At 44.2% G+C, this 288,358-nt stretch overlaps 4 protein-coding genes across 7 annotated transcripts; 2 read left to right on the top strand and 2 right to left on the bottom strand.

Annotated features, from left to right (window-relative positions):
* Nucleotides 1-115,491: 115,491 nt before the first annotated feature.
* Nucleotides 115,492-174,291, bottom strand: SPATA18 (spermatogenesis associated 18). Of its 3 annotated transcripts, none has more exons than XM_019481232.2 (13): nt 173,463-174,291; nt 138,568-138,673; nt 138,322-138,437; nt 135,798-135,916; nt 128,807-128,902; nt 126,444-126,578; nt 125,280-125,517; nt 123,843-124,001; nt 123,377-123,552; nt 122,218-122,341; nt 121,862-121,939; nt 120,870-120,915; nt 115,492-120,030 (listed from the first exon to the last, which is right to left on the bottom strand). In XM_019481232.2, exons 1-13 carry the CDS (start codon nt 173,475-173,477, stop codon nt 120,023-120,025), a joined length of 1,416 nt encoding a protein of 471 aa, XP_019336777.1. In that variant the 5' UTR covers nt 173,478-174,291; the 3' UTR covers nt 115,492-120,022. The 3 variants fall into 3 exon arrangements, with proteins under 3 accessions (XP_019336777.1, XP_014450391.1, XP_019336778.1); XM_014594905.3 differs by lacking the exon at nt 173,463-174,291 and adding an exon at nt 156,749-157,083; XM_019481233.2 differs by lacking the exons at nt 128,807-128,902; nt 173,463-174,291 and adding an exon at nt 156,749-157,082.
* A 335-nt stretch (nt 174,292-174,626) lies between these two features.
* On the top strand, nt 174,627-188,300 carry SGCB (sarcoglycan beta). Its single transcript, XM_006261251.4, has 6 exons — nt 174,627-174,711; nt 177,263-177,472; nt 179,018-179,203; nt 179,319-179,510; nt 183,720-183,851; nt 184,524-188,300. The coding sequence occupies exons 1-6, from the start codon at nt 174,688-174,690 to the stop codon at nt 184,725-184,727; spliced, it is 948 nt and encodes a 315-aa protein (XP_006261313.3). The 5' UTR covers nt 174,627-174,687; the 3' UTR covers nt 184,728-188,300.
* An 88-nt stretch (nt 188,301-188,388) lies between these two features.
* LRRC66 (leucine rich repeat containing 66) lies at nt 188,389-200,402 on the top strand. The gene is made up of 4 exons (XM_019481229.2): nt 188,389-189,253; nt 191,240-191,409; nt 194,431-194,773; nt 196,013-200,402. The coding sequence occupies exons 1-4, from the start codon at nt 188,752-188,754 to the stop codon at nt 198,655-198,657; spliced, it is 3,660 nt and encodes a 1,219-aa protein (XP_019336774.1). The 5' UTR covers nt 188,389-188,751; the 3' UTR covers nt 198,658-200,402.
* A 6,840-nt stretch (nt 200,403-207,242) lies between these two features.
* DCUN1D4 (defective in cullin neddylation 1 domain containing 4) lies at nt 207,243-277,755 on the bottom strand. 2 transcript variants are annotated; one of them, XM_006261250.4, is made up of 11 exons: nt 277,648-277,755; nt 262,218-262,288; nt 258,840-258,879; nt 246,824-246,938; nt 237,618-237,709; nt 230,643-230,713; nt 226,953-227,044; nt 224,433-224,541; nt 215,036-215,140; nt 212,020-212,122; nt 207,243-211,891 (listed from the first exon to the last, which is right to left on the bottom strand). In XM_006261250.4, exons 1-11 carry the CDS (start codon nt 277,670-277,672, stop codon nt 211,836-211,838), a joined length of 879 nt encoding a protein of 292 aa, XP_006261312.1. In that variant the 5' UTR covers nt 277,673-277,755; the 3' UTR covers nt 207,243-211,835. The 2 variants fall into 2 exon arrangements, with proteins under 2 accessions (XP_006261312.1, XP_019336773.1); XM_019481228.2 differs by having other exon boundaries at nt 277,652-277,747.
* Between the last annotated feature and the right edge of the window lie 10,603 nt (nt 277,756-288,358).

Below are 288,358 nucleotides of genomic sequence, written 5' to 3'. Positions count from 1 at the left end.
CTCGGTGGTGCCAAACTGACTAGCACCATGACTGAAAGGGACCTAGGGGTAATAATAGACCATAGTATGAACATAGCCATCAGTGCGATACTGTAGCCAGCAGGGCAAATAATATTCTGGCATGCATCGATCGATACATCTCACGCAAAACCAAAGAAGTGATTCTTCCACTTTACTCAGCATTGGTGAGACCACAGCTGGAGTACTACATCCAGTTCTGGGCGCCACACTTCAACAAGGATGTGGAAAAGCTTGAGAGAGTCCAGAGAAGAGCCACCTGTATGATCAGAGATTTGCAATGCAAGCCATACAAGGAAAGGCTGGGGGACTTGGGCTTCTTCAGCCTAAAAAAGAGAAGACTGAGAGGGGACTTGGTAACAGCTTACCGCTATATCAGGGGAATACATCAAGGGCTCAGTGAACAACTGTTCACCAGGGCACCCTTGGGGAAAACCAGAAATAATGGCCACAAACTCCTGGAGGACCATTTCAGGCTTAACACTAGAAAAAACTTCTTCACAGTCAGGGTGTCCAGACTGTGGAATAAACTCCCTCCAGAGGTGGTTCAATCATCTACCCTGGAAATCTTCAAGAGGAGATTGGACAGCCATCTTGCTGGGGTCACCTGATCCCAGTTGTCTTTCCTGCCTAGTGCAGGGGGCTGGACTCAATGATCTTGAGAGGTCCCTTCCAGCCCCTAACAATCTATGAATCTATGAAGGGAAGGGAAGGGAAGGGAAGGGAAGGGAAGGGAAGGGAAGGGCAAACAGTGGCACCATTCCCTTGCTAGGCTCTGGAGACCCCATACCAATCAGCTGATGAGCTCAGAGCCCACTATTCATATGTAGCTGTAATAAGAGCCCATACTGATCAGGCAGTGAGCTCAGAGCTCACTGCACATGCACAACAGAGATAAAGGGGATTGCACCCCTCTTGCCCCATTCCTGGATCCAGTACTGTTAGGGATGGAAGATATTTTGGTTAGGATGGGGAAAATAAGACTGCACAAAAAGTATGGCTTTGGGCCTCTTCTCTTTTCCACACAAAGTGGATAAGCCACTACAATTCCTCCAAATTTTGCAATGCTTATTAATCAGTGCACATGCTAGCACAGCTCAAATGTGTAAGCATCAGTCGCAATAAATATTTGACACGTCTGATATTAATAATCTTGCTGCCTAAATGTGTAGTGGCTCTGAATATTTGATGGTTCTTCTCTTCAGAAGCCCAGATTTATTAGAAAAATATGTCAGCTGTCTTGTCATTTAAGATAATTTTTACATGGAGAAGAATTCTGAAAAGGTTAACTTGAAAAAAGAAAAGCTCTGCTAACCAGAGCAAATACAATCTGTTCTTCATGCTATACTAATATTGACTCAGAAGATACATGTCCAGTCTTTTTCTACTTAAACTGCCCATCTACAAATGTAAGCTCCTTTCCTTCTTCAGAAGTCCAGGCAGGGCTGGACACAGGCCTGGATGAATTGTGTGAATGCCCGGTGCCTGAACAGAAAGGGGGCCTGAATATGGTGAAAATAATCATTATTATTATCATTATCTCTGGCAAAGTGGGGCCCAATAATAAAAGTTCACCCAGGGCTGCCAGGAATCTAGGTATGGTGCTGAGTCTAGGTAAGAAATAGGCCATAGCCATACTAATGAACAGTACTGAAATGTGGTTAAGTGGTGTGTCTTGGAATTTGGAAGTATTTGAAAGCTGCACAAATGCACCCACAGTGTTATTCCAGTCACATTCTGAACCTAAAAAGTCACATGAAAGAGATACAATGTAAATAAATTGAAGAGAGCCACAAAACTCTTGTTATCTTTAAAAGGCTTCCAATACATTAATATATTGTGCCTCATACAATGTCATCAGTATTACTTGAAATGAAAACACTACACTATCCTTATTCTTTTCTGTGGTCTCTCTTATACACATGCACACATACACACACTTAAACATGCATAAAACTAAAAGTGGAATTCATGATTGACACTCCCAGTGTTTTCATGACAAAAGTGGTGTAGCTGTACCTTCAGAGGAATTTAATCAGAACCATCTACAGAACTGTAGTCACCACACTCAATATTGCATCTCTACAAAAATCCATAGTCAAAAGAGCTTATGACCCTCACACTTCCAAATTGCACTTTGCCTCAGTCCTTTCCCCTTCAAGTCTGAGTCACATCAAGCTGTGGCTGAAATTAAAATCACAGGACTCACTGTCATATCAATTCTTTCTTAGTGGACCAGTGTGAAAGCATTTGCTTGAGCTCTCTCACACATTTACTTCACGTAGCAAAGCTTGGAATAAGCTTTTCCAACAAGACTGATAATTCTGACCGTTTGTGAAAGTTCAGGCATATTATTGCCTTTCGCTCACAACTTTATTAATTAGCAATATGCAAGTTTGCATATTTCAAACCTTATCCAAAGCATCAATTTCAAGGGTATGAAGTCTTTATCATTACATTTTAATTCTAAAGGAGAACTCACTGTACAATTTTCATGCGCTATGTTTCCATTCTTGGACATTCATAAAGCTTCTTTTCTAAATATATTCTAGTAAACCTGTTTCTCATAAAATATTCCATAATTGCAGGGGAGAAGTGTTCCAGGTGAACAGTGATAACAGAAGGGCCACATTAGTTATTAAAATCATTTTAATCAATAATGAACAAGGCAAAATTTGGCAACAAGGCACTGAAGAGATTAAAGGTAGCTAATAACTGCCAAGTGGAGTTTTGTTTGTTTTTTTGCCTTTGTACTTCATGGCAACCCCAGACAGAAAGTATCAAGGCTGGCAAAGGTAATCCACTCACTAAATTCCTCAGAATTACATAGCAAAGTATGGCTAACCAGGGCTAGGGACAGACATTACACATAAACCGGTTTAAGTGATCAGAAACTGGTTTAAACCTGTAACAGAACAGATGTACAGTGCACATAAACCAGTTTGAAAATGGCTAAAACCAGTTTGAAATAAACCTGGTTGAATGTAGAATCAGACTTAACTGATTTGGCTCAAATTAGTTCATGCAAGTCTGTCCCAGACCCCTTTCTGGCTTAAGATAAATCAGTCCCCCAGCATCCCGGCATGCTGTCTGGCTAGGCAGGGCTCTCTACTCCACAGCAGGGCTGGCCCCTCCCCTCTGCTGCCTTGCTGGAGTTTGGCAGTCTCTACAGGTATCTGCCTGGCTTGTGCTCCCCCCCTCCCCTTCCCACTCTGTGCTAAGCAGGTATTCCTCTGTTCTTCAGCACACCTCAGCATTAGCTAGCAGACCACATGCTGACTACAATCTGTGTTGTGGGAGACAACACAGGCAGACAGACTTTTTGGAGCTATTCAACAGGTAGCTTAATGTCCTGCCTTGAAAAACCTGTTTGTTACAGAGCACTTAGGTGCCCTGCTCCTTAGAATGGAACTGCTAGGGAAACAGCCCTAGCAGTGAGGAAGGAGCCCAGCTGTTGGTTACCAGGGCAAAATGAAGTTAGCAAGTGACCCACACCAGCCAGCGGTCAGCTGACTGAAGGGGGCAGGGCCTGGCTCCCTTATAAGCCCTAGGGGCTGAGGCCAAAGGGGCAGTTCTCTGTCAGCAGACAGAGAGGAAGGAGCTCTCCCTGAGCAAGCTGAGAGAAGAGGCCTGACTGCAGGTACAGCCCCAAGCTGGGTAAAGGATAGAGCATCCCTGGGGTGTTTTGAGTAATGCTGTTATAGCTGGGCAGCTTCAGTTTATGTTATAGCTGAGGGGCTTGTGTTTTATTTACTGTTTAAAACCAGTGGTTTGGGTGAGGCTATTTGGGGTTGGAGGAGGCCTCATAGGGGACCCACAGCAGTGTGGGGACCCAGCACCAGTGAGGGTGCAGCATTTGAGGTGCACTGACCCAAGCCCTAGAGAAGAGGGCAGCATTTTGGAGAAGCCCTAGAGAAGGGGGCGGCAATAGAAACCCCAGAGAGATTCATAGATGTTAGGGTTGGAAGGGACCTCAATAAATCATCGAGTCCGACCCCCTGCATAAGCAGGAAAGAGTGCTGGGTCTAGATGACCCCAGCTAGATACTCATCTAACCTCCTCTTGAAGACCCCCAGGGTAGGGGAGAGCACCACCTCCCTTGGGAACCCGTTCCAGACCTTGGCCACTCGAACTGTGAAGAAGTTCTTCCTAATGTCCAATCTAAATCTGCTCTCTGCTAGCTTGTGGCCATTATTTCTTGTAACCCCCAGGGGCGCCTTGGTGAATAAATACTCACCAATTCCCTTCTGTGCCCCCATGATGAACTTATAGGCAGCCACAAGGTCGCCTCTCAACCTTCTCTTGCGGAGGCTGAAAAGGTCCAGGTTCTCTAGTCTCTCCTCGTAGGGCTTGGTCTGTAGGCCCTTAACCATACGAGTGGCCCTTCTCTGGACCCTCTCCAGGTTATCCGCATCCCTCTTGAATTGCAGCGCCCAGAATTGCACGCAGTACTCCAACTGCGGTCTGACCAGCACCCGATAGAGGGGAAGTATCACCTCCTTGGACCTACCGTCGTGCATCTGCTGATGCACGATAAAGTGCCATTGGCTTTTTTGATGGCTTTTTCACACTGTCGACTCATGTTCATCTTGGAGTCCACTAGGACTCCAAGATCCCTTTCCACTTCCGTGCCACCCAGCAGGTCATCCCTAGGCTGTAGGTGTGCTGGACATTTTTTCCTCCCTAGGTGCAGCACTTTGCATTTCTCCTTGTTGAACTGCATTCTGTTGTTTTCTGCCCACTTGTCCAACCTGTCCAGATCTGCCTGCAGCTGTTCCCTGCCCTCCAGCGTGTCCACATCTCCCCATAGCTTTGTGTCATCTGCAAACTTGGACAGAGTACAGTTCACTCCCTCGTCCAAGTCACTGATGAAGACATTAAAGAGTATTGGTCCAAGGACCGAGCCCTGCGGGACCCCACTGCCCGCGCCCTTCCAGGTCGAAACCGACCCATCCACCACGACTCTCTGGGTGCAACCCTCCAGCCAATTCGCCACCCACCGGACTGTGTAGTCATCCAAGTCACAGCCTCTTAACTTGTTCACCAGTATGGGGTGGGATACCGTATCGAAGGCCTTCCTGAAATCTAAGTATATGACATCCACCCCTCCTCCTGTGTCCAGGTGTTTCGTAACCTGGTCATAAAAAGAAACTAGATTGGTCAGGCACAATCTGCCTGCCACGAACCCGTGCTGATTTCCCCTCAGCATAATTTGTCCTGCCAGGCTCTCACAAATGTGAGCCTTGATAATTTTTTCAAAGACTTTGCCAAGGATGGAGGTGAGACTGACTGGCCTATAGTTGCCCGGGTCCTCCTTCCTCCTCTTTTTGAAAATGGGGACCACGTTGGCCCTTTTCCAGTCCTCTGGGACTTGGCCCGTGCGCCACGAGCTTTCAAATATTCCTGCCAGTGGCTCTCCAATGATGTTGGCCAGTGCCTTCAGCACCCTTGAATGGAGCTCATCCAGGCCTGCCGACTTAAAGGCATCCAGTTCTTCCAAATGACTCTGCACCATTTCAGGGTCTACGCATGGAAGTCTGGTGCCTTGCTGCTGCCTCTCTACAACCCCAGTGAGAGACTTGTCGTGCCCCTCTCTTAGGAACACCGAGGCAAAGAACTCATTGAGGAGTTCAGCCTTGTCCCCCCTGTCTGTCACCAATTGTTTCTGCCCATTTAGCAGGGGTCCTATTCCTCCCTGGGCCTTCCTTTTACTCCCTATATATCTAAAAAACAATTTCTTGTTGTCTTTTACTTGGGTTGCCATCCTCAGCTCCATGGTAGCTTTGGCCCGCCTAACTGCCTCCCTACAAGCACGAACAGAGGAGGTATATTCATCTTTGGTGATCTCTCCCTGTTTCCACTTTTTATGTGCTCCCCTTTTGTCCCTTAGGCTGCTCTGGATTTCTCTGGTCAGCCAGGGAAGCCTCCTGGCCCCTTTCCCTCTTTTGCCTCACTCGGGGATCGTCTTGCTTTGTGCCTGAAGGATCGTTTCCTTAAGGCACAGCCACCCTTCTTGGGCTTCCATCTCTTCAAATCTCCTACTCTGAGGAGACGGGGCAGTGAAGAGCCCCAGAGAGGGGGCAGCACTGGTGAGTGCCAGAGAGGGCGCAGGGTGAGACCAGGGCCCAGAAAGAACAAGGGGGCCACATTATAACAAGGCCCTGACCAAACAATGTCAATTCCATCTGCAAGGCTTGGGGCATGGTAAAGGGGTGGTTGGAGCCACACATGGCCCATAAGGCTAGGGTGCCCTGAAACAACTGTGGTACTATCTATCTTGGAGCAGGACCTACCAGCAGTCCGGGAAGGCACGGGATCAGAGTGTACAGCTAACCATGACCAAGAGGGCATGGAAGGCAGCCTCCCAATTATATATTGTCATCAAAGATGTGGTGGGTGAGGATCAAGGGTGCCCATTGGGCCAACTTGGCATGGTAAGGGGGCCTTGGGGAGATCACGGCCATCCTCCAGGACCCCGTGCCATGACACTATTTAAGAGCTGTTTGTTCCCCTCATCCCCCTCACCACTCTCTGCTAAGCAGGAATTTCCCCCCCCCCCCCCCATACCTCCTCTGCAAGGCAGAGGGATCTGTGTATTAGCTAGCAGACCACATGCTGGGTCCATGCTGAATCAACGGGCAGAATCAACAAGTAGCTGGCAATGTTCTTCTGTTTTCTTAAGGCAAACACTGAGATGGGGCTGATAACAGTGTCACCCCTACCACCTCTGGCTTGCTTGCCTGTCAGTTTGCTGCAGACAGTACACAGCAGTGACAACACGTAGGGGGTGCACATGCACCCCCTGAGTGCTGGTGCACCCCCGCTTTGGCTGCACTCCCTGTTTTGCCGGTGGGCAGGAGCACAGGCAGGAGCACCAGTTCCTGTCCTGCAAGTGAGATTGTGCTGACCAGGGGGTTCCCTGACCCTATCAGCTGCCGGGGGACCCCCCCCCTCCCCCAGTCAGCAGGATTGGCTGTTGGGCCCCCTGCCCTCCCCCCCACCCCCCCAAGTCACTGACTGGTGTACAGCATATGCCCCCTTCCCCCCCCCATGCCAACTCAAGAGATACCAGTCACCCATGCCATACAGAAGCAGGGAGAGAGACTGAAAATCTCTGTATCATCAACAGATATATGCACAGCACACACCCCCTTTGCCAGCCACCCAGCTAGCACTGAAGCAACACTCCTGCCCCTTGAGCAGTGAGCCAGGAAAAGCCTGGGACTGCAGGCAGGCTGAGGTTTTATATCCCTCCCTAATCAGAGCCTCCTGCTGGGACCTAGCTAGACCTCCCTTAGCTCAGCTCTGGAAGGGAGAGCTGCTCTGGTGCCCCCAGGCTTCCAGCCTGATCCACTGCACGTATGTGCCTGAATTTCCTCAGTCCAGAGGGATTGTCTGTATGGTTGGAAACTGGTTCAGCCTAGCCAGGTTAGACTAACCTGCAAAGGTTGAATCAATTTAGGCTCAGGTTTTCTGAATGTCTATCCCTAGCCCATGGAACAGAATATGCAATCTTAGGAGATTTAGGACTTCGCAGCCTAAAACAAAAAGGAGTCCTTGAACAGAAGCTGTTACAAACGGACTGAAACCGAATGGGGTAGATTTTCTGAGTACTGTGGGGGCAAAAAAATACAGGAAATGGCTTCAGCAAATATTCACTATGTCTGACTAGGTTGTTTTGGTGTCTCTGATTGTATAGAAACAATTGTAAATAGTGGTCTTATAATGATAAGCAGTAGCAGATGTTCACAGCTTGGCAAGTCACCTCAACAGAAAAAAAAATCAGTGATATGGATTCATTGCAAGTGTAACTTGTTTATATAAATGTGTACCAATTTTATGACAGAGATGGTCAAAAACAGCATGAGCAACTGCTTTTTTTTTTTTTTTTTTTTTTTTTTTTTAGGCATCTCAGCTTGAGATGTCCTGTTCCCAAATCCTGGAGTGATGGCTGTCAATTATCTCATATACCTATATTAAAGCCTAAAATGAAGACAAAGTAAAAGCAACCACTTGCAGAGTGTCCACTGAGGAATAATTTAATTCTCTTCCAGAAGCCTACAGTACAGAAAGATGGAACTAAACACTCACTTACCTTGGGTGAATATTTTTCAGGTGGCTAGTTTCCTCTGGAAAATATGCCAGCTGATATCTCCTGCCCACTGCTGAGAGGCACCATTTTGGATACCATCACTGGAGAAGAAGAATGCAGCTGATTTATAGCCTTTCACAGCACTGCCTGTTGACACAAATGTAGTACTGCAATCTCCCATCAAAATGAATGGGAAATTGCAAATCCTAGCTTTTCTTCCTCCTTTTGCACTGTCATCTTGTGTCCTTTAGGGTCAGTGGTGTTGCTGTCACTTTGCCTTCAGCTGTCCAGAAAGAAATGAGGAGGAAATTTTTTTTTTTAACAAGAGCTACAATATATGTGACTCTTTCTCAGCTGAGCTATAGGGAAAGGGACTTGTAAACTCTTGGACTGCTCTTTCAAGAGTAAGCACATCCAGGGGAACAGTAAAGATCTTCTGAGGGGAGGCGATTGTTCTCTGATAGCTAAAGAGGAGAATAAAGATCATTCAGGAGAAGCTGCTGGATTGTCATGTGAAGAAAAGGTCTCCACTAACAGAGACTTGGAGAAATAAGGTTTTTGCAGTGGTTTTGCCACTTCATACTCTGCTGTTCTGTTCTTATTCCTTTTCTTAGGGTGAAGTGAACATTAACATTTGAAATTCTGTTAGTATGGTGTAACATGTTAAAGCTCATTAACTAGTGCTCATTGTGGTATTTTAACCCTGCCCCCACTCTCATCCCCATCTCTCCTAACGAGCAGGAATAGAGCCAAGGGCTAAGTACAGACAGCCAAAAAGCCCAAGGCTGAATTGATCCAATCTTTACAGGTCTGTCTAAACTGCCCAGACTAAACTAATAAGCAAGTGAACTGACATTCACTTTTCAAACTGGAAAGGCAACCAGACCCCTGCAGTGGCCCATACCAGTACCCAGGGGCACTAGAACATGCTTCCCAGCTTTCTGGCCACTGCAGAGAGCTTGGTGATTTTTCCCCTGTGTCATGCCCTCTCCTCAGCCTCTGGCTGCTGAAAAGTGGACATTGGGGGACCCCCCCCCACAGGGAAGGGGAAGGGGGAAGCCTCTGTGGGGCGTTTCTCCCTCTTGCCGAGTTGGGCAAGTCCCCTAGCCATGCACTCTCCTCAGTGCAGGCAGGCTATGAAGCCAGTTTGGAGGGAAACCCATGCCTACCAGACAACCACTCAAGGTATCCCTGGTGCAGAGGGATGGGGGGAAGCCCCCAGTGGGGCATTTTTCCCCTCTTCCCCCATTCCTTTCCAACTCAGAGCTGGTGCCCCTCCATGGCCAGCAGGCCAGTGGAGGAGGGGGAAACACCCACACACACACACACACACACACACACACACACACACACACACACACACACACACACACACACACACACACACACACACACACACGGCTCCAGATCCCCTGTGCCAGGTACAGCCCAGCTGGGTGAGGGGGAGAAGTTTGCAGTGGGGACTTTACTTTCCACTTCAGAGCTGGACTGATCACCCAGCCACACCCCTTTCTCACCTGGTGGGCTGGCTGAGGAAGTGTGTGTGTGTGTGGGGGGAACCAGCTCCCCACCACCTGGCTCTGGACTCCCAGCTGGGCTGTGCCCAGCACAGGTGGGTTGGGGGGAGCCCACTGTGGGGGCTATCTGAGCTGGAAGCTGGGAGCCAGGCTGATCACCTGGCCATGTTGCTTCCTGGGTTGGCAGACAAATTAAGGAGGGAGTAGGGCAGGGAACAGCCCCCCACCTGGTTCTGAACCCTCAGCTGGGCTGTGTCTGGGGTAGGTGGGGGTGAGAAGTTCCTCCCCACACTGCCTCCTCAGCCTAGCTTCCAGCTTGGGCGGGGGCAAGTAAAGCCCCCACTAAGGGTTTCCCCTTTGTCGGTGCTGAGCATAGCCTGTCTGGGGGTCTGGAGCTGGGTGGGGGGAAGCCCACAGTGCAGGGCTTTATTCCCCCTACCTGAGCTGGGATCTGGGCCAATCTCCTGGCCATTCCCTATCCTAGGCTGGCTGAGGAGAGAAGTGGGAGGTGACACCCCACCACCACCTGGCTCTGGACCCCCAGCTAGGCTGTGCCAGGTGTGGCTGGGATAAAAGCCAGTGGTGTGGCCTTTACTCCCCCTGCCCAAGCTGGAAGCCAGGAGTTGAGCTGATCACCTGGCCATGCCCCTCCTGGCCTGGCAAACTGGTTGAGGAGGGAGTGGGGGAAATGCCCTGTCCCTCTGCCTAGCTCTGGATCCCTGCTGAGTGGTGTGGGAGGAGGAGTAAGCCCATAGTGGGGGCTTTACTTCTCCCACCTGTTCTGGGAACCAGACTAATCCCTCTGGATGAGGAGGGGGCAGGACTGGGGAAAATTGACTTGACTCCCAGGTGTGGGGGCTGGAAAAGCCTCCTCTAACAGCTGGGGCCAGGGCCAGGCCTGCTCCACTGGAACAGAGCACAGCCCAGGGCTGCACAACATCCTGGGATACTGGAGGACTGGAAGTTAACTTGAACGGGGAGGGGCTCTGGGACCAAAGTTGAATAAACTGGTTTGACCTAAATTAGGTAAGTCTGATAGTACATCCATCCAGGTTTATCTTAAACCAGTTTTGGCCATATTGAAAGTGGTTTAAGTGCACTGAACAGTTTAAGTGCACTGGTGGACCTTGAAAGATTAGTTAGATGGGTGGACCAGAACCAGATGCTGTTCAACACTGAGAAATACAAAGTGCTTCAAGTGGGGAGGAAAAATCTGCAACAAACTTACAGGCTCAGTGATGCTACGCTAGCTAGCACCATGTCCGAAAGGGACCTGGGGGTCATAATTGACCATAAAATGAATAAGCCACCAGTGTGATGCTACAGTTAGCTGAGCAAACAATACACTGGCATGCATCAACTGATGCATCTCAAGCAAAACTAAGGAAGTTATTCTCCCTCTCTACTTGGCATTGGTGAGGTTGGAGCTGGAGTACTGTGTCCAGTTCTGGGTACCACACTTCAAGAAAGATGTGGAGAAGCTTGAGAGAGTCCAGAGAAGAACCGTTCATATGATTAGAGGCCTGAAGAGCAAGCCATACAAGGAAATGCTGTCAGATATGCAACTGCTCAGCCTAGAAAAGAGAAGACTTTGGGGAGATTTGGTGGCAGCTTACAAATATATCAGGAGATAGCATCAGGTGCAATGTTCCATCTAAGGTGTAGCGGTTCATGAGCACACTGCTTCAGTCCATGAGCATGCCACTTCGGTCCGTGAGCACTGTGAGTGAGCCACTTTAGTCCATTCCCAAATTGTTCCTACCTCCCCCCTTCAGCATGCACTGCTTCAGTCCACCCCACAAGTGGTTCCCCACCACCACCCTGCAGCCGGCAGGTAGGTAGGTGCATGCAGGTCCCCCATTGTTGCGCGGCATGATTTTTTTTTTTTATTGTGCATGGCCGTGCCTGCATGCAGCTTAGAGGGAACACTGATCAGGAGCTAGGTGCACAACTATTCACCAAAGTGCCCCAAGGGAAAACCAGGAGCAATGGTCATAAACTCCTAGAAAGTGGTTTCAGACTGGATATAAAGGAAAACTTCTTTATAGTTTGTGTGACCAGGCTCTGGAATAGACTCCCAGCAGGGGTAGGGCAGGCACCTAACCTGGAGATCTTCAAAAGGAGACTGGATGCACTCCTTGCTGGGGTTATTTGACCCCAGCAGTCTTTCCTGCCTAGAGCAAGGTTGCTGGACCCAATGATCTTACAAGGTCCCTTCCAGCCCTAAACTTCTGTGAATCTGTGAGATTTAAACCAGTTCCTGATCACTTAAACTGGTTTGTGTGTAACTTATGTCCCTAGCCATACCCAGCTCACCAGCCCTCTAGTGGCAAGTCAGAGCTCTACAAGGCAAGAAACAGTATTAACCCTTAGGCTAGGGACAGAAGTTACACATATACCAGTTTAAGTGATCAGAAATTGGTTTAAACCTGTAACAGAACAAAAATTCAGTGCGCATAAACCAATTTCAAAATGGCTGAAACTGGTTTAAAATAAACCTGGTTGAATGTAATATCAGACTTAAGTCAAACCGGTTTATGAAACCTCTGTCTCAGACCCCTTCCTAGTTCAAATTAAATCAGAGTCCCCCAGCATCCTAGGATGCTTTGCAGCCATGAGCTGGGCTTTGCCGTCTGCTCCAGAAAGCAGGATTGGCCCCACCTCTCTGCTCCCTAGCCAGAGCAGTGAGGGCAGGCTGACAAGGGGGCAGGGGTGGGAAACCTGGCTGGGGACCACATCTGGGTCTGCTGGTGGAGCGGGGAGAGCCCCTACCAGACTTTTCCCTGCTGGAACGGAAGGGACGGAGGCATGGAGCAGGGTGTGTGGTGGGGACTGTTCCCCCAGGCAAACCCTGGTCAGGGTCTGGGAGGGGCTTTAATCTTCCCTTCCCCAGCTCAGTCTGTTGGCCATGCCCCCTGCCCTCCACTTGAGCAGGACACGGGGCACAGATGGGCAGCAGCCTGAGAGACTGCCTCCCCAGGCAACCCCAAGCTTGGGTCTGGGAGGGGCTTTAATCCCCCTTTCCCCAGCTCAGTGTGCTAGGGAACTGGAGCTGGAGGGACTGGTCCCCTGCCACTGTAAGCACAGGGCCAAGCCCTGCAGGACCAGACTGAGAGGTGGGAGGTGTTGGCAAAGACCTAACACAATCATCACATGTATGTGCTGGAGACAGAGCTAAGGGAACAGAGAAGGGTCCCAGACTGCTTGGGCTGGTGTGACCAAAGAAAGCAGAGGACTGCATTTACATTACAAAATGGCAGGAAACCAGCAGACTCCACCCTCTCCTATCTCTGGCAGAGATTGAGGCAGGCAAGCAGTTGATAAGGGGAGGGGGTACAATTCTTTCCTTCAGCTTCTCCAGGCCATGGGGGAGGGGGAAAGAGGCTGGGGAACTGGGTCTGGAGGGACTGGTCCCCTGCCACCTGTGAGCGCAAGGCCAAGCCCTGCAGGACCAGAATGAGAGGTGTTGGCAAAGACCTAGCATGAAGCTAAGGGAACAGGAGAGGGACCGCTTAGGCTGGTGTAACCAAAGAAAGCAGAGAACTACGTTTACATTATAAAGCAGAGCCTGTAAAAGGTGGTAGACCTATGAAGAGATAAAAGACCCTGAATGTATAAGAGTCATTGCAAAGGTGCTATTGCGGGGGGGGAGCATACTAATGTCAAGGCATTCAAGGGGGAAAAAGGGGTGCAAGTGTGCCTGTAAAAACCCAAGTAGAGATGAGGCCTGTGGGATCTCCACTCTAACACCTAAGACCACCTGCTGATTCCCCAAGAAGGACTTTCTGAATACCTGGTTGTAAGGAGACACTCTGCCTTCAGGATTACGTAAGACTTATGCAAGGTTTTCTCCTTTCTTTTTGGTTTATTACATTCCATTTTAACTTAGATTAAGTTGTGTGTGCTCTCACTGTGTTTTACTGGGCTGTATCTTAGCTTAGATGAAGATTTTTGGTTGTTCTTTGTTGTGCCCTTGAGGATGCAAATTGCTGTGTTCAATACATGCTAACTTCAGAGAGAGAACTATTCTTGCTCAAGCTTTTATGAATTCAGTGCCACTACCTTTTTCCCTACCCACCCCTTCCTCAGCCTGGCAGGAGCTGCCCCCCCCCACTTGAGTGGGGAGCAAGGGTGGGGTGGAGAAGTCTGGCAGGCACTGCCCCCACCTCCCTACCCAGGCTGGAGTCTCATGCAGGCCATGATGGGTTTAAAGCACCCCTCCCCTTGGCCTCAGCCCCTGGGTTGGGGCCTAGCCACATCCCCTCCACTTGAACAGGGATGTGGGGGAAAGCCTTGGAGCTTCAGTCCCTTCCCTTTGGCAGTGTTTGGGAGGCTAGAAGTCATGCTCTAGTGCCCCCACTGCAGGCATGTGGCTGCATTTCCAGAATCAAAAGTGTATGTCTGTTCATTTGCTTCAGTTTAGACTAATCTGCAAAGACTGCATCGATTCAGCCTCAGGCTTTTTGACAGTCTGTACTTAGCCTTAATGTGTGACTGTTCTCAGCATGCTCTAACTTTAGCATGGCTTAATATTCCACAGAGTTCATAGAGTCTAAATGTAACATGTAACTTCACCCTTAAGGTGGTAATTGGGAAGGCTTAATAGCACCCTTTTCCTCCAGACAGCCACAGGCACAGAAGAGTAGATTTAGATTTGTTTTCCGGATGGCGTATTTCTGTTTTTGCTTGTCTGTAATGGGCTCTCATGATAAAAAAAATGTTAACTATGTTCTTTTCATTAAGAAAATCTATGAGAGTTCATTTTGAACTCCATCTCTTTTATAAAGCTTATTTTTTGTCCTTTTGGTTCACAGTTTGTATTAATCACAGAACTTTCAGAAGGATTTGAGGTGAGACAGTAACCAAGCCAGTTAGGTAGTTGCTTCAGTTTACCTTTTTATTATATTGGAAAACTGGAAAGAGCTGAATAGCTGAAGTAGAGGAGGGACACAGAATAAGAGATCCATAAAATAGATGAGGGGAAGGGTGGGTTTGGAAATCTTACTTGATTGAGAGACTTAAAAATTAAATGCCTTACTGCCACTCCCATCGTGTTGTTAACTGAAAGGGGGTGCCACTGAGAGAATATGATTATGGCTTAAAGATCCCTCATCCTGATTCCATCTCTCCACCAGTTTTTTTCATCTACCACATCAAATGTCACTACTTTTATTCATTTTCAAGGCCTTTCACAGCCTGTCTCCACGGTATCTGTCATCACCCATTCAGTAGCAAGAAGTCAACTCCTGCCCTTCAGCTGGCTTATGTGGCCATTTAGCTTTGCTCACTTTTAATATTTTCAAACAAATGCCTTTGTCCTTTGTCCTATGCTATGTCTTACTCTTGGAATGAGCTCTCCATTAAACATCTGCAAAGCTACTTCAGTGTTGTCCTTCAAAACCTATCCTTACAACTTGCCTTTGTTCTGATGTAGCTAGTAGGTGGAGACCATCACCTATCATGGTGAGCAAATTTTTTTTCCTTCTTTTTATGCCCCATCTGTGTTTGTCCAATGATTGTCACTTTTTTCTTTTACTTGGATTGTAAAGTCTTGGAGTGGGGATTATTTTTTTTATTCTGTGTTTGTACAATAAATTCCTGGTCCTTTTCTGAGCTCCTAGACACTATCATAAAGATAGGTGAATCAAGGTCATTATGTTCAACATCCAGTCCCATTATTACACATTCAGAGTGACAGTGAAGGACAACTGAAAGCTCTTGAGTCTAACATGAAATGTCATGGGCAAAAGATATCTAAGAAGATGTATTTGCCAGCTTCATGAATTATGCAGCATTCTTAGTCAAGGTTTGAAAAGTTCTTCATGGGCATGAATTCACACCATAGAATTCTGGTCAGGTCTAATATAGAACAGAGTAGGATCAATTAGATGGAAGATTATTTGGGGCATGGAATATTTCTTATTCTAGTTGCAAATACCATGTTTGTTTAAACGAGCACTGTCCAATTAGCAGCTCTTGGGCTGCATCCAGCCTGTAAGGGGTTAACACAGACTCCATGGCCTGCCATCACTCTCACAATTGCTCCTGCTGCCAGAGTGGCTAAACTCTGGGCAGGGCAGTCCAGTAGGAAGGGCCCAGGGAGTCCCACTATCTGCTTGGTGGTGGAGTTTGTCTTGGGCAGCCCTCTTAGTATGTAGCTGGCATAGCATGTGACCTGGCAGCCCATGAGCCACACAACATGCAGCCCCAGGTCACTCAGAAGCTGGAAAACCTTAGTTTAAGCAATTATATATTTTGTGCCTTATACAAGGAAGTGTACCTTCCATGCATTACTGGTGAAGAAGCATAATTTTCAGTGTTGCCAACACATAACATCACACATCTTAGAGCTGGTGATTCTTTAAGGCAAGGGCTTTGAGAATCATGTGGTTAGGTCAGAATCCAAGTCGGTAGAATAACTAGGGGTGGGCAAGAGGGGCACCAACCCCAGGTGCTAAGTTAGGAGGGGTGCTAGAATTGTCCTCCACTCCTATAGAGTCCGCATCCTGCCAGCAAGAACAGCCCCAAATCTTACTCATGCTGGGAACTCCAAACCAGTCCCCGGCTGCTGCTTCTGCTTCAAGAGCAACAGCCAGGACAGACTGTCACAGGGCACTAAGGTGCCTGCTCTTTTAAGGGCAGAGTCTGCCTAGAGAGCGGACCCTAGGAGCCAGGCAGAAACCCCACAGGTGCAGGTTACTATGGCAGCAGGCTAACAAGGGAATTAGCCTGCACCTGGTCAGCTGACCAGAAGGCGGCAAGGCCCTGGGCGCGCACAAACCCCAGGGCTGAGGTCACCAGGAGCTAGTTCTCTGGCAGCAGCCAGGGGAAAGAGCCTGAAGAAAAGACCTGCCCAGAGATGCTGTGGCCACCTGATAGGCTGCTTATAGGACTAATGGGACTCCCAGAGCTCACCAGGTACCCTGGGCTATAAGCTACTTAATGCTTGGGGAGAAGTTTACTTCTTTTAAAGGAACACATTGCACCCTGCACTGTTTGTATTATGTTATAGCCCAGGGGCTTGTGTTTTTGGTTGTTATCTAAACCAATGGACTGGACTGAGGTTATTAGGGAGGAGGAGGCTTCTTTGTGGCACACTACGGTGTAGAGAGCCCAGTGCCACAGTGTGCAGAGACAGGGCTGTGGAGAGCCTGGTGATGACAGGAGGCCAAGATAGACTAAGGCCTCAATTTGAATAATGTTTGAATACCACCTGTGAGGCATGGGGCATGGTAAAGGGGCAGTTTTGCAGCCACACATCTAGCCCATAAGGCTGAGGGTGTCCTGTGAGGCATCCATTGAGAGCAGGACCCAAAAAAGGGGGCTAGGCACCCACAGGGTCCAGTGAGGTCCATCAGGACTGTGTCCAAACATAAACTCGAGGGCAGCCTCCCTATTTATTACAATTACCAGCAAGACATGGCAGGAAAGGAAAAAGGGTGCCCGCAGGGCAGGATTGGCACAGTCATGGGGCCCTGGAGGCATCACGGCCATGCCATGGGGGCCCATGCTGTGACACAGTTACAACATACCGCAATGGCATCAGTGCTCAGCTGTATGGAGTTCCCAGCATGGGTAAGACTGCTAAACCCCGCCTTGGGTCTCAGAACCTCACCACCCCCTGCTTTCAGAACTACATACCACCCCTCACCCCCAACTCCACCTCAGGCTTTGCCTTGGGTGACTAGTTATGGCTCTGAGTCTATTTTTGCTCTTTAAAAATCTCAGGGGTCCAGTCTGCATGGTTGCAAAGAAAATCTTGAATATATGAAATTCCGAGAACTCTAGACTTTAATTAGTAGGTAGGTTAAAAGACATTAAAATGTTTTTTAAGCTAATCTCATGATTTTTGGGGCTTACTCAAAATTTTTTAAGATTTGTGGTTGGCAAAGCAAAATATAATATTAATTTCCCATCATTGTATTATTGTAAGAATTAGTGTGGCTGATCTGCATGAGTGAGTGCTATTTTTATTGGCTATTACCACCAGCGCATTGTGCAAATAAATTCTTTCTTTCTTTTTTTTTAAAAAACATAACTTGTATTTAACCCCACTTTTGTTCTGCTTTATTTTAATACTACTGCTGAGAGGCATACAGAGGAATTCACTCTAATTCACAGATAACACAATAATTCATAGATAACAATGAAACACAAGAATGAACTTAGAAATTCTAGACATTGAGTAAATTGGATACTGTTTTATTTTTACCTCTACCATCCCACTATATTGTTTTTTCTTGCATTCCCTTAATTTTCCTGGCAATGTTTAACACTAAAGGTCATAATCTGAATCCAAAATACTAAGTGTTGCAGTCCTCCTTAATAAGTATCAAATGTTTAATAATACGGAACCATTTTTGAAATCCTCATGTTTGACAATCCATAATCTTTATTTCTCTGAAATGTGCCTATTCCCAGAGGGAGATGAAAGCATGTGCCTATAATATCTTTTGTTCTGTTCCAGTAGTGGTTCTGGCTCCAAAGGGGATTTCTGCCCTAACAAGCCCAGCAGTTCAAAAGCAAATGTTCAGGTAAGTACGCACTTATGCACAAGGCAATGACTTGGCCTACTCCATGTTATTTACAGCATGCAAATAATTTTGATAACTTCTTAACTGAGTCACAGCCAGGAATGGAGGGTCTGGGGAGGAAATAACCACAAATGGTGCAGCTGCCACACTGACACAAACAAGACAGTAGTTAAAAAGAACATATTGTACCGTGTATATTAAACGTGTAGAGAAAATTGAGACACACTTATTTGGGGTACATCTGGCATAATTCCATTGAAATGTTTGATCCAGTTTCAGCATTGCTGTTACAGTCACATAACACACACTCTGGAGGCCTTTTCTGCATGCCAGTTCTATATGGGCATAATTGCATAAAAATATAGGTGCCATATTGGGTCAGACCAGTGGTGTTCAACCTTTTTCTCTGGCAGGCTGGATGGGCAGTGCATGGTTCAAACATGGGCTGGATCCTGCTGGTGGTTCTTATCCACCACCCAGTGTCCACACAGTGGGGCCCCATCTGGCCTTGCAGAGCTGGGCTTTAGCCCAGGCCTTCAAGGTGAGAAGGGGGCTTTACCTGGCCCTGTTGGGGAAGGGACCTGATGCAGTCATGGGGTGGGGGTAAAGGGGGCATGGCTTGGTCCCAGGAGACATCATAAGCCACATTTGACCCATGGGCCAGAGTTTGAGCATCTCTGATCTACCCCAGTGTCTTCTCTCTGAGGCTGCTGGAAGACATTCAAATAATCACATGATGGGATCTGATCCCCGATCCCAACAATCGTACCTCCTGCCATGCCACATGTGGAAAGCCCAATGGTTCCCGGTGCCAAAAATTTGAAACTCCAATGCTTGATATCCCTATTGGGGCTGTTGGGCACAGGAGTTTAAACTCTCCAGTGGGGGGATCCTTTGATTCCCTGCACCCAGCAGCCCTGGCAGAATTGTTGGGTGTGATGATTTAAAATCCCTAATACAGGGAACCTCTCAGATCTGTTTATTGTGCCATAAATGTAATGTATGCTAGGGGTCTAATAATGGCAAGTGGTAAATGCCTTAGAATGTGAGCCTGTGTACAGGGCATGTCGAATGTAACCCATCCTGTCATATCCTCCATGGCATCAACCATTATTGGCTTAGAGATGTCAGATGATACTTTCCTGACTGTTCTATTTAATCATTCCCAACAGACCATGAACTTGTCTAATCCCCCTTTGAACCTTGCTATGCTATCTGCCTCTACAACCTCCTTCAGCAAGAGTTCTACAAGTTAACCATGCAGTTTAGAAACATAGAAAAATACTTCCTATTGTTTATTTTAAACCCGTCTCCTGTTTTCAGTAGGTTTTCCATGTGCCCAGTTCAGGGTATTTACTTATGATCAGAACAGAATGTGGTTTACAGTTTACTCTAACTATAAACCTATTACACAAAGCTCTGTTTTTATGTGCACTGAACTGCACTACAGTCAGTTACTTTTCACAAACATTTCACTAGATTTGGAACTTAGTTCACTATGTTCTGGAAAAAACAGCTCTGGAATATGCATAACTATGGAAATCTGAAAGAAAAATGGTGCTAAAGAAACCAAAAGAAAAGGTTGCAAGTCTGGTAACTTCAAGAATACAGCCATGGAGCCAGCTTCACTCCTCACAACACTGATGTAAATCCAGATCAGAAGTAAGTCAGACCACCAAGAGTAAATATGCTACTCTGTGCAAAGAATGAAACCTTTAATTGTATTTTTTGGAACCTGTCCAAGGGGTTATGCAAGCACAAAAAAAAAAAAAAAAAAAGAAAATTTAAAAAAAACAACCCCACACAAAGTTTTTTCTTAATCTTCAGCTGAAATGTGTACTTTTCCTGACATCTAGTGGCATATAATAAATGTTTCTTTTAACAGTCAGCTATACCTTTGTAACTGAACCATGCTCTCCTGGGACTTTTCACCCAGAATGGGGCCTTCAAAGGCAGAAAATTCCCAGAACCAGTCTTTGTCAATGCTTCAGTTTCTTTCATGAGGCATTTGCTCCCTCCCTTTCCAGAAGAATCCAGCCCCAAAACCAGTGGAGTCAAGGGCCCTACAGTATGTAAAGGCCATCTATGACAGTGCTTTGGGGTGTCACAGTAACTCAGGTCTCCTGCAATTTTTCTTCACTTCTTTACAGTACAGTTCAACTGAAACCTTGCCATCGGGGACCCTGTTGCAGGCAACTGCCCATGGAAGCTATTCTCATTAGGTGCCCCACTGCACAGGCAGGGGAGAAGAGGACAACAGTCTCTGAGGCAAGGGACAGACATTACACAGACTGATTTAAGTGATCAGAAACTGGCTTAAATCTGTAGCAGAACATAAGTTCAGTGCATATAAACCAGTTTCAAAATGGCTGAAACGAGTTTAAGATAAACCTGGTTGAATGTAGTATCACACTTAACTGATTTGGGTTAAACTAGTTTATGCAATGTCTGTCCCAGACCTCTCCCTGGTTTAAATGAAACCAGAGTCACCCAGCATCCTGGATGCTTTCCAGCCCAGGGCTCGGCTGGGCTGTCTGCTCTAAAGAACAGGGCTGGCCTTGTCCCTCTGTTCCCTAGCCAGAGCTCCGGCAGAAACTGAAGGCATAGCAGGGTCCTCCAGAGCCTGCAAAGTGAATAAAAGGAGCTGCATGCCTAGCATGAGGGAGATGTCAAGTAAAGTATATGTATATCATGTTTGGGTTTGTGTGTGTGTGTGTGTATTATTATACATATGTGTATTTACAAGATGTATGTATATCAATAAACCTGCAAATAGTTAAGATATACTTTGTCCTGGCCTGTCTCTATAGGGGACAGAGGAAACTGGCTGATAATTACAGTTCCCTCTCACAGCACTCTGGCCTAGCCACTTATCCCTTCTATTTGGAGAGGGAGTACATACCCATGTACACCTGGGCTACACTAGCTAATGCTGAGAGGTGTGTGTCTCCAATTTCACTGGGACAGACAGGACAGTATCCGCTTAGAGATTTTTTTTTGAGCTAATCAACAGGCCAGCTGGTAATGTCCCTCCATTCCTTCCTTGCTTCCTTGGAAAAAAACTGTTTAAGAAGAGCTTGAACTAATGAGAGAGGCTTTTGTTTTCTTTGATGGGCTGCTAAACGTTGTCTTATGAACTCCCTGATGGCTCCCTCCCCTGTCAGGTTTGCAGCAGACCGTATTGAAAAGGTCAGTATCAACAGATACATTTCACTGCACATAATAGTAAGAGGGTAAGTGAGGCAAAGAGGGGAGATGGAGGGAGGACCAAGCAGTCCTCCCTCCATCTCCCCCCACTTTGCCTCACTTACCCTCTTACTACTATGTCAACCTGACTATTAAGGAAAAGAAATGAATACTAGAAATACTCCAAGACTGAACAGTAGTAGCTGATGCTTGCAGAAAGACAGTGTGACCTAGTGCATACAGCACTGGCCTGGGACACATGATGTCTGACTTTCTTCTGATCTCTGCTACTAGCCTGCCGGGTGACATTGTACTCCACACTGTGCCTCAGTTTCTTCATCTATAAAAATGATACGAAATAATAATACTAAACACTATGAAAACTAAGGATGACAAGTGCTATATAAGATTGGTGTATTATCTTACCCAAGTGTACAGGGCTAAATTGGCCATCTCCAGTGTAGAAGATGAAAATCCCAGGCAAAAGCTAGTATAGGTTGAACTTCCCAATTCACTATAAATTTCATTTGGAGTAGGGTTACCAGTCAAAAGGGTAGAATGGGTGTGTGTTTGACATAAGTATGAAACTTTCCCTGTGGATCTTGGGGCATCACACAGAGTTCCTTGTACTCCTGACTTTTCAGCAGCATGATCAGGCATCAGTGTCTGTCCCCTTGTCTCTACTTGCTTCTTCCAATTTTTTACCGTGTTTTACTCTGTTAAGCCTTAAGTTTATTCCCTTCATAGAACAAAAGGGAGAAGAGAATTTGTTATATGGTGATTTCCTTCTTTAAAGTTTTACAAGTTAAATCTTTTCAGATTTAATATGTTTTAGGAGCCACTTAAAATGCACTTGCAAGATTTGTCTTGAGACCCATCTATTACCGTCACAGTTAATTTTTTCTACATCAATATAGGGCCAACTCCTGCCTGCCTGATTCACAAGTAAGTCCATTCAAGGCAATGAAACTGTTCATATAAGAAGCAGACAGGCAGGCCAATAGGCAGACACAGAAACAGGCTCAACTCTTTGTACAGCCACCTTAACTGTTTCTGTTATATAGTGCAAGTCTTTTAAATAAGTCAATTTTATAAACAGGAAGTAATGATATTGGTTATGTTTGTACTAATCATTTTATTTGGACAAATGAAGGCAAAACAGCTGCATGCTCACCATTTGTATTTATTTTATTTAAAAAGTTTGTGTTTTGTGCACCTACATTTTTATCCTTCAAAAACTTTTCTGCCTATGAAATGATAGAGTAGCTTGACTAAATCCCAACAGTATTTAAAGCATCTTTTAAGAACAGTATTACAGATCTGAGGTATGCAGCAGGACAGAGCACTAAAAATACCATTTATACAGATGTGATGATTTAAGGCCCTTGTAAAACAAAGGAGAAGTCTGATTTGAATCCCAAACTCTAACAAAATGTACAGATTGCACAGAGGGAATTACAATGTTTAAGAATTCAGACAGCTTTGTGAACATTAAATAGTAAACATCCAGTACTTTACTATGTATGAAAAGAACTCTTTATTCATACTCCAAGACGACCTAACACATTGGCAAAGATATAAATTTTCCAGATAGTTGTTTATTATATTGGTTGAATACCATACATATAAAAGTAAAGCAGTTATAACTGAAAGAATATGTGGGGAGGGGGTTCCCGCAATGCTATAAAGCCCAGTTCTACTCTACCTTTAATCAGTGCCTGTCAGGAGAAATTTCAGTCAAGTCATAGGTGAAACGAACATATTCAGAATCAGACCTAAAATCCTCATCTCTGAAGGAAGGAAAATAATGGTCATCACATAGCATGAATCCTGTGGTGCATCTAGTTCAATATCCTGTCTCTGAATGTATCCATTACGAGGTGCTTCAGGGAATGGAGCTACAACCCCATAATAAAAAAAACTATGAGCAGGCCTGACTAGGGAACTTTTTTTCCTACTCCTTATCAGTTAGTGGCTAGTTTGTGCCCTGGGCTGTGATTTAAGTACATCATCAAATGTAACACATTTCTCAAAGGGAAAATGATATTTTTTCTCCCTGCTGTAACAACAGGTATTACTAATGTGATCATCTGGAAATAGGTATAGGTATTACATGTGAGCGAGTCATTTAGATCAACTGATGTGCACCAAATTCTGATAATGATAGAGGGGTGGAGAAAGGAAACAAAAAAGAATGAAGGAAAAGGGGGATAACTTGAAAATAAACTACTTGACTCGCTTTCAAGGTACAAAGGTCTGATCATATTAAGTGCTAAGCACCCTCAGCTCTTGTTTACTAGGATGGAATCTGGGTATACACAGCATTTTACAGAATCAGACTCTAAATTATTAGCATCGTCATCTATTAATTGCAGTTCAATTAAAGCAAAAAAAACACACACCTGATTGGTGAGACCCCCAGTGCCAAGAAATAAATAGCCCTTCCATTAACTTTGGAACTTTGAAATGGCAAATATTTTAAATGAACAAGAAAATTTAAATACATTTTCCAGCACATAATTGTTTTTCTTTAGTATTCTACTGAGAGCAATTTAATCTCAACTGCTGGAAAATCCATGCTTTATTACAACCTGGGAATTTTCTTTGCGCAATGATTTTCTTTTGCTCATGCCAGCTAATATTTCATGATTCCCAATGCAAAAATTAGGCAAAACAAGCACCTGCACTGCAAGATCTCAAGTCCTTACCAAAACAAATTAGTTTCTTTTGTTTCTTAGCTAAATATTAACAAACAATTGAATGCATAATCACTGGATCTAGGAAATTCTGTTTGGTCCTGATTTGTTTTTTAAAAGGATGTAATAACTGCTGAAGAATTATGTCATGGTTCTTAAGTTAATTTTTCTATGTAACTAATAGGCAAAAGTCTTATCACATGATCAACTATGATGCCAGTCAAGTTTATTCTTTAATGAGTACCTTTGAATTTTGGCCAAATGAGAAATTATTCCCAACCCTATTGTGACGATTAAGTGGTGTTGCTTTGCTTATTGCTTTGGATACTACAGTGTAACATGATCACGTTCAAATTGAATTTACCTTGGTGTACAGGAATCCAACTGTAGTGTGCTAGCATGTTCAACTCTGACTGCACTGGAATTGCACTCATTGCCACCTGCACTGTTTTTGCTTTATTGGCTCCTGCTTATTATAGCCAGCATAGTATGGCATGAAGTAACAAAAGCATGTCACGTTTGCAGTTAGACTGCAAATAAATCATTTAACTAGACATAGGAAATCACATTTCTGAAGTGCTGGCAGTACTGTTCAAGAGATACTGATACCTGCCTCATGGGATACTGTGAGGAGAGATGAGCTAATTTTCCCCGCAGTGAAATCCATGACACAATGCCCAGCTGGTGGGAGCAGGCCTTGCTTACACCTGTGTAGGCCTAATGGCATGAATTAGAGGAGCACTTGGCCCATAAAATGCTATGCTGATGAAAAATGTTTTTATTTTGTTTTGGAGTCTATAGCAACCTATATGACCCTTTGCCATTCTCCCCACATTATAGTGAATAGACTCTACACTCCAGCAAATAAAATGTGGAAACACTTGTCACGTTAGAGTTTTATTGCAAAGAATAAGTGACCCCACACTTATGGGCACGCTTGTCATGTTCTTTTCTTGCTCATCGGTACCAAAACTGGAAGTTGCTACTCCTTGAGTGAGCAAAGTAATTTTGTTAGCTTCAAGTAACAGGCTTTTATTTTTTGCTCCAAGAAAGCCATATTCATGCACACTTGAACAGGTTATTGCATGATGGTTACAGGGGAGGTTAATATTAACCATCCAGTGTTGTTGTATAAGGCTAAATAAGGTTTTCCTCAGTGATATTGTAGTTTGGTGGTTAAGGCAGTTACCTGAAAGAGGAAGTCCCTAGGTCTGGACCCTATTCCCAAAAATATTTTTGGGTCTTTTTATCTAATTACTGTTTAATGTGAAAGCATCAGTAATCCTAGGAACATGGACCAGAGCACAAGACTCCCCCATCCAAAGTGACTGACCTAACTACAAGGCTACTGAATCATCCTCCCTCATGTACTCTCTGCTTCTTGAATCTTCCACTCCTTTCCACACAGCAGCACAACTTTGACAGGAAAGATGCAGGGTGTCCTACCCCAGGTTAGCCAACAGCCTGGTGATTAAGACACTCTCCTAGGAGGTGTAAACTGCAGGTTTGAGCTTCCTTTGGCTAGGGGGAGCATGTAACCCAGGTCTCCTAGTTCCTGAGTCGGGCACCTAAGTCTGGAGAGAGATGAAAGTTTGGACACAGTTCTGCAATCAGCATTTCCTATTGGATAGCTCTGGGCAATTCCCGAAGCAGTGAGTGAGTTTTTGAATCTTCTTTGTGAGGCCCCCCAACTCTCTCCAGGGACTGTACAAAGAGGCCAGACACCTGACTCTGGATTCCACTCTGGGGGCCAGGTGCCTAAAAACCCACCATTGCAGCACCTAGCTTGTAGGCTCCTAAATCTTTGGTTGGATATATTCCCACAGTCATAGTCCTGAACTCTGCTTAGTCTCAAGATATCTCCAATAAGCACATACAGATTGTTTATCAGGCACAGCCTTATTTTTATTCTGTCATATGCCTCTGTAATTTATCCCTGCTTTAACTTCCAAAAAGCAAAGGTGAACTTCAAAATGAGCTCTGGATAATATATTATTTAATGTTGTTCAAGCCTCATTAAATTACCTGCTGGAAATTATCTGGAAGGGTCCTAATGAATTCCACAAGGTTTCTGCTAAACACTTTCTTAGATAGTCTTGAGAGAGTCTACCTAGGACTAGGATTAATTGCTTACATTTCAGATGTCAGGGACAAAATATAACTAGTCCTCTTGATGTTACAGGAAACCTGCCAAAAATACTGATTGGAAATAGTCCAAAGGACTGACTTCATGCACAGCAGCAGGATAGCAGCCACCAGCTGTCTTATAAAGATTATTATTTCTATTATGGCTTTAAAATGGTGAAAGGCCCATGGATAAACAATCAAAGTGAAAAGCTAATGCGTTTTGGACCTGGAGTGATGCTGTACCTACTAGAATTAAGGCATGTTGAAAAATAGCTAAGAAGTGTCAGCAAAGGCATCATACAAATAATGACCATGATGAAAAAACAGAAATGGAAATTGGGAAGATGTTTTGATTATTCCCAGGAACACATGAATTAATGTCCTTGTCTGTCTTTTGTCCTCATGGAAGTTAGGTTTGGGAACCTCAGCCCAAATTAATGCAACCCTCTAACTGTAACACCGATCACAACCCATTGTATGGATCTAGTTTCTTCCCAACACACACACTTTATTTTCTATCAAAAATGAACCCTAACACCTTATTTCTTATTGAAAACTATAAACAAAGATTCAGATTTTGGCTAGGGGAGGTGCTGCAATGCATGGCACTTCACACGAAGCTCCATGAGTTGGAGCCCCCCTAGCCCAACAAATGTTCACCTGTTGGGTTGGGGCTCAAGCCTGCCTGCACAGGTCCTGCCCAGCAGGCAAGGACACTCCAACAGCCTCCCAGGAGGCTGCCAAATCTCCTGCCTCCCCAGCCACTCGCCACCCCCTCCCTCAGCAAAGCTGAGCCAGCAGTTGTGTGCTGCCCTTGTCAAGAGGGTTGGGCAGGCAGTAGATGAAGGTAGACCCCACCCTATGGCAGCCCCTGTGTCAGCTACCCAGGCTGGGGTATTGGAGGGAGCCAGGCTGGGCCCACAAGGCAGGGTGGGGCTTCCTTCCCCCACCCCAAGCCTCTTGACAGTGGCAGCACACAGCTGCCAGGTTGTAGCTGCTGGCTCAGCTTTGCCTCAGTCAGAACTGATGTGGGGGGAGTGGAATGGAGTCCCTCAGCTCGTGTGCCTGGCCCAGCTCAGCTCCCCCCAGATACCCCAGCCAGGGTAGGTGGGGGGAAGGGAGTTTCCACAAAGTGAAAGAGCTCTCTTCCAATCTGCACCCCCCCCCCCCCGCAACTCCAGCCATGTCAATCCCAGACAGTAGCTGCATGCTGTCCCCTTCCCCCCTTGCCCCTCAGCTGCACAAGGAGGAGGCTCTTTCCTGTAAGAGCCCTGGGGGTGGGGCTGGGCTGGTGCTCCCCATTGCAAGTGCCAGCCCTGTCCTTCAAAGGCACATGTGAATAATTAACCCTTGAGGGACCTAAACAGGAGTTCCTTAAAGCACTCTGCTCTGGAGCACATTCAGCTAATAGCTGATTTATCAAATGTTAATTTTTCACATGATCAGCCATTTTAAAAGCACTCTGCAGCCATGAACATATGTAATGGCATGGCTATAGAGCACTTTCAGGGGCTAGATCTCAAGAAAAATGTAACTTGTGTAAGTGCCCATACCAATGGTGATTGCAATCCTCTCTGCCATTCTCCTCTGCTCAGATTAGAAGAGAGGGCATTATCCTGACTTACACATTCCCAAAGGTCCCCACTGGACTGAAAGTGTGGCCTGATTTTCTTCAAGACAGGGGAAGGGAGGCTACTCCATCAGTACCTTCCAAAGATCCTGGAAAATGGGTAGGAGTGAGGGAGAAAATGACAACTGATGGTTCAAGGGGGACTGAGGGTGAAAGCTAGAACAGGCAGGATTTCACAGTAAGTGCTGGATGTGAGGGGAGGAGGTAAGAGTGACTGCTATATCGTGAGAGCAGAAGTTTGCACAGTGTTTCACTTGAAAAACAGATTTGCCATTTTCTGCCCATATACTGCAGCTAGACACATGCTGGGGCTTGGATAAAAATCCACACCCCATATTCTGTTGCTGACAGCATCTGAACCCTGATCTTGAAAATACCAAATGAGTCCTTGTCTGTCCTGAGATAAAAGTGTTTATAACTGAAGCTCACATAATGTGTCCTGCAGCCTCTTGAAGGCCATGCGAGTTGCTTGCAACAGAACGCAGCACAGTGTAACAGACTGGGTTTTTTTATACAATGCTTCTCAACCAGGATGCCCTGGCACCCTGGGGTGCCTCCAGACCTTTTCGGCAAAATCAAAAAGCCCAACGCTGAATTGATTCAGTCTTTGCAGGTTAGTCTAAACTGAGCAGATTGAACCAATAAGCAAGTGAATAGACATTCACTTTTCAGTCCGGAAATGCAGCCACATGCCTGCAGTGGCTCAGGCCAGAAGCTGGGGAGCACTTGAGCAATGGGCATGCCTCCCAGCCTGCTGGCCACTGCTGAAGGAAGGGAGGGAAGCCAGGAGGGAAGCCCTGCAAGGCTTTTCCCTCCCTCCCTCCCTGCTTGAGTGGAGGGGGGGAGGGGTGTGGGCAGACCCCATCCCAGCCTAGCCACCTGAGTATGATGTGGGGGGAGGTTTAAACCCCCACCCTGGCTAGTACCAACTTCAGTAGGGGGCTGTGTGGCTGAGGTGGGGGAGAAGCCCTTGAAGGCTTCTCCTCCCCACTCCCTGCCTAAGCAGGCTTCCCCTCCCTGCCAGCTCCCCACCCAAGTGGGGAGTGAAGGGGCATGGCCAGGCCCCAGCCTTGCTGGCTGAGTGTGGTAGGGGGGGTTAAGCCAGCCCCCACCCTGGCCCACACTGAAGCCACTGTTAGCTTGGCTGGGGTGAGGGGGGGTCTTGTTGGGGTCAGTATGGTTCATGTTGGGGATTTGAACCCCTCTTGCCTCAGGCAGGACTCAGCCTACCCACACCAGGCAGAGCCCAGCTGGGGTCTGGTGCAGGGAGGGGGTTTAAACCCACTTCTCCCCTCTGCCTCAGCCTGGCGAGCTGGGCTGGGGCCTGGCCATGCCCCCTGTTCTCCATTCAGGTGGGGAGCAGAGGTAAAAGCCTCCAAGGGCTTCTCCTTCCCCACAGCCAGGCAAAACCCTGGCATCAGCACAGGCCAAGGTGGGGGTTTAAACCCCGTGCCCCCACCTCAGCTTGCTGGGCCGAGGACTTGCCACATCCCCCACTCTCCACTTGAGCAGGGAACAGGGGGAAAAGCCAAAGAGGGGTTGCTGATTCAAATTCAGTCCCTGATTCAATTTGGCAGAGATTCGGCAAAATTCAGTGGCCAAATCTCCGAATCTGAATCGAATCAGAGGACCCTTTAATCTCTCCGAATCAAATCGGAGCCCTCCAAATCGATTCAGAGAGATTCAGAAAGATGCAGAAATTTGGACATAGACACAGCTTTGAATGTTTTTTCTACATACCTCTAGCTAGCAGGTGGTTCATGAATGCTGTGGTGCTGAGGCTCATGGAGCATCCCACACAAGTGCAGAGGACTCCCTAGTGCGCTCCACAGCACACGTAAAAGTGGACCAGAAACATGAGACCTGCATCAGAGAGATCAACTGGAGGCTTTGGGAATGGTGTCTTGAGGAGGGCTTCGGCTTCCTAGACAATGACCCGCACATCAGGACAAGAGACATGCTCAAGTGGGATGGGCTTCACCTTTCCCCAAAAGGTAAGCCAACCTAGAAGCGTGTGTTCTCTTCTAGGTTGGCAAATCTCCTCTGGCAGGCTTTAAACTAGGCTTGTCAAGGGAAGGGCGGAGGAAGTCTTGGACCATTAAACCAAGCATCACCCACAAGAACAGCCTAGCTTAGACCGACAACAAGCAGAACAAATACCCAGGTAAACAACAGGGGCCCGGGCAGTACTGAGATTAGGGGGCCAGTGTACACATCTTCAGGAGGCCTCAAATGCCTCTACACAAACGCTTGTAGTATGGGGAACAAGCAGGAAGAACTTACCCTCCTGCCAGCTGACACCAACCCAGACATAGCGGGGCTCACAGAAATGTGGTGGGACCCAACGCATGACTGGGCGGTGAATATCGAGGGCTACAGGCTGTACAGGAGGAATAGGACAGGGAGGAAAGGTGGGGGTGTGGCGCTCTACGTCAAGGAGGAATACACATCCTCAACAAGTAACACAAGGTCAGAGGAGGGGCACACTGAAGTACTCTGGGTTAGAATACAAGGAAGTCAAGGGGAAAGGGACTTAATGGTGGGGGTCTACTACAGACCACCCAACCAAGGGGAAGAGCTAGACTGGGAATTCTGAAGTCAGCTCACTGAGGTAGTTAGGTCAAAGGACATGGTCATCATGGGTGACCTGAATTTTCCAGACATCTGCTGGGAAAAGCAGTCAGCCAGGTCTGACTGCTCACGTAGGTTCCTAGCTGAGATACAGGACCTCCATCTAACCCAGGAGGTGCACAGCCCCACCAGGGGAGATGCCTTGTTGGACCTGGTCCTGGCCATGGGCGATGACCTGGTGAGGGGTCTGCAGGTGCTCAACCACCTGGGCGACAGCGATCATCGCCTGCTGGAATTCACCATCCAGCACAAGGTGGCAAAGACCTGCAGCAAGGCAGCAGTCCTGGACTTCAGGAGGGCAGATTTCAATGAAGTAAGGAGAATAGTCGGGAAGGCACTGAGGTCCCGGAGGGGAGAGGAGTCAGGTGTCCAAGAAGAGTGGTCATTCCTCAAGGAGACAATCCTCCAAGCCCAAAGGGAGGTAATCCCAACATGGATCAAAGGGGGCAAGAGGACGCAAAAGCCCCCTTGGCTTACCAAAAGCATACAGGAACATCTCCTAGCTAAAAAGGAGGCATACACCCAATGGAAGGGAGGGGCCACCACCAGGGAGGACTATACCTCAGTTGTTTGGGACAGTATGGGGGTGGTCAGGAAGGCCAAGGTGGAGATGGAACTGGGACTAGCTACTTGGATCAAGGACAACAAGAAATCCTTTTTTAAATACATAGAGGGTAAAAAGAAGGTACCAGGTAATGTGGGACCGCTGCAAGACACGCTAGGAAATCTGGTCATCGCACTAGATGACAAAGCTAACCTATTTAACAATTTCTTTGCCTCCATTTTCCAGAGCAGGAATCGGGTCACCCCCCACCACCAGGACCCCTGTAGGCCCCAGGGGAGGTGCACCCAGACCTAGGGTCAGTGAGGATCTAGTAAGGGAACTTCTGGAGGGACTGGACGCATTTAAATCAGCTGGTCCTGACGATCTCCACCCCAAAGTGCTGAAGGAATTAGCAAAGGTCATTGTGGGACCCCTGGCACAGCTTTACGAGCACTTGTGGTGCTCTCGTGTGGTGCCAGAGGACTGGAAAAGGGCCAATGTGGTTCCCATTTTCAAAAAAGGGAGGAAGGAGGACCCAGGAAACTATAGGCCAGTTAGTCATACCTCAATCCTAGGTAAGTTTTTTGAGAGAATTATCCTGGCGCATGTCCACGAGGGGCCAGCAGGAGAGATTATGCTAAGGGGCAACCAACATGGGTTCATTAGAGGCAGGTCCTGTCAGACCAACCTGGTGGCCTTCTATGACCAGGTCACAAAATCCTTGGACGAAGGGGTAGCAGTGGACGTAGTCTTTCTGGACTTTAGGAAGGCCTTTGACACTGTCTCTCACCCCATTCTCATTAAAATACTAGGGGACTGTGGCATCGGCTCCTACACAGTCAAGTGGGTCAATAACTGGCTGGAGGGGCACACCCAGAGAGTGGTGGTGATTTTCGACCTGGAGGGATGTGGGCAGTGGGGTCCCCCAGGGCTCAGTCCTTGGGCCTGCACCGTTCAACATTTTCATCAGTGACTTGGACGAGGGGGTAAAAAGCACCCTGTTCAAATTTGCAGATGACACTAAGTTGTGGGGGGGAAGTGGGCACGCTAGAAGGGAGGGATAGGCTGCAATTGGACCTAGACAGGTTACAGGGGTGGGTGGATGAGAACAGGATGGGTTTCAACACTGACAATTGCAAGGTACTGCACCTGGGGGTGAAGAACCAGCAGCATACCCACAGGCTAGGGAACTCCCTTCTAGTCAGTGCAGAAGCAGAAAAGGATCTTGGTGTCATTGTTGATGCCAAAATGAACATGGGCCGACAGTGTGGGGACGCGGTCAGGAAAGCCAACCATACCTTGTCATGCATCCACAGATGCATCTCAAGCAGGTTCAAGGAGGTGATCCTCCCCCTCTATGCAACACTGGTCAGGCTGCAGTTGGAGTACTGTGTCCAGTTCTGGGTGCCGCACTTCAGGAGGGATGTGGACAGCATTGAGAGGGTCCAGAGGAGGGCCACTCACATGATCAGGGGGCAGCAGGGCAGGCCCTACAAGGAGAGGCTAAGGGACCTGAACCTGTTCAGCCTCCACAAGAGAAGGCTGAGAGGAGATCTAGTGGCCATTTACAAACTAGTCAGAGGGGACCAGCAGGCATTGGGGGAGTCCCTGTTCCCCCAAGCACTACCAGGAGTGACTAGAAATAATGGCCACAAACTGGCAGAGGGTGGGTTCAGGCTAGATATTAGGAGGCACTACTTCACTGTCAGGGCAGCTAGGATCTGGAACCAACTTCCAAGAGAAGTGGTGCTGGCTCCTACCCTGGGGGTCTTTAAGAGGAGGCTAGATGAACACCTTGCTGCGGTCGTTTGACCCCAGTACTCTTTACTGCCATGGCAGGGAGTCGGACTTGATGATCTGCTCAGGTCCCTTCCGACCCTACAACCTATGAAACTTCCGGTCCACTTCCAGGTCCGCTGGGGAGCTCGCAGGGCCTCCCAGGGGCCCCCCAGCTTGGTAACTGTTGCCTCCTGGGTCTGTGGGGGGGCACCTGGGGTCTCCCTGTATCCAATCACTGAGCCAGGGGACGGGCATGGGCTCCCCAGCGGACCCAGAAGTGGACCGGAAGTACTTCCAGTCCACTTTTGGGTTCGCTGCCAAGCACATAGAGGGCCCCCCCGCACTGCTTTGGGACACTCCATCCATCCCAGCATCACAGCATTCACAAGCCATGCTGGTACCTCGAGGTATGTAGAAAAAATATTTAAAGGTCTGTTTATGACCAGGTTACGAAATGCCTGGACGCAGGAGGAGGGGTGGATGTCGTATACTTAGACTTCAGGAAGGCCTTCGATACGGCATCCCACCCCATACTGGTGAACAAGTTAAGAGGCTGTGACTTGGATGACTACACAGTCCGGTGGGTGGTGAATTGGCTAGAGGGTTGCACCCAGAGAGTCGTGGTGGATGGGTCGGTTTCGACCTGGAAGGGTGTGGGCAGTGGGGTCCCACAGGGCTCGGTCCTTGGACCGATACTCATTAATGTCTTCATCAGCGACTTGGACGAGGGAGTGAAATGTACTCTGTCCAAGTCTGCAGATGACACAAAGCTATGGGGAGAAGTGGACACACCGGAGGGCAGGGAACAGCTGCAAGCAGACCTGGACAGCTTAGACAAGTGGGCAGAAAACAACAGGATGCAGTTCAACAAGGAGAAATGCAAAGTGCTACACCTAGGGAGGAAAAATGTCCAGCACACCTACAGCCTAGGGAATGACCTGCTGGGTGGCACGGAAGTGGAAAGGGATCTTGGAGTCGTAGTGGACTCCAAGATGAACATGAGTCGGCAGTGTGACGAAGCCATCAGAAAAGCCAATGGCACTTTATCATGCATCAGCAAATGCATGACGAATAGGTCCAAGGAGGTGATACTTTCCCTCTATCGGGGGCTGGTCAGACCGCAGTTGAAATACTGTGTGCAATTCTGGGCGCCGCAATTCAAGAGGGATGCAGATAACCTGGAGAGGGTCCAGAGAAGGGCCACTCGTATGGTTAAGGGCCTGCAGACCTAGCCCTACGAGGAGAGACTAGAGAACCTGGACCTTTTCAGCCTCCGCAAGAGAAGGTTGAGAGACAACCTTGTGGCTGCCTTTAAGTTCATCACAGGGGCACAGAAGGGAATTGGTGAGTATTTGTTCACCAAGGCGCCCCCGGGGGTTACAAGAAATAATGGCCACAAGCTAGCAGGGAGCAGATTTAGATTGGACATTAGGAAGAACTTCTTCACAGTTAGAGTGGCCAGGGTCTGGAACGGGCTCCCAAGGGAGGTGGTGCTCTCCCCTACCCTGGGGGTCTTCAAGAGGAGGTTAGATAAGCATCTAGATGGGTTCATCTAGACCCAGCACTCTTTCCTGCCTATGCAGGGGGTCGGACTCGATGATCTATTGAGGTCCCTTCCGACCCTAACATCTATGAATCTATGTCCGCATTGCTGAATCTCTGAATCAGCATCAAATCTTCAGACTTGGATTCGGCCAAGTCGAATCAGGGACAGTGATCTGAATCAACAAATCGAAACACTGTCCCTGATTCAGGACAATCCGAATCAAATAGGGCCCACTTTGTACACCTCTACTGGCTATATCCACTAATATGGCACACCCTGCAGTAGGAAGATACAGGTATCTTGGCCAGCTGACAGTGGCTATTCTACCCATCAGCCCCTGACATTGTTGTGTCCAAGCACTCCCCAGGAGTTTGCCTTTAGTCTTCTAAGTTCAAATTTCTCTGCCAAATAAAAGTTTCTTTTGTCCTTGGAGAATATTTTAAGGGACATATAAGCCAAATAAGAGGACTGGAGAAAAGCAGAAATGCATTCAATGGAAAGTTTCCCTTTACTATGGAAAAATCATCCATTTCTTCTAATGTTGACTCATTTACTAGACAGGATTACTTTAGGTTTAGAGATTTTTTTTATAGACTAGATTAAGAGGCGCCTGTATTGCTGAATGCCATTCTGACCAGTCTCCCTTGATGCTGTGAATTGATTTTGCAGACAGCATTAGAAAGCATAATCTCTGAAAGGTGAACTCATCTCTGTTAGCACAGTATTTATGTGCATTATACCTTTTCCTTACTGAAAACATTTTTGGTTCATAAACAACTCTGAATTCTCTGATTTTTTTGAAAAATATGTGAGATGAATTGCCTTTTAGATCAGAACTCAAATGTGTAATGAAAGTTGGGCCTAGAAAAAGAAAATAATTTTTTCAACAATTTAAGTATTTCGTTATCAGCTGTCCAGCTGTATCAGCAAGTCTGGCTTTATGTAAATTTCAATATAATAGAAACTGGACGATAAAACAGTAGCAGGCAGAGATATTTCTGCCAGCTGGAAGCCACTATCAGCTCTTCAAAAACCAAAATTTTTTCTTAATAATATTAAAGGACTGTCATAACTGATGACTTTTAAAAAAGGCTTACTAATCCCATGAATATTACAATGTGATCTCTGTTATTTAAATTCCAGCAAAATAAAATGGGTACATGAGAAAGAGAGAGAGAGAGAAAATAATGGCAATAACTATTCATCTGTTCAATCCAGGTTAGTAACAAATTCATGCTTCCAGACCTAGTTCAATGCTGACAAATTTCTGAACAAATATTGTGATGCTCTGCTGTAATTCTCATTGGTTTCAGTATTAATAGGAAAATACATGGAAGACTTCTTTTCTTCATGACTGGTCAGGTAGAGGTGTGAAACTGTAGCATGTTTGCCTTTATAATAACTGGTCCTTTTCTTTCTTGGAACAGTATAACAGTTCGGTCACTGTGCCAACTCACTTGAATTTGTCTGCTGCACAGATCTGTATCAAGTCATGACCTCCAGTGAAGTTCACTACCCCAGTGAAATGAGTATGAGTTTTGCTATAGTACAACAATTTGGACAGTCACCACATGAAATTCCACACTAAAAGAGTAGCATAAAACCATGCACATACGACTAAATAAAACTTACTTTATTTAATTTTTTTTCTATAAACAGGATCAATCCTAAAGCTTAATGATCACGTTCTGGTGTGCATGCTCAAAAATGAGTCTTTTAATAATTTATAACAATTTTTCTAACCATCTTGGAGTCCTCAGGGGAAACTAACATTCTTTAAAACTTCATTTTGCAAATTTCAGTTCTTTCTGTCCTACAAAAAAGTCCTTATTTTTCACATTGGTATGGCTCCAAAATAAATTACTTTTGCTTAAGCTTGCTACTAAAATCCCCTTTGGGTTTATGAAAATGTGCTATTGAAAACAATTTTCATAAATGTACTGTCACATAAAGATTATAGAGGAAGTCTGAATGAAGTCTTAACTCCAATGCTGGATACCACGTGACATGAGGAGGAACTAAAAAATAGCAGTGCAGTCTGCTGAAATGCTAATTTACATAGCAACAGCTTTAATACCTGATGAAATGCTGCCATCTGGTGGCAATTTAAAGAGGGAGCAAACAAAGCGATCTGTTTCTGGGTTCGTGGATATCGTTCATTTTTTAAAGTTTATTTTCATAATCAGATCAGTTATTTCAATGTATTTATCATGCAGTCCAAATTCTGGGGAGGTCACATCACTTAAACCCAAGGATGGGATAGAATATTCTTTCAGTCAAGCCAGAGACAAGTTACCACAAATTATAATGTCTAGTAAGACATTACCTGTGATATCATTTGCAATCCTGCAATCTGCCACAAGCCTTTTAGCAATCCAAGCACAATTTCATAATGAGTATGAAACAAACCTGTGCAATGATTTCACATGGAGATGTGACAATGATTAGAGATCTAGTAAAACAAATACTACACGATATATCCAGATCATATCTTACAAGGAAACCTCTTAAATCTGGAATTACTGCTGATACTTAATTCATTAAGTAAAGGTATCAAGAAGGAGATCTCACACAAAAGCTTAAGGCACTGGATGAAAAAACCATGGTCTCAGTTTTACTGATGATAAAGAGACAGTGTAATTTGACAATATCGTTTCAGAGGATCAGATGACCTCCGACTTTAGAAATGAAGTATTCTTACATTTACCATATAATCCCAAAACTGTAACCACTCAAATCAGATTCAGACCCTGCTATGACCTACTACAATACCAACCCTGTGACAAAGACGAGATTCCCTCTGGTTGTCGCCTACAGTCCCTGCCTGAGGGTGGCTGTTCTCAGGCAGCAGACCTTTAAGAACTGATTTGAACAGGAAATTGCAAAACAAAAATTCATTCACAGACTGGGTTATATATGGTTTAAATAGGGGCTGTGGATTTTTATCTCATTACCCAGATTAACTTTTGTCACACCTTTGTTCCTATGCATTTATTGCTTGCATGTTTATCTCTCCCAGGACTGCCCCCTCACCTCTCATCCTTCTTCCTCTATGCCCTTCCCTTCTGCTTTTCTGTGCATGTTTTTCTCTCCTTTCTATAGACAGCATCGTACGCATCTTTTCACAGCATCTGATAAAGTGAGCTTTAGCCCATGAAAGCTTGTGATTATGTGTCTGAGAAATGTTTAATTAGAATACAGAGTACATTTGCACCTTATATACTAACCAAAGTGTGTGTGTGCATGTGTGTGTGTAATTTATTTCTCAGATAATAAAAAAAGGATCCCAGGTGATCACTGGAATTTTCAAAGAAACTGCATGTATATGAATGCATCCAGTTGTACATCTTATACTAACTTTCACTAGTGAAACCATAAAATGCTGCTCTGATACTCTAAAACAAAATATGTTTGCAACAGTAATTCTTATTTTAGAATATCAGAACAGAATTTTACAGTCAGAAGTGTCAAATGGAGACCTGCGGCTGAAAAAAACCAGGCGTGTACAGTGACCTAAGTCAAAGCCCAAGAGAGCAATATTATGAGCCTCAGAGATCCATCATTTGGCCTGAGACAAATGAGTTTTCCCTTTATTTTCAGAAAGTGAGTAAGAGAAGTGTTATCTCTGTACACTGAAATTACAGTATCCTATCAAGTGTCACAAAGACAGGGTCAAGAGTAGGAACACATAATGCTTGTTGGTGAGAAGACGCCTGCTTTTCCAAGCTACTGCTTTGCTTTCTTTAAAAAAAAAGGACATTCTATATTATCCTGATGTTTTTGATTTTCCATGGAAACCTGCTTATGCAAATAAAAAGCCCCCAACACCCCGAAGGAGGAAAGAAAGAGCTCCAGGACACGCTCAAACCATCAAAAAAGTGCACTTAGGAAAGCAGCCACTATGACCAATAAAATGGCCAAGTTAGAGCCAAAGAAGGGATCACAATCTATGGACTTTACATAGATGATCCCCTACTTCCATAGTATTACAAAATACTGTAGCATGCTATTAAATGCTTGGACCTTACATGCACATTATCTGATGTTTAAATTACCTGAGTCTCTCTGACTCCAAAGTTTCATTTTCCCCTTTCACTGCAATATGTGCAAGAACTAACAATCATGGTTCTGTGTGCCAAATATTTACCCATATAGCTCATGTTTCAACAGTTTCTTGAAACAAATATTCATCTACAGCTGATACCACTTTTGGGTAACTCTGTAGAGGAACGTTGCACTTTTAGCAAGCAAGCACAGCTGAAAAATCAAATCTGCTGGTGAGATGGCATATATCTGAATAATGGGTGGTTCTGATAAGTGAAAATGTGTAGACCAAGAAGACAGGCTGGCAGGGTCTTCTAGGAAAGATGTAGACTGTGGGTATTTGAATTAGCAGGGGATGGCCCTTTTACCTTTTGAATTAATGTTACTATTATTCTTTTACATAACTAAGTATATCTATTTCAACTGTCCTTTACTTGGTCTGTAACTATTCTGGATAATTTCTTTTTGCTCTACAGATTTCTTGCCCACTTCTTTTCCCAAGTGACCACTTTCATATACTTAATGGAGTTAAACAAAAACGAGTGTTCCCATATAGTTTGGGCTGCCTCTGCTTTATTCGCAGACTAAGGAAGGCATTTTGTGCCCAAAGCTTGTCTGGTTGCCAGGTGCCTCCAGCTATCCCCACCCTCCATTGAAGTGTGTAGTTATGGCTGGTGCATATAAACAGCAGCTCCTGCGGTGTTCTGTAGGTTCTCAACAAGATAGATCTCTTTGTCCTAGCCCCAGTGCTCCGGATTCTGTGCTTCTAGACTTGGTTCCCCAATTCCTTGCTCCTGGCTTCCCTAGTCCTGGTCATTTGTCTAGCTCCTAGCCCTTGCCTGAACCTTTGCTTAATTCCTTGTCTTCAGCTTCTAATTGTATCCCTGTCTAGCCTCTTGGCTCTTGAACTCCTGTCTTGTGACCACTGGCTTTTGGACTCCCTGCCTTGTCACCAGGGATCCTGATTTTCATAGATTCATAGATGCTAGGGTCAGAAGGGACCTCAATGGATCATCGAGTCTGACCCCCTGCTCGTGGCAGGAAAAGGTGCTGGGGTCGTGTGTCCCCAGCCAAGTGCTTGTCCAGTCTCTTCTTGAAGACCCCCAAGGTAGGGGAGAGCATCACCTCCCTTGGAAGCCCATTCCAGATTCTGGCAACCCTAACCATGAAGAAGTTCTTTCTGATGTCCAACTTAAATCTACTGTCTATCAGCTTGTGGGCATCGTTTCTGGTTACCCTGGTAAATAGAGCATCTCCTATTCCCTGCTACCCCGCCCCTCCCTCCATGAGTTTGTGTACTGGGTTTGTTTTCTCTAATTTTTAAAAATCCCCAATTTGGGGGTTAAAAAAGTAACCCAAAATCCACATTTTTCCATGATTAAAATGAAATACCACTAATTTTATATATATATATATATATATATATATATATATATATATATATAAATAAATGGTGTTTCATTTCAATCAGAGAAAAACATGGGTTTTGGGTTACTTTTTTAACCCCAAAATGGGGGATTTTTTTTTTTATTTTTTTTTTACCAGAGAAAACTAGGATCCCTGCTTGTCACTAGTGTTTGACTTGTGACCTCTGGCTCTGAACTCTCAGGCTTCTGGCCTTATCAGTGAATCCTGACCCCTCATGCCCAGGTCATGCCTGTGACATTAACATTTCTTCTAAAAACAGAGTCGGTTCAACAAAAGATATTATTAAACAAATCCTGCTTTTTAGGATCATCATGTTTGTTATAGCACTATTAGAACAAGGAGCTTTCTTGAAGTTGATTGCAAAGGTAAGCCCGATAGTGAGAGATTGGATATTTGGTATTCTACTGTACATGCACGCACACACACACGTGCATAACAAAAACAGAATGCAGTTGTTGATGTTCTGATCTTGCAATCAGTCCACATAAGAACTCCACCAAGCTACAGGATTGGACTAGGTTTAGAGGAGAGGCAAAGAAATTACTATAAAATAATTCAGGGCAAAATGTAGACGGTCCTGCAGTGTGAGGAAGTCACCAGATTATGAGGACTCTGAAAACCTTAGAGGACCAGCCTCAGGGCAAGCTTACAGCTCTCCATTAAAATATGGGCATGTGGATACATGAAAGTTCAGGTCTGTGTAGGAAACAGGTGGATTAAAGCCTGAGTCCAGGGGCCCCTGCATGCCTGGGTTCTGTCACAACCCAATTAAGTAGTGCCCATGCCACAAGCAAGAAATATTAATCAAAACAGTTTTAGTCTGCACTAGGTTAACTAAGGGTTAACTAACAAGATGATAATAACAGCTTTTTTTTTTGCTGCGCATGTCAAAAAGAAATTTATTGCTGCGCCACTACAGAGATAAAACTTAGCCTTCTGTGCTGTACATAAATCATTATAATTGGTCAAAGAAAACAAGGAATAACCCTATGATAACACCCTAGCGAAGACCGCTAGATAATTGGCGATTCTAATTAAATTTATGACGTGGCAAAAAACAATTGGCTATTACACAAATAAAACCCCAATACACTTCCGCAAAGAAGAAGAAGAAGGGGGACCTCCGTACGAACCTTGGAGACCTCTGATCACATGTATCAGAGTAACTGACAACTTGATCACTTGCCAGTGGCCCCCTAGCGTCTTGACCCAATCTCAGACGTAAATCAACGACCTGCCGGCCCAACCATTTTTCTGCCCAACCATTTCTATCCGACCACTTATGCAGACTGACCTACGAACCTTAAGCTATAACTAACCAAGTATATCTGAGCTCCGTCTTTCACCACTTTGACAGCGTGAGTAAATAATCTTGCTCTGCAACCGATAAGCGTCCGCCTAATTAATTCCACTCCAAGCGTCACAAGTACCTGCCTGACGGCCTTCTAAGGCCCCTGGACCGACCCTCCACCGACCACTGCCCGGGTGGGAGTCAGGGAGAGCTGCTGGCTGTCTGCCCTGGGTCCCGACAGGTTCCTGCAAAGAAATGGCTTGTTTCCCCTTTCAGGCAGGCAGCATGCTAGCCTGCAAGGGGCTGCTTGGGACTCCCACGAATGAGACGCAGGGGGGCACCACCTGCATGTGTGCGGCCATGCACATGCACATGACCCAGTCCACAGCTAGGCAGCATGGAGAGCAGCTCCCTGCAGGTAAGTGTATAGGGGGAAGGGTTATGGGGGAAGCAGATTGAGGCCCTCATGGTGAGGAAGGGAATGGGGCAAGGGCAGGGACTGGAGGTGCTGTCCAGCCATGGCAGCATGTGGGACCCGGGGCCAGGACAGGGAGTGGGACAGAGCCACGGACAGCTCATCCAGAGGCAGCTGTGACAGGGGGCAGCTCCCCGCTGCTGTGTGCACTCTTGGGGGAGGCATGAGGGGGGCATGTGTCCCCCAGATTTCTGCACAGGGTGGATGTGAGCTGCTCACTGGGATCAGGGCTCTCCACCCTGCTGCCTTTGCCCTGGTAGCCCCATGCCAGCTGTGCACCCCCTACCTGCTTGGCAGCAGTGGGGACAACAAGTTGTGCCTCCTGCTCCCTGGAGGGCAGAGGGCGCGTGGCCAGCATGGGGGCCCCAGGGCAAAGGTAGTAGAGCAGAGAGCCCCAAACCCACAGCAGGCAGCCTGCATCCACCCTCGCCCCACTAGGTTCCACTCCGCTCCAGCTATGGCAGGGTGGGGAGAGGGAGTGGAGAGCAGAGAGGAGAGGCGAGCATGTTCCACCCCACCCACAGCCCAGCCGGGTCCACCCAGCCTCCCCCATGGGCTCCTGAGGGCCACCCTGCCCTTGGCAGAGAGCACCAGGAGGGGAAGGGGCCCCTCCCCCTGCTGGAGCCCAGGGCCCCAATAAATCTGGATCCACCACTGGTAGGAAAAATAATTTTGAAGGATCCTCAGTGTACTTGACAGAATGGGAGAAAAGAGCAGGATAAACCAGGCCAGATCCTTAGCTGCGCCTAAGATGAAGGAGGAAAAGGAAAGCAAAGGAGCTCTGACTGAGCTGTTGTGAATTACTTACAAATAGCTGGTACCTGGTAGAGAACATTTTAGATTTAAGCATTTAAAATTTCACAAAGGAATGAATGAGGAAAACGGTCCTTTCAGATACATGCCAGATACATAGCAGAGATTTCAGGAAGATAAACAGTGAAGCACTTACTCAGGGCTCATTCAAAAAAATCCCATTGATTTCACTGATAGAAATGGAAGTTTTGTTGCAACAGACTGAAAGGCTAGGGGCAGACATTAAAAAAGCCGGAGCCTGAATTGATTCAATCTTTGCAGGTTAGTCTAACCTGCAAAAATTGAACTGATTTGCAAGTGCACAGACATTCAGGTTTAATTCTGGAAATGCAGGGACATGCCTGCAGTGGCTCAAGCTAGAAGCCAGGGGGTGCTAGAGCAGCCCTCTCTTCCCTTTGCAGCAGCAGCAAGGCTGGAGGGAAGCCAACCTGGGGGGCATGGCCAAGTCCCCACAGGGGCTAAGGATGATTGTGGAGGGGTTTAAATCCCCACCCTGGCCTGTAAGGACCCCAGCCAAGCTGTGCCTGGAGAGGTAGGGGGGAAGCAGCCCTTGCCAGGCTTGTCCCCTAGGCCACAAGCTGGACAGGGCACACCCAGGTACTGCACAGAGCAGGGGGAACGGCCGGGGGAGCAGGGGGGCTGCCATGCTCGGGGCCTGCCAGCACCTCCGAGCTGGCCTGGGAAGCCCGCTCCCTAGGCAGCCCCCACCTGTGCTGCTGAGCCAGACTGTCATGCAGCCCCAGTGGGCTGGGAAGTGTCCTGCCCCCATGGGCTGCCCTGCAGGACCCTAGCCAGCTGGCTGGGGCTCCATGACAGGCCCAACCAGGTTGGGTGCAGGGAGCTGCACAGCCCCCACCTGAGCTACAGCTCACTGGCCCCTCTGCCTCCACCCTCAGGAGCACTAGTAGGCCAGCTGGGCTCAGCCCTGCAGCCCTAGCCACTGGTGAGGTATGTGGATGGCAGGGACCATGCCAGCTGGCTCTAGTCATGCTCCCTCCTCTGCCACTGGATTGGGGAGGTGGCAAGGAAATGGCTGTCAGGGGCCGCAAGCCCCCAGTAGGCGACGAGGGGGTATAAACCCCCTCCCTGCTCCCTTTGCTTCAGGGGGCCGTGCCTCTGGCCAGGCCCCCACCCCTGCTCAGGCTAGGGAGCAGAGGAGTGGGGCCAGCCCTGCTCTCTGGAGCAGACAGCCCAGCCCCACCCAGGCTGCAAAGCATCTGGGATGCTGGGGGACCATGATTTAATTTAAACCAGGAAGGGGTCTGGTACAGAAGTTGCAAAACCCAGTTTGACCCAAATCAGTTAAGTCTGATGCTACATTTAACTACATTTATCTTAAACCAGTTTCAGCCATTTTGAAACTGGTTTATGTGCACTGAACTTCTGTTCTGTTACACATTTAAACCAGTTTCTGATCACTTAAACTGGTTTATGTGTAACTTCTGTCCCTAGCCAAAGAGAAGTTAGGGACCTGGTTACATATATATATTTTAAATTGCTGGCTTTAGTCATACATAGCTTTGCTTGCCAACATCTAAATCCCCCTTTGGGGATTAATTTAATCCCCTTGGTGGTATATTTGTGCACAGTCTATATTGTTTGATTAACTTTACTCCCTGTTTGAATTGCTGTACTTTCCATGGATAGGAATTGCTTCTGCAATCTGTTCAGTACTGTCTCCAATACCAGTAGCAATATGGATTAAAGAAATAATCTGTAATGTGATCCTTAATCCTGAAACAAACAACTAGGGTCACATGCCTTTCATCCAGATGGAAGACTTCCAGATATTGTGCTACTTAAGGATTAAAGAAATTAAAGAAAATACTTAGGTTTTATCTTTCTAATTTAACTTTTGGGGATGCTCGTAGAGAAGCCTCCTCAGATTCAGGCAGGCAGGCAGCAGGAAGTGCTGTTTGACACCCACATCAAATTTGAAATCTGAGGTTGATGAAAGCAGATGGCTGACAAATTGTTCTGTCAAAAGCTATTATCAGTGAGTCACATTAAATTTTCTCTTAGCATCCCCAACAAAGCTTATTGCTTTAAGCAGAGTTTTAAAAACCCAGGATCCTTTTTTCATTATTGCTATTTCAGCCTCATTGGAATTTAATACTCTGCAGGCAGAAAGAATGAAGAGCAGGGAGGAGAAAAGGTAAATACATCCTGATTTATGCATTTGAGGATACTTTAAGAGCCCTGTTTTTATGGCTGTCATGTTATTGGTCCTTTATTCTTTCATTTCCCCATTATTATTTAATGCTTTCTTGTGACCTGTAATTGACCCTAGCTCTCTAGGGTCCTTCACCACTGTTTGTTTTGCATAATTTGATTGCCAGTAGAAACTGTAAATTCATTCAATCTGAGGCTCATTGTTATTCCTCGGGGAAAGTTTCAGCAACAACAGAACAGAACACTCAAAATACAAAACTAACATTTGTCTCCTCTCTATGGCCCAGAACACCCTCGGGGATCTGCACACACGTCTCCTCCTTCCTACCCACGCAAAAAGAAGGGAAAGACAACTCTGAGGCTCCCTCCCCTCCTGGCTCTTGGCACAAGTACTCCCTTGTGGTAATGGCTCCATGCTGTATTAGGCACATTCATGGGAGGCTCAAGAAAACTAGTTGCACTCTGACCTTTTCCCCTAGTTCACCCTGCTAACTACTGTGTTGCTTCCATCTCAGACCCTGCAAGCCAGGCAGTGTCCACATAACACCAAGACTCCTGATGGCTCTCATAAATTAAACAGATCCAACCCCTGAGACACAGCAGCAAATTTATCCATGCCCTGGTACAGACACAAGATGGGGAATCCTCTCATACTTTCCTCATCTCCCCTATTGAATTGATAAATAGCTTCTCAAGAGGGAGTGCTGTGGGATGATGATGCACAGAACTCAAGAGAACTCTTATTTTCAGGAGGTGCGTGAGGAGAGACAACAGCATACACAGAGGAGGGAATAAAGTCTGAATGTTACTCTGTTCATATCAGGGGCTAGGCGAACAACTATTCACAAAAGCGCCCCAGGGGAAAACCAGGAGCAACGTCATAAACTCCTAGAAGGTTTCAGACTGGATATAAGGAAAAACTTCTTCACGGTTCATACGACCAGACTCTGGAATAGACTCCCAGCTGGGGTCTTCAAAAGGAGACTAGATGCACACCGTGCTGGGGTAATTTGACCCCAGCAGTCTTTCCTGCCCAGAGCAGGGGCGCTGAACCCGATGATCTCAAGAGGTTCCTTCCAGCCTTAAACTTCAGTGAATCTATTGTTTCTCTCCCCTTTTATGCCTGAACAATGAACACAGGTCAGAAGCAAACCAGCTTCTGTAGGTACAGGGAATCAGATGCTAGGAGTAATGGAGAAGAAATAAACTAAACAGAAACAAAGATGGCAGCTTGCCAGATTCCTTAGCTACATGGAGATAAAAGAGGAACGCTCTTTGCTCCCAATGGGAAAGCGTAACCATGCTGGATAAGAGCACAGCTACATTCTGAATTGTAATGGGCAAAGGTTGCCACATGCGCCAGCAGCATCTGCATGCATCAGGAGCAGACAGGAAGGAGCCACAGTAAATTCCAAGAAGCACATCCAACCCACAAATAAAGTCACATGCTAAAGGTATCTTTTCAGTCATTTTAACCAAGGAAAAAGTAATAGATCAGCATGTTTGTCCAGCTGATTCAAGGGATTATCAACCTTTAAAATTAACTAATTACAGGGATGAAAGGTGAAGGAGTTTGAATACTAGGTTCAGACACCACTAACTATGCCAATACAACAGGCATGGGCAAATGCTAGGGAATAAGCCCCTCTCTAAATGCAGAGCAGAGAGATAATCCATGAAGCTGCACAAGGAAAGCGTAAAAATACCAGATTTGCACAGAAGCAAATACATGTATAAATATGTAAATAAAGCAAGAAATATGGGTACTGGGGACAAAAACATCACAGTGCAAAATGTCCTGCATGTAGATCGTGTACAATATTTGTGACAAGAGATATCTTTCTTTTGTAGGCGAGCAGAGCAAGGAAGGAAAAGGAACAAGCAATAACTCAAAATGAGGTTTCACATATGTGACATTAACATAGTGCATAACAGCAAAAATAAATGGTTTGTAAATCTCAGGCTACATAAGAAGCAAAGAAAAGGCAGCAACACATAAACACTGAATTGAATGCCAGATACATTGTGGGGTATGAGTGAATGTCCCAACCTGTAAAGCAGGGGTAGATCCAGGATCTCCAAAAAGGGGTTCAGGAGCAGCAGCCTGCACTGCTGATGGGGACAGACCACCTTTGGGAGCCTCCAGGGACTTTTTAAAGTCTCTAAAGTAGGTAAAAATCCCCCGCCCCCTTGCACTTCCACTTTCAGTGTGAACAATTGAATCACAAATCTAACACCACCAAACCTGTGAAAAATAAACAAAATAAAATGCATACAGATTAGATAAAACACTGTGGCATGCCTCAGAAATGCTGCTTATGTTTTTTGAAGGAAGGAATATATTCCCAATAAAACCATTCAACCCACATAACACCTGCCTTGTAGAGAAAGCTAGTAATTAATAGAAAAAAATGGCACTGAATTAAGAGGGAAAATGGCAACCATACTGCAAATGCAAAAATGGAGTGGCTATTGTTAGAGTCAGAGCCTTGAGCTGGATAAGCGTCATTATAGGCATTCAGAAGCCAGGCAGGATGTATGTTTGCATAGATCCAAGCAACGTAAGGCCTGTCTATATCAGAATACTCAAAAATTAATCCATATCAGCTTTTAACATGAGTTATTCAAGCTACATTAATTACCTCTGGCCAGTCTCATTCAAAAGTAAAAGTGGTCTTTGACTGGTTATATTTAATTTACAAACTAAATTAAGTTTAACTGAAATAAAGCCACTTTAATTCTGAACAACAGGGGTTTATTAATCGGCATTAAATTCACATCTTTGGTTTCGATCAACTTTCCTGGATGTCAGATTTTTAAATAAAGGACTAAAAGGAGTTCACTACTAAATGGTTTAAACTGAAGAAATAATACCTGGCTTGACGAAAGCAAAAATATTTTCAGACCTCAACACTGTAGATGGATACAAGTGCTATAGAATAAGGAAGCAGCTACCTCACCACAGTGTAGCAGGCTTGCCTTTTGGAGCTTGGGTTGAGTCCCAGGCTTGAAATCTTGCTGTTTTGAATGGTGGAGCCCATCCACCAATCAGGAGGCAGCAAGAGGAGTGAAGTCATGCCCTAGTCATGAGAAGTTCCCCCCCACTCCTGGACCTGATTGTAGACTGCAACACTCAGGTCCGGAAGACTTCAGGGGCCGAGCCCTGGAGCGTATAAAAGGAGCTGCATGCCCAGCAGAGGGAACATTTCTGGGAGAGAGAAGAGCATGGCTTAGAAGTGCTGAGGAGAGGTGCTCAGCAGGGTGAAGCAGTAGCCCAGAAGCGCCCTGAAGACTTCCATCAGCAGGGAATGGCAGATGGCTCCAGCAGTGAGGCTGTCGGTGTGCAGCACAGCACACGGCGTCCAGACCCTGGGAACTGTGTGAGGCAGCTTGGGTCTGCAACCTCTGGCATGTGGCCAGAGACACGGTGCACAGGATGGTGTATGGAGTAGGACCTTTGGAGTGCTTGGGCAGCTCAGGTCCTCAACCCCCGGAATGAGGCTAGAAGATTAGTGCAGGAGGCGCTGCACGGAGGGTTCAGTAGCGGACCAAGCCTGGTGCTGCATAAGGCAGCCCAGGCCTCCGACCCATAGCAAAAGGTTGAGTCCAGGGAGCCAGACAGTGCTCGGGCTACTGAGCCAGCAGACAGGGCCGAGCCAGAGGCCCCAGAAGCCCTGCATAGCAGAGCCCTGTTCCAAGGGACAGTGACCCTCCCCCCCACCAAAGTCCACTGCAGGCAAGAGAGCAGCTTAGTGCAGAGGACGAGGGCCACCTTCCAGGCCTGGGAGCCATGAGTTGCAGGGAAACGAGGATTCCCACAGGGGAGGGGGAGTCCCCCCATGGTTAGTTAAAGGCTCCTAAACGTGGAGGTCCCACTGGGAGAGCCCCCCTGAAGTTACCAGCTTCCTTGAGGGCTTGGGAAAAACCCAAGGGCATTGAGGTTTCCCCTTGGGATTAAGTTTATCTTTGGGGTTCCTGTGCCATAAGTGGTGTGATGGCATGCCTTACATTTTGTGAACTCTCATGTTTGTAAATTAGTAGATTACAGTAGAGTCCTAGGGCTGGGACCACCTGTTCCTATTATTTCACCTGTTGTTTACTTGTATTTATTTGTGGCTTATTTATTGTTCACCCATACCTATCTATAGGCTATCTGTTGGCTATTTATGTTTATTTTGGGGTTTATCTGTTTCAGATCAGATACTTATCTGTGACTTACCTGTATCTGGAGCACTGGTATAAGGTTTTATGTCATTCACCCAGAGGGTATTGTTTATGTTACTTGTTTGTTTCTATATATATATATATATAGAGAGAGAGAGACAGAGAGAGAGAATATATGTTTATAGCCATGTTCCTTTGCCTTGTGGTAAGTTAATGTAAATAAATGTGTATCTAGTTAAGTGCCCTGACTGTCCTGGCCTGGTTCTATAGGGATGGAGGGAAACTGAGTGGTCTGCAGTTCCCCCCACACAGCACACCTGCCAGCTAACAATCCCCTTCAATTGGAGAAGGGGAGTATATACCCAAGTTATCTGGGCTACAATAGTTTAGACATCAGCTGGTAGATACAGGTGGTTGAAACCACTGTCTGAGATCAAATCTGCAGCATGTGGTATACCCAGGATTTTGTAACAAGGGTTGTGGGAGCAGAAACCAGCACTACAGAGGTGGCTGTAACCCTCCTCCCAGCCTTCATCCTCCCACCCTGTCACCAGGATGGACAGATTGTGCCACAAGAGCAGCCACCAAGGTCTTTTTTTAAGTCCCCGAGTCAGGTAAGACTCTCACCAACACCCCACTCCAGCACCCCTTCCTTCCTGTCTGTGCTCAGTGATACTGCCTCTCCTCCCTCATTTTTCCTGCCACTGTCTCTGGCTGCCCCAGGGGTGGGGGGAGCTCCAGACCTGCTTGTGCTGTCTTCCAGCCAGGCTCAGTTGGGGGCAGCTGCCGGGTGGCAGGTGGGTTCCTGTTCCCTGAGCTTATCAATACCGCTAACACTGACTTTCAAGAATCAGTGTCACAACTGAAGACACTCTGGTTTATGGACATGGTGACAGGATGTTGGAAGATGCGTCAGACTAGAAGCACAGCCTCAGCCTGAATTAAGTTTTAAAACTGAGTAAATACAAGATGAAACTGTGAGCAACTGCTGCACATTACACAAGATACCTGCTTACTTCCAAAGGGTTATGACCTCACTTCAGAAAGGTAAAAACAATATAACAGGTCCTCAGTCCTGAATTATTAAATCATTTAGTTCAGAGACAGTTTCTGGCAAAATTTCTTCCAAGATTCTCAGCTGTATATAATCCCTGAGTCAACTCTTGGGCTAAGATGCAGTACAGACGGGGTTACCTCAATATGATGCAGTCTTTCTATGTATTAAGGAGCTGATGACCAATTATCTCTTTCCGAAATACTATTTGAAATGAGGAATTGAGGAATAGTGAATTCCTGAAACAAGGAATTTGCCCACTGTGATGACATGTTGCCTACAAAGGGGACAGCTATAATGTTTTCCATCAAGGCCTCTATTGGCAATGATTCTATACACTGAGATTAAATTATACCATCTGCAACAGTGTTTGCAGGCAAACAAGTTCAACCAATGTGTTCAGGATTGAAAATTGTTCAAGGTGAGCGAATGACTATAAATATATAGAAAACTTTTTAAAAAGTCACTCCCTTTTTAAATACATTCAACATATGCTACTGAAATGTTAGAGGAAGGATGCACACTGCAGGAAAAGGACAGAGGTGTACATAACTAGATTTCTTATCCAGAGCAGTTAGACACTGGGAAAATACAGCTTCTGAACAAGACAAAAAGGTTCTCAAATTTACAGAAATAAAGAAAACACAGAAAGCCTTTGAAAGCATCAATCAAGTCAGTAATGCATTTCAAGACAAAGACTGAAACAAAAATTACCAATATACTATAGACAGATTTACAAGTGCTAGCATCGATCATTCTGTCAGAGGGCAGAAAGATCTAAATTGAAGTTATACCTGCCTCCTAAGACTACCAGAACTATTGAAATGAGCATCCCAGGTAGCACCAGGTAGAAGAAACATAATGCCCAGATAACTGAGAACAGAAATTCACTCAAGAATCTACAGCTCCTGACTTTTTGAAACAAAAAGGCCCGACTCACCAGGTGCTGCCTAATGAGGGGCAATCCCCACTGCCCCCCACTACCCTATGCTGCATGGGGGGGGCTCTGTCACAAGCCCCCTGACTCCCCCCCACTCTCCCAACCCTCCTATAGCTGCCCCACCTGCCAGCTCTTTAAGAAAAAACAAAAAACCCCTGGGCTCACCAGTTCCTGCCCAGTGGAGCACGACCCCCACTGCCCCATGCTGTGTGGGAGGCTCTGCATGAGCCCCTTGAAGCCCCAAGGCTGCTGCAGGAGCTGGTGAGGCCAGGGTTTTTGAGGGGGGGTTCTTAACGGGCCAGTAGCTGGAGCAAGCAGGGAAGCCTTGGGGGGGCTGGGAGAGTGGGTAGAAGTCAGGGGCCTCATGGAAGAGTGCCCCCATGCAGCTTGGGGCAGTGGAGATCACCCCCCCTGCCGTGCAGCACCCAGTGAGTGGGGGCTTTTTTTTAAAGGGCTGGGATCTGGGGCGTGTGGTGCAGCCATGGGGGGGCTGAGGGGAGCTGGGAGAGCAGGCAGGGGATGGGGCCTGGCAGGGTCCCCCCATGGTCCCCTCCTCCGCCCCCTACTTACCAGCTCAGAGTCCAGGGAGCTCCAGTGTGCGGGGACTGCCTGACTTGTCGAAGCTCTCCGAATCTTTTCTGAATCGATTCAAAGTGCTTTGAATCTATTCGGACCTTTTTATTGGTCCCTTGATTCGATTCAAATTTGGAGATTCGGCCACCGAATCGGGTTGATTCTCCTCTGAATCGAATCAGCACCTAAAGCTTTGCACAGCCCTACAAACTACTTCATTATTGTAACCTACTATCTAGATTTCTAAGTAGAAAAACTGCTAAATACAATACTGCAATTACAATCCTAGACAAAGCTACAAAGGTTGGAACAGGCATAATATCCAAGATAGTATCATTCCAGACAGCAGCCCACAGTTTACTTGCAGTGACTTTGTGCATTTTACCCAGAAATGGAAATTCAGCCACAGTCCATTATTAGCATACTTCAAGCAGTCAAATGGCAAAACTGAATCAAAAGTATCATTTGGTTATGATTTTTGGTCATAGATGACATGACTTCTGTCTTCATAATTGTAAAACACTTTGGAAGCAAGGGTACTAACTAAAGTTAAGATCATCATCATATCTTCCTTGATTAAATGCCATAATTGAAAAGTTCAGGGCAGGGGTTTTAAAGGTGATGTTATTTTCAGAGTCAGTAGACTCACACTAAATCTAATGTGAAGAAATCCAGTTTCTATGTAATGATTATTCAATCCTTTTAAACTGTTTCACCTAAAATGACAGACCATTCTAGAAAATGAATTTATCAGCCAAGTCTCAGCTTCTAGCTGCAGGTGTGTTTCTTCAGAACAATGATAAAAAAATGCTGTGGATTGTGGAGGTTAAGAATGCTCAATAATACTTTTTCCTAAATAAGAAAGCTTTCCTGAACAGAGGAATACTGACAAATTTCTCCATAACATAGAATACAGTTCCTCAAACCTGGAAAGATTTCTGAGGGCTTTAACATCTGATTTCCTATAGTAAATCAAAATAATAAGTAAAGTGAAGACCAGTGAAGAATAAGAGGATTTTCCAAAAAAAATTTACCAGTTTTAAAGCTGGTAACAGCAAACACTTTTGTATACAACACATAATTAGACAGTGGAATTCATTGCTACAGCAACTGAGGCACAGACAGAACTGACAATTTTTGTCCAATCTAGTTTTAAAGCACTCTACAGCAATGACCAAACACAAGTGCATGGCTACAGAGTGCTTTAAAAGGGCCTGAGCCTGCAAAAATCTGAATTCTCTTTATATGAGAGTTCAGATGAAGGCACTGCAAAGTGGAAAGCCCTCAGTAACTTCTGTCTGTGCTTGCCTGGAGCAGGGCTCAGTTGACGAAGCCCAGCACTGGTCCCAGAATGGGAGCAGGGGAAGGGAGTGAAGGGATCTTGTTGTACAGACTACTCAGTAACTCCCTGGCAAGTGCAGACAGAAGTTACTGAGGGTGCTTCGCTTTGGAGCACCTTCATCTCAACCCTCATATAATGAGGATTCAGATTTTTGCAAGATCAAGCCCTTCTAAAGCATTCTGCAGCCATGCACTTGTGTTTGGTCATGGCTGTAGAGTGCTTTCAGAGGCCAGATCAGGGCAGGGCTCCAATTCCTGCCCCCCCCCGCCCCCCAACTCCAGCACAGCTGAGGAAACCCCAGAAGGGACCTCCCTCCCCTGCCTTCTCCCCCTCCCATCCTGAGTCAAAACAGGAGCTGAGCTTGGGAAAGAGGCTGCAGAGATGGTAAAACAAAATTATTTCCAGTTGTTCTCTGTAATTTGTTTAGTGACTGCTCAACAACAAAAACATTTACATGGTGCTTTATATTTTCAAGGAGCTATACAAATATTCACTGGACAGATATAAATGGTACAAACAGAGAAAATCGTAAGGTACCCAGGGTCTCATGAAAAGTATTGAATGACCCACATACGAAATGAGGGTGCTCCGCACCTATCAGTGACATGTAGCATCCCACTCAGCAGAGCCCAGAATTATTTCTGTTGTCAGCTGCATGTAAGTTTTCATAAGAGGAATAAGAACCTCAAGGGAAAGGCACATCCTACAATTTATGATGATCGGAACATAGTACTGCCACTGACATAGTGAAGAGGAAAAGCTAGTAATACACAGCCCTAAGAAAGAAAGCCAGGATATGGGTCAAACTGTAGTACAGTGCTTTGAAGGCAACTTCAAAATGGATGACAGCTGGTAGAGTATGAGTTAGTTTATTGTTTGTTCTACAGGTTTAAATCATATTTTTCCTCACCTTTTATAGCTTTGAAGGAGCCACAGCTGGTTTTTGACATTTTCAAATTGGCCCAGCCTCTGAGAATTGAAACTGTTTGTTGAATATCAAGGTGTATAGATTCAAAGCTTTGACTTCATCTGGCTCAATCAGTTGCAGTAGTACAGGTTTAATTAGCATGTTGAGTTCCTAAGGGAAATAAGGCACTTACGTCACTGAAGGCTGCATGCCAGATGCTGTCCATGAATGGAACCAACAATAAGGAAAAAAGAGAAGTAATAACTGTGACAGCAGAGGATTTCATGGGATCCTGCACATTCTCTGTCCCTGTCTTGTCCAATCTTATGCTGGTTTAAGAATCTAACTGTGTTTTTTTTCTTCAAAGTAATTAAACCAGCAATCTATCCTTGGTTTGAAGAGTCTTCAAAAATGTTCCAATTATGCCAATAGCCAACAGGTCTCTTACAGTGCATCACAATGGTGTTGCCTCACTCCTGTTCATCAACACAAGTGTTTAAAGGAGTGAGGCTTTTCTAGTTCCTTGAGCAGCAAGTGTCCTGTATCAGCTTAATCAGCTTCACACACCTAGAATACTAGGCGTTATTACTTTTCACTGCATCTCTATGTCCTACACATCTCAGTAACATACAGAAAATTATTCAGTGCTCCGCTCCTGAATGATTCTGTTTAATTGTAGAGCTCAGAACCTTGAGCAACAGGTACAGCAGTGGGCCTGAAACTTACAGATTCAAGGCACCTTTCCATAACTGTTGTGAATTGAGTGGTCCCCATATCTAAAACCAATTCATTTTTTACACTGCTTACTCCTCACGCAGGGGCTGAGCAGTGGGAAGAGGTAGAGTGAGCACTTAGCTCCTCACCCAGGGGATGGGCAAGGGAAAAAGTGTGAACTTACCTCATCTCATCCCGTAGCACCCTTAAAAGGATCTCACAGCACACTGAGGTGCTGCATATCCCCAGTTGAGAATCACTGATATAGAGAATCAACATGAGTAAACAGCTGGCATCCCACCTTATTTCAGAATTTGATGTTGAGAGAGAATTCCTGCACACAGTATGCAGAGCTACCTAATGCCCAGGGTTTAGCCTGCCTTTTATCACTATGCATGCCAATACTGTTGGTCTGTCTACACCAGTGGTGCTCAACTTCTGGGCTGCAGGCCAGATCTGGTCCATGGGATCAGTCCGTGGGCCAATCCAGCAGGTGTATGTCCTGTAGATGTCTTATAACATTAATTTAATCCTTTTTTCAGGGGAAAGGAAATGATCTGTCCATGGAGGAGACTTTAAATTAGCTGAGATAAATGGAACAATCCAGCCTATACAGGCTAAAGGCGCGATTCTGATCCTGTGCATTGCTGAATACCCTAACTGCCAACATGAATTGCTTGGCATCTTCATTATATCTAGATAATTTGGGAAAGTTCTAGAACAAGAGGTTCTTTGTGCTACCTTTGTTGGATTATTTCATATTTCCCTAGTGAAAAAGAAAAATAAGATATAGCATATAAAAATTTACAGGGAGTAGTTTTCTAATATTTTCTTTATGTCTCAAATTAAATTTTCAGTGTTCTGGAAATATATTTCCAATATTTTCAGTGTTGCACTACTTTGAGTCCTACCAAGAAAAGAGATTAAGGCAGCAACAGAAAAACACAAAGGTCACAAACTACTGAATGCAAAACCTTAATTATCTGCTTCACTAAAAAAATGGAAATCTAGTCAACAAAAGGGTGTGAACTTGACCTCCTTCATGGGCTGTTGGCTTGCTTTTAAAACTGGTTGCATTAGCAGGACTCATACAATATATTTAGGGTGATATGCAGTGTCAACTCTAACAAAATTCAAGCAGTACTCATCACTTTGCAGGACTGAGTCCTCATTAATTCCCCTGCTGTTGCAGTGTAAATTTGACCCCACTACTTACAAACAGACCACTTCTGTGCAGCCCTGGAAACTGAAGAGTGCTTCAGTAAGTAATGCTCTTGAACTGTAGTAACAGATTCTACTATCACAAAGGTTTTCAGTATGCTCATCCCCTGGGACAGGAGATAAGTGGAGTTACTGTACTCTCTTCATTCCAGGGTCACAGGCTTATGTAGATGCCAAAATTATTTCAGTGTAAAGCACAGGATGAACAAAGTAGAAGCAAGAGGATGCAGGAAGCAGAGATAGTAGTAATCCAGGGGTGCAACAGGAAGAAAAAGCAAGCGAAAGACTTGACTAGACAACAGACAAACTCAGCAGGTATTAACAAAAATAAAATCAATCCCTATCTCGATTGTTGTCTTGGGGACACTGCCATAGTTTACTGAGAACTCTCCCTATCATCATTTAACTAGATATTTTCAAGTATTCGGATACGCATGGTCCTTTGGTTGTAATCTAACAGCTCTTTGACCAGTTTTCACACAGGTATTATTAAAAATTTGCATGCCTGATATATTTATACCCTGCACCAGATGTTCTCATTTTTATTGCTGTTTTTGGCTTGGTAACCACTTATGGTTCCTTTATGTAGACTTTCCTTTGTATTATTTAATACTTCTGAATTTCTCGTCACATCCACCTCCTAATGTAGCTTTTAATTTTTGGGCTTACATTTCATCAGCAAGGTCAGTTGCCAGTAGAAGGACCTACTAGGTGCCAAGATAAACACAGCAGTTGAGTTGACTTGGTTTTCTTTTTTAGTGCAAGGCTGAGTCTATGGTTCAATCCAGCTATTATCCATTTTGATCAATAATTACAGTCCTGAAGACACTAAAGCCTTATCCACAATAGCTTTTTGTCTTTACATTGTTCCATAATTCTCAGTGCCATTTCAGTTGCACCAAGAGTGGGAGAGTTAACATAGGTAACCTTAATCACTGTGGCATCTAGACCCACCCAAAACAAGCCTAAATGACACAGCATTAAAAATAGCTAGACCTTCAGCACTGTGTCTGCACTAGAACTACCACCATCGTGAACAATTGTGGGGAAGATAAAAGAAAAACCTAGTGCCGAACAACCTAGTGGTATATGGAAGGCAGCTGGTTGTTCATTCATCCGTCCATTTTCCTTCCTTCCTTCCTTCCTTCCTTCCTTCCTTCCTTCCTTCCTTCCTTCCTTCCTTCCTTCCTTCTGTATTTGTTGGCAGTGCCATTTATTGTTAAAATCCTTTCCCTTTCTCCAAACTCCCAGCACAATAAGAGGAGATTATCTTTGAAAGCAATGTAACTACTAACACACACAAAGTTAAACATAGTGTGCCAACACTGCAGCTCCAAAAACTGGCACAAGAAGCAAGAACTTTCCATTTTTATACAGAAAATCATAGGGGTTAGGGTCAAAGGCAATGGGCCAAAGGGAACGGGTAAAAGGTAAAGAACATCAACATCGGTAACTTATACTCAGCACCTTAATTTCCCCCCATAACTCTGGAGGTGCCCCCAAACAAGCCTTTAGTCCCTAGAATACTTAAACAGCAGCCTGCACAGGTAGGGACAGACATTCAAAAAGCTGGAGCCTGAATTGATTCAATCTTTGCAGGTTAGGCTAACCTGCTTAGGTTGAACCAATTTACAACTGTACAGACATTCCCTCTGGACTGAGGAAATGCAGGCAGATGCCTGAAGTTGCTCAAGCCAGGAACTGGAGGGTGCTAAAGCACACCCTTGGCTTCAGGGAAGCTGTGCTGGGGGAGGACAGGGGCAGGGCATTGCCAGCCTGGGCAGTAGCCTGGGCTGAACTGGTTAGCAAGGGGTTTAATTCCCCCCTCCCTGTCCCACCAGCAGCGACTCGAACCATGGTCAGCTGGAAACTGCCCCCTTGCTGCTGTAGCATGAGGGCTGGGCGTGTCCAAACACTGGCTGCCATGGCCTCTGAGGCAGAGGGGTTATTGCCCCCTCTACCCCTGGGGGACTGCAGCCAGTTCCGCCTGCCCCGACTGCCACCGCTTGCTCCTTGCTTGGGGCAAATGGTGGAATAAGCCCCCTCCTTCCCCCTCTGCCAGAATAACTCCGCTCCCTGCCCCCCCACCTTAGGCGGGGCGCAGGGAGCAGGTTTATTCATCCCAATGCCCCTGGGGAACTGCAGCAGGGTCTGACCACCACTCACTCTGTGCCTTGGGCAAGCGGCAGAATAAGCCCCCTCCAGCCCCCCTCCTCTGGATACCAAAGGGGGGGGACAACAGAGTGAGGGGGGCAGGAAGGGGCTTATTCCACCACTTGCCCCGAGCACATGGGCAATGTTTTACTACCCTCCTAGTGAGAAAATTCTTCCTAATATCTAACCTAAACTTCCCTTGCTGCAACTTGAGACCATTGTTCCTTGTTCTGTCATCTGCCACCACTGAGAACAGTTTAGTTCCATTATCTTTTGAACCCCCTTTCAGGTAGTTGAAGGCTGCTATTAAATACCCCCTCAGTCTCCTCTTCTCCAAATTAAATAGGCCCAGTTCCCTCAGCCTCTCCTCATAAATCATGTGCCCCAGCCCCCTCACCATTTTCATTTCCCTCTGCTGGACTCACTCCAATTTGTCTACATCCTTTCTGTAGTGGGGGGCCCAAAATGATACAGTACTCCAGATGTGCCTCACCAGTGCTGAATAGAGAGGGATAATCACTTCCCTTGACCTGCTGTCAACACTCTTACTAATGCAGCCCAGTGTCCTATTAGCCTTCTTCGCAACTTGTCCTTGTTGAACCACATGAGATTTCTTTTGGCCAAGTCCTCCAATTTGTCTATGTCACTCTGAATCCTAGCCCTACCCTCCAGAGTTTCTACTACTCCCTACAGCTTGGTGTCCTCTGCAGACTTGCTGAGGGTGCACTCTATGCCATCTTCCAGGTTGTTGATGAAGACATTGAACAAAACCAGCCTGAGGACTAACCCCTGGGACACTCCACTTGATACTGGCTGCCAGTTAGACATTGAGCCATTGATTACTACTCTGAGCCCAATGCTTCAACTAGTTTTCTGTCCACCTTACAGTCCATTCATCCAGCCCATACTTCCTTAGCTCGCCTGTGAGACTGCTGTGGGAGACTGTACCAAAAGCTTTGCTAAAATCAAGGTACACCACATCCATCAGCCTCCCCACACCCACAGAGTGAGTCACCTCATCATAGAAGGCAATCATGTTGCTCAGGCATGACTTGCCCTTGGTGAATGTATGCTGACTGTTCTTAATCATCTTTTTCTCCTCCAAGTGCTTAGAAATGTTTTCCTTGAAGATCTGCTCCATGGTTTTCCCAGGAACGGAGGTGAAGCTGACTAGTCTGTAGTTCTCTGGATCCTCCTTTTTCCCTTTCTTAAATATGGGCACTACGTTTGCCCTTTCCCCAATCATCTGGGACCTCTCCTGATCACCATAAGTTTTCAAAGATGATGGCCAATGGCTCTGCAATCACATCAGTCAACACCCTCAGCACCCTCAGCTGCATCCCATCCGGCCCTATGGACTTGTACAAATCCAGCTTTTCTGAGTAGTCCCTAACCTGTTCCTTCAGCACTGAGGGCTGCTCACTTCCTCCCTGAACTGTGCTGCCTGGTACAGTAGTCTGGAAGCTGACCATGCCTATGAAGGCTGAGGCAAAAAAAGCTTTGACATTTTGGCTGTCTTGATCCTGGGTATTCCCAAGGCTTCTCTCAGGGGTTCAGTGTAACTAGCACCCAGAGTCAGAGAAACCCTCCTTTCTCCCCTATGCCCAACTGTGGAGCAGGGGGCCTAGAAGCTCCTACCTTCCTCAGCTGCCAGGCTCCCACCTGAACAGCAACTTGAGCCAGGGCTCTAAGGGTTTCCAGGCTTCCTGTTGCAGAGTTGTGAACAAAGACCCTAACCCAGGGCGGTAAACCCTAAAAAGCCAGGCTCCCCAGAAGCATACCAGATGAGCTGGGAGGAAATCACGCAGGTTTGTGATGGAACCTGACTGCAAAAGTTAATCAAAACTGATAGGCTTTCCCAGAAATATTACAGTTTTGATTAATCAGCATTTTTAGGCAACACCCCTCTTCCTTCCCCCCCAAACTTTTCAACAAATAATTCCTGGCCAGCTCTAGTGTAAAGGAATGAGAACATAACTGCAACTATCAATCATCTAAACATACATTATATAAAAATTAGAGTAAAGGGACCAAAATTTCTATGAGTATGATTCCTATAGAAATTCGATTTATAAGTGTGTAGGCTGGTAGCATGGAAGCTGCAATGGAAGATTCAGTTTCTGTGGTAAATACCATAAACTCTTGGGGTCTCTTTGATTACCTTTTTCTAATCTGAAAATCAAAATTGGGTGCCTACCTATAAACTGATCTATTACCAATTTATGCTAAAAGAGCTGGCTGGTGTCTAGTTATGCCAGAAATACAAGTCTCCATAGATCCCATGCAGTTCAAGTGGGGCCTTTTGCAATCAGCTTTAGCTCTGATCAGCTCAAATGGTGCAGCATGATAAAACTGAGTCTCTCACATTGGGTGTTAGAAGCTCCCTTCTCTCTTCTTCTTCCTAGCCACTCATTTGGGTCATTATATTGAACTCAGCCAAATGCACTTTCGGGGGAGTTTTCCCCTCCAAGATAAGTGAGTATTTGCATTATATAAGACAATTTGGTTTTTCCTGTCTGGAACTCTGCAAGTTACAAACAGAGCAGAAAAATATTATAAATGTCTGGTCTTACCCAACTGGCCCAATGTCATATCCAGGCCATTGACATCTACTTTGGTATCTGATCCTTTAATTAGTTCTGGAGCTGAAGGTTTAGCTCTTTAAGTAATTGCTGCAGCTCCTGTCTGCTAGCAAGATCCAAGTTGGCCAGAGCGTTCTTGGTTGTATTTTACAGAAAAGCTTCCAACCTATGGCATCAATTGATGAGGTGACCAGCAACCTGGTCACCGCATCAGTTCATCTTGCCTTTCCACACACATCTTGCCGCTGAACTTCTTTATCTGTCTAGTCTCATTATAATTGTTGCTCCAATAGAGATTACCTCCGCCTGCAACTCATCTTTCAGTCCTTTCTGGGAAACCTCCAGAGCTAATTTAATTCCATTTGTGAAGCTTCCAATGCCTGTTTTAGATCTTGTTTGAGCTCCTTTGCAAAATTCTAAGTTATTTCAAATCTTGTTCGGCTTCTTTCTAGACATCTTTGACTCCTCTGAACACCTCTGTTATTTGTTGCACCATGCTTCAACAAGAATACCTGCTCACAATTTCTGTCCTCACTCCTTATGCCCATGAACGCCATGTGCCCCCGGAAGCTGGGTGGGCATGGCAAGCTCCCACAGGTGGCAGTGGCACTGTCAGTGGCGGGAGCGTGGCAGCGGTAAGCGGGGAGCTCCCACAGGCCGCTGTGGCACTGTCAGTGGGGGGAGGGGGTGGTGAGCACCGACCAGCAGTCAGCAACCAGCCGCAGATGCCGCCAACAGTGTCGGCAGCAGCCAGCAGCGATCACAGACCACCTGCAGACACCACCATAGTTGCAGGGTAGGGAAGAATAATGGATTCAAGGATCCTTGATGGAATCATATTGATTTACAAGTTTATGTTACAAATAACCATAGGCAATGCATAGAGAAAGGTACGGGGGGGCACGTGTCCCCCCAGGCTTGGCTGCTGCTGATGCTCCTGGTGGCTTCTGTAGGTAGTCTCTGCTTGCCATCGCCTTTCCCCCCACCACCGCCAGCTTCTGCAGGTTGTCGCTGATCACTGCTGCTGCAGGCTTCTGCAGGCGGTTGCCGATAACTGGGGGGGGGGGGTTGTGAGCAAAGCCACTGCCAGCTTTGATGGGCAGTCACCACTCGCTGCCACTGGCTTCTGTGGGCGGATGCCAGTTGCCACCCTGCCACCAACACTGCTGACACTGCCACCCACAAATGTGCCCCCCCGTCTCAGGAGGCACCAATCATTAATGCAAATAACATAACATTTCCATGAACAGATAAGGAATCAAACAACAGCAGACACTTTTCTTGCTCTCAGCTCCAAGAGTCTTTCAGCCATCACCAAAACCAAAGATCTTTCTCTGGGATTTCTGAAAGCTCAAAGTCATGCCACCAGTGCTTCTGTAGCTGTGCTGGTTTTCTGCAGTCTTGGAGTTGTGTGTCTTTCTTGCCTCACTGAATTCCTACGGTCTCTGTCACACACATATATCTCCCTGTTCAAACAAGGCCCTCTGCTCGCCTACTTCTAGATACAGAGTGAACTGATATTTGGCTTTGTTTCGGGTGATGACAAGTGCCTGAGGTTTGGTTTGAGGCCCCCTATTTTTTCTTACACTTACCCTGAATAAATGGCCTCTGTTGTATGCAGCAGTTTCCATGAGCTTTAACCTAATCAATAACAACATATTATATAATACCACTTAATTGTAGGGGTTTTAATAAAAGTTAGTAAAAGTTTGAAAAAAGCTATGCTATATGGCCTTTGGCTAGCTGATGAGTTGGCATAGAAGTCTTAAACAGAGCTTGTTTTGGGAGAGGAAACATATGGGCTGAGGACGAAGGTCTGGATTAAAGACTTCATGATCTCATTTGGACTAGCTGAATATCCTGAGTTACTGCCTTGGACAAAGAGTCTCTGCTACCTGATGTGGAAAAAGCTACATGTTCAAATCAAATTTGCCAAATATCCAAATGAAAGACAAAATGTGAACCTTTAGCTAAAGCCATCCAGATAACAGAGAACTTGTAATCACTGCCTTCTTTGGCAATAATAATTATACAACTGATTATACTTTAACCCAACACCCAGAAGACCCCTGCATATGTTACTTTTTGTTAAAGTAATAATCTGTTTTGCATTTTGCCATAACTTATGCCAAAATTGCGTACCACCCTACTCCCTTTGACCAGCCAAATGCATTGGACATTTATATCAAATCAGATTTGGGAGATCTTATCTAAAGCCTGCTCTCCTCTTGTGTCTAGTTATGAGAGTAACAAGCTGGTCACTTGTTGTCTCTGACTTTTCATGGCACTAAACTCTCCACTGGTGTTGGTTGGCTGTTCTCACGCCTCTAGAATCCAATCCCTATGGTAGAGTGCCAAGATTCTCCTTCCTAAATTGCTAGGATCAGAAAAAGTTTATTTTATATTTTCTACAGCCCTAAGCCTTGGCAACAAAGGTCAAGATGAGGGTTAAGTAAGATTTACACAGCTTGCCTACCCAAATCATGAGAAGTAATGGCCCGAAGACCATAGCAGGCCCTCAGATGCTGCTCTAGCATTAGAAGAGCCAGAGTTGTGTCTAAACAGTTAAGGACCAATGAAGGTGGAAGGAGAGCTAACTTCATTCTTTTCTGAACTCCACTTAAGACAATGAAGTTGTGGCAGTGATGACTCTGGTCCTCAAGGCTAGAGACAGACATTCAAAAAGCCTGAGCCTGAATTGATTCAATCTTTGCAGGTTAGTCTAACCTGGCTAGGCTAAATCAGTTTTGTAACTGGACAGACATGCCTGCAGTAGCTCAGGCTAGAAGCTGGGGGATGGAGGGGTGCCCTCCCTTCCTTCCACAGTATGGAGCTGAGGGGGGCATGGACAGGCTTGGCAGGAACTCTGATTAGCCCAGCAGGGAATTGATAGCAGTGTTTATCACCGAACTAAGAAAACAAGAGGAATATTACCAGCTACCTGTTGATTCAGCATGGACCCTAGCCAGCATGTGGTCTGCTAAGTAATATTTAGACACCTCCTCAGCAAGGCAGAGAGGAGGGGAACTTCCTGCTTAGCAGGGAGTGGTGAGAGGAGGGAAGAAGCAGCCCGCTGTCTCTAGAACTCCAGCCAGGGAGCAGAGTGGAAGAACCAGCACTGCTATAGAACACAGAGCCTCACCCCACCCAGACAGCATGCCAGGATGCTGGGGGAGTCTGGTTTATCTTAAACCAGCAATGGGTCTAGGACAGACATTGAATAAACCAGTTTGAGCCAAATCAGTTAAGTCTGATACATTCAACCAAGTTTTTCTCAAACTGGTTTATGTGCACTGAACATCTGTTCTGTTACAGGTTTAAACCAGTTTCGGATCACTTAAACCAGTTTGTGTGTAATGTTTGTCCCTAGCCCAAATGGCCTGATCTTGTGAGGTGCTAAAAGGAAAAGTATTGCTTTGGGAAAAGTATTGTTTTTGATTCCCATTGGTTTCATAAGAAGATAGTGAGTACCTTTCAGGAGGGACTGAGTACTACACAGATTGGGCCCTTTGACAGGTTATTGTTTAAAAATACTGCAAAGTTTGTCAAAGCTGTAAGATATATCAGTGTCTAGTTTAGTGGAGTTCATTTTCCCCACAGCTGAATTACTTAAAAAGATAAAAGATATGAATAAAAATAATGAATCCTTCCAAACTTGTGTTTTTAACCATAGGCCATCATATAACTTGACAACCATGTGGCCCTAGCTTATGGCACAGAATTAACCTTTTCAGAAGAGTACATCTCTAATGAGCATAATCCTTTTCTTGATAAAGAAATCAGAGCTGTGTTTAATGTAATAAACATTGTAAATTACCTGGACCAATATTTTTTTTCTTATGTGCCTAAAAATGGTCTTATACATATCTCCCATTACATATACCATTTAGGAGAACTAGTGGCTAGCCATCAAATTAACATCTATCTGGCTTGGTAACTGCTAAGGCAGAATCATAATTTCTCCTTTTTTCCATACCAATATGTATCTTGAGAATGCCAAATATTATCTTCATGGATATTTTAAATATTACAGAATCTTATCCAGGAAAAAGTCTCCATACCTTATCAGCCAAAATAATAACATCTGACATGCAGTTTACCATAGCTTTCATTTCTCTTCAGGGAAATTTCCTAGTTCACTCTCTCTTGTAATCACAAAGCTCATTTATATTTCCCTGTTGCTTGTTATGCAAGACTGGAAAATAATTATCACCTACTCCAAGCTACCCCCTTCTCTTCACATTTTGCTCTTTGAACTTCACAGGCTGGCTGCAAGCCAACATGTCTTTGCTCTCAGTAATGCCTCCTGCAAAGGTAACAGGGCATTTCTGACTGCATTAACATCTCTTATATGTCTTCTGCCTGGCATGCCTCTACTGAGGCACTCTACCTGCCCCTTAGCTGCAGCCTTTTGTCTCATTTGAAATGCTTATCCTTACAATCAGAAATCAAAGTCTGAGAGACCTCAAGGGGAGACATGATTAATGCTCCATCATTAGCCTTACCACTCATGCCTAATGAAACTGACCTTCATTACTAACTTCCAGAGCACAGATTTCATTAAACCAAGCCTCCCTGCTGAGCCCTATGGGCTATCTTGTGTATTCCTCCAGCCAGCCAGAATCACAAGCTCACACTATTCCTTTACTGCTTGTTGCTATCCTTCATGCCTCAAGAGTTTGCAGTGTTCCCTTCATTACCCCTGTTGCTGTCTGGTTTTGATCATGTCTTTTCTGAATTTCAAAGATAAGGCTCTCAGACTGTCCATATAAAGTATGCTTCAGCTTCAGCTCCAGCTCCTTCAAATTTTCACTCCCAATTGTGTCACTGCTCTTATTATCTCTTGCCAGGTGTACTTCCTTTATTGTGATTACAACCAGGTGGTGCAAACTGAACCTTCTGGCCCACAGAGTCCAAATCTGCTTTTTTGTCCCTGCTTTTCATCAGTGGAAGTGTTTGGGCTTTGGACCCTTGGGTTTAATAGAGAGGGATTTCAGAAACATCATTCCCTGTGCGGGTTCCTCAGCTGTACAAATCTCTCCCTTGCTTTGGCCTAGACATATTTGAATCTATTGACCTTCACGGCATGTTGCAAAGTCCATCTGTTTTTTCTGGCTTTTAGAGATGGAGAACAGGATAAGGTCTGGGAATCTGGGAGATGATGAAAGTTTTTTGAACTACAGTATTTTGGCCATTAGTTTTCACAAAGGGGTTTTGTTAGTGATAAACTGCTAAATGTGGTTGAATTGTGTTGATTGGGTTTTTTTAGAGACTTGTTGGGATTTTAATGTTATGGCTAAGGCAGCAGTGGCCTGATTGCGAGATGCCAAGCTTCTATCAAATTCAGTGACAAATATGTTTTCTCAACATCCCATTGAAAGAAACTGTGGGAGTCCAGAATAGAATTTTTTTTTAAATACCAGGAAAATATAACAATCAGATGCCAAAAAAAGAAGTAGCAGTTCACACATTTATGTGGTTGTTGCTCACATAGACTGGCTGAAGAACTGTTTCCACTGTGCTGCTCAACCAAAAATAAAGAATGGCTGAAATAATTTTCTCCTGTCCTTCTGCTACAGATCCCTGAACAAAATGGCCAATATCTTTTCTTACTATTTTAAAGCACAAAATTCCAAACCAAACTATACATTACAATAAAACAACAAGGACCAGATCCTATTCCATCTATTAGATGCCAACGTAAACTTTGGCTCCCAAGTGAAATCCTAGTCCATCCTGCTCAGGTCCCTGAAAAAAATATTAATACACCAACTTTCATAACACAATATCATTTTAGCCTTAAAACTAAGTCATAGAGGGCACATCTACACATACAATTAATGCTCTACACATATAATTAATGCTCATTAAAGCACTCCCCGGCACATGTCTACACATGCACCTCCATTGGGAGCAAACTGAGCCAAACAGGAGCAAACCACTCCAGGGCTGCTCCTGCCCGGCTCTGCCCTCCTGCATCAGCCAGGGTGAGCTCCAGGATCCCTCAGGTGCCAGCACCAGGCTGGCAGAGGGCATAAGGGATTAGCCCCAAGCTCCAGAGGGTGAGGGGGGAGCTGTCCCAGCTTGGTGTGCAGCTCCATCCCAGCTGGGGGGAGATCAGGCTGGCCTCAACGGGGTGGAGAGAGCTGCCTTCCAGCGACATGGAGATCAGGACCTGTCCCTATCTCCACATGACTGGGAGGCAGCTGCCCAGCAGCCAGGACAGCTCTCCATGTCCTGTGGAGATCAGGACAGGTCCCAGTCTCCACATGGCTGGCAAATAGCATCCCACAAAGCCAGGACAGCTAACCCTGCACCCTGTGGGCCCCTGCTGTCTATGCTGCCTGGGAACAACTTGCTCCTAGTCAGCTTCTACATGAGTGGTATAGCACATTAGTTAATGCACCAGTTTTCTAGTACCTGTATCTACAGGTACTAAAAAATGGCACATTAAACTAATCTACTGAGCAATAAGTTCTGCACACATGTAGATGGTGATGCTTTACTGTGCCAGTGTCTCGTGTAGATGCACCCAGAAAATAGCAAGGAGGAGGACCCATCTGTCTTTGCATTAACTGCTTTTCAAGGACCTGAGGATGATGAAATAGAACCACACTTAAGCATCTAAGCCTACTTAGATAATTAATAGGTGGAATAGGCTCTGGTTCTAACATCTTAGCCCAATTATTGCACTCTCTAACTAAGCAAAACTGCTACTTAATTTTAGAGTGATGTATATACTTGTGTCTATTCCCACATATATTTCTGCTATGTAAAATGTTATTTTTCTCTTCAACTGTCTCCACTGAAGCACAGATGGGCTGTATCTTATAGCCAATAGAATTGTACTTAAGGGTCAACAAACCTTCTTAAATGTAAGTATTGTATGACATGTGCAAGCCCTCTGTAATCCACCCTATTCATATTTCATCAGCCTGTCCAATTCAGGGACAATTATCTCACTCTGGGATGGACTCAAAGACCTTTGGGTGCTAGGAACAGGGACATTCCATATAACATTAGAAGAGTTTGATGGAAAACTAAGTTTTCTATTTGATGTTCACTTTCCCTTATCAACAAATGTCTTACATAAGCCAGGACCATGCTCAGAATTGTATCTTAATTCAGAGTGAGCTTTTAAGAAAGAATATGTGCAATTAATAGAAAGCAAATGTCTGTTTTGGCACAGCCTACACTAACATCAGATATTTCCTCATTGCTAAAGGAATAAAGAAATTGTCATAATGAGACAGACTGACTACAATGTTCTGGTTTTCTCTTAACTATATGAGTGCTTCTCTGATGTACAATGTATGCCACAGACCTTATTGTCATGGTTCATGAATTGAAAAAAAAGGCTGAAGAAATCAAGTTATTTTTAATTAAAATTGATGATGTTCTTAGGAAGAAAGTTTAGAGCTGAAAGCACAGCTATGCCTCATATTTCTTAGAAATTACTGTTTTAATTAGAATGAACTTGTGGACTTTATTTTGTTGGCGTCGGGACAAACACTGAACAAGAGCAGCTAATTGTTTAGAGAAAACAAAGACCGGGTATCTGCAAAATCATTAGTTGAGGCTTAATATTTCAAAGCAAATGAATGCATGGGTAATTACTGTTCTTTTGTACATCGTAGGAAAGAATATTGTAAATGCTATCAAAGAAACAAGAAACAAATTAATCAGCAGCATTACATTTACTATCAAATACGAACCACATCAAACAAGACATACATTTGTTACCAAAGCATAAGATTAAGAGTCTGATTTAAACTAAATTATCAAAAAAAAATTTCAAGGACCAGGTTTCACCTCCTTCTCATCAGACTGTATTAGTTGACACACAATGTGCAGGCCTTTGCTTCCAATCCTAAGGCAGACAAAACTCCTACTGAGTTTCACTTTCATCAAGACTGAAGGATTTGACCTCTGAGTCTACCTAGATTAGCAAAATCTGGCAATATGCAATGCAGTCATACACTAAATAGTTCCCAAAAATGCATGATGTGGAGTAGACTTCTTTTAAGTGAAGCTAGTAATGTGTACACGGTCTGTGCACCCATTACTTAACCTTCATTGGCTCTTGACTCAGCAGTCTACTGTATTTGTTTCTAATATATCCAAAAGGAAGCCTCCATAAAAGTACACAGCTAACTGGCCTGATGCAAAAATAAAGTACACTGATGATCATTTGGGCTGCTATTGAAATTTAGTTGCAGATTTATATGATCAGTCAAAATATTCAGGTCTTTGAAAAGGAGCCTGAGCACCTTTTCAGCAGGGTATCACTCAGTCTGGCAAGCAGTTAGGGAAAAGGACAAGAGTGCTAAAATGCACAATAAAATAAGGGCTGGAACAATAATATGAAGTCCAGGGTAACAAGGAAAATCTGTCCTTTCTTTGAAGAGCTAGAGCAAATACTTTGTGCTCATTCATGTATTTGCAGAGTCTACTGTGCCTGGGTACACCAGAGAAAGTCCAGGAACTGCTGAAATAAGAGACAAAAAGAAAACCAGTTCTGTGAACTAGGAAGATTACAAGATTTGGGGAGGTGTATTGGGAGATACCTGAGACCTTCTAAAATCTCAGTGAATTTAGGAACATGGAAATTGGTTTAAATGAGAAGAAGGATATGGGGAGTGAAGTGGCTTATACTCCAGGGATCAGGGCTGGATTAATGTATAGGCAAACTAGGCACATGCTTAGGGCCCTGAACTTCAGGAGGCACCAGTCCTTGCCTTGGTGGCAGTGGCATGAATGACCTCACCCACCTCCTTTCCCTTCCCCTCCGCCAGCCGCGCCACGACCATGGCAGCTTCCTGGTGATGGCTCCAAGCCCTGCTCGCCACAGGCAGCAGCACCAGGGTGGGAAGGGGAGGTCTCAACCAGCCCAGGGCCCACAAGTTTGCTTGTCTAGGGCCCACTAAAGATTTAATTTGGCCCTGCCAGGGATACAGCTATGTAACATGTGTTGGGTTAAACCTCATTGAAATTGGACAGGGCAATTGCCACCCTTAACTTAAGACAGCTATAAGTGTTGACTTGACACACACCAGATCAATGCTCAGGATCTTAATATCATGCTGTTAGGCAGGAGGGCGTGACACAAAATTATATACACTCATACACACACTCCACATACACATATACAAACACGCAAACACACACCTTTCTGGCTGTGTATGTGTTAACACTAGAGGGTTACTTGGGGTCACTTGGTGCCCCAGGCAGAGGTGAACCTAGGGGAAAAGCTAGGAGATGGCAGAGCAGAGGAGCGGTGCTGGGAGATCAAGCCAAGGAGCAAGAGAGAGAGAGAACTGGCCAGGAAGCCAGACCAGGGAGCGATGATCCAGGGCAGAAGCTGGGAGGCAGTGGAGCAGGGAAGGAAGAGCTGGGAACAGAGGCAGCAGAAAAGGTAGGGACAGGGACAGAGGCAGTAGAGTGGGTAGAGACAGGGCCAGAGGCGATAGAGTAGATAGGGACAGAGCTGGAGGCAACAGAAGTGGTGGAGACAAGAAGAGAGAGAAGTGATAGAGTGGTAAGCCAGGAGTGGATGGTGGAGGAAAGCCAGAGGAAGAAAACCGCAAGGTTGGGAGGTGAAGGAGTGGAGTCAGGGCCAGAAAGCCGAGAGATCAGGAGGCCAGGAGGAGAGGAAGCTGAGCCAGGAGAGAAAGCCAGAAGGTCAAGAGGTGAAGGAGTGGAGCCAGGGGAGAAAGCCAGGAGATCAGGAGGTCAAGAGAGGTCAGAAAAGCCAGCAGTGCGCTGGGGGAAGAAAGCTGGGAGATTGGGAGGTCAGGAGGAGAGCTGAGATGGGGAGAGAAAGCCAGGAGGTCGGGAGGTGGAGGAGTAGAGCAGGGGAAGAAAGCCAGGAGACAGGTCGGAGGTTAGAGAGAGTTGGGAGGCGAAAGGCAGAGCCGGGAGGAGCTGGGAGATTGGCAAGGGTTAAAAGATCAGAGAGCTGGGATGCCGAGAGGCGGCAGAGCAGCAGAGGTGAGGAGTGGTGGAGATAGGGCCAGAGGCAGTAGAGTTGGGGGAGAGAAAGCCAGGAGGAGCTGGAGGAGAGAGAGAGAGCGGAGCCAGGAGGCATCAGGGCAGAGGAGATGGGGAGGCAGAGAAGCAAAGGTGCAGAGCTGGGGAAAAAGCCGGGAGTCGAGCTGGTGCCAGGAGAGTTGGCAAGGAAGCTGGGAGGCAGCAAAGGCAAAAGCTGGGAGGAACAGAAGATCCGGGGGGTTAGAAGAGAGGCTAAGAGAGCTGGCAAGAAAGTCGGGAGGCAAGTCTGAGGGGGTTGAGCTGAGAGGTACAGAGAGGGAGCCAGGACAGAGGTCAGAGGTGGCAGAGAAATGGGGATGTTGGAGGCAGCAGAGAAGGAGCCAAGATGACAGGGAGAGAGAGAGATGGGATGAAGGTCAGAGGGGCAGAAAACAGAGATTGGAGCAGGGCCAGAAGGTCAGTAAGACAAAACTCAACTCAGGGTTCCAAAATAACAGTTTATTAAACAGGCAACACACTACACAGCCCATGAAGTTATTGGTTCCCCCCCACACACACAAACTCTCCCATGCACTCACACAATGGTAGCAAGAGAGGAAAGGATTGGGGTCAAGGTGTGCAGTGACAGAACTCTGGTCCCTCGCTTGGGGGAAGAAGGTGGGTGATAGCTACCTATCTAGGCTGTAAGTTGATCCTTGATGGCCAGTCAGGGTCTTGTCCAGCCAAGTGTTGTCCAGAGGGGGTCGCCAGCAGGGCCTCTAGGTGGATAGGAGGTATGGCATACTGCTGGTCCAGATGGAGAGATCATCCCAAGGAAGTCACACTCTACCATCCCTTGTATAGGGGTGGGCTATGCGTGACTCCAATGGGAAGGACATGCCCAGGCAAGGGCCAGTCCTGTTCAGATGAGGTCATGCAGTTCCAGGTGTCCTCATTGTCCAGTGGGATACAATGGTGGAGTTGCTGGTTTCTATTCTGTTCTTTGTTTCCATGTTGCTGGTTTCTTGGAGGGTGTTTATCTTTCAAATATTGGGTTTTGTCTCTGGTCCTGGGAGTAGGTCTGTTGTTTCAGGGAGAGTCAATGCAAGGTGGTGGTCCGGTCATTAAGTTGATGGTCCAGTCATTCAGCAGGAGCTATTTTTAGGCCTGCTGCCATTATGTCTCAAGCACTCTCATTCACTCTCATTCATCCAGGAACCAATTTACATAGGAGGGGTAGGTATGAGTCACAGTTGCAACACAATTACAATAGAGTATGCCCGGGCAGGGGACACAAAATGGAGACTTGACATTACTTTGATTAACTTACAGGAACAGGCCTAAATCATACAATATCAATATAAAGCAGTAAAAATCAATACAAACATAATAGAACACTATTTACAATATAAAAAAGGGCTTGTCACAATAATGGACTACAATAACTTAGCTTATCTATCACTAACTATAACTATTTATATGGGATAGAGAGGGCAGAGAGAAAGTCAGAAATTGTTGGGGAAGGGGAGGGAATGTATTTTTAAATAAAAAAAGAAAAAGGGGGGTTTTGCTACATAAGAAGACATTAAACCTCTTTATGGAACTAGGTAGCTGGAACAGGACAGCCCTTTAACCAAAACATGGGCACATATCACCAGCCAAAAAAGGCACATGTGAGGCCACTCAAGAATTTAAACTGGGAAAAAGTGCTGGGGGGTTTGTTTTAAGATGGTGTGAAAAAGAAAGATAAGCAGGAGAAAGAGTACAGAGTGCTAAAGAGAAAAAGCATTAACCACAGTAGAAGCACCAGTTGTTTTGAGCTGGAGAAAAGTCTGAGAAAGAGAGGTTTTTGAGCTAAGTACCAGCTGAAATAAGGATTGTAACTATGAGAAAAGAAACGCAGACCTGTTGTTTGATTCCTCCTGGGTTCATGGAAATGATATTTTATACATTCTTTAAAAGTTAATAGGATTGAATAAAAAAAAAATGAAATTGTCATCAGTTTCTCCATCCAGTGGAAATAGTCTGAAAGAATCTAAATTGTGGTCACTCATTCAGGTCATAAAGGAGTAATTCTTGTGTTCTGGAGCTGGAAACTAGTGTCCAAAGAATAAAATTTGATTAAACCATGATGGAATGAAAGATGACCAAAAGAAAGTAAAGCAAGGCATAAAACAACAGCTGGAGACTTTACAAAAGGCACTGCAGCAACATCTGGAAACATCCAAAAAGGACCTGCAGTCAGACATAAAATCTACTGCCACCATAGCAGCAAAGAGTCTGAGCAGATTAGGAAGCCTCCCTACAGAATTCTCATCTAGACCAATAAGGCAAATTGATGAGGTGACTAGCAACCTGACCACCAACAAACAGAAGATTTTCCAGGACACAGGAGAGATCAGAAAACCTTTGACCAACTTGGATCTAGATAACAGGGATGCACTACAGAAGAACTGATGGAGCTAAAAAATCACCCTCAGAAAGAAACCAAAGAGTCACAGACCACAGTGGAAGTTAGCCACCTGAAGGAGGAATTTGGCCAACCATAGAACTTGGATAAGTTCTCTGCTTGTGGTTGGATAACTATAAGTTTTTCTCCTTTTTGTAACTCACAAAGGGTCAGATGTAAGAGGTCAGATTCCCCAACTCACATAATGGAAATGCCAACTATCTTTGAGGAAAACTCTTTGGGAGGTTCAACATACAGCCCAAATCAACATTAGGGGGCAATGTTGTTGTGACCGCTACGGCTTCTCTGCCTCCTCCTCCTCTTCCACTTGGGATTGTTGCCACTGTGGTGGGGAAGGAGGCAGCTGCTGTGGCTCTCACCTAGCACTATGGCTCATGTGCTCAGCCGGGACCCTGTGGACATTGGAACCCGCATGCCTGCTGGGCTGGGCTGGGCCACGGAGGGGAGAGGAGGGGGCTGCACTGGGAAAGTTTAAGGTGGGTGCCCAGCAGCACAGGGCCCAAGGTGGGGTGGGGCAGGGGGAGCCCCAAGTGCCCACTCCAGCAGTTGCAGGGGTTGTGGGAGCCACTGCGGTGTCCCATCCATGCCTCAGCTCCGCAGGGGGCTGGAACCACACAGCAGCAAGCTGAAGCAGCCTTGCAGGTGGAGGGGACAGGGTCTCCCCACGCTGTTGCGTGCTGATGCCAGCAGGAGCAGAGTGTGGTCATGGCCCCTCAGCACCTGGTTGCACTGAATGGGTGAGGAGGGGCAGAGGCGCTTCTCTGATCCCTTCCTAGCTTTCCTTTCTCCCCTCCCCCTGCTTCCTCCAGCCCTCTTGCCAGCCCTATTTTTATTTCCTTTTTGAAACTTGCCCTAGACTGGGCTTCATGCCACGCTGCTTCCCCCTGGAGCCTCCACCCCATGCTGCCTTCCTTCTCTACCCTCCTACCCAGGAGGCAGGGTTGGAGGCCATCCAGGCCAGTGATTCTCACTGGGATGCCTTGAGAGCTTTTCAAGGGTGCCGTGCGGTATTACCCCTGTTAGGGGTGCAGACATGACTCACAAGATGAACCCAGAGATGTCAGATAGGAATCAATAGGTGTTAAAAACCTTCTGACCTTCTGTGGTCCTTCTGAGTCTGTTGGCCAAACATGAATTGCTCTATTCTGTTCCAGCAGTTCAAAGAAAAAAGGAGTGAAAACTGAGAGCTGGCCTTTTCCCACCTTTGCCAAGAGTCTGAAAATGCTTAGAACCAGTGCTCTAGGCAGCTTTTCATTTCTTTTCCACACACAAGTTCCCAGCAGGCCTGGGCTACTCAGGACCACTGGCTGCTTTCTCCAGAAGCTCTTCTGAGCAGTTCCAAGCTACTCCTAGAGCTGTATGACTTGGGTGGAGAGGTGTAAACAGCCAGGTCAGATTCACTTCCAATTATTGTGCTCATAAATGGACTTGGCCACCTAAGGGCAATTCTAATCACCCATCTAAAGCCCTGAAAATCAATGAATACATATGAAACACCATCATCTGAACCATGAGTCAGCAATGTTTTTGACCAGAGTGCTAAAAAAACACCCCAACCTCAACCCATGCCTTAACTTGGCATGGCAGGGGCAGACAGGAAGGGGCAGGGGGAAGCTGTGAGGGGGTCTGATCCTCCTTCCTGGCAGCAGGTGCTGAACACCTCCCTTTCCCCACTACACGCCCCGAGGTGTGCATGCAGCCACCAGTGGCCATGAAGCCTGGGCTCACAGCAGGCAGCAGACAGGCTGCAAATAGATGCACTGGGAACTGAAGCCCGGGCTCCATTCCATGGTCGGTGGCAGCTGTACATGTGCCTCAGTGTGCACAGCAGCAAAGGGGCTGGGGCAGCGCAACTCTGGCTCTCCCCCTACCAGCAAGGAGCTGGGCAGGGGCTCTGCAGACCTCAGTGCAGTGGCTTGCAGCCTCCCAGCCTCCTGCCACAACTGGCCTGGGCTCTGGGCCTGCCTCTGCCACCCTCCACAGAATTTGGGCTGCTCACAGCAGGCAGCAGGAAGGCTGCAAACAGCTGCACTGAGGTTGGCTGAGCCCTAGCCCAGTTCATTGCTGGCAGCAGCTGACCATGTGCATCTCTTCATGGACAGTGGGGAGGGCAGGGAAACAGGTACTGCAGGTTGAGAGTGAGGGGCAGCAGCAGGGTGGAGCGGGGACTGTGGCTTGGGAATGAATAGCAATGGAATGGGCAGGGGTGGATGTGAAGAAATCCCTTCCCCCTTTCTCTGACCATCACTTGGGTCAGTCCAGATGACCCCTCTCCCTCCCTGCTCCTCTTGGTTCAGGCTGGTCATATCAAGTGAGCTGGCCAGATAAAATTCCTAGTGGGAGGGGGTAAACGCTCTCTTCCTTCCAGTGAGGGCATCCTGAAACTGCAAGCATGTACCCCAGGCAGAAGCTTGGTGATTTCTGTAAGTAGAAACCCTGCACCTAGTCTCTGTAAAGACTCGAGGTGCTTTTTTTGTTGTTTTCTCAAAGTGTATTCTGACTCACCTCGTCCAATACCTCCTCCCCTGTATTGGGCTGCTGTGAAAGGCATGGAGAGAGAGAGGGGCCTTCCACCTCCTGCCTGAGCAACAAAGTTTTTCTTTTTTTTATTTTTTCTTCAGTTCTTTCCGATGCTATCTAGGGATGCTTTGGGCTGAAAGAAGCACCCAGGAATATTACCATGGGAAAAGAACCCCCTAGGTTTGCAGAGTCTGTGTGCCCCAGGCTGCACAGAGCCCTGCCACAGACCAGTGCCTGGGTGGTTGCAGCGTTACCCTAGGCTTGCAGGAGTTCTTCATGAAGCAGGACAGCTGGCTGTAGGCTCCCCAGGGGAGACCCTCAAAGTGAGGTTTTGGGCCTGCCACAATGAGGCAGGTGTCTCAGCATAGTATTCCCCCTGCTGTGCCACCACAGTGGGCACTGGCATATTACTGCCCCCCACAATCATTTACACCCTCCACTCTACATGTGCCCTCTTTTTTGGAACTAGAAATATGGTAACCCTAGACATAACTGAATGAGTTTATTGAACTTCTGTCCCCCTCCAGATTCAAGTTAACTCACAGTCCCCCAGCATCCTAGGATGCTTTGCACTTCCTCTGCTCACCTGCCAGCATTTTTCTTGCAGGAACTCTGAAATTCATAGGAACTCTCTGAAAAAAGGTATGAAATAATCCATGTGTGTAAGCATTACAGAATTGGTGTTACATTCCAGCTACCTCCTTGTTTCCTGTAGACAACATGTTAATTTATTAACGTTGTCAGTAGACATCCTCTCACTACACTTCCAGTAAAAAACTGCAGGGGAGATTTAGCCGCCTACATCCCAGATGTCCAGTGGCTCCAGCTACATGGCATCTATATAAACATCAACAATAAACTTCTGGCTCTGAGGTTAAGTAGAGGTTGTTGTTTCTTTTCCTTTACCCCATATTTAGGCATCTTGCATCCAAATATTTTTAAAGTATCTTTGGAATCTTTTATTATGAAAGCTTTAAGTGCACTGTTTATTTCGGGAAAATGTTAAATGGAAACCACCCACTACCAGGTGATGAATAAAGTCAAATAATAGATGCATCATAATTAGAGGCTGTAGGGTCATAAAGTTATGACCCTGCATCCAGAACGTGTGCAGAGGCAGAGCACTAGAAAGCACAAGATTAGGAATATAGATTTTTGACCTTAGCATAGACTTACTGTGACTTTAACTTCCCTGTGCCTCTACCCAAGGAATAATAATCTTACAAAGGTGCTACATGGATTACATTTATTTTTGTTTTAAAGAGCTTTTATAAAAGATGCTATAGAAAGGGAAAGTGTTTGTACCTATAATAGCTCCTGTTTAAATGCAAAACAACAGTATCAGCCTTAAATAAATGCAAATAAAATATCAGTAGTGTTGATTGGCCTAGTCAGTAACTTACTACAAGGCTGATAACTGACTCCAGTAGCACCACAACCTCAACAAAGGGGCAGCCCATTTCAAGGTAAACTGTCTTGCCCTCAAAGCAGAAAAGAGAAAATGGAAGAAGAAAAAGGAGAAAAATCAGAGTCAACTGTCCCCTGTGGAAAGACCTGCAACTTCTGCAGATGGATCTGTAGCTCAAGGATCCAACTCTTAAGTTCCCCTCAAGACCCATTAATGAGCCATGGTAGAGATCATCCTTGAATCCAGGGATTTCCAACAACAAGACAATGAAATGGCTTGGCATCATCTCAATTTGGACAATAAACTCTGAAAATGACACAAATATGGAAGAAGAGTTCCCACTATTAGTACCTTTAGAGAGAATGGTAACATTTGGAAAGGTTTTTTGCATAAGGGGGAGGGTTTCTTTTGTTATTCAGAAGTGGATTTTTCCTCTATTCATTATATGTATCTATTGACAACAGGTAATTGTGACTGGCACTTCAGTTCCAATAAGCAATGCAGGTACTCTCATGAGAATAAGTCTGCTAGTTTTTGCAACTCTAAATCCTAGGAAAGGGATTTGCAGCTTCCTGGTTTAAATTATCCATGCTTCTTATTTTAGTATAGGTAGGTAGAAATGACTATAGGTAGGGTTGCTAACCTTTCCATTTCAAGATTTGTCACTTGCTTATAACTCTGCCAAACTTGAATCTCTTTTAGCTGAAATGTTGTATGTTGAGGATCTGCCTCAGCCTGACCTTTTTTTTTTTCTGGCTAATTTCAGGTAAATAACTTGGAAAAAGTTTAGGGAAAATTATTTCCTACTCCGTGCTGTAACTCATTTTTTACAATCATTCTTTTGAAATGCTCTAGGCCTCAATGACTTTGGAGCAGGATTTTGAAATTTGGCAGAGAAGGTGGCCTTGGTGTCGGGGATGTTTGATATCTGCAAACCACTGAAATTTAGCCAAACTGTATCTCTGACCTCTTCTGAGTTCTCAGAAGATCTCTAGGGTATTGGATGGGCATATATAGACTCATGGTTTTCAACAGGGAATATGAGTCCTCCTCAGGGGTGCTGCAACACACACTACAGAAGGGGCCAGGCAAAACAGCCCCACGCACACTCCTGCTGCACTAGGGCTCTGCTCTGCCTAAGCAGAGAGAGCTGGCTGGACTGTAGCCCTTCCTAGTATAACCTCTCTCATGTTCTACCCAGAGACAGGCACATGAAACAGTTCCAGCTGCACACATCTGTTTCTGGGAGGAGTGTTGGAGGGCTACACAGGAAGGGCTACACAGCATGACAGATTCTACCTGATTTAGGCTGACCCTAGAGCCCTAATGTGGTAAGAGTATGCACACGTGCCACAGCCCTTCCCAGGCTGGCTGTGCAGCTGGCACATGGGACAATTTTACCTGGAGGCAGCAACACCCAGGTGAGAAGCACTGAGGTAAGTTGAACAAGCATGAACTGGGGTTCTCAAACCAGGGGTACTGCCATATTCAAAGAAGAGGTGGAAGTGTTCCCTGACTCTGGAAAGGTTGACAACCACCAATATAGGCTTTAATTTTCCAAACACTGGATAGTTTATGGTTTTAGCATTGATCTAGGCCATAGTTCATGAGGGCTGTAACACCTATCAGTGTTTCACAATGTTGAGACACACCCATCTTTTAACTGAGTCATCTATTATAGATGAACTCTAGCAAAGAAGAGCTCTACACCTGTTCTCTCTCCCCTTTTTCTTCCACTCTCCCTTCCAACTCTTCCTCCTTCATTCTTTTATCTACTCTTTTGCCCTCTGTTCTCCCTTCTCTCTTCTTCCTTTTCCATCTCAAACTGCTTCTGAAAAAGTCTCAGCCCTCACAGAGTGAGAGGAGCTTCCCATCAAGGGCCAATGCCATTACACCTTGTTGGGATCTGGTAAGTTATAGGCTGTTCTGCGAATAATTGATAACCACCAATGAGAACTTGGTGACTGGTATCACTGCCTTGAATCTGGTAATATAAATGGAAGGAAGGAACAACATGCTAACCCATTAAACAGAGACCAGCAGCCATAAACACATAGCTCATACAGTTGGGAATCCAACTAAGCAGCCGGTGATTTCAGTTGCTCCTAAATACATTTTGGAGGCATTCATTGGAACAATCTAATGGTTCTATAAATATCTTCAGTTTAAATGGACAAATCATAGCTCAGCAGTAAATTTTCTTAGTCTGCAACAAACCTAGTTATCAATAGGAAATTAAACATCATTCTGGATTTCTTTTAGCTCAATACATGCTAAATTAGATTCCTAATGGACTCTAAACTGGAGTCGATTGGACTCCAAATAAAATCATGTACTATGTGGCTGCAATATCAAGACTTTCCACTGCACCATTTCATTTGCAGAAAGAACTATAAAAGTTAGAATATACCAGGGCTATTGGTTAGATACCAGCTAGACAATACCAGGGAAGTGGAGCTAGAAGAAAGACTCACATGCCTTTACAAGACTGGGGTCACCTGGTCTGAACATAGGGGGAAGCTGTTCCCACTCCTCCTGTAGACCAGGAGAAGAGGGAAGAGGAAGAGCAGATGCCAGCTACTTCCTCCCTGCTTCTCACACCAGAGTTCCCAGCGTGAGAAGCAGAATGTGGCTTCACCCCATTGCTTCCTCTATGTTTAGCTCCCAGTGCTTGGAACCCAAAAAGGGGCTAGGGACAAACATTACACATAAACCAGTTTAAGAGATCAGAAACTAGTTTAAACCTGTAACAGGACAGATGTTCAGTGCACAGTTTGAGAAAAACCTGGTTGAATATAGTATTACACTTAACTGATTTGCCTCAAACCAGTTTATGCAATGTCTGGCCCAGACTACTTGCTGATGTAAGATAAACCAGATACCCACAGCATCCCAATATGCATTCTGAGCTGGGTGGGGCTCTCTGCTCCACAGCAGGGCCCCTCTGCTCCCTGGCTGGAGGTCCAGAGACTGCAGACTGCTTTCTCCTTCCCCTCATCACTCTTTGCTAAGCAGGAAGTCCTCCCTCCCCTCTGCCTTGCTGAGGAGGTGTCTGTGTATTAGCTAGCAGACCACATGCTGGCTACAGTTTATGCTGAATCAACAGGTAGGTAGTAATGTCCCTCTGTTTTCTTAATTGGGTGATAAACACTGTTATTAATTCCCTGCTGAGCTAATTGCAGCTCCTGCAGAGCCTGGCCATGACCCACCTCAGCTCCATGCTGTGGAAGGAAGTTAGGGTTGCTCTAGCACCCCGTGGCTTCTAGCCTGAGCCACTTCAGGCATGTGCCTGCATTTCTGGGATGTCTGTCTGGTTACAAAACTGATTTAGCCTAGCCAGGGTAGACTAACCTGCAAAGATTGAATCGATTCAGGCTTTTTGAATGTCTGTCCCTAGCCAGGGAGTAGCACTGCTCCCTATCTGCTTCCCCTTGCCCTTCCTGCACCCGTTCCACCACTCAGCTCTGCACAGAGGGTTGCAGGGGAGGGGGAAGGCAAGGGAAAGCCAGCCAGCCTAGGAATTGGATTGGGGAAAAACTCCTCAAGCCTGGCTGCAGGCCATGCCAGGTTTTAAATCTAGGACCCAAAAAGGGGCTAGAGACAAACATTACACATAAACCAGTTTAAGTGATCAGAAACTGCTCAGGCTGCAGGAACCAGACTCGGGAAGGCCCTCCCCAGAATAATGGGGGAAATTCTCTCTCTACAGTAGTCTTAGGCATGTGGAGCAGGTGGGGGCTTTGCCTCACTTCTTCAGTCCCCCACACTTTTCCCAAACCAGGCTCACCTGGTTCCCAAACCAGGCCTGTCTGGGGAAGGCACAGGGAGCAGGGAGGAAAGGGTAGTTGCAGACTGAACATCCGGACCGTCCCCCAGAATCATTTCTAGTAGTGGAAATTTTCCATCACAGGAATGAATTTTTGTATACAGCCAGCTTTTACAATACAGTTCTGAAGAGATGCTTGGGTAACAATACAGAAAAGGTGCTCGGGTAACAATTTAACAGTATTTCTACAGTCACTTTTGAGAAGATTCCAGTAATCTGGGACTCTATCAGACCCTCCAATGGTAAAGATCTGGGAAATGGAAGAGAAAAGCCAGGGTACTGTGAGCTTCAGTATAACAAATGTTCCCTTCATGGGCAAGAGGACCATCATGGCACTTTTTATATTTTGTCATCATCAGCAATCCCTTAATTTGAGGATGATCTCTACCATGGCTCATTGATGGGTCTTGAGGTGACTTACGAGTCCAATCTTTGAGCTATAGATCCATTCACAGAAGTTGCAGGTCTTTCCACAGGGCCGCAGGTCAGGACTTCACTCCTTTTCCTTCCTCCACTTTCTCTTTGCTTCAAAGGCAAGACGCTTTACCTGAAAATGGCTTGCTGCTTGGTTGAGACTGTGGCACCCCTGGAGTCAGTTAGCAGCCAGCTCCTCCCAGCTCTTGATGTTGGCATCCATTTTCCTGAGATATGTCTACAATGTACCCTTCTAGTGTTTCCTCTGGTTACTATGAGATATCAGGCCATATTTGGACTGAGAGTAGAGCACTTGTTTTGCGAGTTGAGTCAGGCATCTGAATACAATGTATAGTCTAGCAAAGTTGGTGCTTCAGGATCACCAACCCAAATCCTGTAATATTGGCTTCAGCAAGGATGCTGGCATTTGTACAGTGATCTTCCCATTTGATGTGGAGTATTTTCCAGAAACATCACTGGTGATATCTTTCCAGGCTCTTGAGATAACAGAGGTAGGTCACCCACATTCCACATTTATAGATGAGAGTAGGGATGATGACTGCATTGTAGACCTGGATCTTTGTGTCTTTCTAGAGATTGCAACCAATAAAAACACACTGACACAATTTCCCAAAGGAGATGTTTGTGCACTGGATCCTGTGCTGGATCTCCTCATCAATGTTCACTCTCTGAGAGGAAGTAGCTGCTGAGAAGGAAAGTGCTTGACTGCCTCTAGGGTCTTTTTCTCAATGGTAATTTGAGGAAGGGGGACACATTCATGGCCTTGAGCAGGCTAATAGATCACTTTAGTTATCTCAATATTGAGAGAGAGGCCAAGTTTGGCAGGCTTCTGTGAAGAGATCTAACACATCCTCCACACACACTGTATCTGCAAGGATGGTGCAGTCATCAGCATACTGAAGGTAAAGCATAACTGTTTTGAATACTTTGATGTGATAGAGGAGCCGACTCATGGCCAGTCACCATACTGACCACCCCCCTGTCTAAGGCAGTCTGCCCTGTCTCACCTGCCATGACTTGTTGGGATAAACCTGATAAAATAAGCAGGAGGCTGCCCATTTTATGCCCCCAATGTCTAGGGCAGTACACACAGCTCCAAACTCCTCTATACTGTGTCCCATGCCTCACAAATGGCATCCATATTGCACATTGCCTCACAGCGTGACCTGTACTCCAGAGTCTCACTCGGGACACTCAACCCTCCCCCCCATCCCCCTCCCCCCCCCAAGCTCATTGTCACACTGTGCCGCAACACTGCGCTCCAAACTATCTACTATGACTCCCCTGGCCCCCTACTGGCCACCCTCAGCCTTTGGCTTTGCTTGCCCAAGTATCCTGGCAGGTGACCAGGGTGAACGGCTGGAGACCCTCTGGGTTAAAATCTACGGGGAACACGGCACAGGGGACACAATGGTGGGAGTCTACTACAGACCTCCCATCCAAAGTCCTGAGCTGGACCAGGAGTTTGCCCGGGAACTGGCTGAGGCCGCATGCTCCAGGACCATGGTTGTCATGGGTGACTTCAATTACCCGGACATCTCGTGGGAGGATCGCTCAGCAAAATCTGAGCGGTCGCAAAGCTTCCTCTCATCCGTGGATGACCTCTACCTGACTCAAGAAGTCTATGGGCCAACGAGAGGCAAAGCGCTGCTTGACCTGGTACTGGCTACTGGGGATGACCTAGTCGGTGACCTAGTGATCGATGGGAAGCTGGGTGACAGCGACCATGAGCTGATTGCCTTCACCATCCGCCGAAAAGCTGGCAAGTCAGTCAGCAACACGCAAGTCCTTGACTTCAGGAAAGCCGACTTTGACAAGCTCAGGAGGCTTGTCAGTGAGGCCCTAAGGGACCATGACCACGGAGAAAGGGGAGTTCAAGAAGAGTGGCTGCTCCTCAAGGGAGGGATCCTCAATGCACAAACTAAGTCTATTCCATCTCGGAGGAAAGGCAGCAAGAGGGCACAGCAGCCCCCCTGGCTCTCCAGGGACCTAGCAGACCTCCTGAGGCTAAAAAGAAAGGCCTACAAAGGATGGAGGATGGGAGTCTCCTCCAAGGAGGATTATTCTGCACTGGTCCGGTCCTGTAGGGAGCAGACCAGGAAAGCCAAGGCTGCAACTGAACTCCAACTAGCTTTGAGCATCAAGGACAATAAAAAGTCCTTTTTCAGATATGTGGGGAGCCGGAGGAAAAGCAGGGGCAACGTTGGACCCCTGCTGAACCAGATGGGGCAACTGACAACTGACGCCCAGGAAAAAGCCAACCTATTAAATAGGTACTTTGCATCAGTCTTTCATCAGTCCCATGGGACGCCCATGCCCGCTACAGGACAGGGAAGTCCGGGAGAGGGTGATCCCCTGCCTTCCATTGATGCTGACTTCGTGAAGGAACATCTTGAGAAGCTGGATACCTTCAAGTCAGCCGGCCCTGACAGTCTTCATCCCAGGGTACTCAAGGAGCTGGCGAGCATCATAGCCCAGCCTCTAGCACGGATCTTTGAAAACTCTTGGTGCTCTGGTGTAGTGCCCGAAGACTGGAAGAAGGCCAATGTGGTGCCTATCTTCAAGAAAGGGAGGAAAGTGGATCCGGCTAACTATAGGCCCATTAGCCTGACTTCTATCCCGGGGAAGATCTTAGAAAAGTTTATTAAAGAGGCCATCCTTAATGGACTGGCCGACGCCAACATCTTAAGGGATAGCCAGCACGAGTTTGTTGTTGGTAGGTCTTGCTTGACCAATCTCATTTCCTTCTACGACCAGGTAACCTATCACCTGGACAAGGGAGAAGAGATTGATGTCTTATATCTTGACTTCAAAAAAGCCTTCGATCTGGTTTCCCAGAAACTGGCCAATTGTCGCCTTGGGTCCTCCACGATCCACTGGCTGGAAAATTGGCTCCGTGGTCGGACCCAGAGGGTAGTAATTGATAGAAGTCACTCATCATGGTGTCCTGTGACCAGTGGGGTCCCCCAACACTCTGTCCTTGGACCCATACTGTTCAACATCTTCATTAATGATGTGGACACTGGAGTCAGAAGCGGACTGGCCAAGTTCGCAGATGACACCAAACTTTTTGGGGCAAAGCATCCACACCAGAAGACAGGCGGGTGATCCAGGCTGACCTGGACAGGCTCAGCAAGTGGGCGGACGAGAATCTGATGGTGTTCAACGCCGATAAATGCAAGGTTCTCCACCTTGGGAAAAAAACCCCGCAGCATCCTTATAGGCTCGGCAGTGCTATGTTGGCTAGCACTATGCAAGAAAGAGACTTGGGGGTCATCATTGACCACAAGATGAACATGAGCCTGCAGTGTGATGCTGCGGCTAGTAAAGCTACCAAAACGCTGGCTTGCATCCATAGATGCTTCTCAAGCAAATCCTGGGACGTCATTCTCCCCTTTTACTCGGCCTTAGTGAGGCTGCAGCTGGAGTACTGCGTCCAGTTTTGGGCTCCACAATTCAAAAAGGATGTGGAGAAGCTTGAGAGAGTCCAGAGAAGAGCCACGCGCATGATCAGAGGTCAGGGAAGCAGACCCTACGATGACAGGCTGAGAGCCCTGGGGCTCTTTAGCCTGGAAAAGCGCAGGCTCAGGGGTGATCTGATGGCCACCTATAAGTTTATCAGGGGTGACCACCAGTATCTGGGGGAACGTTTGTTCACCAGAGCGCCCCAAGGGATGACAACTAGGTCAAATGGTCATAAACTACTACAAGACCATTTCAGGCTGGACATAAGGAAGAATTTCTTTACTGTCCGAGCCCCCAAGGTCTGGAACAGCCTGCCACCGGAGGTGGTTCAAGCGTCTACATTGAACACCTTCAAGATGCCCTGATGCCTGTTCTGGCCCTTAAAGTGGCAGGCACCAAAGGTGCTCTGCCACATTCGGTTTTTGAGCAAAAACAGCCCAGATTGAAGAACCCTCCATCTGTTCAGTAATCAGAGTCAATTCCAGAAGGGAGACAGTCCTTAAGAAGAACCAGTATGACCCGTCAAAAAAAAGAACAGAACTGGGATAATGACACATCCTTGCTTTAAACCAGCTCAGAAGACAATTGATCCATCTCTGAGCCTCTACAAAGAACAGTTGCAATCATCTGGTCATGGAGAAGCCTCAGGACCTTGATGTACTTTTCAGGATATCCAAATTTGTCCAGTATTTTCCACAAGGCTTCATGACTGACAGAGCAAAGGCCTTAGTGAGGTCAATGAAAGCTATATACAAGTCCTGATGTTGTCCCTGACATTTTTCTTGGACCTGATGGACAATAAAAATGTCAGTTGCACCAGTGTGAGGTAGAAGACTGTTCAGGACAATGTGGATAAGGATTTTCCCTGCTGTGGAAAGGAGGGTGATATCATGATAGTTCTCTCACACCAACTTATTTCCTTTCCTGAAGATAGTCAGGATGTTGGCATTCCTCAGGTCCCCAGGGATCTCCTTATTGTTCCAAATTTGAAGAATAAAAATTCATGGAGTCTCAGTGCCAGTTCCTCACCACCAGCTATGACTATTTCAGCAGGTATGCCATCTGATCCAGTAGACTTTTTCTTCGTTTTTGAAGGCATACCAGATTTCTTCTAAGATAGGAGGGTTGGCAAGGGATCTCCTTTCAGGGTGTTTGGTGGATGGACTCAATGGTGGAATCCATCACAATTGATTCACAGCTCAGGATCACCTCAAAGTGTTCTTTTCATCTAGCTTGGATAGATTCATTGTCTTTGAGGAGCATCAAACCATTTTGCAATCACAAGAAAGTGGGACAATGGGAGATTGGACTGTAGATGGTTTTCGCTGACTGGAAGAAACTATGCACATCATGTTGGTCAGCATAGAACTGAATCTCCTTGGCTTTATCTTGCCACCATTGTTTTTTTATTTCCCAGAACCTCCTTTGAATTTTGGCTTTGAGGAATTGATATGTCTAAATAATGCAGCACCTGGACCCAGAACCTGGAGGTCATTGTGGTGTTCTATATTACACAGACAAGCAGGTAAAGGAATCCAAATGATAATTTACATACTGATGCCTGAAAAAGGTGAGAATACAATGTCATGGAAAGAGGCTGTGATTCTGATCCCACATCAGTCTTGTGCTTTTTCCAGGATGAAGTCTGATGCCCGTGCATTCCCTACACAGGGAATCCCATCTCAGCAGGGAAAATAATACGATGCAGATGGCATTCTCACTTTACCACTGTACAGTTAAACTTTGCCTTCTTTTAATTCCTTTCTGTGGAATCAATGGCAGCAATACTGGCCTGACATTCAGACTTAAGTGAATTTCCTTGAATTATTTTGGTACAAGTGAGACTTCTAAAATTAAGTTACCACAAGCTAATCTTGCTGTAACTTGCTAAAAGTTATGTTCAAGCAGAAGCCATGTCTTCCTACTTCCTACCTTCAAAAATCTGAAGAGAACTTCCTTAGGGATTCAAATGCACTACACCTAGAGCTTAATGGTGAAAAAACCTACATAATCACAAGTCTGAAGAAATGCTCTACATTCTGTTTTCCTTTTCCATTTGGAACCTTGGGTTGTGTGATAGAACCTGGATGCTAACAAGGACAAAGGCATTTATTCATTTGAGAAAACAACTGTTTAGTTTCCAAACCCATTCAAAAGTAAATGCATTTACATTTTTCATCCTGCCTGAATTAAAAGTATATGCTGCTCTCAAAGTGCCATATCTAAATATAAAGCAATTGTTGAAATATCAATTTATAGCACTGTAAAATCTTTCACTGCAGCATCAGAACATCTGCCTGTGGTTTGCCACATCATTATAAGCAGATGTTGTCTTCAAAGAATGTAGACAAAGAAGGGAAGGAAAAATTCCCTCTCTTGCATTCTCTCTCTCTCTGTCTCTCTCTTTATGTATAAAATCATTACACAATAAAATCATTACACAAGGGTGCTGCGGCAGAGATCCGTATCTATATCACAAACACAATTCCCTTGGATTGGCCTGACAGTCCTAATAGATTTCAAACAGTTTGGCCTTTACTACATCCTGCAGCTGAAAAGGCCTTGCAATGAATAAATGGAAACACAGAAAACTTTATTTTTTCTCTTCACACAGGCTCAGGGTTTGGTTTGGTTTGGTTTTTTGTCGGGGGGAGAAAGGGGAAGGGTTTAACTCCTTTGGCATCTTGTCAAGGCTTTTGCAAAAAGGTCTAGTGTGATTGAAACACAAATCTTGGTGTTATCTCCTGACAAAAATATATATTGTGTTTTCATGATTGTGTGTTTACTTCCTTTAAAAGGGGTGTAAGACAGACAAACATTTCTTGTGGTAAGAAAGGACAATATCCTTGCATCTTTTCTTATTTTCAAACAAGAAGTTGGTGCATACTAGAAATCTCCCAAACTTCGCTAGTGTTACCATGAGCTGAAGAATGCTATGGTTGACAGCCAAGGAGTCCAGGATGTTTTTTGATAGACTGAGGTACTGGAAAGACAGGCATCATCTGGGTTAACTTTACACTTTTAAACCAACACCTCTAGGAGTTCTTTGTTCAAACTGGAAACTAATGTAATGTTTCTCTCTGGAAAGTAATCCTTGCTGAACCATATCACTGACATAGCTCAGCTATTAGGTCATTCGCCAGACTATAACTCCAAGTGAGACACAGAACCTAAGCAGCACTTACACAAATGTAAACAGTCAGGCATTTTAACTCACAGCCTCCTCTGCAGGAAAGCATACGGTCAAGTTCCAGTACCCTGACGCTGAGTTGTACTTTACTCCACCTAGCGTCCCTCTGAAATCAAAGGCACTAAAGGAAACAGTCAAACTTAGCTAGGGATCAGAATCTGGCCCAAACTAAACAAATTAATGAGAAATGATGTAGGACAAAGCCATTCTTGCTTTATCACGTGATTATTCCCACTGTCTTCACTGGGGTCAGGTTTTTCATTGGGACTATCTGGGTGTGTAAGTTAAGAACAACTTCCCCCATTCAATGTTGGAAAAGGGCTGGAATGTTGTTACAGCCATGATGCTCCAGAAAATGTATGCAAGGCAAGGGTACATCACAAAGGGGCAAAGAGATACCACAGAAAAGCTTGCCTACTCTGTGCAGTTGTTGATTTTATAGATTTGAGGTTGTAAGTTAATATATCCGACTCCCTTTGCCTAGTGAAATGAGTCAGATAGACCATTTCAGTAAGAAAAGAAATAATTTAGCCTTTAAAAGCAGCTTCATATATACAGTCAATGCTGGAGGCTGCTTAGTTCACCAAAACATACCAGTCTATTTTTTCATGTAACTCACTGTAAAATTGATTGTTTCACTTACTAATATTTTATACTTTTCCATTTACTAAGAGCTTTTTTTTTTCCTCAAAAAAGCATGGGGTTTCCCATCCAATTGTTCATGAAATGTGTGTATTCATCGTTTATATGTGTGCATAGGCAGAATCAGTTATTTGAAACTACAAATTGATATTTAAAGATGTATTTGCTGATCATGTCTGCATACAAATCCCAATACTAGGTTTGTTCTGCTCTTACAGAAGTCAGTGGTCAAATTTCATGGGTCACTGGTGTATGAAGCTGCACACGCAGCTGAAATGTGGAGTTGTGCGCACACATTTTTATACACAGCTTCAACCATCTGGCTTTTTAAAAATCTATTGAGTGCTACCCTTCCAACATGTTCGAGATAAGATCTTCTTAAATGCAAGGGTTTTATAGATAATGGACTGGCATAACTTTAAATGTGCAGCTGTAAAAATGTTCTCCAACAAATATTCTCCATTCTCCGTAGCAGGCCAAGGCAGTCCAGTGACTAGGACAGCATAAGAGTTTGGATGAATGCCTGATCAGTTAGGCAGATGAGACCTTTCAAATATGAAATAAATGATTGTGTGGGGAAGCATTAAATGTAAGTGAATCTTTTTATAAAACAGAGACTGAATTTAATCTACTCCAGTATCTCACCATCATCAAAGCTCCTAAAAGTTTGCATAGTGATAGAGTATTATTGCCTGTCTGTCACTTTTCTCCTTTGGCCAAACTGAAAAGTACTCCTACTAAAATGTGGTTCACAAGGTTCTAGTTATTTCAACCTGTGCATGTAAAAGGTAAAGGAACCTACTGAACTCTGATGTTTTCAAGTAGGCAATTAGAATCCTGTAGCTCATTTATAGCATGAGTAGAAGGAATAATTTCCACTTTTTAAAGTCATAATGATGCCAATAAAACTGTGCAACCTCCAGACCCAAAGATTAAAAAGAAAGACTAAAATAGCACAACCTAAATAGACCATCCAAAAAAGAACATTTTATAAAGGTGACTTGAAAATATATGTCAGCACTTTCAGGTTTGATAAAACAGGAAATGCTTATGTGTCTAAAAGTATTTTGATTTATGTTGGATGGGTGTTCTAACACCACATTGGGTATTAAACATAAAAACAAGAACAAACATTCCTTGCACACTTCTAAAACAGAGTTGTCTTTTATCTGTTAACATTCCCCTTCGTGAAAGAAGCCAGTTTTGGTGTTGTGGTGGATGATGTCAGTTGATGCCAACAATGGAAAATATATCTGATGGCTAAAATAGGGAGATGAAGAGTTTGCTGATGACACTGTATAGCAAGCAATAAAAAATAATTTAATCAATATAAAATGTACCCCTAAAATTATGGACATATGTCTTTCACATGATGCTGTACAATATAAAAGAATAAGCATTTATTTTCAGTGAAACTGCATATGAATCAAAATCCCAGACCTGTGCACCCTGAAATCTGAGGGCATGGTGGTAAGTCCACAGTCTACTCTCTATGGTTTGAGCTCATCTGTACTCCCCTCTTCCCTCCCCATTACCAGTTATTGCTTGATAAAGAAACAAAAATCACAGCTTATGCTTACTGTTCTTTGTAAGTTATTCAGATCCTATAGTGATGGAATGTGATCTTGAACAAGGCTGAATGACCTTAGCAACCAGTGAACTCATCAGAAGTTGATAGCACTCAGCAGCACTTCCCAGAAGACACTTAGCAACCAACAGAAACGAGCTGGTAGCTTGTGCCATATAGTGACAGATACTTTGATGTGTTTCTAGGTAATAAATGGTAGGATAATAGAGGGCTGACATGTCTACTTTTCCTTATGCTAAGTGGATGTAATAATCTACCAAGCCAGAATAGTATAGTTCTATATGCACTGTACACTGGTGAAGGGAGATTGCAGGAGGAAACTATGAAGAACAAGTTTCCTGAATATAATAGCAGCTATCATTTTCCATTGGCCTAAGAACAAGGACATGCTAAAGCTCAAGAGGATCCAGAGAAGGGCCACCCGCAAGATCAAAGACTTGCACGGCAAGCTATATGAGGAGAGGCCGAGGGATCTTGGACTCTTCATCCTAAAGAAAAGAAGGCTGAGTGGGGACCTGATTGCTGCTTACCGCTATATCAGAGGCATAAATCAGGGGCTCAGCGATCAACTGTTCACCAGGGCACCCTGGGAGAAAACTAGAAACAACGGCCACAAACTCCTGGAAGATAGCTTCAGGCTCAACATTAGGAAAAACTTCTTTACAACTAGGGTGTCCAGACTATGGAACAAGCTCCCCACAGAGGTGGTGCTATCATCAACTGTAGAGATCTTCAAGAGAAGACTGGACAGTCACCTGGCTGGGGTCATCTGACTCCAGATGTTTCCTGCTCATGCAAGGGGCTGGACCTGATGATCCTTCGGGGTCCCTTCCAGCCCTATGATTCTATTCTATAATTTATAGTAAATATTGAATTCTGAGTTCAGTATGGAAAAGCCAGTGACTAATCTTTATTGAAAGAAAAATATTTAAAGAATATAGGTGACCCTGCACTGTAGGACTTAAAAGTTGGCCATTTCATTAAACAACAACAATTAAAACAACATAAAAACTCCATGAGTCCCTCAGAAGCACTGCAAGGCAATCAAAGTGAAATAATTTGGAGGTAGTGATGGTCAAAAAATGCATTTCTATTTTTATTATTCTAGTGATTCCCTACTTGGGAGTCCCCTGCTCTTTACTTACCTATTCATGTCATGCTCACATTCTCTTTTTTAAATGCATATCATACAATGAACACAGCCTTTACAACCCAACAAATTACATCTGCTCCATCTGGGAACATGTATATACTCCTGTCAAAACACCAAATAGCACAAGCTAATGGATGGACATGTGTAGAGACACACGGGTTCTTGAGTTCTAATTTTATTTCTATCACTGATATGTAAGGTGGCTTTACACAAGTCATTTAAACTCTCCACCTGCTTCTTCCAATCTGTACAAAGAGCAGAAGGCTATTAAACATCAAGGTCACTGAACATAGTTAATGCTTGTTCACTGCTTCATACAGGTAAGGCACTACATATAGATCATAGGGTTGGAAGGGGCCTCTCAGTCTCTTACATTCGTAGGCAACCATTTATCCAAAGCTAGGTGTGCTAGCTGTTATTAGCTGGCATCATTTCACAATTCATTCTGAATCAATCAGTTGATTATAACCATCTTAGTTCACATCAATAACCAGTAGGCCTGTGTGAAGTGGCTAGTATTCGCTTCGGATTTGGCCAAATCAGGGGACAGTGATTCGATTCAGTGATTCGCATCACTGTCCCAAATTGATTCAGATGAATCTCTGAATCAGCCAGGCCCATCCCCCACAGCCCAGCAATGGCTGTCCCACCTGCCCCAGCTCCCGACTCTTTGGGGAAAAAAAAGCCCTGGCTCACCAGGTGCTGCCGGGCAGAGGGGGGTGATCCCTGCTGCCCCCACTGCATGGGGAGCTCTACACAAGCTCCCCAATCCTCTCCCCTCTTACTCCCCCAGCCCCCTCATGAGCACCCCGCCCAGGCCAGCTCCAGCCCTTTAAGAAAAAAAAATGAGAAAAGCCCCACACTCACTGCTCCTGCTGGTGGGGGGCAATCCGCACTGTCCTGCACCACATGGGGGGCTCTGCATGAGCCCCCCAAAGCCCTGAGGCTGATGCAGGAGCAATGAGTTGGGGGCTTTTCTCCATTTTTTTTTCTTAAAGGGCCAGAGCTGGCCTGGCAGACCCCTCCCATGCAGCATGGGGCAGTGGGGGTCAGCAGGGATTGCCACCCCCCGCCCCAGCAGCACTCAATGAGCACTGGGGCTTTTCTTTAAATCACTGGGAGCTGGGCCAGGCAGGGCAGCCATAGGGGGCTGGGGGAGTGGGCAGGGGGGTAGGAGGGTCAGGTGGGTTAGCAGGGGTCCCCCCATGGTCCCCTTCCTCCTCCCCCAGCCCCCGCCCTCCACCCCTACTTACCAGTTCAGAGTTGGCTGCAGCTCCCTGCTGCAGCCACCGGGGACTGCCCGAATCATCATAGCTCTCCGAATCTTTTCCGAAGATTCAGAGAGCTTTGAATTGTTTTGGACCTTTAAATTGGTCCCCTGATTCAATTCGGATTCGAAGATTTGGCCCCCATATCGGGCTGAATCTCCTCTGAATCAAATCACAACCCGAAGCTCCACACAGCCCTAACAACCTGTGCCAGCTTTATGACATGCAAGGTTGTAGAGTTTCTACTGGCCAATGAGAAGGGAAATGAGTGTTCTCTGGAGGCTGGGCCTTATTCCTGCCTAATCTCAGCAGACCAAAGTTAAGGAACAGCATTACCCTCTCAGAGGACAAACTTGAGATCTATTTTCCTTTCTATATTGTAGCTAGAAATTCCAAGTTATCTGTGAAAAATGGCACTGTTCCGCTTTGACTTCCATTTCAATGTTTCGATGGAACAGCATTTCATTTTGAATTTCGATTTGATTTGAAACTGCTGTTCCGTTACGTTTCATTTTGTTGAAACAGTTTGCTGTTTTGATGCTGTTTCGACATTTTGCCCATAGGCTATAATGGGGAAGCTCAAAACAACCTATAATGTTGTCATTTCTGGCCTGATTTGGATGAAACTTGCAGGAATAGTAGCTGCTTCTGAGGGCATGAAGCCTGCCAAGTTTCAAGGAGATAGGTACAGGGGTTTTAGGAAATCTGCACCTCAAAGTCTTGAAAGCAATACTCATGTCACATGCATGTGTTAAGCCACAGTGGGGTCAAAACTGCAGGCATGCTAGCCCCTGCTGAGGCCACAAAGTCTGGCAAGTTTCAATGAGATAGGTGCAGGGGTTTGGGGGAAACTGTACCTCAAGCTGCAGACAAGCAAAACTCATGACATGGATGACACTGTGTGTGTTAAGGTGCAGCAGGGTGAAAGCTGCAGGCATGCTAGCCCCTCCTGAGGCCACAAGGCCTGCCAGCTCTCAAGGAGATAGGTGCAGGGGGAGTCTGGGTTCTGGGGCCCTGCGCCTCCAGCTGCTGACAGGCAAAACAATGCTGCTTTATGCTTTTTATTCAGTTTTTCCATCCCTCCCCCAGAGCACTGGGATTGGAAGGGACCTCCAGGAAAGATGACAGTCACTGGCCAGCTACACAGTCAATATGAGAGCACTCCCCCACCCCCCTTCCCCCTACCTCTCCTTACTTTAGTTTCTGTTTTCCTGCAGACAAGCCCAGCTTGAGGTTCAAAACTCAAAATGTTTCAAAAATTTCAAAATGTTTCAGCTTGCCTCATTTTGTTTCGAGACTTTCTCAAAGCTCTCTGTTTCATTTCAATTTCACTGTTTTGAGTTCAAAATGAGTCAAAACAGCATCAAAATGAAACTGCCGGTGAAATTTCACACAGCCCAAATAGCCATGAGGCATCTGTTAGTGAAAACCCATCTTTACCTGACTCCCAAACATCTTAACTTTTCTCATACAATGGAAGCCAAACAAAACCAATTGTTGCTTCAAAAAGCTGAGTGCAGAAAATAGGGGTGCCGATGATTGCTGCCATGCTAGTGGTTCATTGTCAGCTGCATTTGTTGCATGAATATTTATTAGTCTGCTTCATATGAGGGTATGTCTGGTTTTGGTTAGACTTGTAGTGAACTGTCAGAGATTTGGACTCTAGCAAACAAGCCCCTGTAGGTTCAGTTGGGAAAAGCTATACTGTCTGCTGCTCATTTAAATTAGGCTGAGAAAGACAGACAGACCTGAAAGCTGCCAGTGTTTATGTATTTGATTAAGAGGTTTGCTTGGGGGGTTTAGGCTGGGGGAAAAGGGGAGCATATCTTAACAATGAGACTAAAGTTAGAAAAAGACTGAGGCCAAATTCTGCTCTTCCATACAAAGCAGAGACACACGGGGTTGGCATGAGTGTAAAACTCATTTGGCCCTCTGGGCTAGATGTGTGGCCTGGGACCAGACCACAGGCTGGATGAACAGTGCAAAGCCAGCCCTGCAGGCTGGATTGGGCCCTCCCTCCCCTGCCACATGCCAGATCCAGAGCCTGTGGCCCTTGTTCCAGCTGTGCTGCATGTGTGGTGACCATTCTGACCGGATTGAAACGAGTGGCATATGGCACCCTCTCTAGCTGGTTTGGGGCATGTGCCACATGAAGCACAGCTCCTGGACCAGCTGGAGCAGGCACTACATACAGTAGTCCTGGACCAGCCAAAATAGGCACAAGATCCAGCATGCAGGGAGCCCACAGAGCCCCCTCACCCTCCTCATCCCACAAGCACATACCAGATTCAACATCCACTCTGGCCAGTCTGGGACTGTGCCAGTCTGGGACATGGTGTTTACTCCAGGACCCATACTACATGCAACATCCAGGACCAGCTGAAGCAGGAGCCACACATAGTTTGTGTCCTGGACTGGCCAGGGCAGGCACCACACACAATGTAGTCCCAGAGTGGCCAGAGCAGGCACTGGATTCGGCATGTGGGAGAAGCCCTGGACTGACCCTATGCAGGGTCAGCATCAGAACCAGATGATGTGGCTCCACAGGCCAATGGGTCATATCTTTGACACCTCTGCTATGGATCTGATGGGAAGAAATCCTACTCCAGCAGGCCCAGGATATGGATTAGCTATGTGGTTCCTCAGTCACATATGGAGTCTCTAGGCTGGGATAGTGTGAATAGCTCATTGTGTCATTTCTCTATCAACTCCAGTAATTTCCCCCTCCCCAACAAAAGCAAACAGGATAGAAACTTCAGAGAGAGAGAGAGAGAGAGAGAGAAAATTAACACAGAAAGCAAGTCTGTCTGAATTCTTTTAGCTTTAGTCCACCTAACATAAAGGGAAAATATAGGAGAAACTTTTTTTATTTAGCCTAGTAGGGGATGCGGTTGTCTGGTTGCACAAGCAGTGAGCTAGAAGTAGAGCACAGCAAAGTCATAATCAAATTCCAAATACCAGGAAGACCATGTTAACAGACTGAAGAAAGGACTATGCTATTCCCACAATATTACAAAGATAATTCCTTAGCAACTTCTATTGTTCCATTTATTTCATTACTACTGACCTTTTACCATTCACATAGCATTTAGTAGCAAAGCTTGTCTTGATTTCATTGAGGACAGGATCAGTTGTTATGGTTGGGAAACAAACACCACTTCAAGAAAGAATTATAGGAAGCTAAGGGGCTGTAAAGATTGGGGTGTAAGCGGTCTCGAGGAGCATGGGGTTAAACAAGTACCTGAGGAAGAATCTTGAGGAGTACAGGGTTAAAAACATACTAGAGACTGAGACTACGTCATAACAAGGAAGTCATGACTGGAGGGAGGGGGTTGTGAACATGGCACCAGCCTGGGTACTGACCGTGAGAGGCATCAGAATGCCCTCCTCAGAAGTCTTTGCCCTGGCCCCCAGGAGTCTTTTCCATAGAAGCCAAGCAGATGCAACCCCACACCAGCAGTGTATCTGGAGAGTAGGGGGCAAATGGAGTGGTGCCCCCTCCTCTCCCTGCAGGGGGCTTTGCCATAGCAGGCACAGACCTGCACCCAATAGTGTATTGGGGGGAGGGGGCAGAGCGAACAGAGCACTGGAAGCAGCTTACAGGGGCTAGGGAGAGATATTCAAAAAGCCTGGGCCTGAATTGATTCAATCTTTGCAGGTTAGTCTAGTCTGGCTAGGTTAAATCAGTTTTCTAACCTGACAGAGATCCCAGAAATGCAGGCGCATGCCTGCATTGGCTCAGGCTGGAAGCCAGGGGGCGCTTGAGCAGCCCACCCTTCACTTCCATAGGGCTGAGTTGAGGGGAGCATGGCCAGGCCCTGGCAAGACACTCTGATTATTCCCCACCCCACTCCCAAGCAGCCCAATAGGGAATGTCTATGACCCCTAACTAAGTGTTTATCTGCACTGACTAGAAGGGAGTTCCCCAGCCTGTAGGTATGCTGCTGGTTCTTCCCCACCTCAGGTGCAGTACCCTGCACTTGTCAGTGTTGAAACCCATCCTAGTCTCATCTGCCCACCCCTGTAACGTGTCTAGGTCTGATTGCAGCCTATTTCTCCCTTCTAGCATGCCCACTTCCCCCCACATCTTAGTGTTGTCTGCGAATGTAGTATCTCAAAATGGTTTCAGCCATTTTTAAACTGGTTTATGTGCACTGAACATCTGTTCTGTTACTGGTTTAAACCAGTTTCTGATCACTTAAATCAGTTTGTGTGTAAGGTCTGTCCCTAGCCAGGGAGCCCATGCCATGGGACTGCTGCTGCCTTTACTGCCCATTGAGAGCTGAGACAGGTAAGATATCCCTTCTGCATGTACAGTGGTCTGCTTCTTCCCACTTCCCCTTCACCCCATGCCCCAAACTGGAAGAAGCTCACTATACCTCTGAGTCCAAATCCCATTCCTAGTCTGTAGCAATATCTGTTTCCATAATCGTGCTCAGGCCAGAGGTCAGAAGCCCAGAATGCACTACAGGGTAAGCAGGAGTGAGGTACTGGGATCCAAGGCAAGGATGAGACAGGAACAAGGCATGAGGGTCTAAGGCAGGAGCAAAGCAGAGAGGCTGCAGGATGTGCAGCACTGAGCAGTAAAAGCCAAATAGCTTAACTTGCAGCTGGTGCCACCCTAACATCAGGTGGCACTGCTGAGGGTGTAAGTGAAAAGACACTGCCAATGTTAAGGCACCAGTCACAGGGCTTAAGTGCCTATATACTAATGCTAGGAGCATGGGGAACAAGCAGGATGAACTAGCGCTCCTGCTTGCAGAAAACACCTACAACTTAGTAGGGCTAACAGAAACCTGGTGGGATTCGTCCCACGACTGGGCGGTACATATCGAGGGTTATAGGCTGTACAGAAAGGACAGGGTGGGGGAGAAAGAGGGAGGGGTTGCGCTCTATGTCAATGAGCAATATACATCGACCCTCATCAAGACGGAATCGAAGGATGAGATAGTAGAAGGATTGTGGGTTAGGTTACATGGGGGGCAAGGAGAAAGGGATTTGGTAGTAGGGGTCTGCTACAGACCCCCACACCAAGGGGGAAGAACTAGATTCGGGGCTCCTGAGGCAGCTCTCGGAGAACATAAAAACTAAGGAGGCGGTAGTCATGGGGGACCTAAACTACCCAGACATCTGCTGGGAGATGCAGACAGCAAAGTCCCACCATTCATGCAGCTTCCTATCCTGTGTACAGGACCTCCACCTGACGCAGGAGGTACACGGTCCCACTAGGGGGAATGCCTTACTGGACCTGGTATTGGCAAAGGGAGATGATATGGTAGGGGACCTACAGATCGGTGGTCATCTGGGGGACAGTGATCACCAAATAATAGAATTCATCATAAGACGTCGAGTGGGTAAGGTAACTAGCAGGGTGAAAGTGCTAGACTTTAGGAAAGTTGATTTCAATGAACTCAGGCGATTAGTCAAGGACGCACTGCAGAGTAGGAGGTTTGAAGAGATGGGAGCCCAGGAAGGGTGGCTGTGACTTAAGGAAATGATCCTTCGGGCACAGAGGGAGATGATCCTGATGCGAGGAAAAAGAGGGAAAGGGGCCAGGAGGCTTCCCTGGCTGACCAGAGAAATCCAGGGTAGCCTACAGGCCAAAAGGGGGGCACATAAAAAGTGGAAACAGGGAGAGATTACTAAAGAGGAGTATACCTCCTCTGCTCACGCTTGTAGGGAGGCAGTTAGATGGACCAAAGCTACCATGGAGCTGAGGATGGCATCCCAAGTTAAGGATAACAAGAAATTGCTTTTTAGATATATAGGGAGTAAAAGGAAGGCCCAGGGAGGAATAGGACCCCTACTAAATGGGCAGAAGCAATTGGTGACGGACAGGGGGGACAAGGCTGAACTCCTCAACGAGTTCTTTGCCTCAGTGTTCCTAAGTGAGGGGCACGACAAGTCTCTCACTGGGGTTGTAGAGAGGCAACAGCAAGGTGCCAGACTACCATGCGTAGACCCTGAGATGGTGCAGAGACACTTGGAGGAACTGGATGGCTTTAAGTCAGCAGGCCCAGATGAGCTCCACCCGAGGGTACTGAAGGAACTGGCTGAAGTCATTGCAGAGCCACTGGCGGGAATATTTGAACGCTCGTGGCGCATGGGCCAAGTCCCGGAGGACTGGAAAAGGGCCAATGTGGTCCCCATCTTCCAGAAGGGGAGGAAGGAGGACCTGGGCAACTATAGGCCAGTCAGTCTCACCTCCATCCTTGGCAAAGTCTTTGAAAAAATTATCAAGGCTCACATTTGCGAGAGCCCGGCAGGACAAATTATCCTGAGGGGAAACCAGCACGGGTTCATAGCAGGCAGATCATGCCTGACTAATCTAGTCTCTTTTTATGACCAGGTTACAAAACGCCTGGACGCAGGAGTGGATGTCGTATACTTAGACTTCAGGAAGGCCTTCGATATGGTATCCCACCCCATACTGGTGAACAAGTTAAGAGGCTGTGACTTGGATGACTACACAGTCCGGTGGGTGGTGAATTAGCTAGAGGGTTGCACCCAGAGAGTCGTAGTGGATGGGTCGGTTTCGACCTGGAAGGGTGTGGGCAGTGGGGTCCCGCAGGGCTTGGTCCTTGGACCGATACTCTTCAATGTCTTCATCAGCAACTTGGACAAGGGAGTGAAGTGTACTCTGTCCAAGTTTGCGGATGACACAAAACTGTGGGGAGAAGTGGACACGCCGGAGGGCAGGGAACAGCTACAAGCAGACCTGGACAGGTTGGACAAATGGGCAGAAAACAACAGAATGCAATTCAATAAGGAGAAATGCAAAGTGCTGCACCTAGGAAAGAAAAATGTCCAGCATACCTACTGCCTAGGGAATGACCTGCTTGGTGGCACGGAAGCGGAAAGGGATCTTGGAGTCCTAGTGGACTCCAAGATGAACATGAATCGGCAGTGTGACGAAGCCATCAGAAAAGCTAATGGCACTTTATCGTGCATCAGCAGATGCATGACGAACAGAACCAAGGAGGTGATACTTCCCCTCTATCGGGCGTTGGTCAGACTGCAGTTGGAGTATTGCGTGCAATTCTGGGCACCGCACTTCAAGAGGGATGTGGATAACCTGGAGAGGGTCCAGAGAAGGGCCACTCGTATGGTTAAGGGCTTGCAGGCCAAGCCCTACGAGGAGAGACTAGAGAACCTGGACCTTTTCAGCCTCCGCAAGAGAAGGTTGAGAGGCGACCTTGTGGCTGCCTATAAGTTCATCACAGGGGCACAGAAGGGAATTGGTGAGGTTTTATTCACCAAGACGCCCCCGGGGGTTACAAGAAATAATGACCACAAGCTAGCAGAGAGCAGATTTAGACTGGACATTAGGAAGAACTTCTTCACAGTTCGAGTGACCAAGGTCTGGAATGGGCTCCCAAGGGAGGTGGTGCTCTCCCCTACCCTGGGGGTCTTCAAGAGGAGGTTAGATAGGCATCTAGCTGGGGCATCTAGACCCAGCACTCTTTCCTGCCTATGCAGGGGGTCGGACTCGATGATCTATTGAGGTCCCTTCCTACCCTAACATCTATGAATCTATGAATGATTGAATTCTGTGAGAACTGATGGAGCAAATGGGATGAAGTGATTGAAATAAAGAGTACATCAATTATCCTCATAATACCTTGATCCTAGTTTGACCTGAAAAATATTAATATACAGAGATGATGGTTCCTTACAACCTAGAATGATACAGAAACTATTCATTTGTTATAATTGAAGTGTTTTCTATAGCTTACGTTTCATTTAATGCTTTTTATCTTTCAACATTTTACATTGAAAATGCCCTCATATTATAAGCTCTCTTCCTCTAGAAAATACTGCCTCCCAATCACAGTTCTCATCAGCCTTTTGTAAGTATTCACTAACTCAGACATGCCAACGTTAAATAAAAACCTGCCCAGAGCAATTTTCCAGACAGCTGGGAATGGCAAGATGGAGAGGGCAGGAAGTGGCTATAATTTAATGCTCCATGTCACATTATACCTTTTAATTATTTTCAACATCTATATTCATTATTGGGGCCTCCCATGCATAGGGGTTTCAAACAACACCCTGAGCTGGGATAGTGATTTCTGTCTATGGATCACTGATCATTGATCACTGGTTGATTGCTCACAGCCCCCCACCACCAGCAGGCTGCCCCTACCTGATTTTTATTTAGGAATACATTCAGTAGCCTAAAACTCACTCGCTCACCATTCCCCCCACCCCACCCCCGAGCCTCTTTAGGGCCATCTCACTTGCACACTCTCCGCAGGATGGTGAGTCACAAGGTTGTTCTTGGTCTCTCTCTCCCTTCTAAGCAGCACACGTTTCCCACCCTCCATTGTATCCTCCACTGTCCCCTACTGTGCTACCAATACCATGTGTGTGCGTAGACACACACCCATACACATCCATGAAAACAGTGTTTTAACCTTTCCAGCAGTGTATTCTCACCAAGCCCCATCTTGCACACAAATTAGGTAGCTCAGCCACCTGTGTGCCCACCAGGTCCCTTGGTGCATGTATCCACCAGTGTCCCCAGCTGCTTCCTGCATCCCATGTGTGCTCCCACGGTGTCCGTCTCCTGTTCTATGCCTTCCCTAAGGCACTCTTCAGGTAGAGCCACAGCTCAGGCAAGAAGGCATCTGCACAAGCAGCCTCCAGTCCCCTGTCTGTTCCCCACCACATCCCCAATTGGCAGGAGGCCCTCATTTGTTTTTTCATGAGCTGAGCCAGCTGTCTGGGGATTTGGCTGTCACAGCTCTCTCCCCCTCCTCTTCCAGACACTCATCTGACTGCTGTGTTGGGTCTAAATTAGGGGTGGGCAAAATACAGCCTGTGGGCCAGATCTGGCCCGCCAAGAGATTTTATCCAGCCAGCAGCAGGTCCCTCAGCCCTGCCTGACCCAGGCGCTGGGGGCAGCCCAAGCCACAATGCGTGCAGCCAGTCCCACTGCCCCAGGGCACACATCTTGGCCAGAGGCAGTGTGGCAGCTGGACTTTCTGCTTGGCTGCCACTGCCAGTCTACCCCGCACCTACTGCTGGGGGTGCCGGATGCAGAGGGCGGGCAAATGGGGCCTCCATAGAGACTGGCTCAGGACCCTAGCAGGCCTGTGGTGTGTGTGAGGTGGACAGCCTGGAGCCAGATAGGACCAATTGGCCCTCCCACCCCCACTAAGCCAAGTCAGCACCACCCCCTACCTACAACAGTTCACTGAAACTCTTTAAGTGGCCCTCCAGCCTAAATAATTACCTACCTCTGGTCTAAATCTGCTGAGCCTGGTATATCTTCCATCTCAAGAATCTAGGCAAATGCCCACTCATGGGGACCTCTAGCCATGCTCTCAGGATGCAGATCCTTTTAACTAGTGCCCAGCTGTGGGAGACTGTGGTTACTATCTAAATGTCTTTACCTCTAGGCCAAGTGTTGACTCTTTGGACTCTTCTGTAACTTAAATATACCCTCTCATAAAACTCCAGCCACATGGGGTTTTTTGGGAATAAGGTTTAATTTGTAATGGCAAACCTTGCCTCCTCTGTTTCCTTTGAGCATTCTCCAGGTCCTCTGGCATGATCCAGGATCCTTCTGAATATCTCAGTGTTTATATTCTGAAGTGTGGAGCACAGCTCATGTTCTTCGACAGTGTATGGTTCTACAGCAAAAGCAACCTGCCTCTTTGGTGACAAAAGCATGTTTCTCTCTTCCCCTTTCTAGTTTCAGCTAATCCTCTTAGCATGGCTATTATGTGGTTAGAGTAGAGTCATCAAGTACTCTTTAACATTTTCATCAACAATCTGGATTCAGGAGCCAGATGTGAACTGGCCAAGTTCGCGGACGATACCAAATTATGGGGGAGGGCTGTCACACCGCAGGACAGGCGGGGGATACAGACTAATTTGGACACACTCTCAAGGTGGGCCAACCAAAAATAGATAGCCTTTAATACAGAGAAGTGCAAGGTGCTGCACCTCGGTAGGAAGAACCCTCAGCATACTTACAGGCTTGGCTATGCTATGCTTGCTAGCACCACATCCAAAAGGGACTTGGGGATCTTGATTGACCACAAGATGAATATGAGCCACCAATGTGATGCAGTGGTGGGCAATGCTAACCAAACTCTGGTGTGTATCTACCAATGCATCTCAAACAAAACCAGGGAAGTCATCCTTCTGTTTTACTCAGCCCTGGTGAGACCACAGCTGGAGTACTGCATCCAGTATTGGACCCCACTCTTCAGGAAGGATGTGGAGAAGCTTGAGAGAGTCCAGAGGAGAGCCACTCATATGATCCAAGGCCTGGAGGGAAGGCAATACAAGGGGAGGCTGAGGGACTTAGGACTCTTCAGTCTGGAGAAGAGAAGGCTCAGGGGGGACTTGGTGGCAGCCTACAACTTTATAAGAGGAGTACATCAGGACCTGGGAGAGCATCTGTTCACCAGAGCTCCCCAAGGAATAACAAGGTCTAATGGCCATTAACTCCAGGAAGACCGATTTAGACTGGATATTAGAAAAAAAGTTCTTTACAGTGCATGTGTCCAGGGTCTGGAACAAACTCCCCCAGAGGTGATGCAAGCACCTACTCTGGATTCCTTCAAAAAAAGATGGATTTATTTCTTGCTGGGGTCACTTGATCCCAGCTGACTTCCCGCCTATGTCAGGGGGGCTGGACCGGATGATCTCTTGAGGTCCCTTCCAGCCCCTAATGTCTGTGAAATCTATGAAATCAAGTTCAATAACCATTCACTAAAGCTAGTTTTGGAGAGATGTGACACATCATGCTAGGATACCCATTCACAGAGGCAATTTCATAATTCTTTAACATCACTTATATTCAGATGCCTCAAACTATCACAAGTTGGACCTTAGAGAAATTAAGACTGTGGTTAAAGTCCCAGGCCTGCCCTATTAAACCCACATACATGGCAGGGATGATTAGTTTAGCCTCTTAGCTTCCCTGTCAGGTAGGCAGGTATTATTAGCCTCATTTTACACATAAAAGAAACTGAGGCAGAGAGGGAGGAAAACTGAAGGAGCGATTCCATCTCTTTAACCAGGTATTCAGATGGCCTCCCTTCACCTTCATAGAAACCTAGCATGCAGTTATGTCTGCTGTTGTCCATTGCCTGGGTACCTGGGAACAGAACTAAGGTGCTCATGCCCAGTCTGAGCCTTGACCATAGCACCAACCTCCTTTACCTTCCAAAGACCTAGATACACTTCTGTAACTCAGTGTTGCCAACTCTAGCAATGTCAGTTTGATTTTAACAATTTTTGGTGTTTTTCTTAAAGTTTCTGGAATCAATACATTGTTACCACCACAGCTTCTTTTTACAAGAAAGTAAGTTTCTAGCTCTTATTCTTATTGAGAAAAGATTTAATGAAATCCCAGGGCACAAGGACAGCCCAGAAGCAAGATAATACAAATATCTATTGCTTTAAGAAAATTATGATTTTGTTAAAGCCTGAGTCATCATTTTTTTGCATGCTGGAGGTTGACCATATTCTTTGTGGGCTTTAATATTGGCTCACTGAAATATATAGTTGATTAAGACTAGATGAAGGACAAATAAGATTTTTTTTTTCAGTGTTATCCACCAGCAGACTTAACTATACAAAAGTTATCACATGTGGATTTCCAAATTTGCATCAGGTTTACAACTCCTTTTTTACCTAGCTCAACTAAAGAGAATTTGTTCTTTGAACGAGCGTTCATAGTTTCAGATTTTGGGGAGCCTTTGATTTTTAATAAATATATTTGATAAATACCACAAAGATACTTGATTAGTACCAGAAAGGTTTGGTTTTGTTTAAGAACCCGCTTATTCAGTAAGGTAGGCAACAGGTGCCATACTCATTTTAATAAGAAAATCTTCCTTCATGCCACAAAACAGTCCCAACTTAGCTTGGCAGAACCCACATTTACTAATTGCAAACATCAGTTAATAGATACAAAGAAGTATCTGTACCTTATCTAGTGCTGGCATTTTATTAATTATTCCCAAAGACTGGGGCTTTTCAGACACATATTTTAATTAGAAGGAACAGTTGCCAGACTATTTCTCTCAGGCAACTTTTGCCATTCATCGAAGTCTTCATTTATTTGATATAATTAAAGGGTCTGGGTTTTAAAAAAAAATGAGAACAACTCATTTATTCAAGTTCTAGAAAGTCTATTAGGCAGCAGCTGGGGGGGAAGCTTGTCCTGTGAAAGTGTCCTTGGCTCATTCATATCTCCCAAACAGCTTCATTAGCTAAATGCACTGTGTGTTTCAGTGATATTAAGAAGAATGCCTTCAAGTCTGTTCATGAAAAAAGGCCAGTGGATGGGTATGTGATTATATGTAAGAACGCTTAAAAGGCTGCTAATGCTTCATGGAAACCTAAGGGAAGCATTCTATTTAGAAACTATCTGCGTTGATATCATATTTCCTGTATTCCTCTCTCCTGGTCCTTTATTATTAGCAACACATCCATTAAATTCTATTTTGACAGCCCAAATCATTTCTGCTGTTACTTGCATTAGATTTCAAAGCACGTCATAGTGGCACTCTACAATCCCATGAGAAGGGACAGTCTCTGCCCTGAAGACCTTACAATTTAAATTAAAGATGATGTGCTGAGTGGGCACAACAGACAGCCAGAGCCTGGATGGGCAACAAGGGAAATAGTAACAGGAACACATGCTTTCATACAGATGTAATTAGCAAGAAATGTTAAATTACACCAGTAATCCTTAGCGGTTGCCTGCCTTGCTGGTACCGGTTGCATATTTCTCACCTGGGTAAATTTTCCCTAATCTGGAAAAACCCCATGGAAGTGCATGGAAACAAACTCAGTTTCCTTGGAATCCTCCCATGCAGGTGGGATATTGGAGGACGGTTGTCTTTCCTAGAGCCAGGAGGAACCACTGCTCACAAACCCTGGGGACATCCTGAGATGCACACTGGTATTTTGCATAGAGGTATTTTGTTTGTGATACCATGGCAACAAACGTGTTATAGAGATAATTATGATCTCACATAGCTAATGAGGTGAATAAGGAACAGGCAACACTTGAGGGGGGGGGAAAAAAAAATCAAATGCTCACACAAGCATACCTAGCCAAAATTTCAAGTACACTCACCATCCACAAATTTCTAGGCAGAAGTTTGGCCCAGGCTATATGCATTATATTCACTGTACTGTGCCTTGCACTGAAATAATTTTTTTATAAAAGTGTTAGGCAAGCTCATTTCCTTCACTGAATATGTAATGTACATGTTATTAAATACAGTATTTTGCAGCTGTCAAACAGAGATGCATTTTTACTGCTGTTGAACTGCCCAGTAGTGCTGTCAAAGGCTACTATTCAATTGCCTTCCTGCAAGCTGCCACCTTGTGACATTTCTTGGTACAGCAGGACTGCATTGTCATTTAATCTACAGAAATTGATGTCCCATGCCTGTTCACTGGTATTTCATTAATGATGCCTTTGTACATGTAAAGAACAATTTTTATATGTGAAAATGCAACTTAAAGTCAGTTGCCAGTAGAAATTAGCTAACAAGTCCAAAGGAGATTATAATTAAAGGTGTTAATCCACTTACAAACACTATAAATGAATAACTGTCCATCTTACAGGCAGCAGCAGATAATACCAGCAAGGTCACTCCAGAGCAGCCAGTGCCAGAGCAGCCTCACAACAGGCAGTTTGGTTGGCATAAGCAGTGTGCCTGACTGCTGGAGGAAAAACCAGTGCAGACACAGCCCATGAAGACAGTGAGCACATAAACGCTTTACTGCAGTTGACTAATTAGCTCCGCAGTAAAGCATCATCATCTACACACGTGGTGCTATTAGGCTGCAGTAAACTAATTAACTCTGCTGTAGGATAGCCTGACACAAGTACTATGCTACAGCGGAGTAGTTATGTGCAGAAAAACTCAGGTGTAGATGGTGACGGGGCTGGCTGGGATAGGTGCTAGTGTGGTGGCTACCTGCCAACTTGCCCTGCACTGTAGCACCCTTGTGCCCCAGACAACCCCTCCACAACACATTGAGCTGGGTCAGAGCTGCTGTGCCCTGGCTCAACGTGCTGTGGTCCCAGGCACACATGTAAACGATGTACCTGAGAGCAATAAACTCTGACACAAACTGCACTAGAGTTTATTGTAATGTACTAATTGCACGCCTAGACACACCCAGTGAAAGGAAGCCCAGTCCCAGTCCCACCATTGTCCTCCTGCCTTACCTGCAGCAGGTTGGGGTTTTATGCTTTGTGGTTGTGTCAGGCTTGACTGTAGTTTTACTAACAGGCTGGAAAATGGATTTGTGTAGGATGGTTTATATAGGGATGATCCTGCCTGTGGCAACAGCCCTACTTTCTATAACATTCTCAACCAGGAATAAGTTCCAGCTGATCATTTGGAAATGAGAGAGGAGGAGAGAGACCCATGTATATTAAGTGACTGCATGGTAACTATGCTAGAGGCAGATGCAACTAAGCACAGTATTTCCATTAGTGGTGGGAAACATTAATTGCATTGTACACATAGGAAGCGGAAGCAGTGGGGGGGTAAAATGTGGCTTAGCTGCCCAAATGTAGGGCAGCAGTAGGGCTGCAAGGCAGCCTAGCTGCAGGCTTCTGGCAGCTGCAGCAGGGATGGGGAAAGAGTTGGAGTGGGGCTGGGGTTGGGGGAGGCACTGCACAGCCAGGGTGGGACAGGGCACAGGATGGATCTGCAAGCAGCTCATCCGGGGGGGGGGGTGCAAGGAGGGGAGCTATGGGGGGGGGTGGGCTTCAGCCACCCCAAAGTTCACTGTAGCCCCCCTGATCTCCCCTTCTAGCACCGCCACCACCACCTGCCCTGAGCACAGTGCGGCCCAACTGCCCCCAACCAGGAAGAGCCCAGCACAGCCCTGGGCCCAGCCCGCAGCAGCAGCCCACCTTCCCCCATGCAGATCCAGGGGCAACGCCCTCACATCCTGCCAGGGTGTGCACAGCAGTGGGAGCTGCCACCCCCTCCCCAAGCTGAGCAACCCCCAGACAAACCACTCACTGCTCCCCACCATCTGGGGGGGGCTAAGCATGCATGTATGAATGCACATGCTCACCCCCCACCCCCAAATAATTTTTTCTCCCTCCAGCAATGCGTACAAGCCAGCAGTAAGATCTCATCTGGAGCACCACGTACTATTGTGGTCACACATGTTCAAGAACAATGAACACAGACAGAGACGTGGGCAAAGAAGGGGCAGGCTTATGCCACAAACCAAACTGCCTGCACCAGATGTTCACATACTCAAGCATATCACACCACTTCACCAGCACTACCTCCACACTGGAAGCAACACAGGTGCATTTGCACTGCAGCAGTGTGCAAACATGGCTATAGAGTTTCTGATTTGGGAGGTTGAGTGGTGCAGCCTGGCATTCTTAAGCATGCAAGAGCCTGGCTTAGTACATAGGCAGTGCAGACATGCATCTAGGTGATTGGGGAACTGGGATCCTATTTTACAAGAGGAAACAGAAAGAGCTTGAGCTATTTAGCCTAGCAAAACAAAGGTTGTGAGTTGCTCTCCATAAATATGAAATGGGATAAACACCAAATACTGTCAAGAGCTAGTCAAGAAAAGGGACAATATTGGTATAAGAAAATATGGGTATAAAGTGGCCATTAATAAATTATAGGGTAGGAATTAGAAGAAAGATCCTAACCATCAAAAAAGTAGAACTTTGAGCAACTTTCAACAGTAGGCAGAACAAAAGAAATCTAGCTAATTTTTATGACAGTTAATGAGAGGATTATGAAAGGGATTATTTGATGTAGTTGCCTGTGACAAATGTGATTTGACAAAAAAGATTTGACCAGACTTGAATAAAAGGCAATAGAGTATTACTCAGAGTGTCAGGGATACTGGAAATCTATTTCCAGCTTTCTAGCTATGGTAGCTAAGGATTTTTCATGTCTTATAATATAGTCATTTCTTAAATCAAATTGATAAGCAATCTGATTTCATAACGGATGGTTGATTTCTTCTACACACACACACACACACACTATTTACTATGCATTCATTTGAAACATTTATAACCTTGCTTGCCAATTTCTATTGGCAATTGACTTTAAGTTGCATTTTCATGTATCAACATTGTTCTTTCCATGTATAAAGCAATAGCGCCATCTTGTGGGAAACTCTGTGTAAAGGTCCTTACAATTTTTCAGGCACTGAGTTCATAAGAAAAGACACATTCTGTTTATGGAGCCACACAACCCCAAACCTTGGGTCTACTTCAAGGGTTTTCTTCAAAATATGTATTATTCTGTTGACCAGAATGTAATATTCAGATGAACTCCTAGGAAAACTGCCTTCAGTGCCTTCTTCTCTGGTGCCTCCTGATGAAGTGAGGTCCCTTCCAACCCTAATCTTCTATGAACTAAGTTACTGTTTACAAAAGCTTATGCATATCTGATTTGGTAATTACAGTGCATTAAGTTTATTACTTTAATGCACTGTAACAGGTGCTATTGCGCATTAGCACTGGCACATACTTTTTTGGTGACTAATTCTCCTGCACAGGAGCACAGGTTTTGCCCACTGCACTAACACTCAGTAGAGTTAGTTTACTGAGCTTGAAGCATTTCATGTAGACGCACCCCATAAGGTGCAAATGTACCCTGCTTCCTTCTGTAGAGTACACAAACTATTTCACCAGGCTACAGATAAACACTGATGCAGCTGCCACACTTGCAGCATAAGTGATGTGCAGCTACACTTTTCCCAGGTGCTACAGTAAGTTTTCTGGCTGCACTGAGGTTTGGGTAGACACCCTTGTTTCTTTCAAACCAACCTCTGTGACTGGGTACCCAACAAACACTTTCAGCAGTCACATTCCCCTTCCTTGCAACAGCATATGTACTGTACTTGTGGGAGGTCTAGAAAGTGAGCGATTTTCTGACATTGGCTCATAAGTCCTTTTCCTTCCCCTCCCTGATTCTTCCCTTTGCTTTGTCCCATTTTGCTGACCTCCTGTATTTGCCTTTTCCCGTCTGCCTTTTCCTCTTTCCCAGTTTTGTGGGATTTCCTTTTTGCCTGTATCTGTGTCTGTTTTGCATATTTTCCCTGTTTAATGCCATTTGGCTTCTTATTAAATCTCCCCATAGGCAGAACAGCAGAGTAGTACTTTACACACAGGAGATTTCTGGAACCTTTTCAAGTATAAACTGTCATATATTATAGAGAGGGAAAATGACCAGAATTAATGAGTTTCCTTCATGATTCTCTAGAGAACAGGCAGCAAAAAGAGTGGGATGGGGAGTACAATTTCCACTTTGGGCCATGCACAAGGCGACTGGCTAATCAGAACCAGTTCCCTTTTCTACTAAAGAAGTATTAAGCAGGAGCCCACTGCCTGCTGTGCATCAAGAACTGAAGCAATGCTCCTGTAGCTATGACCATGCTGGCCAACTCAGGCTTGCCAAATGGTTGCAAGTGTCCCAGGGTCAAAATTATAGCAGGCTTCAGTCCAGCATATTTTATTGTAATCCATTAAGAGCCATGCACAGCAGAACTGAACAGTTTTCCTTCTTGATCCTCATAGGAAGGTGCTGATTTGGAGCCTCCAGATGGAAATTAACCATAAATAGAAACTGAATAGAATCCCCAGTTTCTGCAAGTTTCCTTCTACTGCCTGTTTGCAAAGAGTGTGGAGAGACACCATAATGACAACCATGCTCATGTAGGAATTTTAGGCTGATTTTTTTACTCTATTCATTTTATGGAGGACTCTCAAACCACAAGTACCAAGAAAAGCATGAAACTGGACCTTAATTCTGTGCATGTCATTATATCAATGACACAACACTGCATTTACCCAAATCCAAGACAACTTCAAATTTAAGATGAGCCTCCATTTATCAGATTCTATACATTTCATAGACATTAGGGCTGGAAGGGACCTCAGAAGATCATTGAATCCAGCCCCCTGCCCAAGGGGCAGGAAGTCAGCTGGAGTAAAATGTACATGTAAAATTATAAATTTTAGACATGGAAAGTTATAAATTTATTGTAATTTTCCTGGGCCTGGGCCTAATTATTGGAGGGTTGTCTTAAATTCATTACTCTTCCCTCCACTGCTGTGGTGGGGAAAGCAGCAGCAGGGGGCAAGGAGCAGGGGAAGCTGTGGTACAGCCTGCCGTCTCCCTTCCCCACACCATTTACCCTCCCAAGTGCCTATTCCCATTGCAGCCTGCCCTCCTGGTGATGGCAGCAGCTCCAGCCCTATCCCTGGGCCTAGGTCAGGGCTGGATCTGGAGCCACAGAAGCTACCCAGATACTGCACACCCTCCCTCACCATGCAATTTCCCTGTGCTTGCACTCTGCCCCTGCACCATGTAGTCTCTCCCAGATCAGGGCTGGGGCTGCAGCAGCACCTGCCCTGGCTGCTATTTGAATCCAAGATGAGGTTCTTCCCCCCACACTCCCCTTCCCCCCCCCCATGTTGAATGGGGAGAAAACCCTAGTCTTGGAGTCATGTAAATATGGTAGATTCAGACATTATAGAGCCAGAAGGGACTCTTATGAACATCCAGCTTGACCTCTAATATGACACAAGCCATAGAACTTCCTTGAGTTAATTCCTGTTTGAATTCCCTTTTAGACCAAAAAAAAATTCATTTTAAAATTTCTAGTGATAGAAAGTCTATCACAGTCCCTGTTCAACTCTTCCAGGCTATTCACAGCTGCACCAAGAAAAGAAATCACAGAAAAAGGTATCTGCTCTTTATAACCCTCTTTCTTGAGGTGGATAATTATCTGGCTCTTTGAAATAGTGGGAAACTGGAATGTGTTTTATATTTGGATTTAAATTCAGATATATTTTTGTTTGCAAGATTTAATTCAGCTCTGATCAGATATTAGTAATGAATTTCTAACAAATATTAGAAACTTTAGTGAGTTTCTAACAACAAACCCATTTTTAATGACAATTTAAAAAGATACTAGTTTAAAACATACTCCACATATTCTTGGTGTTTTGCCAAAATAATCAGAATTGACAGGTTATTTAGACTATAGTTAGTCATCTGTGAAATTCCTGTCTGGATGAAACAAGCATATGGTCCTAAATGCTATTAAATTGACTTTAAAAAGTTAGTTTTAAATTGTACACTCACAGAAAAGAAAATTAATTGATGACTTTAAATCAGTATTACTTAAAATATGTTTGGGGTTTTTTAGGTGGTGAACTGCATCTTAATCAGGACAACACTAATGGTACTCACATAGTAAAAATAGTGGCACACACTGAATAACCTTGAAGAAAGTCTTAACATGATGTAATCTGTTTTTGCATTTAGAGATCCAGAATTGATCTATACTAGCACTGAGGAAAAGCAAACTCTCCACTCTTAGCAAAGGTAAAAGAAGATCAGGTGGAACTGAAGGCCTTGGCACTATGCCAAAGAAAGTTACTTTGTATGTGAATAACTTAGATCAGGAAATGAGAAGCTAACTATCTTCAGGACAAGATGGCAATCATAAATATTTTTGCAGTGAGGAAAGTGCTTTAAAAAGCTGGTTTAGTACAAGAGTCTTTAAAAAAGTCCAATTCTTGATGGACACTTAAAGCCAGGCAGAAATGTGTGTAAAGTTATAAAGTGTTGGGAGAAAGGAGACTGCCAAGCCCACTTTTATCACAATATGATGCACAAATATCACCTTAAAAGCTATCATAAAACCCAAGCTAGCAAATGACTTTGCTGCTACTGTAAATTTTTGATTTCTGATCATTTGCAATTCTGATTTGACAGATCTTTACTGTAAATCATATTGTTATAAAAGTTGCATAATTTTTAAAAACTGTTTCCAGGCAGTAAGAAAGGTTGCACTCAACTATTTAGCACTGAGATATTAGATACAGTGGAGATGTTCCCTTTTTTTTTAATCTTCCCTCATGTACATTTTTTTTTTTACATAGCATGTTTCCATTGATAGAGAAACCTGTAGGCATGGAGCTGTTCCACTTTCTTTTCCAGAAACAATAAATCATACAAGAGAAAATATTTTCCCTGTTTTTTCAGCATCCTAAGTATATCCAAGTGGCTTGACTACCTGAAGGTGCAAGTTACAAAGAAGAATTCCTGGATAAAATGAGCACTGTGAATCATCTCAAAGAGCCATCAACATTGGTTATCCCTATTTTCCAGATACAGATTATTTTCCTCATTTTCAACACTGAATGCTGGCTTCTGTGAAAAACAGGAGCAGTTTAAAATTAGTTTTCTTTATAAAATTTTTTTTTTTTAAATAAAGAAGCCAGTATCCAGGTTACAAATCATAAGACAGTCTAAAACAGCAATGTTAAACAACATCTGCATGATAACTTTTTTGTTTAAAATTTCCATAGAGAATTCTGTAGCTGGCAGAAATCGACAATCCCAAAATCCAGCAGACAGTTTTCAAATGTAGCACTTACCTCACTTGTTCTTCTACATTCCCTTAAAAAAATATAATGACAAGAGCTGGCATAGCTATGTCTCATATTTACTAAGTTAAAGTTGTACTTGCTAAATAATATCCTAGAGCAGAAAAATTGGTTCTACCACTGTTCAGTTGTGAACAGGAAAGATAGGACAAGTAGGAAGGGTAGGGGTGTGGCACTCTATGTCAAGGAGCAACACACATCCACAATGTGTATCACTGGGTCAGAGGAAGAGCAAACAGAACTGCTCTGGGTTAGAGTACAAGGGGGTCGGGGAGAAAGGGACTTAATGGTGGGGGTCTACTACAGACCACCCAACCAAGGAGAAGATCAAGACCAGGAATTCTTAAGTCAGCTCACAGAGATAGTTAGGCACAAGGATGTGATCATCATGGGTGACCTAAACTTGCCAAACATCTGCTGGGAGGAGCAGACAGCCAGGTCTGACTGCTCACACAGGTTCTTAGCTGACATACAGGACCTCCATATAACCCAGGAGGTACACAGCCCCACCAGGGGAGATGCCTTGTTGGATTTGGTCCTGGCCCCTGGCAACGACCTGGTACGGGGTCTGCGGGTAGTCGATCACCTGGGTGATAGCAATCATCGTCTGCTGGAATTCACCATCCAGCGCAAGGTGGCGAAAGCCTCCAGCAAGGCAGCAGCCCTCGACTTCAGGAGGGCAGACTTTAATGAGGTAAGAAAACTAGTGGGGAAAGCACCGAGGCCCCAGAGCTGGAGGGAGTTGAGTGTCCAGGAGGAGTGGTCGCTCCTTAAGGAGACCATCCTCCAAGCTCAAAGGGAAGTAATCCCTACACGAGTCAAAGGGGGCAAGAGGGCACAAAGGCCCCCATGGCTCATCAAAAGCATCCGGGAACGTCTCCAAACAAAAAAGGAGGCGTACACCAGTTGGAAGGGAGGGGCCATCACAAGACAGGGCTATACCTCAGTAGCTTGGGAATACAGGGGGGCGGTCAGGAAGGCCAAGGAGGAAATGGAGCTGGGACTAGTGACCCAGATCAAGGACAACAAGAAGTCCTTCTTCAAATACATAGGGGGACAAAAGAAGGTGACAAGTAATGTGGGGCCTCTGCAGGACACGCTAGGAAATCTGGTCATCTCACCTGACAGTAAAGCTGACATATTCAACAATTTCTTTGCCTCCATATTTCTGAGGAGGGACCTGGATATCTCCCACACTGGCACCCCTGAGGGCCCTGTGGGTGGCACACCCAGGCCTAGGGTTAATGAGGACCTTGTCAGGGAACTTCTGGAGGGACTAGATGTATTTAAATCCACAGATCCTGATGATCTCCACCCCAGACTGCAGAAGGAACTAGCAGGGGTTTTTGTGGGACCTCTGGCACAGCTCTACGAGCACTCATGGCACTCGGGCGATGTGCCGGAGGACTGGAAATGGGTCAATGTGGTCCCCACCTTCAAAAAAGGGAGAAAGGAGGACCCAGGAAACTATAGACCCATGAGTCTTACCTCAGTCCTGGGGAAGCTTTTCAAAAGAATTATCCTGGCACATGTCCAGGAAGGGCCAGCAGGGAAGGTTATGCTCAGGACAACCAGCATGGGTTCATTAGGAGCAGGTCTTGTCAAACCAACCTGGTGGATTTCTATGACCAGGTCACCAAGTCTTTGGATGCAGGTGTCGCAGTGGATATAGTCTTTCTGGACTTCAGGAAGGCCTTCAACACGGTCTCTCACCCTATTCTCAGTAAGAACCTAGGAGACAGTAGTGTTGATGCCTACACGGTCAGATGGGTCACTAACTGGCTGGAGGGCTGCACTGAAAGGGTGGTGGTGGACGGGTCTTATTCACCCTGGAAGGATGTGGGCAGTGGGGTTCCCCAGGGCTCAGTCCTAAGTCCCGCACTATTCAACATCTTCATCAGTGACGTGGGCAAGGGGGTAGAAAGCACCTTGTTCAAGTTCACAGATGAAACCAAGATGTGGGGTGAAGTGGGTACCCTAGTAGGAAGGAACAGGCTGCAAGTGGATCTAGACAGGTTACAGGGGTGAGCCGAAGAGAACAGGATGGGGTTCAATCAACACTGACAAGTGCAGAGTAATGCACCTGGGGAGGAAGAACCAGCGGCACACCTACAGGCTAGGGAACTCCCTTCTCATCAGTGTTGAGACAGAAAAGGATCTTGGAGTCATCATTGATGCCACAACGAACATGGGCCGACAGTGTGGGGATGCAGTCAAGAAGGACAACCATACCTTGTCGTGCATCCACAGATGCATCTCAAGCAGGTCCAAGGAGGTGATCCTCCCCCTCTATGAGACACTGGTCAGGCCGCAGCTGGAGTAGTGTCCAGTTTGGGGGCAGCACTTCAGGAGGGATGTGGCCAATATGGAGAGGGTCCAAACGAGGGCCACCCGCATGATCAGGGGTCAGCAGGGCAGGCCCTACGAGGAGAGGCTGAGGGACCTGACCCTATTCAGCCTCCAAAAGAGAAGGCTGAGAGGGGATCTAGTGGCAGTCTACAAACTAGTCAAGGGGGACCAGCAGGCATTGGGAGAGTCTCTGTTTCCCCCGAGCACTCCAGGGAGTTACAAGAAACAACGGACACAAGCTAGCAGAGGGTAGTTTCAGGCTAGACATTAGGAAGCACTATTTCACTGTCAGGGAGGCTAGGACCTGGAACCAACTTCCAAAAGAAGTGGTGCTGGCTCCTACCCTGGGGGTCTTTAAAAAAAGACTGGACGAACATCTGACTGGGGTTGTTTGACCCCAGTACTCTTTCCTGCCACGGCAGGGGGTCGAACTAGATGATCTCCTCAGGCCCCTTCCGACCCTACCAACTATGAAACAAGACAGAGATAAATTACTGTTAAAATGGAATTAGCTATACCACAGGAGTATAAGGCATAAAATACAGCTCAGAAGCACTATGCTAAAATAACTGCAAACAAAGCAGATTCTTTTTTCAAGTTTCTTTAATGCAAGGTCAGAATATTACAAACCAAATTAAGAAAAAAATTCTGTAGTTAACAGCAATCAAAATGGATGATTTATAACATAGCAAGGTTATCTAAGGCTAAAGAATAGTATGTATTCTTCATGGCACTTTTATATAAAAATGATATATATTTGCAGTACATTTAAAAGAGATTTAAAAGAGTCCAAAAATGGAAATGGAGAATTGAAATGCACCACCTGGTCCAGAAGGATGGAAGGGTGTTTATCCCTGGGATATTTTAATAGTTTTTTTCATCCTTTACACATCCTCCTATATTGTAAAGCCATGACTAAGGTCCATAATTTACTGTCAGGCCTCCTAGAATGATGCATCTCTCATACAGTGTTCCCACCCATCCACACAGAAGAGGAAAAAAACCAAAACAAGGTAAATTTAAAACTTGGGCTTTCCCTACTTGGTAGTAATATTAGAGTCTTGATATCTCCTACAGTGGTATTCTGGAATATGTAAAGATCAGTTGTACAGGGTAAGGCAGGAAAGTAGCAGGATCCACATTTTGATGTTATCTTCTAAGAAATAGGTCATAATAAAGCTATAAAAGTTATATTAGACTATTTGGTGTTTTTTTTCTTCAGACACTCAAAAAAAAAAAATCAGCCTTGAAAGTGATGATATGTAGGAGAAATTCTTCAGCTATTACAATGGTTTAATAAAACATACTGTCACACACAAACACATTGGTCCAAGTGAGATGCTGACTTGCACCCTGTAACATCCCCCATTGAGCTCAGTGAGATTATGAAAGGGCTGAATCAGCTGCAAGTATGGCCCACTATTATAGGATTATCACTTAGATCAGCGGTGCCCAACCTTCTGGAGCCACAGCTTGACAGATAGCATAGGGTCTGTCTGCTGGTTGGATCCCACATGAGGTTGGCATGCAAGCCCAAAACTGCTGTGTCCTAGCCCAATCCAGCACACCCAAATCCAGCCACACACTGGCACAATCTGGCACTCAGAGCCATGTTATCTGGCCAGTGGGGCTCCCACTGGGGTTAGGGAATTTGGCAGCAAGTGAGTGGCAATCGACGCTGCTGTTGCTCCCCTGCCACCACATTTTCAGACTCTTAGGGAGCCCCACAAGCCAGACCTAGCTTGGAGGGCAGGGATTGACCACCCCTGACTTAGATCATGAATAATACTGTGTTGGAACAATCTTGTAGCAGAAACCTTAGTGATTATATAAAACTCATGTCACTTATAAGCTCTGCACTGCTGTTACCAGTTATTACATTGTTACAATTACAAGTGTGGCATTTACACAAGTCTGTGATAAAGAATTTGTTTAGTTTAACTGAAGGTTTTAAAATACTACAGAACTCATTTGGTGGTTCTTCCATCTGATGAAACAGCACTTGTGAAAAAGTTACAAACTCCCTTCTTATAAGGCACATCCAAGTTAATCACCTGGAGTAATACACACTGACCCTGATTAGCACATGTAAACTCAGCTGGTATCAGAAGGAGACATGCCCAAGGATAAAGGGCAGTACTTAGCTTATTAATATCCAACCTCTCACTACAAATCCTCTATCCTACCACTTCCTAATTTCAAGTACTATAAATGGCCCATACAGAAGGCCAAAACAAAACATCATTACTCTTAGTATCATTGTGCCCCTTGCTAAAGGCCATTGGTTCTAAAGGACAATCTGTTTAGGAACCCTATTATCTTATTTAAAGATTGCCAGTGACAATTTGGCACCCCAGGAGAGGACAAAGAGTAATGGCTATAAAATATTAGAGGATGGTTTCAGGTTAGATGCAAGGAAGAACTTTATGGTAAGGGTGACCAGAATCTGGAATACACTTTCTAAGGAGGTGGCACAATCCCCAATCTTGGAAGTCCTCAAGAGGAGACTGGACAGACACCTTGCTGGGATCATTTGATCTCAGCAGTATTCCTGCCCAAAACAGGGGTGGTTGAACTCTATGATCTTTCAAGGGCCCTTCTAGCCCTTAATTTCTATGATTCTAGTATTTCTATTTGTAGACAATGGCCTGCTGCAAAACATTTTCCAAGATATGACCAAAGCTACTTTCTCACTGCAGAACCCAGCTAGCTTGTACTTTTTCTTCTTCTAGACCATACTATTACTTTGAGACTTGTGATGGGAGCTCTCAGTTATCTCATCTGCTGAACACTGCACAGCTCCATGAGATTGTCTTGAAGTGGTTTAAACCTTTGTTTCTGATTGTACTCTTAGCTCTTTTGCAGTAGGTCTTTCTCTAGATGGGTTACATAGCTTAGTCATGTGATCCCATCCTAGGATTCATTCTATTAAGTGTTTTTGTACCTCCACAGTGTGATATTTAGTTTCCTTATAACTGGAATCAAAATCTGCTTCTGTACAGTCTCTGATGTGTCAGGTATCTGAAATCTACTGTGTCTTGACAATCAACATGTCACAGTTAAGTCAAATAATAATGTAAAAAGAGTAATAAACCAAAAGCACTTCTCTTTGACCCTCCGTCATTATAGATTTTGTGATCTTAACCAATTAGGTGCCCAGTTTTGAAAATCTTGGTCTAAATGTATGCACCTAACTCCATATTTATTATTGTTGTTTAAACTTATATCCTGTACTATCCAAAAGGTTTAGACATCTGAATAAGGAGCCTGGCTATAACTGATTCCAATGGGAGTTTCAGGTGATCAGCAACTCTCAAAAATCAAGCCATTTAAACAGAAACATTAATGTGGAAGTACTTAGGATAGCCACAGGCCCTGTTCAGTTTAGAAGAGGGAGCAGATTGCTTTAATGTTTCTTTTCCAAGGACACATATGCAGTACCTTTCACAGGCAGCTAAAAGGGCCAACCACAAGCTTATGTGCCCCTTTGGCTTTTATGTTCCAAGGTTTGCTTGGAGTACCTTGGAACATGATCCAGCATGTACAAGATTTTAGTGAACTATCAGGTATCCTGCTGTTAATCAAAGCTAACTCTACTATAGCCACTTCACCAAAGGTGAAATTATACCCGTGTAAAACCAGCAAAGATGAATCAGCACAAGTACCAGCTGTGACATCACAGTTAAGTCCTTTATAGTTGAGTTGAACTAGTATTGTTTATAAAGCCTGAAGCAAGACTTCACACTGTACTGAAATGGGTGTGGGGGGAGGGAAAGATGTGTAAGAATTTTGCACAAGGCCCTCTGGAAGCAGCCATAGAGTTAATTAGTGTCATTCAGTATTTTAAAAAGGGTAAAATTTCATGACTAATAATATATGCAAATATGGATTTTGTTATAGTTCTCTCAGGTTTTGGGGCAGAAGCTGACTGTCACAGGAAGAAACTTCTCCCTGCATCCATTTATATTCCATAAATGGGGAAGTGTGTTTTGGAAAATTTCTACTTTCCTCTGAAGCATCAGGTACTGGACTGAAGCCAGATATGGACTTGGAGAATCAATGGTCAGATCTATTAGGGCAAATCCTATGTTCCCATGGGAAAATGCAAGGCCCCAAGCAGTCACTTGTGTTGCTTGCATTTAAGGCTAGCCCTACAGATGAGGTTCAGGAGAGAAAGAAAAATCAGTTTTTTTGGAAACATAAATGTTGATGTTAACATGAACCTTTACAACTGGATAAGAAATCTTAAAAATGGCAAAAAAAAAGAAAAGTTACATTTTGAAATCAAAATAATGAGTTAATAGTGTACTGGTTTGTCAAGTTTTCATAATAGTGTTCAAATGAATGCTCTAATAGTCTTGTTCTGTGGGCATTGGAAGAGATATTAGAAGAGTATTTCACACTTCAGAATATTCAATGACATGCTTCATAAATATTAATAAAGTCCAAATCACAAGCATTTGTGAGATTCTTTTCTTCGGTAACAGATTGGTTCTAACAAGTGCAGTGACTTCCAGGCAGAAAGCAGCATATCACTTCATGTAACACATGAACTCTGCTTCAATACTGGTAGTTTATACCTGTTGTGTGTGACTATTGTATCTTATTTAGAAAAAACTCAAGCTACTGTCATTAGATACATCAATGACTTAAAATGATGCTACCCAATTAATGTGAGATATGTAAATAAGCACCATTTAATGATACTGTTTTCAAGTACCAGCTAATCTCAATATGCTGTCATGTTCATGACTTAACTGATGTTTAGTGACCTACTAAGATAAATTCGGATACATGAGGTAAAAACAGTGTCAGAACCTATATACCTGTTGTATTTCATCATGGGTTCCTTGGAGCTGTTTAATATCTTATCCACAGATCCTAAGTGTGCATTTTTTTCTTTTATCAAATTGATTGAATTAGTTTGTCTAGTGCTAAATAAACCTCCTAAGTTATAAAAACACACTAAAGCAGAAACAACATTTAACCCTCCACTTGGAGTGACAAACTGCCTTTCACAGTATTGAGAGATATGAGGTACTCTTGGAAGAGAAGGTGGCACCACTGAAGTTGGCTGATCCAGATGTACAGAACCACAGAAACATATCCAGTTAATTTAAAGTCCTATTGGAGAAAAACACACATTTCAGTAGGTCTGTTTTTCTAGGCATTGACACTGAATGGATTCAAGACAGGCCTGCATTAGCCTTACTGGACTTATCTTGCCCTTGTCAGTTAGCCAGTCCATTTAGAGTTTGACAGGTTCACAGCCAATAGGCATGTAGTCAACTGGTTCTTTCATGGAAAAGGTGCCAAATTTAATTTACTGTGAGACAGCTCTGAAGGGCAGTGTTAGGTGCTTGCCTGGCCATGGAATAAAAGCAACCAGCTATAGGAGCACATTGTGGTAAGGGTTTAGAAGGAAAAAGAAACAAACTGTTCCCTACACCACCATTTCTCAACCCATGGGTTGTGACCCAAAAAATGGGTCACAAGAATATACGAAAGGGTCATGAACAAACTTTAAAAATGGATCCACACACTTTAAAAATGGATTCTCCTTTAAAGGGGAAAAACATGGGAAACTGCAGCTTTTCCCTTGCAGGCTCTTAGAGTTCCAGCCTTCAAGGGGCTGCTTGGGGCTTCCCCTGCCCCCACACACCACCCATCTGCCCCACACACCCACCCCTTGCCCCACACACTCGGGGCTGGGGGTAGCGGGCACTGGCCATCTATGTTTACAGATGGGCTCCGATACAAAAAAGGTTGAGAACCACTGCTCTCCACAAGAGGCATCAGCTTTTTACACAGTAAAACAGTAAAGGGCTACTCCTTTTTCAAGCCCAGCTTGGTCAAGTATATCAGAGACAACAGCTCACAGTGTGTTATTTTCTCTCTACTCAGTCTTTTAAGAACTTGATGTTAAAACCAAGAGTCATTATGTACTGAATATGCCCACTTACTTGGGCTTCCACTCCTTAATGGGGAAGGGCTGCGACTTCGAGATAACTGCAAAAGAAACAGAAACAAAATAAATGACATGATCAAGTTCAGCCAAAGGGACTACACTCTAGGCAGGCATGAAAGAATCTGTCAACATTCAGAAAATGTTTCCTGGTGTACTACATCAATGCCATTCCATTGGTTGCCAAGGGAAGCTGAACTTAATAAATACGTTACTTTGATTCTTCTCTTACGATGGCCACAAAGAGGGAGTTTGCCAAGACTCACTCTTGATATCAATATTTGGTAAAACTTGATATTTATTTCACATTTCTGGTCTGGATAGATACACAGACAGATATGCAAAAAAACACAAGAGCCACAATTTTATAAGTATAACAAATAATTGCTTAACCATGCTGTGGGCAGATCTTTGCCGAGAATTCACAGAACATTATTTGGCCTCAGCTGTTCCATTCTGCACCTCCCCAGTTTGTCACTTCCCTGGATCAGGGGACCAATTTAGATTCCTAGTTCCAAGAGGCAGAGACAATGTGCTATATTTATGTACTGTGGGGGGCTTTAAACACTTCTGAGTAGTGTAATTAGTTATTTAGAGAGCCTTGAACTTGGAAACAGTAGAGGCTTGCAAAATTGGTCAGAACAACATTACATGGAGAGAGAATTTCCCCTCTTGTAATCAAAGCAAGCATTAAGATCAACAATACATACTTTAATTGGTCTACACTTGGTCAGATATAAGGAAAAAATGTTGGGGAAGCTCCATTAAAAATGTCATGTCTGACAAATATAGTAACACTCTCACCTATTTTTTGCACCCTAAAGAAATAGATGTGCATAAATAGTACTTTGCAAGGATTATGTTTTATTTTCTTCATGCCATGCAAGCCAGCTGACTGGAGTGCTTGTTTCCAAATTTCAGCATATACATATGGTATGTGAAATGTCCCCTTCATTCTGAGTATAAAATGATTGATGTAATGTACGGTACCAATGTTCGGCTGGGGCTTGCTCGACGAGATAGCACAGGGCTCATACTACGGCTGCGGCTTCTGCTCCTGGAAGACCACTACAACAAAACAGAGCACGACACAAATCTATATTAAAATAGGAACATTCACTGAAGCTAAATTTGGAAGCAGGTTTGCTTTGCTCAGCTAAAGACAAGGCTAAGAATGTGAATGAGCTAATCTCCCTAATGAAACCTCCAATCTTGCAAAACTTATTTGTGCTCTAAGCTTTACAAAGATGGGCAACAGAGTGGGCCTTAACGATTACAAATCCCAACCAGAATTGTCTGGGAATTTTAATAGGATGACTTCTTTTCACAAGTCTAAGAATACCTACCAAAGCACCTCTCTTTGTAACTGCTTCTCCCTTCACAATTATGGTATCATTTTCCAACAGAGCAGGCCATACATGGTAGGCCACCAACGGGGCTGTGAAATCAGAGTCATAGCTGCGGCGGTACCTGCTCAAACACAGAAAAGATATCTGGATAAATGCTTGAAAACCCATTGGTGACTTGAAGTAGCGTATAGACTTGAAAGAACCAAAATTTTATATTCGCTTATAGAAGTCTTTAAGCAATATCTTCATGCTACATGTAAAAAATAATTCTTCTGTAACAGTATGTATAAAGTAATATGCTTATGAAAGAGTCATTTAGGCTAACAGCATATTGTCTACCAATATTAAAAATGTCATTATAATTACTTCACATCAGAGGCACATTAGGTTATCTTATAGCATATTTGGAGCCCTTTCGTCATTGACTGAAAAGGCAGAACAGTGTTCTGATAATCTGATGCTTATTATATCATCCTAGAACTCTTGGTCAAACAACGATTATGCAAAAGATATTACAGTAAAAGGGTGCAGGGGACAGGCTGGTCCCAATGCAGTCCCACAGGGAAAGGTAGCTTGTCCCTGTCCCATGGAAAGGAAAGGAGGCATGGCCCAGCCCTGCAGGGGGGGAAGGGATATGGCCAGGCCCCAACCCAGCCCCATAGGGGAAGGGGGCATGGCCCAGCCCCAACAGGAAGAGAGAGGTATGGCCCAGCTATGTGGGGGAAAGGAGACCTGGCCAGGCCCCAACCCAGCCTTGTGGGGTGGGAAGGGGGCGTGGCCCAATCCCAATCCAGAAGTAGAGGAGTGGGGTTCGTGCCCTGGCCCCATGGGGGAAGAGGTGGCAGACTGGCCCAGCCCCACACACAAGGTTGGGGCTTGGGAATATGGCATGGGGACAGTGACCATATTAATGGCCACTGCTCCCCCACCACCAGATTTCCTGCCTACAGGGAGCCCCACAGGCTACATGCCATGGTTCGTATCTGGCCTGCAGGCCAAAGGTTAAGCACCCCTGAACTAAATGATCAAAGTTCTTCTTTAAACCTTAATGTAAATAGGCTGCACAGGCAGAGAAACGTGTTGGACTGAATACATCTTTTCAATCTCCAGCTCCTAAGAAGAAGACTATAATAGAATATTTCCAAGTTCTCCTTACTTAGGCTCATTAAAAAGTTCTCCATCTGCACCAAATGCAATATCCACAGGAGGAATCAATGTCTGCATTGAAAAAGCTACACGGCACAACTCCCGGATCAAACTGCTGATTATAATGAAGTCAACTTCTGGTGGGAATGAAATTTTAGGATTGATATTCATGGCACGAATCACTTCCTGAAAGCAAACATAACCATGTATTTAGTAATTCACTAATAACATTGAACCCGAGTTTATCACACTTTGCAATTATAGACCAGCAGGTATAGGCCCTCCTAAACTGAAGTCCTGTTGTTTCCCCCCGCCATTTATACACCCTCAGTTTAGCAAAAGATAAACAGAACACCAAAGATGCAGTCATTGGTTATTTCAATGACTAGGGTTAGGAAATACTAACCCTAAAAGATGTAATATTTTAGCTTCATTACACAGTGAAATACAATGATACACCATTCCCTCTCTCTTACATTGACAGTGGTTTGAACATCATAAAGATCCTCATGGCGAACTATGTAGTCCAAGACAATGTCTTCAAGTGACTCAGGGCCTGAGTAACTTAAAGACACAGTCTTTCTCACACGCAGTTTGAACTGTCTGAAGGCCATCTTTGCTGCATGGAAAGACTCCTGTAAATATTAAAACAAACATTCAGTTAAATTCATAACTGTGTAAGCAAAATGATAAAGTTTGATTTTCAAATAATATTCTAAACTCATGTCTGGGGTATCCTATTGATCAAGGGATACATTTTGGCTAATAATCTTTACAGTTCTCTGGGAATCAAATGCCACAAAAAAAAAAAAGAGATAGTTTAGAAATAGTACTTATTTGGGAGGGTTTCTTAGATGAACCACATTTTAAATTCCAGAGGATAGATCGATTTCAATGCTTCCAGCTTTCAGCTAAACCTTCTATTTTTCCACAAGATTCCATCACTTAAAATGAAGTACTGAAATCATTAGGGTTGTTGGTTGTAGCTGTGTTGGTCTAAGGACATAGGCAAACAAGGTTCTTTGGGTAGATGTGATATCTTTTATTAGGCCAACTAAATAGTTGGAAAAATTGTTCTTTGAAAGTTTTCAGGCACAAAGACCCTTCTTCAAGCATAGAGAGTTTGCTGGTGTAATGTGTGCTCTCATTACACATTGCACCAGCAAACTCTCTATGCTTGTAAAAGGGTCCTTGTGCCTGAAAACTTTCAAAGAACAATTTTTCCAACTATTTAGTTGGCCTAATAAAAGATATCACATCTACCCAAAGAACCTTGTACTGAAATGATTTTGCATTCAAAGATGCCACTGAACAGAGCTCAATGCTTGCAATTTTATGTGCTATAGAGTAACATGTTTACAGCAGAACATTGTCTGCTGCTGTACCTTAATGCTGTGATTTGACTGACAATTACAGTTTTATAAAAAAATTAAAATTTTTGCATGCATACAACAACTTTTGCTGTCAAGATTCAATCCTGAGAAGCGTTGAGCATGCATAGGGTTCTCAATGATCTAAGCATGAGCTACGAGAACTCAGCAACTTTCAGGATCAGATCCATTAAAACTCACAAAAAGCTTTATATGGATAAGTCTGAGCCTTTTGAAATACTAGGCTTTAAAAACATTAGTTTAAATGAAGCAGTGTGATCTGCTCTATGGACATTGTGACTCAGAGCTAGTAACTATACTATTCTAAGGGAAATATAAAGGTTATGAAATCGAGGGTAATTAAAATGGGGGGCAGGGGGAGGAACTGAAAGGAAAAATAGATCAGGTGAAATATTTCCTTGTGTGAATCATGGAAATATTCTTTCACATCTGATTGCATTTTAATCCATCCAGATTTTCAAAAAAAATCTATACCTCTTGCAAAAATAGTCAAAGAAATGCAGTTTATGTTTTATTTCATACCACAGCTGCAACATATATTATCCTCTGCACCATCTCTGGATCATCCACATATGTCCTTAAAAGGGTCTGTGCATCCAAGCGTTCTTGCGTATAAATCTCATTAAAGCGGGCCACTAGATGGGCATGACGTGAAGCATTTGTGAGCCGGGCTCGGCCGGGGGAGCAACTCCTCAAGGGAAGAGGACTAGGTGACCTGCTCTGGGTGCGCGTGGGGGAAGGAGAGCGACTCCGTGCAAGTCTAAGAGAGAGAGAGAGATGCTTTCAGGAACTGTGGGCTGGCCTGTTGTACCAATTTAACTATTTATGGTGCAAATATTTTTATGCCAATTTTGTTATAGAAGTACACTGCTTAGCCTCAGTGCCATTAAAAACAGTTTTAAAGTACTTTTACCAATATAACTTACAAGTTTATTTTTAAAGGCAGGTATACACAAACTAGTTATCTTGTGGCAAAGGGAAGGATGATAACTGCCTATGTGGCTCAGCTACCATGGCTTAGCTTTCATCTACCAAAGACTAAGAGCATATGCATATAGGAAGTTTCTGTAGCGTAGCTAGTGTGTGGCAAATCTCCACCTTTTACTTTGTGGTAACCAGTTCATCTACCCACACCATAAACCAAATCAATAAACTTTTAAGTCCTAATACTGTGTAAAGTTAGTAACTTCATTCCAGAGAAACAGTTTTAAATGCTACATCTTTTGCAATGTATGCCTCATCCATCTCCAAGGCACAGTGGCTACTGAAGCAAATCAACATGTAAATAACAGTTTTGTATCAGCACAGTGCAGTGTTCAAAGGGGCTTGCAACAAGAAATAACCAACTGTTATCCATAAAGATAGCTTAGTCTGCAAGGCTGTCCTCTTTGGTAAATTTTCTGAAACAAAATAATTGGCTGAACTAAAAACATTTGGGCATCGAAATAAATTGAATGGGAACATTTATGTTGCTTCATAAAAGGTTGAGAATGTTTAGTGGGTTTTTTGCGTTTCATTCTAAAACAACCATCGCTCTTCCTCTTCTGTGGCAGCTCTAACATGGGAGATTATAATTCATTGGGAACAACCCATCATCAGGTTTTTTTAAACTTTAATCTGATGTACTATTCAGTTCCCTCAGCTCCCTCACTTTGTTTTAATGATTCAACAGATTGAGGTCCATACCTGCTTTGAAGAACAGATTTCTGAGCACCCAGGATGGCAATTTCATCCTTCAATATTTGAATCTGTTGTTCATAGTCATTCAGACGGCCCAGATTCCTCAGAGCACTCTCCTCCTTTGCTTGGGAAGCCTTCAGACTTAACCACAAAGAATAAAGACAGTCACAGGAAGTCCTGCTACAACTGTAAAGAATCTATTTATTAACTGATATTTGTATATAAAAAACCTTTGTGAAAATGGTGGGGAGTTTGACTTCTATGGAAAAGACACTTAGAAATCTAGCATTAGCAATAAACTGCCAAGCAAACCACAAATTCTTTATTTTTCTTTAACTGCTACTTTAAGACATAAAAACAGTATTGCAGGAGCCTTTGTATTCCAAGTCTCGTCTTTGGGAGGAAGTATTAGTTAATTTTATACATCTTTATAGACAAGGTTCTTTGAGTAAATGTGATATTCTTTTATTAGACTAAAGAGCTGGAAAAATCATTCTTTGCAAGCTTTTGGGCACAAACACCCTTCTTCAGGCACTGGAAAGAGTCTGCTGTTGGTTCGAGTGCTTTTTGTAGCACTTTAGATGACTGGAATCTAGAAAAGAAGTCATTCTTTGTCCTGTGTAGGCCAGTTTAATTAGAAACTCAAACCTTAAAAAAAGAAAAGGGGTTTATGCTGTTTTATTATTTATATCAGGTCCTCCTTTTCCTCTCTTTACTGGAGTTTTTTGGCAAGGCCCTGGGGGAGCCTGAATAATTATGTTACTTGAGGCTGTTAAATGAAGCTCTCCCTGTCCCACAAAGGAGGTGCTAATTCTTAAATAGTGGCAGATACTGTGTCCATTAAACCTACACATATTTATATACCGTCTTTTACTGCTTCTTTACTATTTCTTGTAAAATAAATGTTTCCAAAATTCAGCAGGGCAACCGCTCCCAAAATATTGGAATCGTAACTCCCTCTGACCTTTCTTCAGCAGGCAAGGGGGAAAGTACAGAAAGATAGCCTGGTTTCTTCTCAGGAGTACTCGGTTTGTCCTGAATGAAGGGGAGAAGTGACGTAGTTACAGCCCCTCCTACCACGTAACTAGAAGCTATTCTCAAGTCCTGCTGCTATTCAACTGTAAAACACTAGTATTTTGCTTAACAAGGGTGATTAACTCACTTAGTTGAAAAGCCAAATATCACAAGAAGGTCATATCCTGTTGGAAGGGATTTTACTCACCTTCAAGTCAAGGCTTCTTTTCTGACAGAGAAAAGATAAAACTGGCCTGGGAGTGAGATGAATAAATTGGCACTACCATCAGGTCAGGATTTAGACCACAAGGTCTATCTGCCTCTAAGGACTTTGGGAAATGGAAGGAATCCTCCTTATGTCAGCTGCCACCATGTTGACCCAGCTCAGTATCTTTTAAGAGACAACCACTACACTTTGAAGCCAAAAGAGCATTTATAAATCAGAGGCATGAACATTACAGAAGATCACCACCACCTCAGCACACACCCAACAAAAAGAATTGGCAAAGCCAGCCTGGAGGCCCTCCACATACATAAATTTTAATTTAAGGAACTTGAAACATATTTTATCTAACATGAACACGTTACTTCCAAGAAAAGCATAATAGCATGCTATGGACAAAATGTCTACAACCTGAATTCAAACCGAGGTTTCAGTGAAAGCCTCTCTCTTATATCAGCTCCACTTGTTGTATCCAAGTACTGTCAAGCTGCTGGCTTTAAAGTACATTATAGCTAAAAAAAAGAGGGGCACAGGAAGGTCAGTCAAAGCATGAATCTTGTCATACTGAATCTACTTCAGCTAAGTCTTAGGACCTCTCTACACAAAGAGCCAATGCTCCCACCAGCTGGCTGTTAACAGAAAGCAGGAAGTCTCCAAACAAGAAGATTTATTTTTCACCTCATTTTCCTTGGATCATCCCCAGAGATGGTACATTTCCAGACAATGCCGAGCAAAATCAGAGTTTAAAACCAAAATTCACACCTAAATAAGTCCTGACAGCTGGGGGATTTTGGGGGGGGGGGGGGGGGGAGATATTTATTTCCCCCACCCCCTCCCTGCCAAAGCTGTAAAAATATATCTCCACTAGCCTATCCAATTGCTACAGACTAGAAGACATGTGAGCTGGGTCATTCAGTCAAAGTTTTAAAAGGAACAATGAACACATTACAATTCTTTGCCTTTTCCAGTTTGATCCTGTTGTTAAGAGGAGTTACACACATGCTTTTGGAGAAGCACAGGAATATTGAGCATTATAAAATTGTAAATAAAAACACACACACAGGGAAATCCCAGGTTTTGCCTTTGCATGCTGCTGTGCTGCCACAACACGCCTACATCAGATTGTTCTTACGCTGTTTTTAGCTGAACAATTTCATCCTCTGCTGCCAAAAGGGTAGTGGCTGATTTGGTCTTTGTGTCTTCAAGAGCCAACTGGGCTTCTGCCAGACTGCAAGAAAAATCAATAACCAGAAATACACCTTTAATGCAAAGGTACAGATCCTTCCAGTGAATTTAGCATGTCAGAATTGATTATTTGAACAGATTTTTCTTTCTGGCAGATCAACTCTTTGCCAGAACATGAAAATCATCACACAGGACTTGAGCACACTCTAGCTGCCAAGCAATAGTTTGTGAAAGTCCTACCTGACTAAACTATAACAGAGCTACTGTGTTACAGTCCATTACTATTCATCTTATACAATTCCAGCTCCTTTCCCAACTTAGACCACCCGGTTTGTTTCCACTGTCCATTGTGTCTGACACAATCTTTAAATACTGAATCCTCCTATTTCCACATCTGCAAACATGCCTATCACTGACTCCACAACAATCCCTGTGTATTCTACTGTCTTGAAAAAAACCTCACTGCTAAAATGTGCATAGGTTATTTTATGCGTATATTGATTCAACTATTGCATATCCTTCCCTAGGTCTCTGCTCCCTAGAGCTCTACACATGCAAAATACTGCTGCCTTCTTTCATACATGAATTGTACTAAGTGCAGTCATTCTACCATCATGCTGTACTATTATCATTACTTCCCTATTCATTATAGGTTCCGTGTCTTATGTAGACGTGGCTATAAACTAACTAAGTCAGATGCATATGCTTTCATAAGCAGTATCTAATGAAGCAAGCTGCTGCTTACAAGCTAGGCATCTCTGATTTAGTTGGAACATTAAAGTACAAATCTACCCTACCTTCTGCCTGAAACACTATATTAGATATAAACAATGAAAACCACGCTCTTCCTTGTCTGGCCAGTCACCTTTCATATCAAACTAATATCAGCTTTGGGCACATCTACACTTGAAATTAATGAGATGCAATTAACTCTAATTCGATTCAGATTTGGAGCTTTGGCCACCAAAATCAGGCCGAATCTCCTCTGAACCGAATCACCACCTAAAGCTTCACACAGCCCTACTATTTGATGTTTACAGTGTTTGTAATTACTATAGGATCAATAATTTCCTCCTTTCTTCAATCCCTAAAACATTGGTTTGAAGTATATGGTATTTTTTACCACTGAGATACTCTTTCTCCCTAACTCTGGAGATAAGCAATTTTATTGTGCCTATCCTCAACCTTTGATCTTATCAGCTACTTAGCTGTGGTGACAAACTGACAAGAGATTCCAGGAGAGAGCCCTATAACCTGGTTCTTCCCTTGATAAATCCCAACAAGTGGCAAGGAGAAGACCTCTCTATTTTTTCAAAAGACTTTTGTACAGTTCTGTCCCCTCATATCTGAGGTTCAATATAAATTTTATGTACCATGGAGAAGACTGTAAGTAGTTTTGTCCTTCACTATTATAAATAAACAGCTGACACTCAGCTCTACATCAGCTTGTAATTTTTTATGGATACAATGCTTTTTATTTACCTAGTTTCAGAAAGAGTCACAGAATGAATAAAAAAGAGTTATGTTCAATCAAGGCTCTCAAGGAATCCATTTCAAAGCACTTGGAAGAAAAGAAAGTGATTAGGAACAGTCAGCCTGGATTCACCAAGGGTAACACATCTGGAGTATTGTGTCCAGTTTTGGACCCGCAACCACAGAAAGGATGTGGACAAATTGGAGAGAGTCCAGCAGAAGACAACAAAAATGGTGAGGGGGCTGAGGCACATGACTTCTGAGAAGCAGCTGTGGGAACTGGGTTTATTTAGACTGCAAAAGAGAAGGAGCAGGATTTAATAGCAGCCTTCAACTACCTGAAGGCTGGTTCCAAAGGGGATGGAGCTAGACTGCTCTCAGTGATGGCAGATGACCAAACAAGGAGCAATGGTTTCAAGTTGCAGTAAGGAAAGTTTAGGTTACATATTGGGGAAAACATTCTTAATAGAAGGGTAGTAAAACACTAGAATAGTAGGGGTGTGTGAAATGGGTCGTATTCAATTTGGATTCGGATTCAGCCCAAATTGGGGACAGTGATCCGAATCAACGAATCGAATCAATCTGGCCGAATCCAGATTTGAAGATTTGATGCCGATTTGGAGAATCGGACGATTCAGCCATAGACACAGCTTTAAATGTCTTTTCTACATATCTTGATGGCATTGCTCATGAACATTGTGATGCTAGGGCGGATAAAGTATCCCACAGGAGCGTGGGAGAGGGGCCCTACGCCCCTGCCTCGCTCAGCAATCAGCCACAGGGGGGACCCCAGGTGCCCCCCCGACCCAGGAGGCACCAGTCGCCAAACTTCAGGGGGGCCCCCCACACCCCTCCTCACACTCCTCAGTGGACCCAGAAGTGCTTCTGGTCCATTTCTGGGTCTGCTGCCAAGTGTGCTGAGAACTCCCTCACACACTCCTGTGGGACGCTCCACCCACCCCACCATTGCAGCATTCACGAGCTGCCTGGTACCTAGAGGTATGTAGAAAAAGAGCTGTGTCTATGTCCAAATCATCAAATCTTTCCGAATCAGTTCGGAGGGTTCCAATTTGATTCATAGAGATTAAAGGGTCTCCCGATTCGATTCGGAGATTTAGCCACCGAATCAGGCCAAATCTCCACTGAATCAAATCAGCAACCAAAGCTTTGCACAGCCCTATAGAATTGGTTACCCAGAGAGGTTGTGGAATCTCCATCTTTGGAGGTTAAGCCCCAGATAAACAAAGGCTTGAGTGGGACAATCTAGTTGGGGATAATCCTGCTTTGAGCAGGAGGTTGGACTAAATGACCATCCAAGGTCCCTCCCAACCCTAATTTTCTATGATTCTAAGATAAAAGAGATACCAATAAGCATGGGAGTTAGAGGTTAGCCTCTGGATCAAAAGCTTATAGACTTTAAATGCTGAAGGCTGCAAGTGAGAGGAACAATGGGAAAAAAACAAAAACAAAAAAACCCTCTGGTCATACCCAGTTCACTCCCCCTTGCATCATCCACTCTCTGCCAATGTGTGACACAGGCTACTGAGTAGAATGGACCTATGGTCTGACCCAATACATGGCAGTTCTTATGTTACCAGACAGAAAATATCTAGACAAATGGACCAGAACTAGGATAGTACCTTTTATGACTGATCTTGTCAATATGGTTTGTAATTTTGATTCCATTATTATTCTTGGAATTCCAGATGGAAGAAGTTAAGCAGAATGCTTTTTTTGCCCTTGTGTTTGGATTTAAGTTGAGACAATTTATTGCTGTTACAAACCTTGCCACTGTTTGATACCACCTTTCCTACAGGCTAGATGACTGCCAAGTGCTTCATCTGGGGCTTGAAACGTACTTGAACACTTCAGCAAGTGCAGTGGCCAGTGATTTAGTTTTTTAAATGGAATGTACCATTTTGATGATAGGTTAGTGTTCCATGCTTCACACAGGCAGTTAGTTCAACAAAAGCTCTTCAGTCTTAACCGGTTATTTTAAGAAGTAGTCTGTCTTTCTCTGTCCTGCCACAGCGATTGTGATTTCCTGAGATGTTAGTCACACCTAAAGTTAGTAGGCTATCACCCACTAGGATCTGAATCAGTGCCCTCATTAAAGGTTATATGCTTTTGGAATCTGCTTCATCCAAGTGATTTATGGAAAGACAGCAAACTTAAGGAATCAAAGCATTACCTGGTCAGTCAAAAGGAAAAATTACCTATTTTCACCTTTTATGGCCACTGCACCATATTAAAAGCCAAACAAGAGAGCTTTTATACAGTTGTCGGGGGAGGGGGGAGGGGGGAGGAGACCTATTATTTCTAAGCGCTACTTTGTTCAATACATGAAAGGGATAAAACTTCAGGGATAATGGGACTCTGCAGAAACAAGCTCTAGGATAATTATCTGAGTTTCTGCTAAACTTCAGTCTCCCAAAATAATAATAATTAGCATATATACCTGTCCTGAAAGCAAACCTAGTTTTAAAATACAAAATCAGAAAAAGTGTTGTTACTTAATACAAGGAATGATCTTAAATGTATAATTCAAAGCAATATTTTAAATAGTTTCAACAAACAATTGTATGATTTTCTTATGATATCCTTGAAATATAGAAAAACATAGCACAGAAAAACAATTAAGAATTTACACACACATTTTATGACATCATAAACCAGTCAAGTTTAAAATTGGTGGTTACTATGATGTAAGGATGAATCCTCTTCAAATTTAAACTGTTTACCTATAAGAAGCAGGGGTCTAAAACCTTAATACACACTTTAGAATTTTAAACAAGTCTAAATTAAATGAGTGCTCGGGTTTTCTTTGACAGTTCAAAAGTATCCAAGGAGTGGAAAATGCACAGGGTTATGCGACTCATTTCTTAATTTTAAGATTACATTAATAAACTGAAAAGAACAGAACAAGAAAAAATAAAAATCCTCTCAATTTGCCCTTTAAACATATATGTTGTTTTCACTACCACATGGCCCTTCTATCCACCCTTTTTAGTCTTCCTGCCAGCATTCTCATATACCCTAGAATACTCTCCCATCCTAGTATCAATTTACAAAATGATATATAGGATAAAAATTAAGAATCCCTAATGCCTACCATACTTCAGCTAGTTCATTAATGTACAAGGATAAGGAAATGTATACACAGAAGAATAATAACTATGCAGATGTTACCTAGAGGTGTTTTATGAAGCTTTGAGGATGGCAACTAAAAGCAATCTTCATGGCCAATGAGAGTTTGAATTGAAGAAGAAAACCATGGTAGTGTGTTCTAATTCCTTTTCAGATGTCCCTTCCCTTTTCCCCTGCCAATATTGGTAGAAGTTGTTGCTTGGTAACCAACTGTCTACACCCCTGCTTCAATTCCAGCTTAGGTATCTAAAAGAAGAAAAGTAACCATTTCTACATTACCTACAGCAGTGGTTCTCATCCTTTTTGGACCTGCAGCACCCCTCACTGGATTTGAGGCACACTTTCATAGCTTCTGTGAACTGAGTGGCACCCAATTTCAAAAACTATACATGCACAATATACAAGGAGGGCTGTATAGTATAATTACTATATAAATAATACTTGTATATTTATAGCCACTCCTTGCAGATGGGCTAGGAAGTAGGGGTAGGGGATTGGCCAGGCAGGGACAAGCCTGACCCTTCACTCATCTGCTTATCTCCTCACACCTCAAGGTAACTTTCAAAAGATATGGCAGCATCCTAGGATCCCTCAGTACCCTAGTTGAAAAAAAAAATAAAAAAAAAAAAATGCTGGCTTAGGGCAAAATAAGAATTTTCCAATTAAAGGACAAAAAGATATTATAATTGGTTAAAAAATAAACCTGCAGAGAAATTAACTCTTTGCAGCTTTTTTTTAAATGTATATAGAGACCATTATAGGACGAGCTACACTGCACCTACACAAATCTTATTTTTGGATAGTATGTTGCTCAAGTGAGCAAATAAGAGCTTAATTGTTTGCTAATGCTAAGGTATTAGACTTCAGATAATAGCTTGACTTTTCAATACATTTAGTTTGAACTATATATAAATATAAATAGCCGCTTCAGTGTCAAAGAGACACTAGCATTATGACTGCCCACTGCTGACACTTGAAAGGAAACAACTTGTGGCAAAAAACAAGTATTGCTGAGGCACAGAAGTGTGACCCTCAAATCTCTTGCTGCCCATCTTATCTGATGCATGTAGGAGAACTCTTGGTGAGACAGGGCCTGATCCTGTACCATTCAAGGTGATGGGAATTTTGAAATGGACCTCAATAGGAGTGGGTTCAGGACAATTATTTCCAAATATTAGAGAACTGGTAGGTGGACGATGCACAACCATGCATCTCTTGCCCTGCAGAAGGTGCTACCTTGGAAGACTGACCACATGATACTGCTCACAAAAGGCATAGGAGCTGCCCCAGTCCTTAAATGAAGACAAATCCTGGTAGATCAAGGTCATGAGAACTTTTTTTTTTTTTTTTTTTGGGGGGGGGGGGGGAGGGTCTGTTTCTTAATATTTCTAGCTACTGAGGAGCATTTTTGTGAGTAGGCATTCTTTTAGACTACTAGCATTTTTTCAGCCGCCCTTTTTAGATCAAATGCCACATATTACAAATATCTTATATATAGTACATGCAGTATGCACTTCCTCCCTTTTTTTGCAACTGACAGCACAGAATCTGTATTAAATAAGTTTACCCAGAATATAGACATAAGTATGGCAGATCTAGAATTTTGAAAAAGGGGTACACATGGTGAGGTACATCAAATATGAAACACATATTTTCTTCCATTAAAAATAAACCAAAAGACTTACAAATATGCTAGGGGCCTATGGCTGTATTATTCAGTTTAAGAGTGAAGTAAAAACCAATGCAACTTGACTGCAGTGAGTTAGAAACCATCTGTAGGGCTGTGAAATAGGAACTTCATTACCAGGAGCAGCTAACAGCAGAATTGCAGAACAAAAGATAGCTTGACTGGTGAAACATCAAGATCATTAAAAAGAAGAGACAGTCATTAACAGGGATCACATACACTATAAGCCATGAAGTCAGTTGACTCCTTCAGCACTGTCACTGCCAGCACCACCCCCCCTAAGATGCATCCTCGCAAGATTTGGGTGCACCTCCCCTGACCCCAGATCTGCCTCTGGACAAAAGGTTTTATTCCTACCATGCCTGTTGTCTCTCAGGTAGCCAAAAAAAAAAAAAATCTTAAAATTTAACTTTACAAACAAGTAGATAATCTAAGGTTGACATTATTTTCTCAGAAGACTTTTAATGCCTTTGGTATACAGTCCAATATTCAAATTTAGAAAATGCAGACTCTAGATATGTTCTGAAATTCTCGTTACCAGACAAAATGAAACATTTTGCAAAATTCTACAAATCAAATGAGATGTTAGGAGAAAAAAAAAAAACTATTGAAAAATACATAGGTCTCTTACTCTTGTTGGACATGGCTGAGCTGTAAACGTGTGGAGTTCAGTTCTTTCTCCAGCTCTTGCAATTCATAGTTCTTTGTGCTGGCAAATTCTCTCAGCTGCCTTTCTTTTTCAACTGAATCCTAGAACAAAATACGGATATCACACTCTTAGAATACTATGCCTTCAAGTTATAAAGCACATTCCCTTGGCATTTATGAAAATCTGCGAGTTTCTCAAATGTAACAGTAAAGAATATTTCTGAAACAGTGATTCACCACAAAAATGGCAAAAAATGTAATAAAGAAGCTGCTGGTTCAAACAGCAATTTCTTTGTTATGCAGAGACAAATTTAACATGTGGTCAGGTCTTAGACCCTCCACTACCCCACAGCGCTCTGCTCTCCTTTTCTCCCACACAACAATGAGCTGCCAGGGAGGCTTGCAGGCTGCCATGCACACATTGTCCACTGGATAGCAACAGGGACAAGGCAGCTTGTAGTGGTGGCAGGGGGCACCAAGGAGCAGCCCCCTATCACCCTCTGACCAGAGAGCATGAATTTGTTCGGCTCCAGCCAGGGGGGCTTTTTAACTAATGGCTGCCCATAACACTTTATTTTCTGTAATGCTACAAATTTTGTAGCACTACATAAACAACATCTAGAGGAGGTCACATAGAGCACAAGACAGACAGAGAGATTAAATTACATCAGCAAAAAGTTATGCATTGAGGGGCTTCTCATTTTCTTTGCCGTTTCATTAGAAGACATGCATTGTAAATAGGCGTACAAACCCATATCAAACTTTGGTCTACAATTTTTCTTTATAAACTCTTAGGTAAAAATGTTCCAACAATTAATTTTGAGCTTTTATGAATTTATTTTTCATACATTATTGTATAGGTGAAACAAAAAAGCATGAGGTTTTTTAATTTTATAAATCTATTACAATTGAAAAGAATATGTCTTTGTACATGTAACTGTCTGAGGACCTCTGCTTGGTCCAATGCAGTTCTAAATAGACTAGTAGTTGTGTAATGGTCTTTAATTCTATTTTGAAAAGTGTTCATTTGGAGTGCAAGTGCAATTGAAAAAACTACTGTTAACACGCAGATTCTTTCTATCATCATTTTCAATTTTACCAACAAGAGAGCTTAATAAAATGTATCCTAGCTCCTAAGGATGTGATTTTTCACTTATTTGGGAGAGAGATTCCCCTTAATAACATTTTAAAATTAAAAAAAAAAAAAAGTCAGGAGGATTAAGCAGACCCTGAAGTCCCAGTCTTCAACATCGTATTTTCTCACATATAGAGCATCCCAGGATAAGACAAGCACCTTGGCCACTGACAGACATGGAAGCAAACAAAACCCCGTGCTTTACCAGAAGAGAAAGCACATCAGTCTGACCTGGCTCTCTAGCATCTGTATAGATCTTACACTTTAGCAGAGCTTTTTGGCACTTTTATCTAATAGCTAAAAGTGCCAAAAACCCACTTTGAATTGTGCAATCTATACAGACATTGGGTAGGCCATGTCAAAACTTGACACACTTTCTCTTCTGGGTATGTGCTGTGCTTGGCATGGGAGCATGCCAAGATGAAAGTAAAGCACTGGGTTTTGGTGGGGCGGGGTTCACATCTGTAAGCAGCCTTTACAGGCAGAATGGCAGCAGATCTTACAACCCTGAAAGGCAGAACGAATTGAAAAGATCTTCCCTGGGAGTACGCACTCAAGTAATAGCACCTAGGGAGCTGAACCTGCTCATTGTTCTTCTCCTTGTGGAGTGTGCAGAATTTACTTTCACTTCTGTCTGGTAAATGGCAGAAACTACTCTTATCATATTTTCTCCCATGTAATATATACTTAAATTTCCAGCAACTGGTTTTTGAAAAAAGGTATGCGCTATGTGAGAAAATATGGTACTTTTTCCTAAAACTGACCATCAGCTAATTTAATTCTTTTCTTCCAGTACACACAACCAGAGGATTGTTGGAAATACACATCACTGTTATCCTTGCCTTTAATGCTAGGATTACTATAGTAGTACGAGTTATATTAATTTCCGTTAAAAACAAAAAAACTCATACAAATAATGTAAAAAAATATAAATGCCAAGCAAACATCATTTTTCATAGGAGAAAAAGAAATCACAACCGAATAGCATGACATTTTTATGGCCACTCCTCTTTCAACCCCTCCACAGTTCTTATAAAAACGCAAGCTTAGAACTAACATATATCTTAACCTTGATATATACATTTTCAAAAACAGCCCATTTCTTCAACAAGATAAAATACTCCATTAAAAAAAAACCCAAAAAAACACTTTCCTTTGTGAAACAGCATAAGCCCTGGTTTGCCAGTCTGGTTCAATTAACTTCAATGACTTTTTTCACTTCTCTCTTAAAGCTATTATAAAAGTTACATAATTGTTTTAACTGTCACAAGGCAAACTGTGAGAGTGTTAGACAGTTATTAACAGAGATTCTTTCTTAAGTGTAGGAAAGCTTTTAATCAATGTCATTCTATTCCCTTAAAACTGTGCATACCTGAATGAGAGAGAGATTGGTTTCAAAGGGCCTTCCTGAAGCAGCACTGGAAAAACAAGTTCCAAGCCATGGCAAAAGACGAGATTTTATTGTTTCTACGCCTGCATAATGTCCACCTAAGACAATACATAAAACAGAAATATGTGAGAAAAATGCATAAACAAATCCTTAGCCAGCATTTAAAAAAAAAACAAAACAATGGAGTTGTATGCACTAATTACTGGGGCAAAAAACAAACACTCTCACCTTCTCGGGCCGTTTGATTGAGGATGGTGAAGAGTTGCCCCTGTATCATGGAGTTTATTTCTATGATTTCACAACACTGGTTCAGATTCTGATCACAAGAGTTAATCTGTAAAGAAGCAGCATTCAAATATTTGAGATATTTGGTATTTACCTCTCTAAATAATTCTGGTTACAGTGTACATTGAACATGACATCAGACCTTTTTCTTAAATTATGTCTGCAGTTGGGTTTTTTTAAATGTTCAATATACCATAGCTGGATATTCACATGCTCTCAATATTGAGAAAAGCATGTAATGATAACAGTTAGATCAGAAGGTTTGGAGTCAGATTTCCAAGTTCTGTTCTCTATCAAGGACTTGGCAGATGAAAATCACTTATATGACTGTCTTAGCTTCCCCTATACATAAAGTAGGTATAATAAGATTCACATCTCATAGAAATGCCATGAAAATTTACTACTATTTAAAAACATTAAATAGGCCATTAGATAAAATGCCCTATACACATGCCAAGTATGCCTCACATGTTACATGGAATACACTGAGCAGATTTTGTTGTTTTTCCAACAGTGGCTTTCTTGCGATTTCATGCAGCTTTTAATAAGTACCAGAACACAATTTGACCAACAGAAGCTAGCATTTTTGTCCTTGACACAAAAAGCATTAAAAATATATATCAGTCAGCTAGCTCAGAGATTTGAATGCATGCCTCAAATGAAACTGAAATCTTTCCAGGCCACTACTGTTGTCACTAAAACTGTAGTGAAGAGCTCTACCCTACTACCTCGTTGTTCTACCACTTGATACTTCCTGCATGTCACTCAAATCACATGACCCAAACACCATCTTCCACTCAAGCCTTTGTCTTCATCTTCAGCAATGTCTAATTCTTGTAGACTGTTTGGCCACATCCAGATGAGCACAACCATGCAGCATGTACCGCTGCAGACACATCTGCGGCACTACATACTGCATGTTCAGCTGTTCTTTGTGCCGCGAGGAAGCAGTATTGGGGGGGGGGGGGGGAGGGGAGTGACCGCTGGATATTCAGGGGTCAAAAAAAGAGTGGAGCAGCACATGTGCGGGCAGTGCCCTGCAGCTGCCAGCCAGGCTCCAAGTGACAGAATTGCCCCTGCTACAGCCCTGGGAGGCCCCCAGTACCCTAGGTAAGGCTGCTGGGGCTAGTCTAGTGCTGACCCCAGCCTCTCCTATCCCACTCCCACTCAGGGTAATCTGCCATGTGCCAGAGCACACATGGGACGGGCATTCCCCAGGAACAACTAGCAGTGGGACATGATGCACTGCCACTTGTCTCCAAGGAACCAAACATCCACGCTCATCCACACATGGCCTTTCATAGTATCATAGGGTTGGAGAAAACCTCAAGGGTCATCTAATATGACTCCCACTCAAATGCCAGATGCAGCATTCCTAAACCATCTCAGAAAAATACTTATAAAGCCTATTCTTGAAAATCGCTAATAAAAAAAAAGAGAGTTTCAACAAAGTTCCTGGATAGTTTGTGCCATTGTCCTATGTCTCTCGTTTTTCCGTTGTCAAAAAATGAGCAAGAGGTAAGAGCTGGCATTTTTTAAGGGGTGCCTTGAGCCTAATGAAGTTGATTAGGCTTGATTACTACAACTTCCTTTTTGCTGGCTATGCCATATACAGTCTCACCCTGTTCATATCCATCCAGAAAACTGCTGCAAAAATAATTTTTCTAGCTTGTTGCTTTGATCATGTCATCCCTCTCTCCATGTTGGCCCCCTCTTTTGGTTCCCAGTTCTTTATCACCTCAAACACAAGTTGTTTGTCTTCACTTTCAAAGCACTGCACAGCCTGTCCTCAGTTGGCCTCTTATGACAGCCTCCTTTGTTAAGATTTCCAAACAAACACTTTCTCCTTTGCCATGATGGAAATAGAAAAACTTAATGTTAAATTAGTGATATACTATGACTACTAACTACCATGCTGACCTACACGGCCTCATTGTTTCCTTGTATTCCCCCCATCTGTCTGCATCTAAATGCTGACTCTCGTCTCATTATTATATTGTAAGTTTGAGATAGGTACCACCTTTTTTGTTCTGTGTTTATAATATAATTGATGGACATAGTCATATTCTTTAGTTCAAATTTTGCATCTGCCTAACAGCTGGAAAGGAGGTAGGAGACTAGGGTAGGATTATTATGAGGTGAAAATAAAAGTTGGATACCAATCAGCTGAATTAATTAACAAGAACATTTATATGGACTTTATTTTTACTTTTAAAAGACCTTTCAAAAAAATCATTCCATTTTTGCTGTCAGAGAACTCAAGAACTTTCCACTTCTGGGTGCACTGTAGCCAGGTACTATGTACAAGATGCGGACTGAGATACCAGAAAGCTAGTTGCTGATAGCAAAGCCACCTTTGAAGGGGAGCCTCTCTCTTCCCTCTCTTGGAGGAAAGACCCTTTCCTTTTGTAAAGAGGCCCCTACACACTCCCAAATAAGGTGTCCATTATGTAAGGCAGACCCTGAGCTTTCTTTATTCTTCCAAGAATTTCCTTTGGGGAAGAAAATCTAGCAAAACTTCCTCTATTATTCCACCCAACTCTTGGCTCTGATGGACTAGTACATGATTCAGAAGACTGTGGCCATCCAGTGATAAAACTTTGATCCAAATACATTCCGGTTTTATCTGAAGATTCTGATTGCAGTACCATAAATTTGTCCAGCCAGGCTCTTGTCAAGAGGGTAGATAACATAGTTAGTGGAAACTCCGGGAATATCTACTGTTCCCTTAACCTTGCGCGACCATCCTAGCCTTGTAAAAGTGGTCTACCTTTATCAGAAAGGGAATACAAAGAAATGGAAACATTGTTGGATAGTGTTCCTTGTCCTAAGAATCTCTTAATTGTAAGTTACATTTCTGAACTGTTTTTAACTGTCTTTAAAAGTTTCTGTAATAACTGAAGAAAAGTAAGATCCTATCTTCTTCAAAATCATTGCCTGGTATTTCTAATAGTGGAGATGTAATTAGTATCAGAAGAGTCCTCTGAATCCAATAACTGCTTCTTCCCAAACTACATGGAACTATAGGTAATAGAAAAGTCAGAGGGAAGGGGGCAGAGGCGCCACTAAGCACCAAATGGACAAGAGTTCGGAGAGCAGGGAAGAAGTGGGGAAAACAAGAGTCTTGTCTATATGCCAGAGGTTTCACTGTTCCCAGCTCCTGCTACTGCAGCTGCAATCACAGCCACAGCCAGATTTGCCTGCCCCACCTGTTGCTCCTATAGCAGCAGCACAGTGTCCATGCATCTAGCTGCTGCTAAAAGAGCACCACTGTGGGATTGCTTCTCCTTCCTAGACTCCACAGGGGTAGAGGCACAATTCCAGCACCCCTAGTAAGTTGACCCCTAGAGCTAGTTCCCCATTCACCCACCCCAAGTTAAGCTACTGTCACCAAGACTGACTTGTTGAGGGAAGTGCCAGACCAACCAGAAAAATATAAAACATGACTGTTGCCAAGGTAAATGAAGAACTGTGGCCTTTGGATACCCTAATTCAGGTATGAGCCAGAAGGCAGGGCAGAGCGGCACTTTATAGATTGACTCATTCAGAAAGGCATGAGTTTTTGTAAGCTACAGCCTACTTCATCAGATGCTATGAATGGAACTTGCAGATAGCAGGGCTAATAAACAGAAAGGAATAAAAAAATTAAAGAGAGAAAGGACAATAGGAAAGGAATCAAAACAGAAAGGAACAAAAGAAGAGGGTGCTGCTGAGAGAGACAAATCTCAGGAAAAACAAGTACTGAATCAGGAGCTAAAGCACTACAGATGAGTATAAAAGTGCTCAAATGAGTGGCTTCAAATATATAGTACAGATTCACCAGTCCCAAATGCAGGTCAGGGGAAATGACAATTAAAGATATCCAGATACAGTTTCTGGAATTTTGAAGACACAGGAGCAATGGCAATCTTCTGTAGGGAGGATCTTTGGTGTCCAAGGCCAAAAAATAACTAGCTGTGTTCAAAGGCCTGAATGTACATTCAGTTGGTGTGGCATGTGAAGATGCTTAGGGGGGGGGTCTGGCTTGTGACCCACTCCACTGTCACTGCCCTGAAGGGCTAAACAATCTTAAATAGCTCAGGGAGTTCCTCCAGTCCCTGTTCTTACTGAAACCTGTCTCTCTCCTTCTGAAATTCCCTCTGCAGCTATGCTCTCTTGTGTTACTCTGTCTGTTACTAAATTATCTTCCTCAGAAAGATCCCAGAAAGGTGGCTGGAGACTGCTCTCACTTTTCTCCCACTTGTAACTCTTCCTGCCTTCCCTCTTCATTAATCTTCTTCAGACTGCCATCTTCAGGCTGCTCTCCATTAAGCTCTAGTAAACCCTCTCCTTCCACCTGGAAGTTCTGCTTCTCCCCAGATTCTCTTTCTTACCTCTCCAATGCTGACTCACTCACCGCATCCCCTTTTTTAGGTGACCTTACCTGGCCCAACCTCTTATGTTTGAACTTTTCATCTTTGCTTTTGAATCCTGTACAAGTACAGATTGAGTGCACATCAAAGACCTGTCGTCTCATAACATTCACCCACCAGTCTCTGCCAATGATATCAGCCTCAGTGACCTGCTTGTTCTCCTTCTACTTCATATATGCTGCTAACTGTAGTTACCTCAAGTTAATGGTTCTCTACTTTAGACCAGTTTCAATCCTCTATCCTTAAAACCTCTGAGTGACTAGTAACTGTCATTCAAGAGTATAAGGAACTCCAAATCATAACCAGCTAGGAGAGCTGTGCAAATCCAGTTTGTCATACCAGCTTTATTCAGCCAAGAACACATGAGTTTTTCTTACCCTGGGCTATAAAAGTATTGCCCAGGCACGCAAGGATGAAAATCAGGAAGGCCAAAGCACAATTGGAATTGCAGCTAGCAAGGGACATGAAGGGTAACAAGAAGGGTTTCTACAAATATGTCAGCAACGTGGGAAAAGTCAGGGAAAGTGTGGGCTCTTTACTGTATGGGGGAAGAAACCTAGTGACAGGTGATGCAGAAAATAAACAAGGTACTCAATGCCTTTTTTTACCTCATTCTTCACAGGCAAGGTCAGCTCCCAGACTACTGCACCTGGCAGCACAGTTTGGGAGGAGGTAAGCAGCCAATAGCAGCAAAAGAACAGATTAGGGATTATTTAGAAAAACTGGACATATACAAGTCAATATCCTCATCAATGATATGGAAGATGGGATGGAGCACACCCTCAGCAAGTCTGCAGAAGACACCAAACTGGGAAGAGTAGTAGATACAGTGGAGGCTAGGGCTAGCATTCTGAGTGACCTGGACAAACTGGAGGGCTGGACCCAAAGAAGTCTCATGAATTTCAATAAGGGCAAGTGCAAAGTCCTGAACTTAGGACAGAACAATCCTATGCACTGGTACAGGCTGGGAACTGATTGGCTAACAGCAGCTGTGCAGAAAAGGACCTGGGCATTACAGAGGACAAGAAGCTGAAGATTGGGCTGCATTAGTAAGAGTGTTGCCAGCAGATTGAGGGAAGCGATTCTTCCCCTCTTTTTGGCACTGGTGAAGCCACATCTGGAGGACTGTGTCCAGTTTTGGGCTTCCTCATACAAAAAAAGATGTGGACAAATTGGAGAGGGTTCAGTGAAGGGCAATGAAAACGGTAGAAGGATTAGGAAACGTGACTTACAAGAAGAGGCTGAGGGAACTGGGCTTATTTAGTCTATAGAAGAGACTGAGGCTTTAACAACAGTCTTCAGCTACCTCAAAGGTGAGTGGGTATAAAGCTATACTATTTTTGGAGGTGGCAGATGACAGAACAAGGTGCAATGTCTCAAGTTGCAGCAAGGGAAGTTTAGGTTAGCTATTAGGAAAAACATTTTCACTGGGAGGGTAGAAAAGCACTAAAATAGGCAACCCAGGGAGGTGGAGGAATCTCCATCCTTGGAGGTTTTTAAGACCCAGGTAGACAAAGCCTTGACTAAAATGATCTAGCTGGGGGTGGTTCTGCTTTGAGTGGGGGGTTGGACTAGATGACCTCCTGAGGTCCCTTTCAACATAACGATTCTATGATTTCAGACAAAAAGTGCTCTGCTTTAAAATGTCTGATTTTTGTGCTCTTTCACTGCATCGTTCCATATTTTAGGTTATTTATTTTAATTTGATAAAATAAAATATGAATGCTTTAACCAGAGTTTAAATCAACCCTGCCCCCATGGCTATTTCAATCAACTATATTCATTTAAAATAATCATCTTTCAAAACCTATGGAAGAGTAATACCTTCATACTTGTAAATAACAATATTCAAGATGTTAAAACCCCTCTAAGTTACTTCATTCTCACCTAACCAAGGTAAGCAGACCCCTACACAGACAATAATAAAAATACACTGCATACTATTGAAAAATTAACAAATAAAAGGAAACATTTTAGGGAGGACAATGAAAAGATCGTCTCATTCAAGTCATCAACCCTTTTTAATGATTTATACTGCTCTCAATCCCATGCTTTTCTTCCACAATATTTGTCATAGGCACCACATACCAAAGATAATTGAATAGCATATTTATTTGAATAGAAGATGACCCTGATTATAAGACACCCCCTCCCCCAATAATTAGAGGCTATATATGGACCATTTATAAATTTGTTATAATTTTCCAGGTACAGAATCTAATTATTTGAGGTTTGCCTTGAATTTGTTCCCACTGCTACAGGATGCAAAATAAATCTGGGAGGTCAGGTAGCCCCTTTGCTCTCTACTTCCCCCCCAACTTTTTCCCCCTGGCAACCTCTTTCCCTTCTTCTTACTCCCAGACCCTGCTCTTCTGGAGCACATGGAAACAAGGAACAAATGTGAAAACAATAACCACAAAATTAAACATGGCTGTAACAATTTGCACATAGTACCCATACAATTTGTTCACCCAAAGTTGATGCATGTTACCTTTTTTTGAAACTGCTGCAAGTATTAGCACACATACTACATAACCACACTTTCAAGCAGCACTTTAACACCTACTTATATATAATACAAACTATTTTCATTATTATCTTGTTCAAGGCCAAATCAGCTCCCTTGGACAACACCCAATAGTCAAGTTCCAAAATTCAACTGAGCAGAGCTCAATCATCAAGTCTATGTGGCTTTGCCACTGGGCAAATATCCTCCTTCCTAGACCCATTGGTCTAGGGCTTCAGATACTCCACAAATCCAGGCAGGCATCTTACATGCAAGCAGGTAGGCAGCCTACATGCAAGCCCCAGGCCCAGAGATCTTAGGGTTCAGATACTCCCAGTCTCACTTGATCCTAGCCCAAAAGACTGAGAAGCAAGAGAGAGAGATACACACATATACCCCCCCCCCATATACACAAACATATCTAGTAAAACTATGCATGATATCAATCCAAAGCCAAAAGGCTCATGATTTACCTTCTAGTTCATTAGGCTGGACCCCACCAGAAATCCACAGCAGGGGTGGGCAATTATTTGGGTAGAAGGAACACTTAAAGGTGTTTTGGTGAGCTGTTCCAGCCTGCATCAGAAACCTCAATCCTGCAACAGGTCACCAAAACTCCCCAAGTGGTTTTGCCCCACACTGTCACCATCCAGCAATCCCAGCCCTAGCCCTGGGGTCTCCATGGAGACTGGCCCAGGACCACTGTGGGAAGGGTGCACTCAGCCAGTTGGATGGGATGGGGCCGCAGGCAGGTGAGGAGTGCCATTTGGGAGCAGGATGGGCTGACAGGACCAGGACCAGTGCTGGGATCACAGGGTGGTGATAGCACAGGGCCAGGGCCTGAGGCAGAGCTAGAATCCACTCTTGACATGTCCTCGCCTACAGAAATGGCACCCATCATCACTACTCCACCCTGGGCCTCAGGCCTTCACCCTGCATTGTCACTGCCCCACAATCCTGACACCAACCCTACCTTCCAGTCCTGCTCCCAGACACCACTCCCTGCCCACCCATGACGCCATCCCATTTGACCAGCAAAGTATGCCCTGCCCATACAGGTCCCAAGCTGCTCCATCTAATGCCCCTAGCACTGGGCCAGGAAGAGCCAAGGGACAAGGGGTGGGCAAAATGCAGCCTATGGCCTGGAGCTGGCTTGCTAAGGGATTTTATCTGGCCTGCAGTGGATCCCCTGGCCCTTCCTAACCTCCCAGAAAAGGCCAAGGAACCTACTGTAGGCCAGATAAAATCCCTTAGCAAGCCAACTCCAGGTCATAGGCTTTATTTTGCCCACCCCTGGTCAGCAGCATTCCAAGCCATGGTGACCCCACATCTGTTAGGGTAGCTTGTTATGTTTTATGCTTTAAAGCTGCACCTGCTTATAGAGTGGTGGATTATAGTAGTGTTTATATTTAGCCTTATTTAATCATTGCTTAAGTTTTGTATAGCCTGATTAATTTTTTATTTTGTTTATCAGTGGCCTTGAGTTGTTTTTGTAGACCTCAGAGTGCTCATTTATATTATAGCTTTTCTTTTTTACCACTGTGAGAAGTTTTTCTAACATAACATAGCAATGGCCTTGTTACCAGCTCAGATTAACTGAATTTGGCACTAACCAGCTGAATCAGAGGGATGAAATGATTGGATATGTTAATGAAAGGTGATAAGGGAGACCAATGGACAATGCCCAAAGTAAGACACCAGAAAAAGGCCAAATTAAGAGATGGGCTCATGATGGGGCTGTTGAACAAAGGAATATGCTGACAGAATAAAATATGGACAGTATGCTGACCGCAGAGGGACCAATCCAAAACTGAGTCAAAAGAGTGAAGTTGAAGAAAAGCATAAAAGGGGGCAACAAGAAAGTTAAGTGTGTTGTCATCATAAATCCAGCCTTCAACAGCTGTCTGGACAGTCCCAGTCAACAACACAACCTTTGCTTTCAGGAACTGATTGGCTGCCTTTTCAGTTGAGCAAAGTAACATCTGGGATTGGGTGAGATTATTGTACTGAATGTATTACTCTCTCTGAATACAGAAACTGCCAAGATAATATTTGTTGTACTAATAAAGTTAGATTTTGATTTTAGGACACTGAGTTGTCTGTGTTAGTCTTTCACATTCCATTTAAGGATTAATGGTGCTTTAATGATCCCTAAGCACTATCTGGGGGACAGTGGTACTAACACAGCTCAGCACTCTTCAGTATGTGTATTAGGACTGTGCAAAGCTTCAGTCCCCGATTTGATTCGGCCCGATTCGGTGGCCAAATCTCCATATCCAAATAGAATCAGAAGACCCTCTAATCTCTCCGAATTGAATCAGAACCCTCCAAATTGATTTGGCCATAGAAACAGCTTTAAATGTTTTGGGTTTTTTTGTTTTTTTTGTTTTTTTTTACATACCTGGGCTTGTGAATGCTGCAATGCTGGGGCGCATGGAGTGTCCCACAGGAGTGCGGGGGGGGCTCCCCAGGACACTCGGCAGCAGACCCAGAAATGCATCTGGTCCACTTCTGGCTCCCCTGGAGAGTGCGGGGTGGGGGGGGGGCTCCCCCCTGGCTCAGCAACTAGTGCTTCCTGGGTCTGGGGGGGCACCCAGAGTCCCCCTGCAACTGATCATTGAGCGCAGTGGGGGGTCCCAAGCACTCTCCAGTGGACCCAGAAGTGGACCGGAAGTACTTCTGGTCCACTTCTGGGTTTGCCGCTGAGCATGTGGAGGGGTCCCCCAGCACTCCTGTGGGACACTTCATCTGCCCCAGCATTGTAGCATTCACAAGCTGTGCCTGGTACCTTGAAGTATGTAGAAAAAACATTTAAAGCTGTGTCTGTGGCCAAATCACTGCTTCTCTGAATCAGCATTGAATCTTTAGATTAGAATTCAGCCGAATTGAATCAGGACAGTGATCCAAAGCAACGAATCGTTTAGCATAGCCCTAGAATTTGGCTGTCTTGCTCATGGGTTGAATCTTCGGGAAAAAAACATAGTAAGTGTGAATACAATGAAGATAATATTGGCAAAGTCCAAAGTAACTGTGAAGGTATTCAACAATCATCATGTTGCTAATCAGACTTTGAAGAAATTACAGAAAGAGAAGCAGGGGAAGGAAAGTGCACTTTTATTGCCAGGAGAAACTAGATGGAACTCAGCTACAAAGTGCTTACATAGTTTGCTGCACACAAAGAACTGTTTGCAGCGTGCTTCAATAGATGACACAGTATTCCAGATTATTCCCATGAACATTCAGAAGCAGATTCTCGACAACTATGTGTTCGGGGTTCGAGTTCAAATAGCATTCAATTTGCTACTACCAGTTTCAGTGGCTATCAAGAAATTTGAAGGAGATGCACCAAGCCTTTCAAATATTCCAGAGTTTTTCAGACAACTGAATGAAAATCTAATTGAGCTTTTGCCTTCTTCACCTCTATCCAAAAAAAGTAGTAAAACAAATGTTTACTAAGAGATCTGAATTAAGATATCTGAGTTTCACTCTCATCCAGTTCATCTGGCAGCAAACCTTTTGGATCCTCAACAGAGGGCAACATTTATCAGAAGATGAATTATCTACTGCTCTCAATACAATTATAGAAGTAGCTAAGAATGTCCCCAGTATCGACGAAGTAGCCATGAAGACAGACATTGCCGAGTACCACACAAAAGAAAAACTTTGGAGCAAGGACATATTCTCTACTGCCTGCCAAATTATGTCTCCTCTCACATGGTGGAAGGAATACTGTAATACCCAACTGTTGTCCAGGATTGCTCTAAGGAACCCAAGCATTCCACCAACAACAGCTTTTTTTGAACGTAACTGGAAGGCTTTCAGCTCAAACAAGACAAAAGGAGGAATAGACTAACAAATTAACGCACCACTAAGTTTGTTTCTAATTCTCAAAGTCTCTCGCTTCTGGAGAATCACTCAGAAGCACAATTAGTGAAGAAGATACAGTGTGATTAGTTGCCTTTGCCATAGACGCATTGATAAAACCATCCTCTAGTGAAAGAGAATGTGGCTCAAGTAGTTCAGAATCAGATTTGCCTCAATCTGATTCTGAAAAGGAACTAATAAGTAGTGCAAATGATTCTACAGATAGTGACAGTGAAACTGGAGGTGCTGCAATGACCTCAGTAGAAGAGAGTTAAATTCTGTTGAAGTAGATGAGTGAACAACCATGGCATATCATGCACAGTTCTTTGGGTGTGCTAAAAATTAGTGTGTCAAGTTTTCAGTGCCTTTGGTTTTTTTTTTTGTACTTTTAAACAAACAAAGGGAAGTACATGCTATTGTGTATTGTCTTTATATTTTTTACAAGTATTCCAATAAAAATAATTTCTTTCCATATAAAGCTTTGAATATAACATTTAAACCACACTGTATGCTGTATTTAATTTGTTTCATAATCAAATATCTCAGTTCAAATACCTTTTAGTTTTATGTCCCAATAGCCACATGGGGGTATTTTTTTTAGTTTTGTTTACTAAATATAAGGCAAATAAACATGCTAAATCAGATCATGCTATATTTAGGGCATCGGAAAATTTTCTGAAAAATTTTCCAGTTCAAAGTTTTCCTGAAAACCCACATCTCTGCTGCATAGGGCAGCACAGTTTGGGCCGGAGGCAAGCAGCTCTCAGTGGTGAAAGAACAGGTTAGAGACTACTGGATGTATACAAGTCCATAGGGCCAGACAGGATGTACCTGAGGGTACTGAAGGAGTTGGCTGATGGGGTTGCAGAGCCACTGGCCATCATCACTGAAAACTAATGGCAATCCAGAGAGGTTCCAGATGGTTGGAAAAGGGCAAACATAGTTCCCATATTTAAGAAAGAGAAAAAGGAGGATCCAGAAAACTACAAACCAGTCAGCCTCACCTCAGTCCCAGGAAAAATCATGGAGCAGATCCTCAAGAAATCCACCTCTAAGCACTTGGAGGAAAAGGTGATTAGGACGAATCATCATGAATTCACCAAGGACAAGTCATGCCTGACCACCCCGATTGCCTTCTATGATAAGGTGACTGGCTCTGTAGATGCGGAGAGACCAGTGGATGTGTTATACCTTGATTTTAGCAAGACTTTTGATATAGTTTCCCACAACATTCTCGCAGGCAAGCTAAGAAAGTATAGGTTGAATGAATGGACTTTAAAGGTGGATAAAAAACTGGCTGGAGTATCAGGCTCAGAGAGTAGTAATCAATGGCTTGATGTTTAGTTGGCAGCCAGCATCAAGTGGAGTGCCCCAGGAGTTCATCCTGAGGCCAGTTTTGTTCAATGTCTTCATTGACGACCTGAAAGATGGCATAGAGTGCACCCTCAGCAACTTTGCAGATGATACCAAGCTGGGGGGAGTAGTAGATACTCTGGAGTATAGGGCTATGATTCAGAGTGACCTAGACAAATTGAAGGATTGGGCCAAAAGAAATCTCATGTGGTTCAACAAGGACAAGTGCAAAGTCCTGCACTTAGGACAGAACAATCCCATGCACCAATACAGGCTGAGTGCTGACTGGCTGTGCAGCAGCTCTGCAGAACAGGACCTGGGGGTTACAGTAGACAATAAGCTGAATATGAGCCAGCAGTGTACCCGTGTTGCAAAGAAGGCTCATGCCATACTGGGCTGCATTGGAGTGTAGCCAGTAGGTCAAGTTAAGTGACTATTCCCCTCAGTGATTCAGCACTGGTGAGGACACATCTGCAGTACTGTGTTCAGTTTTGGGCCCTCCGCTACAGAAAGGATGTGGACAAATTGGAGAGTCCAGTGGAGGGCAACAAAAATGGTGAAGAGGTGGGGGACATGAATTCTGAGGAAAGACTGAAGGAACTGTGCTTATTTAGTCTAGAGAAGGGGAGACTGAGAAGGGATTTAATAGCAGCTTTCAACTACCTGAAAGGGAGTTCAAAAGAGGATGGAGCTAGACTGTTCTTAGTGGTGGCAGATAATACAAGGAGCAAGGTCTCAAATTGCAGCAAGGGAAGTTTGGGTTAGATATTAGGAAAAAAAAATCACTAGTAGGATAGTAAAACACTGGTAAAGGTTACCCAGAGAGGTGATAGAATCTCTATCCTTTAAAGTTTTCAAGACCCAGCTAGACAAAGTTTTGACTGGAATGATCTAGTTGGGACTGGTCCTGCTTTGAGTAGAGGGTTGAACTAGATGACCTCCCAACATCGCTTCCAACCCCAATTTTCTATAATCCCATGAAGAGGAAGTTGAAATGTATTCAATGTCATGGCTCACCATGACTTGGGAAAGAGTTGGCAGTGAGGAGGACTGCACTTATTCAGAAGGGTTGTGCTAACCTACTTTGTGGTAGGACTTAGTAGGAGAGACACTATGACCATGGGTTTTGGCCCAGGTGATTTTACTTGCGTGGCAGGGGAGATCCCCTTCTTCTCAGCCTTGAATAACTTGGCATAGTTGACAATAGAGACCTGACCATTGCATTATAAGCAGATACGGCAGTGAGAGCCTATTAAAGTCTCCCAATGGGAGGATCTTGGCTCTACAATTTATGACAATGGGAGATTGCTCTTGAGTTTTCCCTGTAGCTTGCTCCTTTGGCCTTTGGACTAGGGGCAAGTGAAACTAGGGGGCATGTGAAGTCCAAGGTCTCCAAGCTTGGGGCTTGCACGTAGGATGCCTGCCATGGATTTGGGAATATCGGAAGCCTCAGCTGAAGAGTCTGGGAGATAGGATACTTGCCAGTGGGAGCACCACACAGACTTGAATGACTAAGCTCTGTTCAATCAATAGAATTCAGAATTGATTTGGCTGTTTTGGCCCAAGACATGAAATTAAAGAGTGGTAGGATCCCATAAGCATCTCAGCCTTTTTCTTAGGATCAAATGTAGCATTTTTGGCAACAAGGGGAGAGTGTCAAGGCTGTCTCGGCCTTGGCCTTCCTGGTGCCAGCTTGGTATTGCAGTACCTCCAGGCCTGGTGCCAGTTCCCTGTGGAGGGAACACCTACCTCCTTTTTAAGGGCCACAAAAAAAGGTTCCCATCAGCATTTTTGGGACCAGAGGAGAGTGTTGGAGCTTGCTCCGGCCTCTCTGAGTGTTGGCTTGCCAGCCTGCTATTGCAGTACCTCCAGGCCACTACCCATTCCCTCCTGGGGGAGCAACTACCTGATAAACAATGTATTTAGTGAGATGTCCTTGTATGGGAGTATAACAGGGGTGGGCAATTATTTCAAGCGGAGGGCGACTTCATGAATTTTGGTGAGCTGTCGAGGGCCGCATGGGAAGCCCTGCCCCTTGACAGTTGTCCTGCTCCCTGGTCGCCATCTTGTGGCCGGAAGTCCTGCTCCCTAACCCTACCCTTTGCCACTGGACATCCCTGCCTTTGCCCCCGGAAGTACTCTTTTTGGGAGGGGAGTAGTAGGGCCTTGGAACTGGAAGTGATACTCCATCACATGGAGTATGTCAGGGGTAGGCAATGTTTTTTTGGCTGGAGTACCAAGATACCCACAATGTCTACCTTGTAAGGTGCTAGAGTGCTGGCATGCCAAAAAAAAAAAAATTGGGGCAGGTGGTATGTGGCAGGATACAATGCATATTTATATAGTTAATAATTATAAACGTTTCTGTTTTATGGTAAATACCAGGTTTTCTAAAAATTCTAAATCTGGTGACCATAAATAAGACTTCATAGAGGGAAGAGAGGGGGAAAGAAAGAGAGGCATGGAAAGAAGCAGGTGCACGGGGAGGCCCTTGGGAAGGTGGCAGCTGGAGGAGGGGGGGGGGCCAGGAGGGGAGTAGGGACTGCCTCAGAGCTCCTCAGACTGGGCCACATCTGGGCCCCCAGCAGCACCCAAATTGGAGCCCAGGCAGGCCCACACAGCTCTGTGGGATGGGGCGCAACCACCCTGCCCTGCCCACAAGAGGATACTGCCTGGCAGGGGCAGGATGCTGGGCTTTGGGGGCTCCTGGCTCAGCCTCTGTGCACACTGGGCACAGCATGAGTAGAGCAGAGTCCCCCAGGCCATGGCAGGAGCCCCCAGGGCTCTGAGAACAGCTGCGCAAAGCTGTGCACTGACCTCTGCCGACCTGGCCCGTTCCATCCCAAGTGGCACACGGCCCAGCCGCTGCTTCTCCTCAATGGTGCTGACTCGGCCAGGCCTGTCGCATTCCAAGCAGCACGCAGGGAAGCAGTGGCTGGGCCAGCTTTGCTGCATGCTGCTTGGGATGGGGCAGGCCAGCCAGGTCAGTACCGGTGAGGAAAAGCAGTGGCTGAGCCAGCTGAGCTGTGTGCTGCTTCCTAGCATGCTGCTTGGCACAGGCTCAGTCACAGATTTTTGCCCTTCTGGTGCCAAACCGTCCCAAGCCGTATGGGAAGAGGCACATGGCTCAGCCGCTGCTTCTCCTTGCCGGTGCTAACCCAGCTGTGCCTGTCCGGTCCTGAGCCACTGCAGCAAAGCTGACCCAGCCACTGCTTCCCTGCATACCGCTTGAGATGCAACAGACCTGGCTGAGTTGGCACTAGAGGAAAAGCGGCGGCTGAGCTGCGTGCTGCTTGGGACCAGCCAGCAGAGGTAAATAGAAGCCACAACTTTGCTGAGTGCCTCAGACCTGGCCAGGCCAGCACTGGGGAGGGGAAGCCGCAGCTGAACTCAGGCAGTCCCCGAGTGGCACATGGCTCAGCTGTTGCTTCTCACTGGTGCTGACCCGGCCAGGCCCGTCCCAACCCCTCCCAAACAGCAAAGCCAGCCCATCCACTGCTTTGCTGCATGCCACTCAGAATGAGATGGGCCCGGCCGGGCATCGGCAAGAAGCAGCGGCTGAGTGGCACACTCTCCACAACCCCTACTGCTTCCTGTGCCCCCCCCACCCCCGCTGCAGCAGCTTCCCTCTACCCCTCTTCCCCCCCCTCCCTACCCTGTTTCCAGCCTGGCCTGGGAAGTACCAGGGGTTCCCAGCCACTGGGCTGTTCCAGCGGTCCCCCCCCCCCAACTTCATCCAATATTGCTTTACTTTCTACTTGGATGGGGGTGAGAAGCCACTCCAGGATCTGAAGAGGCTTCTGGTTTGGGGCGGAAGATGAGAGGGGAGGGGGAGGGGGAGAGAAGAGACTTGGCATGGGGTGGAGCCAGGCTCACCTTGCTGCTTCGCCACAGGCTCCTGCTGGGTCCTGCTGCCGCTGTCTGCCTGTCATCTTTGACAGGCAGTGAGGGGCAGATAAAAATTAATTTTCTAAAATTTTTAGAGGCCCTGTGGGCCGGATAGAATGGGCTGGCAGGTTGCATGTGGCCCGCAGGCCATATTGTACCCACCCTGGATTATAAAATAAGGGGTGTTTCTTCCCCCTGCCCAAGCCAATTGAGGGGAAACTTCATCTTGCATTTGAGTAGATATCGTAGTGTAAAAAAGTATATTCAGTACCATTGTTTAAACCCTTATGTCATCTCTGAGGAATCATTTTATCGTGGTACTAAATTATAATGGTAGTATCATTTCAATTGTGCAACAAAATAGTTTTAAAAACACCTGTTTAAAAAAAAAAAAAATCCATAAAATAGATTTGCTTGTAGGCATTAAGGCAACAATTCTAAGTTTGAATTGAAGATGAAGAAGTCTGATTTGCTTTGAAAACGGAAATGCACACATCTGCAAATAGACCTGGAAACTGATACACTCTACACTAGGATCAGCAATGTTTTTAGCTGGAGTGCCAAAATCCACACCTCAACTTGGCATGCCAGAGATGGGGGAGCCACAAGGGGCCCGATCCTCATTGCTGGCAGTGGCTGCATGCATGCCTCCCAGTGGACAGCAAGGAAGGGGTCAAGGTTGAGCTGCTCCAGCCCCTTCCCTGCCATGTGCTGGGAGCTGCGCATGCACCCGCTGCTGCCATGGAACCAGTGCCAGGGCTCCAGAGCCCTGCACAGCTGTTTGCAGCCTCCTGGCTGCTTTCTGTACCTGGCCCAGGCTCGGGGCAGCTGTAGCAGGCAGCTGCAAGGCTGCAAACAGCATGCTGGGCTCTGCAGCCATGGCACTGGGTCCATAGCAGAGGCAGCTACACATGCCTCTGGGGGAGGAGCCAGGGTTGCACTGCCCCAGGCCCTTTCCCAGCCATGCATCCAGAGGTGGGCGTACAGTTGCCACAGCCACAAAACTGGTGCCAGGGCTGTGGAGTCCCATGCAGCTGTTTGCAGCCTCTTGGCTGCAGCCAGCCCAGGCTCTGGGCAGCTGCTGGCATAAACTGCCTAGAGTCTGGGTCAGCGATGGCATGCTGAGGAAAATGGCCTCACGTGCCATGCTTTGGCATGCATGCCAGGGGTTGCCGATCCCTGCTCTACACTGCAGTGAGATACAGGTGAAAGGTATCTCCAGAGTCTAAACGAAGCTCAAAAAAAGTCATGTTCCATGTCTATAGCAGCAACAGGACAAGGACCTTCTCACAAGAGGCCTTTGAAAGCCCACCCAAAACAAGCTGTTGACCATTGTTCTGGTGTGCGGCCTTGCTGCAAGAAAGCAATTATTCCATGTCTAAGGTTTTGTGGTCTTGAGAAGGAACACATGTCCCTTAACATTTGCTACACTTGGCACTTCCAGTGCTGCACCTGTACTTGGAAATCTCCTCAGTGGTGGTTTTCAACCTGCAGGTTGGGGGGGGGCCTGCTGACTATGTCTAAGGGGGCCACGAAAGGAATCACAAGTATGTGAACCCCGCTGGCACAGCTCAGAGGGGTCTGTACTTCCATTCAAAATGTTTTAGAGGTCAGCAAATGAAAAAAAAAAAAAAAGTTGAAAACCGCTGTCCTAGAAGCACCGCGGTTCGGACGGGACCTCAGGGGTCAGCTGGGTGGGAAGCAGGGGGCTACCTCACAGAGCTTTCTGGAAAGCATTCACGCACGGGAGGGAAAAGCCCCGGGTCTGAGAGCAGGCGAGGCGCGGGGCCAGGGCCGGTGGGTTCCGCAGGCGGCCGCCGCGCTGCGCTGGGAGGGCCCGGCCGAGCTCGCTGTTCCGGCGGGAGGCGGCGGGTAGCGCTGGCAACCACCGCCGCGCTGGGAACCGGCGTCCTTAGCGACCGCTTCCCGGGGCTCTCGCCCGGGAGCCGCCTCCAGCCGCTGCCCCCAGCTCCCCGCTCCGCTTTGCCACGGGGCCGAGCCCGGTGCGGAGCGGCGGGCGCGACGCTGGAGCAGGCGGCAGCCCCCGCAGCAGCGGCCGCCAGGGAGGCAGTGCCACGCGCCCGCTGCAGGATGCACTCACGTGGTAGTCCTGGTACCAGCTCTCCAGCTTGTCCTGCAGCAGCCGGCAGCTCCCCTGGCTGACCAGCCTCCGCAGACTGTCTGCCATGGCTCCGAGGCGGCGGGACGGGGACGGGGACGGGGACGGGGCTGGGGCGGGAGGTCGCCGCGCTGCCTACGGGACTAGAGGTGGTGCTGCCCCCGCCACCACCCAGCCCAGCCTTGGGCACGGGCAACTAGTACTGCTGCCAGCCCCCAGCTCAGCCTCGCCCCGCCCGCGGCGCCGCCGCATTTATAGCCCGCGATTGTGAACGGCGCTGACGTGTGCGGCCCGGCTGCCAGGGACGCCGCAGCTGCGCCGACCGGCGCGTTTAGTTGTAGCAACGCGGCGGCCCCGCCCGCCCCCCGCTCTAAGGCACCTTCAGGGTGCAGCAGGACCACATGAAGCCGTCCCACCGAGCACCCAAAGCGGCGGCCCGGGCCCTGCTTGGTTCCTCCCCCCGTGCCCCTGCCTCGCAAACGGTGGCCCCGGGCAGTGCGAGGGGACCGGGGGGGGCAGCTCCGTGGGACATCCAAGCAAGCCCTGCTTCGGCTCCCGCAGGGAGACCGCTCGCACTTGGCAGCAGACTCTGAGCCCCTGAAAACAGGAACCGGGAGTCCTCCAGGCAGGGCCTGCCTGAGCCCCTGGCAAGTGTCCGGCCCTGCTGCCTGACCCGGCTGGAACTGTCTCTGCACAGAGACGTGTCCTCCTCCCTGCCTGTCTTGTTCAAGGCAGGATCACACTTCGGTGGAAGGGATCTCCCAGAGGTCCCCAGTCCTTACCCAGAGGACCACAGCTGCTTTACAAATCACCAGCGGATCTCAGCGTGCTGACTTCTCCTCCCTTTCTCCTGCTGAAAGTAAAGGGAGGGGAAGAGGAGGTGGGCAAAAGGCACATTTGATTCATATTTGGGATCAGGAAAGAATTTTACCCCAGGGTCAGATTGGTATGGACCGTGGAGGTTTTTGCCTTCTTCTGTAGTGGCCTATATGACCCCCTTCCTAGGATCTCTTTAGCTTATATTAACAATTTTTTATAAAAGCAGGACACTGGCTGCCATGGTTCCCCTGCTAGACTTGTGGCAGGTTAGGGTGTGAGGTCTGTGTTGTGTTGGGGTTGATAGTAGTCTCATGTAGAGTTCAGATTATGCAGGGTATAGGATGGCTTGGATAACAATGATCTTGCCTCAGGCAGGGGGCTGCACTAGGTGCCCAATGGAGGTCCCTTCCAGCCCTACATCTCTATGATTTCTATGATTAACCTCCAACAAAAACACAAGGTCCTATTGCACTTAAAGGCAGCTAAAATACCTACATATTTTCTTATTGTTATTCTCTAGGTACGCAATTATTGTAGTTGCCACCAGAACGTAACAACGCTGCAAAGGGAAGGGGAGGGCAATTTGCAATTGCAAGTGGATAAGGAGATGCTCCATTTGATGAAATCTCTAAAATGTGAGAATACTTACAAATCTGTAAAATATTTGTAAAAATCAGAGAACTTATTTTGTCTACATATAGGTAAATCAAAGCCATATACATGAAGGAGATAGAGAGCAAGGTCAGGCTCACATGCAAATTTCAAAGGTATCATATTCAATATATTTATATGTAAATTAAATAAAACTGAGTATTTCATTAATCTGTTTCAAGAATAAAATTAATCCCTGAAAACTATTCTTCGAAACTTTAATACCATATTTGGAAGAAGGTAATATGTGAATTTACATCAGATATAATCTCCTGTTCACAAACAATAGTATGGACCTGGATTTGTGATGGGTGGAGCTCCATAAAAGAAATGTTTCTACCAATACCCTAATAAAATATTTCAATGTGGAGAACTAGAAGAATTCTTCCGACACCTGCGCCTCAAAGAATATTTCCACAACCAAACTGAACCCACTCCCAACAACAACTCATCCTCTGACAACATTCAGGAAAGGATCAATGCCAAAAAGCCCAAAAAAAACATCAGATTGGACACCTCACAGTGGACAAAACCCTAACCTTGACCGCTACATTGACTGCTTCAGGGAAAGAATGAACAATGAAATAATCAGCAACACACGCCACCACAACAACCTCTCTCTACCAGAGAAGAAGGCCATAGAATCTCTAAGATCTAACCACCAAATAGTAATAAAACCAGCAGATAAAGGAGGAGCCACAGTCATCCTAAACCGTGAGGATTACATAAAGGAAGCCAAGAGACAGCTCTCTGACACCACCTACTACAAAGAACTACAAGAAGATCCTACTCCTATTTTCACCAAGAAACTCAACAATACCATCAAATCATTTCCATCAAGACTTCAAGAAAAACTGCAGACCTTGATTCCCCTGCTACCTAACCCAGGGACTTTTTACATGCTCCCTAAAATCCACAAGCAAGGGAACCCTGGCAGACCTATCATATCCAACCATGGGACCCTAACTGAGGAAATATCAGGTTTCGTTGAATCAATCCTAAAACCGCTTGTCACCCACAGAGCAAGTTTTGTACAAGACACTACAGACTTTCTACAGAAACTTAAAAACAGACCACCTTCCCAGCAACACACTCCTAACCACCATGGACATTACCAGCCTATATACCAACATCCCACACTAGGATGGCATCCAAGCCTGCCTTACATATCTACAGGAACAAGATTACAACTCAGAATACAGGCCCAAAGATATTACTGACCTTATATACTTCATCCTCACACACAACAATTTCACTTTTAATAATCAACACTTCCTCCAGACGATGGGAACAGCTATGGGCACTAAAATGGCCCCACAGGATGCCAACCTTTTTATGAGCCACCTGGAAGAAGACTTCCTCAAGAACTGCACCATCAAACTCTTGCTATACTTAAGATATATCAATGATATCTTCATCATTCGGACTGAAAACCTACAATCTCTGATTGAGTTCCATCAGAAATTCAACAATCACCATCCCTCCATCTGACTTTCTTTAGAATACTCCAGCACCAACATCTCCTTTTTAGACACAATGATCAGGATCCAGAAGGGTAAAATACAGACCACGGTATACAAGAAACCCACAGACCAACATACATATCTGCACAGAACCAGCAATCACCCTAAACACACCAAAAAAGCTGTGATATACAGCCAAGCCCTCAGATACCACTGCATTTGTACTGAAGAGAACACCCGGGATTGCCACCTCACCAATTGTAAACAGGCTTTCACCCAACAAGGACACTCCTCCAGAGAGATAGATTGCACGTTTGAAAGAGCCACCTGGATACCACGTGAAGAACTGCTGCAGTACAGAAGAAAACCCCCCCACAAATCGCACACCGCTGGTTATGACATATCACCCCTCCCTTGAACCTGTACAGAAAATCCTCAAAAAATTGCAACCCATACTAGAAAGAGACCCTATTCTTAAAAAGATCTTCCCAGAGCCACCCATCCTAGCCTTCAAACAAGCACTGAACCTCGCCAACCTCATCACCAGAAGCAAACTTCCTCAAGCCCAGAACACACCAAAAGGATCCAGACCGTGCCATGACAAGAAATGCAAAACCTGCCAACACATCTCCACCACCCCCACTATTACTACACCCCACAACAGAGCCATCAGCATTCCCACATCTTACAGCTGCACCTCCAGAACTGTAATATATCTCATCCAATGCACCAAATGCCCAGATGGAAAATACGTAGGAGAGACCAAACAACAACTGCACACCAGAATGAATGCACACCGGCAATCTATGAAAGACAGGAATACCCAATTACCCGTGGGGGCACATTTTTCACAAGAAAACCACTCTCTCTCCAATCTGTCAGTCCTGATCCTAAAAGAAAACTTACACAACACTTCCCAGAGATGAGCCTATGAACTCCACTTCATCAACCTCCTGGATACTAAAAATCATGGACTAAATATAGACATTGGATTTATGACACATTATAACTTACCTGACATCTGACTCCCCAGGTATCTCTCCACTTTCATCCCCCTTCTCTCTCTCTCCCCAGCCCCAGCCTGTCTCTCACTCATGGACTCCTCAATCTACGTTTTCACTGACTGCCTGTCTTGTATGCATACCAGACCAGCCGCTGGCTTCTTTACTTTTCATTCCATCCAGGAAGAGCACACACCAACTGCTGAAACTTCCTTAGCCTGACAAAGGGTTTTTGAACCCAAAAGCTTGCCTAATAATTGTTTTCCAATTATTTAAGTTGGTCTAATAAAAGATATCAGATTCACCCAAAGAACCTTGTCTACCTATGTTTCTACCATCACATGAGTGCATGTGGTAGCTAAAGAAATAAAACAAAATGCCTGTAGAATACCATTTAAATCATAATTGGACCAGATGTTGTTCTGAGATCTTCACATTACATGACCAAAAAATGGAATAACACATAGCATATATTCACTAGGAAGAACTGGATGCCATTAAGTCAGCAGGCCCGGATGAGCTCCATCCGAGGGTGCTGAAGGCACTGGCCAACATCACTGCAGAGCCACTGGAGGGAATATTTGAACGCTCGTGGCGCACGGGCCAAGTCCCGGAGGACTGGAAAAGGGCCAATGTGGTCCCCATCTTCAAGAAGGGGAGGAAGGAGGACCCGGGCAACTATAGGCCAGTCAGTCTCACCTCCATCCTTGGCAAAATCTTTGAAAAAATTATCAAGGCTCACATTTGCGAGAGCCCAGCAGGACAAATTATGCTGAGGGGAAACCAGCACGGGTTCGTAGCAGGCAGATCGTGCCTGACTAATCTAGTCTCTTTTTATGACCAGGTTACAAAACGCCTGGACACAGGAGGAGGGGTGGATGTCATATACTTAGACTTCAGGAAGGCCTTTGATATAGTATCCCACCCCATACTGGTGAACAAGTTAAGAGGCTGTGACTTGGATGACTACACAGTCTGGTGGGTGGCGAATTGGCTGGAGGGTTGCACCCAGAGAGTCGTGGTAGATGGGTCAGTTTCAACCTGGAAGGGTGTGGGTAGTGGGGTCCCGCAGGGCTCGGTCCTTGGACCGATACTCTTTAATGTCTTCATCAGTGACTTGGACAAGGGAGTGAAATGTACTCTGTCCAAGTTTGCAGATGACACAAAGCTATGGGGAGAAGTGGACACACCGGAGGGCAGGGAACAGCTGCAAGCAGACCTGGACAAGTTGGACAAGTGGGCAGAAAACAACAGAATGCAGTTCAACAAGGAGAAATGAAAAGTGCTGCACCTAGGGAGGAAAAATGTCCAGCACACCTACAGCCTAGGGAATGACCTGCTGGGGGGACGTAAGTGGAAAGGGATCTCGGAGTCGTAGTGGACTCCAAGATGAACACGAAGCCATCAGAAAAGCCAATGGCACTTTATCGTGCATCAGCAGATGCATGACGAATAGATTCATGGAGGTGATACTTCCCCTCTATCGGGCGCTGGTCAGACCGCAGTTGGAGTACTGCGTGCAATTCTGGGCGCTGCACTTCAAGAGGGATGCGGATAACCTGGAGAGGGTCCAGAGAAGGGCCACTCGTATGGTTAAGGGCCTGCAGACCAAGCCCTACGAGGAGAGACTAGAGAAACTGGACCTTTTCAGCCTCCGCAAGAGAAGGTTGAGAGGCGACCTTGTGGCTGCTTATAAGTTCATCACGGGGGCACAGAAGGGAATTGGTGAGTTTTTATTCACCCAGGCGCCCCCGGGGGTTACAAGAAATAATGGCCACAAGCTAGCAGAGAGCAGATTTAGATTGGACATTATAGATTCATAGATGTTAGGGTCAGAAGGGACCTCAATAGATCGAGTCCAACCCCCTGCATAGGCAGGAAAGAGTGCTGGGTCTAGATGACCCCAGCTAGATGGTTATCTAACCTCCTCTTGAAAACCCCCAGGGTAGGGGAGAGCACCACCTCCCTTGGGAGCCCGTTCCAGACCTTGGCCACTCGAACTGTGAAGAAGTTCTTCCTAATGTCCAATCTAAATCTGCTCTCTGCTAGCTTGTGGCCATTATTTCTTGTAACCCCTGGGGGCGCCTTGATGAATAAATACTCACCAATTCCCTTCTGTGCCCCCGTGATGAACTTATAGGCAGCCACAAGGTCGCCTCTCAACCTTCTCTTGCGGAGGCTGAAAAGGTCCATTAGGAAGAACATTAGGAAGAACTTAACACATATCCTTTTTTCTGTCATTATGCAGAAAAGGTAAAAAAGAGGATACAGGAGATTTCAGCACTGCATACACAAGAGTTATTTCTATTTTTCTATTTGCAAGTTAGATACCTAGAGGAAACCTTTCAAATGAAGCATTTCACACTTAAAGGTAGGACTTCTCAGTTCTCTATAGATGTATTCAAAGTAAGGAGCTAAATGGCTCCACATGATTTCATATATCTTTTGGCTCATTCAGCAATCCAAATGCAAATCTAAGCCAGAAATGTCACAGGCATATCATAAACATTTGGGACATTTCTTGGAGAATTTGGATAAAAAAGGAACAATTAGATTAAAATGAGAAATAATTATTATCTAGTTTTTATCTGGGGTGCACATAAAGATACTCACATTTCTACTAAGTTATGTACAGAAAGAAAATTAATGGTGTTCAACCTGAACAATGCTAAAATATACACAAGCACTTTTAATATGCAATGTATATTAAAATAAAGACCCACCTGATTCTTGCTGTGGGACGATGGAGAAGGCACTATAAAATGAAGCAGAAATGCTTCTACTATGAGGGGGTAATCTAGAAAAGGGCATGTCTTGCCACCTAACCTGCTTCTTGCAAGATTTATCAGATAAAAGGGAATGGCTATGACATACAGAGTGCAGATTTCCCAGCAGAAATTCATATAGGAATTGTTTTGATGTGATTTTTTTCTGTGCCTCCAACTATTCTCTGATAAGGGAGCAGAATACACTTGAGCATAACTCCCAGTACAGCACAGGTAGCTAGACAATACATTTGCCTTAGGCTCATTTTTCCTTAAAAAGAACAGAATGTTCTTTCTAGGCTACTGTGGAATCGAAGGACCAAATCCTACTACTGGCTATATGGTGGCCTTTATGAAATGAACTCGAGAACAAGAGCAACATCTGTTACCCAGGAGGACTTGGGCAGTATGATGAAGCAATTTTTTTAAAATAAAAGGACAGAATGTAGAGACTGGAGTTAAATAAAGAGAAGTAATAGTTTGGCGAACCAGTTCTAGAAGAGTGGGCAATGCAGAGGAAGAAAACCCTGATATTTGTAGCAGAGGCAGACAAATGAAGTATGCAAGCTGATATGACTAAGCAAATACAGGAAGCAATGAAAAGGATAGGAAGATTGGAAACAGAGATGTTGGCTCATCTCTGATATAACAATATTACTGCAGAGAGCAAGAACAGAGAAAGGGATGGATGATTGGTTGACTTACTTCTGATGTCATAATCTCAATATCCAATGAGATACTGGGTTGAGGGAGAAAGTCTTGATGATGTTGCAAGTTAGTCATCCATCAATGGGCTGTTTAGAGGTCTGATTATTTTCACTTTTCGAAGTGAAATATAACAAACAATCAAACTATTAACTAGGACATCAAATTAGATTTTTTTAAATCATTACAGTTTTAACCATCTAAAATATTAGTTACATGGGAAAATGCATTTTAACCTATGTCTCTTTTCAATATACTGTATTTACGTGAATCCAAGATGACTTTGAATTTAAGATGACCTCCCCCCAATAATTAGATTAAATTTGTTATAATTTTCCATGTATGGCATCTAATTATGGGGGGGGGGGATCATCATAAATTCATCCCTGCCACCACTGCAGCAAGGAAAGCAGTGTCAGGGAGACAAACAGCCTATCCCTTGCTCCGCTCCCACCTGCCTCCATACCACTTATCCCCCCTGCACCTCCACTGCCTGCCCCCAACACCCACTCTGACACTGGCTCTGGCTCCATCTCCAACCAAGTAGCTTTGGGGATGGCACCTCCGGCCCCAGCCTTTTAGCAGCCACTAGTCCCATGCTGTACTCAAATCCAAAATGAGGTTTCTTTTTCCCACATGTTGAATGGGAGGGGAAAAAATCTGTCTTGGATTTGAGTAAATATGGTAAGTTATTTGTAAAATAGGTAAGGACCTCCATGTGCAATTGAGCAATTTCAGCCAGCACATATGGGCTATTTATGTTTACTGGTTTTAGGTATCCCATAGTAAAAGGAGCTATCAGTCAAGCACAGGGGACAGTTTCTCTGCATAAGCTAATCCTTCCCACACTGGACAACCACAGTGGACTGTTGAACTGCACACTGAGAACAGTGACTTTGAGTGTTGCTCAATTGGCTTTCTATGTCTACGTTGCAAGCTTCCTGGGCATGTTGTTCTGTGTGCTAACTTTGCCTTCTGTCTTTTCCACATGTTACTTGGAGTTTGTGTTTTTTGTCATGCCAAGGTAGACAAGATTATAGTAATGGGTGACTGGGGCCCTGTTCCAGACAATTCTAAATTGTCTGTTGGTTTCCTGGTTCTAGAGATGGCTGAGATTCACTTCCACTTGAACTGCTTCAGCATACAATTGATTCTTAGTATAACAGATTGAGCTCTCAGTGCTGATGTTTATGTAATTTCAAACCCAGCAAAAGCCTTGGTTTGGGCAATCTCCCCACCTGTGAAAGCTGGATCAACCACTATTGGTCTTCCCAGGTTAATCTCCTTCAGTGCCTTCCTGCCACGCCTTTAATGTTTTAAAATAAAATAGAGAAAAAGAAGCAGATAATGGGAGGCAAGATCTTCTGTTTCCCTGAGTATTAGGGTAGTGGTAATAAGTCTATTCTCAGAGCCCTGCCGCCCCTACACTCTGTCCTCACCACACCACAGCTGATCCAGGCCAGGGATCTCCTTCGATTTTGTCCTCACAGCAAGCAAGGCAAGATGACTGGTGACTGTTTGTTTCCACTATGTAAACCTCAGTTGCCACTACACCTTTGCATAAATACTTCTATTAGTCCAATTATCATTCTTGGGGTGTTGTCTCCCTTTCTACCAGTGAAGCAATTCCCCGTCTGCTTCAGCACTCCTACTCAGAGCCTGTTACTACCCAGCCACACCTCTTAATTCATTCATGGTTATGGGCAATCCCTCATTGGATAGAGAATTAGGCTTCTCATTCCATCAGTTAATGAAGTGACCGATGCTCCTAGTCACCTTATTCTTCTCCTAATTACATTCTTAGCAACAGATCCATTACATGCAGACCCCTAGTGCAGTTACCCTGGTAACTCTTGATTCCCCCTGGAATTGCATGGCTCACAAGGCAGTTACTTGGCCCCTCTCTGTCCAACCATCAATCACCCATTTGATTCAGCCCACTCAGAGCTTCCATTAAGTTGCCTGATTTATAGCAGGACTTTCCTCCTTTGAGGACTCTCAATCCAATAATTCTCCCCTTCTTACTGTCCAGGGAGAAAACAGACTAGACTCACCAAGATCTGCTGTTCTCTCTCCCTGGCTGAGGCTTCCAGCAACATCTGTTCCCTAAAAGGTATACATGTTTCCTCTTCCCCGACTGTAGTTCGAGCTCCCAATTCTCTTACCAGTCTCTTCAGTTAAGGTTCCATGCTTTCACACAGTTTGCACAGGCTACTGTTCCCGGCGCGTCCCCTCTCCAGGGCACTGACCCTCCGGGCTGACCCTGTTTTAATTTCTCCGTACATACCCAGAACCAATGAGAAACTGCTTGTTGGTCCCACGTTTCCTCACTGTATGCAATATGTGGGCAAACAGGCACCTGGGACCCTGTTGGTGTGTGCAGCAATGTGCTTTAATTAGCCTCATACATACAGGTAAGTCTCCCTCCAGGAGTGTCAGGTGAAGCTCTCTGGGCTGCCCTGTTATCATCAACAAAGATAAATTTCTTGTGCCTGGATGCATTGGTTGATTATTCATGTAGATATTGATTAATACGGGTACAAGTATTGGACCAACAAGAGGCAAAGCACTGCTCGACCTGGTACTGGCAATGGGGGACAATCTGGTCAGCAACCTAACGATGGAAGGGAAGCTGGGAGACAGTGACCATGAGCTGATCACTTTCACTATCCACCATAAAGCTGGTAAGTCAGTCAGCAATGCAGAAGTCCTCGACTTCAGAAAAGCTGACTTTAACAAGCTCAGGGGGCTTGTTGGCAAGGCCTTAAGGGACTACGAGCCAAAGGGAAGGGGAGTTCAGGATGAGTGGCTGCTCCTCAAGGAAGCAATCCTGAAAGCACAAGCAATGTCTAACCCATCTCGGAGGAAAGGCAGCAAAAGGGCACAGCAGTCCCCTTGGCTCTGCAGGGAACTAGTGGACCTCCTGCGTCTAAAAAGAAAACTTATAAAGAATGGAAGACTGGAACCACCTCAAAGGAGGAGCATTCTGCACTGATCCAGACCTGTAGGGAGCGAACCAGGAAAACCAAGGCTGTGACTGAACTCCTACTGGCTACACATATCAAAGACAATAAAAAGTCCTTTTTTAGATATGTGGGGAGCTGAAGGAAAAGCAAGGGTAACATTGGAACCCTGCTAAACCAGATGGGACAACTGACAACCGATGCCCAGGAAAAAAACAACCTGCTTAATAGGTATTTTGTGTCGGTTTTTCACCAGCCCCAAGGGATGGCCCTGCTCAATATGGTACAGGACAGCCAGGGTGAGGGAGAATTGTTACCCTACATCAATATAAACTATGTGAAGGGACACCTTGAGAGGCTGGACACCTTCAAGTCAGCTGGCCCAGACAGTTTACACCCCAGGGTACTTAAGGAGCTGGTTAGCATCGTAGCTCAACCACTGGCACGGATCTTTGAGAACTCGTGGTACTCAGGTGAAGTGCCCAAAGACTGAAAGTAGGCCAATGTGGTGCCTATCTTCATGAAAGGGAGGAAAGTAGATCCAGGGAACTATAGGCCTATCAGCCTGACCTCTATCCTGGGGAAGAACTTGGAAAAATTATCAAAGAGACCATTCTTGACAAACTGGCTGATGGCAACATCCTGAGGGACAGCCAGCACAGGTTTGTTGTGGGTAGGCCTTGTCTGACCAGTCTCATCTCCTTCTATGACCAGGTGACATATCACCTGGACAAGGGAGAAGAAATTGACATCATATATCTCGATTTTTAAAAAGCCTTTGATGTGGTGTCCCGTGATCACCTCATGGAAAAATTGGCCAACTGCGGCCTCGGCTACATCACAGTCCGGTGGCTGGGGAATTGGCTCTGAAGTCAGACCCAGAGAGTGGTAATAGACATAAGTAAATCATTGTGGTGTGCCGTGACCAGTGGGGTCCCCAAAGGCTCCATCCTTGGGCTTATACTCTTTAACATCTTTATTAATGATGAAGACATTGGTATCAGAAGCAGACTGCCCAAGTTCGCTGATTACACCAAACTTTGGGGTACAGCGTCCAAACCTGACGATAGGATGGTGATCCAGGCCAACTTAGACAGGCTCAGAAAATGGGTGGATGAAAATCCGATGGCATTTGTAACAGGGAGACACTGCCCTGTTACAGGAACATTCGGGAAAATCACCCATTTTGTTGAGAACTTTCTGTCCAACCCGTGGAACTGGGCGACATATTGACTGTTCACCCATCCAGGATACTAGATACATGCTATGGACTTTGGTGAAGCATCCATTACTTGCTGACAGTGATGAAGTGCTCAACTGGATGGAGATACAAGGCTTAATTTCCAATTAAGTCTTCCCAGCTGGCGGGGGACAACCAGAGATTGACAACAGCTGGGTGGAAACATTGCATAAAGGACTGTCAGTGCAATCAGCACTTCCCTGGAAGGGGAAGAGGAGCTGAGGCTTTAGACGCCAGAGATGGCAAACAGCCTGCATGGAGGCGCAGGCAATGAGAGAGAGATTTGCCAAGAATTTCTTGTTGAAGTGGTGAGTGTCAGGCATCCAGCCTGTTGGAAGACAAATTGCAGATTCAGCTGGACAATTGCAGCTCCATCCGGATCCACGACAAGGACTTTGTTGCTGTGAATTGATAAGCAGGGTGGGCTTGAAAACGTCCACCCGGTGAGTGTTCATTGTGGGACTGATAAGTGAATCAAGAACTTATAGGGAGAGCCAGCTCAGGGATCTACAGCTGGCGGCTAGCCGAGTTATGCTTCTTGTGAGCGGGCATTGCTGATGCTCATTATTAAAACTAAGTGAGCACTCCTCTTGTGTGGTGTCCCTTTAATTACTCCCATCAAAGTCATGGCAGGAAAGATTGACACCGAAATGAGGGAAGATGAAACTATAACATCTTGTTGTGTGCCCTAGAAGAAGAACATGCTCACAGCATTCAACACCGAAAGATGCAAGGTACTCCACCTTGGGGAAAAAAACCCGCAGCACGTGTATAGGCTTGGTAGTGCTACACTTTCTAGCACCATGGCCGAAAGGGACTTGGGGATCCTGATTGACCAAAAGATGAACATGAGTTGACTGGTTCATGACACATCTGGACAGAATTCAGTTTTCTCTGAGATTAGGTGCTTTTCAGTGAGTGATGGTAAGTGGCTTAAAATTAGATGCCTGTACTTTAGCTCTGATGCATCTTCCCCTGGCTTCAGGAGTGCCACAACATGCACTTGTTGCCAGCTTTTACATTCTTTATACATGACTGATCATATATTAAGTGATTTGAGTAGCCAGTACCTTATAGCCAATCTGAAATGTTTGACCCATTCAACATGAATGTCATTAGGGAATAGTCAGATGTACACATGAGGCGCTTCAAATCCTGCTTTTATTTGAAACACTTTTAAGTAGGAGTGTGTCACTGTGTGCAAATGTATAGGCCCCTCCTAGCTAAGCGCTTAATAAGGTGCTGGAGCAGATGATGTTGTGCTGCTCCACAGCTATGAGACTGGTGAGGATGGATCCAGCATCCCTCTCAATCATAATTCCTCAGAGGTCTCCACATACAGCTGAGTAGAAGTGGCAGAGCCAGATGGGTGTTTGATCCTGTAGCTTCTGCTTGGTGCTTTCTGCCATTATAGGACTGGTCAGGGAATGGTTGACTACTATCTCCTTGCCCTCCAGTCTCTCATAGTGCAGCATGACTAGATACTAGCTCTGATTTCTAGCTCACAGCAGGATCTTCACCTATCTGGCAATGTTTTCTGTTCTCTTCCAGCACATTTGCCAGACAGCTCAAGGCTCCATGACTCTGGCACTCAGTGATGCCTCCTTGAGTGGTGTTATACACCATGTGCCTCCAAAGGAAACACAGTTGAAGAAAAAGAAATAAGGGACTCCATGGGGGACAGCCTTCTCTGGAACCACCTGCAAACTTTGAGCCACTGCTTCTGGGCCCAAGAGACAAATGGGGCCTGATGGAAGCATGAATCTTAAGGATCAACAACGGGCAAAACCTGGGGATAAGCAGGGCTACCATCCCTAAGATCTGCACTGAGCTGGCCCTGGTCCAGAGGCAAGCCAATAACATGATGGTGCCCATAACTGTAGAGCAATGAGTAGTAACTGCCATCTGGAATCCAGCAATCTTCAGTAGCCTCTTATCTGTCACCAATCACTTCAGTGTGAACAAGCCAATCACAAACAGTTTAAGTGAAGTGAATGGGACCACTTCTGTGCTTAAAAGTTAAATACATGAAGTAAAAAGAAGAAAGCAGGATACCAGAGAGAAGTAGCAGATGGGCTAACATTAGTAAAATTGCATGGTTGTTCAGCTCACTGAGGGCTAATACACAACTTTCCATAATAGAGAGGGGTTTTTTTAATAATGCTTCTCTTTTATAAATATGTGATTTAGTTATATGTTTATATAATCTTCACCACAGAAGTGCTAGAAAATATCTGGTCAACTATTATTGTTTAAACAGAACAATAAACATTCGTGTACAAAAGAAAAAAACCCCTAAAATGTAAATAAAATGCCCCAAAGATGCTTTTTATTTTCCTTATCCATTGCATAGTAGTTAAGGTATCACAGTGATTTCATAATGGCACATACTCAAATCACAAATCATCACTACAGTTGACATTGTTTTGGACCATCCTAGCACAAAAGTATGGGATCAAAATGATATATAAAGACTGTTTAACTGGATTTGTTGCTTTGAGAATTACCTTACCCCTTCTGTCTCTGACTCACAACTTAATATCATCCTTTTGTCATCCTTTACTTTTCTTGCTCCATCTCCACTGGTGTTAGGACTCTCATTATGGCCAGGTCTACTTTCACAGGAATATAGAACATTGGACAGAAATAAACCTCCTGAGACACTAACTACAGTCTTCACTACCACAGGCAACTACACATTATTCCTTTTGCAAATTCATCAGATTTGTCATCTTAAAACTGGTTATAATTCCTGCCTCTTCTACTTTTTCACATAATATATCATTTGACTGTTTGGGGGACATGCTGCTAAACACAAAGGGGAGGGGAGGGGGAGATTCTTGCTTGATTTGGGGATGTAAAGAGTCCTCAGTTGCTGTTCCCATGGCATCACCTGAGTACGACAATGTCATTGCACCACTTCTTGATCCACCCCAGGTGCTCCAGTACAGTAGCAACCATGCTGACAAGAGCAAGCTCACTCCACCTGCACTACAAAACTGAATGGTGAGTGCAGATGCACCCACTGCAAATCTCCCGGCTCTGCCCTTGGAGGAATAATAAAAATAACCAGTTAAAATAGCAAATTAATGTTAAAAAGAGGATTGAAAGGATATAAAACATCATTGGGTTTAAAACAATGTCTAACCAGTTGATCTTAGAATAAGATCCTCACTGGGGGACAGATTATTTTGTACCTGACTGTTGTGGATTTGTTATCTGAATCATCTACTGCTATTGCTTGAGACAGAATCCTGGCCTAAACAGACCATGAGTTTGATATGACACAGTGGCGCATCTACACACGTGCATTTACTGTGCAGTAACTGAAATTACTGCACAGTACCACTGTGCATCTACACATGCACACCCGTATTGTGCAGTAAATATGTTGACTTATGCCAACTTGAGCATAAATTTGATACCTGCATCACGCAGGTATCAAATTTATGCCTGATTGGTTACTGCACAGAAACATATGTAGACACCTTACAGCACAGTAATACTGTGTGTGGACTGACTTGGGACTAACTCTAGTCCCAAGTCAGTCCACACACAGTGTTAATGTGCTTTAATGCCTGCACGCGTAGACGCTGGTCTATGCCCACTTACTGTGCAGTAAAATTAAGCTGGCATAAATGCACGCTTACACACACAGTAAGAAGTTCCTAGGTTTCTCTCTTCTCCTTCAAAACAATCACAAATGCTTCCTCTCCTATTGCACCAAACACACTGTGCCCGCCATTGAATCCCTTAAATAGTTTCCTCTTTGGGCATGGCTACATAAAGAAACATATAGATATAAGTACATACTAGAAAAAATACAGATACAGATGTTATATCCTAGAAAAAGATATAACAGAATATTGTGCACCACAGAAGAGAAAGTTGGGTCAACCAAGGAAGAGATGGTATGAAGGCATGGAAGTGTGAACTAGACTATTCATAAATAGGACAGAATGGCAAAGCTGATGACAGAGCCAAGTGGAGAGCATTTGTTCATCATGTCACTAATCCTCTTGACAAGAATGGCACTTGATTGGATTGTCTGACTGACACAAGAAATGAATAAGTATAGTTATAGTGGAATAACTATATACATCATTTAGGAAGCAGAGTAATTTTTCTTTTATTCCAAAAGCGTGTTTATACAAGGTAGTTATATGGGTATAACTATGGAGAAATTATTCCACTATAGCTATGTTTCTAGGCATAGCACTAGATGTCAATGTTCTTGCATAGACAAGCCCTTATGAAATCAGATTCAAGTTTCTGTTCTTCATCTTCAAAGTTTTATGTAAACTTGCCTTTACCTACTTCTCTACTCTTTTCTTCTTTATTTGTCCCTCCTTTGGTACACTTCTTGCAGTCCTCTCATTTTAATTCCCCTTTAGTTTCTTTTTCCTGGTTCTCACAGTGCCATTCCTATGAGTGGACAAATACCTCTGCCTTCAATTCCTTCCAGGAACTTCCCTCCAATCCATTCTTCCAGGAACTACTCCTTCTTCCTCCTCTTCATTAGTATCATCCATCTTACCTTCTTTCAAGTGTGATTCTGATTCTTGGTTTTTGAATCTTGTCTATATTAGGTGTTTTCCTCACTGTAAACTGTAAATCAAGTGTCGCCTTAACTTGAACCCAATCCACCTACTTTAAACTTGAGTTAACTATTTGAAAGAGCAAATAGACTAAACCTTGAATGAGCACAATTCATGTAGCTGCCAAACAGCTTCTCACAAGTCCCACTGCATGCCCAGAAAGGAGAGTTTTCCAACAGTTCATAGTACATATCAACTTACCAAAACACTAAGAAACATGGGATATGCCTCTATAAGCATAATGCAATAAATAAATGAATGTAGTTATCAATGCAGATGCAGCGACTCGAGTGTTATTTCAGTGTAAGCATTCCAACTTAGCATGTTAACTCTTAGCATTCCAACTTAGCATGTTAATTTCTCCCTTTAATTCTGAGCTTATGCAAAACTAAGAACTAGCAGTTTTTCTAGATGCATAAACCCAAACCCTGCATGGACTGTAAGTAATCTGTGATCCTTAAAAAAACCATAAATGATAAAAGTTTTCAAACCTCATTGGTTTCCATCAATTTGCAGGCACTCCTCGGACTTATGATACAACTGGTTCCTGAAAACTGTCTTAAGCTGAAACGTCGTAACTCAGAACCAATTTTCCCATAGGAACTTTACAAATGGGGGATTGGTTCCTGAACCAAGGCCCAAAACCCTATTTTCACCAAAAATAACCCAGAATGTTGTACTCAGTCAGTTATAGATGAGTAATATAGCTACATTATATATAGCTACATTCATGTATTTAAATTGTAAATAGCAATCATATTGATTTGGAAGGACTTCTTTGAAGAGACTTTGCTGGACTTTTTGAAGGGCTCTTGGTTGGACTGAGTCTTGGCTGCAGGTTTTCCTGGAGTCTTGTCTGCTTTCTTAAAGAAAGTGTCCAAGGAAGCTTGGACAGATGTTCTCCAGGGAGATGGGCGACGTAGCAAACTTGTTTGCTGGCATGGCATCGCATCAGATTAAGTGTTGTAATGTCAAAACTGACGTCAGGAAGTCGAAACATGGTGTCAATTTATGACCGTTGTAAGTGCTGTTCGTTGTAACTCCAAATGTCTTAAGTCAAGGACTGCCTGCATGTTAAATTTTTCACAAATTAAAAAAAAAACCCACCCTAGACATTGAAGAAAAAAGGAAATTGAGAGTCCTCTTATATATTCCCCAAAATCCCAAGAGACAGGTTTTTATGAGACTTCAAAATATCTCAGTTGGCATTTATAGCAGACTTTTTGTTGTGGTGAACAAGCCCAGAAACTGTAATGAGCAGCAGTTTAAAAATACAACAGGGCATTTGAAGACATAAAAACAAGGACATGTCACGGGCCGGACTGCAGGGCAGAGCGGGATGCAATGGGGCACGTGCCTCTGCCACACAACTGAAAAGCCTCCCGCTGAACCCCTCGGAGGCCGCCCCTTGTCGGGCTGAGGCAGCAGGACGCCCCCAGGCGAGATCGCTCCAGGAGCTCAGCGCGAAATCCCGGCGGGCTCCCTGGGCCGGTGTCGGAGGACGGGAAGGGTCTGATTCGGGGGGTTGCAGCGGCCCCGGCGAGGGGGTGGAGCCGGCTGGCGGCCCGGTCGCAGCACGGCAGGCGTGGGGGCAGCCGCGCGCACCAGGGCGCAGCCCGGGCCGGTGCCCGCCACGGGGAACTGCGCGCTCCCTCCCCGGGCCGGCCTCCGCAGAGTGCTGCGGGCGGGGCCGGCGGCCAGAGGCAGCGGCGCAAGATGGCGGCGGCCGCCTCCGAGCAGGTGGGTCCCGGCCGGGCCCTGCGCCGCGGCGAGCGCCCTTCGGCCTGTGGCGGCCCGGCCCGGCCCGGCCCAGGCGGTGGGGGGGCAGCGCCGGCCTCGGCTTCGGGCTCCGCTTTGCAAACCAGATGCGTGCGCTACGGGGAGCTGCGCCCGCCTGGCGGCGGTGCGAGCGGGGCTGGGGTTGGGGCTGGCGTCGGGTGAGGTGGGTTGCGCGCAGGCCCGGCTCGGTCGCTGCACTGAGCGGGCGGGCGGGCGGCGCCCTCGTGCTGCGGGGGGCTGGCAGCCCTGGGGCCGGGCGGGTCTGTGCAGCCGGAGTCGACCCTTAGCCGGCAGGCGGGCATAGGGTGGCCCCTCCCGGCTCATGCCCCGAGGGGGAAGCCCGGAGTGTAGGGCAACAGGGCTGGGAGGGAGCTCAGACGCCGGCTGCCGCACCCCTTCCTGAAGCAGCACCTCCCCTGTCCCAGCCCTGTTGATCCGTCAGCTAAACCCTGCACGAGCCTGAGCCCGCCCTCAGCCCTGGCACCAGTGGACTAAGGGTTGTGGAAAGGGGCGCAGGCCGTGAGGTGCGGCCTCGCCTCTGAAACAGCAGGTCTGTTCTCCAGGTGAAAAGCGGCTAGGGGCCATAGGTGCAGGCCAGGGGCCTAGGGCTGCCTTGTTTAGTTTAAGATTGAAGCAAAAACAAAGAGCTTCAGGGAAAGGAGTTCAAAACAGTCTGTGGGGCAGGGAAACGGGAGCTTTGTTACTAGGAGCAGCTGACAGGCAGCAGCATAGCAGAAGACAGGACAGCTTCGTGGGTGGGAGGGACGGCAAGGCCATTAAAAAGGAGAGAAGGCCCTTAATGCCTGTTCGGCTGGATGACAGTGAGCCATGAAGTCAATTGACTCCCCACGCACTGCCTGACTAGAAGTGCTGCTGTCACCGCCAGGCAGCTGGCTTTAAACTTTGGGTAGAGCAGGAATCAAAGGCAGGTGGGTGCAAGTGTTCTGCTGTGGGAGATGCACAGAGATATCTAGATATATAGCACAAGCTTTCGGGAGCTGAAACTCACTTCGTGAGACCCTTTGAGCAAGTCCTTTCACAGTCTTTAATGAAAGGAGCTTCAGCCCGTGCTGGCTTTTGTATATATCTTTGTTTTCTACACACACGCACCCCTCTCTCTCCTTGTTTACTGTACATCTATTTGTTAGTCCAGGGGTTGTCAACCATGGATACACATACCCCCGGGGATACTTGGGAAGGCCCTAGGCCAGGGGTTTTCAACCTTTTTGCATGAGTGTACCCCCAACGGCTAGATATGGATCATTGTACTCCCAGCAGCTGGATGCAGCGCAGGGGGAGGGGATGGCACACAGCTGGACACGGAATGGGGGTGGCACGTGGCTGAATGCAGAGTGGCTGCAGCTGCCGCATTCAAGCTTCCCCCACCCACCACATCCAACTAGGTGGGTGTTGCCTGTGCGCTAGCACGGGATGGTGCATGGAAGTGCTCCATCCCCATCTGCCAACAAATACCCCTGGTTGACAGCCCCTGCCATATAGGGTATGCGCTGGTGGGCAGGACCACCCCATGCCACCACCTCCCAGGAGCAGGGTTGGGGTGGGGAAGAGGGCAGCAGTGCCCTTCTGTGGGCCACACAGGCACTGCCTGGCCGGCCAGACACGGAGGGGTGGGAGCCTGGAAGGTCGCACATGGCAGCCACTGCCACCACCCCACGCTGCTGCTGCCACTCCACATCCAGCCATGCGCCACTCCTGCCGCCCCCCACTGCCCCTGCTCTGCATCTGGCCACCGGGGGTACATTTAGTAAAAAAGGTTGAAAACCCCCATGTTAGTCTATAACAGTGATTCTCAGCCAGGTTGCCCACTGCCAGATCCTTTGAAGGGTGCCCTGAGATGTGAGGAGATAAGCTAATATAGGTAGATAAATGTTGGCTCAGGTTTGTCCCTGTCTGACCAGCCCCCCACCCACACTGCCTAGCCTCTCTGTAAGAAGGTAAGCACTGTAATATAAACTAGGTGCTACTTAATTCACAAAAATTATGGAGGAATGTCTTGAGTCCAAAAAGGTTGAGAACCATTGTATATCACCATTTCCTGTGGGTATGTTAGACAAATAAAAACAGGAAAAATGGGTTGTACGAACTGCGCATCAGATGTATTTTATGGCTTGCATCCGCATCATTTTCTAAATTCTTGTGTAAGTGTCTTAATGGATTTACCCACTAGTCCACAGGGAACCAAAAAAATCTTTGTCCATCAGTAAATAATCTGATAGAACCATATCAGCTCTAATACATAAATATGTACAGTGAAATATATTTTATTACATTAAATCTGCCATTATTTACAGTTGAAATGCTAATGCAACAAGTCTTGCTGATAATTTTCAGATGTTATCTTAATAATTGATAAATTCCTTGTAACTGTTTTTTGGTAACACCATCTGTACTGATGTGGTGAGTTTAAAAACTGAAATTCTAAACACGAATGACAGCTTAAATATTCCACAAGTCACTTTAAATTCTAACTTTGGTGTTTTTCATCACGTAGCAAAGCTCTAATGGTCCTGTGAAGAAGTCTATGCGTGAGAAAGCTGTTGAGCGGAGGAACATTAATAAAGAACACAATAGTAACTTTAAAGCTGGATATATTCCAATTGATGAAGACCGTCTCCATAAAACAGGCTTACGAGGCAGGAAAGGCAATTTGGCCATTTGTGTGATTGTCCTCCTTTTTATTTTGGCTGTCATCAATTTGATTGTGAGTACATTACTTAGACTGCAGGTGACATTTGGCTATGTTTGTTTTGTATTTGAGCCTTTGCTAAATAGATAAACTTATTGCAGTATATATCAGAATAATATTGAGAGCACAAACTTGTAATGTAAAGATTTTTTTATTATTTTTCCACTCCTCTTCTGTGTATTAGCAGTATGAACAAAACTTTCACAGGTTTGGGGTTTTTTATTTGGAACAGCTCCCAAATTATTGTGTTTTTTTGGGGTCTTATCTAAAGAAATAACCAGCTATATTCTCCTTTTACCGCATTTCTTGCTAAAGTCCTCTATTACTGTATTACTCTATTATTACTGATATTAAAGTGACATAAATTTGCAAGTGGTTTTACAGGAATTAACATGCTGTTCCTGACTCAAACAGCTTAAAATCTAAGGGTGCCTTATAATGCTCCGACACGTTGTAATAGTGCATTGGAGCAGACTCAATCAAGTGTGTTGGAACATGGTAGTTACTGTGCTCCAGCCGACTCCAGGCTCTTGTGCATCAGTGTCCCCAGGCTTAAAAATGGCGGCAGGGGTGCTTTAACTAAAGCACGCTTGCCGCTATTTTTAAGCACGGGGATGCTGATACATGAGAGAGTCCAGGCGCTTTAAATAGAGACGCTTCTGGAGCCACTCTAATTAAAGTGTCCCCTTCCCTCCCCACCCCACTCCTGGAGCACATGTAAATGCCCTAAATCTGAACATTCTCTTATCCAAGGGACTACATGGATCATTATTACCTTCCTGTCTGAAAATCTAAATATTCACTGGGCAAAAAGCAAGAATCTTAAATTAATTTCCTTTCCCAGAGCTCAATAATGGCAAACAGCACAAAGCAGTATCAGTGCAATGCACATTCAGAGTGAGTATACTGAAATGGAGTGAATCACCTCAGCCAACCATGGAACTTTAGTTTTTGAAATGCATCTATGACTATTTGTAAACCCTACACTTTGATTTGCTACTTGCCAGCTCACTACTAGAATGCCTGCCTTTGCTTTTCATTTTTCTCTAAATAATAAAATTATTTCTTCTCATAATTAAACATTTCAGTATACCAACAACTTTTGAGGGTTTTTCTTGACTCATGATTAACTGTTTCCTGCATTAACACCTTTCCTTTGAATTTATTTAGTTCGGAGTGCAGCTATTACCTCAGACAGCAAGATGACTTGATTTTTTAACTTAAATAGTGTACAGTGATTTAATACATATAGAAAATAGATTTTTTTTTTTATTTCAGAGGAGTTTTTATTTCAAAATTCGTATTTAAAATAAGAGCTGCTACTTACTGTACTCTGGTGTTACCAGTAGGAACTATTAACACGGTAAGGCAAAGGACAGGTTTTGGGGGGGTTTTTTGTTTTGTTTTTTAATAGAAACCATTCCTTTTACATTTGCATAGTAAAAATGATTCATTGCTAGAAATGTTTAAGTGTAACATTTAATTAAATTTTGTCTTTTGAACACGCTTGTTTTCCTACGGTGTCCATAGATACAAAATGACCCTTTTTTACTCTTTTAGATCACACTTGTTATCTGGGCTGTGATTCGGATTGGGCCCAATGGTTGCGATAGCATGGAGTTTCATGAGAGTGGCTTACTGAGATTTAAACAGATATCTGACATGGGAGTCATACATCCATTATATAAGAGTACTGTAGGAGGCAGGCGTAATGAAGATTTGGTGATCACTGGGAATAACCAGCCTGTAAGTCAGATCATGAGTTGAAAGTATATGGGCAATAACATGGGGGAATTGCAGTGTTGGTAGTAATTGTAAATATGACAGAAACATTTAAGATTATCATGATTTGTTTCTAAAGATTGTATTTCAGCAAGGAACAACAAAACTCAGTGTTGAAAAGGACAAAACTTCCATTACCAGTGATATTGGTATGGAATTTGTTGACCCGCGGACACAGAATACTTTGTTCAGCACGGACTACGAGACTCATGAGTTTCATCTGCCAAATGGAGTAAAAATTTTGAATGTACAAAAGGCATCTACAGAGAGGGTATGCTTATTTTAATATACTCATCTCGGTTTCCCTTACCTAAGAGTTCACAATCAGACAGTTCTGTATCTAATGAGAAATATATTTTTGTTGAAATGTAGCCTTTCAAGCATATGCAGGATTTTAACCATAAAATGATTCTGTCATGAATATCATATTGCCCTGAAAAAACAGTCCTGAAAAATGATAAGTAAATGTGTGTTTTACGGGGGTGTAGGTTGTAGCCATGTTGGTCTAAGGACATAGGCAGACAAGGTTCCTTGGGTGAATTTGATATCTTTTATTAGACCAACCCAAATAGTTGGAGAATAGTTATTAAGCAAGCTTTCGAGTTCAAAAACCCTTCGTCAGGCTAAGGAAGTTTCAGCAGTTGGTGTGTGCTCTTCCTGGATGGAATGAAAAGTAAAGCAGCCAGGGGTTAGGCTGGGGAGTCAGTTGCCAGGCAGATTATAATGTATCAAAAATCCAATGTCTATGTTTAGTCCGTGATCTCTAGTATCCAGGAGGTTGATGAAATGGAGCTCATAGGCTCGTCTCTGGGAAGTGTTGTGTAAGTTTCCCTTGAGGATCAGGACTGAGAGATTGGAGAGAGAGTGATCCTCCTGTGAGAAATGTGCCCCCACAGGTAATTGGGTATTCCTGTCTTTGATAGATTTCCGGTGTGTGTTCATTCTGGTGCGCAGATGTTGTTTGGTCTCTCTGTATTTTCCATCAGGGCATTTGGTGCATTGGATGAGATATATTACAGTTCTGGAGGTGCAGCTGTAAGATGTGGGAATGCTGATGGCTCTGTTGTGGGGTGTAGTAATAGTGGGGGTGGTGGAGATGTGTTGGCAGGTTTTGCATTTCTTGTCATGGCATGGTCTGGATCCTTTTGGTGTGTTCTGGGCTTGAGGGAGTTTGCTTCTGGTGATGAGGTTGGCGAGGTTCAGTGCTTGTTTGAAGGCTAGGATGGGTGGCTCTGGGAAGATCTTTTTAAGAATAGGGTCTCTTTCTAGTATGGGTTGCAATTTTTTGAGGATTTTCTGTACAGGTTCAAGGGAGGGGTGATATGTCATAACCAGCGGTGTGCGATTTGTGGGGGGTTTTCTGTACTGCAGCAGTTCTTCATGTGGTATCCGGGTGGCTCTTTCAAACATGCGATCTATCTCTCTGGAGGGGTGTCCTTGTTGGGTGAAAGCCTGTTTACAATTGGTGAGGTGGCAATCCCGGGTGTTCTCTTCAGTACAAATGCAGTGGTATCTGAGGGCTTGGCTGTATATCACAGCTTTTTTGGTGTGTTTAGGGTGATTGCTGGTTCTGTGCAGATATGTATGTTGGTCTGTGGGTTTCTTGTATACTGTGGTCTGTATTTTACCCTTCTGGATCCTGATCATTGTGTCTAAAAAGGAGATGGTGGTGCTGGAGTATTCTAAAGAAAGTCAGATGGAGGGATGGTGATTGTTGAATTTCTGATGGAACTCAATCAGAGATTGTAGGTTTTCAGTCCGAATGATGAAGATATCATTGATATATCTTAAGTATAGCAAGAGTTTGATGGTGCAGTTCTTGAGGAAGTCTTCTTCCAGGTGGCTCATAAAAAGGTTGGCATCCTGTGGGGCCATTTTAGTGCCCATAGCTGTTCCCATCGTCTGGAGGAAGTGTTGATTATTAAAAGTGAAATTGTTGTGTGTGAGGATGAAGTATATAAGGTCAGTAATATCTTTGGGCCTGTATTCTGAGTTGTAATCTTGTTCCTGTAGATATGTAAGGCAGGCTTGGATGCCATCCTAGTGTGGGATGTTGGTATATAGGCTGGTAATGTCCATGGTGGTTAGGAGTGTGTTGCTGGGAAGGTGGTCTGTTTTTAAGTTTCCGTAGAAAGTCTGTAGAGTCTTGTACGAAACTTGCTCTGTGGGTGACAAGCGGTTTTAGGATTGATTCAACGAAACCTGATATTTCCTCAGTTAGGGTCCCATGGTTGGATATGATAGGTCTGCCAGGGTTCCCTTGCTTGTGGATTTTAGGGAGCATGTAAAAAGTCCCTGGGTTAGGTAGCAGGGGGATCAAGGTCTGTAGTTTTTCTTGAAGTCTTGATGGAAATGATTTGATGGTATTGTTGAGTTTCTTGGTGAAAAGGGTAGTAGGATCTTCTTGTAGTTCTTTGTAGTAGGGGGTGTCAGAGAGCTGTCTCTTGGCTTTCTTTATGTAATCCTCATGGTTTAGGATGACTGTGGCTCCTCCTTTATCTGCTGGTTTTATTACTATTTAGTGGTTAGATCTTAGAGATTCTGTGGCCTTTTTCTCTGGTAGAGAGAGGTTGTTGTGGTGGCGTTGCTGATTATTTCATTGTTCATTCTTTCCCTGAAGCAGTCAATGTAGCGGTCAAGGTTAGGGTTTTGTCCACTGTGAGGTGTCCAATCTGATGGTTTTTTTGGGCTTTTTGGCATTGATCCTTTCCTAAATGTTGTCAGAGTATGAGTTGTTGTTGGGAGTTGGTTCAGTTTGGTTGTGGAAATATTCTTCCGACACCTGCGCCTCAAAGAATTCTTCTCGTTCTCCATATTTGAAGAATTTTATTAGGGTATTTTTCTGGACAGAAATTTAGGCCTTTAGAAAGGACAGATTTTTCAGTTTTGGTAAGCATGTGTGGAGAGAGTGATAATATTTGTGGGTTGGTTGCTGCTTTCAGTTTTATCAAGTCAGAGGCTGAAATGTTGTAAGGTGTTGGTGTTGTTCCGCTGATGGTTTTTTTTGTGGCTGGGGAGCTTGTTCTTGGAGTAATTTGTTCCATTTCTTCTTTTTATGTAGGATGAATGCTGTAGAAAGCTTTTTCGTAGTCTCTTCGTATCCACTGTATATTGTCAGGGAACATGCATGGATTTCTGTCTTTTAAGTTGTTGTAGTATATGGTGATTTCTTTCCTGAGTTGGTCTCTTTTGGAGTAGAGTAGGTGACGTAGATGATTTCCAATTTTCTCTGAAGTTCTTCTGCATAGCTGTGAAGCATATTTGGAGTTGTGTGTAGTAGTCAGGGGATTGTAGATGTTTAGTCCTCGGGGAATGAAGTTGTGTTTCTTGCAAAGGCTTAGCTCATAGGCTCGTCTGGGAAGTGTTGTGTAAGTTTCCCTTGAGGATCAGGACTGAGAGATTGGAGAGAGAGTGGCCCTCCTGTGAGAAATGTGCCCCCACCGGTAATTGGGTATTTGTCTTTGATAGATTTTAAAACACTTTGGGGTGTTTTACCACACTTTGGTAAATAACAGAATAATTTAGAACAACGATAATATTTTAACTAGCCATTATAATATAACTATATGGAAAGGAATGCCCACATTCCTATTTGATATTACATACTTCATGCACAGGTAGTAGTTCCAGTTAGCTGTATGATTACTACCATTGAAAAATCTTTGGTCATCTCATCTTTTTAAGAATTTACAAAGCTAAGCACCAAAACTGTACCTATTATTTTCTTTTTCTTGATGATTATATTTTTGTTATAATCAAATGTGTGTAAGTCACATGTCTTTTGTGTAGCACATAACAGTTTAAGTTCAATTAAATTGAAAATGAAAACCTCAACATGAAGTTCTGTATTTGTCAATTTATTACCTCCAAATCAAATACATTCTATTTCCAAGTAAAAAGTTTTCCAGCTGCAAGTCCTACAGACTCAATCAGGGAACTTACAGCCAAACTGATGTTTTTCTTGTATGTCATTATGTATAATAAAGGCTCTGCAGCCTTTTCTGCTAAAAAGTGGAAAAGTTATTTTTATCCTTACAGTAAACAGATATGCATACAAGGAGTAGATCAAGCCAGTACAGAGGAAGCAGTTTTCCATAGTCACTTTTCATAGCAAAAAAAAATTCAGATTAAATTTAGAACCCAAATGAATTGTGTATCCTTCTAAATGTTCTCAGATTGATTATTGATATCTTTGTTATATTTAAACTTGATCAGCAATCTGCAAGTATAATCCATCTGACAGGCTAGAATGTTAAGCTTTTTAGTCAAAACAGACCTTTAAAAAAAACAAACACTTTGTTTCTAAATAAAACTAAATGAGAAGCCTTTCGAGATTTAAGGATAATGCATTAATACTTTTGATGAAAATTTTTAGCAGTTTTGATATCTGTTAGTTAAACAATTTAACAAAACTATGTAGACTCACATAAATGAAACTTTTCATACTGTACCCACCTTTACTTTTTTTCCACTCTCTCAGATTACCAGCAATGCTACCAGTGATCTAAATATAAAGGTTGATGGACGTGCCATCGTACGTGGAAATGAAGGAGTTTTCATTATGGGCAAAATGATTGAGTTTCGGATGGGAGGCGATATGGAATTAAAAGCAGTAAGTATTTTATGTTGGCAGTTGTTTACAATATCTTGTTTTCAAACTGAAGATGATAAATTAATTATTGCATTTCTTGTAGGGATCAATCTGCAGAAACTTATGTTGTATGAAAATATAGTTTAATAGTTCAACTCAAGTTTGCTATTTGGAAATACTACAAAAGCAACTATATCAGTCCAATTTTGAAAGGGCTTTCAAAAGCTTTGAGCTAACTTGTACTAAATAATTTTTTGAGGTTGTGTTAGCACTGTGGATTGCTTGGAGTGGGGAACAGGTAGAGGGGTAAACAGCATGGAAATAAACATTTTTCTTTCATTTCTGGAAGCATGAAATCAAGTCTTATTTATTGTTTCAAAGGAAAACTTGATATTTGTTTTTAATCCTCAGTAAATATTCTTTAACACTACAGATAGGACTGCTACGCAATTAGCAGTTTTTGCTCAATATTGACCTCCAAGTGGAAGAGTAAAATGCACTGCAGGTCAGAACTGAGGTGTATGATGACATCATTGGTAAAATTAGTGAAGTTATAGCTCACAGACTAAATAAAAATGTTATTTTGTTTACATCTTTAAGGTAGTTTTGAAAAGAGTTATTGGTTAAATTTATTCTTCAGAAAAGGAATTCTCTACCTCTGTTTGAACATTTGTATAATTATTCTTTTACTAGGAAAACAGCATCATTCTGAATGGAACTGTTATGGTCAGCACATCTCGACTGCCAAGTTCTTCTTATGGGGAACAGTTTAACAATGGCGACTGGGTGCGCTACAAGCTGTGCATGTGTGCAGATGGTACTCTATTTAGAGTTCAAGTGATGAGCCACAATATGGGTTGTCAAACTGCAGTCAACCCTTGTGGAGCCACGCACTGAACATAAAAGCACTTGGAGGAGAGAGTTTGCTTGGAGAGTTCATTTACATGTTTACATTTGTCTATATAAAACAATTGCATGCAAGGATTTATTGTTTTGCAGTTTATAACTTTAAATTTGTTTTGTAGCATTTTTAACACAGGGCATTGTGTTTAACAGTATTATGCCTTATTGCACACTTTCAGTATTTAAAGTATTTACTCTAATAATGGCTCTGACTTAGCACATCCTTCAGTTGAAGTACCTTGATTAATTGCAATCAAAAGATATTTTTATTGAAGACCTGATTCTAATAAGGCACTTAGCGTTCCTGCAAAAGTGCCTTTAATACTTTGCCTCTAGAATGCAGGTTTTCTTCCTACATTCCTAACAGGTTGTTGGAATCAACATAGAATGAAGGGGCAGGGCTTGGAGGATGATAGTTGTTCCAACTTTGGTATGTGAAAAAGTCATACTGTTTGTTGTATTTCTTATTCCATAGAGCCTCCCCCCCCCCCCTTTGGATCACCTTTAAAGAAAGGGGTCAGAGGAGGAGATGGGGAAGTATCTGTAGCCCACTTCATGAGAGTCGTGCTTAGCAGGAATGAAGGGAACCCCAGTGAAATAACTGGGAATCTTCCCAAGAGTAATTTAACTGAGTGTTCCAACTTTTTATAGAGAAACTACACAAAAGGGGAAGCAAAGGGCAAGCGTTCCCTTTTAGACTGTTTTATCGGTCCACCTTCAATCACTTCCACGTTTCACATAAATAATTCTTTGGGGTGCAGAAAATCCATCATCTAAATAACTGGTCTCATGCTGGACATCAAAGTGCATCAAACTGTTTGGCATGTTCCAGTACCCATGCTTACACTTTCGATGCAAATACAGAGGTTGGCTTTTAAAACTGTAGCCAGGTGAAGGCAATTAAATCTTTATCAAAATAGATTCAAGTTATTTGCAGCTGATAAGTATTGACTGTTGGAATCTTAATATAAAGTCTTCACAATTACAATTCTTTTCAATGGGTTGGATCTTTCAGAAGACATTTTAAGAAAAGTCTGGGCCCCATGTAGGCAGCTAGTAAAATAAGCTGTCCCGATATAAGCATGTCCTTTACCTCATTAAAGTAGAGGCTTAGAGAAAGAACATTGGGATTCAACTTTTGGGCGGCAATAAAAGCCATTAGGCAGCTATCAAAAGAAAGTCAAAGATTGTATGCTTGATAGGAATATGGTCACTGTTGTCTTATTTGGGATTTTTCATACTATCTTGTAATTTTAATATTTCCTAAAACATTTATATATAGTGACTGAAAGAACCTATAGCAGAGTTTTGTTTAAATTTCCCCTTGCTTTGGCTACATATTATGATGCCTATTTAAAAAAAATTCCCTAGATTCAGAAGTATTACCATGGAAATATTTCCATCCATTAGTATTATTGTACAAATGTTATTTTAAGTAGAATTGCTCATTTTTTCATGTTTGAAATATTATCAATACACCTTGTGATTGATCGAGAGTATTTTTCAGTTTCCCATCATCATGATGTTGTAACATTTATTTAAACTATGCAAAGCACTGTATTTATGTTACTTAAAGTGATATTTTGAGGTGTATTGATAATAGTTTTTTCACTGTCTAGGACAATATCTTTTTCTTGGATATTTTAATACAAATAATTTTATTAGTTTATGGTATTCTACAAGTGATGCTCAAAACACTGGTATACCACTAGTATAAGCAGTAATGACTGATACCATGACTGTAAAACTTTGTAAAAGATACAGTTATTTACAGTTCATAAAAATGCAAATGTGTTACCAAGTAACCTGGCATTTACATTCTAATTTAGCAGATTAGAAATGGTTACTGATCCACAATTCTAAATATGACAGTAGTTCAGGCCCAAATATAGCATGGTACATAAGCACATTATCTAAATTTAATGCAAGTGGAATTGTTTATCCGCTTTAAAGTTAGACAAGTTCTTATGTATCATGATCAGTTGAGGTCCTCAGTAAAACCATTATACCCTACAACAGTTTCTGGAGAGAAGTTCACATATTGCTCTGTCAATGGAACTTAGATTTGCTTATTTTAAACCTTTTTCATTATTACTTTTATTTTGAAACGGTTTCCTTTTACAACAGGTAGTACTTAACAAGAAGCCATGAACAGATTCCTGGAAATGTTATTCCCAGGTTTTACTAGATAAGAATGCATTCTTTTCCTAAGAGTTGTAACAACTGTTACACATTAACTTCACAATTGAATGTGTCATTTGTTATAAGAAGATAAATACATTCTAATTTATTATTTTATGGTGCCCATGTGGTTGCAAGGTATTTCACAAAAGACTGTCGTGTTCTGTGCTCCAAAGCTTTTGCAGTCTTAGGTTCTTCTCCTGAACTGTGCTTTTGACTTTAGAAGGATCCTAATGAAATAAATGCAGGAGTCCATAAACATGGAACAGGTTACAGGACAGAAGCCATAGTTTAGATGGAAGGTAACAACAGAGTAAACAGTAAAGAGGATTATACGAGGAACAGATGAAGACAACAATGATTGCATTTTAGGGCGTGTTCAGTTTTTGCTTTTGGTTGATGTTTTCTTGAATAAAAACAATATGAAATAAGTGAAAGTAGTCAACACACTTTAGACATGGCAGAATAAATCTTAATATTTTGTACTTAAACAGCGTGTTTCATTCATAAATCTTACTATTTTCCAAAAATAGATATGCATTATCCATACCCGACTAAAATTAAATTTCCCTGAAACATGCAAAGTTCTAATATTTTCACACTATATTCTAATGGCAGACTGATACTTTTTTACATCAGCTTCAATTTATAGAAGCATGATATAAAGAGTGACAGTACTTTTGGTCAAAGGTGAAAAAATTGTAGTCAAATTTAGTACCTAGATTAATTAGAACATCTACCGGGGAACATTATAACCATTATACAATGAATGTTGATAACTTTTGGATACCTGGAAGACTCAAAACATTAGCTGCACTTAGCATTCTTACTGAATGTCTTATTGAGACACTAAATGCAATGTTCATTTGAAAGATTTATTTCTAACAACTGCAATACTGTTAAATTGCATCTGAATTTGATTAAAAATTATATATTTAATTGAAAGTCAGCAAAAATAATCCTTATTCAAATAAGGATTAATATCTATGGTGCTGTTGCTAATTATTTGTATACTGTTAGTACATTTGGTTGCCTTCACTAAAGTTTACGCAGTTTAAAAAATATTAATGACCTAAGTACGCTGTGTTGTGCATTTATTTGTGGTTTGACTTTAACTAATTTACTTTTTGTATTCTCTACTTTTGTTTAAAGACTTTTTGTGCTCACATATTTATTTAACTACTACAGATGCATTTGAGGTTCTAGAGATGTTCAAAGTACAGGCTACGTGCCTCTGTAAAATACACTGCTATGTACTTCTAATATAGCTTCTTGAAAAAAATATCCTCTGCATTTGTTAAGGTGGCCGTTTGAATATGTTAAAACAAAATACGAAGTTTCTAATGCTTAAGTTTTGAAATGAAACAAATAAATTTTTAAAATCCAGACTCTGCGTTACAAGTTTTATACACAAATGAATGTAAGTTTAAAGTACATGTTCATTTATTGATAGCAGTGCTGGTGTTTTATTGATAGCATGAGAATCATTCCACTTCTGTGTGTCATAGATTATGACTGGTAGACTTTGCCCAGTAGCGATAACTATGTACAATAGGGGATGAAGAGTCCCTAGTAATAGTTTACAAATTCTTGAGCAGTAGCTGTACGGACTAATCATCTGTGAGAAAGTAAGAATAACTTGAAAATATGCTTCTAAGAATTTTAACCGGAATATGCAGTTTATAAAGTAATGAATTCAAAATGGAATGTTTACAGACTGATTGTGAAGTTTGTTTGTTTGTTTGTTTTTTTAACTTAAAGGAACATTATTTCTGTTTTCTGTTTACCCTCATGCTTCTTAATTATTAATAATTATGTGTATTTATTTCTAGATATTATGGCAAATTCTTACCTGAGTGTCATGGCTCTGGTCCTTTTACTTAATTATACTGGATCTTCAGGGTTCAAGTCACAGGAGACAGGTTTTGGTATTCCTTACAATTCCAAATGCCGGTGGGATGGAAAGTTCCTGATGAATTGTTCTTTTACGGGGAAGTCTACTACCCCCATGGATATATCACCAACAGTAACAGTACTTGATTTAAGTTATAACACCATCAGTGTCCTACTGTGGTCTAACTGGAGAAATGAAGAATGGACTATCAAACACCTGAATCTAAGTAATAACCTGATTTCTGAATTCCATTTAGATTCCTTCAGAAATCTACCATTTTTGGAAACTCTAAACCTTAATGGTAATATTATCCACTATATTGTTCTGGATATATGTAAATCTGAAGACTGGTCTGAAAAACACAGAAAAGTGTATACTTATGGTCTCCTTCCTTTTTTAAAAGTATTGGCAATTGAGAGAAATAATCTTAGTGCAATTCCAAGGGGTAAGTATCAGCTGAGAGATTTTAAATATACATTTACAGATTTCATTAGCTGAACGTGTTATTTAGTTATCTCGGGTATATTAGGCATGAAAAAAATCACCTAATATAAGCCGAAAGGGAGCAGAACAAAATTATTTTTACAGGCTTTTCTATGGTTCTCATCACTGTAGTAGCCAAATGCCTCAAAAAACATCAATGAATTTAGCCTCCATATCTCTTGGATGTACTCATGCCAATATCTGCATCCACAGATCTGGGGTGTCCAAATCCGTACCCAAGCCAAAAGAAAATTAGTGAGAAAGGATAGGGACTTTATAATTCCATCCTTGAGGGAAGTGAAAACTTGCATACAAAACTGGCTCAGATTTCAAAGTTTCAGAAATTCAAAATCAAATAGTCCAGTTCTATTTTTTAAACATAGATGTCACCCAATTCTAAATGTATCTGAATATAATTCAATTTAAAACTCAAACCAAAACTGACAGCTGCTGGTAAGAAGGGGAAGATTACGCATAGATTATGGTACCGAGGAAACTGCAATGGTGTATCAACAGACAATCCAAGCTCTAAACACACAAATTAAATTATGCAGTGAACAAGTTAGAAAAATATTGGCATTTATGATGGTGCTTGAGCCCTGAATGCCTTTTGGAAAAAAGTTCTGGTCATGCTAACAGTTTCATACACTTTAGTGTCTGTAAATGGAAGTCAAAAGTTATGGTAGGGTCCTGAATAATCCTAAAATCAAATAAGTCTTAAGTGGAACAGGGGTGTCAAAGATCCAGCCAGCCTACTGGGCTACCAGCAGACTACCAAAAGTTGGGGGAAGGGCCAGGGGGGTTGGGTCTGCTCCAGAATTCAGGGCCCCCAGACCCTGATGGATATGGGTGTCAGCAACAGTGGGGTGCACCAGGACTGCAGATACAGCCCTCACTTACCATGTGCCAACCTGATCCCCACTACTGCCCCCAGATCCCTTACCACTGACCCTATGAATCCAGCCTGGAAGGAGCCCAAAGTCAGGATCTGGTTTTATTCAGTTTGACACCCTGAAATAGAGTATTAACTTTCACCCTACAATTTTGCCCTTTTGTCCTCAAATAATTCCATAACGTGGCAAATTGGTATGCCTTATCTTGAAATCTGAGGCGCTTCTGTAGAAACTATTGACACAGCTTGTGCTAGAATATGCATTGCTGAGCATCTTAGTGATTGTTTAGCTAGATAAATGTAACCATGTGGTTGATAAGCTGCCATATATGGTGAGGAATCAGTATGTCTTGCAGAGGAACACTGGTCTGATGTTTATAATCAAATGAAAATTATAGAAATTCAGTATATACCAAAACTGTCATGCTTGAAGGTAGTGTTTAAATTCAGTACATTCCCAAAGCATACATGGGACAATGATAGACTTCAATAGCTACTGTGCATATGTGCTTGACAACAGAATTTGGCCAAAGAGGTGGTTTAGCCAGAAGGTGCCCTTGAAGCATTTTATTACCAAAAGTCCTTTTTAGGAATGGGTCCCTATAAAATAGCCTCCATACAAAACCACTAGGATGAGAGCTGCATAGCTATATTTTACTAATTTTATTTGCTGACATGGTCAACAAAAACCCCATTCAAAGCAGGTAGATGAAAAATAATTATTAGTTTCACAAAGTTGCAAATAGCTACAAATGGGAAGTATGCATAAGGAGATGTTTTTTGACAGCGTGGAGGAGTATTCCTGTTTTTAGGAACTCATAAATAGAAAGGAGAATTTCAGATCATACATAATTGCTAAAAGAGTAAACTAACTGGTATTGATATTATGTAGCCTTTAAAAACAGGACAATGTGGAAAAGAAAGCAAGCTCAAGGATTGCATCAACCATCTGCAACAAAATTTTTCACTTAAGGGAACTGGTGAAGCACTGAGAAAACAGTTGTATTTTGTCAAGCAAGAACATTAGATTCACAACAACTTCCATTGTATTTTCAGGACTAGGAATGCTGCAGTCTTTACGAAGTGTCCATCTGTCATCTAATGAAATATTACAGATTGAACAGAATGATTTTCACAACTGTTCGCAGATAAAGAATATCTACTTACAAAATAACAAGATAACCAAAATTCATCCTGATGCCTTCAAGAATCTCAAAAAATTGCAGGTTGTAAAAGCAGCATTATAATTTGTCCAGTAATAATGGTTTGCATTACTACTTGTTAATGATATATTAAGCATAGATTATTTAGCAGTAAGACATTAATCCATGATCATCAGTATATGATTTTTGAATATCTGAACAAAATCTCTTATCCCCATCCTATGACAACTATTTTAAACCATAACTAGTTCATGAAATTATAAAATATGCAAATATTTGTACATTTTTAAGTGTGCCAGTTTTTAAAAGTAGACCTTTTATCTTCTTATGAAATTACACTACTCTTTATATATTTGATAGAATCATAGAAAAGTAGGTCTGGAAGAGACCTCAGGAGGTCATCTGACTGACTGCTCACTCTGACTACCCCTCCCCCCCCAAGCTACCCCATCCCATCCCACCCAAAGCTCCTTAAACCTTATGTGTATACACACCAACTTCAAAGTAGTAGACTAATGATAACATAATAATTTAAGGAAAAGCATGTTACACAAAACTTTTATTTCAACTGAAAATAAGAACAAAGTCCTCTTCACACAGCAGCAGAAAGGGATCTTGGAGTCATTGTTGACACCAAGGTGAATATGAGTCATCAATGTGATGAAGCAATCAGTAAAGCTAACCACATTTTATCATGTATTAGCAGGTGACAAACAGGTCCAGGGAGGTGATACTTCCCCTCTATGTGACATTGGTCAGGCCTCAGTTGGAGTACTGCATCCAGTTTTGGGCATGACACTTCAAAAGGGATATGGACAACTTTGAGAGGGTTCAGAGGAGAGCCACTCATATGGTTAGGGGCCTGCAGGCAAAGCCCTATGAGGAGAGATTGAGGGCCCTGGATCTCTTCAGCCTCCGCAAGAGAAGGCTGAGAGGTGATCTTGTGGCTGCCTACAAATTCATTGGGTGGGGCAGCAAGGAATAGGAGATGCTCTGTTTACCAGGGCACCACTTGGAATAACTGGGGACAATGGCCACAAACTGGCAGAGAGCAGATTTAGGTTAGACATCAGGAAGAACTTCTTTACAGTAATGGTTGCCAGAATCTGGAATGAGTTTCCAAGGGAGGTGGTGCTCTCCCCTACCTTGGAGGTCTTTAAGAGGAGGCTAGACATGCACCTGGCTGGGGTTGTCTGACCCCAGCACTCTTTCCTGCCCAGGGCAGAGGGTTGGACTCGATGATCTGCTGAGGTCCCTTCCGACCCAAACATCTATTAATCTAATGGGATTTCTTGTACTTTAGACCAAATTTGGCAGAATGCTCTACTTCGAGCAACTAGAGCCCACCAGGAGTCATATGAACAAGATCTCCCAATTCTGGTTCCCTGAAAACTCTGTCATGTGGATTCTTCACAGGATCTGGCTTAGGTTACCATGAGTCATGAAATGTGTGGTGCTTCTTTCTTAGTAAAGCCCTCTACAAGTAGAGAAGCTGGTGCAGACTCGTTATAAAAGTACAAGCAATATGCATGGGCTTACTATGAACCAAAACACAGGTTAACATGGCTTTTACAACATACTATGTATGGGTGCACTTACCTTAGCGGCCAGACCATGTAGTTCCAGAATGCAGTGAACATAACTCAAATTATTTTTCCCAGTCACTATTGTTCATTAACAGAAAAAAGGATCAATAGACAAAATATGTCTATGACAGTATTTCTCAACTTTGTTAGACTCAAGGTACTCAAAAAATGACAGATCTGAGTTTTCATTAGTTTTACCAAGAATTCAGAAAGACACACAATAGACTAAAATGTTTTAACACCATGGATTCCTATTTAAAATCTCTAGGTTTATCCTTGTCAAAATTGTGTGGCACCCCACAGCACCCTTGAAAGGATCCCAAGGCTCCCCAGGATCCACAGCACACTGGTTGAGAATCACTGGTCTGTGTTATGGACTGCTGATTGGAAGGGTCAGTTAGCCTCCATGAAGCTCTGTGCTCCATTGCTTCATGGACCCAATCTAACTCACTTAAAGCTAGTTCAGATATTTCTACGCTACACTGCAATTTAAAGTATAGACATTACCCAAAGACAAATTTGCAAAGAAGAATAGGAGGAAATATAACAATAATTAAAATAACCAATTGGGACCTAAGGTCTTTTATTTATACTTTCCACTCCCACAGGACCAAGATTTTGAAATTAACAAGATTTCAGATTTTAAAAAGTGGTAAATAGAGTTCAATAGTAGAGTTTGTTTAATATATTTTTGCCCTTACACTTTGGTTACTTAACATTCATGCTTCATTCCTCACCTAAGTTGATCATCTGTGTATATATATTGCAGAATTATCCTCCTCTAATATTAAACCACTGAAGGGGTGAAAATAATTTCATCAGGGAACAGAATGAGAGAATGCTATTGAGGCAATGTTCTGGGTTGAAGGAAATGAAGTTACCTTTAGAAACAAAGACATGAACAGAGGAACAGTGAGGGTCCTGAGAGAACAACTAAAATCTACTTTAGCATATGAGGGTGGAAAGAGAAAAAGTGAATACTATAGAGTACAAAGTAAGTTAATGCTGATCCCATCACCTTTCCTTTTTGTGGAGAGGGGGTTTCAGAAGCAGTCTAAGTAACATGGCTCCAGAGGTACACTGCTGAGGAGACTGGTGGAGAGCCAAATAGTAAAAAAAATAAAAGCATAGAGCATTTTCATGAATAAACAGTCTTTGACAAAGGCTCCTAGTCACCAACTACTAAGAGGAACACCATGGAGAGGACCCAGTACACTATGCAGGAGGTCCACATATTATGATCAAATTTTGTGGAGAGAAACTTTTGCTCTTAATATATGAATTGGCATTTTCTGTACCTTTTAAATGATCAAATCAATCAGCAAAACTGTAGGGCAACTATATTTACAATATTTGGAATGTTTCCTTTCTCCTGCTTCCTTAAGTGTTTAGTATTCATATATTTAAGATACCATTTGTTCTAATGATACAAAAGTTAGATGCCATTCTTCTTTAGAGATCTTTATAAATTAATTTTAAGCAATTTATTTCCAAATAGGTTCTTGATCTCAGCAACAATGTTATGACAACCATTTTACCAGAGATGTTCATAGAACTCAACATATTTAATCTTGAAGTGGATTTATCAAACAATCCCTGGATTTGCGATTGCAGTCTGATGCATTTCAAACAATTCATTAGTTTTTTTTCTGCATCCTTGAGAAAAAAATTGAATATTTTATGCAGTGAACCTATCAGCAACCTGGGAAAACCTCTACTGTCTCTCACAAGTTTGGATTTAAACTGTGAAATGCTTGTAGATGATAATGTTTCACTAAAGAAAACTATTATCGAAATAGGAGAGACATCTGTGCTACACTGTGGTGTGGATGAAACATGGGGTATGTAACACAATTTTGTATCCATCCACATCTTAAATTCCTGTAAAATACATGCAGGATTAAAAAGGTTTCACACTAAATAATCTCAGGTGTATTTTATCACAATTTTTATGTTAATTCTTAAAGTTAGCTTCAAAAATATTTTTATTTAAAAATGCTGTTAGATGAGGATGAGAGAGAGGCTAATTTATAGTGAAACAGTAGTCAGACAGGTAGTTAAAATTGCTAGGTAGTTTGGAGAATGGAGAAAACAGAATAGGTCTGTTAGAAACAATGGCTATTGGATACTGTTTCTGGGTAACTCAAAGAGAAATAAGATAGAACAAGTTGGTGTTTCATAACGAACAGTTGAAGGGAAAGGAGTTTTATCATTGTCACTACCCAAAGCCCTAAGCTCACAACTCACTCCATAAACAATTTCTCCTTGACCCACTGCTAATATTAAACCCTCTGAATGTCAGTGACAAAATCCATGAGGCTAAGACTTTCCCTGCTTAGAGGAAAGGCTAAGACAGACTCTGAATAAATAAGGAAATGTTGCTGTGGTCAGGAAGGCAACGTAGCTGGGCACCAACAGACTAATGGGAGAGTAAAAAGCAGGCTCTAGGACCCCTCTTTTTGAATGGTTTACCTCCCAAATGAACAAATATGTTGAGATTTGCCAGCTAGTATCTACTACCAGAATAAAAAACCATGAGAAAGTTTCTCTCTAAAATGTCCAAATACACTGAATTGTATCCAAAAATGAACAGAAAGTTCATACAGATTCTTGAGCCCATATGTAACTACAGTACCTGAAAGGTATAACTACAGTACCTGAAAGGTATGCCATAAACTATGGGCAGCCATATTGTGCACTCAGAGAAGTTTCAATTGACTATCAAATAGATACAGCTATAAATATTTATCATGATACAGTAAGTCAGATATTAGTGAAAATCAGGATGGTATTTGTGTAATTCCAAAAATTCTCCCAACAAATTTTTTTCTCATTTAAAGTATGGCAGTTTGGTATACAACAGTTCTAAGCAGAAATGCAGATGAAGAGAATACCTTTTATAACCCACCAGATTATTGGTAGATAAGCGTTTTATAATGAAAAAATACCATGTAAAATATTTAAAGAGATACCAGGCATGGGGTCCTTTTAAAATGGTTATGACAATCAAGACCATCAAGCAACAAGATTTATATATGTAGTCAGCCTTTAATTCTTGACTATTTTCTATTCCATTTCAGGAAAAGAAGAAGTCTATTGGTGGACTCCTGGTGGCAGAATTTCCAAAGATAACTGGCTTCCTCATATTAAACAGAATGAAATTAACAATTTAATTATATATAATGTTGGGAAATCTGCAGAAGGACTGTATGTGTGTATTTTCAACAAGACAAAAAAATATCTGATCTATGACGTGGAAGTGAAGCAAAAGCTTTCACCATTCTTGGTTAGAAATATCAGAGATGTCAATGCTGTTTTTAGACAAGGAAGAACAGAGCAAGACTTTACCTTGGCAGTCTGCCTCTCCGTGTTCATCACATTTGTTTGTGCATTTTGTCTTGGCGCTTTAAGCAGACCTTACATTAGTCCCTTGTGGAGACAAATGTGCAGAAACAAAAGTTCAGCTTCAGAAAACACATATTGCAATCAAAGTTTTTCAGCTGAAACCTTGACAAGAGAGAATAACAAAACTGCACCAACCAAGGCATGGCACAATTCATCTTCTTTGACTGGAAGCTCCTCAGAATATGTGGGCTCCTCTAGCTTGCATGACGTTGCACTTCATAACAGAGTAGAAGAAGAAAGAAACCAAGACCAAAGCAGCAACAGTATCAAAATAAACAAACAAAAGATGTCTCCACATAGTCAAGCAACTGATTCTGCTAGTGAAGCAGATATAGTTACTGATAATGAACACTTTTCTTTAAGATCAGACCATCAGAACAGCAAAAACGCCAATCCAAGCCGATCCACAAGCAGTGATATTTCATCACATGGTCTAAAATACTCAGTTAATGGAGATTCATGTTTCACCGGAGGAAATAACTTTCCGTCCTCTTTAGCCCAAATACACATAAATGGACAGATACCTGGAAGCAGTGATGTAAACCAAAGCTTTAATCTGTTGCATTCTGAATTTGCAGCATCTATGCTGGATTCTCCTAGGCTGAGAGAAGTGATGTCCAATGCTGAATCACTGACCATGCAACAGTTTAAGCCCCAAAAGCATAACTATGATACAGTGCTTGACATAAATGATAACATGAATGTATTTAGTGACAAGGAGGATCTTATTTTGCCCAACAGTTATAAGAATGATGTATATGAGAATTTTAACACCTGGCAGGTACAAGGAAACTCTTGTGCTAGCATACCAGGGTACAGATCTAATATTAAAGCTAGTAATAAAAACAAGCCAGTTGACATCTGTAGTGACAGCACCTCTACAGATGAAGGGTCTGAATTCACACTAAGTGATTGTAATTCCTTAGCAGAATGTGAATTTGAGCAATCTGATATTGGCGATGATCACATAACCAGTCAGCCAGGACTGGAAAAAGTTTGCTTAAACAGTGGTACTGAGAAGTTCTCTACATTGCTAAGGAGTCCTAGCATTAGCTCTGGATTTAAAGATGCAATGGAAGAACACAAAAATCAGAATAAAGAATGTTCTGAAACAGTTATTACTTCTGAATCAGGTACTGGTATGTCTGAAACAAATCCACTCACTCTTCAGCTCAATGCATCTCAGGTTGATGAATCCAGCAGTCACATAATTTTGTCAGATTTAAACCTAGATGGTCTGCCAATTTATGAAACTCCCAATCTGTTCAAGTCAGAGTATGTTACCAGTTCACATTCAGCAATACAAAACACGAGTTCTAATTCATTCTGCAAATACAATACAAGTTTTGATGATGCAGTTTTATCATTAAAATATTCTCCCAGATCTACTGCAGGTAAAGAGGACAGTATTTCTAATGCCACTGATTTGCAACTGGATCAATCTTCTGCTCTCACTTTGCAGTTTGACAAGCCTGATCAGAAAGATGAAACTGAGATTAATATGGAAGAAAACCATGTAGCTCAGTGTTCTTCCCTAAAGAATTACAGCAAAGACAATTTTACATTAAATATGGCAGATGTTAACGCACCTCACATGAGCAACAATTTTACGTTTACATGCATGGATTTGGGTTCAGACAGGGTCACTAAGAAAGTATTGTCACCACAGTCCAATTTAGCTGTTGATGAATTCTCTCTTCGGTCCCATTCTGAAAACACACATGAGAAACCTGCTCCAAAGATTACTGAGACACAGAATTTATTAGTGCAGCAGCAGCAGCTTATGAACATTTCTGACACTTGTGCACAGAGAATGCAAAAGGGCTTTGATGAATACAAGGAAGAACAATTCTTGTCTGGAATAAATAAAGAAAATTCTAGCCCATACCAAACAGAACTGCAGTTGCATAATAGCATGGCAGATTCAAGTCACATTAGCTCTTCTAAGACAATGCATTCATTTTTTGATGGAGAACGATGCTTACAACTGGACCAGGGAAAAGGGAATGCCTGTTCCTCATCACATACCCAAAGCTTTTTAAAGGAAAATTTACAACACAGTTTATGTGAGGTCCCAAAGCATGCAGAAGGAGACACCATATCTAAAAGAACTGATTCCAAGGAGAATGGAAATGAAGCTTCTTTGGCAGATTTGGAAAATCTACAGATGGCGGCAGATCTCAATAAGTCAAGTGAAAAACCTGACCAAGCAAATAAGACCAGTTTAGGTCAGGGCACTTTTTTTGTTAAGAAGAAAAGAGTATTTGATAGTTTTGCCAACGTTCTGGAAAGCAGGAAAACAAGGGACTGCACAAATTGAGAAGTAAATGTTAAATCACCGTATAAAGACTTTGTAATATTTATAAGGGCATGTAATAGTTAATACAGCACTAATGTATTTAGATCAGGGTTGTCCAACTTGAGAGTGGCCGGGGTGACACATGCTGCACCAGTCACAGGCCCTGGGCTACATGCTGTATGCTGTGGGTTAGGTGTGTGCGAATTAGGCCGTATTCGATTTGGATTCGGCCTAAATTGGGGACAGTCATTCGATTAATTGATTTGGATCACTGTCTCAATTCAGTTCGGTCGAAGATTCGGAGAATCAGCGATTAAGCCATAGACACAGCTTTAAACGTTTTTTTCTACATACCTCCAGTTACCAGGCACAGTTCATGAATGCACCTCCCGGCTCAGCAATTGGCCGCAGGGGGACCCCAGGTGCCCCCCCCCCCACAAGACCCAGGAGGCACCAATCACCAAGTCAGGAGGTGGGGGAAGGAGTCCCCCCATGCACTCCCCGGTGGACCTGGAAGTGGACCACAAGTGCTTCTGGTCCACTTCCAGGTCTGCTGCCATGCATGCTGGGGACCCCACAGCGCTCCCATGGGATGCTCCATCTGCCTCAGCATTCACAAGCCACCTGGTACCACCTTGAGGTATGTAGAAAAAACATCTAAAACTGTGTCTATGTCCGAATCTTTCCAAATCTCTCTGAACTGGTTCAGAGGGTTGTGATTCGATTTGGAGAGATTTAGGGTCTCCTGATTCAATTCGGAGATTTGTCTGCCAAATTGGACAGAATCTCTGCCGAATCAAATCAGCGACTAAAGCTTCACACAGCCCTACTGTGGGGGCTGCACAGACTCCCTGACACATCTGTTGCATGCAGTCCCTCTGCCACTGCTGTGTGAGTAGCATGAGCCCCAGTGGGTGACTCTCCACCCCCCTGAATTATTTCTCTATGCTTCACTCATAAATGTCTTGCTTATCATTGTATTTTCTCGCATAGCCCATGCCTGTGTAAGATGCACACCTTGTTTTTGGAAGGTAGAATTAAGGAATAAATCTTTCCTTGAAAATACCAGTAAGTATGGTACATAGGAAAAAACATAAGTATTTATGGTATGGTATTTTCATAAGGAAAAAGACAAATAGCAGTAGTGGGGGGAGAAGGGCAAAAAGCCATGGATGTCATCAACATTGATGATCTCCTATTCAAACGGAAGCACCCAAACACGATGAGTTGACTGCAGCCATGGATCCAGTTTTCCCAGTGTGGATTTCAGGTTCACCAAAATTAATAAAGCACCTAACAAGAGACTGGAAGTCACTCTGGAGGAGCCCCTTGTCAGAAGGGTTTAAAATTTTATAAACGGACGAGTTCTGCTATGAGCTATCTGACCTAGACCATAATGTAACTTAATCTGAGGAGTACTAGACATGGAGTCTGTAGCCTAGGAGCGAGTTAAAAAAACTGATTTGGGAGTCAACTGTCTGAATACTACTGACTCAGTAAGCTTAAAAGGTTTGTGAAGCCCAAGGTTTAGGTCTTGTATACCGGACAAGGTGTCACTAGGGAAATGGGGCTCAGCCAGGACTGTAACAAAGGATTTTTCTGCATTCTGGTGACATTTAGTTTTATTTTCTTCTGCAAGTCCAAGAGGACAGGCCAAGTGTGCTCAGGGTCCAGCCCTCCCTCCAGTTCCTTTCTCTAGACATGTCTGGTTACTTATTACTGCTTCTGTTTCTACTAGGGAGCTGTCCAATAAAGATCTAATGGTACAGAGGAGCTCCACCAGCTCTATCCTAGTACAAAGTATCAGAATTGCTTCTATCCAACTTCAGAGCAGCTGGAAACCACGAACTGCACCAGTTGTGGGCCCCAGGCCACACATTCAGACCCCTGCCATGCTGTCCCTTCAACGCATGAGCAACATGAGCCCTCACCATCACAAGTTCCCCAGTGCCATTGTTTTACAGGCAAACCCCCACCACACTGCTGCCATGCAAGTGGCACAAACCCTTCTGCTGCTGCAACCATGCAAGGGAGCCTCCCCACCCCCAACCCAACCCAACCCTGCTCTTGCCACAGGAGCAGCAAAAGTCCTCCCTTCCCCCAAGAGCTCCCACTGCACAGCAAGCCACCTTGCACGTGAGCCCACCCCCCCCTCACAACTGCTGTTGCCATGTGAGCCCACCATTCCCCAGGCACCAACCTCCCAGGAGCCCACAAGCTGCACTTTAACCCCTTGTAGGCCAGATGTGGCTTGAGGGCTGCCAGTTAGCTAGCCCTGCTCTACACAATAGGTGAAGTGACTAATGCACAAAGTGCTGGGGGAAAGGAAAAATGGGGAATTTACTTTCCTTTTATTCCTCAGCTATTGGAGCTTAGATATTACTAGTTACAATTGTAGGTAAGTGATGTGATTTAAAAAGCGGACTTTCAAGCTGATTTTTTCCTGCCCCTAGCTTTTCCATGATAATGTCTTGTAAAGTTATTCTTCTCCCTTACAGAATTATATGAATATTAATTAACGTATGTCTACTACATTGAGATTTGTGGATAGAAAGCATTCTGTAAGAGGAAAGCACTGTTCAGTTGTCCTCCTCATCTTTGTGAAGAAAGCAGTTTAAAACATTTAACAAAGAGTAGGCTTACTAGGAGGTCCCTGAAACTAAATTTAGATCATAGGAAAGTAGGGCTGGAAGGAACTTCAAAAGATCATCTACTCCAGTCCCCTGCTCAAGGCAGGATCATCTCTGACTCAACTATCCCAGACAAGTATTTGTCTAACTTAAACCACTCTTAAAAATTTCTGGGGATGGGGACTGCACTTCTCTAGGTAGCCTCTTCCAATGCTTGACCACCCTTAGAAAGTTCTTCCTAATCTCCAGCCAAAATGTACTCTGCTGCAGTCTCAGGCCATTGCTCTGTCTCTTCCCCTATTTCCATTCTTTTTATAATTACCCTTCAGCTATGTGAAGACTACTATAATAGCTGTCCTCTCCTCTAGGTGTACCACATCTTTTTCTTCAGCTTTTCCTCCTAAATCATGCTTTCCAGGGCTTATTTTTGTTGCTCTGCACTGGATTATTTCCAATCTGTCCACATCCTTTTTGAAGTGGGGGCCCCAAAACCAGACCCAGTACTTCAGGTGAGGCTTCACCACTGCTGAACAGAAGAATCACTTCCCTTGATTTGTGACACCCCTCTTAACCCAGGATGCTGTTGGCCCTTTTTTGCAACAAGAGCATACTGTTAGCTCATCTCAGTTTATGGTTTACTGTAACCCCCAGGTCCCTTCTGTGCAGCACTGAAGCCTAGTCAGTCACTCCCCAGTCTGTATTTGTGCATGAGATAATTCTGTTCCAAGTCCTGGCTGAATTTCATCCAATTGATTGAAGACAACTTCTCCAGTCAATCCAGGTAATTTTGGATCCTAGTCCTAGCATCCAGAGTATCTGCAACTCCACCCAACTTGGTATCATTTGGTAACCATCAATCAATGCCATCATTCAAATCATTATTGAAGACGTCAAACAATATCGGGCCCTGGATAGACCCTTGGGGAACCCCACTTGATGAGAAGAGGGAGGGAAAAGAAAGGACACAACACAACAGGTTAAGAACATCTGTGATAGTTGCACAAGTTGAGCAAAACATTCAGGGATAAACTCAGTGCTATGATGAAAAAAATAATAAAAAGAAAAAAAAATACTTATTGTTGGATTAATGTAAAAGGGATAGACTCTACTTGAGCCAAAAGCAAAGCCAAACTGCTGACCCAGAAGACTTAGTTTTGTTGAAAGATTAAGCTGGGAGAAAAACAGCTGCAGAAGGTCCCAATCAGATGACTTTTATTACTACCATCAATCAGGATGGACAGGTGTCACTATATCTGGTAAAGATTTAGACAGCTTAACTGGATGTGGAACAGGTTGAGGTCACTTCCCACTTTAGAACCTTCCCACAAGAACCTCCGTTAGCCCTGTCAGCTCCTCTTAACCTATATGAATTCTTCTACAACACTTTTAAGGTAACTGAATAACGAAATGGAAATGCTTTTAAACAGACCAATAGTCATTTGTTCTTTATTTCATTCCTGTATTTATCAATCTGGGTCTCTGTGGACATGGCCACTAGCAATTTATGCCACAGACCAATTATTGTAGCAGTTTAGCTATCATGTTTTGATACTTAGGATCATAGGAAAGTAAGGTCTCTTCCAGTCCTACAAGGTCATCTGGTCCAGGCCCCTCTTCAAAACAAGATCATCCCTGACTCAACCAATCAAGTGTCTGCCTACCCAGCTCTGGAAAGTTTCCTCAACTTCTCTAGGTAGCTTGTTCCCATGCTAGACCACCTTTATAGTCAACAAGGTCATCCTAATCTACAATCTAAATTTCCTCTGCTGCAGCTTGAAGCCATTGCCCCTAGTCCTGTCCCCTACAGCTGCCATCTCCATCTTTACAGTCACCCTTCAAGTATTTGGAGATTATCAAATCTTGCCTCAGTCTTCTCCCCTCCAGACTAAATAACCCTAGCTCTTTCAGCCTCTCTTCATAACTCGTGTTTCCCAAGCTACTTCTGTCCCTCTCTGCTGGGCTCCTAATCTAATCCACATCTTTCTTTAAGTGGGGGACCCAAACTGGACACAGTTCTCCAGATCAGGCCTCAAGTACCAAATAGAGTGGAATAATCGTTTTCCTTGATTTGCAGATGCTCCAGTTAAAACAACCCAGTACATCAGGAGTGTCAAACATATGGCTCCCAGGCCATAACCAGCTGAGAGCCATTCCACCTTGCTCACTAGTCTACTGGAATATGGGAGCATGGCCTGCCACAGAATTGTTTCTGGGCCACATAGACATAGCTGTTGTCTGTTCGAGGGTTAACAAGGGCTGTGGTGACACAGCCCTCCTTGCCCTGCTGCTGCCAAACCCCTGCCACTCCAGCCTGGGAGGAACAGCACCACTAGAAATTATTCCAGGAGAGAGTCTGCAACCATCCCCCTGCTTTTTGTACATTCCCCAGACCAGGGTGACTCTGGCTTGGGGAAACCATGGACTGCTCTCCAGTCCTCCCATTCCCAGGGGACTGGAGCAGCAAGTCAAAGCCCCCCTACCTGCTTCTCACACCAAGGATTCCAGCCCAAGAGGAAGGAGGGAGCTTGCACCACTGCTTCCTCTCAGCTGAGGAAACAGGCCTACAAAAAAAATCCTCATCTAACTCCATACCTTTGGGACTCCAGTGCAAGAAGCAGTCAGGGGCTTTGCCCCACCATCCTAGGGAGAACCTCCCTCAGCCTTCCAGTTTATGGCCCAGCTGGCTTCCTCATGCCCTGCCCCCCAGCTGAGTAGCAGGGACAGTGATTAAAAAGCCAGTGGAGACAGGAGCTGTGTTTGAGGAAAGCCTCCCTAAGCCCAGCTCCACCAGCTTTTAAATTGCTGCCCCCACTGCCCACCTGAGTGGTGGAAGAGAGAGAAGAGGCAAGAAGAAGCAGGCAGGAAGCAGCAACCAAATGGAGGGAGTACTGTAGCAAAGCCCCTACCCACTTCTTACACTGAGAACTCTGGTGTGAGAAGCAAACAGAGAGCAGCTGGCTACCCCTCCAGTTCCTGTTTATGGGACTGATGGAAACAACTGGTGACCCAAGTCTTGGGAAAGCAGAGGAGCTTTTCCCCCAGCTCCACACCTACTGATTCCCAGGAGTTAAGCTGGAAGAAAGTGTGCAGGTGTTCAGTCTCCAGGAGAACTCTTCCAGAACCAGTTTCTACCTGGTTTTGTCAGGTTATTTTTCTCCCATAGTAGTCATTTCTGCTTTAGGAGAAAAAGATTTAATGTCTACAAACTGGGTTTCTACCAGGAGAAATATTCTCCCAATTTCTGGGCCACTGACAACCCAGAGAAGACAAGCCCTTCGAGGCTTTTCAGAGTCAGTTTCACCAGTGAAATAATTTATACCTTTACAGGATTATAACAACATTCTTCATTTGCATGAAAACATATTCATAAAAAGCAGGTGCCTTCTCCCCCACCCCAGAATAAGCAGTTTCCCCACTATCCAAAATTATTCTCTTCAATTACCAAGCCAATCCTGCTCCACCCCTTTGCCACCAAGTACACTAATCACTAGTCCACTTCTTTGTTGCCAATCTTGTTACCCTAAATCCACCAACACTTTTTTTCTCTATACCACTCAAATTGTTTTCACACAAGCCACAAGTGATGTCCCTGACAGTTATGTATTCTCCCTTCATATAATCATCATTGACATTTTCCTCATGCTTTCATAGATAACAATTTCTCTTTGTGCTTTGTTTTGGTTTTCAGGATGCTGTTCTCATCTCTCCATCATACTAATGCTGTTAAAGTACACCAGTTCTCGCAGCCTACAGCACCCAGGTGAGTCATGTGGCTAGCATCACATCCAGCAGCCTCTGACATCCTAGTGTGAATGACCAAGTACCAATTTAGAGCCAGGCTGACTGTAGGCTACCTCCAACAAATCCAAACTCAATCCTGGGGAACTATTATCCTCATCTACTGCTGCTCTCAATCACTCAGTCATTATCTATTAATCTTTTCCCTCTCTCATGGTTGCTTCTCTTAGAATTCTGTTCTTCATCCCCTGCTTTGTCCCTTTAAATTTTATTCAGGTGATTTAATCTGTTCTCTGAACAACAACTATACCATCTTTATCTGAATGATCAAAACACCTGTTTCTGTTCCAAGCGTCTGTTCAGGCTCAACCAACTTCCAGTCCCTAATAACACTCCCATTAAGCTCAATTTGGTAATACCTGAAGTTTTCTTTCTGCTTAAAAATAATTCTTTGCCCCACACTTCAGAAGCCTTTGCTTATGAAATCTATGCAGTCCTTTCATCCACTCTCTCCAAACCAGGCAGTTACCAAATCCAAGTGATCCTTCTTCTATACTAATCCATCTCCTTCTCTCTCCATTGACCATAACCTGACTCAGTTATCATAACAGCCCTCTTTCCTCACACATTCAAATTACTACACCTAAAATTATTTCTTTTTCTACCTTCCCTGATCATGTGAGCTTCAGGTTCCCTTTTAGTTCCCTTCCCTGGCTCTCATCAAACTACTTTTCCTCCAAGGTCCTGAACACTGTCCTTTGCTATGGCTTAAATCCCCCCCAACCATTTTATTCAATTTAAACCTTTCTTTATTTTTCTCGTGCATTTTCCCTTAATACTTGTGTTCCTCTGTACTACCCAAATTGATTAAAATAAACTCCCTTCCAATATAAGCAAAACCTCTTCCTCCTACTAGTTTATATTAAAACTTTTCATTATGACCAATTTTTATGTTATCTCCCAGATAATTATATAAAAACAGCTCTGTATCTGTATAATCAGTATAACAAAAGCAGTATAATTTATGTTTAGATAAACCTTAGGCTGCCATACACTGTTGATGTTGGATAAATACATTTTCCAACAAAGAGGCCCCATGAATTCTTGAACTGCTGTATGGATTCTTGACTGAAGACTTATCCAGGAGAACACTGAGGTGGTTTCTCTTTGTCAGCTGCAACATCACTTCCATTTTAGATTATTATTCCAGATGCTCCCTTTTCCAGACTTATTCTCTGGAACACATTTTAACAGTTTAAAATGAATTGCGTAAGAGTGACAGGAACAATATTTCATATAATACTAAAAGAGAATAGACCTCTAGGAGTTGTCTCAAATATTCTTTGTTCTCTCTGAACTGTTTTAGGTCTCTCTCCCTAACCCAAAAATAGATTTGCAATTCAACCACAATAGTGAAAGCAGACTTAAAAAAAAATAATAATAAAAAAATCACAGGCTCACATAAACACATATGGTGTACTCATATTTCTGCCATGTAAAACCTATTAAAATAAATCATTCCGTTAGGATTCTTGGACTCCATACTGCTAGAAATTTTAATTTATTTTTTCCTGCCTGTTCTTCATAATATAAATTGAGTGGCTCACTACAAGCCAAACATTTTACTTTAGAAGTTGTTCCTTTCAAAACGAGATAAAATGTAGTTATTTGAGGTTTCACACACTGCCTCAAATAAAATATTATTTACATTTATGAGTACTAGAGCTACCCTTTTTTCAACACGATGATGAAATTATTCAGGGAAATTCCATAAATAGCGTACATTTAAAGAGAGGTGAACAGTTTATAAAGATGCTTATTGTTCAGTTCCACTTGAAGAGATATATTTTGGAGTTCTTTGCAAAAAGAAAACTTCTAATTCCAATATATACACACCCCATTGTGAAACAAAGCATTTCCTAACAAATGTTAATAATAGCTTCCTTTATATTAAGAGAGTAAAAAGCACAAGATTGTACAAATGCCCCTTAGCAGAATACATTAGCACAGAAGTTCTGCAGTACTACAAAAGTAGCCAAAACACTAAAGTTTAACACAAATTTAAATAGCTAAAAAAACCAAAACCCAGCTTGGACTATATAGGCAAGTTCAACTACAACTAGTATTTTAAAAAGAACGAAGTCTCTTTTAAACAAGGTCAGTTCTGGGCCAGTACTTTGCACAGCAAGTTCAGAAGAAAGTCTGCTTTTTGAACTGCGAGCCACAGAAAAAATCAGGTTCTGAAACCAACACAAATACTGTTTATTTGTGGGATGCATTAACTCCAACATAACCTAAAAAACCAATGAGCTGAACTCAGGTTAAGTGGCATAACAGTACTTTAGTCAGACTGTGAGTCACAGGACTGTAGCACGCCACATGTATGTAATATGCAAATACCTAAGACATAAAAGCATTCACAGTTGTAGGTTAACTGTTGTCCCCGTAACAGCAGTGTCAGTAAAAACTATTTTGCAACAACACACGCACAACCCCCTCCCCTCCACACACAACACCCCAATTCAAATTTTGATCTGAATTAGACAACCAATGGTTGTGTTGGTAAATGAATTCTATACACTTATACAACAATATGAAAGGATAAAATATAAGGCTTATAAGAGGTATTTCTAGCAGGTATATTAAATCAGGGGCACAAGCTAACCTTTAAAGTTCTCATACTTAAGTTTCTTAAAATACTCATGAAATAAATGTGTTAAATTTGTGACCAAAGGTCAACAGAAATCTGTAAAAGCCCCAGCAAAACTAAGATACACCTCCATCCCATCCAAAATATGCCTGGAGAACATTAAATCAGCAGCCCCATTTGATTGTGCATTAGCATTTTTGAGAAAATAATGAAACACTTGAGTTTGTGATACAATAGTACAAATCTGTGGTTAATTGTTTAGACTCACAATGGGAGCTGCTACAAAAACTTATTCTTAATCAATTCTCATTGCTTACACTGTATTTTCATTTGGAATAGACTTGTTTTAAAATAGACAATAAAGGTAATACTGAGGAATAAACAGCACATCCCCATCTATTAGTATAGGATTGTTCTACTCTATTTGGCAGCAGAAAGAATTTGGTATAACTATAACCTAACAGTGTTCTCCTGAAACTAACATTCTTTATTCTTAATCTGTTAAATAAGGAACTTTAACAATGCCTATCATTAATCAAACTTAAATATTTTTGTGATACGAATCAATATAGTACCAGAACACTAATTTCCTCTCTTTACTTGCCACAGTTACACATAGGTCATTACATCTTCACTATAGGGACAAGTATTTTACACCAGAAGTATGTGCAAAGAATTTAAGATATGTTCCTGACTATTCTGTGTCTTTGATTTAACTTTTGGCCAAAAAATTGGTACATTTTCTGCATTTTCTATTAAAAAACAAGGGATATGACAAAGTGCTATTTTTTCTTAGAGGAAACTATGTACTTAATAGAAGGCAAAGTGAACAATTTTAAAAAGTTGTAATTTAAACGTAAAAAGTTGTTCCTCTAAGATACATTCAGCCTTGAAGTCCTCTGTTTATCCACAGACCAACTACAGGAAAGGCAGCAGAATGGCAAGCTGGGAAATTCCATTCAGTGTCAAGTCATTCAGCTTTGGGTTTCTACAATGTAAGTGCCAATAAAGGTGCGAATTATCTGCAAGTATGTTAGCGGTTTGCTTTATGACACCTGCATATTAGAAACTTGCTGAGGACCAAAAATACAATTTCATCTATTCAACAGAAAGGATAGGTAATTCTAGTCATCATTAATATGGTTCATATTTAAACCAATTCCCCCCTCCTTGCTCCCCCTCCATATGAATAGTTTTTAAATTAAATTTTAGATTCTGTTAAACAGTACAATCTGCAAAAGAACAGCAGGGTGATTTAAACACACAGATTTCTGTTGACCCTGTTTTGCCAGATATCTGTCGCATTATTGAAAGTTTCTTTGGCTCTTCCCTCCATTATTGGAAGCCAGGTTATTTGCAACATACAAAACTTTTTCTGTAACAAATCTTGTATTTTAGCATTAACTATACCACCCTTGCTAAAAGCTTGCCTGAAATTGTAACTAGCTTAGTATTTATGAACACTTACAGTAATTCACTTAAGTTTCTAGCAACCATGATACAGCCTAATTTTCCAAGTTATTTTTAGAGACCTAAACCAGTAGCTCCACAGATGTTTTCTCTATGGCTACACCTGTAGTAACATACACATTTACATTAGAAATCTTATTAAAAGCAGGTGTTTTAATAAGAGGCTTATTGTAAACAAATACCATACTCCATTTAATTATCATCAAGTGCAAACTAGCATCAAATATGGAATTCATATTATGTGTTTGCATACAAACAAGTAACAATTATGTATGCTTTGTCATTATGAAACCTTTGAGAGTCCTATTCGCTTTTATCCCATGGCAACCTAAATATGACTTTGGTGGGAAAAGGCAGTATTTTCATTTTACCATGATGTGATTTTAGATTTTGTATATGCACATATACTTTTAAATATATACATGACTTTTGTCTTTGGTGGTTGAATTTGGAAAAAACAGTTTTAAACACAAACCAATTACAAGTAGCAAAAGACCTTAGACTTTCTGGTCCAGCAGAGCAGCTTGGCGTGCTTTTGATTAATTAGGCTTCATCCCAAAGTTCTATCATTGACAGAGTCAGGAGTTTTGTCAGTGATTTCAATAACAGCAGAACTGGACCTTTAGTACAACTGAAAGTTTGGGATATTTTAACTGATCCTTATGGGCCAACATTTAATAGCACCAGATACTTCAACAATCTGTTTTTTAAATCAACATTGACATTACTTTACGAAGAAAGGTAAGGCAAAGACAACATGATAAAAGTAGAGAACTTAAGACACCACTCCACTCACTCATTTCCCCAAAGCAATGGCTATCACCTTCTTATGTAAATAATCAAATGAGTGAAAAAGGAAGGGGCTCTTAAAAAAAGGAATTACATTGTTAACTCTTAAATGCTGGTGTTTAATGTGCCCATTGCCTGCAACGGACATTCTGCCAGGAAAATCCAAACCCAGCATGAAAAAAGTAGTAACTTTTTATTATTTAGTGTAATTTTTAATTACTCAGTCACAGGAATTTATAGCATGGGAAAGACTAACTGAAGTTACAAACAAAAATCCAAACCTAGGTTAACTGTTGGTTAGGGATTATAGGTCTTAACTCCCCCACCACTAATTTTAAATAAAAGTTTAAATTTCTCTTTATGGCAACACAGTCCAAACAACCTTGGTAAAATCAAAACAAAAGAAATATGCCAAAGGCAATTTACAAAAGTCTAAAACCCATTTTTCAAAGGTACTTTAATTTGCTCACTTGTACCTACTAGAATCAAACTACTGCAGTTTTAACATTAAAAACCCCATACTTTCTTCGCCAAGTGGAAATTATCTCTGGCATGTACAACTATTACAGTTTTAATCATAATTTTTAAAAGACACCAATACTTCTCCTTTACTGAAGAAAAGTGATGTTTGGCATGTACCTGCAAAGTAAGTTTTAATAAAGCTTCTCTCAGAGACTGGCATCTTAAACAGTAACATTAAAACTTGCAATAGTTCCTCATGGTAATTATGTCCAAACAGTCTGTACATTTTTTTTCTGAATTCTACCTGATCAACACATCAAAGAGCTACTCAACACAGCTCACAAAGACACTCTCATGGACCCAGAGGGACAGACTTCCATCTTCAGCTCTCTCTGTGTAAAAATGAAGTTTATTTCCTACCTATGGGGACTTTTTACCATCTTGTACCATCTACACTTTTCCCAGAGCCTGACGAAGGGATTTTGATCCCAAAAGCTTACAGAAAAGGACAATTTTCTTGCCATTTTCCAGTTGGTCTAATAAAAGGTATCATTTTGGAACCAAGAGTTCTAGTTTTTTGTATGTCTTTTTGTCTCAGACCAACACGGCTACCAAGTACACCCCTGAAACATAGAAGATGCCAAATTTCAGCCGATTTTGGATTTTAAACTTCACTGCAGAACTACAAGGAAGTTTTTTTTACCTCCCTGCCTCCCATCTGACACCTTCAGGGAAGGAATTCTACCTGATCAACACATCAAAGAGCTACTCAACACAGCTCACAAAGACACTCTCATGGACCCAGAGGGACAAGCCTTCCATCTTCAGCTCCCTCCGTGCAAAAATGAAGTTTATTTCCTACCTATGGGGACTTTTTACCATCTTGTACCATCTATACTTTTCCCAGAGCCTGACGAAGGGACTTTGATACCGAAAGCTTGCAGAAAAGGACAATTTTCTTGCCATTTTCCAGGAGGTCTAATAAAAGGTATAATTTTGGAACCAAGAGTTTTAGTTTTTTGTATGTCTTTTCTGAAATGCTACATTTGAGACCAAAAGAAAAAAAAGATAAAATAAAAGTTACATATTCATTGAAGGTGACTAGAAATATGCCACAAAATTATTTTTACAATACATTTCTGCAGAAATAATCCCTAGGTGAAGCATTTTTATACACATATACAAAATTTAGACAGCAATATACACATAATCACAGTGAGGACGCTGGCAAGTTCACCAATTTGTAGTGTAAATACAAAATGCAAAGCAGCTTTCAAAGAGAACAATGCTACACAGCAAGCAGAGCTGGCCTGTTAAATAGCAAACACCGAAAGTTCCCTGCAAAAGGGATACAGTGCAAGAAAAGCAGCATGCACTTTGATACAAACAGCAGTTTATGGCTAATGGTTGACATAACTGTGGTAACAGTGACTCTTGAGCAGCTCTGCATAGTTAAATTCCTATGTCATCTGTTTTCCTTTATACCACTCCACAAATTCATCCAACAACACTGGCCCTGTAGAGAGATATCAAATTATTATATTTCATTATATTTTTCTCATCTTGAAAAATGAATTGAAGAATTAGGGTCATATGGAGAAAAAGAGAGGGAATTAAGAATACTTCTAAAGAAATAATACTTACAGGCTCCATCTTCATCATAATTACTGAGGTCAAGGTTAATTGTTCTGCTGAATTCTAGAACATTGCACCATTGGTCCTTGTTGATAACTTTGTATTTTGATTGCTGCTTGAGACAAGAAGCATAAATTATAAACAGGGATCCTGGTTTTCTCTGATAAAAAAATTGCAAATTCTATGGTAAAACCCCCAAAATTCACGATCAAAATGAAACAACACCATTATATATACATATATGTATCAATAGAACAAAATGTTTTATTGATGTTTACAATTTTAAAGCAATTTCAAGTCTACCAGTGCCTCAATCACTATAATAAATTCTACATACCTATAAATTTGGTATTAAATTTTGATTTTTTTATCATGGCAAATCAGAGTTCCTCCTGCTCCCTTAGCTCACAGAACACAGGTGCAGGCTCCTCATTCCCAAACCACAGCCCTCCAGCCCTGCTGGTGCCCCTCACTCCCAACCACAGCCACCTGGGCCCTTCTGGTGCCCCTCACCCCTCCAGCCCCCCAAGACCCTGCTGGTGCCTCTCACTGTCCCCCAACAGCCCCCTGCCCTGCTGGTACCCCTCACTCCCCAACCACAGCCCCCCTGACCCTGCTGGTGCCCTCACACCTTGCCCCCCCACAATCCCCTGGCCCTGCTGGTGCCCCTCACTCCACACCCACAGCCCCCTACCCCTCCTCCCCCCGCCCTGCCAGAGGGGGCCCCTAGCTGCCAGGGCTACGGGGTCAGGCTCCACAGCCCCCTACTCCCTGCAGCAGCACCCAAGCCCCGGCTGCCACCTGCATGAGGCAGCAGCCACTGCAACATCGCAGAGCATGGAGCCTGGCTCCCTCCTGCCATAGACAGCATGGCTAGAGCAGAACCCATGGTGGGGTGGGGGTAGGTGCAGGCTGCCCGCTGTGGGCTCGGGCAGGTGGGGCTGGCTCCCCTCAGCTGAGTGCACTCCAAAGGACAGGGCAGGGGGAACCCATGCCACCCAGACCTGTGCGTGGGTCAGGAGTCGGCTGCCCACTGCTGGGGCTCCCTGCCTTGCTGCCCTCCCCCAGGAACTCTGCAGCCCAGTGGGTGGGACCCAGTGTGGCAGGGCACAGCGGATCTGGGAAGGGAAGCTCAGTGCCACTGCAAACTCTGCACTGCCCTGGTGAGAAACCACCCTTCAGCAGCGAGGGGCACAACCCCACACTGCCACCCCTGCTGCTGCCAGGTGGGCACGGGATGCCTTGCCAGGGTGATACGGAGCTTGCAGCAGCAAGGAGCTTTTCTACCTGGCCCCACTCTGCCCTGCAGCACCAGGTCCCATTCACTGGGCTGCAGAGGCCCTGGGGGAGGGCAGCAGGGCAGGGAGGCTGAGCCTGGCTCCGTCCCACGCACAGAAATCTATGCCCGCCCCCCGCCCCCTCCCAGGTTTCTCTCTATGCCCCCCCACCCCCCAGAAGTGAGTGCAGCAGTAGAGAACCAGCCCCACCCCCACTTCACAGATGAGCCACCCATGGCCCCATCCCAATCCCCGCCAGGGCCCTGCAGCCGTGCATTCTGGCCTTGGGCCCCAAGCCTCAGGCACTGCCTAGCTGGGCAGCAGCCCCAGTCCTGCCCAACTCCCTCCCTCTCTATGGAGGTAGGCCTCAATCCCTTGCCACTCCCACCATATTTACCTATGGGAGTTGCCCTCTAGGATGCCTGGCAGCCATATGCATATACATGCACATGGCACTCCTCGCCTGACCACCCTCCTCCCACTCCCTCCAGCCCCTTGAAGGCTGGAACTCTGCCAGCCTGCAGAGAGCTCTTGGCAAAACTGCAAAATCCATGTTTCTCCATTAAAATGAAAAATCCGCATTTCTCTCAGGTAAAAGGGGAAATCCACAGTTTTTTTCCATTTTCCCATGGGAAACAAAACCTGGATCCCTGGCTATGCAACAAACTATGAAACAATTTAAGACTTAATACAATTCAAAATATGATAACGAACCTTGGATGAAGTTGAGGTTCACAGGAATCAAAACAGGAGTTAAATAAGCAAAATTGAGTACAATTTATTATTGCATAATATGTTTCTGTAATGATAAAGGATTTTGTAAAACCAAAGAAACAAATCAGTGAAATTTCCCATATTTACTCAATTCTAAAATGAGGTGTCATCACCCCTCCCCCCCAATTCATCAAGGGAGAAACAAAGCCTCGTCTTAGAATTACACTTCACAACTGAGAGCTGTGAGAAACAACTGTGCAGGAGCCCAGCTCCCAATTTCTCCTTCCCTGCCCTGCTCCTTTCTTTCCTACTCCTGCCATGGGGAAACAGCAGAAGGGAGAGAGGGAAAGGAAGCAGGGCAGAAGCCTGTGGGGTGCCAAGCAGGGTTCCCAGCACAGCTGCTTCCTGCAGTGTGGACAGGAACAACTCTGGGGCTCCCCATGTGCCCAGATCAGTAAGGAAAGCAGCTGGAGGAGGAAGTAAATGGTAGGATGGTAGTCACCAGGAGGGCAAGTGATATGGGGCAGGATGCTGGCTCCCCTACTCTGGCTTTCCCCCTGCCTGCCCCTGCTTTCCCTGCCTCCTACTCCTCTCCTCTGCTTCCCCCCCCCCCCCGCCCCCTTGCTTCTGCTTTTCCCACTGCATGCCCCACTGGTGCTGTTTCTTGATGCAGCAGTGTGGGGGACAAATTTAAGATGACCCCCCCCAATAATTAGATTCTAGATGTAGAAATTTATAACAAAAATTCAAAGTTACCTTAGCATTGAGTAAATATGGTAAGAAACAAGGAAAGAGTCACTCTGAACTCTATCCCATTTTAAATAAACCTCAGCAGCAAATGGCTTTTTAAGGACTGGATGTCAGATAGTAGTGCAAGGACCTGGGTATTGCACTTTAATGTTATGAAATTAACATTTAAAATTTGAATAGAAATCCTTTTATCTCAATCGTTCATTGATGGATGTCACTTCAATATTTAAATATTTCAAGATTAAAAAAATAAAAATTAGAATGGTTCAAACTTTGCATCATACCTCTAGGAACTGATGGAATACTGGAAAAAGAGGCCATGTTTTTCCTAACAGAAGCCCCAACATGCACTTGGCAGTATTTATGTCTAGGCTGCGCTGGTCCTTCTCCTATCAGATGGAAAGCAGACAAAGTAACAATGTAATCTCTGTATTTTTCATTAGCACCATACAGCTGAATTATCAGTTAATTCTCAGCACATTAAAAAAAGGAAGGACAAATAGTAGAATTGTTCTGTTGCGACTGTTAAGGTTTTCATCAATTAAAGGTAATAAGGCTTACTGTTGAAAACTGTAGTTACTGACCATGCTACACAAAGGTACTTTCCATACTAACTGTAGTTTTTAAAGGTTCTCGCCTGTAGACACAGAATAGTTTTAGGATGCAACCTAAAATCTTTCTGGAAGGCAGTGGTTCTTCATCTTCTATTCATGCTCTGCCTATGTCTTTCTGCTAACATTGCTATGTGAATGGTCAGAAAGGGATCTTTAGACATAAGGAACATCACATCTGTGTTCAGGTGATCTACAAGGTAATTTGTCCTGTATGCTGATTAAATTAGGCCCAGATTCAGTGAGCTATCAAGCAAACACAAGGAACACATGCAGTGAGAGGCAGTACATGAAGACTGTCCTACAGAACTCAGTTTTTCATTCCAGATGCAACAGTAATGTTAGCTTGGGGTAGTTACTTTTGAAATGGAAAACAATGCCTTTGTGTGTCATCTGTAACTGTAAGATTCATTACTGTTAATAAAGGAGTCAGTGAGGAACAAATTCACAAGAAAGGAAAAGTGCAAAACTTTACGTATTTAAATTTCTGTAAAAATATGCACAAATTATATTAAATCAAGCCATTTTATATCTTACTTTAGTTTTCCATTTTAGTGTGTGTGTATTCAAGTGAAACTTGTTAAATTCAAACACAAAAACTGGGAGGTAAAATCCCCTCAATTAAATTACTGCAATGACCTACCAATACTGAATATTAAAGAAGTTGCATAAGCAGACAGTGCCAAGAGTCCTTGACAAAAAGTCAAAGCCTGCCACTGCTTCTTCATAGAGCTTGTTCAACTCCTGTTTACACAGGACTATGTATAGCCATGTAGCCAAGCCCTCAATTATGTCCACATGGTCTCCTGTTTGCCAACCAGTTTGGTGTAGGCAAGTCCATAGTGAGAAAGGCAGTGCAGGAGGTATCACTGGCTAACAAGCAGATGCTGACAGCGTGCTTCGCCCACCTCATTAACCCAAGGGTGGTTGGCAGCAAGGGGAGGGTTCTGATGACTTAGTAGATGCTTCCCCAGCCAAGCATGCCAAGCTCATCTGCTGCAGCCCTCAGGCTCCCAAATCTTGCACCGCGCCAGGCCCTGGGCCTCAACTGACTGCAGAGTGCTGCACAAAGCATGTACAGGCATCCCGCATCTTACGTGCATTTAACTTGCGCAAATACAACTATATGCCGGGGGGGTGGGGGTTGGTTGAGTTTGCATGCGGCGCTGAAGCTTACCTGGAGGCCCAGCCACCACCACACTGCCAGGACTGACTGCCTCTGCCTCCAAAACCTCCCGCCACCCCCATGGAGCCATGCCCGGAGCTGTGTGGCTGGCCACCGGGCGTGGTGGTGGCCGGGCAGCACGCAGCCATCCCCACCACCACCCTGCGCCATGCCGCTGCTGCCAGCGGCACAGCTCTAAGCACAGTTCCGTGGTGGCGGTGGGAGGTTTTGTAGGCAGAGGCAGTCACTGCTGGCATGGTAATATGCGATTTCACTATACGCAATTTTCGCCTTTACGCGCTGCCTTTAGAACGTAACCCCCATGTAAGATGCGGGATGCCTGTACACACCTGGCCCTTGGCTGGCACTGTACCACAGAGCTCTGAAGTTCCCTTTGCTTTAGGAGAGGGACTGATCAGTCTCCCCCTTTGACACAGATATGGCATTTACTAATTGTAAAAGCTGAGCGCAGATTCTGACATACCCACACGTGAGTGCAACCACCCACAAGTTCTTGCTGTGCACCCTCGCTTAGCTTGTTGATAATGCCAGAAATGGTGATACAACAGGAACAGATATTTCTATAAGGCAGGAGGATTTGGGAGGTGGATTTCTGTGGTGTTTTTTGGCAACTCACAAAAAGAGGACACCAAGCAGCAAGTCCATGTGGCGATCTGCAAATTGGCTTTGCCTCCTCGAGGCAGTATATTTTGACATAACAGACAGAGTCCTGGAGCCATGGGAGGGTGAAGGCAAGGAGTAAAGCCTCCTGGGATGCTGGAGGACTGAGCCACACCCGGTGACACAATGCATAACTGTATAGAAATTACATCTGGTGCTAGAATACTTAGTATTGGTAAGTTACTGCTGGAAAGAGCTAACATTTTGTTGCAATATCACCTTTTTTTCCTGTGACAAACCACCTAAACCTAAATGGTTATAAGCTTGCCTTTTCCTGTGCTAAAAGTTGGATTTCTCACCACTTATATAATGCATGTCCATGGCTTCAGCCAGAGCTGACTATAACATATAAATGTTCATGTTAGGAGAGTTCAGGGATCATTATTTAGCCAAGATGTTTTCAGGATTGCTTAAAGGGATGACAAGCAATATTGGAAAACTATATCTGTATAAAGAACATAAGACAACAGCAGAGAAAAAACTTCCCTTACACATTACAAAATATCCAGCATCTCATCTGTGAGAGTATTGTATACATGAGGTAATCTACATTTGTATAAAAACACCTATTTTAAAGGAACATTACAGTTGCAAAGCAAAGCACTCATCAGTTACAAAAGGCTCAATTTAAGATAATCCTGCTTGAGTGCATATGTCCTGGTAACCTTTTCAGTTGTATTGCAGCAGCACGTAAGAACCCAGTCATAGACCAGGACCTCATTTGCTCTAGCTGCTGTACAAACACAGATCATAAAGGTAGTCCCTACCCTACAAAGCTTCCCTGCCATTTTGCACAGAAGCAGAGTCATTCAGTATGCAGGATGCATGGCAATAATATGGCTGCTCAATTTTTTTTTTACTCTCATTTTAGTGCAATTCCTGTTCTGGCTTTTACTACCCACAATTCAAAAGCTTGCACTAAAATATTTTCTAAGAAACATTTTGCCTTTCATATTGCACTTACCACTGCAGTAACCACGTCTCACATAGTTTTCCAAAACGCCTTAGTATAGGAAAGTATTATTCTTATTTTATAAATCAGGCACACAGAAACATTAAGGTCAAAATACTCAGAAATATCCACTAAATCTGTGCCCAAATGAAATAAATGAGTATGCAAATGAAAATACCTATGCTTCATTTTTTGTTACACAGATACTGAGTTTTGTGTTTTCAGCTGAAGCTGGTAGTGCTCAGCACTTCAATGTGAAATCCTAGCTGATTTAATTGGGCATCCAGGAAAGCTGGCAAGTAAAATAAAGAGTCACTGATAAGATCTGATTTAAATAAGTTGCCCCATTACAGAGAAAAAAGCAAAGTTAAAGATAGATCCAAGTTCTACTGGCCTGTATTTAAATAACTTTATTATAAGAATATTCTCCACATACTCCCAACCATCTCTCATTTAGTACACACCCAGCTTCTGAAGATAACTGCATCACTGGAATATAAAAATATGTGTGCGTGCTACTCATGGCAAAGTTGCAACTGTGGAGAAGAGCACAGTTATAATGGCCACAAGAAAGAGGTCAATTACAATTCCTTTGCCTCTAACAAGATAACTTGAATTCTGGGGTGGGCAAAATACCCTCCACAACTACAGTACTGGAGTTGTCATACAAAGCAGAAGCAAAGAATGCATTATTTAGCAAAAAGCTGTAGATCTGAGACAAGTTTTACTTCAGTATGCCAAATACCACTTTTACTTTTGAATGTTCAGCATGTAAATAACCTAGGAGTTTTTTCCTGCAAAGCCTAATTACACATCACCTTTATTTTTAGGACTATGTTTGCAGCGGCACTTCAGAAACTGCAATTTACGGAAATCTGCCATCTTAGGGCATAAGCAAGCCTCTGATATCTCAGTCTATGCCGCTTTTTGCACATTCTTTAGATCAAGTCCCATAATTTTTCCCTCAGACTATATATATATATATATATATATAGTTCAATAGGTTTCTTTCAGTTAGTCCCTTTTAATACATTTCCAGCTGCCCAATGGCACAGCTGCCATGGCAGATTCTCTGACTGCATTCTTAACACATCCTAGATGCTTTTTCTTCCTTTCTGGATCACTTTGGAGAAGTACTAAATTTTGACACATCTCAGCATTTCTTATAAAATCATTCCACTTAATATGGGCATTTTCCTGACACTTTTACTTATGAAAGCATTTAGATACCTGTCTGTTTCTTTGGTGTATTTCTTCCTTTCACATCCACAGGTCAAGGATAAAATGAGTTAAGAGTTTCATAGTTGGTCTCTACAGTTGCAGATTTTCTGATGACCAAACTATTCTAAACTGGTGAAGGCAGATGATACATTACTAATTCGTAACTATTTCCTTCTCAGTATCCTACTGGTGGGCATGGAAACGTTGATGTCTGAAAACTCACCTCTTACATTTGTTTGCTTTCTAATGTAATTCTTGAGATGGGAGTTGCTGGGGCTCTAATTTTTTCCATTAAAAAAAACAAACACCCTTTTTAAAATACAGAATGGTATTTCAGTCTGTCTTCATGTTAACTGAGCTGCCATTTGGAGGACTGCTCATCAGCAAAATCTGAATTTTCTAACCTACCTGTTATGCCATGCAATGCCTTTACCTACACTTTTGACAATATACTGTATCCTTCCTTGTTTGAGACCACTAATTGTTAAACTGTTAATTTAATTCTGCATTTACAGGGCATACTGAACCTCAATTATTTTTATAATTGCTTTAATCAAGATGTTCTAGTGAACTGCAATAGAGACTGTCAAATTTTCTCAAAATCTTAGCGTAGGGCGGGTCAGTTTTTTCCATTCATTGTTCTCTTTGAAGATTACTCAGGGTAAAAAAAAATCTTATGATCTTTCAGATCAAAATCAAGTTTGCTCTTATCTCAGTTTTGCTTCAACTATTTATTTTTCTGGATCACAAAAAACATTAAAATTTATCCAATTACTGTAGTCTCTTATATCACCTTTCTTTGATATTTTGAAATATAGTATCATTTTTTCACAGACTTTCCTGGTTCTACACTTCACTGAAACATCCAGTTATTCATGAAACAAGACTAAGCTTTCAATATTTATTTCACTATTTTCCAGGTTGATTTAGCCAGGGTTTTCTCCAACTATTAACATTTCATGGTCTTCACTTCTTTGAGAGATGTTGCAACACCTAGTTCTAGGTTCTTAATTTCTTTGTCAAGTTAACAGTTTGACAAGCTGAGCTGTACAATGTTTCCAGACAATCTATCTACTACTCTCTCTCTATTCTTTTGTTAAGGGTTGTTGTTTTTTTTTGTAAGAGATCCTCTAGAGAATATTGACTTGAGAAACATGTTGAGTTTACCTTTTTTAGTAGCCTCTTCAACTTCTCCAGTATGTATTTTCTCTCGTCTGCGATTTACAGTTTTCTCCTATGTTTTATGCTGCAAAAAGCTATTTCTTTTTTGTAGGTATTTAAGGGGTAAGATATTTACTTTAGTTTGCTTACCTCCTTTGAAACAGTTCCCTGTATCCTTACTTATCGAGACTTCAGCTTCTTACCTGATAACTAGTTAACGTAAGAGTCATGCAAAAAGTTAACATTGATGTGTCATGATACTCATGGTGAACGTAAATCTCACACATCTAGATCTGTTCAGATTAACTTTAAATTGTTTTTTGTAAAGTTTCATCTGTTAGCCTTTTGTTAATTTTCTTGTTGCTTTGGGGGACTTTGTTCTTTCCCACATGCTAATCTTCAGCTTTGCCACATAAATTGTGATCATTATAGAGGTCTGATCTTCTGTACACTTCAACATTCCAGAGAGTAAATCTAGATTTCTTTCCAATACACTGATAGTCAAGCTGAGTATTTCCAAGTTACCTTACAGAACCTGTTACGAGGGAATGAAACTCCTTCCAATAATGATCCCTGATGCCATACATAGTTCTACCTGTATATCTTCTGCATTAGATATTATTCTGATTTGCTTGTTTCTAATAAGTACTGAAATCACAGGCTTCCAAAAGAGTTATGAACCAAAATTTACATCAGACAGCTTTTTTCCTCAGGTTTCCAAGAAACAAAAACTCTTAGGTTTGTGTTGGAAAAAAAACGGAGATCAATACATAACTCAGTGGACTAGTAAATGAAGCTATGGGATTTACACGAGAGTGCTACCATATGATCTCTCTCTCCCTTCAAATACCAATAAAAAAACATTTAAAAAACCCTTTAAATTAGTCTGAGCCAGCACTGACAGCATTACTTTGACATCCCGTTTTAAAGCTCGTTATGATGACACTGCACCTTATTACTTTTAATCATAAAAAATTCTAGCCCAGCAGTGCTCAACCTCTGGACCACAAGTCAAATGCAGCTCACAGAGCCTTGGAATCCAGCCTGCGGAGCTCCCCAGGGCTCAGAAAATTTGGCAGCAGTAACAGTTAAAACTTCCACCCCTCCCTGCTGCCAAAATCCCTAACTGCATGGTGGGTCAGAGCCGGGCCACAACTACCCCTTGCACAGCTGGTTTAATGCTGGTCTATGCCCCCTTTTCCCCACCCCCTATGGGTCCAGCCTATTCCCATTCTCTCCACCCAGCCAGGTTGGGGCTGGGTCACACCCCTTTATCCCTGCCCCCCCCCCCCCAATATATCAGATGTATTAAGGCCACGCTGCCCCCACCCCAGCCTGCATGAATGGATGGGTGCCTGATGCACCTGTCTTGGGTGCCAGATTGCAGCCACCAGTCAGATGCAGCCTGCAGAAGGACCAGACACTGCCCATCCAGCCCACAGAGGCAAAAGGTTGAGCTCCACTGATCTAGCCCATTCTGTTAAGCAGAAGGTCAAGGAGTTCCACTGTGAAGAACCTATAGAAAACACTTCCTTGAAAAGAAAAAATTAAATTGGGCACTGCATTAAGGGTAACGTTTGAGATACAGATTTTCTGCAAGTGTAACACATGGTTCTGTCCAACTTCATAGACTTCATACCAGTTTTGAGCCTCTGAAACTAATGCAGGTTTTACCCTATTACAACTGCCTTTTTAATACAAAGGGGAAAAAATGTATTTTGGGCCTCAATGCCCAGTCATGAGTCTTCTGCAAGGCTATTATTACCTTGAAAAGGTTCAACAATAGCGATAGTATTTCTTTTGAAATAGTCCCTTATATATGAAGTACCTCGATTTCCAATATACTAATATTATAAAAGCCTTAGTCTGTCTGTCTGTCTCTAATACTTTATTTGTGCTCTGATTGGCTGACTGAAACAACCAGAGTGCTCCAAGAGCATTCAGACAGGAGACAGCGCAGACATAGGGGACAGGGGGTGGGGGCCAGGCCAGCTGCAGGCAGTGGTGACAGAGCGGGGGAGTGTAATAGTAAGGGCTTTGCTAAATGCTAATAGCAAGAGTTTTGTATGCTGACTCCATAGTAGGCTGGCGAAACAGCACGTAGCTTCTTGCTCTGTGAGCGTGACCGAACTATGAACCTAGATAGTAGAATGTTGTAATACAGTGGAATGTGGTAAACACCAGGCGTGTTGGATCACAACTCATCCCCAAATTTTTAGCTTGAGATAACCAAATCCCTAGTTCAAGATAACATTATTTACTCCGGACTATATAAGCTGTACATTAAGTTACAATGAGTTCCTCCACTCTGGCAAGAATTCTGACTTGCGCGGAGCCCCGGCGCAGGCTATCGCATCCCCAGGATCAGGAAACTCCAGGGCCAGGGGAACTATGTGGGGTGGCAGCTGCCGCCGAGAGCTGATGTGAAGTGACCATCCTCTCTGCTCTGTCCTATTGCCTGCCTCTGTGAGTATCCTTAAAGCTTTGCAAGGGTGAGAACAACCATGAGTACATTCTTTGTTCAAGTGCGGGGAATCTTCTGAACCCAGTAGTTCATTCTAAGACAGGAAGCCGCTGTCCCACTGCCACCTGGTCCTGACAAAAGCCGGCAGGGAGGGGATGGAGAGGGGTACGGTGACGGCACCCTTCCGCCGCCACTGCCAGGCCCTGCCAACAACTGGGACAGGAGGGGAGCAGGGAAGGAAGGCAGGTGGATGCAGGCCGGGTGGACCCAGAGTGTGGCGGTGGTGGGGAGCGGCGCCGGACTTACGGGGGGGGGGGGCAGGTGGAGTAGGACCAGACCCGAAATGCGGGGAGGGGGGGCAGCATGGCACAACACAACACAGGCCTCTGTCAGCCCCCCATCACTCTTGACGGGCAATTGGTTAGTAGCTTTCCAATTCCTATAATAAAAAGAAGAGATGCAATCCCCTTAAGCCTTGAAAATATCCTCCTGAATAAGCGGGCACGTTTTAAGAGCTGGAGTGCCCATCTGTAACGTGACTGTGAGTATTTTACATTATCACAGTATCTAAGTGCATCACAGTTTTTCATGTATGTACACACAATTCCCTAGGTCAAGGGTGTCAAACTCACCCAATGGCTCAGGCTGGACCTAGTCAGCTGGGCTCCTTGCAAGCCGCATCCATGAGGCCAGCAACAATGGAAGCAGCAACAGTGGTGGTGGGGCAAGCAGCTATGAGCCTAGCAGGCCAAGTGGCTCTAGGGCAAGCAGGGCTGCGTTACCACAGCCCTCACTCACGTGCCTGTCACCAACACCCATGTCCAACAGGCCCTTAGGGCTCCAGCTTCCACACTGCCCCCCACCTCCCACTACCCATGGCCTAGCACTAGGCCACAGGCCAGATACAGCAGTTCTGTAGGCTAAATCTAGCCCACAGGCCATACATTTGATACCCATGTGCTGGGTAATAGGAAAGTACTGTTTTCACTTTACAGATGGGAAACTGAGCCAGAGATATACTATGGTTCTGAAATCCTCCACCAATTAAGTCAATGGGAGCCCTGTGGTTTGTTTCAATAAGCACAGCAATGGGGCCCAAGTGATCTGTCAACAGTCATAAAGTAAAACTGTGACAGCACAGGCAACTAATCTTGAATATTCCACATCCAAAACTAATACTACAGCATCGTTCTTCCCCTACATGTATTCTTCCTTTGAGATTCTGATATTTGGTATGTTTCAAATTCTGTGCAAGATGGGTTTTAAAGAGCAAACACATTGCTTCTAGCACGTGCCAGTATCAGAAGCAATTTTGACAGGTATTCTAGGAGCAACTAGTACAGCCTCTAAAATACCAGGCATGAAAGTAAACCTACAGAGCTATAAAAAACCATAATGCCAGACTCTGTACTCCTGGACTACTCACCCGTGCAAAGTCAAATGCATATCTATAAATAAGTTTAAAATTTGTTGGCTCATTTAATAAAGTTCTTAAGTAATCCAAGGAATTCCTTAGTTTTTCTGTTGTATCACATCTACAAAAAAAAGAGAAGGTGATTTATAGCCAAGATCTAATATTGAAAACATATCCACCTCTGCTTTCATTCCCCTCCTTTGTATGCCTCTTCCACAGAAGTTAAACATATGGCTCTAGGCTTGCCTTCAAGAGTTGCATGAATTTGGGCTGAACCCAAAATGTGAATGGAAATTGATTTAGGTAAACTGGCATAAAACCTTAGGTGGTATAAAGCCTTTTGGTTCAAAAGTTTAGGTAGGTTTAAATTAAACCTAAAGGAAAACATGTTTCCAATCAATTTAAAAAACTAGAAACTTACCTATACAAGGCAATAAATGTTAGAACAGGTGTTGGCAATGTTTTTGGACAGAGTGCCGAAAACACCTGCAACCTCAGCTTGTAAAATGTTGGCGTTCCAGGGTCAGACAGTGGAGGAGCCACCAGGGGCCTGATCCTTGTTGTGGCAGCATAGCCCCAGCCCCTTCCCCACCATCCGAGGCATGCACACACCCACCGCCAGCAACAAACAAGCCAGGCTGGGGCTCCACAGATGCCAATGCAGCTGCTTGCAACCTCCTGGCTATCTGCCACAGCTGGCCCAGGCTCTGGGCAGGTCTCTGACACCCACCACAGAGTCTGACCTGCTCGCAGCAGGTGGTAGGGAGACTGCAAGTAGCTGCACTGGGGTTCATAGAACCCTAGCCCAGGTCATTGCTAGAAGTGGGTGCACTCATGCCCCGGGGGAGGATGGTGGGGAAGGGGGCCAGTGTTGCACTGCCACAACAAGAATCGTGCTCCTCGTGGCTCCTCCACCATCTGCCTTGAGGCATGTATGCCAAGCAAAATGTCTTTGTATGCCACACACTGGCACATGTGCTGGGGGTTGCCTAAATGGAAAAAAATATACATATATAAATCAGCTGATGGAACTCTGTGTATGAACATTTTTAAAGTGTGTTAATTCTACCATCATTGTGCTGCTTTGGATAAATCAGACTTATCTCTGCCTACATTCTCCTACCTTTATTTGCAACCCAGAATTCTCTCTCTAGTGGTTCTTCAATTTCGCTACACTGAGAAGCCCTCAAAAGAAAGGGCTTCAGCCTATTTTGTTCTTCAGCCAAAATAAGTGTGTGAACAAAGAGTTCACACCAAATTAATTTACACAATTAGGTTAATGATTGCTGATCCCTAGTGCACTCGTGCATACAGACCCAAACCCAGACCCAGACCCAGGCCCAGGCCCAGAGGTTAAAAGTAGTTATTTCACATCAGCTTCAGTTGATAAGCTACAAGTTTCAGTTAAGTCTAAGGGCTGGTCAATATTACAAGATGTCTGCTAACGAAATGTCTTCCAACTGAACGCAGCCACTATGTAGAAGGTGCCAAAGCACCCACTCAATAGAAGCTGTGTGGAGGTGCCAGAAGCCAGGCAGAATTGCAGCTCTACTGGCAGGGGAGGACATATGGTGTATAGTAGGTGACACCAGGTGATAAAAGGTGCTGTGAAGCTGGCAGAAAACTTGGGCAAGTCTATACATTCTCAGTTTTGTTGGCAGAATTTGAGTTATGTCGGCTAAACAATGTAGTAGGGACCAGGTGCAGGACACACACACAAAAACAAACAAACAGAAAAAAAGAGTGCCCTCATCAGAGTTTGTGCCAATATAAACACTGGTGATTTTTAATGGAGTGCAACAAAGCTTGCAACTAGTAACAAAATACTGTGGTTATTTGATGTGTTAAACAATTCATGCTATAATAGCCTGGCACTGGGTCTGCATAGCCACAGCATATCTAGACCATGAACACACTGGTCAAATCAAAATTACCTGGTACAAGCCCCATCACTAGCAGGTCAAAAGGAGACCTAGGAGAGAGAAACTTTCTCCCAAAGTTTGGACTGCAGGGAGGGGGCAGGCTTTTTTTTAATAGAAGCATACCTGGAAGTAATATTTTGAGGAACCAAAAGTACTGAGGAGGATAACTGTAAAGAGGATGCAAAGCAGATACTTCTGGTAGTAGGTTTGGGTCAACAGAGCGGAAGCCAAAAGGATAATGCCTTATTTTCAGACAGAGTTAAGTAAATAAAGCAGATTCAAGACAAGATTCCTTATTCCTTTCAGCTAGTACTATTAAATCCATAGACATAAGCATTATGCCTGAGGTTGCAGGTATTTTAAGACTTTTTGGTTTAGTCATCAAAGCCTACGTAGCCTAGCTGTGAGGATGCATAAGGTTTAAAAATGTCTGAAAGCCACACGCTGCTGTAAGTAGGAAAAGGGTGAAATCTTATGTCTACTTCTCTGGAGAGGAGCACTAAATCAACACATACACTAAACCAACATAACTCTGGATAAAAATGCATTTTAAATTACCAGATTTACTATAACGAAATACAAAAAGCTTATAAAACTTCAAGGCACTTACTGCAGTGATGTCATTCCTTTTAACCATTCTTGCAACGTAAAGTAACCCATGTTTTGTGCGTCCAATTTCCAAGCTAACACAAGCATAACTACCTGTTTAAGAGAGCACACTATTAGGTAAAACAAAAAATAAATAGTCTTGGACAGTTATTACTTAACAGACTGCCACATGCTTTTATTTGGTTTAGAGTACAGGCACTCAAATATGAATGGAACAGTCAGGATACTCAGACTCTTCCTACCAAGAAAACAGAGCTTTTTAGAAGCTCTAGATTTTAGCAAACTGCTCATCTATATAATAAATAATTGTGCATTGCACTGTCCTTCCTGGTAACTCTGGACAGTCAAATCAAACTACACCTGTAAAATCTTTGGGGGAAGATATGGGCTCTGCTGTAATTTTCATATCATGAAGTGTGCTCCAACTTTTGACCCTATGTTAAACTACTTCAAGATTAATGAACCTCTCTCCTGAAAATAAGGGTACATATGTCAGTAAATGCAGGTCTTCAAGACAACATCACCTCTGCATATTTCAACCTGGGGAATGTGCTTGCCGTACACTGCTTCATGAAACAGGCTCTCACATCAAATACCTGTAACTACGAGCCATAAGTAGTACACCAAGTAGTAACTCTACAGTAATACAGAAATCCTCAGCTTTGGGAAGGCTGACTGTCACAAACTCAGGAGACTGGTCAGCTAGGCACTAAGAGACTATGGTCCTTTAGAAAGGGGAGTCCAGGAGGAATGGTTGTTCCTTAAGAACGCAATCCTTGAAGCACAAGGAAAGTCAATTCTGTCCTGCAGGAAATTGAGTCAGCAGGCTGGGGAGCCCCCTTGGCTCAGTAGGGAACTTTTGGACCTCCTGAAACTAGAGAGAGAAGCCTACACCAGATAGAAAATGGGAATCATCACCAAGGAGGATTACACAGCACTAGCCTGCACCTGTAGAGAGCAGACCAGAAAAGCAAAGGGAGAAACCAAACTCAGGCTAGCCATGGGAATCAAGGGCAACAAAAAGTCCTTCTTCAGATATGCGGGAAGTCGGAGAAAGAACAAAGGCAACATTGGGACCCCTGCTAGATCAAATGGGGTAGCTGATGTCTTGCACTCAGGAAAAGGCCACTTTCCTAAATGACTACTTTGCATCAGTCTTCCACCCGCCCAAAGAGATCACCCTATCAGACAGGACACAAAGTATCCAGGGGGTGGGAGATGGGGCCACAATTGACACAGATCAAGTGAGGGAACACCTCGAGAGGCTCAACATCAATAAGTTCATGGGCCCAGATGGAATGCACCCAAGAGTCCTGAAGGAGCTGGTGGACATCATAGCACACCCTACGGTGAAGATATCTGAGAACTTGTGGCACTCAGGAGAGGTACCAGAAGAGTGGAAAAGAGGCAGTGTGGTCCCAATCTTCAAGAAAGGAAGGAAGGAAGAACTGGGGAATTACAGGCCCATCAGTCTGACATATCCATCCCTGGAAAGATCCTGGAGAAATCATCAAGGGTTCCATCAGCAACAGGCTAATGGAAGGCAACTTTCTGAGTAGCAGCCAACATGGTTTTGTTGCTGGAAGGTCTTGCCTAACCAACCTCATCTCCTTCTATGACCAGGTGATGCATTGCCTAGACAAGGGAGATGAGGTTGATGTTATATATCTGGATTTCAAGAAAGCCTTTGACCTGGTCTCCCATGATGTCCTCATGGTTAAGCTGGAGAACTGCAGCCTCAACCATTTCACCGTCCAATGGCTGGGGAACTGATCAAAGGCCAAGGGAGCCCACATGATCAAAGGCCAAGAGAGCAAATCTTATGAGGAGAGGCTGAGGGACATGGGACTCTTCAGCCTGGAGAACAGAAGGCTCAGGGGGGACTTGATAGCAGCCTATAAGTATATAAGCGGCGTGGCAGCAGGATCTGGGAGAACAGTTGTTTACTAGGGCTCCCCAAGGGATAACAAGGGCAAATGGCCACAAATTTCTGGAAGGCCGATTTAGACTGGACATAATGAAAAACTTTACAGTCCGAATGTGCACAGTCTGGAACAGACTCCCTCCAGAGGTGGTGCAAGCACCTATTCTGGACTCATTCAAAAGGCGTTTAGATGCTTATCTTGCTGGGATCATTTGACCCCAGCAGACTTCCTGCCAATGGCAGGAGGGCTGGACTTGATCTCATGAGGTCCCTTCCAGCCCCAACAGATGTTCCCTATTGCCCAGTTTCAAAATGGCGTATATCACATAGACAAGACTAGTAAATTATTCTCCCATTTGAAATTCCACTCTCCTCAGAAATCTGAAGCAAGCAAAGGAAGTCCAACAACCTTTGTTATTATTGTTCAATTTGAATCAGCCAACACATTTTTGAAAAACTACTTTTCAGAGGTTAACAGTTACCACTTCTAAAATTAATCATACTTGGCATTTATACTCATATTTTTTCATCCTGCAACGTGCCAGAGATCCACTGCTTCAGAGCAGACTCAATTAATCGAGTCTGCTCCTCATGTGTATGCAGTCATATAAACATTGAAATGAGCATTAGCGCATAGAAAATGACACTGGAGCATTTTGGAACTAAAGCACCTTCTATGTATTTTAGTTCAAAAGTACACCTCTGTCATTTTCACAGCACTGATGGACATTTTGCTGCTTATACAACTGCAAGCATCGCAGCACCAGGAGCTTTTCAAAAAGCCCGGCACTGTGGCGCTTGCATGTGTAAAAATGCCCAATGTTTTCAGAGTGCACGTAAACAATCAATAAGCCTTCTTGCCTAATGTTTCACTAATTAAAACTAGGGGTGCACTGACAGAGATTTTGGGGACTGATACTGACAGCCGATTTTTATGGAGGCATATTGGTCGATAACAATCTGATTTCCAATACAGCTGTGTGCAGCTAATAAGTCTGTTGTGGTGAAATGGGAAGTGGGAAGGAAGGGGGGGAGGGGGGGGACAGATCTATGCTCCCCATGGTGAGGGAGGGAGTGGGGCTGGGATAGGCACTGCCCAGCCGGGGTATGGTGGGTGCGGGATGGAGCCATGGTGCGTCTGGGGCACAGGGGGGCCGGCTCCTGCCGCTCGTCTGGGAGGGTGGCATATGCCCCTGGATCTGCGCGGGGTGGGGCAGGGCGGGCTGCAGCTGCAGGATGGGGGCACCCCTCCCTCCCCACCCCCGTGCCCTCCCAGACAAGCAGTGAGAGCAGCCCTCTCCACCCCCCAGATGACCCACAGCTCTGTCCCATGCTTGCCCTGCCCTGGCTGGGCAGTGCCTATCCCAGCCCCAGCCACACTCCCTCCCTTGCTGTGGGGGGTGTTGATCTGCCCATGCCTCTTCCTCACCCCCCTCCCCCACCACAACAAGTTTACCAGCTGCACGCAGGTCTCCACACTGCTGGCTGTACTCCTCCTCACTGCTTACATGCTGCACTGTGGCTGCGTGCACACACAGGCATTTATTTGCCAAATTATTGGCCACTTCAGGCCAGATTTCCGATACAGTCAATTTTTTTTTATATTGGTGCCAATCCAATATCGGACCAATGTATTTGTGCATCTCTAATTAAAGCTATGACAACTTTTTTAAAATGGAAAATGCTTCTAATGTTTCATGAAGATAACTGGTCAACAGTTAACCAGGCTACTTGCTGAAGCATAATCAGGAAAAAGCTTAAACTTACATTTTCTGGTTCAACTCCAATGTCTTCACAAAATTTCTCCATGCCCTCAGGACCCACAACATCATCAGTTCCTGCAATCAAAATGCCATTTTACATTTCTGTTTAATTTAAAATTCATTGGAAGCTTATCACTGATGCAAGAGAAAAGCAAACACGAAACACAGACTAACATTTTGTATGATTCCATGTGTTTACTTGCATATAAAGAAAAATTAATTAGAGTTCCATGCACTGTCCTTGTGCACCTCATTATGGGTGAATATACATAACAAAACTTACACTTGGAATTTTTGCCTTGATATAACTCATAAAGCACACTGTAGCCTCAACCCCTCTCAAGCTCTGTATAAGGGCAATATAGGGTACCACACACTACCTCCTTTTTGGTTACCTCTCAACCCCATTCTTAAAGTTGCATGCAACTCCAAGGAAGATGGGATGAGTGCAAGATGTGGGTGTAGACATGCATGTGCTCATGCAAAACTAATTATACATTTCAAGGAACTCTACTTATTGATAAGTAACTTCTCTTGTCTCCCTTGAGTGATTTTCCATAGGCACAACATGACTACAGGTGACTCTAAAGTGGCATTTGCACACCTGGAGGTGGGTCTCAACATTTCTAGCCCCATGGGTTGGGTGAGTATCACAGGGAGAGTCCACAGACTGGAACCCATGCACAGAGCAGCCTAGTCTGCTGGCCCTGCCCCCCCACCACTGGATCCTGCACATGGAGCAACACTGTGTACTGCTAGCAACTTTCCAGACCCATGGGTCAGATAACATAACTCCAGAGACTGGATTCAGTCTGCAGGCCAGAGGTTGAGCTCCACTGCTCTAGGTAAATAACTGAAAGACTCCACTTTACTAAATATGGAAAAGTTACGAATGGAGCTCCGCATGGTCACCTTGCAGATACATATCAGTTAGAATCACAGGAAATAAGGGATGAAAGGGTCCTCATGAGGTAATCTAGACCAGCCCCCTGCTCAAGGCAGGATCATTTCCAACTAAACTATCCCAGCCAAGCATCCGTCTATCCCACTCTTGAACATTCCCAGGGATAGACATTCCAGGTAGTTCCAGGGAATGTCTCTCGGTAGCCTGTTTCAATGCCCGACAACCCTCATAAACAGAAAGTTCCTTCTAACCTCCAACCTAAGTTTTCTCTGCTGCAATTTGAAGGTATTGCTCTGATTCCTGTCTATCTCCATCCTCTGTATAATTGCCCTTCAGCTACTGGAAGACTTACCAAATCCTCCCTCAGTCTTCTCTTCTCCAGACTAAAGAACCCCAGGTTTTTTCAGCCTTTCCTCCTAAGTCAGGCTTCCCCAGCCTCTAATCATTTTTGTCACTCTCCACTAGATTCTTTCCCATCTGTCCACATCTTTCTTGAAGTTTTGGACCCAAAACTGGACTCAGTACTTCAGGTAAGGCCTCACCACTGCTGAACAGAGCTGCATAATCACTTTCTTTGACTTGTAATAGAGACAGTATTATTAGAGGTACTGCAATAGAGATGCAACTGAGTAACCTGTTGCTTTTTTAGCAACAAGAAGGTATTGTTGGCTCCTATTCAGCTGATGGTCCGCTGTAATCCCCAGGTTCTTTCCTGCAGTATTGCAGCCAAGCCAGTCATTCCCATTCCCCAGTCTGTAATTGTGAATGTAATTATTCAGGTGCAGAACTTTGTTACATCTCATCTGATTGATTGGAAGCCACTTCTGCAGTCTATCCAAGTCATTTTGGATCTTAGCTCTACTCTACAGCAATGGTTCTCAACCTTTTTAGACTCAAGGCACCTCTTGTTTATACAAGTATTAAATGACTGCGCAGTAACAGCTGCACAGTCAGTGTCTCGTGTAGATATGGCCATGAAGTCCTAAATGGCTCCTCTGAACTCCAGCCTTTGGATGCAGGTTGGACTTCTGAGTGTTTACCAGCAATCTCGGCATAAAACAACTGAGAAACTCAGAACTCTGAGGTATGAAGAATGCCTACTGACACTGCCCTGGGTATCAAACAGGCAGCAGTATCTTGGGAGTAATATTAGCCACCACATGTTCTTCAGACACAAGGGCCAAAAGAGGTTTTTTGAATTCCTTTGGTAAGGTGTCTGCTATAGAAACACTGTTCTGGAAGGGACTTCTTGGGCCACCGAGTCCAATGCCTTTCATTCACAAGCAATCATTTACCCAAGGATGCCCAGTATTGTGTGCAGTTCTGGGCTCCACATTTTAAAAGGATGTGAAAAAGTTAGAGAGGGTCCAGAGGTCAGCAGCAAAGATGATAAAAGGCTTGTAAACCTTTTCTCTCTTGCCACAGAGAGGAAAACACGGACCAACAGCTTGAAGCTGCAAAGAAAGCTTAGATTGGATAGCCAGAAAAAACTTCTTCACTGTTTGAATAGTGAGGTAGTGGAACAGACTGCCTAGGGAAGTTGTGAACTCTCCATCACTGGAGATATTCAAGAAGAGGTTGGACAGCTACTGGTTGGGATAATCTAGGCGTAGCTACGCCTACATTCTACCACTGGTATTTCTCATACTTCTAGGCTTAGCTGGTTGCCCTCTTCTCCACTTTTCTGCTATATGTTGTAGTGTGAGATTTTGAATCAAGCTAATATTTTTTTGAACAAAACTAGGCCCAAGACGGAAGCAGGATGCTATAAATTAAATGTGAAGTTGGCAATCACAGTCATTTTCCGTGCATCTTCTGTTTAAAGACTATATATAGTAAAAATATAAGCTTAATTGGACTCCCCTTTGGTTCAGTAGCAGAATCCTTGTCTGCCACACAAGAGGCCCAGGTTCAATTCCTGGATGCTTATACAACTACACTCATGGAGGCACCAAATGTCTGGACTCAGTCTGGCCTTTGGATTCTGTCTCAATGGCCTAAAGCGGGGATGAAAAATCTGGGTAGCCTCCACTCCTCCATACTACTGCCTAGGCATATGTGTCAAAGGTCTGGGTGACCTGTCACGCATACACCATGATCCAGAAGGATCGACGGTTGCCAACCATCTGATAAGCTTGATTGATAATTGGTGCCAATGACTGGGAAGCAGCAATCGCACAATATAAAACCATGAAACAGGTGGGTGTGTGCGTGCGAGCTGGCTGTGATACTGGGGAGACAGACGTAGCTGCTGTTTCCTTCCTGTTGAAATTGGGTCAAAAGACACCTAAGAACATCATGCATGCGGCAAAGGATCAGAGGACTGGCCCACTGAAGACCATTGTTATGAAACTCTTATGCTGCCTGTCAGGTTGTATGTGCAGCTATATTTTCTCTACAGTCTTGGGATTATTATTAAAGCTTGCTTCATACCAAATCGGACAAGTGACCATGTCAGTCCCACAGTGAAAAATCTTCCTGGTAATATATGTGTCAGGGTGTTTCTATGTCTTCCTAGAGGCATTTGGTGTTGGCTATAGCCAAGGCTGGGGCCTCTGACTGAAGTGTGTTGCCAATGTTCCTGCTGGGACCAAAGCCAAAGGTTCCTAGCTTGCTCCTCTACTGAGAGTCAGACTGATCACTACATTTTGGATCAGGAAGGCATTTTACCCCATGGTCAGATTGGTATGGACTGTGGGGATTTTTGCCTTCCTCTGTAGTGGGGGGCATGGCCCCCTACCCGGGATCTCTTGAGCATATATTGACAACATCTCATACACATTGGCTGCCATGGTACCCCTGCTTTACCTGTGGCAGGTTGGGGTCTTAGGTCTGTCTTGTGTCATGGCTGATGGTAGTCTTATGTAGAGTTTAGATTATGGTTTGCATGGAATGGTTCGAATAGGGATGATCCTGCCTCAGGTAGGAGGTTGAAGTAGATGACCTCTGGAGGTCCCTTCCAGCCCTATGATTCTAGAAAAAAATCACTTCAAACCTTCGCACACAACTACAAGGCAAAGCACCAGAAACACTGAGAACACCCACCCGACAACATGACATAGGTAAAGACAAGGGAGATAATGGTACTGACGATGTCCTCCTACCACCCATACACCTAAGTCACACAGAGCCAGAAGAGCTTAAATAATTAATTTTTTAGAATCAAAGGCTGGATGAAGAATAGAACATCCAAACAAATATGTCAACAAGCTTGAGCTGTTTTGTTAGAAATGCAATGCAGTTGTTTGGCTTTTTTATTTGCCACAGCTACCATCAAAAGGAGTAGTATAATGGGTGAATATAAAAAAAACCCAGTTTTTCTGAAGAGGGCTTGGCACCATTTGTCCACCCTCTTCCAATTCTCAGAACTCAAGGCAGGAATCCTACAGAACTTGGCCAGGTCTATTAAGACCTCCCTATCAAGAAAAGTGGATTTAGAACAGGTATGTCAACTAGCTGGTCAGCAGGCATGGTGACTTCTTCATGAGAAATCTGTAGGGCCTGGACCATACACTGCATCAAATCCTGAAAATCTCAGAGGTTATCCAACTGATGAAATAATAGAGAAGTAAAAGCCCTCCTTCAGTGAGAAAAGACAATGAATTAGTATCATGGAAGTCACTCAGTCTTGAACCTGGATCTGAAGAATCTTTTTGACCTGGGAAAAGAATTGGCAATTGACCTGGAAGAGGAGAAGGAGTTCAAATAGCCTGATTTGTACCGAGTGACAGGGGAGAACAGAGGGCACTACTGCTGAAAGAATCACCACAAAAAAACCTGAAATGTCTCATGACCTTGTTTTGTTTACACTGCAATATCATGCCACACCACGGAGACTTCATAACTAAAGAGAATTATAACCAGCAATTACTTTGCAGGGTTAAAAACTAGGGAAAAATGCAAACAGCTAAAACAGCAGCAGTAAGTCAAAAGTCTCACCACCTCTCACTACAAAATGAGATCAAAATTTATGAATACCACCAACTCATGCTGTGCAACATACAAGTTGTAGGTTTTTTTTTAAATGAGGTGAAAATCCCTCTAGAATAAGGATAATTTTATCTGTCATAAAAAGGCTCCTACTAGAGGAATTCTACATGAAATCTGGAATTTGAATACAATACAAAACAAAACAAAGAACAGGCTCAGAAAATAACAAACAGAATTTGACCTTGTCCTATTACGTGATCTTTTCAATCTTGTAAAAACAATTTAGAAACAACAGGTTTTAATTATACAGGTTGTCTTTCCCATCACTTCCTCCCACTCAACATAAACAGTGGTTAAAGAGACTCCAATTATTCTCAAGGAAAAGTCATGCTGGGGAAAATATAAAGGCAATATTTACTGAAGGCATGTGTAATAGGAAAAAACCTATCAAGTAAATACTTAAAATTCTCATTTGAGAATGCCTTTTCTAGAACTATTATTCACCACTACTAACCGAACCAATCCCCCATTGCTCTATGTCTACATCTTGCATTTGCAGCCAGTGGAAAGCCAAAATTCTTTTTAAAAAAGCTAAGGAAGGAAGTATGAGCCATACACACACCCAAGCCAGAATCTGCAAAAAAGATTACATCCACTTACCACCTGAAGTACTACACATACTATCAAAGAACTAACCATCAGTCCCATTTCTTACATCTGCCACCTACTTAGTTTCCCTTGGGGCTCCACAAATTTATTTCCCTCCCATTTCAAACTGCTTCCTTCAGACAAGTCTGCTTAAATAAGTAGCAGGACATCAGCTGACTTTTGTTAAAACATGTGGAGTACCATTTATGCTGAAAATTCACAGCTGGTAGCCCTAAAAGAAGTTTACTGAGTCAACACCTGTTTAATATACCACAGTGAAACTGAGGCCATGGATAGACATTACATTTTTAACACTAAAAGTGTCAACAGACTTTCAAGAGCCACAAAAATGTACTGCTACATAAGTGGAGGGACATGCCAAGCTCCCCAGCTGAAGAGATACAAAGTCACTGCAAAGGAGGTATGATAGGGCTGTTAGCAAGCACACAGCAGTGCCCAATTCCCAGGAACGGAGCTACCACCTGTGCCCTCTGCCCCACCCCCAAACCTTCCCCTTCAACACAGGAGTGTCAGTGATCAGGAAGCAGCTCCAGTCCCCCAAACCTGCCACCCACTCCCCAGCTTCCAGAGGAAATAGCATATCGGAGCATTCAGTAACTGTTCACCTTGCTCTTCCTCCCTCCCCTCTTGTTGGGGGGAGGAAGAGAGAGAGGGAGAGGAGAGGAAACAGCATTGTGGAATGCCGCAAGACTGTGAGACCCTACAGTGTTTACACATTAAACGTGGAGGTACAAAATATAGCAGTACAGAGAAGCTGCTGTTTCATCCAGCAACACTTCTGTAGAGCTTATGCTATTTTTGTAGCCCTACAAATGCAATGCACACCCATGCCTAGAATATGAAATGTAATGACCAATATGCTTAAAAATGATTGTAAGGGAAAAATTCTGATCTGAGCAACGAATTAAGTTTTCTGCTTAGAACTGAAACAAGAGATAGCAGTGACCAACTGAACGTGGCTCCCCACCTCCCTGTTTGAAAACAAATCCATAATAGCAGTGGTTTAAGTTTCTCAGCAGCAAAGCAATTGGTGAAAATGATCCATGCTTTCTGACTGGAGCACTAAACTCAAGAGAAAGATATTTCAGCTAGAAATATAAATTCAGTATGACACTTCATTGCTATATAAAAGGTTGACTGTATTTAAAAAGGTAAGTTACTAGCTTGTTTATTTAGTTACATGTAGCTTAAAGCCAATGAAATACTATTTGAAGGGTCTCCTTGTGATCTAACATATTTATCCCAGTGTGCTTTATATTCCATCAGACACTAGAGTATCTAGAACTTTTTGGCTTCAAGTTATAAAAAGCAATATTTAAAGATTTGCTTCCTAAAAACTATGATTTACCAACAAGGCTCTCAATTCAAATTAGAACCACCTGAAGAATGAGAGAAAGTTAACTTATTATTTGCCCTTAAATTTCAATACATTTTAAACACTGATCAAAAGTAGGTAATTTATACAGATCACCTTACCTGCATATTCATAGAACCATTCTAGGCACCTCTTACTTGAAAAGACTTCTTCCTCTGCTTTTATTCTAGTTGAATCATATTTTCTATACATGCTAAAAATAAAGAAAATAATTCAATTAATTTAGTAAGTTAATTTAAAAAGTGTTTTAGTCAAGAAATAGTTAATAGCCAATGCAACTGTCAAAACCATTTTTGTAGTGATTAGTATAAAAATTAGCATTTTTCTTAGTATCTTGACCATGTCATATCCAATGATTTACACAACTGCATAACTAAGTACCAGTAAAACTAAATACTGTGTTTGTTCAAAAGCTGAATCAAGTACTTGGAATTCCAATTAGCATCACTTGCATGCCATCACAAGCACTAAGAGAAATTATTTATGCAGTAACAGAGATTCATCAAGATACTGCAATGCCGGTAGTCCCAACTATAGGTAAACACTTTAATAGCAGTGTCCATTAGGAATATACCATCCGTGCCCCATTTTGATCCCATATGAGGGCAGAAAGATGGAGATCCACAACCCTCCCCTAGTTTCCTCCAAAGCCCAAACTGTCAAAGTCTCCAAAAGCAGGGACTGAGGTAGGCTGCAGAATCCAAACTGACATTTCAAGAACCAGCTTTAATGTAGGTCAGGGTTGATAAAAAATCAACAGTTAAAAATAAATAATCTGATTTTTTTACTTAGATGTTTTTTATTTAATCATATTTTTAAGATGCTTAAAAAATTAACCTATACAAAGATAATTTTAATTTAAGATATATTAAAGCTTGAAAATATCACCATGGAATAGGGATTATAACTTCTAATTAGATACTATTTGAGATAATATATTCATGTAACCTTTTTAGAAAAGTTTTATAAATAGGTCACAACAGGCCATGGATTATATTAGAGGCTTCTCTATAGATTAGTAAAGATTAAAGAAAACCACTTTACCCAACAGGACTCAGTGCTCTAGAAGATCCCATTAAGCATCTTGGTGATGCTTAGTTTCAGTTCTCAAACTGGATTTGCATCTCCAGGGATAACATCCTTGTTAACAGCAGTACATGGAGATGAGAGATAAAAGACCTGATTACCTACCCATCAGCAGCCCCATTGTCTCTGTACAAGTTTGTGTACACAGAGTCAAGCCCCTTACACCTCTCTAAAACTGCAAAGTTTCAAGAAGTTAAATGAACAGAGGGGTTGTTGGGAATGGAGTAGATCTGGACAAGGAGGAAGAGTCTGGAGATAAATGCAAAGAGGGAGGGGAAAAGAAACAAAAGAGAAACATGTTGAGCAGACTATTCCAGAAGTCTTGAGGGATACGTTTCTGAGCTACAACAGCTCTAATGATTTCAAATCTAGTGAAGGAATGGTATAGTAGAAGGGAAAACCTATCATGGCAGCAGGCTTACCAGGCCATAAAAGAGGAGAAATCAAAGATGAGAAGAAATCTAGAAGAAAGTGAAGAAACCCCAAGGCTAATAACATATAGCTGCAGTGCTCATTTGATGTCCTCCTAATACAGCATGGCAAAAATATCCCCCAAATATCCATGATTAATCTAGTGAATTGGAGATAGTTCACCTCTCAATGACTTCACAAGTATCTGCTTCAATTAGATTTGGTAAATAAAATAACCAAATTATAATTCAGTTTTCTGATGTAGCTGCAAAATTAATCTGAAAAAAAATATCAAAATAAATCACTGCTTTCAAATGTATAGTGTGTACCTTCTAAAAATGAAATCTACATCTATGAGTTATGAATAATATGCATTAAGGTTATATCAAATAAGCTCGCCACCGCTGGACAATGTTTACTGCGACTGCCCGCCCAGAGCTCACACCACGTTAGGCCGCAGTGCAGCTGCTTCACCGCCGCCTGTGTGCTGCCCAGCACGGCAGCAGGGGCCATGAGGAGGCAGCCACGGGGCAGCACAGAGGCAGCAAAGCTGCCACACCGCAGCCTAGCGCAGCGCAAGCTCCGGGAGTGCAGTTGCAGCAAACACTGCCCAGTGGCAGTGACAAGGGGGGACGCTTTCCTCCATGTCGAGCAACAGTTTCTGTGGAATGAACTGGTGCTCAGGGTGGGGGAAAAGCATCACCCCCTACTTCCTCCCCCCACCGCTTGGAGCCCGCGCGGAGCTGCCTGTGCCTGCTCTCGGTTGCTATTGCTGTCCTGCGAGGCGGCAGTGACATGGCGGAGAGATAGGACAGTCCTGTGCAGGCTGCAAGCAGCTGCAACATGGAGCACCAACCCCAGAGAGCAGGGGGGGGGGAGACGGAGACGGAGACGGGACGGGATGGGACGACGGATGGACGGACGGGGTAGGCTTTTCTCCCACGTTGAGAACCAGCTCATTCTTTGCCAACAAGCGCAGGGTCAGGGCTGTGTATTGCTCCCCACCTGTTACGTGGCTGGGGCTGGGGCACTGGGAGTGGGCACGTGGGAGCCAGGCAGGAGCGTGGGGACCGCACTGGTGTCCTGGGGCCAGCGCTGGCAGGGCCCAGAGCAGGGTGGCAGGAGCACAGGGTCCCGGCCAACAGGGGCTCTATAGAGCCAAGCCAGCTCCCCTGCTCCCTGCTGGTGCAGCACAGCCCAGCTCCACAGACCTCTACCAGCCTGCACCCCACACTCCTTCCGCCTCACTCTGGGCCCTGCCATAGCTGGCCCCATGACATTGGTCTCACACTCCCGCCCACTGCCACTTTCCCGCCTGCCCACCAGACATTGGCCCCACACTCACTTCCCACTCGCTTCCCCTCCCCTCCACCGCTTTCCCCACTTTCCAGCCTGCCCACCGGCCACTCTGCACTACATGGCTCCCTTACCCATATCCTTATTCACACGCACACATCCCCACAAACCCCATATGCAATCACTTCTGCATATACACTACAAATGCACACAAATCAGGACAAAAATATTTATTTAAATTAAATTTAAATATATTATTATGGGTGTTTGATTTTTAGTATGTAATTTGTTTTTTTTTCCCCTAAGATGGCAAACCCTCTTCCCCAAAGGAGTACTTCCAGGGGTAAGGGGAGGGATACTTCAGGTGGCAAAGGTCAGAGGTTATGGGCAGGACATCTGGTCCCAAGATGGTGACCAGGGGGTGGGGCACCTGCCAAGGGACGGGGCTACCCATATGGCCCTCGATAGCTTGCCAAAACTTGGTAAGCAGCCTTCTGCCCGAAATCATAGTCCTCTTAGAGCAGGGGTGGGCAATTATGACACAGATTCCAGCAGACTGTGGTTCCTAAATAAATGGCAAATATGAACAAGGTCCTAGAGAAATTTCGTAGGGCAGGGGGTGGTAACATACTGTCCTTGGGTTGGATTCAATGAATAAAGAGACTGAATCTAGCTAATGGAAGATTTTCCTGCAGCTGACAGTGTAGCTATGAGTTTGGGGGGGGGGGGGGGGGGGTCACATCCCAGTAGCCCCAGGCCACACGAGCCTCATGCTCCCCCACCCCACTCCCCATGGGATATGCTGCTGCTGTGAGAGGGAGGCGTTGGTGTATCCAACAGACACGAAGTAACATAAACCCCCTTTACTGCAGCCACTGCCTTTCTCACTGGAGATAGGAATCAGCAGGACATGGGTGAGCAGAAGCAGTAAGGTAGTGCCAGACGATCTTCCTGGAACCACACCTGTTGCATCTTCAAACGGACTCCAATCTGACTCCAAGACATCCATGAGAGACTCAGAGATAAGACAAAGAATGGCAGCCCTTTTGTACATTCATTTGGTGGGTCCAGCCACCAAGTGAATTCACTTGGGATTCAACATAGGACATTGTCTCTGGATCATGCAATGCCTGGACAGAAATGCACTGATCTCAGCCACAGCGGACAAAAACTGCAGGCCTCATGACAAGCATCCATAAGCACATGTCAACATACAAACTAGCAGCCTCTGACACAGCATCATCTGATCTCCCTGTAAGCAATTTTATCACTGACTACAAATCTCAAAACTAGTACTCAGGCAGACAGATCAGTTCCTGCTGGTCTGGAGCTAATCATAGTTATTTTAAAACTGTCACTCAAACCCATAAACAGATGATAAGTTCTTATGGTGCAACAGGAGTGTTAGTTCTAAGAACAGAGAAAGGGCACACGGATCCAAGTATAGGTGGATGTGCATTCTCCACAACCTTAAATTACCACTTTGGTCAGGTATTTAGTAAAAACACTACACTGTCCAGAGTCAAAAGAGCAGAACTATGTTAATAATTGTTTGGTCCAATGTGAATCTTAGGTACTTTTTTTGACCTAGGTGGATTGCAAAGAGGAAGTTCACATCTTGTCAGCTGAGAGTTGCAAACTAGTATTGAACTGGGGGAGATAGAATGAAAGAGAAGTATTTTCTGAACCTAGGGTGATGTATGTCTTTGTTGAGTTTCCTCAGCTTTTAGAGTATGATAAAGAGCAATTTATACTTTGGAATAAAGAAATATCTGGAGAAGCTTCCATGACTTCTAGAAGAAACAAATCCACACTTCTGTGATAAGAATCTCTGAGGATTGATAAGGATTTAGGGCAAGTTCAAAATGAGTAGAATAGGATAGGAAAGGGTTACCATGGACAGCAATCTTTAGAGGTCCATTTGTTTTATATCTAGGCAGACTATCCCCGATGGAACACGAAAATGGGCTTCCAGAAGTCATGTTCTCTAAAATAACTCTAACAGTTTGGCAGTTAAGTAACATACCAATGTACTGAAGACGTTCCACACACTGGCAGGGAAGAGGAAACCAGTGGCCCTTGTTTCAGCTTGAGTTTTCTGGAATATTACATCAGTCTGGTGTTGCAGGGTGTTATTCACTATCTTGGCTGTGGCAGGGATGATATAGCTGGGTCCAAAGGATGCCTAGGTATAGGTATCTCTAGAGCATGAGTGCTCAATCCCCGTCCCACAGGCCAGATCCAGCCCAAAGAGCCATATCATCTGACCTGCAGGGCTTCCCTCAGGTACAAAATATTTGGTGGCAGGGAAGCAGTGGCAGCATTAATTGCTGCTCCCCTACTGCCAACTTTTTGGACACATGGGGAACTCTGCAAGCCAGACAGTATGGGCCTGTGTGCTAGACTGGGTGTGCAGGGCACCATGAGGCTGAATCCCAGGAAGCAGAGCACAGTTCTGGCACACAGGGCCTGGTGGCGACAGTGTGCCATGGCAAGGCCCAATCCTAGCATGTGGGACTGTAGGGGGACCTTTCCCAGTGCACAAGGAATGGTCTCCAGCTTTGCATGAATCCCAGTATGCAAGACCAGTGCAGGGCCCAATCCAAGTGTACAGAGGTTGGGCCAAGGCATCATGGAGCCTGATCCAGCCCACAGACCAGCCCTGAACCACTCATCTGGTCCATAGGGACCAAAGGGTTGAACACCACTGCCCTAGACAGCACATCCTGAACAGCTCTGAGTCCTAAAAGGACAAGTACTCCATCATGGCCTGCACCTTTTTTGAGACGCTCGCTAATTAATGCATAGTCAGTGTGCTGACCATGAATGTAACTTTGACATCAATTGCTACCTGCAAGCCTATCTTGACCACTAGTTATTTTCTTATTCTTCTCCCATTGTCATGAGGGGGCTTTATAGAAAACCTTTAAAGAAAGCTTACTGGGGGAGCAGGAAAAAACCATATCAATGTGCAGAAAGACTAGCAAGTATGGCAGAAGACCAGCTTGCTTTAGTCAGGAATTCTTCAGTGAGCTAAAACACACAAAGGAAGCTTACACACAGTGGAAACTTGGACAAACAACTAGGGAGGAGTAGAACAGTATTGCTCAGGCATGCAGAGAATGAAATCAGGAAGGACAAAGTGCAACTGGAGTTGCAGCTAGCAAGGGACATGAAAGGTAACAAGAAGGGTTTCTACAAGTATGTCAACAACAAGTGCCAAGTCAGGGAAAGTATGGGTCCCTTATTGAATGGGGGAGGCATCCTAGTGACGGATGATGCAGAAAAGGCTGAAGTAGTCTATGCCTTTTTTACCTCAGTCTTTACAGACAAGGTCAGCTCCCAGACTACTGCACCTGGTAGCACAGTTTGGGGAAAAAGTGAGCAGCCAACAGTGGTGAAAGAGCAGTTTAGGGATTATTTAGAAAGGCTGGACGTGTATAAGTACATGGGGCTGGACACAATGCACCTGAGGCTGCTGAGGGAGTTGGCTGATGCGACTTCAGAGCCACTGGCCACTATCTCTGAAAAAAATCACAGCAATTAGGAGAGGTCCCAGATGATTGGAAAAGGGCAAATACAGTGCTCGGCTTTATGAAAGGGAAAAAGGAGGATCCAAGAAATCAAAATGTTTCAGCTTTTTAGATACTTAATGTCTATTTGTCTCATACAAATTACATGTCAGAAGAACCTGGGTTGGGTGACTGTGGAAGCAGTGGTATCTGAATTGTTTTACCGCTGGTATTAAAATCACTCGTGTCAGCCACAAGGCTTAAGTGGTTCTAATAGGTTCTCATTACTGGTAAAGGCAATTTTGACTGGGCCTGAAGATGACAGAATACCAAACAACTGGCAGAAGTTCTGGCATCATTCAAATTTGCTTATCCAGAGTCTCACCAGTATGCACAGCAGCTCCAGCTCACGCAACAATTTAAGTCATCTGGTGCCAATGCCCAGGACACCACTTCATTTTATAACAAAAGTGCAATGGGGTTCCCCCTACAAGAGGAGTGCTTGCCTGGGACCCTCTTGGCCTTGTCCAGTCTCCAAGTACCTAAACATTTTAAGCAGCAAAACAGACAATTCTTCTTCAATCAAGACATTTATTGGAGTAAAGATTACAGAACCAGAGGTTCTCTGCCTTTTTTAAAGGCAGAATTAGTTCTGGTCCAAGTCCAGCCTGTACAACCCTGAACACGTCCAGTTAACATAGCTCTTCTCTCTCCTATCTACTTGACTAGCAAGGCTCCCTCTAAGCTGCATGTGCGCGCGACTGCGCACAATAAAAAATGTTGCCACACAGTAACTTTTTAATGCCGCACACCAGGGCTACTGCAGGACACTTATTGCTCAGCTGTGCAGGGGCTGCTTCCCTCCACTTTGCTCCTCACCGGCATTCCCGTGGGGAGGGAGAGCGCAGCCCCGGCCAGAGCAGCCCACGAGGGGCTGGGCTGCTGATCAGTGGGTAATCATCGCCCCTGCCCCTTCCTCCGCCATGCCTGCAGCATGGAGCAGGCAGCGGCTCCTCCCCAAGGCAAGGCAGAGGCAGGGACCAATCCCGGCACCGCAGGGGCTCCACTGGCTCCAGGGAACTGCTCCGGTCCCCAGCCCCTTCAGGCAAGCTTCGCCCCAAGCCCCACTGGCTTCACCCTAATCTTAACTTTCATCCTTGTGCCGCAAGCCCCACAGCTCCTGCACCAAAGCCCGGCAGCCCCACAGGTCTTCCGCGCTCTGCCTACTCCCTGCCTCCCTGCAGCCTTTGAAAGCGATGCCATGTGCCTCGCTGCCTGATCTGTCCAGCGGCGGGACGCACATGGCACCACACCACTTTCAAAGGCTGCAGTGAGGCACGGAGGTGGGGAGCAGGCAGAGTGCAGCCTGCATGTGGGTCCAAGAGACATGACAGGGAGGTACACACACTTCATGTAACAAAGGTACTGGAGACAAAGTCAGCTCTTTGGTAACTGAAGACAGAGAACTCAGATGCTTGCCCATATTTAAGTATTAAGTCTTAATCCTGGCCACATCGACATGATTACAAGGTAGCATGTGGGTATTACAGCTAGTTTCTTCTATTATTTACAACAATGCAAGTTAAAAGTAGAATTGGGCCTTTAAAGAAAAACATCTAACAAGATAATAAATAGACAGAGACAAATATTAAAGAATGCATCTGGTACACAGTGTAATATTAAATATTAAAGGGGGAAGCAGAACCAATTCAGGAACGGACTAAAGCAGCGCGCTCACAGACCAAAGCAGCGTGCTCACGGACTGAAGCAGGGTGCTCATGGACCGCTACACCTTAGAGGGAACACTGCTGACAAGCCTCAAAAGCTGCTCTCTTTGGACTCTTCTCTTCAGCCAACTGCTTGCTTTCTTGAGACTGCTCCATCCATTGTCATGCTTATCTCAGTATCCACCCTTTTATACCTCTGGGGCATCTCCTCCAAAGGATGAGTACCAAGCTCATTTGGCATGAGTTATTCAAGTCCTTTGTTGCTAGGTCAGACAAAATGGATTTTCAGTAATTAGGCATTGCTATTAACATCATGGACCCTATTAATCCCTGATTCACTGTGTACAGCCTCATCAGGGAAACTGAGGCATACATTAATCACAACATGACATATTTAAAAGATTATTACAATAAGAACATAAGAAGTGCCATAGGTGTTCAAGACCAAAGGTCCACCTAGCCCAGGATCCTGTCTCTGAAAGTGGCAGGAGTGGCCTTAGCAGGAGAGCATATAAACAGGGTATATCCTGATCTATCCCCTATCCATTACAATCCCTGGCATCCATGGTCGTTGGTTTTGAGATGCCAGACAATGCATTCCTGACTGTTCTGTTTAACAGCTATTAAAAGAGCTATCCTCCATGAATTTCTTTCTTCAGTCCCTTTTCCAACCTGGCTATACTATCTGCCTCTACTACCTCTTGTAGTAAGGAGCTCCATTAGTAAAGAGTTCCACTATGTTATATAAAAAGACCTTCGCTTGTTAGTGTTAAACCTCCCTCGTGATAATTTCAGTGGGTGCTCCCCAGTTTTAGTATTCTGGGACTTCATGAAAAACAGTTCCCTGTTCATTGTCTATACTCTTCATGATTTTATAGACCTCTATCATGTCCATCCTGTCTTCTACCTTCCAGCTGAAGAGTCCAGGCCTTCTTAGTCTTTCCTGGTATGACAAGATAAGATAACCCGCATTCCTAAAACTCAGTTTCAAATAGACAAGATAAAGTATTATGCTAATTTTTGCAGCTGGGCACTTAAACAAGATTTTTTTTTCCCCCCCTCAGGCCACACAAGAAGTCTGTGACACACAGAACTGAACTTAGATCTCCTAAATCACCAGTGTCTTAAAGAAGAAGGTCATTCCTCCACACTTAAAAGAGACAGAATTTGACAGTGCCATTTTTGCTGCTACTTAGGAGTAATAGTAAACAAATTATTCATTAGTAATGGATATTTTCAGGTACTTCAATCTTAGCCCACATTAAAGTGACATACCCATCATGTCTACTTTTCTTAGCAGATAAATCATCTCCTGCTGCAGGTCTCCTCTTTTTCCTTGGAGGCATCACTTTACTAAAGCAGTCTGATGAACTGCAAGATCGAAGACTTCCTATGGAGGGAATAAACACACCAGACAAGGAATGAAACAGCTCAAAAACAGGGAACTAGGTCCATTACTAGGTACATTTGAGAAATATTAAAGATTAGCAAACACTTGAATTTAAAAAAAAAACTTAAATTTTAAAGTTACAAAATACTGCAACTATCAAAAGAAAATCTATCTTGTTTTTATGTGATGGTATTTCAGATATTCTGACAATACAAGAATAGACTGCAGTTTCTTGTACTGTTTTCAAATATGTTTAATATAAATAATGACCAGTAACCTCTTCTTGAGTCAGCCTGTTTCAAAGCCTTAGAGAAGCAACTCTTGGTACTTTTTTTCAAACCAGAATGTTTGAGTTTTGCCCATCACTTTTTGAAATAAAGAGTAAGCCCAATAACTAAGAGATAATATTTCTTAGACCCACCCTCCCCCATTTAATTTCTGAGACAAAAAGTTCTTTATCTGTAGCTCAGAAAGAGTAGGAAGTGCTTTATATAAAGGGGCTGCCACGAGAGAGCACTTATATCACTTTGCTTTGGCTGCTCCACTTATCTTAACAGCAACACTGTCAAACTTCAAAAAGAATCTGTCCAACCCATATCAAACAGAAATAAAGCCCTCACATGGAACTGAAAAAGTTGGAGGACAGACAACATGAGAGTCATCACAGCTCTGAACATTAGAAAAAAACAGAAAGGAGAAAATGCAATGGGAAGGGTATGAAAACCAAAGGCAAAAAGATGTCAAGTTAAAGAAACTGCAAAAAACTGCAAAAAAGGATAAGATCAATCTTTAATTCACCTTCTCTATAGCTCTTATTACACCCAAGATTATTCATATTACTGTATAACTTCATATAATCCTCTAAATAGGTAGTTACTTGCATCTGAAAAGCAAAAGTAAAGTTTTATGGCCTTTTTAAGCCAACATAAAGGCATAGATTTTATTTGGATACCCAAATCTCATTTGCAGTCTAAGGAAATTTGGCTAATGCTTATACTGATGTTTACATTTATAGAGGGTGCCATCATTTGTATGAACATACAGCTTTTTGTTATATTCACCATAGAGTAAGGTATTCAAGCTAGCTTTCTGTATGAACATAAAGTGGCTTGGTTTCTACTGATCAAGCTTTTCTACCCATTATCCTTTCCTTGGCCTTGCTTTTATACACACTGTTTGAGAGAGAAAGAAACAATTTTCTTTATTTAAAAAATTCTCCCTAGCACTGTGATGTTACACCCTTCTTCAAACTTTGACATTGCTTCATCCAGTATTAAAGTTGGAATAGTTTTGCTATATTTGTATAATTCCCAGCTCATCTGCATGTAAGGATTAGAACATAACAGCTGCTGCCCTTTGGAAATGGCTCCAAAAACATGTTTCAATACCCTCAGGTGCTCAAGAGGTTAGTAGGATCTTGTCCCTGGTTACAGCTATTTGAGAAAAGCAATACAGTTCTAGAAACACTACCTGAAGTATCTTATTATGAAAGAAAAATAATAAATTAAGATTTTTTTAAACTATTAAATGCATCTGAAATGGATAACAAATCAAGGGACCGTGCCTAAAGCTCCAATAGACTTAAAACACTTAAGAAACTGAAGTTAAAACACTTAAGAAACATACATTTGTGGATTTTGATTTGCACAATCTTGTCTGGTCTATACATTTTTCTTGACTTTTTAAAGTCACATTCCAGCTGATTTTTCCAAGAAAAGGAAATATTAACACTTGCATAAACTGAAAACCTTAAGATGACAGCAGGACTGAAAACCTGGTTAGAGAAGAACAAGACGACAAGACATGAATTCTACCCCAAACATTTACTTAATAAATGAAAAAAAATAATACTTAGATCATTTTAATATGATTAGCATTCAAGTGTATTTTAGCCAACTGCAACTTGTTGATATTCCTTTCATCTTAGCAGTAGTTTGATTAGTTTTGTGGACTTATTTCCAGCTCATTCAGGTAACAATGAATATTTTTACATGAAATACAAATGAAGTGGTTTAGATAAATTTTATGTATGTTTGCGTGAAACACAGACTGCAAGAAATACCAGAGCAACCATGAGGACTGCTCTCAGGAAGCCATTTTCAGAAGAAGAAAGGAGCAAAGCCATATAGAATGGACCCTACAGTGGGAAGAATACTAAGCCTTCCTGCAATTCATAGGTTTGAAAGCCAGAATGTATCATTTATGATCATCTTGTCAGATCTTCTGCATAAGATAAAGCAAGAATTTCACCCAGAATTTCTGCATCAAGATGATAACTGATGGTTGACCTATAGCATCTCTTCCAGAAAAAGACATAAAATATTTATTTATAGATGACAGAAGCTAAAACATCCCAGGTGAATTGTTCCAATGGCTAGTTACTGTTCATTAAGAACTTACACTTTATTCTTGGTCAGTATGTGTCTCCTTTCAACTTTCAGCCATTGCGAGAAGAGGTAAGCACAGGTAGCACATAAATTGTACGGCAATTACCACAAAAAAAAATCTGAAGGAGGAAAACTAGTAGAGAATTCCCCGAGAGACCAAGGACCACAGGTAAAGGGAGCACGAAAAGAATGGTTGTTCCTTAAGGATACAATCCTTAAGGCTCAGAGAAAATCCATTCCCTTACAGTGAAAAAAGTAGCAGAAGAGTAAAAACCCTCTTGACTAAGCAGGGAAGTTGCAGCAATCCTACAGAAAAAGAAAGAGGCGTACAAACAATGGAAGCTTGGGACAGCCTCTAAGGAAGCCTCCTTGACAACCACCCGCACTTGTAGGAAACAAATTAGGCAAGCTAGGGCAGGAACCAAACAAAACTAGCTACAAGAATCAAGGACAACAAGAAGTCCTTCTTTAGCTACATAGGGAGTAAAAGGAAAACTAATGGGAGTGTGGGGCCGCTGCTCAATGCCTCAGGATACCTGGTCACTGCCACTCAGGAAAAAACGGAACTCCTAAATGACTACTTTGCCTCGGTCTTTCACAAGACCAAGGGGAACAACATGCCAGGTAGGGTACAGAACGAGCAGGGTGGGATTGACACTTCCCACCATTGCCAGAGAACTGGTGTACAATCAATCAAAGAAATGGACCGGATGAACTCCAGCCAAGAGTACTGCAAGTGTTGGCTGACGTAGTTGCAGAGCCCCTTTTCAAAAATCATGGGTCACTGGAGAAATCCCAGAGGACTGAAAGAGGGCCAGTGTTGTGCCCATCTTCAAGAAGGGGAAGCGTGAAGACCCAGGAAACTACAGGCCAATAAGCTTAACTTTTATTCCAGGGAAAATCCTAGAAACATTCATCAAAGAGGCTATATGTGACAAGCTTGCAGAAAGCATGATACTGACTGACAGCCAGCATGGCTTCATCATGGGCAGGTCTTGTCTGACCAACCTCATTTTTTTCTATGATCAGATGACTCATCACCTGGACAAGAGAAAAGCAGTTGATATCAGATCGCGACTTCCAGAAAGCCTTTGACTTGGTATCCCACAAGGTACTGATCAGGAAACTGGAAGATATCGGGCTCAACTGCAGGACCATCAAGTGGGTGTGAAACTGATTGCAGGGTAGGACACAGAGAGTTCAAATGAATGGATCGGTGTCATCCTGGCAAGATGTGGGCAGCCGCATACCCCAGGGGTCAGTACTTGGCCTAATGCTGTTCCATATCTTCATCAACAACTTGGAAGAGGGGGTGAAAAGCCCATTGGCCAAGTTCGCAGACAACACCAAGATATGGGGTTGTGTGGACACTCCCGCAGATAGGCTACAGATACAAGCAGACCTAGACAGGCTGGCATGTTGGGCAGAATAGAAATAGATGAGATTCAATACAGAGAAATGCAAAGTGCTGCATCTGGGAAGGAAAAACCCCCAGCACACCTACAGGCTAGGCATCGCTAACCTGACCAGCACTACAAAAGAAAGGGATCTGGGGGTAACAATAGACCCCAGCATGAATATGAGCCAGCAATGAGACACAGTAGCTACTAGGGCCAATAAAACTCTGACATGCATCAATCGATGCATTTCCAGTAAATCCAAAGAAGTGACTCTCCCACTTTACTTAACATTGGTGCAGCCGCAGCTGGAGTACTGCATCCAGTTCTGGGCGCCGCACTTCAGCAAGGATGTGCTAAAGCTCAGGAGGGTTCATAGAAGGGCCACCCACTTGATCAGGGACTTGCATGGCAAGCCATATGAGGAGAGGCTGAGGGATCTCAGATTCTTCATCCTAAAGAAAAGAAGGCTGAGTGGGGACCTGATTGCTGCTTACCGCTATATCAGAGGCATACATCAGAGGCTCAGGGAACAACTGTTCACCAGGGGGCCTTGGGGGAAAACTAGGAACAACGGCTACACACTTCTGGAAGATAGTTTCAGGCTGAACATTAAGAAAAACTTCTTTACAACTAGCATGTCCAGACTATGGAAAAAGCTCCCCTCAGAGGGGGTGCAATCATCTACCCTAGAGGTCTTCAAGGGAAGACTAGATGGTCACCTGGTTGGGGTTGTCTGACCCCAGATATCTTTCCTGCTCATGCAGGGGGCTGGACCTGATGATCCCTCAGGGTCTCTTCCAGTCCTATGATACTAATATATGTCCAAGTATTCTTAAAAAACAATGTCTTGTCAGCTACCATGTCTGTTCTTGAGATTATTACGGTTTTATTTGGACTAAATCTTTCACTGAACTTTATTGAATGACTACCTACAAACTACAAGAAACTACGAACACAGAAGTTTTGTTTTAAAAATGTTTTATTTTTATTATTGGATGATGTTCAATGTCATGGGTTTTAAGTATTTTGATTTAATGCATCCTTATCTGGTTTCTCTATCTGAACATAAACTCTTATCAGTTCTTTTAAAGCAAGTTTTAATAGAGTTTTGTTCACTTAGAAATTACCTTAAAACAAGACAGTCTGTGCAGGAAGTGTTCATATTAATTTCTTCTATCTCCAACTTTCTCTTACGATTAGTTACAGTCTGATCGCCCTCTGAACATACGCACAACACCCACTGACTTTAATAATCTCATGAAATTCTTGACAGGAAAATTATTTAAAATTCTTCAGTGAAAGAGTTGTAGGTTTCTTGAAAGATTCTTACTCCTGGATCTCCACTCACAACTGACAGAATTTTCCTAGTTCTTTATGATTTCTGACACTTGAAGCAAGCATTTGCAAGGCAGAACTTCCAAGTGGCTGTTATATGCATCACCACCAACCCAAAGCCCTGTCAAGGATGAATACTGTTTCAAACACACTATTCAGCTCCCTCAAATGTAGAGGAGAGGGAGTTCTCAGAAATAAACACTCAAGATAATCGATTAAGATCTGAAAAAGATACAAAAAAGCAAAGTGCAAGATACACTCCATAAGAGTGGAACAGTCCTCAAACATCAGGATAGGTTGGCAGGTGAATGATAATGTTACCAATGCTACCTTTAGAGAAGTAGAAGTCCTATGTATAATGTTCACCTTCTCCAATTAAAAAAAACCTGTAAGCATCCTGCTTTGCTTTCCTAGCAATTGAAGTTTCAAGTATGTCCAATAAGAAAAATGGGAAAATTTGGCTGATAGAAGAATCAGCATTATTTTGTTAGTGCAATAGACATCTACATGATGTTGTGCTGTTAACACTGAAGCAATTGCTTTGAAGAAACAAAAAAGATGTTCTGCCATTAAGCGAGCAGTAGCAACAAGGCTAATCAAAATTCCCAACAAGCAAGGGGTTTTATTCTAAAACCAAATAAGAAATCTAACATATACATCAAACCCTCAAGTGCAGCAAACATGAAAATGAGAACAAATTCAGCAAAATAGCAGCCTGTTCTATCCTTGATTCTGCTTCAGAAGTATTTTCTTCCTGACTTCAAATTCAAGCAGTAAGAATTTGAATTTACAAGAAAAGTATACATATATTTAAGACCCTAGATCCTGCAAGCACTTAAATTTAACTATAGTACTTTTGCACATATGATACAAAATTAAAGTGACATTTAAAAAGGGCACTAATAATTTCTGTCATTACAGACTTTAGTCTTACAGTTTCAACTTTAGCCTCACAGTTTCAACTAAGTTAAAAAAATGATGCCGTCTTAAATTTAACGTAATGGATTTAAATCTACTTTGTAACAACATTAACCAGCAGATGGATACCACAAGAAGCAATAAAGTGTGCAGACTTCAGGGCTTGTCTTCTTCAAAAAGTCAAAGGATTCTCAAAATAATTAAGCATATTGTAAAGAGAAACCTTGATATACATGTTAGCAGGAAAAGAACATTTAAATGAAGACCAGATCCATTAACATGGCTATCAAACAGCAGCTAAGAGTAGTGTCAGTCAAGTCCATAGAACAGAGCCCTCTAAAATTTATTACAGGCAGTCCTCAGACTTGCAACACAATTGGTTCCTGAAAACTGTGGCTCAAGTCAAAACATTGCAACTCAGAACCGATTTTCCCATAGAAACAGTGTTATAAATGAAGGATAGTTCCTTTATGAAGGTTAACATAGTTGCATCCAGCTGGTAAGTCTGTTGTGAGGAGGGGGGAGGGAAGGGGTGTGTGTGTATTGGGGGGGGGGGGGGGGGAGGTGGGGCAGATCAACCAATGCCCCTGCAGCGAAGGAGGAATTGGGGCTGGGACAAGTGCTGCCCAGGGAGGGGGTAGGGCAACTTGAGCTGCTGGTCCAGGAGCTGCTCATGTGGCAGCTTGCCTGGCAGCTCTCGCCGCTGCTCCCATTGCTAGTTCAGGAGGGCATGGGTCAGGGGTGTGTGCCCCAGGATCTGTGCAGGGCAGGCAGGGCCAGGGCTGCAACAGGCTACGCTCCAGGTGGAAGGCAAAAGGCTCTAGGAATGGGGGCTATGTCCTACTGTCGCTTGCCTAGCTGGTGCAGGGCTGGCGCAAGACTGAGCCGCTGCGCTGCCTCCAGACAAGCAACGTGAAGCGGCAGGAGCCAGCCGGGCCTCCCCACGCCTCCCAAACAAGCAGCAGCTTCGCCCCGGCTGGGTGAGCAGCAGCAGGGCATGTGCCACTCAAAAACTCACTGCAACCCTCCAATAGCCCCCACTCTGCTGCCTGCCCCACCCCAGTCCAGAGGCACATGCCCCTCTATGCCCTGCTGCCACTCACCCAGCCAGGGCGAAGCCGCTGCTCATCCAGGAAGTGCAGCAAGACCAGGCTGGCTCTCGCCGCTGCACGCTGCTTGTCTGGCTGGGTAAGCGGTGGGGGGGGCATAGCCCCCGGTCCCAGAGCCTTCTGCCTTCCACCTGGAGCACAACCAGAAGCAGCCCTGGCCCCGCAAACCCCACACAGATCCTGAGGCACCCCCCCCACATCCCACGCCCTTCTGGACTGGCAGCAGCGGCAAGAGCTATCGGACAAGTTGCCACACGAGCAGCTCCCAGACCGGTGACTCACAGTGGCGTCACCTGCTCCACCCCCCTCCCTGGGCAGCGCTTGCCTCAGCCTGGGTCCCAGCCCAGCCCCAATATCTCCCTCGCTGTGGGGGGCATTGATCTGCCCTCCCACATCCCTTCCCTCCCCCGCACCACAACAGACCTACCAGCTGGACACAGCTGTGTCGACCGTTGTAAAGGCAAAACCAACATGGGAACCTCGACACAGGGTGTCAATTTACAGATGTCGTAAATGCCGTTTGTCGTAACTCCAAAAGTCGTAAATTGAGGACTGCCTCCATGTGTGAATCAAGTCAACACGTCCTGAAACTCAGTCACCATGATCTGCTGTCTCAGTATTTTTTAGCCAGCAGAAAAATGACCTTTCAACTAAAAAGCTGAAGCCCACAGCAATCAAGCAGGTAAAAAGTATTTTCATTAAATATGTTGATCTTTAAGGAGATCTTTCAAAAACACCACGTCTTGAAAGAATATGACAACATAGATCTGCAGAGGTATTGATCAGTGTGCAAAATGCCAGAGAGCTCATGGACATACATTTGTCCGCACTGATAGTAATCCTTCTGTCTAAATCAGAAAATATATGCAAAGGAACTACTACACCTTTTTTTCACCAGTTCATTCAACACATGATGCACATCTATGGCAAACTCCTAGACTGGGGTTCTTGGCACAGGGACCTCTCACTAGCAACTCTTATATTTCCATTTGATTGTAACTCAAGACCAGCCAACAGTTCCTGTAACAGATGTTTTCAATCATGGTTTTCCACACAAGTGACATATTTGGAAGCAGGAAAGTCTTCTGGCAAATCTGAGTTCTGAAAGCAACTTTCATCACCTAGAACTGCACAGGCAGACAGGAAACTTTGAGTGTGATAGTTAGTGTTACCTGAAGCAGTGATACTGGGCAAGAACAAAGCTGTCTGTACTCATATTCCCATTAGAAGAGGTACCAGCAGCAGCAAGGCCAGGGGTTTTTATACTGACTGTCAGGCTAAGAATACTGGGCTAGCCACAAGAAGAGTTCCAAATACGCTAAGAATTCCCAACTTCAGTGATACAGAGTAAGAGAACTGTCTTAAAGTGTGTAATGTATGCTCTGTGCCCTTACAAACGGTCAAGAGTGATCAGGCCAGATTATGGAATGTACCTAGAATCAAACACATGCCTGTTTCCACTTAAAACAGAGAAAGACTTAATTTCACCCAATGTGCCACACTTCAGCATCACTAAGTACCAAACATTTGGTGAAACCTTCTCTCTCATAATGATGCAAGATCTTTCACTGGCAAAGCAACACAACTAGTTATAATGGAAGACTGGTCTGCCCCAATGCCTTATACTCAGTTGTCTTGGACAACTGTCTTGAGCTTCAAGTGCCTGTCTTATTAATTGTTCTAGAAGGACCAATTTTGGACTTAAATTTCCTAAAGAACCTCAAGAAATACTTATAGGCCCATCATACTTTCTTCTGTGCCTAAAATAGCACCTGCAAACATAATTAACAAAGCTACATAATAAGAATGAACTTTGATGAACGTGACACAGCATACAGAGGAGACAAAACAGCTGTTAGGGAGGTTCAATTCCTTAGGCAGGCTCCTTTCTCAATTTTAGTAAAGGTAGAGATGACTGGGCTACATGAAGTGCAGCAGTTAGGCCAGGGTGGTGCACAGCAGCCAACAAGGGCCCAGCCTGTAAGGTTTCCACTACTGCTCTTTTAACTCCTCAGAAAACAAGGGGGATTCAATTAGTCTTGTGTTAAAGACCTGAGACCCAGGAGTGAGAGCCATGTTGAGAGGGTCTTTTCAAGAATTACTGTTTATAAGCAGTAAAAAGATGGAAACAATTACTGTATTTACTTGAATATAGGATGAGGTTCCCCTCCCATCAATCAGCATGGGAAAAAAAGCCCCTCGTCTTATATTTGCGCAAAAGGAAACCTCATTAAATAAGTTATCATTAAACTGCTTCCAAAAGCAGCATGCGTTCAATAATGGAAACCAACAACGAAGCTAATTAAATAAAACACATGGCCCATACTGTGCCAGCATAATGATGGAAACCTTTTTTTATTAAACTCAACATTTTATTAAAAACAAAACCTCTTATATTTACAAATATCAAACATTATATCATCCAACAAAGCCTCATAACATATTAACCTCCTCATCTCTTAACAGTTTACAATAACGTTATCTCGTTCCACAACTATCCCCCTTCCTAGCCTCCCCTCTCTTTCACCTCACTATCTCAGGCACTCCCTTAAGTGTGAGAAGGGTGTTGAAGATGTTGAGATGTGCATCATGTGTTGAAGTGTGAGAATTTCTCCTTTCAACAAGGAGAAATGCAAAGTGCTGCACCTAGGGAGGAAAAATGTCCAGCACACCTACAGCCTAGGGAGTGACCTGCTTGGTGGCACAGAGGTGGAGAGGGATCTTGGAGTCCTAGTGAACTCCAAGATGAACATGAGCCGGCAGTGTGACGAAGCCATCAGAAAAGCCAATGGCACTTTATCGTGCATCAGCAGATGCATGACGAATAGGTCCAGGGAGGTGATACTTCCCCTCTATCGGGCACTGGTCAGACCGCAGTTGGAGTACTGCGTGCAATTCTGGGCGCCACACTTCAAGAAGGATGCGGATAACCTGGAGAGGGTCCAGAGAAGGGCCACTCGTATGGTCAAGGGCCTGCAGACCAAGCCCTATGAGGAGAGACTAGAGAACCTGGACCTTTTCAGCCTCCGCAAGAGAAGGTTGAGAGGCGACCTTGTGGCTGCCTATAAGTTCATCATGGGGGCACAGAAGGGAATTGGTGAGTATTTATTCATCAAGGCGCCCCCGGGGGTTACAAGAAACAATGGCCACAAGCTAGCAGAGAGCAGATTTAGATTGGACATTAGGAAGAACTTCTTCACAGTTCGAGTGGCCAAGGTCTGGAACGGGCTCCCAAGGGAGGTGGTGCTCTCCCCTACCCTGGGGGTCTTCAAGAGGAGGTTAGATGAGTATCTAGCTGGGGTCATCTAGACCCAGCACTCTTTCCTGCTTATGCAGGGGGTCGGACTTGATGATCTATTGAGGTCCCTTCCGACCCTAACATCTATGAATCGATAAGTGAAATACATATTTTCATTTATCTTTCCTCTACATCTCCTCCCTCTTACTCTCATCTTCCTCCTCCTCATCCCTTTACATGTAATATCTGAACTCAAAGAGGGCTAGCTGTAAACATTCTTTCATAGTAAAATCCATTCCCTTCATGATGAGAAAGTTCCTCACTTTCCACAGTGCTGCATTAACAAAGATCACCCATGCCTGTACCTTCCCTTTTTCCTGCCCTTTCTTAACCAACCCATAAATTTTGAGACTGATGTATCTCATCATTCACTTCTAAAATTTGTAAAAATCTCTGTGCTCTCCTCCAAACCTTCTGTGCAAAGCTGCATTCCCAAAATACATGGGCCACCGATTCTTCCCCCGCACACTTCACCTGTGGGCATTTTCCTGTTTTTCCCAAACGCCACCCTACATTCCATCTCCTACTGTTAAAACCTTCCTCACCATTCTCCACAACAGCTCTACATGTTCCCCTTTTAAATCTTCCCGTTACCCTTCTCTCCACACTCACCTTGCTTGATGCTCTGACAAATCACTTCAGTTAGTCTTTTCCCTCTTATTTCCTTCAAAACCCTTCCCTTTCCTTTCAAACCTTGTATCCCCAGCCCTTCAAAACCTCATGCTTTAATACAATTTTCTGCTCTCCCATAATATATTAACAATGTCCAACCCCACTTCCCCTTCCACCCTGTCCCATATAGGCCCATCCTCCACAACCATTTCCTCACCCAAAATCTGCAAAAATTTCCCATTTTCCCACTTCCTTCTGATGCTTCCCTCATTACCATTCTAACAAAGTGTGTGTAGATAAAAGTTTTTCAAATGTAGATAAAAGTGTTTCAAATTTGCACCTCACTTCCACGTGCTCAGGAAGAGCAGGACCTGATAACAAGGGTGGGTGGGAACAGGCTGCAGGGGGAAGAAGTTGCAGGGGAGAGAGCAAGAAGGGCACCTGACCCTCCCCTCCCCAGATACATTTTCCCTGCAGTAGGAGTGGGAAGAGATTAAATTCAAGGCAAACCTGCAATAAATAGATTTTATACCTGGAAAATTATAACATTTATACATTTTCCATATACAGAACCTAATTGTTCGGGGGTCATCTTCTACTCAGCGTCGCCTTATATCTGAGTACATACAGTAAGATCTTTTACCACCAATAAATTTAGAAACAAATCTCTTTTTTAAAAGCACTTGTTTCAAAAGAAAACAAAACAAATCTGCTTTGATTCTTTTCTAGGAGACATTCATTTAGATGTCTGAAGCATTCGTTTGAATATTTTTCATAAGCTTTCCTTTAATTAACACACTTTAATTACTACAGTATGTTTCTAGTATGTATTTATTCAGTACCTGTCTGGTGATCGTCTTGACCAACGTCTTCTGTCAGATTCTGCAAGACATTTTGATTAATGCAATTAAAGGATACGATTGCTTGGCTGTTCAGAATTTAAGCACCGATAGGCCATTTCATTTTATAAATTTAGTTAAGGTTACGTTAAACGTTTCTAGTCTGGCCACATACTGACATTCAGTTTCTACTGGAAGAGTCAGTGCCTTCCCAGTAGAAACCATGAGTGCACAGATGTTCACGATTTTTCTCCCGGAACAAAAATGGCTGCCCTGGGAGAAAAATAACAAGGGAAGAACTACGGTTAAAATCACTCTCAGGAGAATTTCTCCTGAGACAGTAAACATGTATAAACTTTCCCTTCTGAGAGAAGCTGCATAACAGTCCTCCAGCATCCCAGGGTATTTTGTTTCTACCCCCTCTCCCACAGAGGAAGTCTGTCACTCAGAATACACTGTATTGCTCTAGCTGAGCAGGGAACAGAACATACTCCCTGCACAATCCCCACATATTGTGCTGCAGGGAGACACAGGCTGAACTTGAGCAGTCTAGGGTCAGCCAAGCAGGTCTGCCCTGCGCACTAGTGCCGTCTATCTCCAGGCAGATGGAGAGAGCCTGCAGAGCATGCTGAGATGTGTGCACAAGGGCCCCCTGGCTCTGCAACATCCACACTGCAAGCTCTCTGCTCCAGTGTTTGAATGTCTGTTCAAGTTTTCAGTTAAGTTTTTCTACCAGGAAAACAAACTTAGGAAAATTCTTCCACATAATTTGCATGTGTGTACGCAGACTCCATTTTCAAGTTGTTCTGTACTTTTTGTAACTACAACCTTATGAGATTAAATGTTCTAGGCTCAGAATGTACCAAGGGTAATTTTCTTTAATATTTTAAAGCTTAATCAAACACTATTCAGCTAGTTTAGAGAGAGAGAGAGCTCATTATAAAAATATCTACAATGCTGTTTTAAATTTCTCTACTGCTGAAAGAGTTACTACCTAGCTTTGAAAAAAAGATGAAATACAATACAAAAATAACTCCAATTTAGCAAAATTAGCATTATGTGTTCCTAGGAAAACTAATAAAATGGAGTAAATTATGAGCCCTTGAGAAAAACTCTAATCTGAACACAAATTTTGAAAAAAACTCATGAAGTGAGCAGCTGAAAAAGGTTATGCTGTTCATGGATCCACAGCTAGCTACAATGCAGAATTGAAAGTTTAGTGATTACACACAACAAATGAGACAAGCATCTTGAAGAATCTGACAAAGCTGAAAGCTGTAGACACAAGCACTATGCATACACCACAGTATATGTGAAAGCTTGTGTGGAACCTGTTTATGAGTCAACAGTTCCACTGAACACAGCTCAACTTAATTCCAACTCCTTGGCTAAGTACAGACATTCAAAAAGCCTGAGCCTAAATTGATTCAATCTTTGCAGGTTAGTCTAACCTGCATAGATTGAACCAATTTGCAAGTGAACAGGGATTCACTTTTGATTCCGGAAATGCAGCCACATGCCTGTACTGGCTCAGGCCAGGGGGCACTAGAGCAAGCCCTTTCTTCCTTTCAGCAGCAGCCACAACAGAGGCTGGAGGGAAGCTGATGGGGGGTGGGCCACTGAGTATGATTGGGGAGGGGTTTAAACCCCCACCCTGGCCTGCAGGGACCCCAGCCAGGGTGTGCCAGGAGGGGGAAGGGGAAAGCAGCCCTTCCCAGAGCAGGTTTGTCCCGGAGTAGAGGGCATAACCAGATACCAGCCAGGGGAGCCTCAGGCAAAGCTGGGGGAAGAAGGGGGATTAAACTCCCATCTCCCCTCTCTCCCAGCAGCACAGGGACCCCAATCAGGGTCTGCCCAGCTTTCCACCCTGCTGGCTGCTTAAGCAGTCAGGGGCATGGCCAGAGCTGGGCAGGGCAGCAGCCTCAAGTAAAGTGGGAGCAGAAAGGAGGATTAAACTCCCCTCACAGGCACAGGCACCTCAGCTGGCATTTGCCTGGCTTTCCACCCTGCTGGCTGCTTGCATGGTGAGGGGCATTGCCACAGCCGGCTGGCATGGCCCCACCATTGCCTGCCTCGCCTGGGGCTGAGGCTGGGGCCGGGACTGTAGGGTCCCGCAGGTGCTGCTGAAGGTAGGTGTGGTAGGGCTGGCCTGGGCTGGGCTGTGGGGGCAGGGCCCTTCCCAGCCAGCTGTGGCTTGACCTGGGACTGCAGGAGCTGGGCACCCGGATTGCTCCTGGCTCTCCACACCCAGGCTGGGCTGGGCTGTCCTGGAGCCACAGCCGGCTGGGAAAGCCCCTGCCCCCTCAGACCAACCCAACCTGGGCTGGTCCCTCCACACCCACCCTCAACAGCACCTGCAGCCAGCCTGGTTCAGCCCCAGGTGAGGCAGGCTGATAGCAGGGCAAGACCCTTCCCAGCCAGCTGCAGCTTGGTGAGAGCCCGGCCTGGAACACATGGGCGGCAGCTGGCTGGGTAGCAGCATGGAGGTGATGCCTCTGCAGCAGCGGGTGGGCACCCCAGCAGCTGGACTGGCTGCATGGGACAAGTCCTTCATGCCCACGGCTACCTGGGCTGGCTCAGAGGTGCCAGTGGGCCTGGAGCCTGGCAGTTGACTGCTGTGGGGGCTCATATTCCTGCAACCACTGCCACCGCCACACCCCCTGCACTGTGCCTGTTCCTCCATCTCACGTAGCAGCTAGAAACAGATAAGCAAGCACCATGCAGGGGGCATGGCGGCAGGAACATGAGCTTGCATGATGGACAGCAGCCAGGCACGGAGGCGGGCGGGATCCATCCCTCCTTGCCCCTTCATCTTCATCTTAGGGGGCCATGCTGGCAGGCATCTGGCCACAGTCCCACCCTCGCTCTGGCTAAACAGAGGGGCAGGGCCAGCCCTGCTCTCTGGAGCAGACAGCACAGCACAGCCTAGAGTTGAAAAGCATGCTGGGATGCTGGAAGACTGATTTAACCTAAACCAGGAAGGGGTCTGGGACAAAAGTTCCATAAACCAATTTGACCCAAATCAGTTAAGCCTGATACTACATTCAACCAAGTTTATCTTTAACCAGTTTCAGCCATTTTGAAACTGGGTTATGTGCACTAAATTTCTGTTCTGTTACAGGTTTAGAACAGTTTCTGGTCACTTAAAACAATTCGTGTGCAACTGCTGTCCCTGCCCCTTGTGCATACACAAGCAACCTTCACTGCCACTGCCCGTCTTTTGACTGTTTAGTTGTAAAACCTGTGAACTTCCTTTTTCTTAATTTGCCCACCATTCCATCTCCCTAAAAAATTCTTTGAAGTGTAATAATCTAAAGATTTCAAAAGACAAATAAATGCATGCTAGAATAAATAACTAATTAAATTAAGAAATGACATTACCAGCTTATTCAGAGTGTGGTAAATCTTGTGAATATTTGCCAGTGTTGACAGATGAGAATTCAGCTGAAAATCTAAAAGGGGGGAAAATGATTAGTTTTGTCTCTTACAGTTTCTATAGCTCTAAACAAGATTTAATATATTCATGTTGTTTTAAAAAAACAAACAAACCCCAACATCACCACAAAGCTACGTTGTACAAGCCGAGTTAATACTATTATTCATTGCCTTTATTCCCATCACGGTCTGGGAATTAGTAAGAACTTACAAAAAATAAAGAATTTTCTTCAGGTATATTCCTGGATCAACCCTACTAAATACAAAATTATTTGCATGCTTTTGAGTCTTGTGCAAGATTCTTAACATGTGTTTGTTTTAAAATTCCTCCCATTCACAAAGGTACATCTGAGGCTCATTCAGAAATAAGTAAATAGATTCTTTTTCCCCCCAACATATCCAAAGTCAAATACTGCTGCTAAAATACAACCAAGTTAGGGTGCAAAGCTAGTAGAAGTTGAAGGGTTAAGTACAGTCTAGGCACTGGGCATGCAATCTGACAAATACATCACTAAGAGTAGGCTCAGCCAGGGTTCTCAATCCCCGGGCTAGGGCCTGGTGCCAGGCTGTGGCAGGTCAGCTGTCGGACCACAAGTGGCAGCAGACAGGCAAACCGCGGCCCCACAGCGCCAGGTGAAGAGGCCACAGCTCCTTCTGCAGGGCCTACGGCAGCGCTGGATTTGGCCCACCTCCTGCCCAAGGGGTGGGATATCCTTACCTATTTTCCAGCCAGAAATTCTGGCCACAGTCAGCTGTGACTGCTGGGCCGCGGTTTGCCAGGCCGCGGCATAAAAACTTCAGGAACCCCTCAGCTAAACAAACATTTGTCTGGGATACTTTGGATAGGAATGAACCTATCCTGAGGAGGGGACTGGACCACATAACTTCTTGAGTCCCTTACAGCCCTATTTATCTCTAAACACTACTGAATATGGTTATTACTATAGTAAGGTTTCCTATGAAATTCAATAGAACTATGTATGCATGGTAGTCTACATTTGCATGATCAAGCCGTACCTGAAGAAACAGCTAACCCTATAAACAGAACATTCCTCCACAAAATTTTGCTTGGCAGGGCCCTATATGCCTAGCTCATACTAGTCATTAGATTACAACATTCCAGCATGGGAATATTATTCTCTGACCAGATGCTAAAACAAAATGCAAGTGAAAAACATAGTCCTCACACCTCCACTCCAGTATTATAAACAGATTCTCCAAACAAACACTACACAAAGCACAGAGTTTGAGGGTAGACTATACAAGGTATTCAAATTAAGACTACACTAAAAATACAGGACAATTCAGATTTTTCTCATACAGAACAATGCTGCTGTAAACAAATATTAACAAAATGTATTCACAACTACAGGAATACCTTTTAGAGATACCAGTTTGGATTCTCTCATCGTAGTGGATTAAACATTAAAGATATCTCTGGAAATCTGAAGAATCATAGACCCCTGGCAGACATTATATTCACCATGCCTTAGGCGTGTCATGTGATAAACTAACATACCAACTGACCACATTAAAATTATTGCGAGATACTTCCACATCGCAAAGGGCCCTAGATGACATTAATGTAGTCACACAATTAGGATCTGATTAATTTTATCCCAGATACCAAAATTGTCCTGCTAGCATTTGTAAGATCCCAGTCACAGAACTGCTGGTGCACAGTCTCCAATGCTGAGCTGCCCGCACATCCAGACCTTTAAAAGGCACACCTGCAGTTGGAGATCCAAGCTCCAGTGCACACTGCCACCTGCAGCCCACCCTTTAAGTGTCTGGGCTTTCAGACCCTGAATCATACGTTAAACTTGGGGAGCTCCTGAATCCCCCACTGCCTAGGGGATACTTCTGTGCCACAAAGAAATTGCTCTAAAATGAGTAGCTCCTTTGTGGCTTATCTGCCATTTTTAACTGGGTTTAAACAGGTTTAATGTCTGCTCTTACGATTTTTCACATGATACTCTCAAAGCCCTGGCTGGAATGATCTAGTTCGGGATGGTCCTGCTTTGAGCAGGGGGTTGGACTAGATGACCTCCTGAGGTCCCCTTCAACCCTAATTTTCTATGATTGTATAATGCTTGATAAACGTGTCTGCCAGGGATCATAAAATGTATCTTATATCTAAAGGGAATCGCTTTATTGAGCTGTAAATTTGGCTTCACATCAACCCTGCTGTAGCTTAATTTGAGGACAGACATCTTGTCACCAATTTATCAGTTTGGGCTAGTTTGATTCTTATTATACCAAACTAAATTAAGCCCATTTTTTGTTAGTCAGAACCAAAATTGTGCTCTGCCAGCAAAGAAAGAAAAAGAAAAGAAAAAAGAAACCTTTACAGCAATAACCTATTTAAAATGGTAATTTTGAAAGTAATAATTTAGAGCACTGAAAAGATATAACAAGGGTCAGAAGAACCTTCAGAATGATTACATTATGAATATGTAGTACTGGAAGAACAGAATTTCCCAAATTCAGAATTTGGGGCACAACAAGAGAGAACTAGAGAATTACCAGCTGTGATGTAAGAATATATAATTCAGGTGTTGTGTCTGTAGTTTAATAAAAAAAACCCATAAAAATGCCCCAAAACATTGCCTGAATTAAGACCTAGTTATTAATCCTCTTATACAGTTACCATTAATCCAATAATCATTTGGGAGCAAAGAAATCTCCTGAAGTTCAACAAGGACAAGTGCAAAGTCCCGCACTTGGAACAGAACAATCGCATGCACTAGTACAGGCATGGGACCAAACTGGTTAAGCAGCAGCTCTACAGAAAAGGGCCTGGGGGTTACAGTGGACAATAAGCTGAATATGAGCCAACAGTGTGCCCTTGTTGCCAAGAAGGCTAATGGCATACTGGGCTGCATTGGTAGGAGTGTTGCCAGCAGATCGAAGGAAGTGATTATTCCCCTCTATTCAGCACTGGTGAGGCCACATCTAGAGTACTGTGCTGTTTTGGGCTCCCCCCCCCAACAACAGAAAGGATGTGGACAAATTGGAGAGAGTCTAGCAGAGGGTGACAAAAATGGTGAGGTAGTTGGGGGACATGATTTAGAAGAGGCTGAGGGAACGGGGCTTATTTAATCTGCAGAAGAGAAAACTAAGGGGGGATTTAATAGCAGCCTTCAACTGCCTGAAGGGTGCTTCCAAAGAGGATGAAGCTAGACCAGGGGTGGGCAAAATGCAGCCCGGGGGCCAGATGTGGCCTACCAGGCCATTCTATCTGACCCGTGGGGCCCCTTAAAACTTAGATAGTTAATATTTATCTGCCCCTGGATGCCTGCCATGTGGCCCTTGATGGCTTGCCAAAACTCAGTAAGCGGCCCTCCGCCTGAAATAATTGCCCACCCGAGCTAGACTGTTCTCAGCAGCGGCAGATGACAGAACAAGGAGCAATTGTCTCAAATTGCAGTAAGAGAAGTTTAGGTTAGACATTAGAAAAAAAACTCTCACTAGGAGGGTAGTAAAACACTGGAACAGGTTACCCAGAGAGGTTGTGGACTCTCCATCCTTGGAGGTTTTTAAGACCTGGCTAGACCTTGGCTGGGATGATGTAGTTGTGGATGGTCCTGCTTTGAGCAGTCAGTTGGACTAGATGACCTCCTGAGGTCCCTTCCAACCCTAATTTTCTATGATTCACAATATAAATGAAAAGAAAGTCTATAAAATAAAGGTAAAGAAGCTACATAATGTCAAGATTTGTTGAATGCCCTTCACCAACTACTTGACAATAATTATGAGGAGATATTTGATGTTTCCATACAAAGCACATAATATTTAAGGTACAAGTCATTCTGTATCTCCAAGACCTCCTTAAGCAAAAATGAACAAGGTCAAACAAAAGCTAGACTGAATAAAATAGATAGCAGAATTCTATAATATGTGGGTGAAACATCCAAATTTTAGGCATGTGACTTAAGAAGTGAATCAGTCTTCTTCCAGTGTGGCTGCTCTTGCAATTCTTCTGGGAGACTAGAGACCCGAGATGTTGCCAAACTACCTGTGCACCTGCAATATCAATTTAGTTCTGGCTGTCAAAAATATCTTCTTTGGGCTTCAACAAAGAAAAAAAAAAAGGCCAAAAGGAATTAATTTGACAAAACTGTGAGAATTGGAAGATGTCAGAAGTTGAAACCAAATATAACTCCTGGATATACCACAGTCTCACTGTAATCTAATAGTCTTATTTAAAATAAATTAGTAACTGAAAGTCTGAAAGCCTCCATTAAAATATTTAGAATATTCATTTGGCCAAGTGCGAAAAATCTATATCCGATACTCACAGCTCCTAACAAATTAATTTAAACTGAATAAGGGCCACATCTAACCTTTATATTTAAAAAAAAACCCATCAAAATATTATTTGGGGATTCTTTTACATGCCTATTTATTTACAAATCTAGAATAGATAGAAGGCTCATCTGAACACAAGTGTTGGCAACAGTCTCCTATGAAACACGGTGATATAGCAAGAAAACTGAGTTGCTTGATGCGCCCAGTTTATTTTCAGCAATGAAATGGTTATGCTTAGTTATTGAAGCCCACATGCCATACAAAAAATTAGGCAATGTGTTTGGTGTGAGAGGAGAGAAAAGGAGCATGCTGAAAATATTACTGTTGAACCTGTTTAAATGGAGTATGCTTGGCCAGTGGAGAAAGATATAATCACGAAATTAAAAGTTCTCAAGCTACAATTTAAATTAATTTAAAACAGTTAAGTTCCAGTATTTTGAAATATATGCCTACCTACATATTCAGGAACAACTGCATATATGGTTTACACTTAGAAAACATTAAAATAAAAACCTGGATTTTAAATTTACCATTACTTTCAATAAGGCCTAAAAGCCACTCTTTTCAAAATACATAGTTTTGGAATGCATCACCAAAGGCAAAAAAACAAATGAGAGCTATAATCAGGATTGTTTAGGGAAGGGAAAAATCCTCTCCAATGCAAGATTTCAAGACTAATATCTAAAGGAGTGCTGAAAACATGTTACCTATTCTCTACAGAAGTAAACCATTATATTTCAACTAAGCATATGACAAAGTTAACACTAAGTGTTAAAAAAGTATGACTTTCCAAAAAAGAAAAAGAAACTTTCAGGAAAACCTTTTTCCACATGTGCCTGTTTGTGTGCGTGTTTGTAGAGATGCATAAATACATCAGTCCATATTGTATCGGCACGAATAAAAAGGAAAATTGTCATTACTGGCAGTCAGCTTTTTTTGCCTGATGTGGCTGATAATGTTGCTGATAAATGCCACATGCATGCGTACAGCTGCAGCACACGAGCAGCCGGGAATGCAGCATCTGGCTGGTAATTCCTGGGGTGGGGAAGGGAAGACAAGGGAAGGGGCGTGAGGAGGCAGATTAAGGCCCCAGTAGTAAGGGAGTGGGGCTGTGCCTGGGGCAGGGGCAGGCACTGCCCAGCCAAAGTGAGGCAGGATGCAGGACGGAGCCAGCAGCTCGTCCAAGGGGCATGGGGGGGGGGGGGTCATTCCCACTGCTGTGCACCCCCCCCCACATGCTTCCCCTGGGGGTATGTGCCTCCCCAGATCTGTGCACAGGGTGTGGGTGGGCTGCCACTGCGTACCCGGGGCTGGGACTGCTCCGGCCTCGTCCCAGCGGCTACGCTCCAGGGGTGGACGAGCAGCGGTGGTACTGGAAGTGGGGGCTACACTGTAGTCCCCTGTAGCCCCCCTCCCACTGCTGCCGCCTGCCCTGCCCCACCCAGCCTGAGCACAGCCACCAGGAAGAGACTGGAGCAGCCCCCGACTCAAGCGCGCAGAAGCAGCCCACCCTCCCTCTGTGCACAGATCCAGAGGGACACATGCCCCTCGTGCCTCCCCCGGGGATGCACACAGCAGCAGGAGCCATCTCAACCTCCCCAGACAAGCTGCCGGCTCCATCCTGAGCCCCACACCAGCTGAGCAGCGCTTGCCCCTGCCTCTGCCCCTGCCCCACTCCCTCCCTCGCTACAGAGGCCCTGATCTGCCCCCACATACCTCTTCTCTCCAACAGACCCATCAGCCGGACACTGCTCTCCATGCTGCTGGGCTGCATATTGGCAACCGGATCAGTACTGGCCAATATGGCTGGTCAATAATTGGCCGTTGATATTGGCCCAAAAAATCTTTATTAGTATACCTGTTTGTTTGAGGTTCAATGCAAAAAGAAACAGCATTTGGTGAAAAACTAAAACATTCTCTCTCACAGAACAAACAATGAAAGAATTTTAGCATTACATTTAAAATTACGTTACTGCTGAACTGAATTTCAGTCTGTCAAAACACTTTCTAATAAAATTTTCAAATCTTGTAATATTAGCCAATTATAAATCCTATATACTGTAGACCTCCAGCACATAAACTTATGTAACCACCTAGAGCATCATTACTGTCCCAAGTCACAAGAGGGTACTGCAAAAAAGAAGTGCAGAATATTAGACAGGGAGTGAGTATAGGGGACCTTTCTTGTGGACTGCTGCTTCTGATGGCTTCTGTCCTGACAGTGGAATATGTAGTGTGGAGACCAGTGTCAGCAATAGAGGAAAAGCACCTGCCCACCTGATGCTGCAGTCCTCTGGACTGGCCCCAATCACCCTCTCCTCAGTGGAGTGGGAGGCTGACAATATGTACTGAAGGGGAAGGCAATTATTTTCAGATGGAGGGCTGCTTACTCAGTTTTGTCAGGCTGTCAAGGGCCGCATGGGTAGCCCCGCCCCTTGATAGAGACCCCACTCCTTGACAGGTGCCCTGCTCCCTGGTCACCATCTTGGGACCAATGTCCCAGGGCCAGCACCAGTGGGGCCCAAAGCAGGGCACAGGCTGGCAAGGGTCTGTGAAGCCAGGCTGGGCTGCACCAGCGGGGGGGGGGGGAGCTGGCCCGGCTCCATAAAGCTCCTGCTGGCTGGGACCCCGTGCTCCTGCCACCCTGCTCTAGGCCCCGCCAGCACTGGCCCCGGGACACCAGTGCGGGCCCCGTGCTCCCGCTGGCTCCCACACCTGCTCACTCCCAGTGCCCCTCAGCACAGGCGGGAGGCAGCGCACAACCCCGACCCCCTGCTCACCGGCAGTCTGGTCCTGCTTGAGGTGAGCAAGGGACCACTTTTCCCCACGCTCAGCACCAGCTTGTAACCGGGCCCCACTGCCAGCCTGGGCTCTGCACTTGCTCCAGACTCGTCTGTCGGCAGCAGCAGCTGTGGCCTCCCAGCTTGCCGCACTGGGCAGTGTTGGCTGCTGCTGCCTGCCTGGAGCTCACACACTGGGCAGCCCACAGGCAGCAGTGACAAACACTTTCTGGTGCAGCAAGTTTGGGGGGGGGGGGAGGGGGGGTTGTCGCATCGCAGCTGCTGTCACCACATGCAGCCCTGACGGGCGAGCCTGGAGCCGGTACAGCACCCAGGCTGGCAGTGGGGCTGGGTTACAAGGTGGTGCCGAACGCGAGGCAGGGAAAAGCGGCCCCTCACCTGCCCCGTGGCTGTCGCCCCATGCTGCAGCCCCTCACAGCCCATGAGGGGCTGCCTGTGCCTGCTCAGGACAGCCCCGTGCAGGCTGCAAGCAGCTGCAGCAGGAAGCACCAAGCCATGGTGCGGGGGAGGGGCCACTTTCCTCTGTGCCGGGAAGGAGCCTGCAGAAAAGCTGAGCATGGGGGGGAGAAAGCAGCCTCTCATCCACCCCGTGGCCAGCGCTCCCTGCTGCAGCCGCTCGCAGCCCACGCAGGGCTGTCCAGAGCAGGCACAGGCAGCCCCAGGAGGGCTGTGAGTGGCTGCAGCAGGAAGTGCCGGCCATGGGACCGCTCCCCCACACCCTGCACTCAACTTTTCCCTGGGCTCCTTCCCTGCCCTTCCCCCCCCAACTGAGGTTCCAGCATGGGGCAGCCATATGGTCCCAGGCCAGAAGCCCCTGTGGGGGCTTCCAGCTGTGGGGGCAGTGCCAGGAGGGACCGGCTGTTGTGGGAGCCCGCTGGGCTTCCCCTGGGTCCTACTGCCCTTGGTTCATGTCATTTTTGACAGGAACCAAGGGCAGATAAAGATTAATTTTGTAAATTTTTAGGGGCGCTGCGGGCCAGATAAAATGGCCTTGTGGGCCGTATTCTGCCCACCCCTGATGTACTGCAAGGGAACAGTGTAGCTTATATATACCTGTGTCTGCTTGCATAGAATCACTGAGGGCACAGAAAGAAGCACCAATTGTTACTGCTATCAAAGGATATATAAATTGTTATGAAACAACCATGAGATCTGCATGATTCTGTAGTGATACACATGTAACAAAACCACTCCAACTTTAACCTTGCTTATGTCAATCAAAGTTAGAGCAATTTTGCTAGCTCCTATTTGTTACAGGATCATGCAGACATAATCAGTTAGTTTATAACTACTGCTGCTGCAGGTTTGCAAACAGCACCTTCCCCTGCCCTTTTAAAGTAGCTAAAATGTTTGTCTATATCTGAAAACAGATGGTAAAAGACCATTGCACACAAAGCCTTGAAGGAGAACTCTGAGGGCTCTGGAATGGATCCTGTCACCAAATCCTGACTCTAAGATCCACAACAGAAACCAGCTTTAGCGTGAAAGAGCTTGTCATTTTCTTTCCTATCCACCAAAGGCAGTGTGACTGTCTTCTAACACAAAGAAGCATTTCTACACTAAAAGTGTATAGATCAAAAAAGAGACCTGTATATTGTAAATATTCCCAAATGAAGCATGTAGTCTCAAGTACAAAAAGGATGACCCAAGCATATCTCTGCATATATGAAATGTCTTGCAGACATTAAAAATATTCTTCCTGAGTGTAAATGAAGTTCAAGAAGAATGCGCGGCAAATGACAGCAACAACGGCTATGTTTGTAATAAGTTCTCTTAATCAAAAACCCCTTTTGCTTGTGGGACATCACTATCTGGAAGTGTTGTATATACTAAAGTTCATCTCTTCAGTCATCAAGAAAACAACGGACTTTTCAATTCATATCCAAGACTCACAACACATCAGTGACTTGGGCGAGGGGGTAGAAAGCACCCTGTTCAAATTCGCAGATGGCACTAAGATGTGGGGTGAAGCGGGTACCCTAGTAGGAAGGAACAGGCTGCTAGCAGATCTAGACAGGTTACAGGGGTGGGCCGAAGAGAACAGGATGGGGTTCAGCACTGACAAGTGCAGGGTAACGCACCTGGGGAGGAAGAACCAGTGGCACACCTACAGGCTGGGGAACTCGCTTCTCGCCAGCGTCAAGACAGAAAAGGATCTTGGAGTCGTCATCGATGCCACAATGAACATAGGCCGACAAAGTAGGGACACCGTCAGGAAGGCCAACCATACCTTGTCGTGCACCCGCAGATGCATCTCAAGCAGGTCCAAGGAGGTGATCCTCCCCCTCTATGAGACACTGGTCAGGCCGCAGCTGAAGTACCGTGTCCAGTTTTGGGCGCCGCACTTCAGGAGGGATATGGCCAATATGGAGAGGGTCCAAAGGAGGGCCACCCACATGATCGGGGTCAGCAGGGCAGGCCCTACAAGGAGAGGCTGAGGGACTTGAACCTGTTCAGCCTCCAAAAGACAAGGCTGAGAGGGGGTCTAGTGGCAGTCTACAAACTAGTCAAGGGGGACCAGCAGGCATTGGGAGAGTCCCTGTTCCCCCGAGCACTCCCAGGAGTTACAAGAAACAATGGACACAAGCTAGTGGATGGTAGTTTCAGGCTAGACATTAGGAAGCACTACTTCACTGTCAGGGTGGCTAGGACCTGGAACCAACTTCCAAAAGAAGTGGTGCTGGCTCCTACCCTAGGGGTCTTTAAAAAAAGGCTGGACAAACATCTGGTCAGGGTTGTTTGACCCCAGTACTCTTTCCTGCCACGGCAGGGGGTCGGACTAGATGATCTCCTGAGGTCCTTTCTGACCCTACCAACTATGAAACTTCATTTTTGAATAAGCTGACACCTGAATGTCCGCAAAAAAAAATAACCAACCTCTCACACAAGCAAATGCACACTTCTGGTATTCAATCAATGTAAATGATGCTTGCCAACAATTTCCACTGTTAAGAACATCATATCAGTTACCCAGCAAATATTCTTGGAGCAAGCCTTTTCTTCACTCCTAATATAAAGGTGTACTGCAAGCTGTGTGAGGGAGAAAAAAACCCACCGTAAATGAAGCACTTTGCCAGGCAGTTATTTACAGATGGAAGCAAAAAAACACACCTCAATGTATTTTTATTTTTTAAACCAGCATTATAACAGGAGAGGACAGATGTACTGAACAGTGTATCAATTATGAAATATGTAGAGTACTACAAATGACTGGAAGTGGGAAGTATTTGCTCTGCTAACAGTGCCAGTAATATAAAAGCCATCATGGGACATCATAATGAATGACTATTCAAGTACTACTACAAAAGGATATTTTCTAGGGCCTAAATCTGTCTCAATAATTTCATGAAGTTGAAAATACAGCAAAAACTCTAACAGACCAAAAAAAAAAAGAAATACAGGGAAACTATTCATGTTACAGTGGCAGTCTGTAAGTAATAACAGAAAAAAGAAAAGTATGGGAAGATGAAATAGTTGCATTGAAGTATTCTAGAAAAACAAGATGGAAAGCATGCAGATCCTGATTAAGAAACAAAGAAGCTCTTCATGAACAGTGATTGATGATCTTAAGGTAGTTAAAAGGGGTACATCACACTGTACATCGTGAGGATGTCTTCTGAGTTCACTTGCAGAACTCTCTAGAGACTCTACAGAAAATTACTTCAGCAAACACTGCATATGAATCAGACAAAGCATTTGTCAAAAGTTCCTCAATTTATGGACAAGATAAAGTGAACTAGTTTTGAGCTTCTAAGTTTGATCTCCACTCAAGTCAAAGTAGTAAAAATAAAGGATTTTATTTGTAGGTAGGAAAAATATAGCTGCCAATCAGTTCATATTATTGCAAAACACTTGGATCCAAGGTTCAAAAGTAGTAAACTTAGGGATAATAATATGGTTGTGGCATGACTGGATTACTAAACAAGCAACATACATTTGACTGCATATTGGAAAAGTACTTTCAAATTTTGCAGAACACAACTTTTTCAGGTATTCAGTCCAAGAGAGTAATCAGGGACTCTACCAGATGTACTGGTAGCCTTCATGCAATAGAACCTTGGGCTCCTCTTGCGTCTTGTCTGCTTCAGATTTTCCATCTTCTGTAGTATGTGAAATAAACTGGTCACTGTTTTGAAATATATATCCGAAAACATCAAGAAGCAGGCTAGCAACTACAAATCTTGAGCTTGACGAAATAGATGAAAATCATAGTGTAAATTCAGAATTGGAATATGTGTTTTTTTTAAGATATGGACACAGACTAGAAAAGTCACAGGAAAAACTTGAGCTATATCAGAATTTCCACGATTATAGGCTTAACTGAGCTGCTTAATTTTAGTATAGGATGGCCAGTTTTGCTTAGAATTATTACATTCTATAATAATAAATATAAGACTCTTTAATAGTATATAAATAAGCCTGGATATAGACCAGTATATACTGCTGCCCTTAATGTTGTGCAATGTTAACTATATAACAATTTCAGCATAGGAACTTTCATTTTCTGAGCGCCCTCTCTAGAAATGTGCGTTTCCTCTGTATTTATATTATAACCTGAGGTCTTTACATGTTCTGAGCCTTACAGATAGAACATTCCTTTGTTTAAAAATCTGCAGTATTGATGCTTTCTAGTTTCACCATTCTACAGCAGGGAAAAATAACAACAGTTAAAATAACAACAGACAAAGAATGCACATAAGTACTTTAGTGTGCACTCTAATGGTAGCTGTATTTATCATTATGCAAAAATAATGAATTTATACTTATTGCAGAGATACCTAACAGTACTGTGTACATATCAAGTTAGAAATGATGCAGTTCCCATTTTACAGTAGCAAATTAAGTGTAGTATTGATAAGCAACTAACTACCGCAATTCCACCCTCACACCTTCACCCTCTCCACCCCCGTTTGCTTTTCTTTTCTTTTTTTTTTTTTTTGGAAAGAGGAAGAGTTCTGTTCTTGAAGGATAAAAAGGGTCCTGAGAATTAGTGTATGCCCTATCTGCAAGTAAAGCTGTACGGTTTAATCTCAGGCATGATTATTAAATCAAGATGATTTAACTAGTGCAAAAGGTTACATGTTCAATTATTTCAGATTACAATGGATTTATTTTAGTTTACCTAAAATTTGATCAAGAAGAGATTTGAGATAAATTAAAATAGAGTCACTCTTAAACCAAAAACTAAAAGTATCCAGAATGGTTTTACATTTGGTTTAATTAAAACCAGTCAAAATGTGTGCATCAACGAGGCTTAAGAATGGATGCTTTTTAATTTTAGGTAGTTGCTTCTGTGTTTGCAGATGCCATGACTTATATACTCATCATATAATTTTTCTCAACATTCCCAACTGAGATAATATTACCAAATTGTAGTGTGATACAGCTAGCTCATAATTCAGTTAGAATCAATTATGGCAATAAGCAGTTAGATAAAAACAAGGTCTATTTCTAGCATTTCTTTCCTTTCTCTCCAAGCAGTAAATTCATGTACAGTTGATAGTCTTACAGTAACTTTAAGGAAGCAGAGGAAGGACAAAAATCAAAGTGGGTCTCCCCTCAAAAAAAAAAACAAAACAAGAATTCAACAAGATTGAGAGGAAAACAGGGAGGATAAATAATACTAAAATTGTTTTCAAAAGCGAAATCTGGAGAGAGAGAGATGGTATTTTAAAGCGTTAGTTGTCAGATAAACCTGAAATAAAGTGTTGAAACTACATGCAATCAGATCCTGCCCAATTCAAAAGAATATAGCAAGGTGACAAGTAGGAGTAGAGAAAAAGGGTCACCTCATTTGTGACTCTAAACTCATTATGTGGCATGTGAAACAATTAAAGAGAGGTTATCTCAGTTGTAGGGAACTTGCAGAAGATAAGTTGTTTGTTGGGGAAGGAAGATTAAGTTTTCCTCAGAAAGGACTGACATATCATAGGAAAAGAAGAGAAATGTAGAAAATTGAAAGTTATGAGGAAAGAGTAAGAAAGAATAAAGAACTGTCTGGTTTAGGGAAAGACTTGAGTCGCATGTAAAGGTATGTAGTATAGAGAACAGCAAATTCACTCTCTGACACCCATATCAATAAATGAGAAAAGACAGTGATAATTTAGGAAGGATGGAGTGCTGTTATAGCTGGGAATCATGATCCCAGAAATATGCAAGACATCAAAGTTTGTTTAATCACATCTTTAGTGAATCAACTAAATAGCTGGGAAAGATGTTAGTCAAGCTTTCATCCTTCCTAAGCTGTGAAACAGAAGCAGCAGGGAGCCTAAATTATATAAACTTACAAGATAAATATCAGTAAAAGGTAATACCAAACAAATATTGGAATTTAGGAAAACATTTATATTTAAGTATAGAGTGGCAAGGCTACAAACTGCCATGGAAAAAATGGTCACTGCTAATAATTTTCAAGACTACAGAAGATAAAGTATTTTTCTGGCATTTCTGATCATTTAAGCCTCTCGATGAAGTGAAATCAAGTTATACAAAAGCAGCCCAAAGGGCAGCCCAGGGCAACATCTATTTATTTCCATCATAATGTCAACATTTGGAAAGCAAAGCTATTTTGTTAGGCAAGGCTAGATTAGAAGGCCCAAATAGTTTATGAGAGTGAATAAGAAAGAAAGGCATTCTCCTAACTGTCAGGACAAGATACAGAAAGGTAAGAAGAGAGGGCAGCAATTAGCAGCTAGAGAACAAAAACATAAATTTGGTAGTATTCTACTGAGAATTATACTTAAAAATTATTTTCAGCAATCATCGTATAACCGATGTTGTCATAAATGAAGGGACCTGGGCCCTGTTTGTCAGCTATAACTAGTAGCTTAAAAATAAGAGAGTTTGCAGTTTATTTTTTCTTCTTAGCAAGATACATTCTGACAAGACTGAACAGAACATACAGTATATGTTTATTTTTTTGTTGGCAAAGTGTGAATTGTGGAGAAAATCCTGAGAGATAATTATTGCTGTTAATTTGGTGGTACACACTGTTCCCTGCAAAGACCAAAAGAGAATTTTATTCACCAAAACAAACTGTATATCATTAACTAAGTCAGTGGGATCCAACCTTTTTGACAGGTGCACCACAAGTTAGCCTCATATCCTCCGAGAGCCACCCCAGTCCCCCTCCTCTGTCCAACCTGATCTGCACGCTGTTCCCTCCCCAAACGCCCACTCTCTGGCCTTCTGGCCCTGTGCTCACAACCTGATCTGCTGCATCTGGTGATGTATATTACCTGTCCCTCCCCCAACCGGTCAAGTGCCACACACAAGAGGCTGCCTGTGCCACTCCTTGCCCTACGTGCCCCAGGTTGGCCACCCCTGACCTATGTTCATTACAAGTTCATTTTTATCCTCCTTTCCAGGATAAAAGCATCCATTAGCTCCTAGGCCTTACCTGAATATAAAGAATGACGTTATTATAAATCATATAAATAATGACAAGAATCAGACTGGGCAGAACAATCAAACCCTGTGTGGCTGAAACAAATCTGTGTTTCTTAGCCCCACCCCCATTCTGAAGGAGAGACTGAACAAGCTGATGGTCAGGCTCTGACTGGGGTCAGACTCACCAGGATTGCTCCAAACCCCATTCTGCCCCAGGGATAAGTAAATCCCCAGGAAGGGAAGGGAAGGCCAACACGTGTTCTCAACCCTGTGACACCAGCCTAGCAGCCAGGGCCCCTCATGGGACACTATGTGGAAGTCAGCAGCACTGGGAGGGTGGGTTGAGGCGACCCTTGCCTGCCTCCCCCGCAGACAGATCCCCGGCCTGGGGCAGCTCCTACCCCGGCTGCCCCTCCCCCCTCTGCTCCCCCTGGGCAGGATGCTCAGCCCCGCCCCCTCCGCCGGGCCCCACGGCCCCGCCCCCCGAAGGGAACGGAGGGGGCGGGGCATGCTGGGAGTGGTAGTCCGCCCCCCGTAGCCGGGCTCGCGCTGCGCGGCGGCCAGACTCCAACACCCACAACACACCGCGGCACTCGGTGCCCGTCACAGCCCATTTGCCCCGCACCGGCCGGACACTGGAACCGGGGACGTAGCCCGGCCCGGCCCGGCCCCACCCCGCGCTCGACTCTGCGGCCCCGCCCCAGCCCTAGCCCCGGCGACCCCGAGCGAAGCCAGGAAAGTGCGTCACAGCCTCGCCCCAGGGCTCCCGCCCCGGCCCGGCCCCACCGCCCGCACAGCGCCCGGGCCCGCTGCCTTCCTCCCCTCTACGCCCTCGGCCCAGCCCTAGCCCGGGCCGCGCCACCCCCGCCACTCACTGACAGCCGCGGCATCCGAGTGCATTTTCGTGCGGCGCACACCCGGCTCGGCCCGGCTCCCTCCGCCTCTCCCAATCACAGCGCCCAGGCTCAGAGCACTCTTGGCCCGCCCCCGCACACCGCCTATTGGCTCTTGCAGCCTCACGCAGCCGCCCGTCTGGCCGCGCCATTGGACTCCGCCTCTGTCAGTCTCGCACTGCCCAGCCCACCCCACCGGTCACACCTCCCTCTGCCACCCTATTGGCCAAAGTCCTGAGCGAATCCCGCCTCCCTCCCAGCCTGACTGGATCATACTGATGGCAGTTATTTCTGGCTCGGAAAGCGCGTGCAAAGAGCACCACTTTGTGTAGCCCGTGGATCTGATTGGGACAGGAGAGGCTTAGACCACGCCCCTGGCCTAGCATGATTGGCTAAGAGGGTCAGAGGTAGGGGGCGGGGTTGGAACGGAGCGAGTGCTACTTGTGGGGGGAGCAGGTGGCTGGAGCGGCGCAGGGGGAGTTGGGCTAGGATGGGGGGTGGTTGCTGCGCCTACCTCCTCCCTGGGGTGAGGCCCTCGCGTTTGGGCACCGGGGAGGAGAGCAGAGGCGGGAGGATGGGTCTTGCCCGTCCCTCGGCCCCTCTCCTCCCGGCATCATTTTAGTCTAGAACAACTACAGTTTGAACCTTTTTCTTAATACAATGTCATACGTGTTGGGGCGACAAATATGCATGAGGCTTTAGATGAAACGACTCCATCTCCCAGCGCCTCATTTTCTGTTTCTCTAAAATGGGAATCTAAGTCCCGTGGAAGTTGCCCCTGCCATATACCCACTGTCCTGTAGGGAATACAGCATGAGTGAGGCAGTGGAAAAACCAATGCAGATTCATTACAGTGCATGTGTGCAAGGGAGAAGAAATGCTATCAATCTGTTGTTTCCCTGCTAGAACACCCTTTTGCTGCTGCCAGCTCATGCGGGACTTAGTCTTGTAGCTGTTGTAGAAATTGCGACCATGCTAAACCAGCCTTATGGAGGGTTGTTATAGAAGCACATAGTAGGATTGCGTTTTAGCCTTTAAATATCTTAAGAAATTATTCCAGCAAGACTAAATTACAAGAAAGTCAATACAGTGAAGTACTTCAAAGTTAGGAAACATGAGGTTCATAGTATTTCTGCTTCCTTCTGCATATGCATCAAAGTCCTTAACAGTCTTTCAAGACTGGGAGGGCACTGAATCCGTCCCCTGCTTTTGCTTCCATCAGGTGGTCTCAGCTGGCCCCCTTTAGACTGGTGGTGGCCAGGGACGCATCTGCTGTAGACTTACTTCCCTTGACCATTGGATGTTGCTGGATCTTGTGGCAAAGCCAGAAATAGAGCCTACTACAAGCCTATTGCACCTATTAAACGAGCCTTCTTTTCTGCACATGCACGACTAGTATCTGTTGAACAAGTTTCGACGCTAACTGAAGGCAAAGCATGCTACATTATATCTACGTAAAAGTTGTTATAAAATCATGAATTTTGTGCCACGTTGCCAAGGCTAGTAAAAACAGGATTTTTTTTCTATTTGCAAGTGGTATTTTCCCTGTTTTCATTATCTTTTATATTTTAGCAATTGGCATTCATGCTACGTCACCACCCTGCCTGAAAATGCCAGCACTCAAGTAAAGGCAGCAGCAGCAAATCCTGATTTCTTATGCCTTGCTTTTCTGTATAGGATATTCATCATAACAGCAAGTCTGAACTACCTTCACAACTCTTGGCGAGCAAAAGGGGCACAGAAAATTGAATAATTCTTCATTTCTTAATCTCTTCTTCCCATTGCCCCAACTATATCTCCATGACATTTACATTTGATGCAAGAGGACCTTTGTCTTCTTATATTCGTGCTGTTTATTTGTTTTAATTAATAGTTAAAATGACTAGTACACAAAAGAAACCATAGATTGTACAAGGTACAGGCCAAGTTGCAGAGGGTAACAGAAATCAAAGTTGCCTTTACTTCTTTCTTGCCATCAAAAACATGGAGAAGAAAACTGAAACATGGCTTTCCTCTGTCACTTCAAGCATTGACCCACTTTTCTGGGAATCATGCTGTAAATTGCTGAAGACACCAAGTGTCTACAAAGCAGTTGCTTATCTCTTGCATTTCTTAAAGCCAGACTTGAAAATAATTTGGCTCCAGGAAACATAATCATAGGGATACAAAAAATTCCACATTTTTAAATTAAGATGATGTTGGAAACTGCATCGGAAAAAACAACTGAATTATAGCAGCAGAACAACAGGATGAGACCTAGAGAAGCAAAATACATACAGAACATATAATGGTCACTGGTCACAGTAACTAATGGTAGGGCTGTCTAATGTAACCCCTGGGCTTCCCACTCAGCCACCATTACTCCTCAGTCTGGCTACAGCAGCAGCCCGGGTCTTGGGGCTCCCCCTCACTTCTGTTACTGCCTGACCCAACCCTGAGGGGCAGTTGCCCATGGCAACAGCACAGCCCATGGTCTTGGGCAAGCTGGCAGCCTGAATGCTCATGCACCACAGTGCCAGAGGAGCCAAGTAGCTACAGATGAGGCAGAGGCCTGCACCATGTAGGGAGTGGTGGATGGGCATGCCCACACCTCCACACATACAGTACAGCAAGGTGGGGAAGTATTTGTCTGCAGAGTGTAGAATAGGGGTGGGAAAAATATGGCCTGTGGGCCAGATGCAGCCCACCAACTCATTGGATCCATCCCATGGCTGTCCCCATGGCACTCCGCATGCGCCCAAGCTCTGCCTGAGGTAGCCACTGCTGCAATCTTGCCCATGTCTGCTAGCCCTGGCCCTGGCCCCGGCCAGTGTGCACAGCTTTTGACAGGGCTGCCTCCCAAGTGCTGCTGGGCTCCTCTCACCTCCAGCAGTGGCTGTGCACCACTCTGGGTGGGGAGGAAGTTGCAGTTGGGCAGCTCCTGCCCCAACACGTGGGGGTCTGGCTCCAGTTCCTGGCATGGAAAAGCAGAGTGAGTAGAAGCCAGCTGGGAGCTGGAGCCAGAGCACTGAGCACTGGGGCAAGAGCCACCCAGCTGAAACTTCCTCCCCACCCAGAGTGATGCACAGGGGCAGGAGCAAAAGGAAGAGCTGTTGGTGGAGATGAGAGGAGCTGAGCAGCACCCAGGCAGCTGCAGCCATAGCAGGAGCAGCCCCACTAGAAGCTGTGTATGCTGGCTGAGGTGGGTGTGGGCAGGAGCAGGGCACTGGCTGCCCAGGATGGGACCACAAAGTTCTTGGCCACATGCAGACAGCCACAGGGGCAGCTGTGGACCACACCACCCAGGCAAGCTCTGTTGCACGCACCCCCTGCCCTGTCCCTCCTTTCCTCCCTCCTGGACGGCTCCCAGGACCTAGCACCTAGGCAGCGCCCCCCCCTCCTCCTCCCATGCACACCCCACCAACACACCACCCACACATCTCACACAGGGCAGAGGTATGCAAGCAGTGGATCGTGGCCCCACCCTGAGCCCTGGTCCTGCACATCCCTTCCCCACAGCCATGCCCCATGATCCTAGCCTCCTGCCCATCCTGATCCTAAACACCACTCCCCACCCCACTACAGTCCCATCCCAAATAGGGAGTTTTGGTGAGTTGTTGCACGCGGGGGGGGGCGGGGGTGTGTGCGTGCACTGACCCAGTCCATGACAGCTCATCAAAACTCTCTATGAGGTCCGTGGCCTCAAATAATTACCCACCCCTGGTGTAGAGGTTTGGGGGGCACCCATCTGCTCACACACATGGTACAATGTGGTAGGAGGTACCCACCCACATATGTATATGACATGCAATCTGGGGGGCCCATGGCCCCCACAGTGTATGGCCCCTGCTGGTGTGGGCTGTGGGGCATGCAGCTCCTAGCCACTTAGAAGATGAACAGTCCTGATTTAGGAGTATGGAAATCTGTCTGATGCCCAGTACAAACATAGTTTTACATGGTGTTTCTGAAAAGATTACTCAGTTTAGGAACTGCAACAAAATTCCACAAGAGTGAGCTGTGTTCATGTATAAACTAATATTTATTCATATATTACTCTCCAGGATGAAGAAGGCCCCTACTGGTTGAAAGGGAGTACCGCATTTTATGTAATTGATTTCATATCATTCAATTCAGAATACAGGCAGACATCACAGTTGCCCCATTCCAAAAATGTCACTAATTGGAAATCTGTTCACATTTGTCCATGGGCAGAATTGTCCACATGTACACTGCTATGGGTTCTGAGTAGAACCCACACCTTCTAGGGGCTGCACTGCTGCTGACCCACCAATGAGGAGGTAGAGTACCCAGATCAACCCTTCCAGTGCTTAAAGTTTCCCCAAGATTCCACTAGAAAGAGAGGAAAACCTGGATTAGCTGGTTGCCAAAAAAGAGGAAGACATTATGGTGTCCAATTGCAATTTCTCTTCCCCTTCTCAGAAATAAAAAATAAGACAGATAGAGTTTAATAAAGAATATAATTGCACTTTACAAAAATCTTTGTGGTAGCTTCTTGACTGGGCATGCACAGATGTATGTGTGGGGGTGAACCTGGACCCCATGACAGAAAATGGACCTCACTTGGCAGGAGCCTAGGCTCATTTGGGATAGGGATGGGAGTGGAGAGGTTGTCAGATACTAGAGGGCTGTGTGACCCCCTGCTTGTGGTTCCTTGGGTGCAGGGTGTTCCAGGACCCCCCAGGATCTCTACAGCTTTTCAACCCCTGTTCTGGAAAGGGGTTGATTTCACCTCCTTGCTAGAGCCCTGGCTTGCCCCCCCACTTGTGACCAACAGGCTGGGTGCTACGGGGCTTGCCAATGGTTTGAAATGTCATGAAAATCTTGGGGTGCCCTGAGCACCCAACCCCTCACAAATCCTTCCTCCTCCCAAACCTATTTTATGCTCCTCACTCAGATAAAAATTGGTTTATTTCATTGCTCTGACTTCCCAGTACTTATAGGGTTTCTGAATTACTATAGATTCTGACCTTGATAGTGCCCAGTATAGTGCACTGGACTCAAAGATGGTACCAGTACACACCAAAGGACACAGTTAAAAGGTGGTAGTATGTTTATACCTTTTGTGCACTGTTGGCCAAAATCTAAATTTCTCACTTATCATTTTTCCCCTTATTTAAGTCAATGAAAGTTATGCCTCAATATTGACTGAGTTATAAAGATGTTGTAGTCAGGGTAGATCCCAGACATCTTCAATTAATGGGCCATTACTGCCTAGTGGTCCTGAAATGACATCAAGTTGCCAATACTGCCCATTAGAGATTAATGATGAAAGGTCCCCTGGTAGGGAAATAAGATGCTGTTGGTACTCCATCCCATTTCTGTTCTTGCCACTAGTCCTTATAGCTTGTCTGATATAAGTGGACTGTCTAAAGAAGCTTATGTGGAAGGTGATCTCTTTCTCTCCTTTGACAGTGGTAGAGATCAGCTCCAAGAGATATCTAATAGCATGCTATTAGGTAAGCCTGGTCCAGCAGTGGCTTGTCAAACACTGGGCAGCCTAGAACCATTTCTGCTGGTTCAGAAGCTGGACATAGAGAAAGCCAGCAGTAATCACATAGTGATAAGCTCAGAGGAAGGATTCTTGCAGGTGAAAATAACATATGACCCAAAATAGTGTGGGGAATAGATCTCCTTTATGATCAGTACTGGGTATGTGCATTCTCAGTACCAAGATCTGTACTTGTTCTAGTAGGTGCCTCAGTACTATCCTGGATCTTCTGGAGTCTCATCTCCCATTATATGTGTCAATACCAAGGCATTTGATGTTGGAGCCAAGATCAGTGAATGAAGTTTTTTCTCCATACTACAGGCAACTTCATACTCAGCCCTCAATATTGTGGAAGTTTTGGTGAGTTTTCTCAGATTTTAAGTGGTCTGTCCTTAAAACACAGATTTTCACTTAGAGTCTTTGGCATGGGCAACTGGTGCCTCTTGAGTTGGGGGGGAGGGGGCGGGGGGCACTTCCCACCCCCCCCCAGCAGACAGTCAAAGACTGGGGGGGGGTCCCCCCCATGGCCGATCCTACTGACTGGGGGGGTCCCCCCGCAGCCAATCCTGCAGGCTGGGGGGGGGTCCCACTGCAGCCGATCCTGCCAACCCACAACTGCCAGTGGCATGCTGCTGGTACTTCCGGGTATGCCGCTAGCACTTCTGGGTCAGTGGGATCAGCAGCAGGGATCATTTCTTCTGGTGCACTCCCCGGTTGGCGCTCTCAGGGTGGGCACCAGTGCTCTCGCCTGCCCCCCCTGCCTGGGAACACTGCTGTCAAGGGATGCACCAGCGCTCTCAGGGGGTGCACGTGCATGCCTGTGCACCCCCTACACGTCATCACTGGTCTCTGGCTCTGTATTCAATGGCCAATACTCTCTCTGGCATGGGTGAACTTGCCACTAATGCCAGATCTTTTCTCAGTGCCTCTTCTTTAAGTTTTTTTCATTGCTTGTCTGCTAGGAGGGGCTCACTGATTGAAACTCGCTTGTCCTCTTCCAGGACACCTAAGGTCACCTCCTTTGTACTTTTCTCTAAAATGTGAAATTTCAATCATTCATTTCTTGATTTACATGTATTTAAGGATCCTTCACATCAAATAGGAAGATCATCACACAAACACAAGTATTCGTGCTGATACCAATGTTACTAGGATTGAGCTAGTGATCCTCAAACACTAATTTCATTGGACCAGACATTGTATGCAAATGCATGACTCACAACTCCCAAAACCAGTGCTCTACTCCCAGGTTCATCACAGGCTGAGATCTTGCAGTGGCCAAAGGAAGGGCTACAAGGACACATTGGAGGCATACCTCAAGTAAGTGGATGCCAAAATCAAGAGCTGGGAGCAGCTGACTGCTAACCAACTCCAGTGGTGCCACAACCTCAACCAAGCAGCAGCCCATCTTGAGGTAAAGTGTCTTGTTCCCAAAGCAAAGAAGAGAGAGCAGAGGAAGGAAAAGGAGTGGAATCCCAGCCTACAGCCTTCTCTCCCCTACAGGAAGACCTGCAAATTCTGTGGACAGATCTGTGGCTCAAGGGTTGGACTTCTAAGTCACTTCAAGACCCATCAATGAGCCATGGTGGAGATCATCCTCAAATCGAGGGATGGCCAATGCACAACACCTTAAGGATGAAAGGCGCATCAAATCTCTGTTTGGTATACTGGGTGTGTCTACACGTGCACTTTAATGTGCACTAGCCTATTTTAATGTGCATTAAAGCATCACTAAAAAAACCATGCTTTTTAGTTAATATGCACTAAAATAGGCTAATGAGCATTAAGTGTCACTCAGAAAACGTATTCTTTAGTTAATGCGCATTAAGACAGGCTAATGGACATTCTCCTAGTACCTCATAATGGGCACTTTTACATGTGCTCTGAGGATGGGCTCTGAGAGCTACTCTATTTAAAGTGCTGCAGCATCTCATGTATCAGGATCCCTGCACTTAAAAATGGCAGCGGGGGCATTTGAACTAAATCTCATTCAACAAGCTTTAGTTCAAGTGCCCCCACCACATTTTGAAGTGTGAGGATGCTGGTACATGAGACACAGGAGGCTGTTGGAGTGCTCAATTCTGCTCCAACGTGCTGTAATTACAGTATAGCAGCCTCCATGCCCGTGTACAGGCACCCAATGGAGGTACTAGATTTAATGTGTATTAACTAAAGCTCATTAATGCACGTGTAGATGCACCCTGGATCTCCTAAGCAAAAGATGCACCTTATCTGTTAATTTGTAATATAATTCATTCACTGAAGGATGGGTGTGGCTTGCAGCTTTCAGTTTTCAAATCCTCATATTGAGGAGCCCTATACAGGAGATGCCTAAATACTCAATTCAGATGGTCAATATTATTCACAGAAGTTACATGTCAATGAATTGAAAGATCTGAAGGTTTTGTGAAGAATTCAAGATTAGTCAAAGCAAAGGACTAGTGAGCTGGGCACTTGCCAGTTTTTGTCTCCTTACCACAGGTAGTAAGAAGGAGATGAAATAGCCCTGCCCTCTATGCCCTTATACAGGCAGGTGAAGTAGGACAGATCATGTGTACAGCCCTGATGATATAGTGCGATCAGCAATGACATATACTCAAAGCAGCATTTGGGGATTTAGCCCTGTATTGTTTTTATGCATCTCCAACTCAAGAAGTTTTATTTTTTTTAACTGAGTACCAGGGATCTGGGCTTTCTGTTTCCCATGGAAAAATGGAGCAAAATGTGGATTTTCCCCTTTACTGGAGGAAAACGTGGATTTCTCAGTTTAACAGAGAAACCCACAGATTTTGTAGTTTTGCAATGAGATCTCTGCAGGCTGGCAGAGTTTCAGTCTGTAAGGGGCTGGGAGGGAGCGGGAGGAGGGCCTTTCAGGCAGGGGGTGCCATGTGTATGTATATGCATATGGTCACCAGGAAGTCTGGAGAGCAGCTCCCGCAGATAAGTGAGGTGGGGGATTGAGGACCCCATAGGAAGGGAGGGAGGGAGTTGGGCAGGGCTGGGGCTGGAGCTGCTGCCCAGCCAGGGGGTTCAAGAGGCTTGAGGCCCAGGGCCTCAATGCGGCGCTGCAGGGTCCTCGCGGGGAGGAGGATGGGGCCGCAGGGGGCTTGTCTGGGAGACAGGAGTGGGGCCAGTTCCCTACCACTGCGCACACTCCCAGGCAGGTTCCTCACCTTGCTGCCCTCCCCCAGGGCCTCCACAGCCCAGCGGGTACAACTTGGTGCTGCAGGGCAGAGCAGAACCATAATGGGAAGCTCATTGCCACTGCAAGCTCCACACTGCCCAGCGGAGGTGCCCCTGTATGCGCGGCAGCAGCAGGGGCAGCAGCGCAGGGTTGTGCCCCGAATCGCTGCCGTGCATGCAGGGGATGCATTGCCAGGGCAGCGCAGAGCTTGCAGCAGCAACAAGATCCCCACTCGGCCCCGCTGTGCCCTGCAGCGCTGGGTCACACCCACTGACCTTGCAGGCCCCAGGGAAGGGCAGCAGGGCAGGGAGCCCAAGCCCACAGCTGACAGCCTGCCCCTGACCCCACCCTGTGCACAGATCTAGGAGGCATGACTCCCTCCCTACCCACCCAGGATTGCATGTAACACTGAGAAGCTAACACCCTCCCCACCCCACTCCCACCAGAGCCTGAAGCAAGCAGGCAGCAGGCAGTTGGGGTGGGTGTGGGGAGAAGCTGGGCTGTGCTCCATTGCGGGAGGCACTGCCTCTTGTCAGGGGCCAAAAGCTGTGGACCCGGGTCCCTGGCCCCGTAGCTCTGGCAGCTGGGGCCCCTCCGGCAGGGCTGGAGGGGCAGGGGGCTGCAGATGGGGGGGAGGGTCACCAAAAGGGCTGTGGGGAGGAGGGAGCGAGGGGCCTGAGCAGAACCAGGGTGGCTGTGGGGTGGAGTGCGGGGCCTTTCATTTTAATCACAGATTTTGGGGGTTTTATCAGAGAATTTGGTTTACTTCATTGCTCTGACTTCCCAGTACTTAAAAGGTTTCTGAATTACAATAGATTCTGACCTTGAGAGTGCCCGGTATAGTGCACTGGACACTTGCGATTTTTTTATAGTATGGTGCTCAGAAAATTTGCAATTTTTTTATCAGGGAAAACCAGAATATCTACTGAGTATATTCTTCATGCTGTATAGTTATCAAAATACCAGTTTATATCTATATAAGTAGACACCATCATACTGCCTGAGTCAGCAATTTAACACTATCTTCTGAATGAAGGGGGCATTTGTTTATTCTTATGTATTTTTTTCCTCCAGATATTGAGGGATAAGGAATTTTACCACCATATAGACTTCTAAAAATTAAAAGCGGAGGTTGTTTCAGAATGCTGTGTCTCAGAATGGCCCTATCATGTTGTACAAATGTAGCAGCATGTAGAATTAATGCTTTTGGAGAACTTGCCATCATAACATTTAAAACATTAATGTTAAACTAAATGCAAGCTATGCAAGATCTTCAGGGTTTTTATTAAACTAAATTTGTGATTGTAACTCTAGCAAGATCTGTTTTACAGTGAGTTTATGACTATAAAAATAAATATGGAACAATAAGAAATCAACAGGTAACTTCTACATCATGCTTAACAAATCAAAGCTGGATTTTGTAATCAGCAACAGTGCACATTTAAATTAATATGAGAAAAATAAAATTGTATTCCCCCTGCTTTATATATGCTGATCAATATTAAAGATTCTACAATCTAAATTTAACTGTTGATCCATAAAAGTAGAGCAAAACATAGTGCAATAAACTTTACCCATTTACCACAAAAAGAAATCCATGCCATTTAAAACAGAATGGGTAAGAGTTTAGCAAAGCATAAAAGATAAAAATAAAAATAGATACAACAGTAAAAAGAAACACACCCAACTATGTTAAGTCCAAATGAACATATGGACTGAATATAAATAATAGAATTCTGAAATGACAAAAGGCAAGTACATTGAGTTAATATTCCCATAGAGCAGCATATCTGTTTTCCCTTGGGATGAGAAATAACACATTCAAAGAGCACCTAGTCTTAACAGCAACGCTCAGGTTTAATAACTTATTCAAACTTTATAGTTTTTATGGACAAAGCCAAGTTAATATTTTGTGTTAAGAAATCACGTACATTGTGCAGCATAGAAAAAAGAAGATTGTACATAGGCTATCCATTTCTATTATAAGGTAATGTCAGGTTCTGGTCTGGATTTTTCCATAT

This window comes from Alligator mississippiensis, chromosome 2 (genome assembly GCF_030867095.1).
Source record: "Alligator mississippiensis isolate rAllMis1 chromosome 2, rAllMis1, whole genome shotgun sequence".
In the NCBI taxonomy this organism is placed as follows: Eukaryota; Metazoa; Chordata; order Crocodylia; family Alligatoridae; genus Alligator; species Alligator mississippiensis.
This window is presented reverse-complemented; position numbering and strand designations above follow the sequence as displayed.

Coding starts and splice junctions, on each gene's coding strand:
- SPATA18 (XM_014594905.3), bottom strand. CDS start 156,835: ATGGCAGACAGTCTGCGGAGGCTGGTCAGCCAGGGGAGCTGCCGGCTG. Junction 138,674..156,748: donor GCTGGTACCAGGACTACCAC/GTGAGTGCATCC, acceptor GCTTCTTTACAG/ATTAACTCTTGTGATCAGAA. Junction 128,903..135,797: donor CTCAGCCATGTCCAACAAGA/GTAAGAGACCTA, acceptor TTTTTCTTGCAG/TCTGGCAGAAGCCCAGTTGG.
- LRRC66 (XM_019481229.2), top strand. CDS start 188,752: ATGGCAAATTCTTACCTGAGTGTCATGGCTCTGGTCCTTTTACTTAAT. Junction 189,254..191,239: donor TCTTAGTGCAATTCCAAGGG/GTAAGTATCAGC, acceptor TTGTATTTTCAG/GACTAGGAATGCTGCAGTCT. Junction 194,774..196,012: donor TGGTGTGGATGAAACATGGG/GTATGTAACACA, acceptor ATTCCATTTCAG/GAAAAGAAGAAGTCTATTGG.
- SGCB (XM_006261251.4), top strand. CDS start 174,688: ATGGCGGCGGCCGCCTCCGAGCAG. Junction 174,712..177,262: donor CGGCGGCCGCCTCCGAGCAG/GTGGGTCCCGGC, acceptor TTCATCACGTAG/CAAAGCTCTAATGGTCCTGT. Junction 177,473..179,017: donor TGGCTGTCATCAATTTGATT/GTGAGTACATTA, acceptor TTACTCTTTTAG/ATCACACTTGTTATCTGGGC.
- DCUN1D4 (XM_006261250.4), bottom strand. CDS start 277,672: ATGCACTCGGATGCCGCGGCTGTCA. Junction 237,710..246,823: donor AAGAAAAGTAGACATGATGG/GTATGTCACTTT, acceptor CTTTATTTTTAG/CATGTATAGAAAATATGATT. Junction 212,123..215,035: donor TATTCCATCAGTTCCTAGAG/GTATGATGCAAA, acceptor TGTCTCAAGCAG/CAATCAAAATACAAAGTTAT.